The 284,101-nt window shown below is 42.9% G+C and overlaps 11 protein-coding genes across 22 annotated transcripts in view; 7 read left to right on the top strand and 4 right to left on the bottom strand.

The window, feature by feature from the left end:
* Positions 1 to 8,230: 8,230 nt before the first annotated feature.
* STX16 (syntaxin 16) lies at positions 8,231 to 20,887 on the top strand. 4 transcript variants are annotated; one of them, XM_063404240.1, is made up of 9 exons: positions 8,231 to 8,561; positions 10,302 to 10,346; positions 12,274 to 12,381; positions 13,255 to 13,395; positions 13,939 to 14,101; positions 15,021 to 15,112; positions 15,270 to 15,413; positions 15,922 to 16,002; positions 17,091 to 19,171. In XM_063404240.1, the coding sequence occupies exons 1-9, from the start codon at positions 8,481 to 8,483 to the stop codon at positions 17,193 to 17,195; spliced, it is 960 nt and encodes a 319-aa protein (XP_063260310.1). In that variant the 5' UTR covers positions 8,231 to 8,480; the 3' UTR covers positions 17,196 to 19,171. The 4 variants fall into 4 exon arrangements, with proteins under 4 accessions (XP_063260310.1, XP_063260312.1, XP_063260309.1 ...); XM_063404239.1 differs by lacking the exon at positions 10,302 to 10,346 and having other exon boundaries at positions 8,232 to 8,615; XM_063404241.1 differs by lacking the exon at positions 10,302 to 10,346 and having other exon boundaries at positions 8,233 to 8,561.
* A 507-nt stretch (positions 20,888 to 21,394) lies between these two features.
* Positions 21,395 to 34,408, top strand: NPEPL1 (aminopeptidase like 1). The gene is made up of 12 exons (XM_063404243.1): positions 21,395 to 21,592; positions 22,428 to 22,613; positions 23,755 to 23,925; positions 26,443 to 26,532; positions 27,192 to 27,273; positions 27,451 to 27,593; positions 28,150 to 28,227; positions 30,659 to 30,759; positions 31,348 to 31,471; positions 31,826 to 32,002; positions 32,637 to 32,747; positions 33,495 to 34,408. The coding sequence occupies exons 1-12, from the start codon at positions 21,443 to 21,445 to the stop codon at positions 33,651 to 33,653; spliced, it is 1,572 nt and encodes a 523-aa protein (XP_063260313.1). The 5' UTR covers positions 21,395 to 21,442; the 3' UTR covers positions 33,654 to 34,408.
* A 20,243-nt stretch (positions 34,409 to 54,651) lies between these two features.
* On the top strand, positions 54,652 to 186,365 carry GNAS (GNAS complex locus). Of its 2 annotated transcripts, none has more exons than XM_063404247.1 (12): positions 54,652 to 55,255; positions 106,539 to 106,611; positions 137,316 to 137,370; positions 137,454 to 137,573; positions 150,742 to 150,839; positions 177,545 to 177,599; positions 177,938 to 178,011; positions 178,444 to 178,502; positions 179,932 to 180,052; positions 181,030 to 181,160; positions 181,677 to 181,744; positions 182,624 to 186,365. In XM_063404247.1, the coding sequence occupies exons 1-12, from the start codon at positions 55,012 to 55,014 to the stop codon at positions 182,768 to 182,770; spliced, it is 1,245 nt and encodes a 414-aa protein (XP_063260317.1). In that variant the 5' UTR covers positions 54,652 to 55,011; the 3' UTR covers positions 182,771 to 186,365. The 2 variants fall into 2 exon arrangements, with proteins under 2 accessions (XP_063260317.1, XP_063260318.1); XM_063404248.1 differs by lacking the exon at positions 54,652 to 55,255 and adding an exon at positions 102,714 to 102,922.
* A 7,045-nt stretch (positions 186,366 to 193,410) lies between these two features.
* NELFCD (negative elongation factor complex member C/D) lies at positions 193,411 to 201,971 on the top strand. The gene is made up of 15 exons (XM_063404245.1): positions 193,411 to 193,568; positions 194,014 to 194,129; positions 194,294 to 194,403; positions 195,236 to 195,345; positions 195,651 to 195,758; positions 196,300 to 196,452; positions 197,194 to 197,324; positions 197,715 to 197,880; positions 198,507 to 198,641; positions 199,033 to 199,172; positions 199,352 to 199,466; positions 199,765 to 199,860; positions 200,051 to 200,191; positions 200,513 to 200,642; positions 201,041 to 201,971. The coding sequence occupies exons 1-15, from the start codon at positions 193,503 to 193,505 to the stop codon at positions 201,073 to 201,075; spliced, it is 1,752 nt and encodes a 583-aa protein (XP_063260315.1). The 5' UTR covers positions 193,411 to 193,502; the 3' UTR covers positions 201,076 to 201,971.
* A 728-nt stretch (positions 201,972 to 202,699) lies between these two features.
* CTSZ (cathepsin Z) lies at positions 202,700 to 207,575 on the bottom strand. The gene is made up of 6 exons (XM_063404249.1): positions 207,300 to 207,575; positions 206,568 to 206,731; positions 205,105 to 205,284; positions 204,371 to 204,521; positions 204,015 to 204,177; positions 202,700 to 203,542 (listed from the first exon to the last, which is right to left on the bottom strand). Exons 1-6 carry the CDS (start codon positions 207,437 to 207,439, stop codon positions 203,429 to 203,431), a joined length of 912 nt encoding a protein of 303 aa, XP_063260319.1. The 5' UTR covers positions 207,440 to 207,575; the 3' UTR covers positions 202,700 to 203,428.
* Positions 207,576 to 207,726: 151 nt separating this feature from the next.
* On the top strand, positions 207,727 to 214,160 carry TUBB1 (tubulin beta 1 class VI). The gene is made up of 4 exons (XM_063404246.1): positions 207,727 to 211,083; positions 212,507 to 212,615; positions 212,778 to 212,888; positions 213,009 to 214,160. The coding sequence occupies exons 1-4, from the start codon at positions 211,027 to 211,029 to the stop codon at positions 214,085 to 214,087; spliced, it is 1,356 nt and encodes a 451-aa protein (XP_063260316.1). The 5' UTR covers positions 207,727 to 211,026; the 3' UTR covers positions 214,088 to 214,160.
* Positions 214,161 to 215,696: 1,536 nt separating this feature from the next.
* On the bottom strand, positions 215,697 to 216,987 carry ATP5F1E (ATP synthase F1 subunit epsilon). Its single transcript, XM_063404250.1, has 3 exons — positions 216,830 to 216,987; positions 216,556 to 216,682; positions 215,697 to 215,925 (listed from the first exon to the last, which is right to left on the bottom strand). Exons 1-2 carry the CDS (start codon positions 216,859 to 216,861, stop codon positions 216,559 to 216,561), a joined length of 156 nt encoding a protein of 51 aa, XP_063260320.1. The 5' UTR covers positions 216,862 to 216,987; the 3' UTR covers positions 215,697 to 215,925; positions 216,556 to 216,558.
* Positions 216,988 to 218,855: 1,868 nt separating this feature from the next.
* Positions 218,856 to 222,687, bottom strand: LOC134554371 (uncharacterized protein DDB_G0271670-like). The gene is made up of 2 exons (XM_063404916.1): positions 222,683 to 222,687; positions 218,856 to 219,684 (listed from the first exon to the last, which is right to left on the bottom strand). The coding sequence occupies exons 1-2, from the start codon at positions 222,685 to 222,687 to the stop codon at positions 218,856 to 218,858; spliced, it is 834 nt and encodes a 277-aa protein (XP_063260986.1).
* Positions 222,688 to 222,724: 37 nt separating this feature from the next.
* Positions 222,725 to 279,242, bottom strand: PRELID3B (PRELI domain containing 3B). Of its 7 annotated transcripts, none has more exons than XM_063404252.1 (8): positions 279,151 to 279,242; positions 278,838 to 278,998; positions 250,544 to 250,604; positions 227,267 to 227,435; positions 226,818 to 226,907; positions 226,367 to 226,437; positions 225,440 to 225,542; positions 222,725 to 224,756 (listed from the first exon to the last, which is right to left on the bottom strand). In XM_063404252.1, exons 1-8 carry the CDS (start codon positions 279,225 to 279,227, stop codon positions 224,637 to 224,639), a joined length of 852 nt encoding a protein of 283 aa, XP_063260322.1. In that variant the 5' UTR covers positions 279,228 to 279,242; the 3' UTR covers positions 222,725 to 224,636. The 7 variants fall into 7 exon arrangements, with proteins under 7 accessions (XP_063260322.1, XP_063260323.1, XP_063260324.1 ...); XM_063404253.1 differs by lacking the exons at positions 278,838 to 278,998; positions 279,151 to 279,242 and adding exons at positions 269,041 to 269,164; positions 270,626 to 270,825; XM_063404254.1 differs by lacking the exon at positions 279,151 to 279,242 and having other exon boundaries at positions 278,838 to 279,069.
* Positions 254,087 to 263,376, top strand: ZNF831 (zinc finger protein 831). Its single transcript, XM_063404251.1, has 5 exons — positions 254,087 to 258,654; positions 259,152 to 259,294; positions 260,951 to 261,120; positions 261,279 to 261,430; positions 261,716 to 263,376. The coding sequence occupies exons 1-5, from the start codon at positions 254,464 to 254,466 to the stop codon at positions 262,541 to 262,543; spliced, it is 5,484 nt and encodes a 1,827-aa protein (XP_063260321.1). The 5' UTR covers positions 254,087 to 254,463; the 3' UTR covers positions 262,544 to 263,376.
* A 4,340-nt stretch (positions 279,243 to 283,582) lies between the features above and the next one.
* Positions 283,583 to 284,101, top strand: part of EDN3 (endothelin 3) — a 15,002-nt gene continuing 14,483 nt past the window's right edge. The window contains exons 1-2 of one of the 2 annotated variants that reach the window (XM_063404261.1): positions 283,583 to 283,715; positions 283,810 to 284,065. In XM_063404261.1, the coding sequence (XP_063260331.1) occupies positions 284,014 to 284,065 (52 nt within the window). In that variant the 5' untranslated portion in view covers positions 283,583 to 283,715; positions 283,810 to 284,013. The other variant, XM_063404260.1, reaches the window with a different exon arrangement.

Here is a 284,101-nt window from a genome sequence, read left to right on the forward strand (position 1 = left end):
ACTGGTGGGTGGGATTGCTTTACCTCTCCCTGAACTCCAGCCAGGCCACTCAGCACATCTCCAGCCACAAGAAGTTTCCAGCTGTTTTGGTTTGAAGCACCAGAGGAGGGGGAGAAGCGGGGGAGGCTCTATCAGCTCTTCCCAGGGAATGTGGTTCAGTTCCTCGCACCTCATCTTTGGTCAGGAAACTGAGATGGGGATAGGCAAAGCTGCTGAGCCTACTTAGACAGAATACCTCAAGAAAACACACAGAGCCAAATTATGTCTCGCTAACCTCTCCCGGCCCAACACCTTCCAGAGCTCTGCTGCAGGGAAGGCAGGGCAGCACTGGGACCTCTTCCTTGGCCCTGCCGTGGAACAGCTCCTGGGCTCTCACATGATCTCATTCCCAATGGTGGGGAAAGCCACTGCTGTGACTTGGGACATTGAAGCACCAGGAATAGCAGATTCAGGCAGATCCCAGATTCCACAGTCCTTGTGCCCAGTGCTTCCTGCTGCTGAGTGATTCTGACAGCCTCTTCTATGGATTTTAAGAGTGACACAGTGGAGAGAAGCCAGGGTGAACATTCCCATGCAAGGAAAATGAGGTGGCTGTGTGAGAGTAACTGGCACAGACTGGATCCAGCCCTCCCTTGGGTGCAACAATTCAGCCATGGGTCTCTGGCTTTTTCCTGCAACTCAGATCAGGGTTTCAAGAACCCTGAGCCCTCTGTGGTCAATGGTGGATGTACTCCAAGCATGGGAAGATGTTGCCACCCCCGAAAAGCACAGCCAACAGGCCCTGGACTACCTTTCCCAGCAGGGATACGACAAGGGCAGCACAGCACAGAGATGAGGCCACACACCCTGGAGAGCACAGAACCTCCCAGATCAGCCTACAAGGCAGCAAAGAGGTGTGAGGTCAAAATATCCCTCTGCCCACTCTGCCCACCACTGACATCACTCACATCCTGACATCACTCACATCCTGATCCTCTCCCAGCAATGGGGATGACTGGGGAGCTCAGGGCAGGGTCAGTGAAGGAGGAATTCACTGTCACTGCAGAGCAGCTGGAGCCCACAGACAACAGCTGAGGGGTCCTGGCCTAAAGCCAGGCACGGGGACATCAGTGGGAGGTGAACTAGAGGGCTGTGTGAGTCATCCAGGATCAGGCATCCATGGCTCCAGAGGGATGAAACAAGGGTAGCTTGGAGAAAAAACAATTGTTGTGTTCAGAACCAGCAGGCAACAAAACACCACCCAACCCTTACTCAATCCCCCATGGTGGGATGGGGAAAACGATTGGAAAAAAGGCAAAACCCTTTGAGGGTTGAGACAAAGATGGTTTACTAAGACAGAAAAGGAAGGGAAAATAATAATAATAATGATAAAAGAATACACAAAGCAAGTGATGCACAAAGCAATTGCTTATCACTCATTGTCAGATGCCCAGTCAGTCCCCAAGCAGCACTCACCACCCCCTGGCTAACTCTCCCCATTTTTTTTTTTTGTCCACCGTGGAATATGCCTTTGATCTGTGGGATCAGCTGTCCTGGCTGTGTCCCCTCCCAGTTTCTTGTGCCCCCCTCCAGTCTCCTGGCTGGCAGGGTGGCATGAGAGGATGAAAAGTCCTTGGCCACTGTTCAGCCACAACTAAAACATCAACATCATTGTCATCCCAAATCCAAAACACAGCACTGTCCCAGCTACTAGGCAGAAAAAATAACCTTCTTCCATCTGAAACCAGGAAATTGTCAAATCACCATCACAATCCCTTGCCTCAGTTTCTTCAAACTAGGGACAATAGGATGTGTTCCCATGAAGGTCTGGAAGTTCTCAGATGGTGGAGGCACTGTAATTCTTTTATCTGGGCAACAGGAAGAAAAGAGAAAGAAATAAAAACAGTTCGTTTCTTGGAGCTGCTGTTCTGATGTTCCTTGCAATCCCTCTGTTTTGATTTCAGATGTATGGTCTGCTCTGGGCTTTTTGGTCTTTTTCCCTACTGTGATGCTCTTTATGGCAGAAAGGGGATTTCATCATCTCCCCATGGCCATTCTCAGCAGCCATTCTTGCCCCCCTCCCTGCCCTACTCCCCTTGGTCTAATAAACTTCTTTTGCTTGTCCAGTTTCCTTCTTTGCACATCATCTCTTACATCATCTCTGTACTTATCTCAGGTTCTATCATTTCCTATTTCCAAGCACCTCTGAGAATAGCAATAAGCACCACATACAGCAGGATCTTGGCATAGCACATCAGCTGCAGGCAGCGGTTCTAAGTGACAGAAAACCAGCCTGGAAATCTAAGATTTCTTCACCACAGGACACCCACTTGGTAATAACTTGGCACCATGTCATTAAGAAAATCAGTATTTACAGTTCCTCACCCTACAGGAAGATCTAGGCCAAAAAAAAGTGAAGATTTGTTAAGTAGGACCCCACTCTTACGAGCCCTCTGCTGCTCCCAACTGGCATTGAAATTCCCTCGTTTCAGAATGATTTATGGCTAAATGCTATCATTATAAAGCAGAACCAGACTACTTCTGTGCAAGATAACACTCATTAGGCAGGCTTTCTGACTAGATTTTTTTCACTGTTTCATTGATTATTTTTACATTGTAATGTGCAAAAACCTATTCATGTCTTTATTAGCCTGACTTGTTTCCTAGGTTTATGGAAAGGATCTTCCTTTGATAATAGTTGTTATTGCTGGAATGAATGTCAGACCATGATCTACTGTAATGCATCTTTCTGAATTGCCTCCTCTAATTTTGTTAGTTGAAAAAAAACCCACCTAATTTAAAGAGATAAAACCTCCTGGATGTGGAACATTGCCACTAATTAGGATAACAAGAACAGAGGTATGAGTTGCTGGGGATACTGGAGTCTAAGATTCTTTCTCTAACACCAGAAGAGGCATATTTTTCTGGAACAGTCTTTCTTCTCTTACTGAAATTCTGCTGCTTTGAGGGAAATTATTGACATTAATCTCTTTATCCATGATTCCCTTAGGAAAAATGCTGACCAGGATTCAGCAGCTCCAGATTCAGGTTCTGGGTTTGCTATAAATACCCTGTACGACCTTGAGCAAGCCAATGTTGTTCTGTGACTTAGTTTTTCCATCTGTAAAATGGCAGTAACGATGAATCCTGTGTTTTATTGCCAGCTCTTACATTACACATATCTGCAGGAGAACTGCTCACTGAATCTCCTCATGCCTTGGCGCCTCGTCTCTGAAAGGGGAATAATAATACTTCTCTTGTCTACTTATTTTGACTACATTTTGTTCATGTTTGGATGTCCTTGAAGTACAGTGGGAGTCTGCCCCAGGATGCAAACAACACATTTCTCTTCTCTCTTCCTGCAGGCACGGCACTGTTTGACCCTTGAATGTCTGCTGTGTTGTCTGTGGTGGTTTGACCTCTCAGGAAAAGCTGCTCTGTCAGTGACTGAACTGACTGACTCACACTGAAGCACGAGGGAAGCACTCGCATAGTGCACCGTGGTAGATAAATTGCAGGGTAACATCGTCACTATGGTCAGTAGCAAACATTTAGGGGACAGAACATCTTCAATTCACACCATCTCCGCACATTAACATCTAATTACTGCCATATCTCCAGCCCCAAAACTTTTGCTCAGCTAAGAACCACATGCATGATGGTAGGAGTCCCACCTGGATCTAAAAATATATATACCTTACAAGGAAGAGACCACTAACACATTTTTATATTTGATAAAACCAGAATATCCTCACGTGACTACTGCAGAGAGAACTAGGGTAAGCAGAGATATAAATGTCTACAATGAGCAACCTTTTATCTTTGCTGCAGGGTGACCTACACCGTGGTGACACAGAAGATTTAATATAGTGCCCAGCTGAGGGAAGGAATTTTGCACAATATTAGATGACAGAGTTGTTCCATTGTTTAAGTACCACAGGCATTATTAGTCTGTCACGAGACTGGGGTACAAACTCACAGCCTGTGCCTCTCACATCTGCCTTTGAACAAGGTTGCCTGTGTAATTATGTATGTGAAGTATGTCTGCCTGTAAACACCAAACCCATGCAGCTGAATTTTGATTAAAAAATTCCTCCCAGCCCTCCAAGCAGACACATCAGTCTTCAAGTAAGACCTGATTCCACCTGGATTGATTGCATTTCAGTAGCAGGGGAGGAGAACAGACACATTTGCAGGATCCATTCTACCATTTTTCAGTGTGCAGGAGAGCAGCTGAACTCAAGGCAACACTTGACATTGAGCAAAAAAAGACAGAGCCCCTTTAGAGACGTGAATGTCTTTCTCTTTATTATCAAAACATCCATTATTTAGTGTCTCTGCATGACCAAATTATTATTATTTTTCAGATTTTTTTCTGGAATTCGCTAGATTCCACATTCTGCTGTTAAATGCTGCTGGTACAGTTAGATCAAGATGAAAAGCCAGTTTGTTCAACAGCAGTTTTCCAGGCAGAATTACAGAATGTCAGCTGTTTGAACCCAGAGAAAATAACAGTTCTCCGTTTATGTTTCCAATGGGTGCATTCAGGTTACAGCTCATCAAAATGAAGACATTATGGGCAACTATGTCTCATTTTCTTATAAGGAAGCTGGAATACCAAGAGCTGGTTGAGAAACCAAGGGACTGAATTTTAACAGCAGCACAGGCAGTTCCTGTTCCCATCTCCCTGCCTTGCAGCACCATCTACAGAGATGCTCTCAGAATCACACCCACTGCAAACCGGGAAGCTCCGGTTCCCTGGGCAAACCAACTCGGCTCAGTGATTGACCTGCTCGGGAAACTGCGAGTTTGACAGCCCTAAAACCTCAAATCCTTCTGCAGCAAGATAAAGGCAACAACATGATTAATTTTCCCTAGATCCCCTCAATTCCCTTGCAGAGAATGCACCTCTAGCAAGGACAGAGGTAACCCAGACACTTTGCTGGTTTTTTTTCCTCTAGAAACTTTGCTGCAGAAGAACTTCTTTGGCAGAGAAGTGTTCCTTCTGCAAAAGGATGGTGGGATTTCTCAGGGCAGAATGCACTTCATGGTCCATTAATCCTGAATTTGGCACAAGCTGATTGCTCAGGCTTCAAAAGAGTGCAATATTTCACCTCCTCCGTGTATCTACTCAATTACACAAGATGAAACATGGTGGGGATTGACCTTCATCTGATCACTGGAGCATGAGGTCTGCTTGCCCTTCACATGGCCTGGGTACCCAAACACTGATACAAAGGTGGGACCACAATGGAGGAGTTTTTAAACACAGGCAAAGGAGTTTGCAGTTTAAAAGCTGGAGTTTGAAATATGTCTCTGATTAACTTGACACTTAAAAAAAAAAAATAAGTATGCTTATCTATTCACCTCGAAATAGAATGTTCTTCTGAATATGGAGTGGTTTTTTCCACCAGAAGCCAGATCCAAATGCCACAGTAGTAACTGGAAAGTTCCCCACCAGGCCCTGGCTGTGGGAGGAGGTGGGTGCAGGAATGTGCCAGTGCAGGCAGCATTGCTATCTCACAGCTCACTGGGAGCAGCAGGAGAGAACAGGCATTGAAAAAGCAGATAAAAGGGCAAAGGGAGACACAGGCTCCAAACCTGCAGGAGTGGGCTTAGGCACAGACACGCAACAGCCCTGAATATTACCAGGACACACTTGGGGAGATGGATTTAGGGATGTGTGCTGTCTTAGGAGGGGAAAATATGATCTGGGGTTTTTTATGATCGGATCAAATGCAACATTCTTATGTGGTTGTTTGCCCTTGCCTGTAGGGAGGACATACCAGGACCCAGTTCCTCTGATTCTGATTTCCAGCCCTCATCCCTTCATTACCAGGCAGAATAGAACTAAGCTCTTATCTGTTATGAAAACCAGCTACCTTACAAAGTCATCAGGTTAGTCCAGCACTGTCCACCTTCACTAAATTAATACATGATGCCTTTCAGCCCATTTCTCTCTGCCATCATGTCTGCTATTATTCTCTCTTGCTAAATTTATCCCCAAGTCTTGCATTTTATTTGGATCAGACTTGAATCATTTTTCCTCTTTTTAAAAGCTGGAAGAATTTTTCCTGTTCTCAATTTCTGTTGTGTTGCTCATGCAGGGATGCTGTTACACAGCCAGATATAAAGTGATCTTGGAGGTCTGAGTCAGAAATTAGAATATTCCAGCTGAAAGGTGTCCTTAACGATCATTTAGCCCCAACCATTGTTGCGTTATGGTCTTGATGATTTTTTCCACTTGGATGAGGTAATTTCTGTCTCCATGCATTCATTTCCTCTGTGTACATTTCCACTACATATTATACATTCATTTGTGTCCTGCCTCTCCCCCTTTCACCACCTCTCCCCCTCCTCTCCTTCCTCTCCTGCTATGTATGCCTGAAGAACATTTTGTTATTTGTTTTAATTTCCTTTGCGAGATCTACCTTAGCTTTACTCCTGGCACATTTCCCTTTATGCCTACACTTCCTAACTTCTAAGACGTAGTTTTCTTTGATTAATCCTTTTTTCCATTCCTTCCACTCCCTTTGCTTATTCCTAATATCCACTTTGAAGTGGTTATTCACCAAGTCTGGACCCATTCCTTGCAGAGCTTTATCCCTCTGTGTACAAGTCCCAAATACTTTTTATAGCCCCTGCATAAATTCCAAGCCTGCCCAACATCCAAAACTTTTTAAGCTGGCAAAAATCAGAAGGCAAACTACGTTAATTGCTGCTGTATACCAGCTTCCAGCACTCTGGGCTTCCTACTGGGTTCATATTCTTCATCCAAATGAGATATTCCAAAAGGTTTTTTCTAAAAGATCATGGCGAGACCACTGATGGCAGGAGAAATTTCTCTTGACCTCCAGCCACAGCAGCAGTGCCAAGAGAAGGCAGGAAGGTCATTAGCTGTTCTCATAGTATAAAAATTGTTACAGTAGATTAAAAATTAGCATGAAGAAATGAAGCACAGACATGTATTTTTAAAGCTTTTGTCAGGCAGCCAAAGCAAAAGCAGATTTCACCAGACCACGAAGAATGAAATGTGTGTGTTAGTCCTTGTATGGCTCGAGCTTATTTCCTTGCTAAATTCCAAGTTTCAGGTCTCTCCCACTGAGGCAGAAGGGCTGCTCAAGAAAACTCCCCAAACATCTTATAATAGCACAGGGAATTTTTTTCTCCCTATTTTTCACGGTACAAGTTTGTCCAGGCAGTTAAATAAAACGAGATAACATTTCCAGAAAACGTGGTTGTGATTACAGTCCCTGTTCCTACCACATGTGCAAGAACTGCTTGGTTTGGGAGGCAGTTTGGAGGGTTTAAGCGAGGGAGTCTCCTGATGATCCCTGGGCAGCAGCTCCCCTGCCTGTGCTGGGCAGTGGCCACTGCTCCTCTCATGGGGGATTTTCAGATGTCATCGGAATAAAGAAAGGCATGGGATGCACCAGAGGGAGCCCAAGCCTTGTGTCACATCTGCTGCACACTGGGACTGAGAGAGCAGCTGGGAAAAGGCATTTTAGTCACCCTGTTGAAAAGTCTCTTCTGAAAAGTCAAACCCCATATTGTGATTTTAAATGGTTTGTTCATTTTCAGGGAATATCCTGGGTTTTGAATGGTTGGGATCAGAAAAAAAATAAGCCCCGTGTTGTTGTTTGGAAACCAGAAAATTGACTGGAAGTAAAGGAAATGGCAAGGAAGGAGTGGGAGGGAATCAGAAGAAAAAAATCAAATGGAATGTGTGCATGGATGAGGGGTGGATGAAGGGTTGGACTGAGGATAGACCTGGGGATGGACTGGGGATGGACGTGGGATGGATGGGGCATGGACATGGGGATGGACGTTAAGATGAACGTGGGGATGGATGTGGGACTGGACTGGAGAAGAACGTGAAGATGGACGTGTGGATGGACACGGACATGGACATGGACACGGGGGTGGCCGTGTGAATGGACATGGACATGGACATGGACATGGACATGGACACGGGGGTGGCCGTGTGAATGGACATGGACACGGACACGGGAGTGGCCGTGTGAAAGGACACGGACACGGACACGGACACGGGGGTGGCCGTGTGGATGGACACGGACACGGACACGGGGGTGGCCGTGTGGATGGACACGGACACGGACACGGACACGGACACGGGGGTGGCCGTGTGAATGGACACGGATGCGGGCGATGCTGCCCCGGCCCCCGCAGGCCCGGAACTCCGTTGTCGCGGCCGCGCTCCCGGGCGGAGCGGCGCGGGCGGGCGGCCGGAAGGCGGCCGGAAGGCGGCGGGCGCTGCACAACGCGGAAGTGCCGGTGCGGCCGGGGCGATGGCGGCGCCCGGCGGCCGCGGGGGCCCGGGCTGGGGGGTCCCGGTCCCGCCCAGGGGCGTCCCGGCCCCGGCCCTCTGAGCGCTCCCGCTCTCGGCCCGCTGACGGGTCTCCGCCCCCACCCTCCGAGGGGCGGCCGCCGCGTCTGCCGCGGGCCCCGGGCCGGGCTCGGGCCCGGCGGGGCGGGGGGCCATGGCCACCCGGCGTCTCACGGACGCGTTCTTGTTGTTGCGGAACAACGCGGTGCAGAGCCGGCAGCTGCTGGCCGAGCAAGTGAGTAGTTTCGGCTCCTCCAGCCCTCTGAATTCACGTAGCATGGCTGCTGCGGTGAGTCTCCTCCCTTCATCCTTCTGTACTCGCCCGCCCCGGGCTGCCGGCGGCCCTGCCCCGCCCTGCCCCGGCCCTGCCCCGCTTCCCCTTCCTCGGAACCCTCTCCTCAAACCCCCCGTGCCCCGACCTTCCTCCCCTGCCCTGTCGGTTCCTATTCCCCCACTCCTCCACGTTAAAGGAATAGAAGAGATCTGTGCGTGCTGCTCGCATCGCTGCTCGCTTCGTGCAGAATAAATCAGTCACTGTTCTAACAGCCTCGTGCTCGCATTTGATGCTCCTTACCTCCAAAGGAGGCTTTTGATGCCTCCTTACCTCCAAAAAGAAATAAATTCCTGAAGCAGAACTCTTCTATTCACCTCACAGTGGGCACTGTTAAATACACTGGTGTAGTTTATTCCCATTGCTTAAATTTCTTCATAACTCGCTCCGATGTTCATTGCCGTTTTTATTTATTCCTAAATACAAATAATGCTCAAACACATCTGTGAGAGAGGGGAGTCAGCAGATTCTAGTGTAACTCCTCTTTACAGAAACTATCAAAAGTCACTGGTTCAGAGGCAGTTCCTGTAACTTTTTCTAGTTTTTGGGCCAGCCAGGCTGTGATGGTGCTTGGCAGCTCAGCTCTGCTGGGGTTTTCACACTTTCTGGTTAAACTCATCATTTATTTGTCATAGCCACCAGTGAATATCTGCTGGCAGTCTCATCACTCTACATAGCTTTACATTAAAGCATTTTTGTTAGGAAAAGCAGTTTCCTGTTGCTCTCATTGGTCTTTGTTCATTGCTAACTTTATTACACTTATGTCTAATAAGCTGTGCATTAAATTGCACTTGCAGAGCAGGAAATGTCGATAATAATTTGTATTTTACATCTGTACTTTGGCTCTGCATTTAGTCCTTGCTCATTTTTTTTAATGTCACTTCTGTAAATCCTTGGGTTTTTTAAAATATCACCTAGAAAAAGTAGTGATATTTTGAACTCACTACTCCTGAGCCATGAAACTGCACTTTACTCAGCAGCCAGTGCAATAACATTTAGCACCTGCAACAAGTATTTATTTGCAGTGATTGTTAACATTAATGGTGCAGATCCCTGTCCTTTGTATTTTTTCAGATCCCTGCAGGGTTAATGTTCCCTGAGAGCAGAGCACAGCCCAAGTGTGTACAGAAGTGACTGAACATTTGCTTTTGCATTTTATCTTTTGCTCTGTTTGAGCCTGTCAGAACGGGGGTGCCTGTCAATAAATGCCCCACAAAAGCTTCTCTGTGCCCCCTCCAATCATAACCAAACCCGGTGGGTGCTGAGTGCTGCAGCCAGGCTGCCCTTGCTGTCATTCTTCACTGTATTCTATTGCAGCTTTTCTTCCTGACATTTCAATATTTAGACACTTCACTGTGCAATTACTTTGTAAAACAAACCAAGCTCTGCACTCGATCTCTTATGTTCTTGCTGTTTACCAAGGAACTGAGATATTTCTTTTAAAAGTTGGTGCATTAAGCAAAACGCTGACTTAAAATGCAATATCATGATGTATTTATTGATTAACCATGTTTTAAAAGCCGGTTTGTTTGTTCTTGGTAAACCATCATGCTTTAAAAATAAATCAGTATTTTCTCAACTGACCATGCCCTATATCTGTCCTATGTCTCTTTTTTGCCTTTTACCTTTTGCTGTCTCTAACTGGATGGGGCTGATGGGATCCACAAATCACTTCAGGAGCTGGATGAGGTATTGTTTTTCACATTTTCTTCTGCCATGGTGCATCAAACCTGCATCACTGAGCTAAAATATTCTTTCTTTATTCTGCTAGTTTATAGAATTTCATTGTGTAGGGTGAAGTGTCTGTGCACAGTAGCACAGGCAGCATTTTGTGATGTTATATTGTGAGCAGATAAATGTATGAGCCAGTCTGACTTACTGTGGGGTAGAGTGACTTTGCACAGTGAAGCCATGAACTGTCCTTCATGCTGTGCATTAATTATGCAAACTTTATTGATCAGGAAATAAGGTCGGGGATTAAGAAATTGCTTTCAAGAAAGAGTTGCTCAGGAAGGAAGGGGGATGGTTTTTTAAGAAGGGATGGGGTAGGGAAGTGCAAAACTTTCCAGGCCTGGTAAAGGAAAATTAGAAATTTGAGAGAAACTGGGAAGGGGAGTGTTTGTATGAAAGCTTTCCTAAGTAATTAATTAATGTTGTCAGTGGTATAATTGATGGACATCTCCAGTACTGCCTTGGCTATTTGTGTTGAGCACAATTTAATTATCACTAACTAAGTAATTTAACCATTTGAGTTGCATGTCAGTTTGCAAGAGTGTTTGTTCTTCAAAATAACATTGTATGAGAACAAACAGTTACAATGTTTTTTCTGGGATTTTCCCAAATGCAGTTTTCAAACTTGCCAGGCCCAATATGAACTGTGCTGCAACACTGGCTGTGAATTGTCTGATGGAACTGTACCAACTTGAATTCTCACTGCAATACCACCCTTCCTCCTGGAAAATTTGCTGAGAACTTATCCTGAGAGTACCCCTGAGCTTTCAGGCACTGTGGGGAGTGGGAGGGTGTAGGGGCCAGATGAGAGGCGATGTTTGATCACAGCAGACAAATCTCTGAGGTTCATTTCCACGGGGAGGCACACATGCACTTTTTGTGCTGCCCAAGGATGTGGATCTGTTTGGATGAAGCTGACTGGCTGTGTTTAGGATGAGGCTGACTGGCTGTGTTTAGGATGAAGCTGACTGGCTGTGTTTAGGATGAGGCTGACTGGCTGTGTTTAGGATGAGGCTGACTGGCTGTGTTTTAGGATGAGGCTGACTGTGTTTAGGATGAGGCTGACTGGCTGTGTTTTAGGAAGAAGCTGACTGGCTGTGTTTTAGGGTGAAGCTGACTGGCTGTGTTTTAGGAAGAAGCTGACTGGCTGTGTTTTAGGATGAGGCTGACTGGCTGTGTTTTAGGATGAAGCTGACTGGCTGTGTTTTAGGAAGAAGCTGACTGGCTGTGTTTTAGGGTGAAGCTGACTGGCTGTGTTTTAGGAAGAAGCTGATGGGCTGTGTTTTAGGAAGAAGCTGACTGGCTGTGTTTTGGGATGAAGCTGACTGGCTGTGTTTTAGGATGAAGCTGACTGGCTGTGTTTAGGATGAAGCTGATGGGCTCTGTTTAGGATGAGGCTGACTGGCTGTGTTTTAGGATGAAGCTGACTGGCTGTGTTTTAGGATGAAGCTGACTGGCTGTGTTTAGGATGAAGCTGACTGGCTGTGTTTAGGATGAAGCTGACTGGCTGTGTTTTAGGATGAAGCTGACTGGCTGTGTTTAGGATGAAGCTGACTGGCTGTGTTTAGGATGAGGCTGACTGGCTGTGTTTTAGGAAGAAGCTGATGGGTTCTGTTTTGGGATGAAGCTGACTGGCTGTGTTTAGGATGAAGCTGATGGGCTCTGTTTTAGGATGAAGCTGACTGGCTGTGTTTTAGGAAGAAGCTGACTGGCTGTGTTTTAGGATGAGGCTGACTGGCTGTGTTTTAGGAAGAAGCTGACTGGCTGTGTTTTAGGAAGAAGCTGATGGGCTGTGTTTTAGGAAGAAGCTGACTGGCTGTGTTTAGGATGAGGCTGACTGGCTGTGTTTTAGGAAGAAGCTGATGGGCTCTGTTTCCCCCTGCAGCTGGCCGACGATCGCATGGCGCTGGTGTCGGGGCTCAGCCTGGACCCCGAGGCCGCCGTCGGTGTCACCAAGCGCCTGCCGCCCAAGTGGGTGGACGGGGCAGACGAGGTGAGTGCTCAGCTGGGCTGCCATGGAGGGCTCTGTTAGTGTCACTCACATCCTCTCAGTTTGGTGGCAGAAATTGGAAGAAAGATCCAGATAAGGATTTTAGTTTGAATTTTTTGTTTGAAGCTGGTGAGGAGTGCTGTTGAATAGACCCTAAAATGGTGGAGATGAGCAGTTCAGGGTTTGAAAACAGGAAACATTAGTGTCTTCTACAGGAGAACTTTCCTACCTGTGCAGCCTGGATGCCTTGCAAGTTATGGAAATATTTGGACAAATGCAAGGGAATGATTCTGGAAGCATCCCATTAAGAGCCTTTTCCAGAATTTGGAATGTGAAGCTATTCTTGACTTTCAGAAAATCTCAGAACTCATGTTAGCTCATCAGTTTGTGTTGACAGAACCCATTGTGCAGAAAGATGCTTCATCTCCTTTTTACTGCTATCATAATCATCCTTACAGATTTATTTTTAATTACTTAGTTGAAAGCATGGCATTTAACTTCTACTGCTGAGTTGAGGCTATTCAATTTCTGACAGAGTTGAAGGTGTGACCTGAATTTTCATTTATTTTCTTGGAAGTTGGCTAAATCTTGCTGTGATGCTGTATAATTATAAAAATATTATTCCAACTTAATGAAGCATATTTGGAAGCAGCAATCTTGTGTAAGATTAATGAGTAGGTTTAAAAAAGTAGCAAACTCAAAGTCTATTAAGAGTATTCAGTTTCTTAGTCAACTTTTTATGTGGCTTTTAATAATATTTGGTCTGCCTTTTATGTTACAGATTTCTCTCAATGATTTTTGTCTAACATTTCTCAGAACCTTTTCCCCTGAAGCATGAATTAATTCCCTTTCCTCCTGTTGGGCTTTCTGTTTTAGATTCAGTATGATATTGCCAGGGTTAAACAGAAGATGAAAGAATTAGCCAGTCTTCATGATAAACATCTAAACAGACCCACACTGGATGACAGCAGCGAAGAGGAGCGGGCAATAGAAATAACAACCCAGGAGATCACACAGGTACAGAGTGCTTTGAGTCCCAAACCTCCAATCTGGCACACCTTTAAGGCTTTGGGATGAGGCAGTGGTTTGCTCTGAGCAAAGGATTTATTCTGTGATCAGTGTTGGAGCAGGTCAGAAGTCCTGAGCTCTGCTCTGAACTTCCCAACGAGTCACTTAAACCTCCCTGTTCTTTCCCTTACCTGTTTGATTTTCTACTTGCAACAGGATTGGGAGATTAATCAAATCAAATTTACAATTATCTCAGAGAAATCTCTATCTGCAGATGTCTATTCTGAGGCGTGCAGTCCAGCTAATTATAATTTATAACGAAGCAAATGTCTTTGGTCAGAGGGAGTTGTGTTACTCTGCTGCCTTGTTAGCTTGAAGTTATTTGATCATTTATGTCCTGTTTCTGTATCCTTTTAAACATTGCACAGGGCAAATTAAAATTACTTTAAAAATGTAGAAATCAAAATATTAGTCTGCAGTGTGGCCCTTTTGCAAGGTGCTGTTTAAGGGTGTGCTGCTGCTGTTTTTCCACTGATGGAATTGTTTCCTCAGTTGTTCCACAGATGCCAGAGAGCAGTGCAGGTGCTGCAGAGCCGGTCACGCACGTGTACAGAGCAAGAAGCTCGTGTTCTCAGGAATGTGGTGTCTTCCTTGGCACAGTCCCTTCAGGACCTCTCCACCAACTTTAGGCATGCACAGTCTGACTATCTCAAACGTAAGCACAAGAGGTGTCACAGAAATGCTCGGGCTCCTTCTGTGGAGAGCATTCCCTGAGGTGTGCTCATTCCCTTGCTTGGGCAAACTGGGGCACAGAAGGGTTAAGTGATGCACTCAGGAGTGTGAAGTTAGAATTGGAGAGTTTCTGGTTCACAGCCCATGTTCAAACTGCTTTGTTCTGCTTCTTTTCCTTGTTGCTTAAGAAGAAATGTCGTAGTTGAGGATATCAACAAAACAGAATTTCATCCATCCACATTTTTAATGCATTTTGCTTCTCGAATTGTGGCTTGGAAAGAGGCATCTGTTACACTGGTGAAGCAGCCACTGCTCTTCAGCCACGATACCTTCTGCAGATGGCAGGCTGTGATAGATAAAGCTGAAGAGTTAGTCTGGGATAAATTAAATTCTGCATCCATAAACAGATTGGAAGTAGAATCATTTCTGTTTAAATTAAAATTTTGTTCAGTTCTGTTTTAAGATGAGGCAGATTATTTTAATCTTGAAAGAAACCCACAAAAACTTTATTTTCAAATTTAACGTTGATATTCCTGTGATATAAATGGCACAGGTGGAACTGAAGATCAGCATTCAGACAAGGAGTGTTCCTAAGAGACCTTGTTACAAAATAGCCTGGAGTGATCACACTTTAAGGCTCTTAATCTTCCTCATTTTTTAACTTCATGGAACATAACAACTTAAAAATCACTGATTTAATCAGTCTTGCAAGTCCTGTTGTCCTGTTGAATTTGTTATGCTTTTGATAAATAGTAAGCCTGACAGTTAAAATTTAAATATTGTGATTTATGTCGTTTACTACCCAGATTTTCTTTTTTGTGCCTTTCTATCTGGTGCTTCAGACCTTACCCTGATTATAATGTGCTTAAATACCACACTCAAACATGGTTTGTCTTTTACAGGTATGAAGAATAGAGAAGAAAGGTCCAAACACTTTTTTGACACCTCAGTCCCACTGATGGATGATGGGGAGGATGATACACTTTATGATAGAGTAAGTTGTTATTACACAAATTCAGTATGAATTGCATTTTGTCCTCTCAGATTATAAATATCTGTCCGAGTTATGAAATCTTGTTATCCTTTTAATTATTTCTGATATTTTCATCCTGTTAATATTAGTTTGACATGTAAATCTTGTATTTCAACAGGGTTTTACAGATGACCAGCTGGCATTGGTGGAGCAGAACACACTGATGGTGGAAGAGAGGGAGCGAGAGATCCGTCAGATTGTGCAGTCAATCTCTGATCTCAACGAAATATTTAGGGACCTGGGAGCAATGATAGTAGAACAGGTACATTGACAGCACAGTGGCAGCAAAAAATGGGACATTCCAGGCAGTGTTCAGGCTTCCAGACTCACTTTTCCTAATTTACTTCTTCATGCTCAGGTTTCCTCTGCTTGAAATATGCCACAGGTTGAGTTAATGCAAATAAACGAATGAAAATTCAACTGGTAATGTGTGTTAGACTTAAAAAAAAAATACCATAGAAAGCCAAAGTTCTCTTGGTTATTTCTCCCAGAGATTCAGTTTATGGTAAATGTGTCAGCCAAGAGCAGCTGGTCTGGAATCAAGATGGTTTTTAGGGCTGTGATGTGAGATGGTGACAGAGCTGCTGTTAGGAACTGAGCAAGGAAGTTGTTTAATAAAGTCCCAAGTGCTTCTGTAAAAGTTCACTGTTTACATAGTTCATGAGCTGTTTGCTGTGAGTGTTGTTAATTACTCTGCTGCTTATGATAACATTTGTTTTATGAAGGTCATTTAGGTTCAATTTGGTGCTTGTTTTCTCCATTTTATTTAGGGAACAGTTCTAGATAGAATTGACTATAATATTGAACAGTCATGTATGAAAACTGAAGAGGGTCTAAAACAACTGCATAAGGTAAGCTGATGGAATACTCAAGCCATTTTGCATATTTATAAGCTTTTATAATTAAATAGCTATTAAGTTTTTCAGTCAATTTTCAACTGGACATTGTCCCTTTTAGAAATTCCTTCTGTACAGTGTGAAATCTCCAGCTGTACTGTAGGAGGAACTTTCCATATAACTTCTCTTAATGTCATGCTTGATGCCTTGAGTTAATTTCTTAAATGACTTTCTGGGCACCCAACCAATGTGCTTTGATATTTATATTGCTGACCTGGTGGGACCTGTCTGCAATTCCTTCTCTTTGAAAAGCCAGGCACTTGGGAATAGGGCTGGTAATTGAGTACCTCACTGCAGATTTTAGTTTGAAAACATCTCAATCATGTGAGCAGAAAGAACAATTATTAATGTTTTCTCTTACCATCTGACACTTGTTAGAGGTCAGGTCCAGCCTCTTGCTTTAATAACCTTTTGCTGTGAACACCTGAAAAGTTTTAAAAACATTGATCTCAGCAGATCAGAGTTTTGTGGTCATTTTGTTTTGGTTTTATTTTGAAGGCTTTTTTAATTAAAACAAAATACAAGCTTGGTTTTGTTTAGCTTCTATTAGTAGACTTTCATTTGGCTTTTGGAGAGTTTTCTCTATCTTGTGTCCTATTAATTCCCCTGGGAAAAGGAGGAAAGGGATGAGAAAATGTGGTTAGAAGAAAGAAGGAATGAAGCAGAAAACTTGAGAACCAACTCAAAAATAAAGCTTTCAGTTGTAAGTGAAATTAAGTCAAAATACACAGCTGATCTGGTACAACAAATGTACCTATCAAAAGGAAATTTGTTGTGAATGTTAATGTCCTTCAAATTTGATACAGAAATCTTATCTCAGCAAACTGAGTCTTTTATATGGTTAAAGTGCACATTTACCTTCCCTGGAGCTTCTGGTGCAGATCAGAGTCATTGTGTGGGAATTGCCTGCAATATACGTTGTAGGAATTGTCAGGTTACCAAAGAACAATTTGGAACACATGGACTTTACTTACACTAAACAAAAGTCTGTACTTCAGCCTTGCAGATATCTAATTATTAACTCTTTCCTCTCTGTTTTATAGGCAGAGCAATATCAAAAGAAGAACCGGAAGATGCTCGTTATTTTGATTTTGTTTGTTATAGTAATTGTCCTTATTGTTGTTCTTATTGGTGTAAAGTCACACTAGGTTTCGCTTCATTTTCTCATTTTTGGAGTTTCTGTGGACTTTTTTTCCCAATGTGAATGGATGGACCTGCACTCCAGGAAGCCTTTGAATGTACGAGCCCTCGTGGTGCCACGTCTGTGCAATGTTTCTGTAGAGTTCCTCAAAGTACAAGTTTGGTGATCTGTGAGGTGTTTGTAAGGGTTAGATGGAAAATGGCAGGAAATTTGATGCTCCCACACAAAAAAAAAAAAATTGGCACTCATTGCAGAGGTATTTTGAAACACGCTACTTAAAAATAATTAAAAATTGAAGTTTACCAGTGACTACAGTAATTAGTGTGTTACTGTGAACAAAAATGTGTTGTCTTCTATATTCTTATGTCATGATTGTTACAGGCTCCAAATTGAAGCCATGTTACTGAGCAAAATATCAAAAAGTGATCTTGATGTAAAATTTGTTGAGACACAAAATTGTTTGATTGAATGCCCTTTCTTCCAGAATCAAAAACTCCAAAGAACTGGATGGACAGCTAAAAAGGAAAGCTTTTAGCAACCAGAACGTAATCCAACCCCTGTGATCTTAATTTAGATACTGCACCATTACTAAGAATCAGTGGTACTTGATCTTGTAAATAACAAGATGTAATCACTGGCATAATTTAACATGTTTAGTTAATTAAAAAATTCTGGGCTTGAGTAATCATAGGAATGATTTTCCTTCATTGGGATGATCATATGTTTTTTTCCATGCATTATTTTTTTAGTTTAAAGTACAGACATTACATTAAAGCAGTGAAGTTAAGCTGAAAAAATGGAGTAGAAACTCAAAAAGAGAATCTCTGGCCTGCTGCTGTGGGTCTTGGATGTTTCAAACTGTAGCTGCTGTATAAGTTGTTTTATTTTACAGTGCATTTGTGCATATGGGTTATGTTTTTTGTATAAGAATTGCCTCACTGCAGTGCATATTACATCCATTTTCCCTGACAGAAAATTCTCTTTCAGTTGTCTGCCTGGAAGAGGACACGTTTGGGGTCTTTCACTGGCCATGAGAGATGTCACACAAGTGACATGTTACAAGGCCTTCAGTGCAGAATTCGGGATTTTCACTGCTTTTTTCAGTGGAAGACTTTGCTGCAGGCCGTACAACGGGAATTAAGGCAACATCTAAGTAACAGAATATTCTTAATTTAATTCAGGCCTGAAGTGGTGTGCAATTGTAGAGGCCTTGTCTTAATATTTTTAATATTGCTTTTTTATATGTTTGGGTTTTTTTTTTTCCAAAGGGACTGTAACTTGCTTCATTTTTTTTGTCTGATACCAGTGCTCCCCACAGACCTGCAGAGTGCTCTGCTCCAAGCCCCAGCAGAGCAGTTTCAAACACTTTGATGCTGGAGTTGCATCTGTCACAAGCCCCGAGTTTCTTTACCCTGTGCTAAAGAGAACTTGAAACGTGGCTTTAAACTGACCATTTCCAGGGATGGACCCGAGAGCAAAGACTGCAAAAACACAAAAGCCTTGGCTTTTTGTGGGGCTTAGGAAAAGCTGTGTACCACTCTTGTTACCTCTAGAGAAAGGGGATGTTGAACCACCAAAACTGCCAGTTCAAACTGCTCATTAAGTTCATGAGTTTGATTGGTGAAAGGAGGAATGAGGCTTGTGTTGGGTGTGCAGCTCCCCTGTTCTGGTGATAGATCTTTCAATGATCGTGAGTAAAACTACTGTCTCCCATGTGCTAGCTGCATCACTTGGTGTGAAGCAGCAAATTGCTATAATTTAATATACTGTATTTGCAACTTTCTAACATGAGATCGTGTTATTTATTTCTGTCTTGACCGGTGCTTTTGACATTTTATCATGGCAGATGGTTTCAAAGAAGTAATAAAACACTTCCAACCTAATTGAGCAATTATTCTTTTTTTAATTTAAATTATAAACTGAAACATACTTTTGTGATGTTAATATGTTTCTGTTCTTCATAATAAATGAAAGTGGCGGTGACTTGAAAATCTTCTTTTTTTAAAAAAGTAACTTTCTGTAGCAAAATGTCATTTACATTGTCAAGAGTTATTTCCCATGAGTTATGCCCACTGGCTATCTATTTTCTACCCAAATTCTGTAAGAAAAAATGCATTTTTAATGAGGTTAAACCCAGATGTCCTATGTAACTTGAGCTGGAATTTATTGAAGCTCGATTCTCTTGAGGAAAAAAACTCGGGACAGGCTGGATTCTAAATCCCTGCTGGTGTGTGGCTGTTCTGAATAACTCAGCAGTTCAACCAAACCTGCAGCTTTGTGGGAGTATCCCCACAAAAGGGATCTGTCTGTGCCTTTGGGCATGAAAACCCAGAAAAGCCACAGCAGCTGCTGCCTGCTCAGGTATTCCAGAGCTGCCTGAGCCTCTGCCTGAGCCTCTGCCCAGCCCCGGAGATCTCTGTGCTGCTGCAGGCAGAGCTGGGACCCTCCCTCAGCCCGGGGCTCCTTCGTGCCTGCTGGATCCTTCTCAGCCTGTATGGAAGCTCAGATTCCTTACAAAAGAACAGAACAGCGTTGCTAAACTTCTCCCAAGGATTTGTGTCTCCTCACCTGGTGGGAATGGCCTGTAAAGCCAAACTTGCACACAGTTTCTCCATCAAAATGCATGTGAGCGTGCAAAAAATGAGCTGCAACTTGTTGTAAAAAATTAATTATACAATGAAAGGACAGTATTAAAAGCACTGTAGTAGTAAATTTATTTTTACTGCAAGTTTTCTGTAGAAAGTGAAAAGTAATGTGGAAGAATTGGTTTTTCACTTGCTGATTTTTGGAATGTGCTAAAAATTGGAATATCTATACTTAATGTCGTGTTCACTGCCTAGATTGCATTGATTTAAGGTTTGCTTTTATGAACCACAAGACAAAGGAGTCTTAACTCTTTTGCTTAAGTGTTTGGAAACTGCTTTTGGTACAGCCTTGCAAAATTTAGATTCTCGGATAAGTGACAGTGAAACTGATTTTGTTGGAAAAAAATATGCTTACTTTAAAAAACCCAAACCAAACAGCCACCTTAAACAAAACTCATTAAAACAGGGAATTCATTATAATTTTGCATATTAATTATGATAGATTGTGTAAGGTTATATTTTCCTGGCTTAATTCCATGAATACTTGTAGAGGATCAATAAGTGGATGACAGGTCCTTGCTGCAGCTTCTGCTGAAGCTCAGACAAATAGAAACGTTTGCAGCTGCTGGTGGTGGGATGTTCACGGGGAGTTTCTGTAGATAAAATTCATTTCCTCAGTCCATTCCCTTCACAAGGACCCTCCTCTGCTGCCCTTGACTGCAACAAAAGGACTGTGGGTTAGGTGAGTGTTTCCTACTGTTTTATTTGCTTTTCAGATGCTGTGGATTCAGGGAATGTGCTGGTTTTGGACTCAGAGCAGCAGGAACAAGCAGATTTTGAACTCAGTGACTGGGAGCTTACTGCCTGGAGGAATCTTCGGAATGTCTCAATCCTGAAGTAATTGCTGTGTGTCCTCTCACTCCCGTCTTATATATTGGGATAACAGTGGACCCCCGAGCAGTGTATTTTCTGTGGCTCAGTAAAGAGACTCGTTAAAGTTGGAGCCTGTATATTGAGTTGCTGTCCCGTCTGTGAGGATGCACGACCGACCTCTGCAACAGATGTTCCTACAACTTTTATTTTCAATAAAGTTTCTGTGATGTCCCTTCAAAGACCTTACTCTAAGGAAGTTTGTTGGGGTTTTTTTTCTGGAATTCAGCCGGAGTTTGAGGGGTTTTTTGTTATTATTTTAGGTGTATTTGCACTAAATGCATCAGAATTCACGTTTCCCGCATAGGTGGAAGGTTGCACAGACCTTCCCGGCTCTCCTGGCTGCAGATGAATGAGCACCAGCTCCCCATGGCACGGTCACAGCGCCAGCCCTGCCCGAGCCCCGGATTGTCGGGGGGTCTGCGCAGGGCAGGAGCTGGACTCCATCATTTCTATGGGGTCCTTCCAAACCAGCACATTCTGATAATTGTCCGCTGACCGAACATTAATAGGAGGCGCTCGGCAACTACAAAAAGATCAGACTAAACCCCTTATTCTATTCCAAGCCACCATGTAAGTGCGCTATGAGAGCAGACACCGGGAAAGCCCCGCTCGCCCAGCGCCGTGCCCGCAGCCTGCCCTGGCCGTGCCCGGCGCTCCCGCGGCACCGGCGCGTCCCCGCCCCGCGGAGCCGGGGCCGGGCCCGGGGCGGGGCGGCGCGGCCGGGCCGGGCAGGAAGATGGCGAACGTGCAGCTGGAGTTCCAGGCCAGCGCGGGCGAGGCGGACCCGCAGAGCCGCCCGCTGCTCGTGCTGGGGCAGCTGCACAACCTGCACCGCCTGCCCTGGGCGCAGCTGCGGGGGAAGCTGCAGCCGCGGGTCACCGAGGAGGTGAGGCCGCGCCGCGGGTCCGCGCCCCCTCAGCGCCCCGGGGCCCCCGCGCCGCGTGTCCGCCCGGCCCGGCGGCCTCGTGGGGCCGCGGCCGCCCCGGCCCGCGGGGGCTGCGCTGCCCCGGCCCCGGGCCGGGCCCTGAGCGCCGCTGTGCCCCGGGAACCCCCCGGGCCCGGCCGGGCCGAGCCTGTTGCTGCGGCGGGGCCGCCGCTCCCGCAGCCCTTGTGCCCACCCGGGCGGGGGAAAGGCGCTCTGCCCTCTCTGAGGGGACGGGGGGCGGCTGCGGTGAGCGCCGAGAGCCCCCTCCCCTCCCGCAGGCACTGCGGACCTGTTTGTTTAGTGGTGGTGATGGCTTGTGGTAGAATGATAAACGTTTTGCATTGCGGCTTTTAGGTCGCTAGATGTTTGGCAGGGGTTTTTATACAGGGCTCCCCAGTCTCTTAAGACAATATTTACCCTTCTTGGTTTTATTTGTTTTTAATTAAATTGCTATGTGAAATAATAATTCGGAGCTAGTAAATCAGTCGTCCTATTTATCACTAGGAAAACTGTCTCAAGTTAAGAAAGCTCTGAACCAGCCTGTGCACTAAACAGTGTGGTTTTAGATTGTAATTCATATGGTTTAAAGGAGATGCTTGTAATGGAAAGTACGTTTATATTTTCTGGGTAATGAACAGGTTTATCAAATTTCCTGTTTCTTTTCACTCCAGCGGTTGTTGTGCACAATTTCTTTGTTCCCAACACCTCAACCCCTGTCATTAAAAAGTGCCAGGAGTGAGGTGGGAAGGAAAGTCTGGCACAATTCCTTGTCTTTAAATGCTTCGTTTCTCGCCAGGTGTGGCAGTCTGCTCTGAGCACTCTGAATCCCAACCCCACGGACAGCTGTCCCCTGTACCTGAACTATGCCACGGTGGCCGCGCTGCCGTCGCGGGTCAGCCGCCACAACAGCCCGTCCGCGGCGCAGTTCATCACCCGCCTGGTCAGGAACTGCCTGCCCGGAGGCGTCAGCAGATGCATTCTTGTAAGTGCCTCTTGAAATGCTGCTGGTGAAATGTCTAGCGAGTTTTCTTGACTTTTCATGGTTGTAGCTGTCTCCAAGGAGACTGGAGGTGGACAAGTTTGACTGATGTAATTATGCTGGCATGAGTGGTTTTGCACTGACATGTAGGCAAGACCTGACTGTAATGGCTTGTGCGTGCTCAAGCACATTAGGAAGAGGAAATCAAGGCTGGATTCGTATGGAACATCTTCAACCAGGAATGCCCATGCAAAATGAACCATTAGTGGCGTTTTCCAAACGAGGATTTGGGGTGTCAGCACATGCTTCAGGAGATTGGTGTAGCCTGAGTGGGGGATGTTATGTCTGTATCACAGAACCCATGAGAGGTGCCTTGCTTGTGTTGTTCAGTGAATTTTAAAAGTCTTCATGCAAATAATGCTGCAGTGTGAGTCCTTTGCAGCACTAGCTCTTGGACTTCTTTGGTCATCTTCTATATGAGCCTGATGAATTTGTTTCTGTGGGTTCTCCAGTTAATACCAGCTTTGTAGATTGGAGAAGACTGATACAGTCAGTGTCATTGACAAAATTTAATAGTACTCTTCACTTGGGAAACGTATTTGCAAGATTAATAACTCTACTTAATTTTTACCCTTTGAAAATGTTTGACTAAAACATCTTTCCATTGGTAATTTCTGTAATGAACTTCAGAAAAATAATCTACCTGTTCACAAACCTTTGGGTTAATATTAGCCACATTCTCATGCAATTTCTGCATTCACATTTTGATATTATTTTTGTCTTTGTTACATTTGTTTTGAGCACATATTGGTGGTTCTTGTGCCTTTTTTGGTCCCGATGTCTAGGCTAACCTGTGTTAATTGCACCGGTATAATTACAGCAGTCCAGCTGCCTTATAAGGATGAACTAATTCCAGCAGTGTAATTCATTTCCATGTGGGAAATGAACTGGACCAGTTCACTGGGGTACTTCCACACTGTCCATTCAAAACGTGAATGAGCTCAGGGCTCGGTTATTTACCACCACCTCCTTTTTCCCCCCTCTCCCCCAGTAATACCCCAGGTCCCAGACCCTTTTAAGGATCCTTTTAAGCATCCTTCCCCTCTTGGTGTTGTGACGTGTTTTGCTGCTGGTGCTGTTGCAGATGGTGTGTGAGCGCTCCGAAGTCTTCGCCTCCGCCTGCGCCCTGGCCAGGGCCTTCCCCCTGTTCACACATCGCTCCAGCGCCTCCAGACGCACTGAGAAGAAAACTGTGACCGTGGAATTCTTCCTCGTTGGCCAAAACAACGGACCAATGGAGGTGGCAACGCTCAAAGTAAGATTTTGGGGGGTTTCTGCCAGCTTTTCCTTCAGTTTGTTGCACGCGCGAATGGATCTGTCTCAAGCTGCCCCTGGAATAGGTGTTGAATAATTATCTCAGCTCAGGGTTCCTCAGAGTTGATCAGTTCACAGCATTTGTGAGTAGAAATACTGAACATGTTCCTGCAGCAGATTTTATTCAGAATTTAGATTTCAGGGGTGGAAAACACCAAACAAAAGGCACAAAGAAAATGTCTCCTCTCTCACGTGTATCACAGATGCAAACTCCGTTTTTAGCCTTGCACTGCTTTTAGTGTGTGGGCTTCTCACTTTTTTCTACCCAGGCAAAAGCTGTGTGTGACTGTGCAGGTGAATATCACAGTGAAGTCACTAAAAGTCACTTAACAGTGATCACATATGGCCTCTGCTATTTCTGTCTGATTTACCTTTTTGGCTGAGTTTTTCTGGCAGAACTGTGGCCAGAAACAAGACCCTAAGAAAGAAAACAGCTTGGAGGTGAGCTGTACATGACAGTGAAATATGTCCAAGTCATCTTTCAATGGCAGAAAATCAAAAGACTGTTTCCCTTTGACTGTTACAGAGGGGGAGCTCCACATCAGGTAACTGTTGGCATGCCAGCTCATTCCTCTTCAAGATCCATAAACTTAAAAGCCATTCCAAGCTTTGCAGTTAATCTGTTAGGGAGCTCCCTGTGCAGTGCTCCAGGTTCTGTGCTTCAGCACAGATGGATGCTTCCTTAGCTGATCAGTCAGTGAGGCTACAAAAATCCTTTAAAACCTTTGGCAATGGATTTGACAACAGATATGGTGTTGCTGCCTTTGAAATTCACAGAATTACAGCTTTGGGGTATTTTTTTTTCAGTATCTTTCCCTCTGTGCTTGGTCCTTATTCTGTGAACTGATTTGGCCCCCAAAAACGGTGCCAGCCCAGTTTTCAGCAAAGTGACAAAGACAGGCATGCTGAGAGTACAACTCTTGATCACTCCATTTTTCCGTGCCCCAAATCAGAAAAAGCATAGCTGGTGTCAAAAATAGTTCCTTCAGATAGGTAGATTCCAAACCACTTGGGTTATTTTTAACTTAAAAACAAAGCTGCAATTATTTCTACCTCCTGTTTTTCCCCTTGATGTCAATGCCAAAAATATTACTGGCTTCCTCTTCGCTGAGTTTGCACCCCTTAAATTCAACCAGCACCAGACAGCTAATGCAGAGCATGGAAGAGGCATGTGGTAGGACATTTTTATCTAAACCTCTCCCTTGGCATGTTGTATTTTACACCTACTGCATTGTACAGGGTATTTTATGGTGAGGACTAGCAGGGATTGTCAGAGCTTTACAAGGCACTTACTAAAGGCTGCTATTATCCAGGTTCTCTGGAGCACTCTGGAAATACAAACACAGGCACAGCTTATTTCTGGAAGTCATGCTGCTCCCCTGGGGCTTGGCCCTGGGGTTAGAGCACCTCCTTTTACCTGCACAGCCCTAACAGGGAATCACTCCAGACAGAGCTTGGCTCCTGAGGAGGTCCTTACCCCTTCAGGGACAGTAAAGCAATCAGAAGTAATTGCAGGGAATTGGGCACATTCCAAAGCAAGCCAAGGTTTAGGAGTGTGCTGGGATACAAATGTATGGAGTCCTTAGGCTGCTCTGGCCAAGCCAAACTTCAGATACCTCAGCACGAGTGAGTGTCCAACACCTCAGATTCCTGTGAAACCCATCTTGACTCACCCTTGTGCTGTGTGTGGTCCTCAGGGTAGTTGTGGCTACTGGAAAACTTGCACAAAGTTTCCTTCCCCCAAGTCTTACAGCTTCAGGTTGTTTGTTCATGGGAGTTAAAAGCTGAAGCTTGGTCTCTGGTGCTTTATTTTTGGCCAGGAGGATCCTTCTGTAAGGAAACAGCCTTGGCTGCTTGACCATTTTGATTCTGTCCCCTCTTGCTTAGATAAGGTTTTGCTCAGTCCAGGTGAGGGTCAGTCCATTTTGCCACAGAAATCAGGAAACACTGCATGTTTTACACAAAAGTGAAATATTCCAGATTCCCCATGGGGCTGCCATGTAGAACATCTCACAGCAGTAATCTTTATTGCCCTCAGCCACTCTGCCTGCCCTGTCCAAACTCTGCAGTTCCCCTTGCTGCAGATTACACAACCCCTGCACGTTTCCAACCCCAGCAGCCCGTAAGCTCATTGTGACTTCCTGAATTAGCTGCCTCTTATCTTTCTTTCCTCCACCTCACGTTGCCTTCTTGGTCTCCCTTTGATAATGGAGAAAGATACTAATTTTGCAACACCAGCATGCTGGGTAAAGGAATACACAAAATTAAAGCTCACAGAAAAATAAGTTGGACGCACACAAAACTAAAGGTTAGCTTGGCTGTCACTGTTTAACTGCGCAGAGCTGTGGTGGTGGCAGTTCAGCATTAACATTCTCCAGTGGAGCCACACACCAGGGGTTGGTGCAGAGGGACAAATGCAAGGCCCAGCCCTTCTCAGGTGTCCCCCTTGTGTTTGCAGTGCCTGGCCAGTGCCACCGAGGGCGTCCGGCTGGCCGCGCGCATCGTGGACACGCCGTGCAACGAGATGAACACCGACAGCTTCCTGGAGGTGGGTGATGCCCCTGATGAGTGAGAATTGCTGAGTGCAAGGCCAGAGTGCAGCCATCAAACCCGAGTGCTGCTGGCTCTCAGTGAGAGCTGCGTGTCAGCAGAGGGAAGAAAATCAAACCGGGGTGCTCAGGCTCTTCCTTTGGCCTTTCATATTTCATAGAATTGCAAAGTTGGAAGGAGGAAGAGTTTACAGCTTGGAGTAGGGCAATGGGAAGCTGAAAAAATGAGGTTTTCATTTGGTCATGGCACTGGATTCTTGTCTTAAACCTGATGGTGACCAGAGTTACTGAAATTATGGGACAGTTGACATATTTCCAAATGAGCTTTATCAAGATCTGGAAAGCTGTTGAGAATGAAATTATTCCTGTCCTATTACATCATGATCCAATTGAGTGAACAGTTGTCCTTTACCTCAGAAGATTTCTTTTACTGGCAGAGCCTAAAGGTCAAATTTATATTTCATGCCATAGTAAGTCAAGGATGTGTCAGTGGAATTAGGCCATTGGAAAAGCAGCACCACTCCCAAAATTGTGAATGTTTGTATGTGTATGCATGCAAAAATCACAAAAACCCATTAACTGGGTACCCATTTGTGTGGAAAGGCACAAATGTGTCCTGATGATTGACTGAAAATGTTCTTTTTTCTGAATTATTAAGGAGATCAAAAAAGTTGGCAAGGATCTTGGGATTACTCCTACCATTATCCGAGATGAGGAGCTGAAAGAGAGAGGCTTTGGAGGTACATCTTGTTGATATTCCACTTTTGTCCTAGCAGATGACTGGAATGTTTTGCCATTGTAATATTTCATTTGCACATTTCTGAAACTGTTTTATTGCCCATAGGATTCCAAGAAAATACCCACAGGGGGCTCCCCACAGCCTTGCTTCCCCACAGGTTGAATTCCCTGTTTTGCAGGTATCTATGGAGTAGGAAAGGCAGCTCTGCATCCTCCAGCCCTGGCAGTTCTCAGTCACACTCCAGATGGTGCCACACAGACAATTGCCTGGGTGGGCAAAGGCATCGTGTACGACACTGGGGGGCTCAGCATCAAGGGAAAGGTACAGAAATGCTGCTGCTGCCTCTGCTCACACTGCTGCCTCCTGGTGAAAGCAGTTTAGATAATGTCTGTAGGAAACAAAAGTACCTTTTTATTGAGTTAAATGCTTGATCTGTTGTCATCCATGTGAACACAAACTATCAGGGGAGAAGAGCAGGTGGGGATTCAAGGATCTCTGCAGAACAATTCAATAGCAACATGAGATTTTGCCCTTTAAATATTGCCTGCTGAAAGGCAGAAAGTAGGAACAAAGATGTTTAATTTCTGGTTTCAAAGATAGAACCAAAACCCATTGGAGTTGGCCTCAGTGTGAAACTTATAAACAACGTTTTTCTTTTTACTTTCCTAACAGTTTAGCAGCCCAGGTTTGATATTTTTCAGTTCCAAGACCAGATCCACCAGTAAGCAGAGGCACACGTTCCTTGTTTGTGGTGTTGACAGCTGAGCACTGTCAAAACCAGAGTCTCAGAAGCATCAGAAACACTGATTGTAGCTGGCATTACTGTGAGATTCTCTTTCAAAGACAAAAAAAAAATTCTATGGTTCTGTTTAAACAGACTACTATGCCTGGAATGAAACGAGACTGTGGTGGAGCAGCTGCTATTTTGGGTGCCTTCAAAGCCACTGTAAAGCAAGTAAGTAAAATGTGTTAATTGATATCGTGTATCCCAGCACTGCCAAGGAGCTTGGATGTATTCCCAGAGACAGAAGCCTGTCTAATCCTGAAGTTCTGACCTGCCACTGCTCTCACTGAACTTGAGCCACTCTGCTCTTTCTCCTATTCCAGGAAAATATTTCACATCCTTACTGGGATCTTGAGAATTGTGAGAAATTCCTTGAGTGCTGATTTTTTTTTTAAGGCTCTTCCTTGAATTTCAGAGTTTGTTCTGTGGACTGAGTGGTTTCTAGTTCCTTGAATCAGGTCTATACTTGAGTTATCCAGTGCTGATTTTGTTTAAGCTGTGGGATTTGGGGCAGCTGTTGTCACCTTAGCAGAGAAGGGGATGAGTGACTCTGGGCTATGAAGTCTTTCTGTATTCCAGATCCTGTGCCAGGTCTAATATTAACCTAGTGGGGAAATAGCAGCTCCAGTGTCACCAGGAGCTGCTTGTTGGTTTGCTTCTGTGGTCAGAGAGTAGTGGGGGAGCTGAGAAGCAGCCAGGTATTGAAATATGAAGAATTACAATTATTCCTATTGCACTTTAACTATGCAAACTGGGGAAAAGTGGCTGCTGCCAATAAAACTCTGCCCTCTCCACAAATCCAGTGACTGAGTCTTGCTGACAGAGCAGCTATTGCCTCCAAGGAGTATCCAAAGTTCAAGAAATATTTACTGCTGCAGATTAATGCATAGATCTGATGGATGCATTGTCCAGGGACTGATCAGTGCCAAATTCCCATTTCCCAATAGTCCAGCTCTGTGCCTTGGCCCTAACAGCACGTTTGATGTGGAAAGATTGTAAACTTCACAGTTATCTGCTGGGAATTAAAACTGAAAACAGATTTGGGAGCTGCATCTCGGGCAGAATAGCTACCTTGGATAACTAAATCCTTACAGAAAGCTGTGCCAGAGGTCTGCAAGGGACAAGAGCTGGAGTGCAGGGCCTTGGGACACTTGGGGACATCCTTTCAGTGGCTCAGCCCCTGTTTCCAGAGCAGTTCTGTGTGTGAGAAGTTCCTTTCACAGTCACAGCAGATGTGAGCACAGTGATCTGCAGCAGTGAAAGAACTGCCAGGGATGTATTTAAACAAACTGAGCTTGGAGAAATCTTTATATGTAAAAACAAAAGAATGGACTCGCTGCTTAATTTTACAGTCTTGTGTGAGAAGACCTGTAAATTACATCCCTGCAGAAAATGTGTTCTTCAGTGGGAAGAATTTGTTGTTACTGTTTCAAGGCTTTTTTTTTTTAATCCTTCTAAGAATAAAAGAAAGGTGGAAGAGGTTTCACTGAGCTGTGCTTTGTCACAGAGACTGAAGTGGGAAATGTGTGTTGGATAGAAAGCTCAGTGGGAAGAGGGGCAGAGGTTATTTTCCATCTTCATGAAATATCTGCCTGCATGCTGTTCAGCAGTTACACAACATGGTTTTAAAAGGCTTTGGATGGCAAAATTTAAAAAGTGATTTTTTCCTAGAAAGATGCATTTCCTCCCTTGTGAGCTTTCCAGCACAAGGGAGAAGAGAAAAACATTGTCTTAAATTTTTGATTTCTTTCTTGTTAACATGATCCTGCTTTTGAAGAGCTGCAGGCAGAATGAGGTTCAGAAAAAGGCAACTGATACTGGAAATAGATTTTTACTTTTTTACAGTGGATTACCAAAGTGTCTCTCTTGGAGGAGAAAAATCCGGTGTAGTGCAGTGAGAGTCTGTGAATAGTTGGGTGGTGGAGGAAAGGTCCATCTCCAGCTGTTTGCCCACCAGCTGGGCTAGAAACTGGAATTACTTCTGGCTTCTAAATGCTAAATGTTATTTTGAAAGGTTTTGATTGATGCCTTTGCCCTTTAGACTTCAGAACATGAGCTGATTCAGCAAGGCCAGATTTCTTCAGCCACAGACTTTTATCAAGAGATTAGGAGTAAAACTGGCCCAGGTTTTCCCCCAGAATTTGATGTTGTTGAAGTTATTTATCCCAGTTAAGGAGGAGCAATATTTTCATTTGTTAAATGCTGCTGACTCCCTGTCTGTTCCTAGAATCCTTCCACACAATACAACTGCTGTATAAATAACAGAATCACCATCCATTTTCAAATACCATCCATAACCACATAAGCACTTAACTTTAAAGCAAAATGAAAACATTGTGAGATAAACCAGAAGAGAGGCAGCTAAGGGAAAAAAAAAAAAAAAAAGAAAACCAAAACAGGTTAAAAATGCTGTGTTCCTCCCAGCAAAAATGACACATTTAAAAACCCAACTAACACCCACCCACCTGTCCCAAAACCCCACCAGATTTCCTTTGAAAATTGTAGCATTGCTGTCAAGAAGTCTTAATCCCTCACTGATTTCAGTGCCAATAAATCAGCTTGATGTGAATCCAAAGCCATTTCTCCCCTCTGGTTGTTGCAGGGGTTTAAGGACAATCTTCATGCTGTTTTCTGTCTGGCTGAGAACGCAGTGGGACCACGAGCAACGAGACCCGATGACATTCATGTTCTTTACTCTGGAAAGTAAGATTGTGTCTATCCCTTTCTCATAAACAGAACAAACATTTTTCTGTTAATCTGAGAGACATGCAGATTGTGAAGCCGTCTCTAAATCAGCTTCTCTGAATATTGATAATTGCATTTCAGGCATCCTCATAGTGATGAGTTTTACGTGTGCTTAGATATCCCTGTGGGTTATGCAAATATTCATCAAAATACATGTATATCCTGAGCTGCACTTCCCTTAAAGCACTCAGATCCAGGTGGGTTTTGCAATAGAAGCAGTTTTCTGTGCACTGTGTGGCAAAGCAGCAAAGACAGGCCAGCAGTGTGTCAGAATCTCTTTGAAGGACAGATGTTACTTCTTTGGCAGCAGTTTGTAGAATCCCAGCAAGGCTTCACACAGGCTCAACAAGCAGAGCCTGCCACCAGGGCAGCACTGTCGCTTCTCTTTTCCTTGTGTGCTCTGTCTGGATGCCCTACAGGCTTGCAGACTCAAATAAGAGAAGCACATGAGGCCTGAGCTGCTCTCTGAGGTGTTCTAGTCCAGGCAGGTGGGTCCTGAGTCCAGCCTGGAGCCCTCCAGGCTGCCATGGCCTCTGTTCCCCCCAGGACTGTGGAAATCAATAACACTGATGCAGAAGGTCGCCTCATCCTGGCTGATGGAGTCGCTTACGCCTGCAAGGACCTTGGAGCTGACATCATTCTGGATATGGCCACCCTTACTGGAGCTCAGGTACAGCATTTCACATTTAGAACTCAGCTTCTTTTCTGTTCTTTGTGCAACTTTTTTGCTTTTGCATACTTAAATTAAAAGTGGTGTTCTGATGACATCAGCAGCTGATGTAAGCGGGCCAGTACTCCATGTTTGCAGTTCAATTTATAATTACTAAATTAACAAATCAGTTAATAGTGATCAGGATTTTCTTGTCCCTGAAATGGCTTCCATTTCAAGTCATAAACAGAGTGGTACAAGGGTACAATTTTAACACCATTATTTTCTAGCACCTGTTCCTGTTTTATACAAGGTTGTATTGATGAGCAGTGGCGGAAGGTGACTTCTTCCTGATTTTGTCCTTTACCTCTCCAGGGAATTGCTACAGGAAAATACCATGCTGCTGTCCTTACCAATAATGAAGAGTGGGAAAAGGCTTGTGTTAAAGCTGGCAGGAACTGTGGAGACCTGGTCCATCCTCTGGTGTACTGCCCTGAGCTCCACTTCAGTGAATTTACCTCTGCTGTAGCTGATATGAAGAACTCTGTAGCAGTAAGATCTTTTTTTTCTTTTAAATGTCTCTATTACACAAAAATATGTGATTTCTAGACAACGAGCTGGCCTGCTGAAAGCTCTTCATGGGGGCTCCTTTTAGAAATGGCCCCTGTTGTCCTGACCCCTTCAGGGTCTTTCAGCTGGGGCTCTGCAGGCTGTCAGTTTTAAACAGGGTCTGCTGTAAAGGTCTTTGGGCTGCTTGCCTTTTAAACATGGCCCTAAATGAATGCTGGAGACCTTTTAGGAAATCAAGATGGGCATTCCTCAGATCATACAATCCCAGCAGAGAAAGCAGCTGGGAGTGCAGAATCCAGGAAAGTGAGGACGGAATTGCTGCAGCTGCTTTTGCTGCATTTGAGAGTCCCAGTGTGCAGTGAGGTTCCAAGAGCACTGCAGACAGGAGCGTGGGCAGAAGAGGAATTGAGCAGGGCCACACTGCTCAATTCCTCTGAATTCCACACTGCTGCTAGGGACTAAGTCAAGGATTTACAGTAAAGTTGGTTTGTAAGACTGTTTTAGGGCCCTTCATACTTTGAACGAGATTTGTGTAACTGTCTTTTCCTCTAGGCAGAACGAACCAGTGACATTTCCTTTTCCTGTGAGACCAGCTCTGTTTTTATTGCCCCCACAGGACCGAGACAACACCCCGAGCTCCTGTGCTGGGCTCTTCATTGCCTCCCACATCGGCTTCGACTGGCCGGGGGTGTGGGTGCACATCGACATCGCCGCGCCCGTGCACGCCGTGAGTGCCCTGCCCTCTGGGAGGGAGGGGAACAGCCCTGCTGCTGCTGCCTGCAGGGCTCTGGGCTGTGTTTATCACACAGGGACAGAAATTGGTGGGGAAGGGTCCTTTAGGAAAGCACTGACTCGTCTCTGTTGCGAGTTTCTTGGTTTGGTAGTTTAATCTGTGTTTTTCGTTTTGGTTTTAAGATACTCTAACAGCCACTTCAGTCAGTGACATCTTTATCATTGTGAGCATTGACAACTTGCCTGGTCTCTGTTCATGGCAATAGTCCCAGCCTTCCATTTTCAACCATGTTGTTTTAAGATGATTGACCAGAATTGATCATCCTTCCAAAAATATGTTCCCTCTTGGAGATTTTCTCTCCTCCTTTTGGTGGAACTTGTGTATATTCTTTTTTTTTTTCCTTAAAACCAAGCCAATTCACTCCACTTGCTTCTCTTTTTTTTTTTTTAAACCCAGTTTATTCAGCTCATATTCCAAATCCGTGCTCAGGCTGGGTGGGAGATCCCCTGCCCTGAGCAGCGCTGGCCTCCCTCCACCCACAAGTCAGTGGGAGCTCTGTTCTTGTGTGCTGGTTTAATCCAGCTGGGACAGATTCCAGTGGCAGTGAGGATGCAGCAGCCCAGGGCAGGGGCTGGCTGTGGCTGCTGCCCACACAGCTCTCGTGGGATGAGGGATGAGTACCCAAATCAAAACCTCTCAAATCCTCCACGTGCGAACTGTGCGCGTTTGGTTCTGTTCTAGGGCGAGCGAGCCACCGGCTACGGCGTGGCCTTGTTGCTGTCCCTGTTTGGAGGGGCCTCTGAAGACCCTCTGCTCAACCTGGTGTCTCCCCTGGGGAGCAACGGGGACGCCCCCCCTGAGGAGATGGAGAGGGACTCCAAGAGGCGGCGCCTGGTTTGACGCGGCCCCGCCCTGCCGGGCTGGGGTTACCTCACTTTGCACTGAGCTGTTCTCAAGCAATGAAATGTCAGAAATCGCCATTTCTCGGTTTTATTTTTACTATCATGATAAGATGTATTACTTGTTTCGGATAAAAACAGCCTGATGTATTGTTTAGTTTGTTGTTTTGTTGGGTTTTTTTTAAATTATTGGTGCACAGAGTTGCTGAACAATATCACTGGTGCAGAGTCCAGGCTCAACTAACTATATCAGGAAGAGGCCACGTCCTCCTTTGAGCTCCTCACAAAACCTAACTAAGTGCATTAATGCATGAGAAGCTCCCTCTAGTCTGAAGAAGCAACTGCAGCTATTGCTTACAAAGCCTTCTGAACTACTTATTATATGTGAGGTTTTATCAGACATTTCTCTAGGCCCCACTACATCTCAGAACATAGGACAAGGGAAAAAACTCCTTAGACTTGGCTTATTCAGAGACAATTTAGCTTAGCAGCAAAGGAGATGTGATGAGAAAAGGCCTATAGTTTTAATAAGGTGCTGTTTCCGCATGTTTTAATGTTCTTCTGACCAGTAAAATCAGCAAGAAGGGTTCAGAACATATCTCAATGTAATTGTTTCACATACAAATTACAGAATGTATTCATGTTAAATGAGGAAAACAATAGAGGGACTGTGATTGAGTAAAATCGGTTTACAAAGCAGAGTGGCTTCTTGCCACTTAATAAATTTATTATTATTAAAGAAGCTTACATATCCCATGTGGTGTTTTGTGGTGTTATTTACGTTTCTGAGAACACTGAGTGCTCCAAAGCTTTGTGTACAACGTCTTTGCCCTGTTCACATTCCTTTTCCCAGCACTCAGAGCTGAGAGAGGAGCAGCTTGCAGCGAGGGCTTTGGGGCAGTTCTGCAGAACTTTGTGACTCATTTGATCCAGCAGCAGTCAGGGATGCTCAGGGTGAGTTTCTGTACAAACCACAGGAGCTTCCAGGCACTGGCTTGGCTGGGACACCCACGGGAAGTGAGTGGTCCCAGCTGATGTCACAGCAGGGACAGGGCTGGGAACAGAGACCACGTCCCTGTCCTGGAGCTCCAGCATCAGCTCTGGAGGCATTTCCTGCCTCCAGCAGCGTCAGTGGGGAGAAACCCCCAGCACCCCTGGGCTGCTTTGCAGGTCTGAGCTGTGAGGGATTGTCCCTTTCCCTGCTGAGGGGATCTCTGGAGAGCTGGTGTTGGTTTTAGCTGGAGTTCCAACACTGAGGGACACCAAGAGTCTTTGTGATTAAAGCCTTCTTGGAAAGCGTCATGCAGAAGGGAGAAGGAACGTGTTTCATTCTCATTGTGTGGCCCTATTTGATAGACAAAATTTAAATTAAAACCAAACCACACAACCCCAGAACTTCATTACTTCCTGTGTTTGTTTCTCCCTTGCTGTTCTGGCCCCTGGTCCACTCTGAGTTTTAAGAAATCTGCTCTGAATGAGTTCTGCCTTTGGTCACTGTTAACACTTGGTGTAAAAGCACTACCTGGCACCAAGAACTGCCGTGGGAAATGTGTTGAAGTTATTTTTATTATACTCAGCATTGAAGCAAATAGCAACATGTTCTAACTTCAGTGCTCTGAGATCATCTTCAATCTCCATTTTGTAGAAATATTCTTCAAATTAATCCGTTCTAATTTTGAAATTTAGTGTTTTGCCAGATTTTTACATAAAAAGTAGCCTGTGGCTTTGTGGCACGAGGCTCAAATCTGATGTTATTCACTGAATGACAACAGCGAAGTTTGATTTTGATAGCTGATTATCATACTCAATTTTGCTGTGTCTCAAGGCATATAATTCTGCTGGATTTAATTTGGAAGGCACTTAATAGAAACCATTTTGTAAAACTAAGTACCACATACTAAAGAAATCTATTAAGAAAAACCTGAAAAGCAAATGAGATGTTTGGGAAATCAAAACCTAAAAACCAGCTGAAGTTTGAAAAGGACAATAAAATAAATGAATTCAACACCTAATAATAAAAAAGGGACAATTCCTCTGTATCATAGATACAAAATAAAAATCAAGGCTCCTTCTTTCAAATCTGTAATAAAATTCCTTGCTATTCCTTATGTTCATTATTATTTCTTTCTGTCTGATAAAAGGTCCATTCTCCAGAGCACAAGCTTTGGACCTACACAAGAGAGTGATTTGTGAGCTGTAGTGCCAAATAAATGATTTTTCTCTCCTCTGTGTTCCACAGAGCTTGCACTGGGATCATTCCCATAAAGCTCACAATGTTTCTTAACCCTTAATGAGTAGAATTTCAGTTCCTTTACTTTACTCACGTATTAATGGGTGCTGGGCAATTTTAACTCCTTTCTTTGCTCTGAAGAATCCTGGTGTGAGACCTGGAAGCAATCTTCAAAAGGGGAGATCCCAAAACTACCTTACAAATAGCAAATACATAGAAATTAATATGTGGGGTCAATACCAAAATAAAAAATAAGCCCCTGTTAAGCAGCAGGGCTGGAATTTGTCCCTGCAGCTGCCACCAGTGCCAGTCCCTGGGGTGAGCAGGTTCCAGGAGCCACCCTGCCCGTGTGTCCCAGCATCACTGACACAGAAAGCTGCAGTTATTGACAGGAAACACCTCCAGACTCCAGAGCTTCAACCTCTGGGTTCAGGTCTGCACTTGAAGTGTATTCTGGCACCACTTGAGCAACTTTAAACACAAACAGGAGCACCTGCAGAGCTTTGCAAAACCCGCTGGGCCCGGGGTCCTCCTCGCTGTGGGGAGCCCTGAGCAACCCCTCAAAGGTGCTGAAGGGTCACAGTAACCTGGGGACCCCAAACTCCAGGTCCCCAGATGTCCCCCCCTCCTCAGCTGCCTCCTGAGCAAGCACAGGAGCCAGAGCAGGGGCACAGAGCCAGGGAGGTGCCTCTTTGGGTTGTTTTGGAGGTCTTAGAGCTTAAATTTCTGCAGCTGTGAGCCCAGAGCTTTTAAGAGGAGGTTGGCAAGCACGAGCTGATGCATTCAGGAGATGTCTCCTCATTCCCTCCTTGGGGCTGTGCCGCTGTCACCAGGATGGCCCAGTGGAAGCTGCCAGGGTGAGTTAAGGAATGTGTCCTGCTCTTTACCTTGTGCCAGCAGCATCCCCTGGGCAGCAGCTTGCTGTGAGACACGTGGCAGCCTTGGGAGGACGAGGCTGATCTGCTGGTTTGCTCCATAAAGTGAAGCTGGTGCTCAGGGAAAGCCCTGTGATGTGTTCAACTTGTGAACCTCACTGCAGGAAAGGCCTTCTCTGCCTTTGTTGTGTTTTGCCTGGAGGAAATGCAGCCAGCAGAGTGTTTTATCCCATTTTGGCACTGCTGAGTGCTGTCTGAACTGGGAACTGGCAGCAGAGGCACCACCAGAGTTTTAGCTGGTGCCTCAGAAAGATGGATTTGGGCCAAACAATATTTAGGAATTAACTTCTGCTGGGCAGTTCTGACCCTGGGGAGGTGCAGTGGAGATTTGGGTTCCCTTTGGGTGCATTGGACTTGGCCTGCAGCCTCTGGTTTGGAGCTGAGTGTGGAGCTGGGTGTGGAGAGATCAAATCCACCTCTTTGTAATGTGGACAAACTTTGGGACAAAGTGTTTCATAAAATAGTCTTTGGGACATCAAGACAAGCACCTGTGTTCCAAGGTTGTTCCAGGTGAGTCAGGGCATGTTTTATTTTCCAGTTTCTAGTTGTCTATTTTCTAGTCATTTTCTGTGCACAAAGATACAGCTAACCACGTTTGCTATCTCTGGAAAAGCAAAGGGCCCTTTTGTATTACACTGCGCTGACCCTGAAGCTGCACAAAGGCACATTAGGCAATTAAATTGATTTTTCTCCATTTGCATGTGTAAGGGTTGGAATTAGCACATCTCTCTCCTCCATCCCCACTGTGGTTTGTGTCTTGGAAATTCTCTTGCCTTGGTATGTGATGTCTTCTGGGCTCTGGATGGGAAAGCAATAGTTTTCCAAAACTGCTGTGCAGGGATTTTTATTTTTCCCTTTCATGTTTTCTTTCAAACACTTCTCTTACACAAAACCCACAGAGAGAGTTCCAGGCAGCGTCCACCCATATGAAACCAGACATTTTTTTCCATAATCTTTTTATAGATTTGATAATATTTAACTCGGCGTGTATTAAAAATGTATGGAGTACATAAAATTCATTACAAATGTCACCAAACGGGCCAATGGCTTTTTAATATCACTGCCACAAGGCTGTATTTTAACCCATTTCCTGTCTGGATCCATTCCAGTGGCAATTCCAGGAGGGGAATATATTTAGTCTATATTTACTTAGTCTGTTTAACTTTCAGTTAGTGTCTTTGGCTGATCCCGTGGCCGTGCTATTTTGGGATGATTTATACAATATTTACATTAAATTCTGCTAATATTTCCTTGCCTCTTGAAGTCGGATTACACTATTTACATCTCAAAGGCCCAAGCTGGAGGAATAAGCAGCTGTTCCAGGCACCAGAGAGAATTTAGTGTAGGGGAGGCTGCCAGCAATGAGACCATGAGTCTGAAATACTTGTGGAGGAATTATTTAGGATTGGAGCAGTCCTCCGTGAAGGAAGGGGGAATCGTGGAATGGTTTGGGTTGGAAGGGACTTTAAAGACTTGAGCTCCAAACCTCCTGCCATGGGCAGGGACAGCTTCCACTATCCCAGGCTGTCCCCAGCCCTGTCCAACCTTGGCCTTGGACACTCCCAGGGATGGAGCAGCCACAGCCTCTCTGGGAAACCAGGTGTGAGGTGCTGCCCTTCATAGGGAAGGATTTTTCCCAATATCTAATCAAATCTGCCCTTTTCCAGCTTGAAGCCATCTCCCCTTGTCCTGTCACTGCACACTCTTGTCCCAGTTCCCTCTGCAGCTCTCTTGGAACCCCTTTAGGCACTGGAAGGGGCTCTTAGATCTCTCTGGAGCCTTTTATTCTCCTGGCTGAACAACCCCAGCTCTTCCAGCCTGTCTGAACATCTTCCAGCCCTCTGAGCATCCTCATGGCCTCCTCTGGGCTTGCTCCATGATCCTGTGGATCCGAGGGAATTCCCCTCATGTCTGCAGTGCTGCAGCAGAGCCCTTAGCTGCAGCACACCAAGCATCTCTCTCACTCTCTGTGTGGTGTGGCAGGAGAAGCAGGACAATGGTCCTGAGCCGAGAGAAATCAGAGTTTGGATACTGAGGTCATATCCCTTAATGCCAAAAAAAAAGAAGAAAAAATTAAATTTTGGATTTATAGCAAAAATTAAGACAAAATAGATTCAGCATCGCTTAATTTATCTGCAAACATGCATCATAGTTGGAGGGGAAAACATTCCTCTCTGCATAAATGGAAATTTACCTTCAGGATTGACCTGTGCAGTAATGAAGCAGCAACTGGATGAGATCAAAACACACAGAGCCAACCACCCTCAATCCCAACAATATTTGGCAGAACAAATGATTCTTCTGCATTGAAGGCACAATGTAATTTAGTGGTCCAGGGAAGAAATCCAAACTGTGAAAATATTTGACAGCTACTGTTATCTAGAGGGGAGGAAGAAACCAAATTAGCTGGCATTTTGGTCTATAATTATTCTCAGAGGAATCTACAGATTTTTAAGTATAGGGGAGGGTTCCAACAGACATTCTTAATGGCTTGAAACTCTGGAAGCAAATACTGCCTTGAAAGCCAGTGAAACTTTAGGATGAATAAATATTTTTTTTCTTTTTACTCAATTTAGTTCTCGTTTTCAAGTCCATGAATTGTCTGCAATTCACGAACAAAATGTTTCAGGTTTTATATCCTTGCTAATCCACTCTAACATTGGACTGAAGGACATTCATTGTACTTCAAAAATGTCTCATTTGGAAAGTTACTCATTTCAATACTAAGAAAAACTTCATCAGTAGTAAGAAAAACGTACCTGTGGATAAATAATGTCATCCACAAGAATTTCGTTGGCCTTGGAACCAATTAAATGACATACAAAAGAAAAAAATAATAAAGGGCAGAGCTGAAGGGAGAATTGAAGCAGAAATTCCTGTGATTCAGAATGAGCATAAAATAGAAAGTCTTTCTGGCTTGGACACCACAAAGCCAAGCACGAGGCAGACAGATAAAACCCCTCTGACTCCTCCACTTCACTGTCATGAAATATCCTGAACCACAGCGGTGGGAGTTAAAAAGAGTTCCAATGAATCATTTGTGTTTTCTAGGAACAAGGGATTGAGATTGCTAAAGAGCATTTTTAGCTCAGATGAATAAATAAACCAGAGCAGGGTATGGGATAATGGAACTTTTAACCCCTGCAGATGTGAGGTGCTAACACTGACCCAGCACCCAGGGCACAAATCTGCTCCTGTGTGCCCAGGTCTTCCTCTTCATGCTCAGCCTCAAAGTGGGGTAAATTCAAATTACTAAAACAATCTAAAAATCAGTGGAGTCCAGACTTTTGTGGACGATTTAGAAAGGCAAAATCTGAGGGAACTGCCTGTAAATGCTGTGTGTGCTGGTCTCAGGGCGTGTTTAGATTTTAGCACCAGCTAGCCATAGCATAATGGAACACAAGTTCATGGTTTTAGTCCCTTTATTAGTGTTTTTAATGTGATGTTCATATAGTTAAAGGCAGTTATTGAGCTCTAAGTAGGAACATCTGGAAGAAAATCATTTTCCATGTACATTGAAGTGTGCTGGGCAGCAGCAGTGCTCGGGAGGGACAGAGTGGAAAATCGTACATGTCTGCTAGAACACACTCAGTCCCTCTGGGGAAGGGCAGCTCCTGGAGGGCAGAGTTTCATTCCTGCAGGCCCAGGCTGCCTGTGCAGACACATCTCCCTGCTGCTGGGCTGTTCCCACCTCCCCACATCACTTTTCCTGCTGGGAATGGCTCCTGGGCTTTCCCTGCCCCGAGCTGGGGCTCAGCCAGGGCTGCCCTGGCTCCTTTTGCTGTCATTTTTCTGCACAGGGACACAAAGTGATGCTGCTGCTTCACCTGCACCTTGGGCACGCTGCTCTTCCTCCTTTTGGGTTGCTTCAAATTCTCACATTTCTTCTGTCTTATTTTGATTTTTTCATCCAACTGGTTGAAAACAAAGTTAAGGCAATGACTACTCTAAATCAGGTTGTGCACTTTATCTGAACTCAGAGTCTTGCAAACACTGTCCTTGTGACATAAACCTGTAACTTCAGTGATACAGAAATCACCAGAAAACTCAGATTTGATTTAGAAAGTACTTAAGAAATGAGAAATGTTAAATTTTTTTATGTCTAAACTTTTTTTCTCAACTAGTCACTTACTTTTATTCTATTGTATTTTTTTTTTTAATTTCCTGTCAGACCAGCCCTGATGAATAAATCCAGATTGCAAATGGGGAAATATTTTTCCTGAAGACGTAAGGTTAAACCAAAGCCAAGGAGACACTGGCTGCAGCCGTGGTGTTTAAAACACCAGCCATTTGTTTGTTATGGGCTTCCACACTCACATACAACTTTATTTTCCATCTGGCTATCACATTCTTTCTCCTAAGACTGGGTATCCCACCAACGTTCTTCTCCCTGAATCATCCTTCACAGGAAATTTCGCAGCACTTCACCACTTTTCCCATCTGTCTGAAATCCTTCCATGATAGCAAAGTGGCATTCCCTTTGTCTCTTAGCAGTGGGCAAGCCCACAAACCCTTTGCACGACTGTCAGAAGAGATGAGGATGGTTTTTAACGTGTGTTTTGCTGGATATCACTTTGACACGTGAGATGGAAAGGCTGTGAGAGCAGGAGGCTTTAATCTCTTTGGCCAGCAGGAATTGAGCATATGCCTTTTAAAATTGCCCCCTCCTAGAACACATGTAAGCTTGCAAGTCAGGAAATAATAGAGAGACGATTATTCATCCGAGTATTAATCCTTCTTCTGATATTGTTGTTTTTATTTTTGCGGAGCACAGCTTACTTTGGAGCTGGGCAGCCTTTGGAAGCTCTCCATCCCCACATCTGATATCCAAAACAGGAAGCGGATTTGACAGGCACATGCAACACTATAGGCAAACACAAAGCACCACCGTAAAGGGCTGGCTCCCGACCAGCTTTGTATGTGATGTTGAAACATTTGGTGTTCTGCTTAAGGTTTCTGCCAGGAAACATCTGTGAGATTCTGCTGCAGATAACACAAATTGTTTGATCAAGCCTTGTTCACCTAGAGGGGCGCTGGGAAAGGCTTCACTGCAGAATCAAAACGTGCTGGGATAGCCTGGCTGACCTGAGGCTGGCAGGGCTGTTTGCATCCCCTTGCTGGAGGTCCTCTCACCATTTCCTTCATCCATCTCCTCTCTGTTGTCTGTCACAGATATCTAAACAGTATTTTTGTTTTAAAGAACCCTGTGCATCCCATGCAGGTTAATGGATTCATAATGAGTGAAGCAGAAGTCATTGAAATGATTTCTGGCCAACTGGCAAAAACATTCCAGCTCTCTTTAACAGAGAAAGCCAAACAAAAATAGAAGGATGAAAGTTAGTGCAAAAGAAAAACCCCAAAAGCACTCAGTGCAAATGCTGCTCACACTGAAAGGCTTTTCTTCTCCTGGTGAACACCACAGCCTGATGCACAGCAGAGCTTGGCGGTGCTTGGCCCTCCTGTGACCTTGTTCCAGCAACATCTCAGTGATTAAAATAAGGCTCCTACCTCGAGGCAGGGTCAAACAGCCCTGCTGCTCCTGGAGGCCTCAGCACCAGCCTGGGGACCAGCAGGAGTTCAGGCTGCCACAGTGGGGTAAACGAAACTGCAGCTCACAAAACCTTTCTTTTTTCTTTTCCCCAACAAAATTCAATAGAGAAGTGACAGTTTTTCCTCCCTCTGAAAATCTGTGCTAATGGACCCTCTTGGTTTGGTTTTCCTGTTTCCCTGGTGCTGAGCCACACAGGACCAAAAGAGCAAAATGTATTTATTCCAAATGCCACCAGGCTGCCATTGAACTGACAACGTGGCAGCACAGAAATATCTCCAGTATTTAACTAATGTTCTCTTAAGCAGCAGGCCAAGGATTTCCAAAAGAAGATGACGTGGTTTGTCCCCTCCTGTAATAAGCAGAAAACAAATCTGTTGGGTGTGATGCTCTCACCACACTGATTTGACACCTTTTCTATAATTATCCCCTTGCATGGTGCAGACGCCCCTGTGTAGGTGAATTCTCCCTCCTTAAACGTTGTCACTTAGCAACTGAGGTCAAAAAGGCAGAGATTGGTGTCCTGAACAGCAGCTGCTGCTCCTGAACACATGTAATGTGTTCTCTTCTGCCTTCCATGGCATCGCTTGTCTTTCTCAAGTACTTGAAACAGCAACCAGTGAAAGCTGAACAACTGTTAAAAACATTCTTGGCAGCAGAAACTCCTGCTTCAGGAGCCAGGTATGGTCCTTGCAGCGCTCTGTGCTGCTCCCAGACAGGCAGGAAGGTCTGTGAACCCTTCCCATGTCTGTTCCATGGGCTGCTTTGTGATACCCCACTGCCTGTTCCCGTTCCAGCACGGCTGAGGGGTTTGCAAGAGCACACGTGGAGCCTCCCAGCCGAGCTGGGTACCTGTCCCACAGATCCAATGCTCAGTTTGCACAGCTGGCATTCAGTAAAAGTGTCCTAAGGACATTTTGGTAACAGGTCACAGCCTTAGTTTAACTGTGCTGCTAAAGAGAAAGTCAGAGCACCACTCCAGGAACTTGTGTTGTTCCCTTACTGTGCCCATTCCCTGTCACTTCTTGGAGAGATTCTTGTTTATCTTACGTCTCTCAATCACAAGTTGCCTTAGCAACAGTCAGACTGTGCATGCATAGAGGAGCTGCAATTAAACCACATTTGCACCTTATTTTTCCCACAGAAATTGCAGAGGTGCACAAACAACATCTCTCCTGGTGTGATATTGAGAGAGATTTAGAACATTACACGAGTTGAACAGGCAGCAGTTTGGAGATGTCTGTCCTGGTGGCCACAGCTTTTACAGGTGTAAATCAGGGAGTTCAGGCTGCAAAGGCTTTGAGGGCAGGAGTTGCTTTGTGTGGGCATTGCACAGCACACTGTGAGCTCTGAGCACTATCAGAAAATGGAGGTGAACTCTAATTGCTGCACTTTTCTTCAGTATCAGCAAATGGCTCTTTTCTCCAGCAGTTAATTAAGTCAGGATAGGAAGCAGAAAGTTTCACTTGGCTATAAAGAACCCTCCCCTCTGGATTCCACATCCCACACTGAAGTGCCGTGGACAAACCAAATGACAAATGTTCCCAACACCAGTGTTCTCCTGTGCAGCCTCCAGCACCGGCCACTCACTGCTCCAGGCTCTCCTAAAAAGCCAAATTCTTGGGCTGTGATAAAGTGGTAGGGCTGGAACGAGCTCCTGGGATTTCACAACGAGAGCTGGGCTTTGCATGTGGCCTCAAAGCTGCAGTGAACACACCAGGGATTTCACCAGTGCCCTTCCAAGTGATTCTGGTTTGTCCCTCACATGTTCCAGGTTGAGGGAGAGCACAACACAGCACCAGAATGAAAACACAGCTTTACTCTTCCCTGGGAGGCTGGCTCAGCTGAGCAGGGAATGAGAACACGTGGGATCCCTCTCTTTGTGCCAAGACACACGCCGGGCAGTGGCTGTGCTTTGAAGCCAAAGCTGATGAGAACTGATTGTGAGATTGGAGGGGAGAATTCCTCTGGGGAGGAATTCAGCCCTGCAAAGAAACTTGGGACAAGCAGGATGTTCCCGAAAGCAGGAAGGAATGGGGAACTACGCAAGGCATGGACGCCTCTGGTCACGAGCCAGCAAATGGGAAGATGAGAGGGGAAACAAAGTGAATTGTGTGGGGTGCTGGAGCTCTGAAACAGGAGCTGCCTTCAGCTGAGAAGGATGATGGCATTCAAAGAAATCCCACTTTTTTTGGCAATACTGTTAGTATTGAAACAAGGTATTTAATTCAAAGCCATCTCTCCATCATTCCACGAGCTCTGCTGTGCCTCTGAGACAGCCTTGAGCATGAACTTGACTTCTCTGCTGCTTGGTTTTGATTGTGGCTGTAGCATTTTATCTCTTCATGAAAATTGGTGTAATCAGAGTGTCCTAGACCCTTTCCCTGCAGTTTGAAGGCAAACTGGGAATGTGGATTGTTGGTGCATTTTGAAGGGGAAATGCTCTGATAATAAGAGGTGAAAGGTTTGGAGGTAGCAAGAGGTTGATATGAATGCAAATAAAATCTATTAACAAGAAGCTTTGGGTAAATTTTGACTTTTAGATAATGAGAGAGGGATTGGTTTGTTTTTTAAAGTACAGAGAAGCACATTTTCCTGATTTCTGCCCCAAATGTGAAACATCTTTTATTGAAATCAGAGTGGTTATTGCATAACCAATGAAAGCAGAATTGAATTAATAACCTTTGATGAACAAAATCTCTATTTTAAATTAATCAATAGTACATGGAAAAACCCTGAAATACTGATTTTGTTTCTTCAGACACAAAACTGACCAAATGCCAATTTAAAATAAAAGAAGAACTGGCCTGTTTTGTAAGTCAACAATTTTTTATTGCAAATTTATTCCTTCAAGGTGTGGGGTTGTAAAATTTGGATTGTTAATGGGATGGAGAAGCACAGATTTCAGCTACCTCTTCATTGCAATGGGTATTGCCAGGTTAATAATGCAGTTACAGGGTGCTGCTTTCAACGAGGGGTAAGTTGTGCCAAAAAAAGCAACACTCATAAATTAGGTCATATATTCATGTTGTCCAATTGTTTCATGTACCAAGTTTACTGAGTATTTTCTTTAAGGGTAAAGAATAACCAAGGGTATATTGCACAGACTATTCTTCAAAACAAGTTTCCAAAAATAATAAACACAGGAAAGCAAGTTCATATCGGTTATTAAAAACCCAGCTAATAGAATTTAAAGTATTTTTTTTTCGTAATAGAAGAGTGGAAAAAATTATCCTTCTTTTCCAAGAGTGCTTTCCATGTTAAATTGCACTTATGTACAAGACCTGTAAGAACGGTACAGTTTCAGCAGAATAAATGAAGTTATATATGGTAGACTACAATTTAAACCATGCATATTTTATGAGTAAGGAGAAACCATTTATGAAAACAGAAATCCAACTGCTGGTGAGGGTGAGGTGCAAGGAGTGTCCCTGTGCCAACAGCAATTGTTCTTTTTGCTTCAGAAAGGAGGAACGAGCTCCCAGGGAGCTGTTCCTGTTTCCCTGCCCTTCAGTTCTCAGATGGAAAGCACACACTGTGTCCATCGATTGCTTTGCAGGTACATTTACTGTATACATTTCCAATCATCAAACCAAGGGCTGGGATTTGCTTTCTGTCCAATAATCCTCATTTTCTCTGAAATGGGAACTATTGATCCCTTATGTTTCACTTTAATCCAGACTCTTTATTGCTGAACAAGTACTTTGAAATGTGGCTGTAGGATCACTCCTTCTAAATTAGAGTTTCTCTGCATGGTTTCTTTCCTGATACAAATAACTAGTCAGAGCAGAAGTGTTCTTCACACTGAAAACAAACAATTTTTTTTTATTAATGCTCAAAAGTCTAGTTCTTGAGTTTAAGATGAATGCACACAGTCTCTATGCAATGTATCCTTAAATGCTTAATAGGCCAACTGAAGAGACTCTAAAGAACATTCTAAGTAACAATCCACGCATCACAGAGGCCTGCATGATCCACCTAAATTAACTCAAATGGTTTTGATGAATGGCTACAGTGTTAAATATTCCAAATTTCCACCTATTCATCCTGTACAACCCAGCTCAGAGCAAACCAGGGCTGGAGACTGGGGACAGTAGAGGTACAACAGCACAAGACTTCAGGTTTATTTCCTTAGTAATACTCAGGGTAGGATTAACTAGCAAGGCAGAACACAATTAAGTTGATTTAGTAATATTGGTAACGTTGCCTTACTCAGCAAATCCTCTTTTTGTCGCTGTAATTATTTACTGAAGCCATTTGCTACTTAAACTGTGAAAGCTGAAATGCATCTGTGATTTTTCCTTTTAATCTTTGGCTAAGGATTTTGTAGTAGATAATCCAGCAAAGAGTGTTTGGTGGGTCTGTGATTTCTGTTGCCAAATGCATCTGTGAATGAACTTCACAGCTCCGAAAACACAGAGCCCTTCAGGATTATTTGCCAAAAAAGCAATTACAAGCTGTTTGGAGGCTGGTGCTTGTGTGCAGTCTCTTTTTATGTTATTGTTAGCTTTAAAGGGAATTAATCAGAGGGTGAAGCAGAGCTCCCATCCAGAGTTCAGTCAGTGTGCTGGGATATGTTTGCGCCCCTCGGCACAGGGAGGGAAATGTTCAATTGAAGCAATGCAGGTGGTCAGACCGTGCCCTGGATCACAGCAATTCCCAGGGCTTCCCCAGCCCTGCTGCTCCCACACAGGAATGGGAATTAGTGCAGGGACTGTGCTTTAATTACAGTCTGTCCAAAGGGAGATTGTCTCTGTGGAGTATCTGCTGCAGAGGAACGAGTCCTTCTGAAGCGTGAGCGAGGCAGCTGAGGAGTGACACTCTGCAGGCTCCACACACTCCTTTTCTATTCTCTATTTCTCTATTCCAGCACCAGGTTATTGCTGCTCTCAGTGGAATTTAATTCAGTCCATGTGAAGGCTGAGTGATGATCAATTTTGCATTCTGCACCTAAAATCTTGTTGGAAAGTCTGCAGACTGGCTGGTGCTGGCTGTAGGAAGAACTATTTCATAATGGGAGCACAAAAGTCCTCAGCAAAAATTAGTAAAGCTCATCAAAACTTCCTTTGCTCAGCCGAAAACACTCCTTGAGATACAGAAAAGCACATTTTTAAACGGTAGAGAAACCAGAGTATCTTGTATCATGTAAGCACAGGTGTCTTTTTTGCCACATGGGACTGTTTCTTATCATGGAAAGACTTCATTGCTTTCATTGCTCCAGTCTCTTGTAATTTTTTTCAGTAGTAATAACAGCAAAGGCAATCATTAATGCTTTGCACTTCCAGGAGGGCTTTATAAATGAGAGGCTTGCAGGTGTTTTTGCCTTGACACCGCTGTTCTCTCACCTGAGCCTTCCTGTTTGGTTCAGAGGAGGCTGCAGGTCTCCAGGTCAGCACAGGAGGAGGCTCCCGGGGGAAGGGCAGCTGTCTGTCTGTCCTAACAAACACAACTCATTTCCTTGGACACTCCAACCTGACTTGTTTTGGCTCTGTCCGGGCAGAGAGTTGATCCTTACTCTACAGAAACCCTTGGGAAGTTGAAAAATATGACAGTGAAGTAACAGCAAAATACAGCACGCGAGGAGGATGAGAAGGAACACTGTATGTGGTGAGGGTTTTTTTCTGTTGTTGCACCAGAAGACGAAAGGTGATAAATTCCTGATCACTCCCTTTTGTGCCTGCACCTGGGCATGCAGCATTAGCGAGGAGGAAGAAAAGACAGCCCTGGGTTGATGAGACACCAGATGTGTGAAAGCAGGGAACGAAACAGCCAAAACGGTGAGAAAGAAATGAAGCAGTGTCGCTCTTTTATTTTTAACTTTTAATGAGGCTGGTGTTAATGCACTGGGGCCTCATTAGCGGCTCTGAAGCCATCTCCGAGCAGCAGCTCTGCCTTTGTTCTTGGTGGACACTGGCGGGGATGTGGTACCGCGGGGCCAGGCACAGCCAGCCCGTGGCACTGGTGACATCTAGAGGACTCCGGGCCAGGCACAGCTCCGTGCAGGGGAAGGATGGGCTCAGCGGCCGGGGGGCATCTCCTGCTGCCCGCTGAGCTCGTCTCACTGGGATGGGGCACAGGAGGACATTGAAAACCTCTCCAGTGTCGCTGTCCCTGAGGAAACGCTCCGCTGGAGTTTCACATTTCATTAACTGAGGGTGAAAACTGCACTGCTGCAGGTAAGGAATAGACCAAACCTGCTTCTTCAGTGCTGGGACTGGCTTATCAGGAGCCTGTGTCTGGGGAAGCTCTGCCACTGTCCCCACAGTGTGTGACACAGAGCACTGCAGCTGCTGTGCTCCGGGAGCATCTCCCCTGTTCCCCTCCCAGGCACTGATGGGATCTTGCCCTGCAAGCAGTGCACAAATAATCAGAATTACAACTACAACTGCAGCTCCTGCGCATCAGTGCCTGTTTCCTGCAGTCCTAATGACAGGCAGGTGTCAGGCAACATGAAAAAACACACAGAGAAGGTGTGAGTGGGAGCTCCAAGTGCTCTGCAGGGCTGCTGCCTCCCAGCTCCTGTGGGAATGTCACTGCAGAACCTCCCTCAGAGCCTGGGTTTGCTCCGTTTGTCCTGGCAGCTCGGGCTCTCCCTTGCTCTGGAGTGTGCTGGCACAGAGGCTCGGTGGCAGAGCTGCCAGGCTGCTCCAGGGCTTGCTGGCAGTGGGGACACCAGCCTTCCCCACATCCCCTGTCCTGCGCAGCCAGAGGTGCTTTCATCTTCTGGGCTTTTTCTTTTTAACCAAGAAAGTAGATCCCTTGTTTCTCTGACATTTTCTCCTTTAAAGCTGCATGAGAACAGTGAAGACTCGCAGGCAAAGTCAGCCTGACCCAGTGCTTCAATGGCAAATATTAAACTGCAGCGCTCAGAGAAATGATGAAATCTCTACTGGTAGAATTTAACAACCTACTTACACTGGAGCCAACCAGGAGAGATTTATAAAGCTGTAAAATAAGCTAATTCTGTTTTAAATTATTTCAGAACCTGAACAGCACAAGCTGTCTTTAAAATCAAAGGGCAAATTTGACATTAAAAAATGAGATTATACATTGTGGCCAAAATTAAATGCTGTTGACCCAGTCATATAACAAATATTTGTGAGAAATAGCAGGGACAAGGATTGCTGGGATTGTTTCCACTCCAAAGAGAAAATTGATGAGTCTCCATTTCTCTCAAGCCTCCAGCCCATGCTATTCTAAAAGTCCTCTTCCACAGCCATCCTGCCATGCCCACGATACCTCCCTGCTGCTTGTTTGCCCTTTCTCTCAATCCCAAAGGGCTGTGGGGACCAGCAGTGCCTGAATCAGCTGGGCCCCACGTTTGCAGAGGGTTTCTCAGAAAACCCCTCGGGCTGCAGAGTCAGGCTTGGGGCTTGCCACAGTTCAGGTTTTAGTCACTCAGAGCAGGGGCCTGTCCCTGCTCCATCCCTGGCAGCGTGTGGCCCTGTCACCCCTTCAGTTCAGCCTCGTGATAATTCCGTGAATCTCCGCTGACACACAGACAGCGTCTGCAGCACGGAGCTGTGACCAGAGCAGGAGCTGGCGGAGCTCCAGGCCGTGCAGTTGTTCCCTGCTCATTACACCAAACGTGCAGTTCTGTCACCCGAACTGTACATCTGAGTAAGCGCTCGCTGCCTCGACTGGAACGCTGTGCTCTCAGTTTACTCGCTTTTTCCAAAGGGTTGTGTGATGTTTTCAGACCCTGATTCAGACATGAGTGTTGGTGTCCTACTGCTTTCATCAGGCACACGGAGCGAGGACCGCGCTCGTAGTGAAGCAACACGGGCTGGATTCAACCTTCTCCTGCACTGGCGCTCCTTGGGGATGCGAGGACAGCCGGGCACGGGAAGGACGATGGCCGGGGATCGCCTGTTCGCAGGGAACGCGGTCATTGCCAGCTGGCTCTGGAGGCTGCCCGCCCTTGCTGCTGCCCGGCGCTGTCTGCCCGTGGCTTATCGCGGGCTGAGCGCGGCTATTGCAGCATCGCCCGCCCCGTCCCTCGCTCCTGCCGCAGGCGCTATCGCAGTGCGTGAAACCACACGGGCTTGTTTTTTCCTACCCGGCTTGATAAGAGCCAACAGATGTCAGTGCAGCCTGAACAACACCGGGCCGGGCTCTGCTCGGGGCTCTGCTCCTGCAGAAACAGCCCCGGGTGGGAGTTCCGCCGTCGGGGATACCTGGGCGAGGGGGAGAGCGGCGCCGGCAGCGGTGTCGGTGTGCCCGGGGAGGCTGCACGGCTAAAAATACCGCCAAGTATTTTTAAAAACACATTCGAGGGTCCTTATAAACACACGGACTTTTGTTGACAGAACAAGACCGCTCATTTATGCTGTGTATTATCCTTGAAAACCTGCTCTGTTTGTGCAGGGAGTCCCATGACAACCTCGGCTTGCTGAGGGTGCCACAATGATCTCAACAACAAATGTGTCCCTTTATCTGCCCGAGAGGGACACAGGGGAAGCAGGAAGTATCTGCAGCCTGTAGGAAAAGCAGTTAAGAAATGGAAATAAGCTGCTTTATCAAAATATTGCTTTGCTGTTTTCACAAGTGCAATCCCAGTGGCTTTCCAGCCCAGCTCTGGGCACTCTTCTGTGGCAGGTTAATGCCAGATATGCGTGTGAAGCTCAGTAAAATCAGTGGAACTGGCTCGATCCTCTGGTTAAGTGATGTCCGAATGGAGGGAATTTGACAATGGGATTTCATCTTTTTGCCATAAATATGTTTCCAGGTAACAGCTCTAGGACAGAGAAGGCCCCTCTAGGGAAACTCACATATGGTTTGTTACTAGGGGGGAAAAAAGAGTGAAAGTATTTTGATATTCCTGAAGGCAAACTGGGGCATGAAGCCACAAACCGAGATAGGCAGGGGAAAACCAGCCATTAAGATAGCCAAGAGGAAAGGTAGCAAGTTTTATTGTATTTGAGAGTGAAAAGTTTGTACTTTGGAGCTTGGATGGTGGCAGTGGCTGGTTCTGTGCCTGGTCTTCTATCCCTCACTGCATTGTCAGGACCAGAGAGAAGACAAATGGATCAGGGGATGAAAGTTCTCATGGAAGTCTCACATCTGCACAAAATTAATCAGGGTATTAATAAGTTATGCTGCTACACACCACACACAGTGAAGTGCAGAGCTTTGCTCCTGGAGTCCAGGACCTCTCCCTGTGGCTGCTGGGAACCAAGATGGACTGGAAAGGTGTCAGTCAGAACTGGCATTTAGGGCAGGACATTGTCCCCTCCCCAGCTGTATCTACACGCTCCAGTCTCTCCAAATAAAGACTTTGCCTTTTTTGTACTTGGAATGGTTTTGAACATCCCAGATGGAGGTGGCTTTGCTCAGCCCATGCCCCGTGAGCCCAGGTGGAAGCTGAAAGCTGCTGTGCAGTAACAGCAACACAGCTGCTGGCCATGTCTTCAGTCCCTTTGCCATGGCTAGAAGCACCAATACCTCTTATCATTTTATATCTGAGATACATTTCAAATGGGGCTAATTCTGCCTATCGTGCCTTATCTGTGCATCATGATGTTTACTTTACAGATGAGCCACCTTTTAGATTAAGAGATGTGATGAGGCCAGTGACGGTGGCTTTGTGGTTATAGGTACCAGGAGCTCTTGATTTTCAGACTTCAGAAAGAAAATTTAACAGTTGAGATTGATATTTAAACAATTAGGAATCCATGATTGAAATTAGCCACTTAGCCACCATTTTCTATCTAAACTACAATGCAGGAAACAGAGAACTGATAGCAAAATAAGAGTTAAGTGAAGGAAACAACCAACAGCAAAGACCAGATAGAATCCACTTCAGCTAAAACTAATGGGAAACTCTCACAGTCTGTAGTAGGTTTTCAGTTATACAAATCCTACAAATGTAGATTCTTCTCCTTATGCCCTAAAAGCCTTGTTATGTAAATGAGTGGCAGGATTTATTTTCAGGGGTGCTCAGCCCTCTTTGCTGCTCCAGCCAGACTGTGCACAGCAGCCTCAGGGCTAAGCCTTTACCCAGATGTCTTTAACCACCGTGCCAGCTACAGCCACCTCCAGTGGAAAAGCTGAGTGCAAACTGGGGCCCCAGAGAGTGGCTGCCTGTGGGAGGGCAGTGCCAGCAGCGGGGCTGACACGTGCTGCTGTGCACCAAGAAATGGGGCTGGTACACACGGATCACTTACTCTAACAGAGGTGGGAGTCTGAGTTCAATCCATCAGTTTCCCTCCCAAGGTTACAAATAAACGCAAATTTTACGCATCTATATTTCTCTTGCTGTCATATTTCCTAGTGTTGATCCAAGGGTTTTTTTGCTTATGTGTCCATGTCTCTTCTTTTAACACTGCAGTCTCACAGTTGTTGCCTCTTTTCTTCCTTAATATTTTTTTTGCATTCTCAGATGGCCCATTCTGCTTTTTAACCTCTCCATCTTTCTCCCCACCATTGCAGATGGTAGAAACAACAGAATAAAAACACAGAGATCTGCAGTCCAGTGCTCAGGAAAAGACAACTATTCCCTTCCTCCCTCCTGAGAGCTGGGGAGAGGCTGATCTTGGAGGTAATTTCCTCTCCTGTCTTTGAAACAGTGTGTGATTTCAAAAAACTGCCAGTCTGTGTCATGCAGTCTTTACCCAGGTGAAACATGTGACTTTACTCTTGCTGTCACTTTTTGGCACTAACTAGAACTGGTGTGAGCAGGGAAGTGATGAACTGTGCCTGGCATTGTTAACAGCTGGAATTCAAGTAATTACATCTGTGCTGCAACCATGGGCAGGGCCACAGCCAGGGCTACAGCAGGATGTGAAACTTCTGATTTCCTGAAACATAATTTTAAGTTTTATGAGTTATTCTAGGGGTTTGGAATAATAGGATGAGGAGAAGCCTGTTTTCCACTTTGGAACCCTACTTCATTTTCAGATTTCTGCTTCAGAGGATGGACACGACAGCCATGGTAAGCTTGGGGTTCTTTGCCAAACCTGGCACCTGCACTGGCAAAGTTTTTAGAGTTTCAAAGTTTTCAACCAAACCAGGACAGGCTGACTTTAAACTTGTCTTGCTGTGAATTGTACCAGCAGGAAAACTCTGCTTGCCTACCCCCAGAGCCAGGAGAACAAATTTATAGGCTGAATGTTCCTACTAGTTTGTCATTCTAGTTTTTGGGTTTGTTTGTCATCTTCACAGTCCTCAAAAGAGCTCTTCTTCTTTTTGGCAGGTGGCACATGGACAGATCCCCACAAACCATCCTGTTTCAAAGAACTGTCCTGTCTGTAAATACAAGATTTGTCTCATCTCAGTGTCTCTCCAAAAAGTACAGGAAGAGAAAGAAAACTATTAATAATCTTCTAGGCTGACCTTTACATTTTCTTGTTATGTTACATTCTCAGGGGTGTGTTCACCAGAAGAGCAAACTCTGGGTCCCAAAGGAGCAGGCATTACAACAGTGGAGACAGAATGAGTCATGTGGGCATCTCGAGCCTGATGTGAGATGGATTTATTCCTGCAACAGGCAGCAACCACTGCCGAATCCTGGGCTAGAAGTGATGTGCAAAGTGAACTTCCCTGCCGTGTAGTGATTTCATTCTTACACTTACTAATTGCTGTACCAATTGCAGGAGATTTTGACAGATGAATTTGCATCAAGAAGACACCTAACTTGTGAGCAAGCACCGAGAGGAGAAATGGAGATTTCAGTGAGAACCACACGGGCTTTTTGCAGAGGACAGGCTACAGCACAGAGAGCTGGTTGGAAAGCTTCAGTTCCAGAGTGCAGGATGTGTGGCCAGGCCCCAGAGAGCATTAGTCATCTCATAAGTGAACGCTCAGAGCTGGCCGGAGATGAGTACAAAATACAGCATGACAAAGCTGGCAGTGCTGTGCTCAGCCCGTGCTGCCAGGGAAGGGGGTACGGCCACAGCCACCACCATCACCCCAGGCCAGGTAAACTGAGAGGACTGAGGAGCTGAATGTGAGGTTTGTTGGCAGAAGGCAGCTGTGGTGCACTCAGAGGAAGTTCATCAGTAACTTCTCCACTGGCTGACGGCACTGGCAGAAAATAACAAGAAGTCAATGACAAATATGTTTGTGGCAGGAAGTGAATTAAAAATGGAGCATGAAAATGGCACAGGGCTTGGTGTCCTTCTCTCCAGCGGGCTCAGGTGTTGTGTGCAGGAGCTGAGGCGCAGTGTCCGAAGCGGACACGAGCTCTCCGTGGGGCTCTCCCTGGCACCGCAGCATCCTCACCATGGGATGTCGGCTCAGGTCCCGACCTGGCAAAAGCCGGGGTGAAACGTCAAACCCGCGGCGGCTCCGGTGGTCTGGGGTGCGGGGAATGGCAAGCGCTGACCCCCGGCTCTCCCCGCAGGTCCCCGCCGGCCCCGGGACGCGACCCGCGCTCTGTGGGGGGGGCGCGGGGGCCGCTCCCCTCAGGGCCGGCGCTGCGGCGGGGGCCGCTTTCCAGAGAATACGGTAAACATGTCCGCATCACGTGCGGCCGCTCCCGCCGGCCGCGGCGCGGGACCGGCCGGGAGGGCGGGACGGGACGGGACCCGCGCTCCGCCGGCCGAGCGGGGCCGCTTTAAGAGGCCGCCGGGCGCCGCCGCCTCGCCCTGCCCGCCCCGGCGGAGAGCGATGCCCGCGGCGCCGTAGGGCGGGCGGCTCCGGCACCATGGGGCTGTGCTACAGCCTGCGCTCCCGCCTGGCCGCCGCGCACCCCTCCGCGCCCTACGGCAGCCGCGGCGAGCCGGACACCCCCGCGGCGGCGGAGCACGGGGACCCGCAGGTGCGGCACCGGCTGCGGCAGGACCTGGTGGCCAAGGAGCGGGCGGACAAGAAGCGGAGCAAGAGCATCGACAAGACGCTGAAGGCGGAGAAGCGCGAGTACAAGCAGACGCACCGGCTGCTGCTGCTGGGTGAGCGGGGCGGCGCAGCCCGGCGCGGTTCGGTTCGGCCCGGCAGGTGCGGGGCCCGAGGCCGCTGCCGGTGCCCGAGCGGGCGGAGGGGGCGGCGGCCGCGGGGGCACCGGGGCGGGGCGGGAGCGCACGTGGCGGCGGCGCCGGGCGGGGGCTCCGGAGGCTCGGCGGGGCTGCGGCAGCGCGGGGGGAACGGGGCCGGGATGTGCCGTGCCCGGCCGGGGCTGCCGGGGCCGGGGGGGTTCGTGCCCGGCCGCGCCTGGCGCTGTGTGCGGCAGGAGCCGGCCCGAGCGAAGGAGCGGCCGCGCCCCCGTGAAGGTGATGCTCCAGAACGGGGCCGCGGCCGCCTGTCCCCACGCCGGCTGCGGGACCGCGGCGGCAGCGGCGGGGGCTGAGCGGGGGCGGCCGTGCCGTGCGGAGGGAGCCCGAGTTTTGTGCGTGCCGGAGAGATTTGCCGCTGTCCGCCGCTCCGCATCCCCGAACGCACAGCGCGGGGATGCAGCCTCGGGCAGTGCGGCTCCGTCCGGCGCTGCCCCGTGCACCAGCCCTCGTCCCCTGCGCGGGGAGCAGCCCTCGTCCCCTGCGCGGGGAGCAGCCCTCGTCCCCTGCGTGGGGAGCAGCCCTCGTCCCCTGCGCGGGGAGCAGCCCTCGTCCCCTGCAGGCGCAGGGCTCACGGGCAGGGATGCTCCTGCACGGTGACAGCACCGGCACTGCCCTCCCGAGAGGTGCCCTATGGAAAGGCACTTTAGTTATTCAATTGTGTGATGTCTGAGCTCGTGTAGTACACGACCCCAACCCAAACAGGATTAGAAAGTCATGTATTGGCCTTCAGGTAAGTCGAATGAGGCTGGAAGTGTCTCTACTCCTCCTCCCCCCAGTGCAATGCAGGTGGAATACAGGTTACCCTGAGCATCTTGGAATATCAGAGAATATTTTCAAATGTTCACAGATAATATAAGCGCCTCTTGCCCTTGGAGTGTGCGTGGTTCTACAGGGCATAAACAGCAAAATTTGGCCTTCATCTTATTGGTTCTATATGTGTAATAGAGGAGCAGAATTTTAAGGAGCTTTAGAAAACAATATTGGACCTAGTTTTCTGCATCTTGGTGGTAAAAGCTTTTATTCCAGAAGCAGAGCTTCTTCTGATGTGGTTGCAGCTTTACTGATGCAAGTCAGTTCATAAAGGTGTCCCTCCTTCTCATGGGAAGGGGGTTGAGCAACACTTGTGGGAAGAGTAAAGCTCATGTGCTGTGGCTGTTGGTAAGGAATCACACCTCTACCCGACGTGCATTCCTTTCAAGCACACCGTGCCTGTAGGTGTGTTATCGCTTGGTGTTTGGTTTTAATTTATTTCCAGTTTGTTCTGTAGTGAACAAGTGTGAGAAGGAGGAGCCGTGAGAACTTTCCTTTCTTTGTAGATTAAATAAGTCAGAAAAAAAATCCAACAGCAGGGCTAGTTTTGATGTTAATCTGCAAGCCGTTAAGTCATAAAGGCTATCTGCTACTGTAGGCAGTATTTCAGTTGCCTGGCTTTTAATAAAGAGCTGGGTTTTGCTGCAATGACATTGAACACTGTGTGAGTTAAACAACACATCTGAGTGGTTTGGAGTTGTCTATGGTAAAGCCAACAGAGCTTTCTTTGTCGAAATACTGATTTATAAATCTGATGGATATGAGTCAGTGTTATGCTGGCAGTCGTTTATTATATTTCAGCCTGGACTTGAATAGCAGGAAGTCACTTCTTGGCCCTCTTGTAAATCTTGGGATGCCTAAGAGACCCATTTCCCTGCTCCTTGCACAGGGACTGTCAGTTTTCCAGTTAGCTTCCTTCCCTTGCTGCTTCTCCCCTGCATCCCACTCTCACTGTTCCTTTGCGAATTTTCTGTTTCTAAACTGGAATATGAAGTTTGGGGTACATGTGGTGATCCTTCATGCACCTGAGCAGGTATTGCTGCCACAGCTGAGTGTGTCTGTGCTGAGGTTGCTTAGGGATTGCACTCACAAATGGAGCAGGAGGGTGATGTTGGATGCAGGGGCAGGATCATCCAGCTGGGGTTTAAAGCTGCAGCTGAGTCTTTCTCAAAGGAATGAGTTAGGGTGGGGGAAAAGTGCAGAGCTAGGAATGTCTCCTCTCTTGGGCTGAAGCTCGATAGCAAAAGCTGCAGTAGATACTTGGAGTTTCTCACTTGTGTTCCCAATTTTTGGGCTGATGTGCTCCTATAGGAGTGCATCGCTGACATGGACAGCGAAGGACACCAGGCAGGGGTGCCAGCTCCTTCTTTGAGAGTGACACATTTTAAATCAAAACTGCTCTGATGTTTCAGGTCTGTCCTGTCCCCAAGGCTAAATTTCTTGTAACACAGGGCTGCAGTAGCTCATGCTCTTCCCAGGGCTGTGCTGGGAATGTGGAGTGTTCCTTCCTATGGCTGGGCTGCACAGGGCACAGGGAGTGCACGAAGTCACTGTGCTGTGTGGTTTGGTGTTGTAGTGTGTGTGTAACTTACGTGTCTTTTACTCCCAGTATCACTCAGGTTATGCTCTTCAACACAGCTGATACTTATGTTCCCACATTGTAGTTCCTTTTTTTTGGAAGGACAAGTTCATAATTTCATCTGGGTGCTCAGGGGTGTGCAGTGTAGTTACTTTGTGGACAGCTTTACACCATTAATTGATTTAGGTTTCTTTAATAATTTTTTCAGGCCTTTTTCATCACCACTATTGTAATAAGATAAAATCTCAAGACCTGGAACTTCTCTTAATTTCAGTAGAGCAAAGATCTTGCATCTGCACTGTTTTGGAGGCAATAATCTGACTTTGTACTTGCAGCAGAGTAGTGGGAGGTTTTTTGCTCTGTTTTTGTGAGATGCTCAACCAGGTGTAATCTTACTGGATTTTGTTTAGTGAACTGTACAAGTCACAACTTCAAGATTACAATCACTGTTATGCTGGCAACATAGTGTGAGTTCAGTGATACTACTGGGAATAGGAGGTGATTTTTCATTGTATGGTTTTGTTGTTGTTTTGTTTTTTTTTTTTTTTTTTTTTGGAGAACAATCCTGGCTCCAAAAGTGAAAGTCTGTGGTTATGAGGGAAAGGATTTTAAACTTTGTTATAAAACAATTCCGCTACCCATGTGCTTTCTTACTGGTGACAGTAATAAGGGTTTTCCTCTATCTTTTTTTTTTTCCTTTCAAAGACTTGAAAGTATGAGTCTGGTTTGTTATAAGAGAATGAACTTGGGCTGGTCCCCTCTCAGTGCTTTGTCAATCTCTGTGTACTTGGCTTTTTCACTCTCTCAGGCTGAACTCTTGCCTATGTAAAAAGCACTTGTAGCTTATTCCCATCTTGGAAAGGAACTGGATATTAATATATGAATAGAGATATATGCACTTATCATCCTAAATATTTATATTAAACTACAGCTTATAAAATAACAACTGTTCTGATTCTTCCCTACATCAGTGCTTAAGTAAAAATGGTTTTAACAGACATATTTATACTGGTGCTAATATGAATATAGGGTATGCAAATGGGAAAGTTTTTATGGGGAAATATATTATACAGAAGAAAAACACAGTTTAAAAAGCTGGGAAATACCAGCGTGAAGACTGACCACAGTCACCCTCTCTGTGTGTGCTGCATGGTGAGCCCCTGGCTGCCATATAATTAAAGACTGTCTTGTATGGTTTACATTGTATTTTTTTCCACAGGGCTGGTACTTCATTCAGGGCACAAGATGGATGTTGTGCAGTGAATGAGCAGCTATTCAATATTCTTATCCTCCTCATACAATGTGTCACCCTGTGCCCTATTTGCAACTCTCCATCCCTACCCTGTGCTGAATAAAGAACTGTTGAACTCTTCGTGCTGTAGCACTGATCACTGCAGGGGCTGAATGCTTCACAAATGTCAGTGCATGGCACTGCTGTGAAATGAGGTGGTATCCTCCTCCTTTTGTGGATGCTGGAGAGGGAAATGCCACCAAAGACTAAAGCTGAAATTGTCCAGAGGCGCCACGGATTTTATATGCCCCATCTTTGCCAAACACTAATTTTAATCCATAGTACCCAACTTTTTTTTTGTTGATTTGTTTGGGTTTTTTTTTTTGGCAAATACTTTCAGTATTTTGATCATGGACCTCATTGTTGTGAACACTCAGCACTTTTGCAAAGTGAGATTTAGGTGCTGTGAGTGCAGCCCAGGAGTGAGAACACAGCTGGTTGTCCCTGCTGGAAGCTGTGTGCTGCTCGGGGCAGCCCTGGGGCACACTGCAGCATGTAATGGCAAACCCCACAAAATACCCTTCTCTTGGGGTGATTCCCTATCTTGCTGACCCACAGGGAGGTGATTATCTTGGCACTGCTTCTCTTGGAATGGTATGGGAGAGGAAGACACCCAGTTATAAAGACAGGCATGTGCTCAAGCACTTGACAAAATTCCATCTTGTTGACAAGATTTTAATTCCCTTGCAACTAGTTTGTTTCTTGTGCCCCATGGTATTATGAGCTGCAAGGGAGGGCACACACCCTGCTGAAAAGCATGCTATCCTTATCAGAAGATCATGTAAAAGATGTACAGGACAAAATAGACTAAAAATGTAGAGAGAATCTTTGTCCTGGTGCTTCCTAATTCTCAAGAACAAAATTTTGCACACTAAACATCTTATACCAAGTTGGGATTAAATTTCCCCTCTAAGAAAAGCAGAAATAGGACAAAAAAAATCCTAGAGAATGCCTGTGATGTGTGTATCTTGTAGCAGCAGGCACACGGTGGTACCAGCTGGAAAGGCAGCAGTGTGCACTTCTCCAAATGGACTGTCCGTAGTGAAGGAATTACAATATTTTATAATTGGGCTCCCAGTAATTACCAGACACTACAAGAACACTTGGGACATGGGAATCTCTGTGGTTTCCATCTGTCCAGTGCAGACATGACAATCCTGCTGTGGACAGCAAGGAGGTGGAATGCTAATTATGGATCTTCCTCTGCAATGAAGAGCCTCTGCAAGAGGAGCCCTACTCAGTTCCCACTGCTGTACCCAAAAAGTGATGCCTTTTCAGTTCATAAATGGAGATCTTCTGGACTGGAATATATTCACCCCAAACAAAAATAACCGGGAAGCTTTGCAAACTTTAAGAAAGCTTTATCCAGTGTGCAAGCAATGCTGGCTGCACCTGTGATGTGATTTGTGATCAACTGCTAAATCTCAGAACAACTTCGTGTCCTCAGTAGTGGCACCTCTATGCTTTAGATCACTTAGTAAAGTAATTTCTCTCCTGCTCTCATTTTAAATTTCATAGGAGGGGGAGAGGCAAGCTATTTCTCATTTCCTGCTCTGTTTTGTTCTGTTTTGTTTTGGTTGGTTTTGTTTTTGTTTGGCTTTTTTCCTTGAGAGCTCCTGATAGTGACTTTCCTCCACATAAACAAAAAGATCATTAGTCTCAGGCAGACACATGATGTGGAGAGCTTCAGCCAGCATATTTGAAGTTTGCCAAAGTTTGAGCTGCTTCAAACAGGGTCTGGCAGGGGAAGGTGTCTGAAAATCTGGAGCTGCACTGCTCTGAGTGTGTGAGAATGGAGGGCTGCTAATGCTGTGTGAGGCAAGGTGGATGTTCCCTACAGGGATCTGAACTGCAAACTAATGACTTTCACAGTTGTAGCTAATGCTGCAGGGTGCATATGTAAGCATGAATTTTTGTGGGAAGGGCGTGAGGGGTCTGAAGGATCCCCTGATCCCCAGGACCAGCCATGCCTGTGCAGTCACACAGCAGCATAAATGTCCATAGTTTCTCCCTTTCCCCAGCAGAGATGGCATCTCTGTGTAGTGGTAATCTGTTTTTTTCACTCATTAAATGCCTGGTGGCATAAAGATCATCATCCATCACTTAGAGAGGCTGCATTCATCTGTAGCCATGGATCTAATTTCAGAGTTATCCGAGAATTTTTATTTTTAAAGCTCAAATCCACCCCAACAGTGCTCTCTTTCTGACTGACTTTTTTGAGCCTGTGATCCTGTTGCTTGGTCAGCACCATCTGCTTCAGAGCAGGCAAAATGTCTTGCTTACTTCTGTTCAACTGCTGGCACCATTCTCCACTGGGACATCTTCAATTGAACTGTCTCCTGTGCAAGGAGGAAAAGCCTGGAGGAGTGCTGTTAATGACATGCAGTCCTTCCCTGGCTCCCTTAAATTTGGGAGTGTCCTTATTCACAAATATGCATGATTTCATTGAATTTCGTTCTAATTGCCACAATTTAAAAATGTCATGCAAAGAGCTTGGCAATTCCCTGGTGTGAGGACAACTCAGATGCTTTTCATGAGAAAGCCCAGTTACCAGGCATATAAATCTGTGATGGTTTAGATATTTAGACCTGAAGAATGTGTTTTGAGAAGAGAAGTTGAACTCCATGACTTATTCTTATTGTTCCCCTGCTCAGTGAAGCAATTGAGAACCAAGCCATGCAAGCTTTATAAATAGCTCAGCCAAAGTTTTCTTTACTTCCTCTAATGTGTTCCCTCTGTAAAGAAAATCCACAGTGTCTGTGTCTGGGCAGCATTTTAAAAGATCTGTATGTCACTAAGAGGGCAGAAAAGCTGATGGTAGTCTCTGCATTGAGGAGTGTGGGGAGGCAGCAGGTGTCACACAGATGTCAGAAAGTTGATATTTTTATTTTGCCAAGTGAAGGAAGGGGGTGCTGAGGAGGACGGGTTGGTTCCTAGCTTGGAATAAGATGCAGTTTTACAATCTAGAGTCTTGCTCTGTTTAACCACTTCTGTCTCAGTGTTTTGGAAGAGGGAACATGTGCTGCCACAGCTGTACTTCCTCTGCATTCTGTTACAGGAGGCTGAAACCCAAATAATTTGCTTTTATAATGTAATGCTTGCATTTTGAGAGCATTCCTCTGATTTTGAAATCAGTCACACCTTGCCCTTGTGCTGTTTCTGACTGCTGAAGCTGCCTTGCAGAGCAGCTTGTGAGGTGTGTGCTGCTCCCCTGGGCAGCCAGAAACCTGAGCTCGTCTGTAAATTGTTCCTGTCACATGGCAGAAATTCTAGATTTCACTGATACCCTGGAACAATTCGGATCCTGGGCGTGCTGCTGGCCAATGCGTGTTGTGTGCCAGCCCCTGCAGGGACCAAAGGCTGGTGGAAGGGATTCTCCAGGCTTTAGTCCTTTGTGACTGTTCAGTTTTGCTTGCAGCAGTTTGAGTGGGACACCAACAAGTGTGTCAGGCAATCCTGTCAGGGACTGTGCTGGAGATGATGGGCTGTGCTGGCGTCATGGTGGAGGTGACAAACACATCTGGGTGTCCTGGGGAGCAGAGAGCCAGGCTGGAGACCAGCAGGGTGTCTCACTGAACGTGGGTGCTCTGGTCCTGGGGCACACAGGACCTGGGCTGAGCCTGCTTGGCAGCTCTGATGGGGAGATGCTGCAGAAATGAGGGAAAAAAGGCACTTTTTAGGGTCTGAGCTTCTGTTTCTCTGTGTCATCCTCATTTCACGTACACCACCGCTTCCTCTTTCCTACCCCATCCCCCACCGAACACAGTTTTCAGTTTGTGGGCTGTATTTGTTTGGGTTTGCATTTTTCCTGGTTGTTTTTCACGCTGAAATCTCAGGATCACTGGTTGGCTGGGAGGTTTTCTGGAGCACGGAGGGATTTGTGCAACTGGGACTTAGCACAGGGAGGAAATGTAGACACTGAGGAGAAGGGGATGGTATTGTGAGCTGAAAATCTGCATTCAGATGTTGTAGGTTTTTTATAAATACCAGTTAAACCTGTCTGCTTGGAAGAAAAATACTCTGTGAAATACTGTCTCGATGCTTTCCCTGCCTTACTTCCACACAGGAAATTCACAATTTGAAATAATTGATTTTTCCCTGATGAAAAGCATGGAACAAATTCCTTTTAGACTGTAAAAGCTGAAAGATATTTTCTCCCCTGATCCCTTAACACTACCTGTGCTCTCATTTCTCACAGCTTCTCTGAAGTTCAGCCTCATCTGTAGCATTTTGTGGTTTTGAGTGGTGAGTGATGCAGGGCTTCACTTGCTCATATTTCAGAAGAATATGTATTTGTTTTTAACAGCACTTCAAGTATTCTCAAGGAAAATAGTTCTTCTGCTCTGTTTTCCCCAAACAAAAATAAAGATGAAATTTGAGTGGATAGTTCTCAAACATGTATATATCCTTGTGATTCCAGTGGAATTGTTCATGAGCAAGGGCAGTGCCCAAGTCCCCAGTGTCACCTGTGTGCTGCCATCCCACCTGGACACGCCACCCCTGGCAAGGGACAGGGACACACCTTGAAACTGGATGTGACCCACTTCAATCAGGACCAGCCAATCTAGAATATCACTGTCAAGCCCAAATGGGAGTTTTATGGTACAAAGGAATTTGAAAAGATGTTATTTGAAACTTTGTTTGCTGTTGAATTATTCTGCATTGGAAGGTTTGAGAATCTGTTGCTTCTTGCAGAGGTCTAAGCAAAATCTAAATACTGCAAAGGTATTTAGTGTTCAGGATTATTTTGGGAAGGGGCTGAGGAAAGGCCTGATAAGTTATGTACTTGACCGCATGTAGTTAAAAATACTATTTGGAATATAAACTTCCTTGTCTGAAGACCAGCTTTATGCACGAAGTCAAAAAGCACAAAAAGCAGTTCTCCTCCTGGCCTCAATAAGTATACCTTAATGCTGCTGAATCCTGGAAATTATGCAGGGCATGCTTTTTAAATGTTGATTTTGACTTCTTGCCTGGGACCAAGTGTAAAGTCTTTCCAAGGAAATACTTAGAAGACTTGCAATGAAACCCAAAAGCTGCTGCCAAACCTTAGTTTTTAGAAAGGGAGTAGGGGGCAATCCAGCCTGTTAAAAACTTCCAGTTGTTTGTAATTAAATCCACTTCTTCTGTGCACAATAAACATATACTTAGAAAAAGATCATTTTACATAATACTTATGTGGTTTAGTGCTGCTTTTCAGCTGCTAAAAATCAAGCAGTAGGTTTGCTATTTTTGTCTGGGAAGGTTCCTGATGCAGCTGTGCCACCGCAGTGGCACGGATCCATGTATCCAGTGGTGACACACAAAGCCAGCCAGGGAATCCTTTTCTCATCATGAACCATCTTTCCCACTAGTTCAAGTTTGTTTTGGATTGACAGGGATGGGAATGAGGAGGAGATAAAAATATCCCGTCCGCACGTCCCTGCTCGCCAGCAGCAGCACCGCTCGTGGCTTTGGTGGAAAACTCTGGGCTTGCAGGAACTTCTCATCACTCTGGGGGCTGGCAGGAGGCAGGACCACCAAATCCTCACCACCCTGAGCTTGGTCTGCACGGTTCATTCAAGATTGTTTCAAATCCACTGCCATCGTTTGTCTGGAGGATGGGACATGTAGGGTGAGGGGGACGGCCCGAGTGTGGGTTTATCCAAGAGATAAATTCTGTATTCACTCTTGACAAGGGAGGGGATTCTTTTTCCAGGATGGCATGGAGAAATTGTCAGTTTTTACTGGGCAGGTTGCTGGAGCTGCTGGGGGCTGTGATGAAGTACACACAAGGCATGGAAAGAGCAGAGAGGAGCAGCTTAGAGGTATTATCTCATAAGTGACATAAGAAAAACTACGAAGCCTTGTAGAGCAGATTTGTTAGGATTTGAGATGAAAATCCCTGTTGCTTGCTGAGATTATCCCCCAGCATATGGCAGGGAATGTAACAGAGAGCTAGAATTAGCTGCTAATGATCTGGACACCTCTTGAAAACAGATGTTTGTCATCCCATATAACTGCTTGCTATTTTGTGTGTCCAAAATCTGGATTACACAACAACAGGCCTGGCATGGTATTAGAATGCTTACTATCTTCATTTCCCACTGATCTCACCCAGTACAGATCCCCTCTTTCTTAGGAGTACTGCTGGAGTAATCTAATGTGAAATTGGGATGGAGAATAAGGGAATAGCTCTCACCTCAGTGCCAGCAGACAGAGTTAGCCAAGGGCCAGGGAGGGGTGAGGAAGCTGCAGACATTTCTTGGGCAGCCCAGGACATCTCCTTGGCACTGTGGCACTACCCCACAGCCATTGCATGGGCAGAGTTCATTTGGGGTTTCTTGGGAGGATGAGTTTTTTATAGATCTCAAGGGCAAATGATGCTGCAGTTGAGGAAGGGATTGCTCAGACTCAGTGCTGCCACACAGGCAAGCACCTGATGTAAAACCCCTGTGTTACACATTTTGGTGGTTTTTGTACCTCCTTACTCACCCTGACTTTGAGCTGTTGTTAATAAATACCTGATTCACCCTCACTGTTGTTTAATGCACCAAAGTTTCCAACTCAGGGATGTAATTCCCATAGTTTCTCTTTGGGATCTCTTAATTGATTTAAATGTTACTTGAGCAATCTGCTCTATGATGCTTTTGCTATGTCTTAATTGCTTTACATTCAAAAAAACTACTTCCTAGGTTACTTTTCTTAATTTACATTATTGGAGCTGGAAACCTTTATTAAGGTGGGGGAAAAACCTGTTAGCTGTCAGTTCAGCTCATCTGTTTTCCACCCCCTCCTTCATGTTAAACTTTCTTTTGGACTTAATCTTTTACAACAAAAGCAAGACCTTAGCCTCAACTTCTCTTTCTAAGTTAGATTCTTTTGACCTGGCGTCATCTTTGTTACAAGGCTTCACACACTGCAGTACAATAATATTTTTCTTGTGGTGCAATGAACAGTGCTGCAGACGCTGTTCCAGATGGGGTAATTTTTTCTCTAAATTAGCAACTGCCTTAATAGATATTTTCCGTGGCTTCCAAACTATGTGGTGTTGCTTGAACGAAAATGTAATTCCACGGAGAGATTTCAAGCCCAGCTTTTGCTGGGCTTCCAGAAATAATTTTTTAAAGAAAGTATTTGTACAGTTAAAACAAGTTTGCTATCGTGTGTTGTGCTTGCATGTTGCAGTTGTGTCTTTAGAATTAGATGGAAAATCTGAATATTATCTGGTATGTTATTCTCAAAGAACAGCATTTTCATGCAGGCTACCTTATTGATGTAAGGGTTGAACTATGGTAAATGTATTTTGAAACAACTGGAATATTTCTTTGCATCAAGAGCCAAAAGTGCAGTTCTCTGCCTCCAGACATACTTGTAAAGCTTCACCTCAGATCAGTTAATTTTCTGTAATTTTAAAATAATCATTTGAGATTGCAATTTTAATGTGAACAACTTGTTTCTGATCACTTGAGACTTCCATGGAGGGGTGTAGAAGATTCTTCCACAAACAAAATGTGATGGGGACTTGTGAAATCCTTGGTGGTGGCTGCTCTAGCAGGTCATGAGTGGACTGTCAGGAGCATTGAGTTCTTCTTTGTCACAGACAAACATGGAAAATGCAGGAAATAATGAAAAATCCACCAGGACACAGTACAAGCCTTAAGATCACAGATACTTTTCAGACTATCAATTTCTAAATACTTGAATTTATTCCAGAGAAATTCCAATATTTTTGTTGGTTATTCAGCTAATATCATTAGCATGGCAAATAGCAAACTATTAAATTTAAGCTGCTTCTAATTCTTTTAAGATTACAGGATGTGTAATTGCTTTTGAGATGGAGAACTTGTAGTTCAGTCCCATATTCCTTCCTGGTTCTGTCCTTAGCCACCAGCACGCTCAATCATTCCTTGTGCTAGGCAGGATTTTTTTTTTAATGCCAAAAAAGGCATTAAAAGGGCTGGGAGGGCATGAATTTGTTAGGTCTGTGCGGGAGTTTGGTTCAGTTGAGCTCTCCTGTAAAGATGTCACAAAAGAGTGCATGCCTTGGCCCTTTTATTAGAAGAGATTCCTATTTTATTTTTTTAATTTTACCCTCCACCTGCATCCTACTATGCATAGAGAAAGTCTTGCTTCTGTGACTTGGGAAGCAGCAATTTTCCAGTGCTTCCCAAATTTTCCTCCAGAAAGGGATTATGTCACATCTGAGCCAGATGCTCTTGGAAAACAGCACAGTGAGTTCTGGGAGGGTCCCTCACACTCAGTGAGGACACTGCTGGGGAAAGAGAACTTTTCCTTGGATTAACTTTGGTTTGGCTGGCTTGGCCCTATTTCCAAGCTGAACCTTCCTATTTCTCAAGTGGGAGTAGTGTCCCTGGACCTCTAAAACCGCCAATATTTTTTCTCCTCCTGTGCTTTGATTAAGGACTTGTTTGTTGACACTTCAGTGGGTTGTGGCTCTGATGACAGCAGCCCTTGTGTCAACCAAGACAGAGCTGCTCCCTGTTGATAGTTCCTGGCTTTGTCTCTGCTTCCTAGATGTGGTCAGATAGAGGTTCTAATGGTCTTCCAAGTTGTAAGTAGGGATGATTCTCTGTAGAAAAGTCCATTCAGTGGATTTTTGCATTTCTCCAACTGTTCCCTGTGCATATATGTGGACCAGACAGAAAACAATGACAAAGCTCTGCAGATCTCCAAGCTAATTTTAATAGTCTGCCTGAAAAACCAGATGTGTAGGATGAAACAGAAGGGTCCTATTTGCTCAATAAATGTTTAAAAAGTTCGCTCTGTGCATATTTTAAGAGAACTTTTCAATGGAAAATAAATGACTGAACCTACCATGGTAGTGTTTCCAGTGAACAAAATGTGGTGTAAAGTTCAGATTTACGTTTCTTATTATAGCTTAGTGGGTTTCATCTTAAAGGAGTTTTAATAGGTGCCAAATGCTCTCAATATCTGTCAAGGTCAATTATAGATGAGATTTTTTAAAATTCTGTTTTTGCATAGAGCAGGAAACATGAAGCATCTTACTGGAATTGTTCCTAGAAGGTTTGAACTTAGCAGATGTGTGAGGTTTTCATCTATCGTGGTAAAATGCTAAATCTGAAGCTCAGCAAATTACTCTGCTGGCTGTTAACAGGAGATTCCAGCTATTGCTGGGTCGGCAGGAAAAGAGATGAGACTGAAAGATTTCCAGTCCTGCCAAATGGAGATGTCCTGGTGGGTAACTGGTCCCATAGGAAAGGTGTGGGAGCAGCAGTGGTGGGACCTTGCTGCGACTGTTTTGGCACCTGTTTAGCCCTGGATCCTGGCTTTAGTAGCCCTGGCTTTAGTAGCCCTGGCTTTAGTAGCCCTGGCTTTAGTAGCCCTGGCTTTAGTAGCCCTGGCTTTAACTCCAGGTTCTACTACTCTCTCTTAGCACAAAGGAGAAATCCCCACCAGACAGATGCGAGGTGAAAATCACACCAAAGTTTCCTTGGCAAAAAATATCAAAATCAAACAATCAAAAATCAACCATCTTTGGCAAAGGATGAAATACAACATTCAATCCAACATAAACCCACTTATCATAGCGTTACTTAGTGTTAATTTAGCATTTACTTAGTATTAACTGAGCCCAAGTGAAAAAAAAACCTTTCAACTCAGGACAGCTTGGCCGTGGGGCTGCTGCCATCCCAAGGCCCCTGGATCTGTCTCGAGGGCTTCAGCAAGTCAGAGCTCAAGGGTAGAATGTGCTGCTCTGCTTTGCAGCTGTAAACACAGAGATCAGGATCATGGCACAGCTAGAACTGTTAAAGTTGATTTTTTGTTATTGTTATTGCTTGGTTTTTTAAGCATAACTCTTCACTGTAGCAGAAAGGATGCCTTCATTTGCAGATAAAGTGCAGAGTTTGTGCTCTATTCTTTGTTTTCTTGTCTTTTCTTGACAAATGTCGGTTTTAGGGCATCTTTCTTCGATTGCTTTCCCTGTATTAACTTTGTCCCTGCCTTTTTACACTTGGAGTTGGTTTTTGACATATCAGCAGTACTCTGTACATTAATACATTTTTTAAGACTGATGCTGTAGTTGTCCCTAATCTTTGGCAGAGCAGTTCGTATACTTTTGGATGTGTTGTCCAGCACACCTCCTTTACCATACTTCTCTTTTCTCAAATTTAAAGTCAGGCTTTTTCTGAAACACTATCAGTGGAATTTTTAAATCTTAAACTGTTAAGGGCACAAAGCACTGTTATAAAATGATGGAGAAATATAGTGCTGCAGCAATATAAAAAAGACATTGTGAAAGGTCTTTTCTGTTGTCACTGTTTCCCTTTACTCTTTCTCTTTAAGAGTCAGCATTGATCAAAGTTAGGATCCTAGTTCACCCCCAATATATTTTTTTGAGAAAACCATGTAACTCCTGTAATGAAATCATTGAGCGTGCCAGTCAAAATTGAGAAAGAACAAAATATGGAAGTACTATAATAAAAAAAAGGATGTTATCATATGTGTTGTATTGGCAGAACTTTTGAACAGAGTTTTCTCAGAGTGGCAAGTTGTAACTTCACTCAAAAAAGACTTTTCCCTCCAGCTTGTTTGACACTGGAGCAGGAAAAAATTGGGGAGCTAATTATGCTAGTTCAGAAAGAGCAGAAAAATTACCATAACCCATGGAGAACAAAGTCCATGACCTGACACTGGAGGCAGATGTGTACTGGGGATAGAATAATCTCAAGAAAACAATCCCCAACAGGGGGGAATCGTGCAGCTGGCACTGAGCATCCCAAACTGCAGCAGCATCCTGCAGGACCTGGCTCCTGAAAGAAGGAACGTGGGAAGGATGCAGTGGAGAATGCAGCAGGGGGAAGGTGCAGGAGGATGTGGGTTTATTCATGAGGGCCAAGAAGCCCTTGCAGGGAGGATGCTAATAAAGACCAGGGAAAATAGTGCAAAATAGGGTAATCAACATGCCCATAAAGAATTACAGTGGCTCATGTATCCCCTTCCAAGAGAAATGGGTGCTTACATCCTCATCCCAAATTTTCTTTTTATTTAGTTCCATGAACACATGTGCTTTCTCACACTTTCTCATTTAACTTAAGGCAAGGAAATTATAATAAAAATTACAAATGAAACTGTTTTTGTGTCGTCCTTCTGCTTTATCATTTTGTGCAAATATTTGAAGGCATAACTAGGTGCTAACCTTGAGTGTTTAATGTTAGGACTAACTTCTGCTCACTGTTTACCAAAACAGGGCCACTGTGTAACAGCAATAATGTAAGTCAGTGTCAACACCGGGTGCTGACATTTTAACAGAAGACTCCAGTTCATAATAAAACCAAGTCAAGGTTTTTAGGGTGAGTTAAATTTACTGCAGCAGCGCCCTCAAGTGCTGTGACACTTCCTAGGCCGGGTGGTGTCTGTCCCATGGGACAATGTCATGTGCTGGGGCTTGAGTCTTGAGCACATTTAGCTCGGTAAGAGCATGCAAATTCTTTTGGTGGAATTTTGGATGCTCACACAAATCGGTGACACTCTTTAAATTAATACCAGAGGTGCTGGTTTGGGAGTTTCCCCTTTAATTGCTCTGTGGTAAGAAAGGTGCTTTCAGGACCAGTTTGGTTGGAAGTGACAGTGGAAGGAGACCTGGGCAGAGGAGCTTTCTTCAGACAGGTCAGCCATGGGCCAGGTCCTGCAGGATGCTGATCTGGAGTTTGGGATGCTGGGTGCCAGCAGAGCCCAGTGCACAGCTTGATCAACTGCTCTGCAGCTTCCATGGCCTTTTCTTAGTGCAGGCTGCAGAGCCAGAGGAGCAGAACCTTCTCTGGTGTGACTCATTACCTTAACAGAGGATTTAGGATCTAGGCACAGTGTCCACTCTGCTTTGGCACTGAGGGAACTGTGACTGGTAGGCTGTGGACTGAGCCAGCACACCACTGGTATATGGTATAAACTGCATAGACAAAACTGTGGCAGTGTAAACTGTGGTCTGCTAGAGGTGTTACACATCCTGAATATCAATTGTTATGGGTGTGCAAGGAGCCTGGAGGCCCTCGGCTCACTGGACTGTTCTTTGCCAGCAGAATTGCAGCTCTCCTTGAGGCAGCTGCTGGAGGGAGCCCTGGTTGCACTCACTCCTCAACTTGTGAGTAATGAAGCCCCAGTGGCTCCTAGAATTGCAGCATCTCTCTCAGCTGTCTGACAAAGCTGTCTGTGTGATTTCCTCCCTTCTCCAGAATTCCCTTCTCTTGGGCTCTCCACCTCTTGTCTCTCAGCACGTCTGATCAAAGTAGGTCAAGTCAGCTTTGTTCAAAAGCAGAATTGCCGAGTGATGCTGCCGTGTCTGGAGAAGCAAACTCAGCCTAAGGGAATGATTCCATGGGGATAATGCAATCACAGCACCTAATAATTACCTGTATCCACAAAATGAACATTTGAGGCACTGCTCAGAGCAGAAAGCCATCACTTGCAACTCTCCCTGTGTAAAAGTAATGCCCTTTCCTCCTAATTATTAAGGAATATTTTTGTAAAGATATTTCAAAGTCTTTGTTTCGTATTCCTAGTGTATACTAGTCAAATGTGTGTTCTGTAGTGTCCTTTTGTGTGGGCTTCTCTGGATCCAGTGGGAATAGCAATTGCAATAGTGATAGCAATCTGTGGAATGAGGAGTTGCAACATTTGGGCCATACCCACTCCTTATATTTTAGTCTTGAATGAATATTTCTAGAATAAAACAGGAAGAAGGGAAGAGGTCAGAGGGAAGAGAATTTAGAAATCATTCAATTGTTTGACTTATGAGAAAAATAAGTCACATCTTTAAAATAAACAAATATAAAGGTCAGTGGCCAGAAATTTAGTAGTCCAGGGCTTTTTTTTGGCCTTAAACAGGGAAATTCTGAAACCTTTGGCCCAAGTGCTTCTCTCTGCTGCACATGGGGAGTTTCACACAGCTCCTTCCTTAGGTGACCTCGGGCTAGTTTTGACTGGCACAAGGGAAAAAGGATGGCTTTTCTTTTGCTGTGAGTTTTATCACTCTGCAGCAGTGCTGTGCAGAGTTGGTCACTGGATTCAGTCCCACTTACAGCTCCCTCAGTGCTCTCTGTGCAGGCTGGAGGAAGATGTACTAAAGGTATATTCTCTCCAGGTGAGACATCCAGCAGGCTCCTTCGGTATTTTGGACCAGAACACAGGGGCAGTGTGTGAAATACTGGATTTTAGATCCATCACACCCTGTATTATGGTATTGCAGGGACAATTTGCATTGTCCCTTTGTTCTCTTTACACCTCTACCATCGCCCTCCAAAAAGGAGGAGAGGGAAGGAAAGAAAGGGGGAAAAAAACCCCAAAAAATAAAACGCAAAACCAGAACGTGAGGAGAAAAAGGAAGTGGCATTATTTGGCAAAGCTTCAAGGGGAACATGACAAGGGAGTTTGGTTTTGCTGACAGAAGAGGGGGCCAAAGCTGCAAGGACTGAGGGTGGGTTTCAGGTTAGAAAAGGCAGAGGGTGACAGTGGGAAGGAGCCAGGGAAGTGAAGGAGCAGAGTGAAGGGCTGAGCACTCAGGGTGCAGGGGAGAAGCCTCTCCCAAGCAGGGTGGTGGGTATGAGTCTGGGGCTGTGCCTGCCCAGCCTGGGCTACAGCTGCCACTGTCCTCTGGATACAGTTTTGACATCTGCAATGGGTTTTTATTTGGGGGGGAAAAAAGTTTGTTGAGCTATACTTTGCTTTAATAATAATAATATCAATTTCTATAACGTTATTGTGCAGGCATTTATTCATAGCTTAGGTGAAGTTGTACTTTCTTGTCTCTGTCTTGCTTCTGCTTTTGAAACCCAGGGCATAGAGCTTCCATGGCTAATTCAGGTCTTTTGGAGAGATTTGCACTCTCTGCCTGGTTGGAAAGTACCCCCAGCTCCTGGGCTGAACTCTCTTGCTCAGAAAAATATTTTGCAGAGCAGCCATGGCAAGACAGGTTTGTCCAGGGATGGTTCCATCTTCCTGTGCCTCTGCCTGCTTTGGCTGTCATTCTGCAACAGCTTGGTGATGGCTAAAATGGAGGATAATCGGGATTTCTTGCAAACACAGAGTTACAACACTGATGGCAATGTGGCAGCAAAGTTTCTGTTTCCCTGCTTGGAGCATCTGCTCCCAGAAAAGCATTTGCAGAACCACTGCTGCATTCTCCTATTAATGACTTTCAGGATCATGGTTTTCAGTGATTTTTGCTTCTAGCCTTTCTGAAAGCAGCCTGCAAATGGCACTTGATTGCTAATGTCACATCATGGGAGGTGGTTAGTCTGAACCCCTGCCTGTAGCAGGCATCTAAAAGCGAATGGAAATTGGTAAAAATCTGTATATTATAATAAAAAAAAATTATAATGCATACAAGGAGCACAGCTCCACAAATTCCGACCAGCCTGCTGCATGTCTGGTTTGGTGATATGTAAAATTTTGGACAGGCAGTGGTACACATGGACAGTTTTTGTTCCTGTATAAACAAAATATGTGAGTGCATACGTGGTCGAGCTATGGAGGGAAAATACAGCCTGGAAACTCCTGTGCAGACAGGACAGGAGGTGATGTGACTTCCCACTGAAAAGCCAATCAAGAAGAGTATCAGGAAAGCAACTGAAATGGGGCTATTAGGAGGAATAAATGTAGGTAATGATGTTGCCAACTGTTACAATCATTTTTTTTCCTCTGGGTCTCACCGTCGATATTGCTTTTTTTCCCTGAGCTACAATCCATGGAGCACTGGCACTGAACTTCTGCTGTCAGTCCAAACAAGCCACGTTTTCTACCTCTTAAGAGTTCTGAGAAACATTTCAAGTGTTCCCAAAAGGCTCATAACTGGAAGGTATATTTTTCCTTTAAAGTCTCAAAACTTTGGGAGGGTTTGACCCCTTACTTTAAGTGGCTGGGATTTGCACATTTGTGATAAATTTCACTAAAATACTGTTGTGTGTGGTGTGGTGTTCGTTGCCACTGTTCAGTGATGTGTGGAGCTACTACTATGCTCCTCCTGAGCTGGGATTCTTCATTTTAGCAATGAGAAGAAAATTTTAAAACACACGAGCATGTCCATGTGAGATGGGAGGTGACATTTAGTGTGGCACCTGGATCTTCTCGTGGTAAGGAGTGGCTTCCACTGAACTGGGCGCTGGGCTGTGCCCTTGGGACTCTGTTCAGTCACGCAGCTCCTGCTGCTGCACGTGCAGCTTCTGAGTCCTGCACATGCTAATGGGAATTTCTGACAACAAATTCAGAGGGTATTAGTGAAGGAATAAACCCCACATTGTTAAAATCTCCTAGATGAATAATTACTGCAGATAACACCGAGTGTTTATGTCTTTGCCTGTTGTGATGCCCCTTCTTGACTGACTTCTAGAGCTGACTCTAACATTACCCTCTACACAGCCAAACTCAAGAACAACATCTAGACTTGTCTGGAGTCAACCCAGGAGCTGTTTCCAGCATAATTTCTACAGCCACCTCTAAAGCCATGTCTAGAGTAATTTCCATCTCTAAGGTGATTTACAGAAGAACCTTTGAACTTGCCCCCGGGTCAGGGTCTCCAGTCTCTCCCAGCACTGCTGTGGTGTGAGTTAATGTGCTGATCGCACATGGAGCCAAGCTGGAGCTGCCTCTGGAGCCCCCTGTGCCTCTGCCGGGTGAGGTCCCGCTGGGGCGCCTGCCAGCCCCCTGCCCCTCCCTGGGCACTGGCAGCAGGGCACGGGGGCCAGGAGGGCACGGGGCAGCCAGCACGGCTCGCTGGGGTGTTTTTCCCTTGTTCTTGGTGGTTTTTCCCGTGGCTTGTGCCGCTCTCCCCGGGAAGCAGCAGTGGTTTCAATGTGCGCTTTGTGGGAGCAGAGCTGTCTGAGCCCTTTAAGCGGGAGATGAGCTCAGGTAGAAGGAACGCAGAGAGCTCCTTTCATCAGCCAGGGCCCCGCCGGCGGCTGCGGGGCATGTCCGGCCAGTTATAAATGGATCATGTGTTGCTATTTTTAGCCGAGAGAGGATTGTAAATATAAAAGGGTATAAAGTGCAAAACTTAGCAACAGTGGCGTTTGTTTGCTTTTTTTCTTTTCTTTTTTTTTTTTTTTTTCTTCCCCCTCCCCATTGGCAGGAATGTGTTTGGAGAGGAATGAAGTTAGAGCAGGAGCTTTGCCCGTGGACTTTGCACTGCTTCTATAGACAGAGATATATAGATGTGTATCGCCGGGCGGGGGAAGGGAACGGGCTCCTCTGGGGCTGTTCGGAGAGATCCAAAAGTGCAGCCTGAAATGAGATGGAAGCGCTGGAGGGGGAGCGGGGGGACCCGGGGCGGGCCGGGGGGAGCGGGGCCGGCTTGGGGACAGAGTTCAGCAAATGGAAAACACTGACACGGGTAAAAATAGTAACAGCGGGGTTAAAAATAGCATCGGGTGAAATAAACGTGCAGTAACTCCTGAAACCCTCCTGGGAACTGCTCGCTCCCGATCCGCCCCTGCCCTGCGCCCCGCTGCGCTGCACTCAGGAGCCCCAGAGCAAACCCCCTCAGCAGACTGAAACCATCAAAGCAGACCCCGCACTCTGCAGAGGACGAGCTCTGGGGACTTTTCCCACTATTTTTATGGAGTTTTGTTTTGTTTTGTTACTTTGTTTGCTGAAACTTCGCGCCAGAGAAAAAGGGGAACAAATCCCTCTTTCTGTGAGACTCGCGCGGTCTTGGGACAGAGCAGTTAGGAGGTCCTTGGGGTTGTTTCTCATTTTTTTTTCCGCCTTCCTTTTCACCTTTTTGGTGTGGGGGGCTCTTTCCTTTTCCTTTTTTTTTCCCTTTTTTCTTTTCCTGTTGGTGTCTCGCTGTGGTGTTTCAGACCGTGTTGTCGCTCCGGGAGTGCAGAGCTCGGCGCTGTCGCCCTGCCCTGGCCCTGCGCCCTTGGCAGCGCCAAAGCCGCGGGCAGGAGGAGCTGAAGCCCCCGCACCGAGCTCCCCACACACGAGGGAAGGTGCCGGCTGTTCTCCAGGCACGGCGGGGGGACAGAGGCAGGGGACAGCAAAAAAGACGACAGGAAAGGATGGAGAGACCTTGAGGAGCTTGCTCTGTGGAGCAGAGGCTTGGCTGGTTCCTTCTCTGGAGGCGTTGAGGGCTTGAGGGTGGGAGGGGGCCGGGGAGGAGCAGGGGTGGGCAGGGGACAGCGCTGGTAGAAATCTCCATCGGGATCTTTTATAGCTCTGGCTGTAAATGTGCCTGTTTTGACTGGACCGGGTCACTGAGGCAGAAACAATTGTTGTGACAGACCAGGCAGACCTGGTTCCTGAAACTGCCCCGCCACAGGACAGGGACAAACTGGGAGCCCTGCCGTTCAGAGGCTATTACATATCCAATCAGATTTTTTTTTTTTTTTTTTTCCTCCTAACCAAGCAGCTGAAAGTCTCCACGTGGCTTTTTGCAGCCCAGGTTGAAGGTGTGGGTGTTTCAGGGGTGCATTTTTAACACCTCCTCACGGGGTAGCTCTGTGTGGAGGGGGGAGCTGCCCTGGCAGGGTTGGAGCAGGCTGTGCCTGTGGCATTCCGGGTGCTCCTCTGCTGAAAAAAGGGGAAATTAAACGTGATCAATGGGATTGATTACAGGTTTTGTAATTATTGATTACAGGGGTTTCTGTATCGTGGCGGTACTGATGCATCTGGAAGTCCTGCTCGAATGCAGGTTGAGGTCTCCCTGTTTCCTGCAGCCCTCCAGGGTGGTGCCAGTGCTGGAGGTGAAAGGGAAGGCGTTCATCTGGCAAAACGAGAAAGGAGGAGAATTTCCTTAATTGTGTTTAGCAGGCTAAGCCCACAGCACTTAATTACTTTTTTTTCCTTTTTTTCTTTTTTTTTTTTTCGTTTTTTTTTAAGGATTGGACATTCCGCAGCTTGTTTCTCTAGATCATTTTAAATTACTTTTGATGTTTAAATATATTTCATATGAAGCCTGTCTAAATCTTTTAACTAGTATATTTTTGAAAGCACAAGTATGCTTTCATTTGATAGAGTACCTAGAAAAACCCTTTTTGTATTTGAGCAAAGCTGTTTTGTTTTTAAATTATGTTGTTCCAATCCTTCTAATTTGATCATTTCAAATTTGATTCAGCACACAAAAATGATGCAGAAACTCCTGTTATGAATCTAAACTGAACATTCATTTTCTTATCAAAATATTATTATCGAAAAATATTAGTCATTCTTCTTGGCATAGTAAACAAAGAAACATGTGGATGTGTTAATTTATTCCAGACCCACAAAAGAGGGATAGTTTATATAAGTAAAATAAATAATTCTCGACTATTTAATAATTGGATCACTTCAACAATAGTTGACTAATAGTCATATGTCTGAAATACATCTTGCCCATTTCTATTCTTCAGGGAATTTAATGCTTAAAGAGTAGTTTTCTTTTTCCAAGGATTGACATTTTTAAATTGTTACCTTTTTACATACTTAATAGTTGTTGTCTTTCATAACTTATGAGGTCAGAAATAGGGGGGAAAAAAAGCTCAAATGTAGTTGAAATTAATCCCCTGGAAGTATGCAAAGAAATTAAACTGAGATGGTAAATCACGTGAAGGAATTTAAGATAAGTGAGCACAAGACAGAGTTATTTTACAAGTGTATTATTTTACTGCCTTGCATAGGTAGAAAAGATTTGGATTCTCAGAAATGTTGATGTGTGGATGTGTCATTTTTTGGTTTTGTGTCAATGGATTTTTGAATTATACGTGTCTAATTCCAAATTGCATTGGTGGCACAGGAGTGAAAGTAAAAAAAAGTGATTTTTTTTCCTCATTATTGAAATATAAATGTGCCAACCTATAGCATATGAAATTCCTGTATTTCTGCATATGGCTCTGCTAACTTGTTAGTTATTCAATTGTTAACATTGCCTGTTGAGTTATTTTGCTCCTGTTTTTAAGTACTTTAACACTTGGTTATGTTTTCCCAACTTGGAGGGCACAGGTGGCAAGTGGGTAATTGATAACAGCCAGCTGAGATTTAACTCCTGGGATTAGGTTGTTTTAAATAACAGAATTCCACATTTGTATTTTTTCATTTGCCTGAGCTTTAAAGAAATCAGTCCTGTGATTGTTGCTTGTAAGTAATAATATTTAATCCTCCTCGTGCTAATGGTTTGATGGGAAGGATATTGTTTGTTCACAGACTGCAGGCATAAACAGTGAGTACTTAAATGCCCCATGGGTATTTTACTATCCTCTAAAATATATTTTTTATTATTTATGTATGTGTGTCAGTATCTAAAATGCATTGATAACTTAGCATTTTATTTGAAAGAAATAAAATATTAAAATATCAGATAATTTATTTGTTTTAAAGAGGATATATTGGAGATTTCTGAGAACAAGTGAAAAATTAGTAATTTTTTGACAACGTAAAGAGAACATCTCTGGAAAGTCAGAGCTGAGATCTTGCAGCCCTTGTTTGTTCAGAATGATTTTTACAGAACTAGAATTTTTGGATGCATGGTAGGGAATTCAATACTGTTCTCTAGAAACTTAACAGAAGAATTACATTTTGTTAGAAAAAACCAGACAGTAATTGCAAAGCCAAAAATCTCTAAAAAGAAGATTGTTACCATTTTTCCTGGTAAACTTTTCCTGTTGCATGGTATCACAGTAAGGGCATAAGGGAGGGGGTTGAGTCAACTTTTTTGACACTTGCATTTTTTCCTTGGAACCTACCTGCCCTTCCTTCCCCTAAATGCATTCAGTTTGAGGTGGCATAAATAAAATCTGTTAATTTTAAATATTGGATAATATTTTTCTTCCTCATTTGTACATAGATGAATAAGATGGATAGAGTTAATGGTTTTCAGAATTTTGATATATTCTTTTTTAATTTGAGGTTGGTCCACTTTTTCATGTAAACGGTGTTACATTATTATCAGATAAATATACTTAATTTTATTAGCATTTCTGCAAACTCCGTGCTAAAAGACATGGAGACCTATAAAACTGCTTAACATTGAAGATTATTCTGTACCTTTATACCGGCTCAGTGCTTAGTCACCTTTGTCCCAAATGTGAACTGTTAAACATGCAATTACAATATCTAAATTTTAAGGGAAAGCAGGGAAATTGATGGCAGCAACCATGATTAGAATTTTAGGTATCTTAGATGATGGGAGAAAGTAATACCAAATGATTTGTTTTGCCACTCTGTAAAATTCCTAAATCTGGTGAAAATAAATTCTGTAGTGTTTTTCTAAATACTAAAAAATGAACACAAGGAAAACTAATATTCTGGGAAGGCGTGGCATAGCATTTCTAAATAAATGAATGCAATTAGCAAGGTACTAATTATGACATTTGTTATTAATCCTTAGTGGGTTTTTTTACCCCTTAGGGAAAGTTAGTTAATTAAAACAATGAAAATGCTGAGGGTTTTTGTTGAGAGAAGAAGAAGAACCCAACTTATTCCTGGCAGGATTTAAATAGTAAACCCCACCAAAGCTCCTGCACCTCTCCCTGTGCCAGCAGGAGCAGACTCTGGAATTGCTTCTTGTTGCAGGGGAGCACAGGAACACTGGGAGGCCCCTCTGGCTGGGGAAAGCTGGCACTCGTTTAGTGATCATTGTGATTATCTGTAATTTTTTGGCAATACTGGACCTGCGCAACTCTAATCCCTTTCTATTTATTTGAGTGTATTTTTAATCGTATTTTCTTGAGTGAGAGATGTAGGGAAAAGGAAGCTTGGCAAAAAAACAGAGTATTGACTTGCTGTTTGCATATTTGGGAAGGATTCCCTTTGAAATACTTCGAAGGCTTTAGAAAACTGGAAAGGAAAAAGAAACTTTTTACAGTAAAACCACTGATGTAATTAACATTTCTTAAAGTGATGCAACGCTTTCAGTTACCTAAATAGACATTTCCATGCTAATAACAAAACCAAGAGAGACGATAAACCTGCAGTTTTAATTTCTTCTGTTGGATTGCTCTGGTTTTCATTCTTGAAGTCTTTACTCTTGCTCATGAGCTCTGCAGTTTAATTCCTGCTGCCCAGGGAGTGAGATTGAGGGAGAGCTGCTGGTGGGTCTCCTTCACATGGACAGCCCCCCTGGAAACCTGCAGAGTATGAAGCCCGTGCCAAGAAGCTCGAAAGTCATGTGTGATTGATTTACTTGATTTTTAACAACTGTGGGGAAAAAGAAAATGCAGTCGTGATTGTGTAGTGATTAATAGCGCTTGCTCTGGATTTCTTCTTTTTATTTCCCCTCTGCACATGCCTTGCAGTCAGAAGCACAGGCAGGTATTCAGTGCACACTGCTGGTTTCCTAAAACATCTCCTCTCCCAGATCTCTCCTTTAGGCAGCACAGAGCTGCCAAAGGAGGCTCCTGTGGAGTATCAAAGGGCGTCCCCTGCAAGGAAACGCGGCTTCTCCCAGCACTTTGACAGAGCAGCTGTCTGGCATAACCAGAGCTGCAGCTGGATAGTCCCAGCTCTGCTCATCCTGCTGTTTTTCGTAAGGAGTTTATAAATACACACTGCTGCTCGTGCAGTGAGCTGGGGTCAGGATTTTGTGGGCTGTTGGAGTCCAAAGGCTCCGTGCGTTCCCAAACCCGCGCAAGAACCGCTCCCAGCCAGGAGTCTCCAGCTGCCGGCGGTGGCTCCGCTGCGGTCCTGGCACAGCTTCCTATGCTTTCTATACATTCCAAACAATAGAATATTCCCAACAAACCCACCAGTGGCAGCTGCCACCAGTGCTTCAGGAGAGTGGTCCTTCACCCTCCATCCAGGGCTCTGCAGCGATGTGCTTGCTCAGATGCTCTCCCACAGCCAAGGGAGACGTGTGTTAGTGCTCATCCTAAAACCAGCTGCTCCTGGGGGCTCGTGGATCACACAGGAGTGTCAAAGCTTGGCCCAGCGGGATCCCTTGACCTGACCCAGGGGTTTCAAGTGGAGCTCCTTAGCCCAGGGAGCCTCCTAAGGGCTGTGTTCCCATACAACCCGAGCCCAGAGGTTGATGCCGCTGCTCAGACCTCAGCTTTGGACGTACAGACACAACTGGATGGGAGAGCTGGAAAAATGTAGTAGTTTTATTGAAACAGGTTTTGTCAAGCTGGCAAGTGAGCCCAGTATGGAAATAATGTGGCTTCAGGCTTCTTGCAAAGCGGCATCACCCCAGAGAGAGCACTCAGGGAGAGCCCAGGCGAAGCAGGAGGCAGGGTCTGCACGGCTCTGCTCACGCCTGGGGAGCTGGTGCAGCAGCAGCAGGTCAGCGTTCCCATATATGGGAAAACCCTGCTCTAATTTTTAAAGCTGTGTGTTGTGGCAGTGCTGAATATGGGAATTTTATAAGCAGAGCCGAATGCTTGTTATGTTCATCTGGATGCCAGCATCTGGCACGCTGTCCCTGTGGTTGCCAACGTGTGCTTGCAGTCTTTGTGAAAGCAGGTTCTCAGTGTTTTCCCACCTCTTTAGGATTTTCTGACAGCTTTGTGAACAAGGGATATGGCACAGTGGAAGGCACAATGCTGAGATGCTCTAGAAAAGCAAATGACCAGAGGGCCTCACACATGGGACATTTTGCATCAGTAGTTTGGTGGGAGAGCCAGGAGATAAGAATGAGCATGGCAGCAGTAAATGTGCTGGTTCAGGGGCCTTATTTGTTAATACATATTATCTTGGTATTATTTGGATTTGCACTGAGCTCATCCCTTTACTAATCTGAGTGCTTTACTCTTCTCCAAGCTGTTGCTGGCTGCCCATACAGAGAGTAGACAAGCAGCCTGTCGTTTCTGTAATTCTTGTAATCTAATTACTGCCTGCCAGAGCAGCGAGGAGCTTCTGCTAAAAATCCATGATGTACTTACTGCCTTGATGCACATGTCTGATCTGGAGTAAGGATCAGCCAAAAATGTCCTGAGAGCTCCTGGCCATATCAGGAGGCTGAGATGCCTCTGGGACTATGATCACGGTTGAATTTTTCTCTTGGTTGCAGTTCACCTGTGTGTGAGACTCTTAATAACAGCAATTAAAAGCCTGAGGAAAATGGGAAGGACACAACCACGTCACCTTTAGGACAAGGTAGCTGTTTGTGAACAAGATGGGCAGAGCTCCCCTCCAGGCACTACGTAGCATTTTGGGTGCTCTAAATCCACTCATTTGGGGTTTCATGTTTGTGTGTTTTTAAGGTAAAAATAGAACATTAATTGTTATTTGTAAAGGGCTGGAGTCTCTCTACTGAACAGCTCAAGTAAAGTTAATTCATACAGTAGTTACTTTACTCAGAAGAGAGTGCAGTTTGCTACCCCTGCCCTGCTGACCACTGGTTTTGAGCCAGCAACGTTCAGAAGTGCCTGGTGGTGCTGTTTGTGGCTCCTCTGGTGTTTATCCCTGGATTTGGGGTGGCAGTGAAAACTCTCCTTTGATGCCAGCCTGCCTACTCCAGTAGCAGAAGAGCCAGCCATGAGCAGGATGTGAATCTAGAAACTTTTTTCTGAGTTTGTTTAAAACCAGCCATTTTGCAGCTGTTCCAAAAACCCAGAAATGAACCCACCCTGGCCATTCTTGGCGGGCTCCAGTTATTGCCAGCACGTTTTAGGGGCAGCACATGTGGGAATGTGCCATTTTCTCAGGAGCTGGAGAGGAAAACATTGCAGGTTCTTCCTGGCTGGAAAAGAGGGATGCAGCAAGCAGCAGCTAGTTGCAAAATAGCCGCTTTAAAGCAGAAGCTGCCTTGCTCTGCCAAAGCTGAAGGGCCAGCCCCAGAATGGAATGCTTATAAAAATAAGATGGTAACCATGCAGCAGAGACAGAGAGAGACCAGGAAGTTTCAGTGTTACATACAGCATGATACTCTGCTTGGAAAAATATTGTCACAATTGTAGAGATACGGGCATGGATCCATAGTTGAAAGGCATAACCCAGTACCTATCATTAGGGTGATTTCAATCTCTCATTTCCAATTTTGTCTGTGGAAGAAAACTCTCTTTGGCTTGGGAATTCTCATGTGAAATGTGTAGCCAAAGGAGATGTGTCTGGGGAAAAGTTTGGAGTAATTGGCTAAGGCTGGTTTTAAATTATAGAGGGGGAAAAATTTGTCTTACACCATCTGAAAACATAACAGTGTGTTGATTTATTTAAAAATTTACAGGATGATGGATTTATTTTAGTTTAACCATGTTGATATTTATGTGATAGTTTGGATTTTCAGCAAAGTGAAAGAAAGTGCTTCTTTCATGCAACCTGATGAGGAAATAAAAACATGACAGCGACCTTTGAAAACATGAATGTTGCAGCTTCTCAGTCACCCTGCAAAACAGTGGGGTATCTTGGTTTTCAATACTTAGGAAATCTTGCAGTGTGTACAATGGTTTTTCTCTTTGTTTTCTATAGTGGAATCTGATTTCTGTCATCTTGAAGACAGGCTATTCCTTGAGCTCTAATTGCATCCAGAGAGAGAAGTTTCTGCTGGGAAGGAAGTTTCTATGGGATGTAGAGATGCAAGAACTAATAATGTAAACTCTGTGACTTCATTCTCCTTCAGCAGGAGCCTCGGGGATGCCAATGTGGGGCACCAGAAAAGGGGACAAACCCAATCAGATTGTGCTGGGTTTACATTTCCCCTGATTGTGCTCTCAACTGGGAAGATGTTAAGTTTGAACACTCCTCCAGATTCTCAAATTATTTAGGAATATGTAGTCACAGTGCTAGAGAGGGGGTGCATTACAATTCCTTACAAAACTGTGAAAAAGTGCTGAAGCATTACTTATGTGCTCTCTCTGGTGCTCCCCCTTCCCCATGGAGCACACAGACACTGAATTTTCATCTTTACCCATTAAAGGCTACTTCAGCAACAAAAAAATCACTTTCCCACTTTATAACAAAACTGTCACTGCTGAAAAGTGAGTTGGGTTGGTGAGCTGGCTCTTTCTTTTGAGTTTACAGGTGAGCTGTGTCTTCTTGTGGGATTCCTGGCAAGAAATAAATGACATTATTATTCCAACAATCCATTTACTTTCCTCACCGTTTTGCTCTTACCACAGTAGGGACAGAGTGGTTCACCTCTGGGGTAGTTACTTGCAGGGCAGACAGTTTGTTTGGAGGGTATTCCACATGCATTTTCCAGCATTTTATGCTTTGTCTTGAATCTTCAGCCCCTGAATTTCAGTGGAGCAGATGCACCCAAAGTGAAATTACCCCGTGGGTTCTGGTTATTTGTGTTGTGTCAGGCTTTATCAGTGTCTGCAAAAAATGCTTTTCCAGCTCTGCATGGGGTTCTGTGTGTGTTATGCTGAAGGTTTTGCAAACCCTACCAGGGCTGGGAAGCACGGAGAGGACACCCAGCCCTTGACTGCATTATTTGGGTCCAGCCGTCCTCCTTTGCAGCCCTGATATTTGATAAGTTGTATTGCTTTATATCACCAGACCCTGCTGTGGTTCTGTGCAAAGATTTTCCACTTCTGCTCTCCCCTATCTTTAATAGATAATGCTTTGAGAGCGTTTTATTTATTACAAAGACCTTGGTTGACATGATTCATCTTGGCAAGCACTGAAAAAACCCCCAAAACTTATATATATATATATATGTATATATATACACATATATGTGTGTGTGTGTGTATTTTTATGTCACCTTTATGAGCTGTACTAAGAGTAGGAACTGGAAGGTGGTACTTCTGTCAGAGATGTTTTTGTTTACTTTACAAGCAAGACAAAACTCTTTAGAACCAGCAAAAACTAGGTCTAACTCAAATAGTTTAAGTAAACAAAGATGTTTCTCTTCTGTGAGGAGGTAGATGTGTCTGTGTAAGGACATGGTCCCTATGGAGTCTGCCCTGCCACAGAGTATAAATAAAAGGAAAAAAAATACAGTGGAAAATAAATAAAAAATAAAAATGAGGAGGTTTGTTACTCTTGCCTGTGGAGTGTCTCATCATCAGGACATGGTTGGTTGGTGTGTGCTGGATGCTGCTTCCCAACAGCTTTTCCCTCACTACATCTTCCTGAGGGATAACAGCAGATTCCTCCTCTGCATGTGGGGCCAAAGAATTTCAGTTTTCCCCCCAAAATGAGGTGAGGGCAATGTGCTCATGCCAGGAGCAGGCTGTGTGTAGCAGCGTGCTGAGTGTCCCCCTGCCCCGGTAAATCTGTGCCTGGGTGAACCAAGGGGATATCTCAGCCTCTTTTATTGATGTACTCAAAGGCCAGGTGACCTTTGTCACTTAGCAGCTTTATTGTCCCCTGCTCCACCTCGGGTATCACCTGGATTTCCAGGAAGTCAATGAAAACCTTCTGAAGCCTGCAGGACAGAGGTCATCTTTCAGAGGCATCCTAGGAAGTTTCTTTCCTGAGGAAAGGATTTTTTTCTTGTTAAGAAGCTTGTAGCTCTATTTAAACTTTTCTTTTTGTAGTCCATAAAGGCAGGAGGAAGATGTTGTAGCCTGACTGCACAGCCTGCTTTGTACTGCTTGAAAACAAATTGTTTCCCTTGACCTTGGTGGGAGCTAGGATGAAGTTGCAGCAAAGGAATAGAGTTTAAAATATAGGGTAGAGGGTTATGCCTGCCCCCTTCTAAATCTGTGATACCACTAAGCTTAAGAAACTTCCTAAAAGGTATTTTGTAAGGAGCCTAAACAGTGGCAAAGACTGGTATTTTAATTTTAATAGATTACAATCGTTTGTCTAGGCAGAAAATTTAATTCATTCCTGCATCAAGCTTTATTTTTGGCTCATAAGACCTAATGCTTTTAAAAAAGTCCAGTCTTGATTTAAAAGCTGTAAGATGTAATATAAATACTTGGAAATGCAAGCAGCAACATTAATTTATTTTAAAAAAGTAACAGAAAAATGTAATCTTTGTGATATTATCAGCATGCCAGATACCATATCACCTGAAACTTCTTGGGAGGTTTTCTTACAGCCCTCTTAGCTCAGACCCTGTGTGCATCAACTTTTGCACATTTTTCAAGTCAGCAAGGCTGCAAACAAGGATTTAGGGACTGTAAAGTTGTAAACTTGCAAAGGAGAGACAGTGGCGTTAGAGAAAAGGGACTCTGATATTTAGTTTCTTTTTCTTGGCATTATTTAGACTCCCAAATGACAACGTTTCTAATTTTCTAGCACAAAGGAGGCTTCATGCTGTTCAGGATCTGCTGTAAAGTTCTAGTACAGATCATTCTGTATCCCAAACAATTTATCTAGTTCAATGATATTTTTATTTCACAGCTACAGTTTATAGGCCCTAGTCTAATAGCTGGTATTTTTGGAAACCTCCCGTTTATCTAACAATAAGAGCCAGGATGGAATATCAGTTTCCACTTAGATTTTCCTGAATTCTCTCCCATTAAATCAATAACATTATTTTTTAGATTAAGCTTTCTTTTGCTTTTAAGGAGAAAGGCTAAAAAGGGAAAAAAAATTAAAATTCTATTTAAAACAAATACAGAGACATAAAAGGAAAGAAAAATGCCATTATTTTCAGATAAGTTAAATAATCAGGGTGGGTTTTGTTACAACATTTACATCATAAAACGTGATTTTAATCAAAGGAATGTAACTGATTTACAACATGCACTGTGAGTGCTGGGAGTACATGTGAGCAGGCCATTGTAACTTTAGTTTGTGTACATCAGTCTCACGTCTTAAATCTGAGCTCTTGGGAGAGGGGCCGGGAGGCAGCAGAGGGAGAATCACATCAGAAAACTTCTTTTGACAAACTGACTTCCAGAAAATAACAAAGTGCTGCCTCCCGGTTTTTCATTAGTCCCAAGTACCTGAAAGGAGCTTTCTGCAGATGTATAATCATCGCAGTAGCACTTTCATTTCTGTCACAGAGGTCTAAATAAATGAATTGGCCATCTGCAATTAATTCACATTGTACAAATAGTTTGAAGACTGAGTCGTCTGTCTTCCGAACAGAGCGATCTATTTTTAGCTCCTCAAGCAAGCCTGTTTTGTGTTCTTTGTAGAGTCAGCGACATTCTTTCAATTTTTCAGCTTAATTAACACAAAAGAAATTGTAATCTGAGAAGGCAGCAGAAACAAGAGCCCCCTGAAAAGCATGAATTTGCAAGAAAGCAGAAGACGACAGCTTTGCAAAAGATAGATGGCAAAATAAAAAAAAGAAAGAAAGGAAAAAAAAAGCTCAGAGCGGTTTGTGGTTTTTGGGCTGGACACTGTATAGGCTAAGTTGTACATAGTTTGTTGATTTACAGTGAATGCTCATGGGTTTTGCAATTAATTTGGGGTTCTTTATTCTGAAAATGGTGAGAGCCACAGAAAGAATGTTTTCACGTGAGACACAACTAAAACAGAAGAATACTTGTGAATAAAGCAGATTTCTGTAGAATTTCTTACACAGAACCTGGGTGTGAACCTTGGTGTGCGTTTCCTGGGTGGTTGAGGGAACACTGAATCCCCTCTGGATGGACTCTGCGTGCTCACAGTTGTAGATAAATCTTTATTCCAAGATTAGACATATTCATATACATGCAATTTTTATTAGAATCTTCTCCTGACAGATGTAAAAATAACACGAGATGGATTCTGTACTGCTTGAGTTAGAAAATTTGTAGTGATTGTTAGAGAGAAAGAAAGCACAGCTGACTGCTCACAGGGATTTGAGTTAAAATGTTAGTGCTAAGTAAAAAAAAGGGAATGAAAAGCTGAAAAACTCAGAACAACTGCAATCAGTGAATGTTCAGCAGTGCTTTGAAGTAACAAGATTTTTTGTGCCTGCTGGCAAATGCTTTTTTGTTTTAATGTAATACCCATAATATAAATATACAGCATTAGCATTTTTTGCTAATTTTAATTTGCTGTGTGCTAATATTATTCATGCATAGCGTGTGAGCTTCCCGAGTACATATCTTTGTAAGGGTCCATTTGTGGGTGCTTTTCTGAAATACGCAAACAAAAGGAGGAACAATCCTAAACCCTCTCCCTCCCCTCTCTGAATCCAGGGAAAGAGCTTGAAAGGCTGAAATACAACTCCAGAAATCTGGTGTGTGCTGCAGCACAGGGAGCAGGGACACGAATTCCTGCGTGAACCGGTGCATCCGTAGCCTTGTGTTCCAGAGCCACGTGTGCCCTGTTTTAAAGTAAAATGTTGTGTATTTTCTTTAGAATTATCTAAAAATACAGCCAAGTTCCCAGTGAGAGCCTTTTGTTGTAGGTGTGGCAGATAGAGTCACCTCAGGGGTTCAGCTGGATGTCCTGGTTGAGATGTACCTGAATCTGGACCTTCTGAAATCTGGTCTCCCTGTGTGGAAACTATTCCCCTGAGTATCAACTTCTTATCTGGTTCCTTCCCAAAACGGTGTCTGAAGAAGTTGTATCATACATCACAGAAAAAAAAAATTGCAGAAAAATGGTTTGTTTAATAAGCTGAACTTAGTTCCCAGAACTGTAAGTACCTTTGAGTGGATCAAGTTAAAGCAGAAGCCATGACTGGCTTCTAATTAAAATACGATTAATTATTCAGTTGTTGCAGAACTGGGCTCCTGCAGGATGCCACCAACCTCTCCAGCTCTGACCAGTTCTGCAATACCCCAGCCTTTCCTCCCAAATTAAGCACTGGGGGAGATTCCTTTCACTGCTGAGGGTTTGGATCACTGTATACTTATTTTTCCTTTGCTGCAGAAACCTGCTTTGTTTCCCCTGTATAAATGAAAAGTGCTGTTAGTGGGGAGGAGGAAGGACATCCATGTTCTTGGTAAGAAACACTAAGAGAGTTCCAGAGCTGCTGCAAAGCCCCTGGGGAGGATTAAGGGGGTGTGTGCGATGCAGAAAATAAATGGGAATGGTGAGCAGTGGTGGGACATTGGTTTGCTCACCTGGAAATTCAGAAAACACGAATAAAGTAATTTGTGTCATTAAAAGCTGCCTCACTCACTGCCACTGATTTTCCCAGTGCCAGACTGATACACAACCCTAACTACAGGTCCTATAAAAGCCATTTATCAACTCTGAAAGATAGTGATGAATATTAAACACTATCAAAAAATCAGTTTGCATCCCTTTGCATGAATTTGCACTGGGAATTTTCCCCACACAAAGCTAAAGGAAGTAGAAGGAACTGTCAGTATCATCTTTTTCAGTGTTTGTAACAGGCACATCTAATCAATGATCTGGGGTTTAATTATTATTTGAGTTTCAGTTGTAGGAGTTTTCCATTCTGAGCAATATGCAGACGTGCCTTTTGTGTTTAAGTGCTAAATGCACACATACTAAGGTGTTTGAAAGGCTTCACTACTTCTGATGTTTTTTCTTTTAAGGATTTGTGAGTATTCATTAAACAATTTCAGTAAGTTAAAACCAGTGAGATAGGTTTCTGGGATTTTTGTACCCTTAAAGTTGAATTTTTGGATCTTTGTTGAAGGAAAAGTAAACTTATTTTTTAAAGTATATTAAATACTATAATGGAACAGGAAGTATGTCCTAAAGTATGTTTGTTTTAAGCACTGTAAGAAAGTCTATTTAAGGATCCTTCTGTAAGGATGTAAATTCTGAAATACCTATTTAGTGTAACAGTTGTAAAATATGTGAGGTAGTCAATCATACCTTTGGCTTTTATACCCAGCCGGGTTGCTTGCCAACATAAACAAAGACTTGAAGGCTTATTTTTTAGAAGTTTCAGACAGAATCCAGTGAACCTTTCACTTAATTCATAATACCCTAAATATTAATTACTTCTAAAAATATTCAACCAACCAAGACTGTAGTTTCTAAAAACAGCATGAAGGTATCTTCCACTCCATCCATTTTATTCACGTATGATCCTCAAATAAATAAAATATTTCCTTCTTTTTTTTTTTTTTAACCCAAGACACAATCTGTTGATCATTTCTTTAGAAGGTCTGCACCCAGTGTGTTTTGTGTTGAGTCATAAGTTATGTCTGTAGACCACTGCATTGTTAAATAACAGTAAATATTCTTTGCTGCTGAATCACCCATGGGAAGGACAGACACAGCGCCCGGGCTGCGGGCACTGAAGCAGAGGGACAGAGTGCTCCACGTTGTTAAGGTTTCGAGAGAATTCTTTAGATAATTGGCTGTCCACAGTCCTTCTCCATACCCTTAGCCCTGACAGCAGCCTCCCCGATGGAATGAGGAGGAGTTTGTGATCAAACCTTGCACGAGGAGTTGTGCACCGTCCCCTCGCAGCGACTGCCGCTGCGGTAGCGGTGTCAAGGACCGTGTGACACCAGCATTGCCACCAGCCTTGAGAAACTGCCTGGCCCTCTTCCCATGAGCAATGCCCAGGAACCAAAGGCAGACAGAGTTATCCCATCCTTTTGTGTGCTTTTCTCCCCACTCTTGGTCTTCCTGAGGGGCTCTGGCAGGAGGCTCTCAGCTCCTTGCAAGCCACACAAGAGATATGTAGAGAATATAGGAGGAGGTTTCCCTGCTTGGCATTTTTGGGTTTCATACATGTAACAACGTGAGTTTTCTCATTATAGTAATTCCTTCTGCCAGGAAGGAGAACTCCTGGTTCCTCAGCACCTCTTGCCGTGTTGCTGCAGAGCCCAGCAGGCAGCAGAGGGAGCACAACAGTCCCTTTTCCAGTGCCATGGGATAGCAGCGCTAATTGTGTGTAAAACAGCAACGAGAAATGGGAGAGAGAAGAGTGAAAGACATCTTGGTTGGCAGCACACTGGAAGCAGATGAAAGGGCTGGAGGGAACAGGGTAAATGTCTGATTATTAGGGAATGAGGAGCTAAACATGGCATCTTAATATGGCACATGGCAAGAGGCCAGATCTGTTAGTTCGGAGATCTTAACTTGATTCCAATATTTGGTGTTGAGCAGGATGAAAAACCAGGAGGGGAAGGTTTTTTTTGGGTTCTGGTTTCGGCAGCGATGGAATCTCCTGAGGAGCAATTTTAGTGCCGTGGCATCCAACCCCAGATTCTCATCTTGTAAGACCTTAGGATCCAAGCCACAACTCTCTACAGAATAATGTGAGTGCAGCTACAAAATGTAGTCAGCAGATCGTGGCTCTCTGGGAACAAAATGTAGCATTGACAACTGGTATTCATATCAAGAAGAGTGAGAATTTACCTTCTACTCCTGATTTAAAATGTGTAGCATCTCCAAGGTATCATTTTCTCATGCTCTGCATTAGATGTGTTTATGCAGTACCAGAGCTAGGAGAAGTTTCTAAAATATAAGTTTTCTTAGGAATCAACTGCATTAATGACTTTGTTATATCTTGAAGATATAAATGAAAGTGACATTTATGTAACAGATTTTCCAGTATAAAAGCCAAAGTCTGCAGGCTAAAAACACTCAGAAGCCTTTACCATGAAAAATTAGAACAATCATAGGTTAGATGAAATGTAGAGAAAATGTGGGGCGAGATGGGTGAATCTACTGCTTTTTCATTGCTTTTTTCAAGTGGAATGGCTTGCGTTGAAGTTAACTTTTTACTACTTAAGTAGATCAGGTAGTTCATAGAAAAATATTTCAAACTGCTTATTTTTGTAGCTTTTTTAATAAGAAAACTTCAAAGAAGTTTGTTTTAGAGTAGAATTCGAGTAATGCAGGCAAGGTAGTTAAAAAATCCCTCACTGAAATGTAGTTTGAAAAATAAAATTTCATGGCACCTATACAAGTATTTCTATAGATCCTTATCTGTAAGAGCAGCAACATATTTCTTTTTTTAATTAAAGATCATTATAATTGCTAATGTGTGATTGTTTGGGGGCATATGTGAGTCAAACTGTGGTTTTGAGAACACAATTTTTGAGAACACCTTCACCTTAACCAAATCCTTTGCACTGTGCTGTAACATCTGTGCTGAATTAAAATACAGGTTTAATGTTGGAGATGCCCTGTGTCCTTGCCAGGGAGGGGAGCACCTCCAAGAGGACAAATGAGAAAGCTGGGAATCATCCAGAGCAACTGAGGGAAAGAATTCTGTGAGATGTGACTGTTTTGCAGAGAAACAGATGAGCAGGTCTGGAAAGGAACAAAAAAAAAAGAATCTTTGAAGCCAAAGCAAAGGGGAAGAAGAGGGATTCCAATTATTTAGGGAATAGGCGCTGTCTCACAAAGAAGTAAAACTTTCTAGACAGAGAGAGGCAGAATCATTGTTGCTAGGAAAGGCATAATCAGGCTAAGAGATTAATTTGAGCCTGTTTGGTTTTTTCCATGTTTTTTTGCCTTGCTTATGCATTTTTGTTAGCTTTTTAATTGTTTTGGACAGGCAAAGTTGGGGTATTTTTGAAGACTTTGGACTCTGTGTTTAAGAGGTTCCTTTACTAAGCCTTTATTGCTTTCTTATCAGCCCTTTAAGGACACTGTTGGAAAACCAGAGTTTCTCACAGATCGTTAACCTTACTGAAACGTACTCAAAAACCTGTCTCCAGAAAATTGTTCTCCAAGTGCTGATGTGCCCAGATAGTGGCTTTCCATCATGAGGTGCTCTTCAGCTGGGTCTTCAAAGGTAGTGATTCATTCTGTGATGTGTATCTGTCTAGACACGAGAACTTGATGCAATAAAAAGGTTTCTTGGGTATTAAGAGACTGAAACAATGACATAATTGTTGTTAGGGCAGGAGGTCTCGAGCCATGGTAGGTTGTTTCTGTCATGTCTTATTCCATCTTTTCTTTATGCAGATCAGTTTGGAGTGTTTGCCAGTGAACCTCTGTCCTTCTGCCACCTCTCACCTGGTCATTGCAGACTTCATATTGATGCTTCCATAAACAGACCTGCTTGAGGACACTCTTTGGAGCAGGGAGATCCTACAGTCCATTTTTTAGCTGGTGGAAGCACTGCTTCAGCACTTCACATTCTTAATTCCATGATATAAACTCAGTTTCAACTCTCTGGTAACAGGAACTCTTTTCTTCATCCTTGGGAAGGAATTTCTTAGCCTTTTTAACTTTACTTTTGAGCAGTTGTAAGCATATACACATCACTGAAAAAGAGCATTCTTGCCAGTTGCTGCTGCCCAGTTTGATCTCGTGGCTGGTGTGTCTTGGATTGGGTCACTGTCCCTACACCCAGCAGCTCTTCCTGCCTTCCCTCCAGTGCAGCCCACACTGACCCACAGAGAGTCAGAAGTCAAATCTTTCTAGCCTGCTTTCTTTCTTCCAAACCAGCTTTTAGGTTGGAGAAGAATCAGTTCTTTTTATTTCTGTGCTGAAAGATGGTGTGTGCTGGTCATGGTGGTTCTTTCTGCTTCAGGCCATTGTCTCTCAGCTGGGTTCAGAGTGCTTTGATCCACCACTGAGGGTATGATACCAAATAAATGTAAACAAACCTTATAGCCAAAACTGTGTTTGTAAAATGAAACGTGGTTATCATTTTCACGGAGAACTATTTTTGGTGTGTGTCACGATTGCATTGGTCCCTTTTGCCTGCCAGAATTGTGAATTTATAAACTCCCTCACTGGTCTCCTCACTCGAGGGAAGGAAAACCAGGAAACTGAAACTCCATTTTTCTTTCAAATGAGTATTAATGGCAAATGTTAGGAGGTACTTGCTCAGCATTGTAATAATATACATGTCCATTTATGAGATGGTCCAGACAGAAAAGAGGATTAGGAATACAGAATTTAAGACTGAATTTGAAAAGGCAGCACAGGAACTTCAGCTCCCAAAATATCCTCTGAAAGTTTTGCTTTATTTCACACTGTCGGCCAGGATTCTCCTTACAGCACCACAATATTCATAATAAAGAAATAAATTAAATCCACCCCTTCCTGTATGGCTCACAACTCACAGCACTGTGCATGCTCAGCACATGTGTAGTTTTGATAAAGAGACATTATCAAGCCTGAAATCATTTTAAATAAAACAAATAATGTGGCTGCCCAGCACTTCCTCTGGAAGTATTTCCTTGGACAAATCTTCCTTAACTCTCCCATGCATGGAGTTAGTATATATATCCTTCAGTACAGAAAGAATGTTTCAGGCTCACTGTACAGCTGTGTATTTTATATATAGAGTGTGAAGTGCAGGAGGGCCCTGCCTTCAGGGACTGCCAGGGCTGGGGGATCCAGCAAAGCCCAGGTGCCCCATGGCACAGGGTGGAGGGGACAGGAGTCCCCTGGCTGTCACCCAGGGCTGGGGCTGAGGGCAGGGTGGGTTACAGCCACTCCTGTGTTTTGTGGGGCTGCAGAGGTGCTGGCAGCAGGCTCAAAGCCACCAAATCCCTGCAGCATCCTTGGTTCCCTGCACGTTCCACGGCCTTTCCCTCAAACGTGGGAATGCTGGCGTGGCTGTGACCCCTCTGAGCAGAGGGAGGAGGCTCTCTGTGAGCAGGGGGGGTTTTGGGGAGCTCCTTCTCTGGGGATGACTCCGGAGCGGGTCCAGGGCTGAGGGAGCTCCTGGCCCAGAGCTCCGGGGGCTCGGCCGTGCTCGTTCTGTGTTTGCACAGCGGAGACGGAGCTGTAAAAAGCCGATTGCTTCAGAAGGGAACAGGTCACAGTTAGACAAGGGAGCAGTGGAAAAACAAATTCGTTATTGTAACACCAGAGAGCATAAAGCAAACGGGGAGTGACCCGTGGAAGAACACGGCACTGGGTTCCTGTCCTGGTGGGTTCCTGTCCTGGTGGGCAAAGAAAGACTGAGAAGTGTGCAGCTTATTTTGTTTTTAATTATTTTTTTCAAAATAAAAAGTATCTTTGTCTGGTACTATGAATGTAGCAAGCATGGTGGTTCTAGCTTTCCCTGGTTTTGCTGGAGGGCCTGTGGGAGAAGGACTTGACAGAGTACTAGCAGCTTTCTCACCATTTTCATTTGAGAAAAACAGCATTAAGGTTTTGAATAGAGCCTATTTTTTTTTCATGAAATGTTGCTGAAAATGTCTGAGTTTAAGAGGTGTTAAGAAAAGGAAGACAGACCAGTAAAAGAACCCTCTTCCTTTTTGAATAATTATTTGATGATGAAACATGTAGCAGAAGGGCTTAAAGGTCAGCAGTGAGACCAGGGCCCCTTGGTTCTCAGTGCTGTGCAGACATGTCGGAAGCAAACAGCTCTCAACCTGTAAGAGAGAGGCAGATAAAAGATAGCTGGACAAAGAGGCACAAAAAAGGGAAGTGGCTCGTCCAAGGTCACCCACGGATCCGTGGCCGTGCTGGACTGAACCATCTGCAGCAGATGAGGTCTCCTGGATCCTGTCCCCCTGTTTGATCCTCATGCTCATCTTGTCTCCATTCGCAGTTTGTGAGTGTTCAGACAGGTCTGATCATCCCCCAGCTGGGTCCACAGAAGGGAATAATCCTTCACCTCTGCTGGTTTTAATGTGGCAGAGACAAAATCCAGTGTTGGACCACAGGTTGTGACCCAGCTTCTGCCTGCTTCCCACAGCCCTGGCCATGGATGTCTTTCCTGGCTTTGCCTGAGATAAAGCAGCAAGGGAAACCTTTCATCATGCACCTTAAAGCCTTGCAGACAATCAGTTGGTTCATATATATTTCTAAAATCTAACAGACATAAAAAAGCCCCAAACTACCAGAAAGACTTTTTCACTGCAAAAAGGGTCTAAATTCTGCAACTGCCCTAGGGCATGTGGGGCACTCAAATTTAACATCAAGGCACTTAAGATGTAATGGTGCTGTTAGCTTGCCAGACAGACAGATTCTTCCAGGAAAAACAGGGTACAAAAGACCCCTATTCTCTAACTGTGTCAGTATGTAATCTTAGGACCTAGACTTAACGTTTTTTTCATCTAAAGAAGAAGATGGGAGAAAATACCCTTTTTCAAAAGGGATACTTTTAGGCCTTTAGCAATGCCAGACAGAGTAGCAAAATCACAGTCCTGTTTTCTTTGCAGATCGTCTCTAATAGCTGCTGGTATTGAGAGCATTGTGGTTTGCTAGCACTAAAATGTAAAGTTATTTTGAGCATGAAAGCCTGGACGTCATCCTATTTAAAAAATGTTAAAGAAGGAGAGGAATGTTTACAGCACATTAAAACCTGTGTGACAACTTAGCAAGAACTATTTTAACAATCCTCTTATTCCCTTTCCTGTTATGCACCATAAAATGAGAATGCAGTGTCAGTAATAAATAATATTGGCGTGGAGGGATGGCTCACCGTGCTCCCGGAGTCAGGCTGGGTCAGGCTCAGCCCCTGCTGCCACCCTGCTCCAGTGGGAGCTGGGGAGGTGAGGGCAGGAGCCTCCTCTCCTCTGCTCACCCCAGGCAGGAGGAAAGCTTGGGAATTTCGTGCTTCTTTGCAGGAATTAACTATACCCAGTATTTAGAAAACAGCCTCTGCCACAACTGCCTCCCTGGGCTTTGTGACCCAAACGAAACAAGGATTAAAGCAGAATAGTTCTTTATACAGAAAAAGTTTGCAGTCAGGGGTAGGTCTGCAGTGAATGTTGACAAATACTGAAACTAAATATGAGAAAGGACTTGTTCCAATTTTTTTTTTAAATCGGCATTCCATATGTGTTATGTGGAGAGCTAGGATGTGCTGCTACTTCTGTTACATAAGAGGGTTTTTTTCTTTTTTAATAAAGGGCAGTGCAGAACGTATGAGAAGTGACAAGAAATATCGAGAAAAAGAACTACATGAAAATAAGAAAAGCTACTAAGTGAAAAGCTCTTACTCAGTGTGTTATTTCCATAATTCCTGAGTTCCTTAAAGTCTCTTTTTAATGTTTCTGAGGGAAAGCCTCGAAGTGAAAGGAGGGAGACAAGGGGTTTTTTTTGTTTAAAGGAAGATCTTGGTTAATTCTATTAGTAGACTTTGGGCTTGTTTTTATTTAAAAACAAAACAAAAATCCCTCTCAAGTTTAGAATTTCTGTATGGAAAAATTCTTCTTCTTTGCCAGGGAGGGAAATATCTCCTTTTCATTCTGTTTGTTTTGGAGTATCTGTAGTTAAGTGTTTTGTGTTTGTTCTTTATTGAATACATTAGTAGTGCATTAATTCCTCCCTGACAATGCTCGTTTCATTGCACTCACTCCTTGCCATCTGACAGACAAACTTGTCCTTTCACGTGAGGATCCTGCTTTGCCCTCCCAGGGTTTGATTGCTAATGGCTGCATTTCCTACCTTGTTTACCTCTGAATGCTTTTTAAAGTGATTTTTGTTCTGGCCCCCAGAAAGGAAACAGATTATAAAAAACCTCACATTGAATTCTTGCTCCAATTCCAATCTGTTTGCTTCGGTTTTCGTTTTTAGATTATTGTTTGGCTTTAATTTGTTTGTTTCTCCTTTAAACGGGTTTGAGATTACTCAAGGGTTCCTTGTTCAGCGGGTCAAAGGGTAATTTGGAGACTTTGAAACCGTCTCCCTTTTTATCACCACGTTTCGTTCTTCGCAGAGTCCAAAGGATTTTCAGGATGATAGCTCGATAGCTCGTGGAGGATGGCTCCATCTAAGGAAAACATGAGCAGCAGACCTGAGTCACTGCAAGAGGCCATGGCAGTTTTTCTTAGATGAAAAAAACCCCACTGATCTAAGTCTAAATCAGAACCTTAATTAATCTTTATCTGTAACTAAAAGATTAAGTTTACTGGGGATTAAATACGTTGAGGTTGATAAGTTTGATATCAACTTACCATTCCAGGATGGAGACCCTAATTTAACTAACTTCAAGTCAGAGAGGTACCCATACACAAAAATATACAGTGTGTGCTATTAAAAAATGTACTTTAACTGAAAGAGTCAATCTGTTCCAGAGTTAATCTCTGCTTTTAAAAGAGGAAGGTCAGTTCCAACTTTGTAGCACAGCAAAATGAAGCACGGGGAAATGTAGGCTCCTTAACAAAAATCCAGGTGTTGCTATAAAAACCATTTATTTCACGTGTCCCCCAGGTTAACCGAGCTCTGTGTCCTTCCATGGAAAAGCCTTGCTCGAAATATGCTATTTCCTACAAACAGAAACAAAGGAAATTGCACAATTAGATCAATGCAGTCACTTTTACAGATTTTGTCCTCTCTGCTGTGTCTCCTGAGCCGTGGTAGGAACTGGAGTGCAGGCTATTCCAGGGGAGGAAGGCTGACCCTCCTCAGAGGCTGCAGGGCCATCTCAGTCCCGTTGCTGAGGGATGCTGGAGCGAGATGTGTCTGTGTCTTCTCTTCCAAAATGAGCACATTGGCTTGGTCACAACTCCACCCCCACAGTTCACAGCCAAAAGTTTACGAGGTCACATTCGCTGTGGACAGCGAGAGCCCGTAAGGAACTGCACAATTATCCCATCTGAAAATTGGTTAACCCGTTCTTCTTCACTGGAGGCACCCAAGTGCTCAGTGCCTTCAGCTCACTGACAAATGTGAATTATTTGCCATAGGAAATAAGGGTGTTTGTCACCTGGAGGGCTTGGGAGGAAGCTGTGGGGTAAGATGGGCATCTGATCTGGGTCTCATAATCAGCTGTAAATACAAGGAGTAACTCAAATGAATTCAGAGCTTGACTCTGGTCATTTAAGAATAAAACTGATGCAACATCAGAGCAGAAGATTTTATCCATTTAGTTAAAAAGATAAAAGAACAGAACAACATGAAATACTTGTCTGAAAAGCCTTTTTTCAACAGACTCAGAATCTACTCTGTTAAGGCAATAGTTTCTCCAAAACCAAGTCTTGCATTTTCAATTCCAGCCAATGTTTGTGAATATTATAGCTAATTTTACGGTATCTATTTGTCTTTTACCTATACAAGTGTGAATATGCTCATGGATATTCACATGAAGGGAGACTACCACAAGAAAAATGCATTGAAATACATGTAACATGTCTGTCAGATATAAAGTAAATAGATTAAAATAGGAAAAATATAGTATTTTTCTTGAAGTCCTCTTGAGTGATTATATCAACAGGTCTTACATATGAATCTTAAAAGGTCAGAAGTTCATGTGTATAGGGTGGGGGAAGCATAAAAGATGTGAACTTTTCAACAAGTTCTCTCTCCTACTGCTATTGATAGTCTGCTTCTACTTTCAAGTTCAGATTTATTTACAGGATTAAGATATTGTTACAAATCCTTCTTTAGTTTTAGGCACCAGAGAGTACATTTTGGGACAAAAGCTGTGGAGGGAAAGTGGAGAAAATAATTGCAATAAAATTCCTCTTTCAAAAAAGAAATCAATAAAATTAGGAGACCTGATGATTTTCATAAAGATGTAATAGAAATTAGGTCAATAGGACTAAAAATCCATTAACTAAAGCCATTAAGTGGACTGAAATGGATTACAGATACAAGGAATTTTTATACATCCTCCTTTTCTCCCAAATATTCCACTGAAATATTGTTGCTTATAATTATTCTGCTACCTCTCCTTGTGAGATCTTTTCTGGTTTGAGAAGCGAAAACAGCAGAATATTGTTTCACATTGCCAAACCCCCTGTTTTTTTGTGAAATCCTTGCCCTGAAATGTGTGCTGGTGTGTCAGAATCTTTGCGTTTAGACTGAAAAATAAAAAAACAACAGCCTCTATTCTATTTAAAGTGTTATATTCAAGCACAGAAGGAATATCAGTGAATCTGAATTTAATCTGTAAGTATGCAATGCTCACAATCTTCTGTGTGCAACCTTGTATTTCCCATTAATTTAATTAGTGCAGGATTGAGTCAATAGCCATAAGTCTTCTGATGTCCTTTTACAGCCATTTCCACGTTCTTGTTACCTTACTTTTTGGAAAACAATTTTCATTTACATGCAGCAGTGTCCTTTAATACCCTGTTTTCAAGCTTCAAATAGTTAGGCTTTATCACAGAGGCACTATGCCCATACATATAGTTATTTTATCTTTGCAGTATTTGCTGCTAAGGCTGGAGGTTCTTCAGAGGTGAGATTTAATTTTATGGTGAGTCAGGGGTCAGCTTGTGCCTGCACTTACCCTTCTGATGGCAGCAGTCTCGTGAAACTCAAGTTCATGGATTTTTACAAGATGGAAGCTAATGGAACTAGTTCCAATAAGAAACACAATTTATTCTAAAGGCACATTAGCAGCATTTCGTTATTTAAACAAATGAGAAAAGAGTGAGAACAGCTAATGTGTTGGTATGCTCACTCTTCAAACGATGGGCTTCTAATCAGGACAGCACTGAATAAACTCCTGGCAGTTCCCTGGGATGGTGAAGTGCGGGTGGTCCCTGATGTCCTGAGCCCTGTCTATTTGAGAAAGAAAAAACAATCTGTAATCGTTGATAGGTTACACAATTGTGGGAGTTTCCTTTTTGTTTCATGTAGCTTTTGACACTTTCACACCTTAGTAACACTTGTAATACGAGAAGCTAAGTCTTAATTGTGTTGTCAGTAACTGGGAGCTTTGTGAATTAGCTGAGCATGTTTTTGTTTTTCAGCTACCTCATGCTTTGCTAAAGACAGAGGCACAAGGTATCTACAGTGATTCCTGAGGGAGTCTAACCCCGCAGAGCCTGTCCCAGTTTCTGTTTGGGAAGGGATGGGTGTGCACTGCTGGAAAACTGCATTTACACAGCCACGACTCCCTTGTCCACGGATGCTTTGGTTCCCATTTCCCTGTACAGACACCGTTCACCAAGATTTTAGCCTTTTGTATATCTCCAGCAATAACTTTTATCTTGTTTGTGTATTCCTTCATGTTTGGAGCTTGAGATGGGCTCCCTTCCTTCCAGCTGGGACGTAAAGCCTGGAGTCTCTTCATATATAAAACCATTAAAAAAATGATGAGCTTTTCTAATTTTCAGTCCAAAGTCTGCTTTTCTGAGTCCTTTATGCCTTGTAAACTCCACATTTAAAATATATTTTAATATTGTGTATTACATGGAAACTATACAAATAAATAACCTATAAAAGATATAAGGAATTATTGCCACCTCTGCTTCAGATGAATCTGGGCATTGCTGAGCCAAATTTCTCTAAGACCTTTTTAAACTGCTCTACAGACACCAGTAAGTGTCTCTCATGACTCCAGAACTCTAGGTTCTGTGGCACTTAAAAATAGTGACTGTGATGTTCCCTGTTTCTCCTGAGGTCCTCCCCTCTTCCAGCAAGGACAGCTCAACAGATGTATTTGGTGACATTAACTGTGACCTCCTAGTTGTTTGCTCTATTCACATAATTATTTTACTGTGGGTGTTTCTAAATATAGTAACTGGATGATGTAAGAAGGTGTGTTCGTGGGAACAGTGTGGTAGATAATCGAATTTTGCAAATGAGGGTAAATAATATTTGTATAGTAAAGGACATTTTACTAACTCGTGTGGGGGTGCGTGCACAGAGAAAACTACCTGTGTGTTTTAGGGAAATGGGTTATACAAAGAACAAAGCGCCAACCTTTATTTTCCTCGGGTAACTGATAAGTTGTGTAATTTTTGCAATGAGGTTTCCAAAACATATTTTAGAGAAGAAAATGGAGCTAGACAAGGGGTAAAACCATACGTAGAAGCAGGTGTGTGTGTGCATCCAGCGGTACTCTGCTAGTGCAGAGAGCACCCCTGGTACCTTGAACCCCCGGTCCTGGCTGGGATGGGCACGAATGGACAACAGGGACGGGCAGTGATGCACCCCGGCGAATCGCGGGGTGCGAGCGAGCACCCACCCCAAAAAACCAGCCACAAACCCTTCAGCACCATAACTCTTCCACACAAATTATTTCCGAGCGTCGACGGGGCACGACCCCCTTACAATTTATTCCCCATCCTGTTAGCCGCAAGCCCAGCCGCGGTGCCGCGGTGCCGCGGGGCGGGGGGCGGGCGGTGCCGCGGCTCGGGGGCTCCGCGGAGGCTCCGGGGCCGGTTCGAAGAGGGCGCCGGCGGCGGCGCGGGTGACGCGGGCATCATGTGAGCGGCCCCGCTCGCTCCCGGCGTGCAGTGTGGGCCCGCTCGCCCCACCCCGCGCTCCGCCGCCGCGGAGCCGCTCAATAGGGGAAGGGAAAAAAAAAAAAAAAAAAAGGAAAGGAGAAAAAAAAAAAAAAAAAAAAAGGAGGAAAAAAAAATGCGGGAGAGAGCAGGAAAAATAAGACAGGGAAAAATCCGCCCGTGAGGGGACAGGTTCTGCTCGGGGCACAGAGCAAACGGGCGCTATTTTTTTTTTTTTTTAATTTTTTTTTTTTAAATTTTATTTTGTATTTTCTTCTCGCCGAGAGGATTCAGCCGCCTGGAAACCGCACGTGAAAAGAGCAGCAGCAAGGAGAGGGGAGGACAAAAAAAAAAAAAAAAAAGGAGAAAAAAGGGGGGGTTTGGCTTGGACCCCCCCGCCCCAGTGCGGGAGGAAGGACCCGCGGCGGCCGGAGGGCGAGGAGCTGCGGCGGCCGGCGAGAGAAGGGACCGGGGCTGCGTGACCCCCGCGGCGAGGGGGGAGAGGCGAGGAAGAGACGTTTCCCGATCCTCCCCGCCGAGGATTTGGGGAGGTTTCCGCGCCTGGAGCCCGTGCCTTTGGATCTAAAGAGGATTATTATTTTTTTGGGGGTGGCACTGAAGCTGGATTTGTTCCTGTGCGTGCGGCGCGGGGGGGGCGATTTCTGCTGCCTCTAGAGGAGCCGGCGGCCCGGCCGGGGCGCGGAGATCCCCGCGGATCGCTCCGCACCCCCCGGGAAAGGTGCGCCGAGGGGATCGGCGGGGGGCGGGGGAGGAGAGGCAGCTGCAGCTGCCGGGGAGGAGGCCCGGCGGAGCGGCAGCAAAGTCATCGCTATCGGCCCCCCCTCGGCTGGCTTCGGGCTCGGCGCTCTCCATGTCTCTGGCTCTGGGCAGCGGCCGCCACAGCAGCGAGTAGGGGGGGAGGAGGAGGAGGAGGAGGAGGAGGAGGAGGAAGAAGAAGAAGAAGAAGGGAGCCCGGGAGTGCCTCCCTCCCTCCCTCCCCCCGGCAGCCCCGGCCGCCTCCCGTCCCCTCGCCCCGCGTCCCTGCCTTCCCCTCCCCAAGATGGGCTGTTTAGGGAACAGCAAGACGGAGGATCAGCGCAACGAGGAGAAGGCGCAGCGGGAGGCCAACAAGAAGATCGAGAAGCAGCTGCAGAAGGACAAGCAGGTCTATAGGGCCACGCACCGGCTCCTCCTGCTGGGTAAGGGGTCGCGGGCCGTCCCCTCCCCGCCGGGGCAGCGGCCCCAGCCCGGGCACGGCGAGGCCGGGGGAGAGAGGTGGGGCCGGGGGGGGGAGCGGAGCCGCAGGGCCCACCCGGGGCCGCGGGGATCCGCTATAGCAGCGCCCGGGGCGGCGGGGCCGGGGCCGCCGGGGGGACCGGCGCGGTGCGGGGGAGCTGCGGGGAGGGCTCGGGCAGCGCCCGGGGCGCCACGGGAGGGGCCGGGGCAGGTACGGAGCGGCGGAGCGGGGCCGCTCTCCGCCCGCGGGGCAGCGCCCGCCGCCGGGGCGGCAGCGGGCCTCGGGCGGGCGTGGGGAGGGGGCCGGGGATGCCGCGGCGAGGGGCCCGCGGGGAGCCGGGCAGATAAACAGGGCAGGGCAGTGACAGCGGCCGCGGGGGAGCGGCGCGGCGAGCGCGGGAGGGCCGGACACCGCTCCCCGCGCCGGGGCCGGGGTGCCGAGGGACGTGCGGCCAGGCCGGGGAGAGGAGGAAGAGGAAGGGAGGAAGTCGGGGAATCGTTTGGGGGAAACGGAGGGAGGATGTCGGTCCCGGAGGGAAGCGCGGCCGCGTTGGGCCGCGGAGCAGCGCAGGGCCGGGCGGGCACGGCCCCGGCCCCGGCGGGCTCGCACCGTCCGCTGTCGCACCAGGAATTGAGGTACCGCGCTCGCAGCGCTGGCACAGCCCGCTCCAGGTGCTGCTCCAGCCGCTCCTGTGCGCTACCTGCTCGTGTTTTTCAGGAGAGACGTTTACAAATGCGGGCTGTGGCTTTCAGGGAACGGAAAGGTCCAAATATCGATATCGGAGAGGAGAAGCGAGTGTTTGTCAGGCTCATTATTGCAGAGTAATTTGAAGTAGTGTGTTAGGATCAGTTACGAGCCGTGGGTTGTTTTGGTCACGCCGAGGGACTGCCTGTGCACGTTCTGCAGGGCTGGAGCGTGGAGCACAGGCTAGGCCTCGCCGAGCTGACTCAGTTTTGGGGAGAAAAAACCCTAATTGAAGGGGGAAGAAAAAAAAAATTTTTTTGAAGGCGGTGAATTTGGAAGCTTACTATCACCAGTAAAATCTTTGAAGTACTCATTTGAAGAAAGTGACTTAGTATAAATGGAGAATGACTGGAACTACAGCAGCACCTGCAGCACTGAGGAGCCTGCCAGGGCTTCAGCAGAAATCTTTTAGCAGGGTAATTTGGACTTCAGCTCTTGGGAAATGTCTTGGACTTCCAGATTTCAGGCTGAACATTACGTAGATACGTAGAAACTATTTGTCATCAGACGAGTTGCTTTCGTAAGAGGCAAAATTTCAGCAAACAGAAACATGATGGGCTTGCCTGGGTTTTCTTTCTGTTTTCTTTAGTTTTGGTGGCTGAAAAATAGTTTAGATACTTGCAAATAAAAATTGGCCTGTGATTATTGATGGCAGTAAAGTCATCTGTGTGTGTGTTTTAAAGTGATAGTTCAGCTGTTACAGTTTCTGCCATGAATTGAGGATAGTCTGTAACTCAGACTCACTGGTAAAAAACATAAAATATCATCTCCCTATTATTATCTTACATTTGCTCTATAGGACACGTGAAATAAGAAGCCAGGCACTTGGAAAATGTTCTTAATCTTTTCAAATCATATTCAAATAACAACAAAGAAGAGCTGCTGAATATTCTAGTGGGTTTATGCTGCTGCTCGTAGGCCCCATTGCTGTACACGTGCTTGCCCCGCTGCCACGAGCAGTCTCGCTGAAATTAATGGAACTCTCCTTGGTGGTGAAGTTAAACGTGTGTGTGTAATTATTGTTGGGAATATGGCCTTAACAAGCAGCCAAACATAGAGCTAGACTTATGGAGAAACATAGATGTAATACATAATCTTGGTTCTCTGGTGTTGTATCCCATCCAGAGAGCCCAGGTGTGTCAATAGCAAACCTTGTGTGTTTATAGCAAATGCAACAACTGTCCAGCCTCCTTCTTGGACCAAGGGAACTAAAGATTTTGGCTCCCAATGCATAAAAATATAAAATGTGTTTTAGTATTACATCTGACATTTAGTTGTTATTAATTTTGAAGTGGACATATGACTATAGCAGATACTGCCTTTGTGAATAATTCTTGGTTATGAAGATGATCCAGTCTGTCTCATCCCAAGATACGAATTCTTGGTTGGTTTAGCCACCTGTGTTTATTGCCTGGTGCAGTGTGCCTGATCAGACAGAGGGTGTACGGTATAACATAGCAGCTTAGGGGAGAAGTGGCGTGAGCATGGAGTTGTAGATAAAAACTGCTCTCTAAATGCTTACAAAACACCAGTGAGCAAGGAGAGGAAAAAGGAGTAAGGCTCTGGGATTAAAGTGGCAAAACGTGCAGCCAGGTTTTATAGAGAGCAGAGGAGGACATTTGGGAATTCATGAGGGAGAAAAAAAGGAAGGGAGAAAGCAGAGGGGGAAAGCATTTGTGAGAAAATGAACCTTGAAATGTAACTGCTAAAATACAGTTTTGCACATGAGGCTCAAAATGGAGGCTTGTGCTGTCAGTGTGTGCTAGCAGAGGCCTGACATCCTATAAATACAAACTGTACCTCCCTGCCCGTTCTGCCACAGATCTACGGTTCCTGTGGCTGAGACACAGGCTGAGGAGGGGAATAAACGAGTAGCCAGGAGATGCTAAGGGGAATCTTTCTAAATTTTGCCACGTTACGATACTACTCCTGCAAAAAATACGTTTGCTTTATATAGAAAGCTGCCGATCTGGCAGCGTGGAGCAGCTCAATTAAATGCTGCTGTTGGAGTTGCTCAGCGTGCATGGAAAAACGGGTACTATAGGCAGATGGGCTGCCCTGTGCACTGGCATCCGAGCAGCACAGCAGAAATAGCATCCATCCCCTTTTGGAAACTGGAGTAAAGTGGAGTGGGGTTTGTGCACTGCAGGTACGGGAGGGGAGAGCTGCAGGGGGGGCTCTTCGGAGCAGGCAGCCACAAAAGGGGGTCTCTGCTTCTCGTCGTGTGTAGGGTTGATTTTGGAACATGTAGGGAGGGTGGGAGGCTGCTTACAAGACACAAATAAGAGGAGGATTTTTGTAGCTTTGTGGGTGGAGGCTTAAAGGGATGCTTTCCTTTTTCAAATGTGAGTATCTACATATTTTACTCCTTGTGATTTAAGTTACGGAGTTTGACTGGGTGATGATGAACTGCAGCCAAACTTAGAATGCTTTAAGGATATAACAGAATTTCTTTGATTTGATAGGGACTTCAGTCAGTCTTTCCCTCTGTCAGACAGAGTGACAAAGCAACCAATTTGTGATGTTCCCTGTCGTCTTCTCTGTAAAATGTTGCAGTTGTCCATTTTTTTTTCCAAATACTGTAGTCTGCTTTTAACATTGACACTGGAAAAAATGGACAGTGAAATGATCCAAGATTCAGATCTGACACATGACTTGAGCTGGGCATTTATTTTTAGCTACAACTGAAGTTTCCAGTGGCAATTATTTCTTTCACTTTTCGCTCTTGCACTGAGAAACCCAACTTTCTCAATTTTACCCCAAAGAAAAATATTCTAGCGTGTGCCTTAATCATTTATGCTTCCTTCTGAAATTGATTTACTTTCATTTTCTAGGTGCTGGTGAATCTGGTAAAAGCACAATAGTCAAGCAGATGAGGATCCTGCACGTGAATGGATTTAATGCTGAGTAAGTGCATTTGCTTTTTCACTTTACAACGTACCTTCCTCCTTTGCGCCGCAGTCAGTGCTCCTGGTTTATATCTTGTGTATTTTCCTCTTGCTGCTGTTTCTCTGTCTCTAGAATTTGGATGTGTATTTTTAGATGAGATTAATAGACGTTAACCTGAAGAAGTCAGGCACCAATCATAAGTAAGATCTGGCAGTGTAAAATTATTTACATCAAGGCAGAGCTGATTTGATTGAGTTTTGTGGCTTGGTTAACTGCAGTTTCTTTCACAACATGGCTGACACTGATTTACCTCTGCTGTAGCACATTGATTCATATTGCTGTAAACATGCCTTGTGTCAGTGTACAAAATGAGCACAATTTTCTTTATTTGGAGCAAGTAAGGCTTTATTTTCTGTGTCCTCACAGAATGAAATGGTACTCTGAATTTCGGATATTTTGTTGTGTTTGCTTGTCCAGATGTTTGTGTTAAATGCTCTTTCTAAGAGCTTTTATTTTTTGCATCTAATATGTGTTATTTGGCAGTTGTGAAGAGGAGAATGGCATTAAGATAGGGCAAATGGATATTTTGTTGTCTGAGAAAGATTCATGTTTGCTAACTTTTTGACTAACTTTGCTGAAGAGTAGGAGGAGATTCTTCCGCATGTTAATTTATGCTTGCAATTCTGTGTGTGTATATAGCAAAGGCTTCTAAATTAATACTAATTGAATCAAAGTGTTAAATTTCAAAGCTTATTTTCTGTGCTTTTTTTTTTTTTAGATTGTATTACTGGTTTTGTCTTGCTTGTTTTCAAATGTAACAGTTTTGTACTGCCAGCTTTTAGTGGTATCATCTATTTTGTGAATCCTACCTTTTTGGGAAGGTTAAGCTTTCATTAGTATTCCAGTAGTCAATTCTTTAATAAGACTATCTGAACTAAAAGTTTAGCCAAGGAGTCTGGACAGTACTTCTTCCTAATCAGCAAATGATAGTTCAGGATAAGGTACACAGTCTTTTGGATGAAAGTTCAGACTGATTCATAGTAAATACGTTGTGTGCTACGTGTTTTGAGCTCCTCCTCATAAGGAATATTTTCTATTTCCAAAATGACTTTTTCATAAGTGCCTAGTCCTGCATCCAGTTTCTGCTGAGCTGTCTCTGTCATCTGGGCTGCTGCAGAGACCTCTTAAAAAAACTTATGTGACTTAAAAGACTTGCATGAGTTGACTTGGTTGAGTAGGTCTCAATATTGAGTGCTGAGTAAAAAGTTCATAAATGGAAGTGGATCCCTGGTACCTTTGAAAGTATCAATCCCTTTAAGCAACACATTTTTCCAAGTTTTTAAGCACATGGATGCTGTTAAAGGGGTAATGATGCTGTGCAATGGATGGTGCATGGTGTGGGTAGGTAACCTCAGCCCTGCAAGCTGCACACCCAAATCTGTGTGCAGCTGGGAGCCCAGAGCCCTGTGCAGAACTGGTGAGGGACTGGGACACACTGGGATTTACAGCAGCAGGGGCTTCCTCGAGCGTCTCACTTTGCACTGGAGGTTTGGGCAGAGCTGAATTTGCAGCTGGAATCCAGGGCAACATGGCAAATGTGGCCTCAGGAGGTTCTGCTGGCTTCTGCCTTCTCCTAGGAGGGATTTGGATTCTGGGGCAGCGCTGTGCCAGCACAGCCCTGCTGCCAATCACAGGGCACAGCCCGGAGCAGGAGCCACGCAGGAATTGCAGGGGAGCTGCCTGGGCTCGGGAGCTCTGGGCTCTCCACCCAGGGCTTTTCATCCCTTGTGCTTTTCCTTTGGTGGCTAATGCGTGTTGGAACTCTGAGGAGCATAAAAATCCAATACAGGAGCGTGGTATATTTAAAGTGTACAAGGAGTAAGTTGTAACGCATAATTTTTAGGGTTCTGCTGCCAAAAATAATCAGTAGATCATAACATACACTTTACAGCAGGGAAAAGGCTGTTTTTCAGTGTTTTGAAATTCTTGCAAGTTGCACATCTGTCCTTAAATAACTTGCATTTTCTTCCAAATAACTAACTGCTCTCTATGTTGTCTCGATTTCCATTACCCTTTTTTGCCTGATTCATTCCCTTTCTGCCCTACTTACCTTGTGGAAGAATGATGTGGGATTCAGCTAATGAGAGAAATAGCAGGGAGGTTTTTTGGAAGGGTAGGAAGATCAGGGCATTACTTCTCTTCACGTCCTGATCAGTTACTCTGGAACATAAACATGTTTGCATACAACACCACAGCTGAAGTGATGAATAGCAGGAGGGAAGTGGTGAAAACAGTAATATGCTGCAGATGAGGAGACTTTTCTTTAATTTTAGTGTACTTGTATGTAAGTGGATTTGAATTATTTCTGTTGGTGCAGCTTATTCTTGTGCTTTGAAAGAAGTCCACTTTAAACTCCTGTCTTAGAATTGTTTGCCTTTGGTTTGGTTGCTGTTTGACAATGGATGTTTGAAGCAGAGAGAGGATAGCAATTTGGAAAAATGTATGAACGAGGCAATCAAAAGTTTTTATTTAGTGTTACTCTTCTTTCTGGTGACTAAACAGGATATCCAGTGCTAAAAATGCTCACTTCAGTGAGTGTGAGGGGATTTTATTTGGTTTGATTTTAGGATTCTGGCCCCAATAGTTGACATTGTCATGTGCCTTTCGGTGAATTGTTGAAGCATTTAGCAAGATGAAATCTGTGTAGTTCTTCAAAACTAGAATTTCCTCCGGGACTCCAATTCTCAATCCCTTTAGCTAATTAATTATTTGAGGAACTGGATGGAATCAAGTGCTCCAGGTAATTAATGTGCTGAACAGTTAAAGCTAAGATTAATGTGATGGTGGTTAAAGTTGTAGGCAAGTTAACTACAGTAAAGACTATTTTTTTCAGTGTTCCTTTTATAATCTGTAGTTGAATTAGGGACAGAATTTGTAATGATTTTTTCTGTTGCTGTAGTGAAGGTGGTGTGTGGGATGTAAGAGTGTTGTGGCTTTGGTAAGGGGAGTAGAGTACTGCAGGAGCAAGGCGTGTTCTACAGCACAGGGTTTTCTGCAGGGGGTTTTTTTGAAAGGGCTTAGCCCGCTTTCTGCTCTTGCAGAAGGGCTTCAGGAGGCTGTGCCATCATCTGACATCTTCTGCAGCAATTCCATGAAAAATTTTTCCATTTAACATGGGAGAGCTGCCTTCTAAGCATAATGAAGCCATATCAACCAAATTTTCTACTCGTTGCATTACTGCCAACAACAGAGGCCCTTTTGATGTAGAAAGGGTTTAAATTTGGCTTTTAATAGCAGGAAGCCTGCAACTTCCCTTCCTTTCCTTCCCTCCCTCCCTCCTCAACATTTCAACTGCTTTTTCATGAGGCAGTTCCAGAGGAGTGGGTATCTGCTGCTGCAAACAGTATTTTGTGAACATCCACTGATAAGGTGGAGCCAAAACCTTCTCTTTTTGACTGTGCAGAAGTTGAGATGTCAATCTTTGTGAGCTGGAAAGGATGAAAAATGGAAAAGGAAGGATAGGAGGAGTAAGGAATATAATTGGAAGAATTAAATGTGTAGCTCAGGTTGAAGAGGAAAGGAAAAACTCCTTTTTGTGCTGTCTAGAGGCTGGGGTTTTTTGCTTCTTAAAACATGGCCTTTCACTTACTTCTGATTTCTTTAAGTCATCTTTTCCCTCTGTGATCACTGTGGCTTTGGCTGACAGACTTTAAGGAGAGGGTCATTGTCATGCACAATTTTAGAAAGCGAGGAATAATTGGCAGGAGCAAGAGACAGTTTTGAAGTGTCATGGGAAAAACTGGGACAAGCAGAAATATTTAAATAGAAATAAATGGTTGAAATGTGAATTACGAAATTCACTACAAAGATTGACAAATAAGGAGAATATGCCTTTAGGATTATTAAGTTTTGATAGTGTTTAGGATTTAGGAAGTCTTGAGGTTACAGGAAATTTCAGGTAATGCTTTTCAGCCTCAGTTTCCCAAATGATGATGTAAAATGTTGGCACTTTCTTGAACTATCATGTTGAAGTGCTGAATAGGAGTTTGTGTATTTATTAAATCTGGTAGTGTTGATGGCATAAGCAGAGCTGAATAGCTTTGTTTTCAAGACTTAGATGGCAAATATATTTGCATTTCTCTTGTACTTTTAAATTTTTTTTCTCTTAGTGGGAAAGCAAAGAAAGCCACATCACTCTCTTAGAGATTTCGAACATTTTCTCTTTTCTCACCAAGATTTAGGAGTTTGTGAGTAAGGAAAAGTAGTCATTGATGGTTTCTAATCTTCTCTTAATACATCCATTACCACCAGTATGTCACATAAAGCAGTAAATAATATTATCTAATCACTTTAGTCAATGTCAGGCTCTCTTGTAAATGAACCAACTTCTGGTTCAGCAACTTTTCAGTTGTCTGATACTGTGGGGTTTTTTCTAACTTTGGTCTTTTTTAGCCATGTGATTTTATGGAAGAGAAGTTAATGTTATGAGCAAGGGAAAATTATTTATAACTGAGTCTTCCAAAGTAATGAATTCCCGCCTAATGGCTAATATTGGCTTGTATACACGAATATGATTGCTCTGTTTTTATAGTTCCTTTACATTTGTGTACCAGTCCCATGTTTTCAGGATGGTCACTTCAGTTCCTTGCCAAGAAACAAACTGACTTTGTTGTGTTCTACTTGACTGGCAACAAAAGTAATTTTTTCCTGGTGTTTGAGTAAAATTGAAAATTGGAGTGGGGGAGGCTTGGAGTGTGTGATTCCCCTCTCCCCTTTCTTTCTTTCTTTGTATCACAGTATCTGTTGAGAGACTTCTGCAGCTTTGAGGCACAAACTTTGGGGTTTTTTTTCTCAGCTCCTGTTCCAGGACACCAGTGAGGTGCTGGAAAATTTGTGTGTACACGTCTGTTCAATTCCATCTGAACAACTGGTGATGGTGTTTGATGAAAATTTGTGCTGTAGAATGTAAAGTGGAGGTGTGGGCAAAGAGGGGAGCAGGGTTTGTGTTTCGCTCAGTTTTAGGTCTTGTCCTGAGAGCTGACACAGTTGTGCAGTTGAATTTTGTCAAAAGATAAAGATGTGCCAACAGCTAATAAATACTGTGAAAAGGAACTGACTACTGCATATAGCTCATAAAAGTTTATGCAAAATGTTTGTACAAGTTAAATATAACTTCCATCAACTTGAAAGAAATGGGAGGTAACACCTGGCGATGTTAAACCACCTATGCAACCAAGCAATTCCTTAATTGTTAGAATGTTTATGAGAGTTTTTATGTGCTTGAAATAATCTTTCCTTTGAAAATACTTTTATTTCTACAAGGGCAAAAATTCTGTTCTAGGGCAGAGTAAAAGGAAAAAACCTTCTCAGTTTGGGCTGGTTTTTTTCAAGTTTCTTATGGGATCTTGCCTGAAGATATGAGACATTGTCCATGAAGAACTTGTGCAAATGCTTTGCAATTTAGATCTGCTACTCAGGTGTGATTCTTAAATGCTGTAAAATGAGTTTCCAGAAAATTGTGATTGTTTGTAATACCTATGCTGGGCCTCATTTGGCAAGGATTATTAACATACTGTGGCACTGAAAATTCAAATAGTCACTGGAATAACTCCTTCACCTTGCTTAGAGGCTTTTTGAAGTCAAGCCGTTACAATATTTCCATATGCAAGTGAAGTGAATTTTTTTTTCAGGTTGAAAAATCATGTTGTTTAGGTTCCTGAAATGTTACAGAAAAGTAGCACGTAAAGGAATCCAGAAGTTTAAAAAGCTGTTTCAGTTTTATCTGCTTTAAATGCTCCTGGTAGGCTCAGGTTAACCATCAGTGGAGAGATGACAGCACAGTGTTCAAAGAAAGCATTGACTTGCATTTTTACATTGTGCTTTGTTTTCATGGAGGTAAAAGAAGGAAAATATAAATTGAACTTAATTTCTTTATTTTCATGGGAAACATGGTATTGCTCAGAGCAGAACATGCATCTTTATCTGCATTTACTGGTTGGGAAATGCTGAATTCTCCTAGCAAAGCAGTATTTAAACTACCAATTCAATGTTGTTACATGTTGAGAACTCTCTGTCCTTTGAATTACTTTTCCTGGCTTGCAATGTGACATTTGTGCTTTCAGTTAAATATTTCAGTTTTCTGAAAAAGAAACCCAGCAACAAAAAAACCCAGTAGCAAACTCATCCCTCGAGCTAAGTTTGCGTATGTTGCAGACATGATTTGGCATGTGAAGGGACCGGCCAAAAATATGGCAGTAGTTCTATTTGTTTTGAGGTTTAAATTTCACAAAAGCTTTTTAAGTATGCAGCTATCAACCTAGGAGAAAGCTTTATAGTTGTAGAGAGCTTGGAGAGCAATAACTATGAATAGCGGAATAAGCACGAGTGATGTAATCTGAGAAGCAAAAGAGAGAGACAGAAGAGAGCTTAAGGCTTAACTATGTGGAAAACATTGTGAATGGCTCTGTGAGGGGTTTGACTTTTGATGGTAGATGTGGGATTTTACTCATTAGTTTTGGTAAAATCAAACAAATGTGCAAGTTTCCTTTTATTTTCCCAAACAGAAAATAAACCATTCAGTGGGTAACTGAGTGAGTGAAGTCTGGGTTCTGTAACTTACTCTGTCTCCTCTGATTTTCATTTCTGGAAATTAAGTTTGCAGCAAAAGCAACGCTTCTTCAAGTTTGGCTGCACAGCAGAATCTGAGATAAAGGGAGACTTAAAAAAAATCAGCTTAAAAAAGTCTTACTCTTCCTCACTTCACTCCAGATTTTTGTTTTGAAATATTTTTAGTTTCCACATTCATGAGTTACAGTGGAAGTGGTGTGTTTTTCTTCATTTTCTTATCTTAAGCAAACATCTAGTAGTATAAACCAATGTATCGTGTTCTATTTAACTTGTTATTTAATAAATCACGAACTATTTTAAGTACTGCAAAAAACTTCAGATAACTTCAAAAATATAGTTCTCTATGGAGAATATTAAGTGTGTGTCTATATTCCACACTTCTGTGTCCTTTCTGAAAAATTTCACTGGGTTTTTCAGGTTTTCACCAGCTTTTCTTAATAATTAGATGGTGCAGAGTGATTACCTTTTCTCTAGGCAGTGCTACAGAATCAGCACTACATGAAGAATTTTCTTCTGTAGTATCTAACTGTGTTTCTTATTCCCTATGTATTTTGGATAGACAGACTGGGCAGTACTCTGATTTTTTTAAAAAAACCCCATTTTTACTAATTTTTCCAGATGGACGCTTGAACTAGTTTATATATGTGAGGAGTGCTCCTTATCATCTCAAACTTATCACAGTTACCTTTTTGATATTAAAACTATTAGTTCACATCACTGCAAACGCTGAAGATTCCCCTTACTTCATGATCTATTTGCATTTTATCTTTTCAGCCAGTCATTCCAGCTGGGAATTTTTTTTTTTCAATTTCATTATGTTTAAACCTGGTGGTTTTGTCCCATAAGATAAAATTAATTATTAATAAAAGCTGTGCCTTTCCCTGCTCCTTCTAGCAATCTAAATATGACTGGGATTTCTTGTTCCTGTTTCTTAGGGTGTGAGCTCCTGTTGTTCTCCTGGGCTGGGGGAGCAGATTTGGGGGCTTTTGAGGCATTTTTCTAAAAAGTGAAAACATTGCTCTTGTTCCAGTTTTGTGAACATCCTTCCCCAGCGTCTCAGATCAAGGCAGGCAGAGCTGAGGCTTTGAAGTATAATCCAGCAGGCAGAGTTATCTCTATCTTTATTTTTAGATATATCATGTATTTGTGTATTAGGGTTACCCAGGTCCCATCTCTGATGGAGAGCTGAGATACAGAAATTACTCATCTAAAGCTTGGTCATTCAGAGCTCTCAAGTTGAAATGAAGGAATTTCCACTGATGAGGGTTTTTTTTTTAGTATAACTTGAATCTTGATGTTAAAAATAACATGCCTTACATTTTACTTTAACAGTTGAACCTTGAGTTAATAGTAAATCCAAGCATTTAGGATACAGTGCAAGTGTAGCTGCAGCAGCTCTTGATGGTTATTTCTACAACTGTAATGAAAACATGCAGGTAATTAGAATTATGTATTTACAACTGAGCTTGCTTAGGAACAGCAATGCATTGAGGGGTGTTTTTGACAGCTGAGAGACAGAAGCATCCACTTTTTGAAAAATGTAGTAGTGGAAAATCTCACTGAGATGTTTTATTTCGAGATGTTGCTGTTCCAGAGGTACAGGAAAGCCTGTGACCTTCTCTCCCAGCTACCTGTTGCAGGCTGTATTCTCCACAGGGCTATTGAATAACTCATTGTGTTCACTTGTCTTTCTAGTTAAGGCACTAGAAAATAATTATCTCTCCCAGCTGCACCCTTGCAGCCTCCCAGGAGTGCTGGGTGAGCTAATGGAGCAGCAGAGGTGTGCAGGGTTTCCTTCTGGGCTTTGCTGGAGTCCCAGGAGATGCTGCATTGAGCCTTGAGTGGCACCTTCCCAGCTTGCTGGGGATTTACTGGGATTTTAACACTCCCTCCTTGTCTGGAGGTCTGCGTGCATAGAAACGCTTTGGTTCCCTTCAAGTTAAGACATTTTTATTCTGTTTGGACAGTACAATTATCTATGTAATATAACTGTTCATATTAATTAGAAAATGTTGCAAGGAAATGTGTTTGTGAAGTAAATTTCTTCTTTAAGTTTGTAGTAACAAAGAATGCATTGCTTCAATCTTGCTTGGTTTTTAATTTCTTTCTTTTTTTCTTTTTGAATATAGATAAAAATGTGTAGTCGGACACTTAGCACGTTAAGCTCAGAGAACTATGTGTAATGCCTGTTTTAACCCTGATAATTTAAATTAAAATAGGCTAGGTAAATTTGGTTTAATGTGGCATTATGGAAAAATTAAACTAGTTGGTTTCATGAATTTTAATTTAATTGCACAGTAGTGACTGGCATAGCTTTGCATATTTTTTTGCTGTTTTTAGCAGGTTAGGACTACTTCAGATAAATATGAAAACTTAAGAGTTGTAACAACTTTTTATTTTTAATAAGCAAAATATGGTAATCCTAAGGACAAAGCCATTTACTGAAATGATTTTATTGAATATTTTCTGAAATTAGAGTATAATCACAGCACTGCATTTATCGTGGAAAAAAGCTATAAGCACAATGCAAAACCTAGGAAAATTATTTTTCATTTAAAAGAGAAAGAAAACTGAAAGAGGAAGGGCTCAGTGAAGCACTGGGGGTTTTCAGGAAAGCTGGGATCACTCAGTCCCACTCTCCCACACAAAGCCCAAGCCCATGTGCAGCTCAGGCACAGCAGCACTTTCTACACTTCCAAATCTTTGACAAAACAGTCAAAGAGCTCAGTGGCAGTAAAAAATCAAGTTTCCTAGTATTTTGTCTCAATGTCTTCTGCAGCAGGTTTGTTATACAACTTTCTAGAAGATTTGCTTTAATGGGGTTGTGTGGGGTATTTTTTTGTTATTAAATTTCTGTTGTGGGAAGGTACTGATTTTCAGTTCTAGATTTTGATGCACTCTAAAATAGATGCCTGGAAATTGGATGCAGCCTTTTAATTTTGCTATGTCAAAATGATTGATGTTGTTTCGAAGTAGTTACTCATAGGAACACGTTCTGCTTCTGCTGAACATTGTAGATAAAAATATGCTCTGCAGTTTACACACAGGACATTTGAAAATCTGAAATGTAACTGTTTTGCCTGTTAGTTTTTTGAGCTGGAACTGTGTCACTCTTAATTTCCCCCAACCCTTGGGAACTTGGGATGCTTCGTGCTGCCTCTGTGTTTTGCTTTCACTTAATTGGACAATCTTCACTTTATGTAATTGTATCTTATGCAATCAAATGTTTACTTTCCTTATGTTTATTACCGAAGAACTTGGGAGTGTTCTGTTACCTAAGTATCTTTTTGACACTGTAAAATACAGGGCAAGAAATAAGTGAAAAAGATCGAGTTTAGTAAAACATTTCTGTATTCTGTGCAGTCGTAGGGAGTTGGAAGAAACACTTTGAAATCATGTAGGCAGCATAATGTCTGACTTCTTCCTCACAGTTTTATTCATACTGAATAAATTTTTAAAATTTATTTTTTTCTGAGATTAACTGGAGTCAACCAAGGCCTCTGTTTTCTTAACTGAAATTCAGAGGTTCCATTTTGATAATAATTTCAGACAATAAGAAAACAGGAATATTTTTCCACTTAATTTTTAATAATACTGTGTGGGCACAGATTTTTGTTTTCCTAACTGAATGCAGAAGGTAAAGTTATACACAGTTAGATAGAGAAAGTAGGAATGTTCTATATATTTTTTCCTTACCCGAAGAAAGAATGTTTCCATCCTGGATAATGCTGCAAACAGAAAAGGAAGTTCAGTGCCTGTTAAGGGGAAAAATATTGGGATCATCTCTGTGTGATTCTGTGATATTGTTATGGAAATAGAATATGGGTATTTTCAATCAACAATGAAGAAAAATCCCAGAGGATATCCTGTGAGAAAATATGGGAAACACCAATTTATATAACTTATTTATAATCATTACTGGGAGGAGTGATCTGATAAGTTGTACTTCAGAAATTTGTTTTAATGCAGCTGAACGTGAGAGAGTCCCGCAGGAGTCAGAGTTTAGATTGTATCTGTAAAATTGGAAAAGGACTTGAAAGTCAATTAGTTAAATTACCTTAGTATGGTTTGGGATGTTTTTGTGGCAAAAAGACAAATGCAGGCTTGGATGACTAAAAAAAGGGAAAGTGAAACATAAGTGATAAAGGAGACTTCCAAATCTGATAAGACTGTTGCTAAAGTAGTATATCCCATGCTGGTGTCTTCACTTAATGGGGGATGTGGAATTATTGGGAAGGACTTCAAAGGAAGGCACAGGAGTTGTCCCAGGGACAGAGGAGGGGTGTCCAGAGGGGATTCCATGGCTGTAGAGGGGTGGTGCTGTGTGAGAAGGATGCCTGAAAACGAGGGCAGGCATGAGACTGACTTCCTTAGCATTTGAGATATTTCATTTGAAATAATTTGTTGGGAAAGAGGAAGCATCTTTTAGGCAGTCTTAGGGAGGTAGAGGTTTCTTTTTAAAGAATATTTGAATCCACCTGAAGATCCAGCGTTGCTGACAGAGGTGTGTGTGCTCAGGGTGCCCTCTGTGGCTTTGGGAGCAGAAAGTCTGATGCACACACTGCAAATTCTTCCTTTTCCTACCCTGAACATTATGATGGATTTGCAGTTCTGTGTTGGGGTTTGAAGCCTTGAAACCTCTCAGCCCTGTGTCTGCCCACAGGTATCAGAGAGATGGGGAAGCGTGGGGGTTGACTTTTGGTTTTGGTTTTTTCCCTTAAAATAATTTTGCTGCTTCTTTTGTCACAGTTTTCACTTCCTCCTGAAGCATCAAAGCCCTTGCAGGGTCTGAGGTGATGTCAGAAGATCCTCTTTTGGGCCAGACTGGTTGATTCTTACTCGAGTGATGCAGATAAAGTTAGTTGAGGAGCTTGAGATAAGAAACTCTTCCAATAGTGACTGCTGGGCTTGTTTCCATCTTCTCCTGCACAAGGCTTTTTTGACCTCCTTGGATCATTGGAGCAGACTTTTTGTAAGCAGTTCTCTGTGCTTGCAGGTGTCCTGGGTGCTCAATATTACCTGATTTCAAATTGTGACCTTCAGAAATAATTGTTTTATTTGAAAGTTCATCTCAACACTAAAGCAGATGGAGATGCACAGTGGCTTGTGATACACTGAAAGGCAAACTGGAGTCTTCAACTATCCTCTGTGGCCTAAAATTTTTCAAAATACTCACCAAATATCTGTTTTGTGACTGTTCCATGCTGTTCCAAACTGCTTGCCCAGGTCAAAGCTCTGGTTTTGAGGTCTGTTCTGTAGATGGAGACATGTATGTGGCTGAGGAGGTGGCTGGCTTTATTAATCCTACTCTGTAATTATGGATCTCTGTTTCTTCTTTAGAAAGAAACAGCAAAATTTCACCTTAGTGTGGGTAATTCAAATCAGTATAGTTTGAGTGCATTAGTGTCTCCTAACAAAACCAAATATAGTTCTCTTTAATTCCATTCATTCTGGACCTTATCTCTCCTCCTGATATGTCTCACTGGTTGCCAAGCAACCTCAACAGTACATCCACATCCAGCAGCATTAAAAAAAAAGGTGAGTAGTTGTTGCTGAAAATAAGATGCCTTCTGATGACATGAATGAAGGGAGTTACGAGGGAAGGAAATGGGGAGTGGCATGTTTGGAGCTGATGTTCTGAAAAAGCTAATAATATTTAGCACTTAAGTAGTGCTTTTTGTTTTCCAAGCACTAATCAAGCAATCGTAAGATTATTAAATAAAGACTATTTTTTTTCGTTTTAGTGAGCGATGCACAATTATGTTTATGCTTCTTAGAGCAGAGGGCAGGATTTAATCCCAAGAGTGAAGAAGTTTAGTATATTATTTCTTTCTCTGACCTATATTGGCTTCTCATATTTCTAGTTGGACTGCAGATTATCTGGAGGGTTTGAGAATACTTTTCTTTGTGTGTTTGCTGATACATATTTATTTCTATTTCTTTCTCTATTTATTTCATGCAGATGCACCTGCAGTGTCTTGAGTTTCATTAAAATATTTATCACCTGCAGGACCTTCCAAACTAGAAGTATGAAAGATTGTGTATAGGTCCTTTATTACTTGATAATGCTGTAATGCTTATAAGGCAATAAATAGAACTTCTTTCTATATTCTGTCCCCTGTGCAAAATGTGATCTGAGACACAAATAAACTACCATAGCAAGGGAGATCATAAGGGAAGTGAAAGCTGATTGGAGAAAATTATTCTGGTTTTAGGTTATTCAAAAGGAAAATTCTGTGTTTCAAGTAGACTGACCAAAGCAACATTATTGAGAGTACACTCAAGTTAGAAAGTATCTGATTTTAAATTGCCGTAATTTAAGTGCTTTTTAATTTAGGACATCATTACCAATGACCGCCTGTATATAAAGGTAATTTTAAATCCTTTAACTAACTCCTAAAAAGCAGTTTTAATTTGAAAGTGAGGTTTTTTACAGCAGGTTCTGACACTGTGCACACTCACTTTGGTCACAGTCTGCCTGGAATTACCACGTTGTGTGCCATGAACAGACACCAGAGAACTGGGCTGTCCTACAAGTTGTGGTCTAGAGCACTGTTGGCCCCAGTCAATCTTTTCCTTCCCACTCATTTTTTCATGAGTGTGATGGTCTTAGGAAATACTTATTCCATTTGTGAGAGGATAGTAAAGAAGGGATGTGCTGCAAATGTGTCAGAAACGGGGATGTGTCAATTTATACACAAAGTAGGATGTGTTGTGAGCTGCACCCTCCGTGTCTGTGGCACACAGATCCACGTGTTGGACATGCTCCAGTGAGGCTTTTTACACACATTTTTACACGCTTTGTGTTCAGCCTGTGGTTACACACTGCATCTCCACATGGCTGTTTTGACACTACTCAGGATAAAATGAAAAAACGAGGCAGGATTATTTAGGAGGCGTTTGCTGTGTGATGCAGATAAACCCCAAAAATGCAGGCTCAGTGCAAATCCACAGCTTATCTTAGCAAGGTGGCTTCCTGTGCTCGTGCTTCCACAGAGGGGAAGGTGTTTTATGGGTAGAGTGGTGCTTGGAGCTGCTGCTAAAAGAACATTTTGGATCAGTCTGTGTTCATCTGAATCACAGACCCAAAGGAGTGGTGCCTGAGAGGAGCTGGGTTTTGCTCTGTGTGAGGGGTGGTGAATTATTCTCCAGTTACAGTGAATTTAAGTCAGCTGGTTGTTGCTTTGAATGTGAGGGCTAGAAACAACACTAGATCATTCTAGGTTTAAGGATAAATTGAATTAAGGAAGGCTTACAAAAGAACTATACTTGCAAATGGTTAAAACACAGACGAAATGGTTAAAACACAAATGAAAAAACATCCCAGTGTTACATAGTATTTTTACCACGTTCAACTTCTAAGGGTTATTTGTGTTGGACTAAAATTTTTGTCATTCTGCAGCTAATAGAGGTAATTTAGAGATAGAAAAATAGTCGATGTGTCTGTCTGTGTGTGATGCATATACAAAACTGTTTGTAGTGGTGATATTTTTATCCTCATCTTGTAAGAGAAGACCAGTCCTAGTTTATGCTTTTTTTGTAATGCATAAAATACATGGATTTTGGCAGCTGCCTCTTGCCTCTAGGCTTGTAAGTAGGTTTCTCCATGCAAGATGTGGGTAATTACTATATGTGTATATATATGTGTGTGATGTGTTAGTTGCTACACCAGTATTGCCATGTAAACTTAGTTGCCCTTTTATATATATCTATGTATTCTCTGTATATCTAGTTTTAAAAGGGTAAATATTATAAACTGGTTGCTCAAGAGCAGCACGCTATAAAAAAAGTAATAAGCACATCAGTAAAAGTGTTGGAGGTAGTAATAAAACTGCACTATAATCCTTCTACCAATTTATTGAACTCTAACTATAGTTATCTATGACAATTAACTGCTGCATATTGTACATTAGCCCTTTGTAAGTAGCTGTATATGCAGTGATACTCAGTGTGGCCTCAGTGCCTTAAACTTTAGGTTTTCAAGCAAATGTGTCATCTGATTTGATAATACAGTTTCCTTGTTGCTTTTCTCTTTTTATCCATCTTTCAACAAAATGGGACACCCAATTACTTTGGGGAGAACATCTTTGTCACAAAAATAAATGCTCATTTTGCAAAATGAAAGTAAACACATGACTTATTTCAGATTTTTCATCAGTGTCTTTAAAAGTAACAATTCTGCAAAAGGTGCTGAACATTTAACCATGGCCATCTCTGCTTCTCTGGAACACACAACTCCTGTGCCCTGTTGGGTGTCCAGGGTGGTTCTGATCCCCAGAACCATTTCCAGTTCTGAATGTTCACCCAGAGCTGGGCTGTGTAAGCTCAGGGGTGCAGCTGGCAATTGTGTTATAGATCTGTGATAGCGTGAGGTGAAATTACAAAGTGTTAAGCATTATTTCTTATTAAACAGAAGTCGTCAGTCTTAGTCTAAGGTTTGAATTTCCTAAATTCTGTCTCCCAGAAAATGGTTGTTTTTATTTAAAATGTCCTGAAGTTTCCTCAGACTGCTGAAGTGTGTTGGAAGTTGAGACTACAGCTTTTTAAATTCAGTTGTTTGTTGCACAGGAGTTTTTACAGATTTAGTGAGTGTTCCTGAATTCCAAGAAGATCCTTAAAATGGCAAGCAATTATGTTTGAAGTTTGGATCTCATGATGTCGATACAGATATGTAGTAAAATATTCCAGGGTGTGGTGATACTTAATCATTAATGATTGAGACTTGGGGCATTTCCTGAATATTAATGCTGGATATGAATGTTGATTGCCTACGGTGAAATTATCACCCAGATACTTCTTCTCTTCCCTCCCTTTTTTTTTTTATTGACAGCTAATGCAGAAAGGATAAATGCAGAGCTAGGTCAGACAAATATTTGAAATACTCTTGAGGCACAATGCTTAAGACAGAACACTTGCACTACCTTTGTACCTTGTGGATTTCATAATTATCACGTAATGTAAAAATGGTTTATTTCTTTTTCCCCTCTAGTGACTTGATCTGTAGTTACACAGCTCAGGCTGTAAGTTGTCCACCGGGATTTCTTCCCTCACAATCACTTGGTAGAATTCAGCAGTGTCACAGGCTTCTGGTTTCAAATGATGAAGCTGCTGTAGAATTTTCTCTAATTGTGTAAGTTTAACTGCCACTGAGGGTAAACTGATACCATGCCACACCTTGGATGTACTTTAATACTTAATCTACCCCTTAGGAAAGGATTGACTAGCTCAAGTCAGTGCGAAACTCACTCATAAAAATGTTTATGGCTAGGTTTACATTAATATTTTTAGAGCAATGTAGCCTGTTTCTGCCAACACCCACTGTTCATAACCTACTAAAATAACTTATAACATACTAACATAACCTACTAACATAACTTAAACATTTCATAAACATGTTTGGAACACGCAGCATGTGCCATTGGTTGTTTTGTGTTCTGTAAGTCCAAACTCCTGACAGGTCCCTCTTAATTCCTGCACAAAAGTGCAGGAGGAGGTGCCAGTGAATATCATTGTGCTGTAGGTGCGTTGGTGTGGTTATCTGATTTCTAGGAAGTAAATTCATAGGGCATGTCTGCATATTGTTTGCATGTGTTGAAAATACACTCTTGTAGCTGGTGGGAATAAACTTGGTTTATCTTCCTGTGAAACTTTACACAGAGAAAGAAGTTTTTCAATCCTATAAGTAAACATTTGGAAGGAGAGCCTTGGCCCTCTTGTATGGCAGTGAGGGTCCGTTCTCCCCTTTCTCCTTCCAGTAGCTGGAAAGTATTTTCTTAGCCCATGGCTAAGAGGCAGCTTCACTTATTTAAATGAAAAGAATGTTTCATGTAGTCTGTTTTATGTATCTCATAAATAATATATTTTAGAATGTTGTAGATACTGATGATTCACCAAATTCCTTTAATCAAATCTGTGGTACTAAGCACACATTTTCTGTAGCATAGTGGCATCTGGTCTGCTGAAACTTCTAGGAAGAGAATTTCTAAGAATCAGTGCAACACTAGTTTAGACCAGTGGTTTGTGCAGTCCATTATTATGTGTCAGAAATGGCACTTGGGGAGGAATAGGGAAGAAGTATAAGAGATTCACTGTGATTCCTCTTCATGTGCAGCCACTGCCACTTCAGGAACTCCATGAAGTGAAATTCGTAATAAGTTTTGAAGTCATGTTGAGTATGTTTGTCTGTTTCTTTAAAAAAGCCCATTATACTTGAATAAGCTAAAAAATCCTCATTTTCCTTTTGAAGTTTCAAGTTTTCCTTTGTTTCAAATAGAATGCAAATCCAGTGAAACAGTTGTTTTGCCTGCTTTAATAGCTCTGCATTGGCTGGGTGCCACTGAGGTCACTCAGATTCAGGTAGAACCAAGGTATATCCAACTTCTCAGAACTTTTACTGTGGCTTTGTTGAACCCAAGGTGTAGCTGCTGGTTGGATCAATAATTGTGCCCAAGCAATAATGTTTAAATAATTTGCAGTGTTATACACAGGCTCTTGAGATTGTTTTCTTCAGCTGTGTGTAGGTTTCTCATTCAAACAATATTATTTGTATTTAAAGGACCATATTTGTAAAAGTAATTGGACAATTGTGATGAGGTGCTGTATATTCTAACTGATGGCTAAGTATCAGCAAGTAATTTCTGACATAACTTCTGGCCTAACATTCTCATTCATTATATACTGTCAGCATGAACTGTGTCTTTTACTTTTTCGTTATCATTTAGAAATGTCAGGTCAGGGCCAGGACATGATAATTGTGCCATTGTCACAGTTTGACTTAAATTACAGCAATATAACTTCCCTTTTATCAGGGGAAATGAAAATAAATGTGCTTATTCAGGTATAATTAATATCCAATTTTAAGCTCAGTAAAAGGTCATTCTTCTTACAGGTTGAGTTCAAATATATGTAGATGTTAAATACAGTAAAGTGGAAGTTTCTTCACATTGTGGCTCCCAGACTGTTTAGTAAGAGCTATTTGGAATTTTTCCATTTATTTCATATTGCATTAGGGAAAGCTCTAGTTTGGATCCAGAATTTGTTTGTCCAAAACATCCATGAACCATTCTGGTTCTAATTTCGACCTTCCTGGTTAAATAAACTCCCCTGGTACTAAAGGTGAGTTCCCTGGAAGTCCAGGACTGTGGTAGAGTGTGGCCTGAAAGACATTTTAATGAGTGGGCATAATGGGAAGTACAGTATCCAGGTATGGGAACTGTATATTGTGTTTTCAGATTCATTTCTGTAGCACCTTTTATTGAAGGAAGATATTTTTTTCCCTAACTTAATCCAAAACAAAATTATTTCAGAAGCAGCAGTACAGAAACTTGTGTTTCTCTCAATAAATTGACTCCAGCTTTTCTGTAAATAGAGCCCTAGATGTCTAGAAAAAAAATAGGTATTTTTGGTGTCTTTTAGTTGACAGTGTCTTCTAAAGTCAGGCCAGCAAAAACATCAGGTAGATGCTGTTGCCTGAAACAATATTCCCTGACACTGGTTGAAGAATTTTGCTAATGGGTTTAATGTGGTGCTGACGGTGTCTGTGCTTGGAAGGAAGTGAGGGTATTTTTGTTGTTGTTGCCTGGTAATATTTGGTGTTTACTTACAAATGATTTTCTTATATCATCCTCACTTCTGGTAGTGCAAAACTTTTTGTAACAGGAAAAGAAATTAAAATACCTTGTATCATATTAAATATAATTATAGAAACCAGTGTTGGTACTTTAAAGGCAACTATTGCCTACATGATCTCTGGGCCACCAGGGATAATTAATACAAAAATATCAGAGTTTGGGCTTGTTACCAGTGTGGTGTAGCCTTTGTGACTGACGGTTTTGGTGTCAAGTTGCTCTTGGAGAACTTCTTTACTCACAGATTTGATTCTTTGCACATTTGCCTTACGCTTCCTTTTTCCAGTGCTGGCTTTGAAATTCAGCATGGTTCATCTCTTCTGCATGGCAAGTTGGTTATAAACAATTTCTGTGTAACTTCTGGGCTGTTAAGAGAGGAACTTTGCTTGTCTAAGTCTGTCAGGGTACCTGACATATATGCACTGAACTTTACAGAGCACATGAGGAAAGCATGCTAACAGCTACAATTTTCATTTAGCTTTGCTGAGTTTGAAGTTTAATTTGGCTGAGGGACTGCCTTTCTTAAGATCATAATTTATTGAAGTGATCTTTCATTCCTGTTACTTTGGAGGACTAAAATAGAAAAAAACTTTTTCAGAACATGAAACTAGCCAAAACCACTGGCAATTGCACAAGTAAGGTGCAATGGAAAACTCCTCCTCCTCTAATTTTACAGTTTCAAGAGATGTAAGTATTGTTTGTAACAATAGGGGATTCAAAGACATTAGAAAACAGGTTTTAAAACTTACAGGGGGATCTGTGCTTCCTTGGCTTCTTTGTCTAAAACAATAATCCCAGAAGTTTCCCATGAGCTGTGTAGGAAATACTTTGGTCGTTCACTTACCAGATCTAAACTTTACCTTTTTCTTTCACGTTGAGGGCAGCCTTAACTTGATCTGAATGACCTTTGCTGTAACTAAGCCAATGTTACTGTACCTCAGAGCTTTAGGGTTGGAACGTGCTAATCTACAGGGGAAAGTTTTGTGTTCCCTTCCAGCGATGTTCCAGGAGGTGTTAGGGCAGCTTTGGTGTCTGCAGAGGGCTCAGTGGCACCAGTGACAGGAGGAGACCTTTCGTAAGAAAAAGCAGGTGTTGCTTTAGACCAACAAGCTTTTTACTGCTGAAATCTTTTTTTAGAACGATGCTAAGACTTGTGCAAGATGTTCCCTGCTGGATTCCCTGTGGTCAGTCTCGTTTGGTGCCCAGGGCGGCGTTGCTTTGGTCTGAGCACTCCAGCTATGGGGGGCATTCAGCCCCTGTCTCGTGCCACTTTGAGCTTTGGCACGGTTTTGTCTCAGTAAAATTTTAGTAGTAAAATCAGTGGTATGGAAGATGCAAAATAAATAGCTGTGCAGTCAGGTTACTTGAGACTCTGTATGCAGGAGTTTTGATTTTCAGATCCAAGTGCTCTTTCAGTGGAACTAACTCACACCGAATTTTGCTTGCTTTAATTCTTGTTGTCTCACGTCATAATATACTTGCTTCTTACTACATAGATATTAATAAACAGTTGTGTGACAGTGGCATTAACAAACCTTTATGAACGTGAGGCTGAGGATTGATCTGTGAAGCTCCTTGTAAGCTGTAATCGGGGGTAACTGAGCTGAATGGTTAAATTCTGGTTAATTTAGGTTTGCTCTGTTGAGGATTACCTGCTCACTGACACTTGTGCCAGAGGTGAGGGAAGATCAATTAACAGCAAGTAGAACTCTGGAAAAAATATTTTAAAACCACCCTGAATGGAGAAGAAACTGCTTTGAATTCCAGTTTGGACCAATTGAAGTGTGTCTGTGTTTGAATGTAGAGTAACAGCCCCGATTAACCAGTGGATTGCTGGAAGCTGTGAGGACACACTGAAGCTCTCAAGATAAAGCACATTCCTTGTTTTAAAGAGTGCAAAATGTGGCAAAAGCATTGGAAATATTCATGTGAAATAAAGACAGCCTTAGCTGAGTGTTGTGTGTGATGCTGAGGATTTCACTCAGAGACAAGCTCAGCCATGTATTTTTCTTGCAAGCAGGTCTGTGGTGGTTTTGTTTTGCTTTTTGCCTGAAATGCAGCTTTGACCTCCTGTAGGTTTTTTTGGAGAAAAGCTCACTTCTGTCATAGTTATTCTGAACTGTCTTTTGCAGACACAGTCACTTTGCCACCTTTCCCTTCTCAACGAGGATTCCAAGCTTGTGGCTCACAGGCTACTGCTGTGATAGATGTGCACAAGTGAAGCAGAAATACTAGAAGTCAAGGATAAACTCATTTGTTATTAAAAAAAACCCTGTAAAACACTTTGTTGTGATAACTTACAAAGCTTTTCAAGTCAGAAATTGTCAAAATTATTATTAAACATGTGAACTGTAGTAGCCCTGCAAAATTTGTTTCTAGGTGCACTGTTTTAATAAACTGAGTTCTGGTTAAGAAGTGGAAACTCTGCAGTAACATGGTTTCAAAGCTTTTTTATTTTTCCTCTGAATTGTTTTTAATGGAGTTTTAAGTTCCCTGGTAGTGTACTTCATTTGCCATAAAATCCATCTCATAATAGTAGTATATAATTCCTTTGCTGCAGATATCTCAGACTGCATAGTCCACATGAAAGATATTTGGTTTTGTGTTCTTTCTGCTGCTTGTTTACCAACAAGTAAAAAAAGACTCAAACAAACAAACAAGAAGAAAATAATCTTGTAAGTGATTTCTCAAATTACTCCATTCTCTTTCTTAGGAAATTATTTTATGAGACTTGGTCACATGTTGTGGAGCCATATTAAGATAAAACAAGATCAGGAATTTTCTAGTGAGTGGTTTAGAGATCAAGTAAGCCACCTCTGATTTAGAGACACTGTCCTAGCTCAAAATTTGCAGAGCAGGTGTGGGGTTTTGTTTCTTTTTCACATCCTTAATAATGGCTGTATAAAATACTTCAAAGAAATCCTAATTTTACTTCAAGACACGTATTAGCAACACCTTACATCTGTACAGAAGAGGCATGTGCACAGCTTTGGATGTCAAAAATAAGTATTAGAAGTTAAGCCTGTTGCAATTGGACATGTATGAGACAGGTAAGAAAGGCTGTAGTACTGATGTTTGCAAACTGTAACCAGAAACATCTCATTTAAAAGTGTTACTAGTAGCTAAAATTTTGATGTACTTAACTAATCACCCTATTTCAAAGCAAAGTGTGATGGGCAGAGGTGACTCAAAGCTGTCAGAGAAAAAGAAGAAAATAAAAATTTGTAGACATCTTGTACATGAGAACTCCCATCATATTTTAGCTTCAAAGGCTGTGGAAGAAGTTACATCTCTAAGTTTACATAAACATAGCTGGGTTCAACTTATGGTAAATTTTGCTTTCAAAGCTTTTATAACTTAATTGTTCAGTGGGAGAATACTGTATTTTCTCCATGAAACATAGACCATGCAGCATTCTTAAAGGTTCTGGGTGTTCTGGCCCCCATCCATCACAGTACTTAAACCATGAGCACCCCTATTAAAGTTGATAGAATTACTCATGTGCTTAAAATTAAACATGTGCTTAAGTGCTTTGTTGGATTAGAGCCAAAGTTGTCAGCACCTTGCTTTGTTGTGTGCTGTGTTACCTGTCTGTCCATGCCCCTGCCTGGCTCTTCAAGAGACATTTTCAGATTTGCTCATTCCCTGTGTCCTAAAATTGCAGTTCATGTGCACAGCCATAGTAAATTCATGCACAGTCTAGAAGTATAAATACACAGTTATAACTCTTGAAATCTGTCAGGCCTTGACAAATTTCACAAGATTTTTTTTTTTTCTGGGTGTTTCAGAGGAAACTTTATGCTCAGTCTTTACACAGAAACATGACAACTATAATGTTTTTCAGAAAACTGTTTTTCTACTGAAATTTGTATTTTAATGAAGTGTACAATGGAAATCACCATTTAGGTGCAACAGCACATTCTTAAGAATGACTGTGAGCTTGAACTTCCCAAAATCAGAGATCAGCATTGGCTGTTCTAGTTTCTGTTGATAATGCTGAGTCTGTAATTCTTTAAGGCTTATAAGCAAAATTGCATATACCTGACAGCTCTTTATCTTTGAAGATAACTGTGGAAATCTTCCTTAATTCAGACTTTGTCCTTGATAAAAATTCTGGTTTTAACAGCTGTGAAGGAAAGACTTGATTCAATGACAGCACTTCAACACTGCTGTAAGAAAGTGTGATGAACAAAGCATTTAATGTTAATATCTCTCTGAAATATTAACTTTCAGTGGCTGCTGCATAGTTTGGTAAGCAGTTCCTTTGTTCCTGTCCAAGTAGTTCCCTGTTTTTTTGGGTCTAGATCCCGTGCCTTAACTGCTTTCCTGTTCAGATTGTCATTCTGAACTTACGAGCTACCAATACTAAATCTAAGGATTTAGTATTGGTAGCAGCATTTAGAAAATGTTAAGGGTTTGGGTCACTGAGAGTTTAATGGAATTTTTTAGAAGTACCGGGGGAAAATGGTGAAATATGTTAAATAATAGCATTTTATTTGAGTGAGGTAAAAAACCTTGCCATTTTTCACTGCTGGAGGCAACCACCTTCTAGATCATCTGTCTACAATATCACATGCCAGAAGTGTTTCAGATGATAACAGAGATCATAACCACTAAAAAAAAAAAAAAAAAGAGATTTTCAGGATCAGCCATTTCCCACCTGTCTCCTCAGTGTCTTCCCTGCTGCACTGCATCCTGCTCTGGCTGCTCGGTGTTTACACTTGCTTGGCATCCACTGTTCCTGCCATTTTTATTTTAGGGCTTCTTTCCATTTAATATTGGCACTTAGCCAGCTGTGTACTTTTTCAACTTTAAGTAGCTCTGAGGTCATCAGCCATTATAGGAGCTATTCCTCTCATTCTTGTGCAGAAACCCCTGAAGAGCTCTGGGATGTGATTGCCTTCTCCTCAAAAGCTTCATCATAGCCAGTCCTGGCTGAAAAAGTTACTGGAATGCAGCATTTGCAGAACAGTTTTAGAGCAAATGATGCATAGGACACTCACCAACCTGATGTTTCAGAGGTTGGATAAAAATGAGAACAGGAACCCCCCAGAGCTGCAGTTACCTGCCTGTGTTTGAAAGCCAAGGATGAGGTGATGAACAGCACAGCAAACGGCCCAGATTTCATAGCAGCTGCTGTTCCACGTGTGTGCAGTGCCTGGGCACTATGTACTCCCACAGTAGTGTTTTTTCTGGGCATGCAGGGATCAGGGTGAGCACAGGAGGTTGGTTCTGCTCGGAGGGGTGGCTGTAAAAACAGCCTGGAACATCCCCAGAGGTGTGGTGTGCTGTATTCCAGTGCTGCTGCACAGCTGGGCAGAAGTGTTTAAAAAAATGCGATGGGCAAGGGACATTTCCTTTAGTCTGTGTTAATAATGGCTACATTCACAATACTTAAATAAATAATTAAAAAGGTCTCTGCTTCCTGACAGCAGTTTGATTGTCTCAAAGTAGTGAATTGTACAAGGCAAGATGATTCAGCAGTTTGACTTGAGCCCTCCTGTTCCTGCCGGTTCTGCGCTGTCCTTCCGGACCAGAGAGGAATCACAGGGCCCTCTGAAGACTCCACAGCCTTGTTAATTATTGTATCGAGTGTCTGGAGAGAATGCTGAACTTCTGAGGACACCTTTCATTGCAATATGCTTTAATTACCTGTGCTAAGAGCAAGAAAATGACACCGGTGTGTTCCCCTCTGAATGCCTGGGGAGCTACAGGCAGGGCTTGCAATTTACAGAGGTGTTTAATTGCACAGCAGGAACTAAAGGGCCTTTGTCAAGCTCGTACATCACAGAGCTCTTTGTGAACAATTCTATTTTCATCCCTCACCTAAACTATTGCTAGTTAATTAGTCGAGGTAAATGGAGCAGGATAAGCAGAATTATGCTTCTTAATATTGTGTCTGTGATGGTCTCTTTGTGCCACTAACAGGTATAGAGGGACTGTAAACCAGTTAAACGGGTTTTATATAGGAATTTGCAAAGCTGAAGGGGCGCCTCAAGGTGGCTCAGAGCCAGAAGAGCATCTCTGTGCCACCTCCACCTGGGCAGGTGGCATGAGCAGGGTGCCACGTGCCTGCTGCCTGCAGCTTCACCAGGAGCAAAGTCTGCCCACAACCAGTCTGCAGTCAGAATATCCACAGAGGCACAATGAGGTTACCCTTTAACCTTTGCACTTTGGGTATCACAGGCAGCAGAGATAAAATAAACCTAAAAAGGGAGTTTATTACATTTATATTCAGGGATGCCTTTTTTAGAGTTTGATATAATTTTATTGTGGTACCATTCCCAAAGATGAGAAACAAGTCACATCTCAGCCCTAACACTGCAATGTAAATAACGATCAAAAATAACAAGATTTCTACTTCCACAGAGCTGTGATGTGTTTTTTTTAATCAACACTTCAGTAATTTGTGTTTCTTGACTTCTAACAAAGAGAATGGTTCTGTCATTCCATGAATAGAAGGTATCTCTGTGCTTGTATTTCCCATCAGATGTTCATGTGTTTATGGCTACATACTAAGATATGCATGTTACTCATGGAGAAAAATTATTATTATTGATGCAATGTATTAAAACAAGCAGTGGTAAAGCAACTTTCAGTGCTTTTCAAAAAGGGAACTTGTGGAAGCCCTTTTTTTATTGTCTACTCCATACATTGCATCACATATTCTGTGAGAAAGTGATTATGCTTCAGGGGATAATTGAACTAAGTTCTCTCAAATAATTTAGGTCACAGTTAGATCTGTCCAACATAATCAAATTTTAACTGTGTCTTTAATTCAAAGTATTTCATGACATAATTATTGAGCCTGTTGGGTTTTTCTTTTTTCCAAAAGGTGTTACTTATTTATGGAGAAAGCAAATATTTATCATCAGAGAAAGCAAATAGTTTATCCTCATAGCTGTTCTTTTTCTAATATTATTTCTGCTCAGATCTTTGGTAGCTGAATGGTGCAGTGTGTTGATACCTGGAATTCTGGAGAAGTAAAACAAAGAATTTTCAGAGTGAAGTAGGGGTTGGGGTGGAGGAAAGGTGGTGTAGGAGGGAGAGAACAGTGGTAGGGAGGGGAGGCTGCTTGGCAGGAAGGGTCTCAGGCTTCCAGGGGGATGCTCAACCCCTGTGTGGTCAGAGCTAGCAGCACACCCTGACTGTAAAGTGCTTTTTAGGGTGCATTGTGTCAGCTCTCTGTGCCTTGGGTGTCATTTCATTTTGCCAGGTGCCAACCAAGAACAGGGTATGAACATGGTTAGAAAATCTCTTTCAGCTCTGCTACAAGCGAGGACCCAAATAAATCCTAATTCCTGTTCTGAGCTGTACAGAGTTCTGTGAGGCAGCTCCTGCCCATGGCACTGCAAGGGTTTGTCCTTTCTGGGCTTGAACAAAACACAGAAATCTCTTTGAAGCTGGCACAACTGCTGAGGTATCTCAGCAGTGTGATATAAATGGTGTTGAGTTTGCAGAAGATATGTAGTGGGTTTTGCTATTGCATTTTCATAGTTTTGTCTGTAAAATTGGTACTTTGTCACAGGTCTACGATGAATTGTTTCAGCTTCACTCAGAATACTCCAGGCAACTATTTTTCCCCATTTTCAAGTGCCTCTAACTTGGCCTCTGCCCTCTTTGCTGTTCTAGCTGTTATATTTTGAGGTAATTGCCATGTTCTGTTAGAAATAGCCCAGGCTAAAACAAATTTATCTTTTAGTTGAATTGTAAAGTACTGCAGGATTTTTGTAACCTGGATTGGTAGCAAAACCTTAATTGAATTTCCTTGCTCGTGGTCTTGTGTCTGAAGATCTTGACTGCACAGCTCTGTTTCTCTGAGGTGGATTGGCAGGTAGTGCTCTTAGTTTCCATAAGGTTCAGTAAATAAATTTTAATGCAGATTTTATGGAATATTTATTAAATCCATCAGCATGTTTCACTGCATCAAAGACACCGTATTTAGATGAATAGGCATGTTTAAATCCCACGTGCCTGTGAAGTGCATGACTGCCTGTCAAAGAACTGAGTTGTGTTTTAAAACCAAATGGATCTATTAAGTTTTCATTGGCTGTCAGTGTGTAATTGATGGGCTTTTGAAGGTGAGCAGAGGGGGACAGCCCGTGACTGCTTCCCTGGGCATTCCCATTTTTTGGCAGCACCTGAAAAAGCAGGGAGATGCACCGGTGTGAAACACAACAATGTCATTCTCTACCATAAAAACTCAGAGGCAAATGAATTGCTCTGTAAGAATTTCATTCTGGCTCTTCCACTTGCAAATTGACTCGTGAGCTGCAGTGCCTTGCCTGGGGAGGGGAAGCCTTGCCCTGCTGCAGTTGTTGGTGTCAGCAGGTTCAAGAGTCAGCCAAGTTTGACTGCTTCAGAAGCGAAGGGAATTTATGCATTACACCAATCCCTGAAGGTGATCAGAGGCTGGGCTGTTTACAGCCTTGTAAAGGAGACAAAGGCTCTGTATTAACACTCTGGGACTACATTTTAATATATCCTATTAAAATAGTCTATATATTCTCCAGTGCTGCAGAACTCTCCAAGGTTTCCTAACCTGTCTGCAGTGACCAGAAAATTCAAACGTCTTTGCTTTTAGGAATCAGATTAATGGCATAAAGGTGTCCTGTCATCCCTGTCCATCCATCTGTGTCCCTCCCAAGTCTTTTAACATGTTTTGTTGTGAGAATTAATTTCAGCACCCTTTTTAAAAATTATTTTTCTGTCTGGGAGATGCAGAAGGTTGCAGGGTGAACGGAATCTTTATCCTCTGGAATCTTCTCTTTAAACTTCAAGAATTTTTTCCAAGTAATGGTCATTTGTATTATCTGTAAATGAACGTTAGAAATGAACGTTAAAATTAGATTAGTTTGCTTTCTGATAATCTGTTTGTTAATGTGTTCTATGCATGAGATTTGATAAAGTCTGAGGGAAAATGTTGCCTTTTTAATAGTAAAGCTCAACCACAGGTGGAGAAGTTCTTTACTAAATACTGATTAGGTTGCTTTTCAAGGAATATTTGCTTTTTCTGATATTTCATGTCATTCTGATTTAATGTTACTTGAATTAAAATGTCATCTTTTTTATAGTACCTAAAATAGACTTTATTAGTTTTCCTGAAAGCTATGTGCAGCTTTTCTTTGGCCCATTTAAATATTGAAAACAGCAGGATTTGAGATTTTTCTTCTAATCCTCAACTAATAGAGTTTAATGCTTTGTTTGGCCTACCTTGCACAGCCTAAGCAAAAGTTTTAAACAAGATTAAAAACATGACCTTATTAACCCATGACATCTAAAGATACAGAACAGGCCTGCAGAGACATCAGTCACTCCTTGGCCAGGAGAGCATTGGTGCCATTCCCAAACGGCTCAGGATGTTCCACAGGAAAACATTTTGGCAGCCCAGCTTTTCTTCTTTAGTACTTTGGTGCCAACACCTGAGAATAAGAAATTAAAAAGGAAGGAATCTTAAGGTGAATATTCAGTCTTTGTGGTTGTGGAAGATAAAAATTGGAGTACTTCTGGAAATTTGAGGTGTAACCTGGCTGAGTTTCTAAAAAAAAGAAAAAAGCACAATTTGTCAGAGCAGTGGGATGTTGCTTTTGTGTGCTTCACCTCATTAGTCCCTGAATAAAATGAATGTCACCTTTTGGGGTTTTTTTTTGGATTTTTTGTGAGAAGTTAGAGTTGTTTGCAAGCTGCTGTTGTATGGGTGATCGATGAACACGCTGAGTTCCAGAAGAATAAATTGTCTCATTGTCATGGAAAGTTTATGTCTAGTAAACATTACAAAACACAAAACACCGTGCTACATTCACTGCTGTGTAATAGGATTCCTTGTTTACTGGGCAGGCTATAGGGCCATGGCAACACCACCAGAAATAGGAACTAGGAGTATCCTTGTTGTAAAGATGATGATGGTTATCAAGAGCTTCGTTAATTGCTGCAGGTTAACGTGGCTCCACAGTCATTATCACTTAGTAGTGAGAGGATCAGCCAAGAGGTGTAAATGTGGAACTTTGACTAAAATCTTGAATTAAAATAATGAGGTTTATCATATGGCATGGAAGAGTCAGGTCAGGGTGCACCTCATTGATGCTTTGACACAATTAATAGCAAGTGTTCCAGGGAAGAGAGAATAATGAGAGTTTGTTTATAAACTATGCAAACTCCCTAAACTTCTCTTTTTCTAGTGATACTCCAAACCAAAGCAAAATGAGTGCTAATTCCTTAAAAACACTGCTATCTTGCTTGGCTTTCAGTGTATCAGTTGCCCTTTTAATCTAAACAGGACAGAATATGGATACACGTTCATTAAGTTCAAAATCCAGCTGAAATTTGGAGGCAGAATAAAAGCCAGACAAATTGCTTACACTGTCATGGATAAACACTTCCTTCTTTCATAGCATTATCTATATATTTTTAATAATTAAACAGGTTTTTTTAAAACTGAAAGTGGATGGTGGTTTTGCAACCATATGTGCAGTACTGAAAAACACAGAATTTGTTCACTCTGAGTCTTGGTTGTGGAATAGAGTTTGTCCAGACCTGGGGCAAGAGAAAGCATTGAAGGAAGGAAGGAAGAGGGTGAAAAGCCCTCAGGTTTTTCTCTCTTATCCTGTCTAATTTATTTTCCTTAATTTGGTGCTTTTGGCCTTTCTTGGCTCACTGCCTTGTTCTCATCAGCAGTGCCAAATGTCTGAAGCAAAAAAAGTGGTAATCTTCAGGAATAAGGTGGTGTGTAGGCAGGTAAAGAAGTCTAGGAAAACAGCATTTTCATCTGATTATTGATCATTCAACTCACTGACCTTCCTGTCCCTGCCCCAAGCTTCAGGGGACGTGTGGTCAGTGAGGAGGGGATGTTTGGGGATAATCACATTTGTGTTTGGTGGAGTTGTGCTGCTGATTCAGAGCCCAGCAGAGTCATGGTGAACACGATCATCTGCTGTGCTGTGTGAGCAGCACTTGCACTGGGAATGTACAGCCAGAGCCTCCACACCTCTGCCTTGTTTTCCTTGATGCTGTCTTTTACAAAACTTCCCTTAATTTTTCATGTCATAGCCAAAATTCCCACCACTCCTGGATGTCTGTGTCTGCCTTGTTGTTGAAGTAATACCTTTTTTTTTTTCTTCTTATTTTTTCCCTGCTGTTCTTCTGCATTCTTGATTGGTGACTGTGCTTTCAGTTTCATTTTGGTTTTTGGCTGTGAGTAATTATAGAAAGGAAAAAGTGATAAAAAGCATTTACAGTATGCGTACTGAATTAACTCCATAAAATGAGGTTTTCAAGCTCGAGTCTGTAAGCTGAAAGTGTGAGTTACTGTCTTTAAAAGGGTAAAAAAAGGAAATGCTGTTGGTACTTCATAGTCTCTGGGACACTGTGCTGGAAAATGTTAGTTTTTAAAATGAAAAATAAATTTAAATGTTGATATAAATAGTCCATAATCAAAGAGTCCTGTAAAAGCAATGAAGATTAAAAGGTCACTTAGACAGTTTAGCTGGCTATTTTTAGTAATTACATGGCTAACTTGGTTTACCTCAAAGTAGTGATTTTATGCTGTGTACAGCAAGAAATTAATAATGTGAAAAAATTTATCATAGTGCTTTGCAATTAAGTTACAGTTTACGGGCTCAAAAGTGCTAGCGGCGCTTTTAGGGTGCTAATTCCTGCTTATACCAAATGTTTGATCGTGCATTTCATTTGACTGCACTGTTTAGCACTGAAATGAGCTGTTGTCAGATTTGACACAAAATGCAGTACAAAGGAGCAGAGGAAATGGTTTGCACTGTCCTGCTGCAGCCTGTTGGGCTCATTAATGTGACTGCAGTTAATCCCTAATGATAGTGCTCATTCCAAGTGGTTTTCTAACCTACTCCTCTGCTTGTAGTCAAGGATAATTTTCTATACTTGCATTAACCCTTTACTGTTACATTTCACATCCTTAGACTGTTTGAATGTCTTGTGTCAGGTTGAGTGCTTTTCTCTGGCTTGTTTTGCTAAGGCATCATTTTTGTGCTTTTAATTTCTTTGTGCTTTGAGGTTCTTTGGTCTCCTTTCATTTGTTTCTACTTTTAGTAACTCAAGCCTTTTTTCCTTTCTGTTTGTTTCCAGTGTATACTTTCCCAAAGAACTTGCACGTATGTCTGGTATTTTGCATTCAAATGAATCAAAATCTGTTTGATTCTGCAGAATGTCTTAGTCCAGGTTTAAGGCTGTAGTAAGTTTTTATTAAAGCATAAATTATACTCTGATTTTTGGATGCAAATAGATGTTACTGCTTAAAATAGATGCAAATAGATGTTGCTGCTTAAGTAGAAAAGTTTAGAGATGTTTAAATGATTCTATCTCCAGCAGTATTCAGTGATTGAAAGCACTTCAGACAATACAGCTTTGATAGAATATTTTTGAACTTGATGTTCTGTTTTAAAAAGGTATTGTGCTTTTGCAGCTCATAAACTTAACAATGTATCTTTTTTATTACAGGGAGAAGAAAATGAAAATTCAGGATATTAAAAACAATATTAAAGAAGCTATAGAGGTAAACTTAGGAGCTATTGTTTTTTAACTGTTCCAGGTGGCTATTTAGACACTCTGCAATATTTTACTTGTGTTTCTTTGCAGACAATAGTGACAGCAATGGGCAATTTGGCACCTCCAGTGGAACTAGCCAATCCAGAGAACCAGTTTCGAATCGACTACATCTTAAATTTAGCAAACCAGATAGACTTCGATTTCCCTCCGGTGAGTGATTCACAGCGGCTGCAGCCAGGCCTTTTTGCAAATGATTATGTTTCACTGCCCTGTAGTAAATATTTCCCCAGAACAGTGAGCTGCTCTCTGGGAATTACTGCAGTAGGTGCCTTTGGTGAGTGCTAATCAAATTTACAGCAGCACAGCCAGAATATTCCAGCTGATCCTTCAGGAACATGGAGACCCTGGTCTGCTTTTTGTGCTCTGGTGAAATAATCAGCCACAGAGTCAAGAGGGACAGAGCTGGGCCGTAAAGTTTGGATATTGTTGGGAATTGCCCTGCCCAAAAGGAGTAGAGATACACACAGCACTCTCTTGGTGATTAGCTGGTGTTTAATGATGCTGATTTCTCTCTTCTGGAAGCACACTGGAGTTTTCTTGCTGGTTCAGACTCTGTGCCAGCCAGGCTCCACACACGTCCCTGCCCCAGCCCTCCCAGTGCTGGTTAATCATTCGAGGTGCCAGCAGTCCCAGAGTCAGTGCAGAAAGGATAATTATTTAGTTGATGATACAACTTTGTGCCCACTCACGGTGATTAATTTCTCCTGTATCTCAACCAGACTTGTAGCAGAAGCCCATGAAAATACAGTTTGCAAACACTGAACACTTAAACACTGAGAAGATAATATTTTGTTAATTGCCATGGGGTACCTTTTACTTACAGTAATGCAGGAGTGGTTCAAAACTTGTATTTCTCTCTCTGTGCACTGTTCCAGGGGGCTGAGGGGAGGAATTATGATGATTTATCAAAAATAGGTGATCCATTTATATCAGACTTTGTGTCCAGAAGCCCCAAATGCTTGAAATGAAAGTGCAAGTGTGAAGTAGGGTGTGGGATAGTTTGCACCACAGCAATTCTTAATTCAGTTTGTAATTCTTGATTTGTAACCATTATTGAGTAGGCCAGTCTGTGAGACCAACAACAGTTACCTTTTCCAAATGTTGCTGCTTCTAGGAATTTCTCTGCTTTGGTCAGTCTTTATCAAAAGAAAAACAACCAAACAAACAAACTCACATGCTTTGTGTACAAGGAAGAAGCCAGGTGACATTAGCAGTTAATTTGAAATACTGCACTGTAATCTTCCAATCATTTTCAATGTTGAACAGGCACAGACAGGTTGGTGAAGGAGGGATGTATGATTCTCTCTAGCACATAAAATGTAGTCATTGTCATTTTGTCTTTAAGCATCTTAAATTTGAGATTTTTGAGATTTTTAACTTTACACCTCTTTAATTTAGACATTTGTCAGCATTACTCACAGAAATCCTCAGTCCCTTCATGGATGATCTCTCCTGCTGGGGGCCCAGAGAAATTCATGGTTTAAAGACAGTTTTAGGAGGGTATTTGAGAGAGAAGACAGTGGTTCCTTGCTCCACCCTCTGTGCTTCTGCACTGGCTGTGTGCCCACAGCTCTGCTACTGCCATTGTTTGTGCTGGTTCAGGTTGTGATCTGTAACAATGCTGCAGCAAGTTCCTGTCACCTACCTCGTACTGAAACACTGGATTTTCCTTCTATCTTCTCTCTCAGAGGGCTTTTTTTCCTTCCATTCCATTGGAGTGCAGTCATTTAATTTTCCCCTTTATTCACTGAAAGCAAGGTGTAATTGTATGACTTACAAGGTCTACAAATAATTCCAAATTCAGTGAAGATTCTTTGAGGTGTTGAATGACAGACAACTTCAGGAATAACAGTGCTCCAATAAAACTAGTTTTTCTTCTCTGACCAAAGGCATTGTCTTAAATTTTTAAGCCCTGAGTCTACAGAGGTTTAGGTGTGTGCATAACTTTGACTGGTGGCTTACTTCATTGGCATGATGAACTATTTCATATGTAAATGTTTGTAGGGTTGAGGTTTTAAACTGGATTTGCATTAGCCACAGATGTTGAAGGACTATTGTTGACTCTCTCTGCCTTGGTGATTATATAAGTTAATATGTCTCTGATTTTTGAGTTTGTCTAAATGTAGGTTGTAGTCCTTTGGTACCTGGAAAACTGAACCTGCATTTTAATTGCATGATTTAAATCAAGTTAAGATCTGGAGTGTCCCTAGATGCCAGCTCTCAGTGTGTAGTGACAGAAATCACAATCCTTGAGTACTGCTGTAAAAATAATTTTGATTTTGTTACAGATTAATTAAAAGTACTTTGAAGAAAAAATAATTTTATGGAAGTGGAAATGACAGCCTCGTGCTAGTTATGCTTTAAAATCTAAGGAAATCTTCATCATCTGCTTCCTCCTCCAGGACACTGGGGGACTAATTTCATAAACTGGCAGCTAAACCTTTTCCTATCTAGACCAGAGTATTGATTGGCAAGGAGGGAGGGGAATTTTTAGCAATTTCAGCCCTGTGTAACGCTGTCTGGTTTGTGCTGCCTCGTGCATTTTCTTCATGAGAAATCACATTTCGGCTGTCTTGAGGACATCCTTTTCTCAGCGCAGGATTTGATGCTCTTCTCTGCCCTAGAAAAACATGAGGGTAGGGAGGAGGAACACTCATGTCCCAAGGGAATGTTCTTTGAGGGCTGTGAGTACTTAAGACTATGCTCTTAAACATAGGGCTGTTCTGCTTCCTTTTCAATGCCCATTCTTCTTTTCCTAAACATTAATTTAGGTAGCTCTCCTAGAGACAGTGCACTGACACAGAGGTCAGAACAAGGACTGGGATTTCTTCTCCAGCTACACAGGATCATCATCTTCATGCAGATGCAGTTGAAATGAATTTTAAAGTAGAGGGCAAAATCTGTGTTTATAATTCCCTGTGGAACAGGTGGAGCTAGAATGGAGGTCTCCTAACAGCAAGGCAGAAGAAAGTCAGGAAGAATGTAGGAGCTTTACAGTGTGCTGCTAATATTAAGGTCTGGCTCTACATGTAAATTAGGATTCAAAGAGCAACTTTTGTATTCTGATATTCTATTTCTTTTCTTAGTCTGGGTCTCCATCTGTTTGCTTTGCAGTTTTTGACTTACAGGAAATGTGTGTCATTTGTGTAGACCATATTGTTTTGAATTAAAAAAAACCTGAAAAACAACAGCTTGAGTTAAAAATAACGTTGGTACAGTGTAATGCTAGGTTAAACATCCCCTTTAAAGCTGAACATTTACTATGTTGGAGATTATTAATTCAGCACAGTTGGTATTAAGAAATTACATTTTTGAATACAAGCAGTAGCATATGGAGAAAGGAAAAACACAGTACTGACTGAAAGGAATTCTGTCCACATAATCGTGCTGGTGTTTTAAAATATTGTGATTTTTAGTAGATCATTTCTACAGTTGGGGCTTCCAAATGGTATTTCCATCATTATTGTCCTTTGATGCATTTAGCTTAACACAACTGTATGTGTGTGTTTTCAGTGTCAAAAATCAACCTCATAAGTCATTTCAGTAATTCAAACTCACTGTATATCTGTCTCAAATGTCAGGTGAGGTTGGGTTAGGTGGGTTATAAAAGTGATATTTTTATTCCTGTTTTGCATACCAGACAGTGGTTAGGATATTTTCTCCATCCCCAGTAATAGTGGCCTTCTTCTCATCCCTTTCTTTTTGCTCTCACTTTTAGAAGAGGGAAGGAAATGTTCCCATTTTATCAACGTTTCACACTTTATGATCAACCAAATTGAACCAAGTTACCAAATAAGACCTATTTACTTTGGGTCTCAGTCCATTTATAATTCTCTGGTTTAAATGAAATAATTCAAAATAGCTGAGCAGGATTTACAGCTGCCTATTTTTAATTATCTGGACTAAGCTGAGGAAGATGTCTCTTGAAAACACCATACTAAATTGAGAAAAACAGTATTCAGAAAGTAGTAGAATCAGAGTATTAGCTGTTGAAAGGCAAAATTTCAGAGGAATGACTGCAGTGTAAGCCTCTCTGGATTGTGGATGTTTAGAAGAGATGCTGGTGTTGTCTGCAGGTCTCTTGGTTTCAGTTTAAGTTTTATTACACTGCTCCATTGTAGTTATTTTGACTCTGCCACCACCACTGCTGCTGAATGGTTTTATTATGGTTTCTGAGTGGTGTCCTTGAGCTTTACCACGCTCTGGCTTCAGCCTCAAAGGCAGCTCAGCATCCCCTGTGCCCACAGCCAGCCCTTCCCTCCGCTCCACACCGGGATGTGCCACCCGCCCTGCGCCGAAAAAACCTCCTCTGGCTGCCCAGTGTAAATCAGACCATTGAACCAACCCTGGTTAAAAATAACCCTGGTAACCCTTACTCCTTCTCTCTTCTATTTTGGGGAGATTATTTTTAACAGGGATCAGTTTTGAGGTCTGATTTACAACCTGGCCCGTGGGCAGTGTGGTACTAAGGAGGTGGTGCTCAGTGTGGTCCCTTAACCTGCAGCAGGGTCAGAACGGGGCTTTGGAGTCCTTGGAATGGTTTTGACCCCAGAATTAAATTAAATTAAATTTCAAGAAGGTAACAAGATGATAGAGTCTCAGCAAGGAAAGGTGTGAGCTCAGATCTCTTTGCTGCTGGAAGTGTTCCTTAATTATGTAGGCAACAGAAAAAAATTACCTGTCCCTGTAGATAACCACCCTGATGGGTATAATGATAAATATATTATTATTCCTGTCTAAATACCTCATAGAAGAAGAGAGCTGTTCTGGTTTGACAGCATCACTAGCTCTATAAGGTAATGACAAACATACTCACTGCAGTGGGGGACATTTCCCATGGGGATATCTCAAATGTCGCAGATTTTGGGGTGTGAAAATAGGCAAAACATTTTCTTTGGTGAGGATACTCGTGGGAAGCTGGGAAAGGTGGAGACAGAGCCTGGTTCCTTGGGTGTCTGCACAATCTTGTGTGCAGTTTGGATCCTTACCACAAAGAGAAAATTAGGGGCTCCAGCTTTTTCTTGTCCAGATTTTTTATGATTTTGAGCAAGACACCTCAATGTCCTATTTACCTTTTTTTAGTATCCTCCTAGTAAAAAGGAGTATAAAAGGGTGATAAATACATATCTTTGAGATGCCTCTTGAGGTGCAAAACGAGTAGGAAATGTGGATTTGTGTAGTATTTTTGCCTCAGAGAAAGGAGTGGGAAATCTTACAGACAGTATCAGTGATGTGGTGCTAGATCCTCTGAAATAATCCTTACTTACTCTTTTTTAAATCTCTATTATCTTATCTACAAGAGCAGCTCCCTCTAAATGGGCTTCCAGATAATCCAATTGAGTTTACCTGATCAGAGTTTACCAGGAACTTATATAAAGCTGGTTTCCTTATCCTTTAATAGCAGAATAAATTCTTGAATAAAGATTAATTAAAGAGTTCTTTTCAAGCCTTCTTTTAGTATAGGGTCTGTGAGGCAGGCAGCCACTTGATTTCATTTCTGTTTCTCATAATTGAAACATGTATAACTATTATTGATTTGCAAATGAATCTCTTGAAATCTCTGATTTTTGTCTACATGGAAAATTACCTGATAGGGATATTTTACTCTCATGTGTGACTAGCACTATCTAGCAAATTTTGTTAGTGCTAATGTATTTATTGGAAGTGTGGGGTTTTTATATTTATTTCAGCCCTTTGAATTCTGCCGTGCTTTCACTGAGGTGTTCACATAATTCTGCTGAAATCCCACAAAGAATTTCCTTAAATTGGAGAATCTGCAGTCCAGGGGCATTATATACACTATATAGGTATCTTTTTTGTAGTACAAAAACCCCTCACCCTATATTTTACTTTATTAATAATTTATTTGATTAGTATTTGAAGTAAATGCTAATGCTTTGTTCTGAACTTGTATTTTTATCCAGTAAATTCCCACCATACCAGACCATATTTACAGGTTCAGAAGTTCACGTGACTTAATTTCTCTTGATACATCTTCTTTGTTTTCCTCAGAGCAGTCTTAAGAAACAAGGACAGATTAATTCAATTTATGTTGAAATAGAAGAGCTGTCAGCTGAATTAAACAGGAAATAGGCATAATTTAATATGGAAATTCTTAAGCATTTTCTGGTTTTAATCACAGTAAGAGACTATCACAAAATACTGGTGTATGCATAGATGAAATAAAATTATACCTGTGAGCCTCCCTGGTATTACAGTGGATCCAGCCACAGCCCTGTTGTGCTCAGCTACTGGTCAGGGCTTTCAAATGGTCTTTGGAGAGTATATGACATTTCTTCAGTCTTCCAGTAGAATTTAAGAATTTTTTTAAGCTACCAGGAAACAAGGTGTCTTTTTACTCTTGTAAAGAAATGCCAGCAACGAAGGAGAACTTTAAATTAATTTATTTTAAGTATATTTGAGCTTTATTTTTTCATGTAGACTTCGTGAGGCTGTGAACACTTCCATGAGTACAGATGCTGCTTCTTCAGAAAGATTGGAAGAGGGTTAGTGAGCTATCCTTGGGATTTATGTGAATTTTGAATGAGGAGAACTGTTTTATCTTACACTCTTTTCAGTTGGTGGAAGTTTCTGGTAAAAAGAGGCTTTTTGTTTCCAACTTGAAGCAGCAAAGTTTAGAGTGGTCCCAGGTGTTTGTTCCTGGCACCAGGTAAGTTAATAAGCTCATTTGATTTGACTGTTCAAGCTTGCTGTATATTCATTAAACAAAAAGCAGCTAAATGATGTAGCATGAAAGACATTTTCCAGACCCTGATTTAAGGCTCAAAGGAAATTTCTGAGTTTTATTAAACCTTCTTTCTTAGACTAATGTCTCCAAAAATAGCTGATGGTTGAACTGCCTCTGTCACCACCCTAAACTACCCTGAGAGAGCTAGAATGGGGTAGAAGATTCTTTGTGCCTTTTATGCTATCTGGAAGTTGATCCATTAATGAATTGCCTCTTTCTGTGTATGATACACTTTGAAGAAGCAGAAGAACACAGATTATTTGGTTTAAATTGCAGAGGAATCTTGATATAGGGAACAAGCTTGCTGCTCTCACCCAGAGTGAGTTTTCCTCCCTAATTAACGTGAGGAGCTGTGTTCTGCTATCAACAGATAAAGTTTCTGTGGTGATTGAACTTCTTGTGAAAGTAGAAATAAAAGAGAAATGGTTGGATACTATGTTAATGAGGATTTCTAACCAAAGGCACGTTGTAGCTTATGGGTATGGATTTGTGTGTTGGCACATTTTTAAAATGCTGTGTTGTTTTGAAACTCTGAACAAAGGGGAATAATGTGAGTTCAAACTTGACAGAAGTTTCTTAAATAGAATTCCCTTCCCATTGGCCAATCCTTGCAGCCACATCCAGTTTAATTTGTACTGCTAGAAGTTACCAAGCAGAAACACAGAATATTTGCGAATATTCTTCTTTTCCAAGCATGAGAAGCTATTGATATATGAAACTACATCCTTGCTGAAAATATTTCTGACTCAGTTATGGGAAGTGCTGAGTGCACTGGGCCTCTCCCAAAGAGTTTTTATTCAGCTCTGGACACGTGCCAGTAACTGGAGAATATCTTCAACTATTTGTAGGTATGCGTTTCCTTTGTGATATCATCAGCGTATTTGCCCTAAAATAGCAAGCAATAATTAACACTTGTTCACACCATTAGGAATGCAGATGTTTCCCTACTCAAGTAAGTGGCTTATTAAGCTGTCTGATTTGACAAATTTAACTCGTTCTGGTGTCCCTGCCCGAGCTTGGGCAGGATGAGAAGATGCCCTGAGTTCTTTCTCCGTACAGTCGGTAGCGATGCCTGGGTTTCCTACACGAGCAATGAGAAATAAATCCAGCTGGTGGGCACTTACCTCTCCTGGAAGGAGAAAAATCAGCTGGGAGTGCTGTGTGCTGCCCTGCCATGCCATGACCTTGCCTGGTGGCAGTGCCTGGCGTGTGGAATGCAGCAGAACTGCCTGGCTCCAGCAGAGGAGGTTTGAAACCAGTGCTCAGTGCTGCTTCTAAAAGCTGAGCACATTGGGAAGCAAAGTCCTCCAGGAGACAGTTTTGCAGTTAGAAGTTGGTTTGGTTTGACCTTTAATCATTAGATTTGTAAGTCAGTGACCTATTTAAAACTCTTATTATGAAATGTGCAGCTCTATGGGACAGTGAACTTTGCCCAGGAATTGAATCCCAGTTTTAACCACAACATTGTGTAATGGTTGTACACACCTTTTGGGAGGTAAGGTTTTTTTCAATGGCATTGACTTCTGCTGGAATTAGTAAATAAACTGTTCTGTTGAAGGATCCACCCTATATTATATTTTACAAAGAAAAGGTAATGTTGCATGTCCATGCTAAGTTTCCTGTGAATTTGGTGCCACAGTGGCATGGACTATGCCAATGTATTTCCCTGCCAACATCCTAATGCCTATAAAATATTGCTTCATAAACATTTTTTTAAGTCTCTTGAGTATTTATATATCTGGAGGGAACAAAGCCTTGTAGACAGTATGTCCAATTATACGCTTTCAGTTTCTACTAGTATTTTATCCTTGTAGAATTCTTCTCAAAAGCATTTGGTTCCTTCATTTTTTTCCCAGGCCTGGAGTTTGTCTCTTGAGGATTATTTTTTTTAACAACCAAAGTGCTCAACCCCCAAGTTAACACTTTCTGTAGTTTAACTTTGAGCAAAACCACTGTTTACCTGCCATTTATTCAGCTTGCTGAAACTGTCCAATGTAAGTAGGTTTTAAACTCAATTAGACACTGCATTGCCCCCTTTCTAATCCAGAATTGTGTCAGCAAGATCCTTCTGGAACAAAGAACCATTTTCCAAGCATCCCTTCCCCATTTCCACTGATGTTTTTTTTTCTCTAGAGGTCTGCAGAGATTCCTGTAAGTGAATACAAGTGATTTACAAATGTTGCCTATTGACTCACTGTGTTGGGAAGCTTTCAGCAGGTGGAGAAGCTGTCGCCTCATAAATAAAACATTAATAATGAAATACATTTCACATAAATGCAGCTTTTTAACCACTGTGGTGTTACGGTGTCATGAGACACGAGGTTTCCTCAGCAGCAGCAAGTCTGGGTTCTTGATCCTTCAGTTATCTAAGCAAGACCAGAGGAGGTTTTACCAGGCAGAGGATTTTTCTCAGGGTTTTTTATGGTTTCCCAGAAGTGGAGCCTGTTCTTGGGGATTGTGCCCGGAATTCAAACTATGCCCCTGCCCAGCCTGAGCAGGCCCTGTTTGTTCTCTTCAGATCTGTGTTACATCCACATTCCTTTCCTTGAGTGTTCTCCTCAAGGATTTCTCCCTCTTTAGCCTTATGTGAACGTTTTGGGACGTGTAAAGTCTGGTCTTGGTGGGGAATAAATGCTCCAATCCAGACATAAAGCTCAGGAGGAATTCACTGCTCACCTTCCCTGGTGGTGCCATCCTGTCACCACTTCTGTTGACTTTTGTTGCTTTACACAGCTTCAGCTGTACTTTAAACAGGATCTTGGGTGTGTGTTGTGACACTGCAACATTTTATTTTTTTAATGGAAAATTTCATAGTTCGAATTTTATTTCTTTTTCGATTTTAAGTATACTTAGGTCAAGAAGGGATAATATGATCATACACTGCAAATACTGTGTATCATTTGGAACCTAACATTCAAATCCTCTTTGTTGTGGAATGTCATCTCAAACCAAATTGTTATTTAGTATTACTTGTTTATTTTAGCTGCTTTGTTAGGAGGTCATTTTCTAGTGCTAGAAAAACCTGTGTTGATGCTGCTGTAGAGTCTGTTCTATTAGAATGTGCCAGCAAATGAATCAGTGTTGTGGAAACAAGAACCAGACATGTAAGGACTAGTTTTCTGGCTATTTCTTTTCAGGAAATTTTCCTGCTATTTTTGGTTAATTTGTTTCCTAACTCATTATTTTTAGAGCTCTCATACAAATTGCACCTATTTAACTAAAAAAAAAAAAAATGAAAAAAAAAACCCAACCCTTTTGCTGACTTGATTTTTCTAGTGGCCTCTGAAGCCCCTGTTTTACCTAAATACATAACAAATCTTGTGGTTTTACTTGCCTTCCCTGAGAGTAGCCCCAGGCTACATTCCATGACTCAAATGGGATGCTGAGGATTTCTTGTGTTATTCTTTTTCTTAAATATTATTTCAGAGCTGTGGTTAGTGTAGGTGTACTGGGGAGGAGGGAGAATCTGGGGTTTTTGCAGCCAGCTACTGTGTCTTCATTCCAAAATCAGTCACTACAGTAAGGAGGCTTTTAATAAAGCAGGAGCTGAGCTCTGCAAGCCTGGTTCTGACTTTGTTTGGGTGAGCACCGTCCTGGTTCCAGCAGTGTGAGTGGCTCAGCATCAGTCCCAGCCTGTGTGAAGATTTATTTGATGTGGCCTGAAGACAAAAGGTTGTGCATTAATAAAAGGAATATTCATATTTGACCATCTCAAGTCATGTAGTTCACTTTTTAAAACACAATTAATACAAAAAAACAAGAAAAAAGACCGAAAGTAACAGCAAAAACCCATCCCAAAGAAACCCTGCTGTGTTTTAGTATAAGGATCTATTGCTCTTTACTTGTTGTAGATCCTGATTTTGAAACCCCAGTAAGAAGTTCAAAGAATGTGGAATTAAATTCTTTTTCCATCCCACATGGACAATTAATAACCTTACTGAGGAGATTGCTTAAGTATTGCAGGTTATAGTTCAGATTGGCAGGACAGGCATAAAGGGTGTTTTAAATGTTTTATGGCTAATTTGGCCTAACAAGGCACAAACACTGATCTTTACCCCATTATTGTAATTCATCTATTTTCCTGGAAGTGAAAACTGCCCTTAGAACATGGGGAGGACTCTTCTAAACAAAATGTAACTGTTCTGGTAAATTAAACCCTGGGCTTTCTATTATCAGTGTGTTTATGCTAGAGCCAGGAACTGGTTTTGTTTTTCATCCCATTTTAAGATCTGATTGCAGAAACTACTCCAAATGTAAGGCATTAGGGAATTAAAAAGGTCTTTGAAATAATTGCTTTATAGCAGCTTTCCACCTAAGTGTCATAGTTGTAGTGAGAAACAGTAATGAGGAAGAATTTTTGTGGCAGAGTTTTACTGTGTTGTGACTTTTCTTATTAAAGCACTGATTTTTTTCACTGTATATCTACATTTTTTGGTGATGAAGAACATTTTACTGCTTCTTCTGTAAACTTAGCTTTACCTAGTTATTTGTCCATTGAATCAGCTGCTATTTCAGAAAAAAAAACTTGTACAATTGCTGATTTCATTTTTCAATTTCCCAGCTTTGTAGTCATAAATTGAGTGAGCCATATGATGTTCTGTACTGAACAACTGTTACTTTTAAAAACAAATATAGAAACATTCCCCAAAATGGATTTGGTTCAGATACAGGGAGATTGCAGATAATTCCCCCTCTCTCCTCTACTTTCCCTTCCTTCTCCTTTTACTTTAGAAAGATATTTTCCTCACTGTGCTCTGATACAGCTGAAGGTGACTGACAGATCTCCAGCTACCAAGAAATTGGCAATCTTCAAAATTAAAGTGTCCAATGAGCTTAATTCCAGCAGTGGGAGACAGAAAAATAAGGACTGGAATTAAGATTTTGATTCATCTTCTATTTCCTTTAATAGCAAAAGCAAATGGTTGTGCAATCTGCAGATACTAAAAATCAAGTAAAATCTTCTTACCTGCTTCTGAAAGAAATTTAACTGGTCTTTTTGGTCATGAAGAGTTCATAAAAGCAGGGAACAACCTGACATCTAATACCATATATAAATATCATAGTCTCTTTAAAAGAAATCAGAACAAAATTTAGATGTGTATTTTGTGTTTACTCTCATTTTTGTGTATGTGCAGCTAGGGAATACTTAATGGCAATAAAAGGACAATCAGATTTGCATCTGATGTGCTGCTTCCATCATTGGTATCACAATTGTGTGATCACACAAGCACATATGCATCTCATACCTGCCAAGAAGAGGGTGCTCTGAAAATCAGCATCACTGAATTTACTCTAAGATGCCTTTGTGCATCTTTAAGATGCAATTTAAAGGATTTACTGTTCTGCTGCAGTTCAGGTGTTAGTTAAGATTCTGGTAGGAATGTGAATTTTTTTAAAAACTCTTTTCAAAGTGAAGCTTTGGAATGTGTCCCCTTTCTTTGTACTGCATTGATAGTAAAGGAATGTGGGAGATTGATATCCCAAGAGATGGAGGATCCTTGAAGCAGCAAAAATAACACATTTTTCTTCTTTAAAATAATTCCACTGTAAAGAAAAAAGGTGGGGAAACACAGAATATACACAGCAACTATTTTAAAAGGTCTTGTGCTGGTCTAGATTAAAAAAATAAATTATTTGCCACTTAAAATCAGAATGAAAGTATTTTACGCAAAACACTTCAAAGCTCTGAGAGATAGCCAAGGAACACCCATGGCTGTTGATAAGAGGAATGCCCACAGTGGTGTCTGTGTGTATTTTAGTCACCAGGCTGCTGCTGTTCTTTCTAAATCTATTCAGAGTTCTCAGACTGATGGCCAGGACTTCAATCCCGTGCTGCACACGCACTGTTGGAGCCAAAGTGCATCTTTCATATGCAGAATGAAAGGGCTTTTGGTTGTGTTGGTAGCTTGTGTTACAGGTTCAGCAAAACTGAAGCATCGCATTTTTGGCTGTCTGCTTTCATATCTTGGCTTTCAGTTTTTGAGGCTGAGACAAAACATGATCTAGCCTTGTATCGCTGTCTTTCTTCTGTAGTTCAGTGTCTTTTTACACTGTAAAAGAATAAATTTACGAAAGCGGTGCAGAGTTAAGTAAGATACAGATGTCTGTATAGTCCCTGAAGATCCTCACTAACCTGCAAAGTCATGAACAACTTAATTATCGTTATCATTCATGTAGGAATTACAGAGAAGTAATGTTGCATTGAAGAAAAAAAATCCTGACAGCCACGTAAATTTAAAATACAGTGACACCACCAGTTAAAGAACAAGTGTTACCAAATAAGCATTTAATATTAAAAATGCCAACGGAATTGTCAATAATGAGGCATTAACCCTTGTTACAGTAGATGGCTGGATTCAATCAGTGACTGAGAAGCAGTTAACTGTTACAGAATGCTGAAGTCAAACTCAGAAAGCCAACTGAACCTTGCAGTGAGGTTCTAAAGCATGGTTAAAGATTTTTGTTAAATATACTCAATTTCCTGCTCATTGGGAAACAAAACGATACATTGCTATTTGCAGATTCTCTTCATCTCTAACCCGTTTCCATAACGCTGTTTTCCCATTTCAGGAGTTCTATGAACACACAAAAACGCTTTGGCAGGATGAAGGTGTGAAAGCCTGCTACGAGAGATCCAACGAGTACCAGCTGATCGACTGTGCACAGTAGTGAGTATCATGACTGGCCAGTGCTCTGGGCTCCTGGGGCTTGCAAAAGGAGTGGGATATGTGTCATGAATTCTTGGTAATCAGCTGTTCAGAGAGGTGGGACAAACTGGTGTTCAGTTAGGCAATATCTACATTGCAAACTTCAGAGGTGCTTTCAAAAGGCTTTAATGAGGCCTTTTAGTGAGGGGACAGTTCTATTGTCTCCAAATTTCCCACCTCTTCCACTTGGCCCATCTTTTCCAGGTGCTGCAGCAAGTTGGAGTGTTGGTAGGAGATAAACCTGTTTGTCACTTTGGTTTCTAGTTCAGTTTATTTAGCTGCAAACAAAGAGGTGGGAGTGACAATCATGGGGAGCAGCCTGTGATCAGTCACCAGAGTTCTGCTTGTGTGCCTTCATGCACATCTCTGAGAATCTGAATTCTCCTCTGGTATTTATACTGCTGGGATAATTAGTGTTGTCTTGAGAGTCTGCTGCATGTTTGCAGTTATTTATCACATGCAGCAATAAATATACTGTGCCTCAGGATTTTTTATGGCAAGGTGCTTGAGTTAATTGTCCATTCCTGGTCCTTTCGTTGTGCATACTCAAGAACTGCAGGACTTAAATTTGAAATATGAATGGTTAAAACTGTTCTTTGTTAGTTTATATTCTCTCTACTTCTTTTGGAGAAGCTGAAGTAAGGTTTAATGGGCAAGAAAATGAAGGTTTCTCATTTCACACAATGATGGCAACTGCAGTTTGTCTAATACTGCATCTCTTAAGGAACATCTGATGAAATAAAATCTGTAAAGTTCTTCTTTTGTTTGTTTGTTTAGGTAGACTTAAAGGTAAATCAACAATTAGCTCTGTTTGAAAAGAGACAAGAGAGATAATTTTACTGTGCCTTGCACAGCTCCAGGTCTGTAGGAGCCTCTTTGAAGTTTTGCCATTGTTTCCAGAGTGAATTTGTTTGATGTGTAACGATGTCTTTTGCATTAGGTGACTAATGTTTGATCATTTGGCATGGAGCTTTTTGCAAGTGCAGTTGCTACAAAATAAAAAAGTACAAAGATTTTCATTTTCAGACAAGCATCCAGTAAATTTTGCATTTCTGGTGTAAAGTTGTTTGAAGTGAGGAGAAGCTGGGTTTGTTTCTGGTTAGTGTTTGTTAATAGCTTCTATGCTGGGAAGAAGGAAATTGTTGAGCACTAAGAGGGTTTTGTGTTGCCCTTTTTCTGCCCTGAAGAAAGCTGAAATTCTTATCATCCCTGGACATTGACTTTTCCATAGATCAGCAGGGGAGGTGGCCCTCATAATGGCTTTACCATCCTGCTCCATCTAGTGGAACTCTTAATTCTACATCATGGGCTGCTGAGCCAAAAATAAACTTTGGACACTGCTGACAAATTAGAATTTTTTTTCCCTAAAGAAAATAAAATAGAAATTGCTGTCTTCTAAAAATATTTTAATAATTCTAATATTTATTCAAAATAATCATAATATATACGACACTATAGTCTTGCAGAAGGAGCTTTCTAATTATTAATTTTGATAGTTCTTGTTCTTTCTGGCATTTTTGACTGTGCAGTGGTGTTGTTTTTAATAACAGTCTGAATAGTAGGAGTTTTTTAATGGCAAAATGTTACCGTGGAGGTTAATGTCACTTCGAAATGCTAAACTTGTTTATATCACATTCAGTTTTCAAGGGATCTAACAAAAATTACTTCCTATAAAATCTGACTTGACTGATACCTTTAAATTAACCTGGTGAGCACACACTAACAAAAATGTGGCAAAAGCAAAATACAAAACATGTCTGAGATTTATTAAAGGAGGGCTGTTTTAATATGAATGTGCAAGTTAACTGTTAGTGCTAATAGGAGTTAAAGGAGAATATTGAGCAAACTTTATTGGGGTTGTTTATTCTTTCAGAGAGTTTTGGGTTGTGAACACTTTTCCCCTTTTAAAGTCCCCATTTAAAATAAGAAAGTTACACTGGAAATGGGAGATGGAAAAGTGTTTTTTCTCTTTCAAGATCAGTCTGGCTTCCAAAAATCCTTTCTTGCTCTTAAAAGTTGAATAAAATCCAAAACATTAATGGGTTCTTTGCTCAGTGATTTGCCTTAAAATTTTTAACAATGTTTCTTGTTCACAAAAATCAACTTCTTAGAGTTATTTGTAAAAAATTCAATGCTTTTCAACTGTCATTATTTTGAAGGCTGAATCGCTTAGTGTAAAGCTCGTCTTGGTATGAACTTACTTAACATTCTGAATTTTTTAAAAAAGGAGGCTTTGTCACTGTTGTGACACAGTTTTATATAGGAAGCTTTGTGAGGAGATTCCGCCAAACATTTAAAAATCAGTTTTGCCCGTCTTTTAGCAATTCTGCTTTCCATGGATGAAAGCTGGTTCTACATGTAGACAGCTTAGCTGTAGTCCAGGAGAAGGAAAAGCTTTCCAGGGTTCAGGGATGGAGAATCTGGAAAAAGAAAGATTCTGGAGAGTTGGCAGCCTAAACTTCTGCAGAGTTTGTGCTGAGGGAAGACGGGAATTTGCTAATGGGTCAGGAGCTCTCCTGGATGGACAGAGCGTGAGGGAAAAGACACTTTCTGCTGTGTGTTTATTCCCAAGAAAGTGGGAACAAACATAATTCTCAATGTTTTATCTCCCTAATTCCAGTCTAGGGGTTTAAAGTCCAGAAATGCTATTTTTCACCTGTTCTGGAGCAGTAACTTTAAATGTACAGTGCTTCCTTCTGCACCTCTACAACTTTCAGTGTCTGCCCATAAGAAGTGACATTATCACACACTTCTTGTTGCTCCACCAAGTCTCTGGCTGTGTTGGCTGAGAAAAAACGACTTTAGCAGAGGCCACAGGTCCCGTCCTGGTTTCCCATTTCCCTGCAGTTGTGATCTTTGGGAGTGTGGGGCTGGGAGGCCTGGCCAGTGACCTCCTCTGCTGGAGATCTCTTCTGGTGTCCTGCCCTGTATCCTCCAGCTCACTGGCTAAAGGAAAATGTCACTTCAGAGGAGCCCTGTGCATTTTGAAAGAGTAGCTGCCTCTGCTCGTCATGAGCTTTACTGTACTTCCTGCCCAGGCATATTTTACAGTCTTGAAAGGAAAGAAGGCTTGTTTCCCTTTTCTTGACTGGCCTGACTAAGAAATCAGTTTCAATTCTGCATTTAGAACGACACGGTCTGTGACATTGTCTCCAGTTTGTCTCTGTATTGCAGCAGTGAGGAGGGAGCTTTGTCTGTGAGACCAAATTTCATTGCTCTTGCATTTTGCAGGGATGCACACAGAGTGTTTGTATGAGGCTGCCATGTGATCCTGCTCCTGGCTAATAATAAACAGAAGAACACAGAAGTGTCTAGAATACAGAAAACCCCAAACAGTGTTAAATTATTTACCATCCTCATATGCCTTCCTGAAGGCACGGGGTTGCATTTTATTTAGAATATATTACTTATTATTAAAAACACAGGAGCCATTTCCACTGTGATGTGCCACAGCCTGTTTGTCAAATCCGCCTTCTGTCGAATACAAACTCGATCTCTCTGAAGCGCTGTTGTTGCTGATACTTCCACCTCAGGTTTCATTTGAGCAGCTCTGGTTTTAAAGCCTCACAAATCCCCTCAGAGCAGTCACAGTGAGCAGGATTTGTCCCCTAGGAATGTGCTGGCTGTGGCATGGGGACATGAGAGGTGCCCACTCTGTCCTGGCAGGTCTTGCCCACAGCCTGTGGATGGCCTGAGGAAACCTGCATTGATGTCAGGAGCCTCTGAGTTAAGAGCAAAGCCTGGGTACTCCATGAGCCTTCCAGGACTTTTCTGGAGTTGTTACTCTTAGGCTGTGCCCACAGATCCCTGAATTTGTGCTTTAGTTAGCCTCGGCCACTCATTTGATTTTGTGCTTCCTTTTACGCTGCGCTTTCCCTGCGAATCTCCTCGCTGGTACTTCCTGGTTTTGGCTGGGCTGGAAAAGGAAATAAAGTGGGAGCCGGTGTTTGAGGCCGTTCCACAGCCTGCGGTGTCAGGAAGGGCTGGAAGCAGCACCCCGAGCCGCTCTCACGCGATTTCCTGCCCCGCTCCTCTCCTGCGCTGCCATTTTGGGCAACGAGAGGCTCTGGAGGTGCTCAGTCACGTTTCTGGAACTCCAGCACCAGCACAGCCTCTCTGATACCTTGAAACTGCGCCAGGCTCCTCCAGAAGGGTTTTATGAGGAGTATTTTTTAAGATGTTTGTTTTTAAAATACTTATCAAAGAAAGGCAGGGAGTGCAGCTATTAGCCAACTGCTGTGCAGGGCTGCTGAAGGATCAGCACGTGTGGACACACAGGCTTTTTAATTTCTGATGTTGTGAATTCTTTATACTTTTATTAAGATTTATGGTGTGTTTTATTTCTGGATTTGCAGGCTTGCAGAGAGCAGTTAAGAGCCCCAATCTGTGCACTTAATGATTTTCTTCCATGTTGATTTCTCTTCATGACAAAGTTCCCTTCATGGAACATGCAGTAAAGTGTGTTTGCTCAAAGTCTCACTTTTTAAAATAGTGCCTGATTTATCAGGGGTACTACTGTTAGTCTAGTTTCTTATCCATATTATTTATTACTTTTTTTCCCCTTTTACTTTCTTTCCATTCGATGTGATTTTGACAGAGTGGTTTCTCTCGTCTCCAGCTCCTCTGAGTGCTCACATGGAACAGCAGGAATTTCCCTGGCCCGTATTCCTGGCATACATGAGCTTCTTATGGACAGTAACAATTACATTGTTAAACATTTCCATGAGGAAGAATAATATTCATGTCCCCTTTCACTGGGATAAAACTGATGAGCTTGCCTACTGCTGTGTGAATTCCTTGGCAAGCCAAAGAGTAGACCCAGATCATCTAACTCCTAATTTTTGGTCTTGATTACAAAATGCACATTACTCTATTCCAGAGTGCTTAGAGATAACTGAATTAGAGTCTTTTCCCTGCTCGTCTTCAGCCTGAGGGAATAGAAGATCATGTTTTAAACAAGGTTAAATTTCAATTTAAAAAATACAGCCCAGGCTGTACATTTTCTGCAGTCCAGTGGGGTATTAGGTGTATGATGGGGAGCACAGTAACTCCTGTTTTTGCATGACTTCAGTGAAGTCACTACCAAAAACACAAGTCCAAATGATGCCCAGCTCCTCCACGTGTGTGCCCTCTTGCTGACTGTCAGTAGCAGAGATGTGCCTGCTGGCAAGTGCTCAGAAAACCAGATTACCTAAATTTAGCCAATAAATGGATTATGAATCCAGCACATGTCCCCACTCTTGTCACAGCTAATCATAAATTCAAGCTAACCTTAACCCTAGATAAACTCTGCTGTCTTCAAAATAAATTACATCCCAGTATGAAGCAAGATAAACCAGAAGGTGTCATGGAATAGGTTGTTTGAAAGTTATGAATTAGGTGCTCCAATAAGGAAGATACAAAGTTGATGGGCCATAATGGCAGAAAGACCTTTATGAGTCCAAAATGTGAATAATGGAAGAAGTCATACCACAGCCTTTTGAGGCCTGTGTAATGCCCATTGCATCATCCTGAATTATTGTCAAGGGTTTTAACTGTTTGCTCCAGGAATCTGATTTCTGCCTCCACTTCCACTCAGCCACTTCCAGCCCCCTGGATTCTTTGCCTTCATTCATCTGCTGCTTTTATTTCTCCTCTGTTCCACAGATCTGTGAATGTGCCAGTTCCTTTCTGCCCTTTGGCTGCAGATGCAACTTCCTTTCCCTGCCTGGTTGTAAATATTGAGGATTTGCCTTCAGCTGGAGGCAGGGCTGACCTGGTTGTAGAGCATGAAGAAGCTGGGTTGGAACTTCTTCCCCAATTTCTTGACACAGTCCTATGTCCAAATACTTAACTTCACTTTTTACTTTAAATGCATCACTTGCTAATGCCTGCAAGGGTTAAGGATAAACTCTAGTATTCATGGATGCCTGATTCAGTGAAAATGGGTGTTTTATATTTGCTTTCACGTGTGAATGGATTTGCTCTCACAACAGCTATTCCTTTGTTTCAGACAAAATTCACATGCACAACGTTTGTTCAGGTTAGGCTTGCACTGGATCAAAGAGTATTTTTCAAAGTTTGGCACAAATGTTAGCATTTTATTTAAATAAAATTTGTCTTTAAAATAGTAGTTTTTTCTGAGATCATAAGCAGATGCCCACATGATTTGGTCAGTAGATTGCTGTGCTCCTCTTACTGAGAAGTTTCATTCTGAATGCCAGAAGAACATCAGGAGAGTGCAATGAAGGCAGGGTTAGATAACGAACTTACTGACATTTTAATTATCTGGAGGAGAACACTGGAGTGGAGTCCAGGGTGTAGTTTGCTCAGGATGTATCTCCATTAATATTTTACTTTATTAGTCAGCTTTGAAACCAAAGTTGTTATTACCAAAGAATGTAAATGTATAAGTAAGTACTGCTGTATAAACCTAAGAGTGATGCATCTTCAGGAGATAATTCTGTACTAAAAGTATTTGGCTACAGTCCAGAGTTCTGCAGACAAAAGTTCTTTAGCCAAATTTCTTGATGGGTGGCCTATACCCATTATGTTAATTAATAGAGTTAAAAATAATTCCATAAAGAGAAGAATGGATTCCTTGTTACCAGTGCTAAAAATGGCAAATTGTGTTGTTTGATAAAGAATATTATGCTTGCATCACCAAGTGATTTTAAACGTACATATAAATGACAAAATATGCTTAATCCCAGGGATTTCTATTTCCAAAGGAGAAAATAATCTTGAGGTTTTTTTAAAACAAATATCTGCTGCATATTTTTGTAATTGCTTTCAAGTCTGTTTGGCTCAATAGTGTCTGGACTTCTTAGTCAACATATTTCTGATACCTGTTCAGGCTTCTGCTTTGTTTTTTGTGGTTGTGTTCTCTGCAAACCTCCAAATGCAAATGCAGTGGAATTTTTTTTGTGGGTGAAGGGAAAGCGTTGCAATGCGATACAGCAGGAGATGCAATATAAGCCAAAACCTTTGGTTATTTAAACTCTCACTAATTTCTGCATTTTAATGGCAACAGGTTCCTCATTCCTTCCCACTGTAGTTTCTTTCCATCCTCAAAAGTTTAGTTAGTATGTTGTATTGTTCCATAAGATCATTTAATGCAGCTACTGCTACAGCATTACTACACAATTCAATTTTTCTTTCATGATTTTAAAGATTAAGAAAAATTCAAGAGGCTGCATCCACACTAATAGAAACTCTTCCTTGTTTTTTCTGTTTATTTAATCTTATTTGCACCAGGCAGAGAATATACCTTTTTTTCTGGTAAGGAAAGTGCAACAAATTCACCCTAAAAAAGTTTACTGCAAGTGAAACTTCTGTAATCGCCATTGCTCAAGTGTTTTAAGAAAATGGGAATGAGTAAAATCGTAGATTGTTGTGTACATGGCAATCCTTCAATCCTCTGGTTTTTGTGAAGACAAGTGGTGGTCAGTGTGAACTGGGAATGAATGAATGTCATTAATGAATTGGTCAGAATGAATTAGAGTGAGAAGTTAAATAAGGGGAGGAATTCTGCTGTAAACTCTTTAAGTTGGTCATGCATATTGGGTGTACTAGACTTCTGTGGGTTTTTTAAGTTTTACCCATTAATATAAAAAATATGCTCGGCTTTACCATAAAATTCACATAAGCTTATTATAAAGCAGAGCCAATGACATCTTGACTTGTGAGTATTTGACTTAATGACAGAGCAGTGTTGGATTGCTGTACTGGTGGAACACTGTAGCTGTCAAAAGTGAGGATCAGTCCCAGCAACTTAGAACCCATAACAGTTCCTGAGAGTGAATTTTCACTGCCCCTCCCAGGCCCTTGCAAGGTCCCTTTGTGCAAACAGAGAAAGCCCTGAACAAGGTTCATTTTGAGCTGTGATTCAAACAAACAATTCAGTGTGAGACAGAAAAAAGCAGAATAAAAGCCTTCCACAGGGGCTGGAGCAGCCCTCCCTGGGAATCCCTCCTGCCAGGAGGAAGATGTGCAGGCACAGAACACAGGGCAAGCTGTAAATACACACTTGAGGGAACAGGGAAGAGCGTGGCATTGGTTACGTGATTTTTGCATGGCCCAGAGCATCATTCCTGGGTGGGTTCTCTGGTTTGGAGGGTTGGGAAGCTGGTGTGGGATGCAGGGCTGGCCTGGCAGGAACCCCCAGGTGTGGCTGCTGCTGTGGAAGGCACAGAAAACGCTGCAGGACGGGGCTGCAGGAATGATGGGCATCCCTGGTGCTCCAACAGCCACCATCCCCAAGCAGCTGTGAGCAGGATTTGGGATTTTGCAGTTCACTTGCCTGGGTGGCTGAGGAGTGTTGGAGCATTTTTCCCCGCCCTCGTCTTAGAGTTATTGTTTTTTTGAGATTTTTTTTGGGGTTGCTGACTCTCAAGGTAATAAGGGTTCTCTCAAGGTTGTTGTTTTCTGGGAGTTTCCTCTGGGTTGTTCTCAGAGGTAATCAGGTTTTTAGTCTTCTCTTTGCCTTAAGTGTTACACACTAGAGGTAGAGACGACAAGCTGAGTTTGTTGGTGTACATTTCTAAGGTTGTTTATTCTTTATTATTTTAGTCTTTTTTCAGCTCTGCTAGGGTTGTTTGGCAGGGTCCCTTATCTTAGTTCTTTCTCAGCTCTGCAAGGCATCCCCAGCAGAGCAGGACTGGGCGGATCAGAGAGCCCTGCACCTTAAGTACGGTACTTCTGACTTAACTACTGTTTAACACGTATTTTTTATTTACAAAATTTTACCAATACCTACTACTTTTACTAACATGTCAGTTCTACTCTAAGCCAATCTCTAAAACTCAACTCAGCACAAGATGGGGGACGAGAGCAAGAGCAAGGAGGACAGGGGCTACTCCCCAATTCTTCTATCCTGCCTCTTTAGCCCTATATACTAAGAATCTTAATTTTTATATTTATATTCTATAATAAACCGTCTACTACTTATTTTAAATTCTTAGGATTTGTGATTCTTCCTGCATGTGAGTGTTCACTCTCATGGACAGCAATCAGAGTCAGTGTCCTCCTGGGATCTGTGTGGGTCTAACTGACCCCCCTGGACAGATCCCAGACTCCCCTGTCTGGCCTCCAAACCTTCTAGGGTGGCCAGAGGGATGTTCTAGACTCCAACACCCTTGGGAGCTGCTGTTCCTGGTGTTCCCCGTGAGCAGGCACGAGAGCCTTTGGAGCACGAGAGGGTTTGATGAGAGTTCTCATGGCTCAGCTGCATTGCTGCAGAAAAGGAACGTCACAAGAGGATCTTGTCTTGCAGGATGACAATTAGGAGAATATTTTTTTTAACCCTAAGACCTAAAAAGCTACTGTAAACCTCATTAAAGACTTGCATTAAAAAGGCAGTAAAAGCAACGGTGTCCAAAAGATGGAAAGCAACAGAAAATTCCTGATCCAAGGATGGAATGAGTCCATTACATTTGCTGTGAAAGCTGTACCTGGTGTGAAAGCACCAGGTTCAATTCCCAGTTATTCCCTGGGCTGAAACACTGCAGATACATCACTGCCAGTCCTGGGGAGAGGGAGCACTGGATGCTGCTGACTTGCACGTTCTCCCCTTTGTTTTCCTCTTCTGTGAACTCCACTCTTCAGTGATAGCCAAAGCCTTTCCTTCACTGGAGACTTCAATTTAAATTTCTTTTGTCTGGGTGCTTGTCTGCAATCACAGGTATTGCTGAAGTTACTGTTTTTAGAGACCCCTGACAAAGATGTCTGGAGGACATTTGGTATAAATTTACCAGCAGGCTCAAAAGTTTATTGAGACCATGTGCTTGCATGCAGAGAACATGGTCATAAAATCCTGACTTCAGGAGGGGCAGGCTGAAAATGAAAAAGTAGATTAAGCTCATATTAGGTGAAGTTTTCAAACCAAAGCTGAGCTTAAGTATGTTTAAATACAGTATTTTTTGATATGTGACTAAGTTCTAAATAAACTGAAAGAAATTGCTGGCTAATTTTACATGTGGTTAAGAGTAATTTTGTAGCAGGATGTCATTGATAGGTGTTGTGATTTTGAACTGATTACTCTGCAGTATATTATACATTGATTTTGTAGCTGAAACATGTTAAAATAGGTTGTTGTCGTTAAATATAAATCTCAGTTCACTATATTGGTATTGTGGTACACTGATTAAATCTCTGAGAAGGATGTGCACCAATAAAGCTAAATTGTAATGTGTTCATTATGGAAGTGAGGGGTTTCAGTGTCTGGATGATAATTTACACTTGAAACGTGTTGGCTGCCCAGTGAATTTTCTGTGTCTTGGGTACTCTGCAAGGTTCCCCTTCCCCCAGAGGGCTCCTGTAAACTGCAGCCCCAGTAAAAGCTGGCAAAGGACTATTTTTAGGAAGCCTTCTGCAGCTGGGGGAGGGAAGGAGCCTTGAAGGAGCCACATCCAGCCCGGTCAGGTGGCCAGGTCTGCTGTGGGATCCTGGCTGAGATTCGTGTTTTTCAAAAAAAAGATCCTTCTGAACCCTAAGAAATTTTTATAAATGGATGAAAATAGCAATATACCTACAAAAGCCCCTTAACTCTAAAACTGCCCTTTTGTTTGTTTGTTTATCCCCAGTGTTGGTAAATACTTGCAGATTTTCTGAGGACCACACTGTCCAGCACTTCTGCTGTTACGGTATCTAAGAGGGACTTTAATTACACATTTATAGTGTTAACAAGATCAGAAGGTGTGTGAGGGGACTGTGAAGCTTTGTGTCTGGCAAGACAATTTTCTTACACTGCTTCATAAAGTGGGGCTGTTCTCTGGATATTTTCATCAAACTGAGTCTCAGGAGTGAGCCTCCTGATTATTACTTTATTTTGGTGTTTTCATTAGCTCTCCCTAACATCACTTTGTGTGCCATGAAGAAGAACAGTTTGCAGTTAAGGTGTGCAGACTCCTTTTCTTCCCTTTGTTGGAATTGCTTCTCCTTGTTTTTTTCTAGAGGACTCCTTGTTCACCTCTGTCCCAGGGAGCTGAACTGCTTTAGGATACACACATTTTGTTAGCGAGGCCAGGCTTGGGTGAAACAAAGTTTCCCCATTTGTAAACTGGTGTTTTGATACAGCTCTTCTTCAAGAGGGTTATAAAAGCTCACATCTGCAAAAACCCTTGGGTGGTTTCGGATAGTGTGAGGTTTTAAAAGTGAAGTCATATGAATGAAGGGTGATCAATCTTTCATGGTTTTAATGCCAGGAAGGATTGTGATATCATCAAGAATCTTGATCAAGATCTTGTCATCGAGATTCTTGATCTTGACTCTCACTAAGTGGTTTGGTGGAAGGGGTGAGAGGATGAGTTTAGAGATCCCCTGTTTTACCATGATATATTCCCCAAATGGATGTTCCAGATGTAGGATCTTACCATGTCTCATTCAAATGCAGATATTAGTACATTATCTGTATCTATTTTCAGTGCTAACTCTAATTCTAACTCTCTCTATTGTGTAAAATTTGTTTCAAAAATAAGGTGTGTATGAAGTGTGGAATAATCTTGTGTGAGGTTAAAAGTACAACAGACTCATTAGTACCACAGTGTGTTACCGAGGGAAACACTAATTAAAATGGCCAGTTTTAAAAAGCTTTTTGGAGAAGAACATGTCAGATTATAACTTGCTTTATTGTGATTAATGTGGCTGCTCCAGTAAATTTGAAAATACCAGAATTCCTCTGTGCTCTCTCAGAGCTCTTTGCTAGGTGGGATCCTTGGCCCTTCTCCATTGCTCCTGGAGCCTTTCCCTGTCCTCTCTCCCACGGAGCTGAGCTGCTCTGTGATCCAGAGCACACAGATCCAGGCTGTTTGTTATCATTGAGGGTTCTCACAGCCCTCTCCAGCCCAGCTCCATTTCCAGGCTGTTTGTTATCATTTAGGGTTCTCACAGCTCCATTTCCAGGCTGTTTGTTATCTTTTAGGGTTCTCACAGTTCCCTCCAGCCCAGCTCCATTTCCAGGCTGTTTGTTATCATTGAGGGTTCTCACAGTTCCCTCCAGCCCAGCTCCATGTCCAGGCTGTTTGTTATCATTTAGGGTTCTCCCAGCTCCCTCCAGCCCAGCTCCATTTCCAGGCTGTTTGTTATCATTTAGGGTTCTCCCAGCTCCCTCCAGCCCAGCTCCATTTCCAGGCTGTTTGTTATCATTTAGGGTTCTCCCAGCTCCCTCCAGCCCAGCTCCATTTCCAGGCTGTTTGTTATCATTTAGGGTTCTGCTCTCTCCAGCCCAGCTCCATTTCCAGGCTGTTTGTTATCATTTAGGGTTCTCCCAGCTCCCTCCAGCCCAGCTCCATTTCCCTTCCCTCCCCGTCTCCTCTCGCGGGCGCGGTGTGAACCCAAGCAGGGAAAACAGCACCAGGCAGGATTGGACAGGTCAAAGCAGAGCTGCTTTCATTAGACTAAAAAAAACCCCAACCAAACCCCAAGCCTGGCCCTCAACCAACTTTTAGGATCAGAAAGGTGTTGAGCCATTTCCCAGTTTCAATCTGATTGGAGCTGAGCCTTGCAGACGCTTGGGAAGCTGGAGCTCCACTGCTGCTTAATTGCTTCTTGTTTTGAAGGATAATTAGGAACTTTACTTAAAAATAGTAACTTTAGTGTTCAGTCCATTAAATTTGTCACCAAGATAATTTCATTAGACTCCCAGCTGTTTTCTTATTGGAATTGTGAACTAAAAATAGATGGGATTTCTGCTGTGTGCAGAGGCTGGTACCTCCATTTCAGCTCCAACTTTCCCTAATGATGTGAAACGTGTTTGTTTCCCTCAGAGCTTTCTTCTGGGCTGTATTTCAGAAGGTCCTGCTAATTATGCCAAATTTTGCACTGTGTTTTTTTGATAAAGTCACGTGGCTGTGAAGAATATGAAACTGATTTCTCTCAAGACAAGTCTTACAAATGAAAGATTGATGCCGCACCCAGTGCATTTTTCTTTTTCACCAGTCTGCAAGAGATGTTTTTAGTAGTTGAACAAATACCTTTTAAAAACAAACAAACACTAATGAACACAGGTTTGTTACTATTATTATGAGGGGTGTGATTTACTCTCTCAGTTCAGTTCTCATGAGCAGTCCCTTTGTTGTGCATAATTGAAATCACAATGTAGATTGTGAGATAATGTGACAATTACCGTGTTTATATTGTGTGAAACACGGTGCTTTTTCTGAAAGAAACCTCTGTAATTACCAGAATCTGTACAAGCACATGCTGCTTTTATACATACATGGTTTACAGGGTGAATCAGGTTGGAATATCCAATGTTTAAGTGTGGGGTTTTTTTAGGTTCTGAACTGTTCCGCATTTTTTCCTGATGTCCACACCACAAGGCATCATAATGGATTCATGGTGGACATGCAGAAAGCTGGAACAGATTTTTCTCTGCAGAGTTAGGTCTGTGTAAATGTGTGGCAGTTTCCCTGCATGCTTTCTTAGAAACCAGTAATCACTGGATCAGACAGAAGGGCTCTGGTTGGAAGGGACCACTGGGGCCATCTAGTCCAACCTCCCTGCTCAACCAGGGTTCCCTCAAGCACCTTACTCAGGGTTGTGTCCAGACAGCTTTTAAAAATTTGTATTTTTTGACTGTGATATTAGTCAAAAGATTTTTTTTTTCCCTTGGGATACCTTTTGACTGTAACTCCACTGAATATCTGCAGTTTGTGCTGATCAGAATGAGTGTAGGTAACAGGAGGAAGTTCTGCTGCAGAGCAGTGTGGGGCTTGTGAGGTTTTTTTAAAGGCTTGATGTTTGGAGCCACAACGAAGAAAGTAAGTGACCCAAATGTAAATCGTATAAGCCTTAAGGTTTTTTTTTCTTCCCCACTCTGTTATCTTTAGGCAAAGAAACCGAAAATCGTAAGATATGTTAGTAAAACAAGTCTCTCCAATGGAAGTGAGCTCATTCAAAGGAGAGAAATTTTCTTCCTTAATTAAAATGAAGGATATACTTATCTGCACGAGTACTCCAGTGATGTTCCCTCAAAACCTGTATTTAGATGCAGTGTGTAATTCTGGCACGGTTTATTAGCATCTCAGATCTTTTTTAATTTTCTCATCTGCTTGTTGGCAGTCTGTTCCTTGGACTTCCTGTGCGTGTGCGTTCCTCCAAAGCAGATAAGTGCAGTTTTACAAGCTGGAGCTGAACGTGGGTGGGATGGCATGAGGGAAAAGCGCTGTTTGGAAAGCTCTGCACCTGTCACTAGTCTTGAGCATCACCATCCATGCAGGGCAAGCCAGTGTGTGCAAGATGCTGCAAAAATCTCTTAGGCAGCAAAATGTAGAAGAGAAGCAGGAGCGGCTATATTTAGTATTTGCATATTATTAATTTGTGTGTAACGTACCAGTTGCTGTGCTCAGACACCCCTTTTTTGTGGTGAATTAATAATTTGCTGCTGAGGACAGGAAGTGGAGTTAAAGTGCTGTTGTGTGATAAAAGCTGTGTTTCACATATGGTAATGGTGTTTATGGACTGTGTATGTATAAATAAGCACCTGATAGGGGGTAGGTAATGTAGGAACACACCTCCCTTTCACCAGAACCTACAAATGTTCTCTGCAGACTTTCTCCTGACCCAGCTGATCTGAGTCTCTTCCACCTTGAAGCCTTTGCTGCTGTTCTTAGAGTAAACCATGATCCGGAAGCTCTAATTATAGTAATGCAGAACAAATGGAAATCCTGGAATTGTCTGCAGCACTCTGGAATCACACAGTTGCCAGCTGCAGGTATCAGAGCAATAGGTGAGCCAGCCCAGGATTGTTCTCCTGGAGCTGCCTCTTGCCTCTGCTTCCCAGCACAGCTTTGGATTGCACATTTATTTCCAGATCTGTGGGCTATGACTGATGGCCACTAAGTTTTAGGCATATATTTGAGCCCAGACTGCAATCTGAGGGGTGCTGTACTTAATTTAGTGCTTCTTTAGACATTATAAGAGGCTTGCTGGGTTTATGTCTTTTTGCAAAATAACAGGCTTGGATATTGGGTAGCCAAAAGCCCCAGCTGGGGCTTAACAAATGTTGATGTGGGAATAAGCACAATATTTGGGGAAGAGAAATACCATCTTAGACCCCTTCTCCTCTTTCCCACTGCAGCAATTATACCCATGGTTTTTAGTGTCTTTTTTGGTTCAGTTCTTCTCCTGAGACTGTTTAAATGTTTCTTTCATGTAGAAGAGGAAATTTGTAATCTGTTAATGAGTAGTTTAGGTTTAGGTTTCAATCCATTTGAGATGCAAACATGAGACACTGCCCTCTGCAGACAAAGAGATGGTGAAGATGTGCGTGTCTTCTACTGGCTTTTAGGCATCCCGTGGATTTTGGAGATTTCTTATTGATAGCTCTGTGATAGATCTCTTTCTTTTCAGTGTAGTAAACCAAAAAAGCATAAACCAGTATCAGTGGTGTTTCAGAACTAATGCCCACTGAGATGAAATTCTTCCCCACCCTGCACAGGTAGAGCTCGCTGCACCATTTTGTACTTGGTGCACGACAAGGGTAGAATCTTTCTTTCTTTCTTTGTTCTCCTCACCCCCATCCCTGGAGGAAAGGTAGGACTGGAGTTAAGGTTCCCAGAGAACATGGCAGGAATTTAAATTGAGCAGTTCTGTCCAGGGTAGCTCAGCACAGAAGTTGTCTCCAGCCTTGCCCAAGGGTGGTTTGTGGTCAGGGCTCTGGCACAGCCTGGGAGCACAGAGAGCTGTGTGAGAGAGGGATGGGGCTGTGGGAGAAGATTCCCTGCCCAGGCTGAACCAGTCCCTGGCCTCTCTAAAGTCTGCCAGCAAGGAGAACAGTGAGTGTGCTGAAGGGTTGTGTGTCTCTGTCACCTCTGGTACCTCCTGAATCTTAATTCAGTCTTAATTCCTCTGAATATAAGGTTCCACCTCAAGATAGGACTATGCCTTCTGCTGCTGAGGGCTTTTGGGGTTGTAATGCTGAAATAATTATGTTCTGTGAATAATACATTTAGTAATTGTTTAAGTAATTACAGCACTTTCATATAGGTAATAAATAGAGTCAATAAAGCTAACTCAGAAGAAGTAATTCCACCTGAAGCAGCTGAATGACTTCCTCATTTTAACATTACAAAACAAGCTAATTAGAAAAGAAGGGATTTTAAGAGTTGTCCCCAAATTTCCGCATCTCTCACCCACACCCCTCACTCCAGTCCTGTCTGGATTCTGTGTTTTGCAGCACCTCTGCAAAAACCTTCACTGCTCCTCTGTGAGTCAGGGACTGCCATGGAAAACCTCCCTGAGCCCAAACCAGCAGTGACTCTTGGCTGGGAGAGGAAACAGGCGGAGGTTGTGCCTTGTCGGGGATTTTACTTTTCCTGTGCACACTTCATTCTGAATGCTCTGTGACTGCAGCATGAAAAGAGCACAGCTTAGAAAAGTCTGCATGAAAAAACACATTTTGCAAATGTTAGAATATGTTTTGTAAATACAAAGTCTGTCCTACTGTGTTTTACAGACATTTGAATGACTACAGCTTTTAGTACTATTTTAAGGTTTTTTATAGCCAGCTGTGTCTTTTGAGAGGTGAGGTTTAAAGTTCATATTTTTGTAAAGATTTAAATTCTGCTTCAGAGTGAGTTGAGTCAAGTTAGGTCAGTGGGAAGAGAGGGGGAAGGGCCAAAATATTTTATTTAAAAGATTCTAAAATGGCTTGTCCTGCTATTGTTAAATTAAAGCTGTTAATGAGTCTTTGTAAAGCCATGTTATTCTGTGAGGTGTTCATTTTACTTGCAGGCTTAAAAGCAGTAAATACTCAAATGCATTTTGTGGAAAGGCATTGGATTGTTGTTGACTATGTATTGATGTTGTCACAGACACGTGAGTAAGCAAAGATGGAGGGTCTGTATTAGATTTTCTTTTTAAGAGTAGCAAAACACTCCACAAAAAGCAGAACCATGAAACTGGATGACTGAAAGGTTTTTCACTGGGAATAAAAGAGGGCTGTGCTATTCCAGAACCATGGTGACTCCTATGAATGGCTTTTCCACAGAAGTAACGTGGTCACCTTTATTATTTACCTTTGATTTTGGCTTCAAGCTTGATTTCTTGCTCCTTTTATCTGCCTGAGTGTAATGTGTGCCAGGGACAGACAGGCACTTAAACTTGACTTCTTCACTTTGTTGTATGGCAGAACACAGAACCAGATATTTGCTTTTCACTGTATCCAAAGATGACTGTCCCTGCAGTGCTCAAAATTCACAGTATAAAATGCTGTTGCAGCTCTGTGTCATTTACTTGGTTTAAAATTATATTTTTAAAATATGCCTGGTATTAAATTTCATGATCAAGCAAATGTTTTCAAGAAAAAGAAAAAAAATAATAACTGTATTATTACAACTCACTGCCAAATGAGAGGTGTGCTTTTTACAGATGCTTTCAACTCCAGGTGCCAGCTTGTGCCTCTGCTTTTACAGAGGCCTGGAGCTGGTTTTGCTGAGTTGAAAGCAGAAGGTTTAAAGAAGAAGGAGGGGGGGAAGCCACATTCCTGTGAGGAAAGCAGCAGCGGCAGCGTGAGCTGCTGTGAGCTGTGGACTGGCAGCCCCAGCAGGGATTGACAGGTACTCGGTCCTGTGGGGACACCGAGGGACAGAAATGAACATTTCAGTGTCCTGGGAGCAGCATCAGAGGCAAAATTACTGCCAGAGAACCCAACGTCCTAAAGCACTGAGCAGAAATCTCAGCTGGGATGGTGCCTGAGTAGACAAGATTCCAGCACTGGGTTTAGATCTTGCATCTAAACACAAGCAAACTAATTTTCTGAAGATCTTTGTACAAGTGTATTGAAATAGGAAAGTGAAGTCCTCCCTCACCACCCTGCTCAGAGCCCAGCTGAGGTTTGTCTCCCCATTGTTTTGGGCCCATCTGGGGCCTGATTCCTTCCCTGAGCTATCACTGCTTCCTTAATTCCTGCGGAAACTCGGTCTCGGTTCAAAATTCCTTTTCTGTCACGTGAGGTCCTATCAGCTCCACCTAGCCTTGTCCCTAAAATTCCAGTTCAAAGTGATGGTGGCTATTTTTCCAGTAGTAACTGGGGAAGTGCCTGGTTCTGTATTTTCCCTCTTTAGGTTTAGGTTTACAAGGCACACACAAGCTGAAAAAACGTGGAACTGTCTGAACCTTTATTTTATCTGGTTTTGCAGATACCTGTATTTCTTCAGTTTAGGGAAGCTAGTACAGAGCATTAAGCTTGTTAATTCTTTTATCATCTTATTGCAGTTTTATTAATATTTTAAATTGTTAACATAATTTTTTATGTATTTAGTGATGTCATTAATTCTGTTATAATAATGCAGCTTAAAAATTACAGATACATGCTGGTGTTTATCCGCTGAAATCAGTTCTACTGATTTGATGGCACTGGAGGGAGTTACAGACCATGAGGACAAGATTAATAAAAATAACTTGGTTGAAAGACAATGGGAGGATATCCCATTAGAATCACCTGTTTTAATTGCTCAGAGCAGCCTACAATAGGAGACTTACACCTGTGACATGCATAGGTTGTTGCTGTATTAAATATGGCTGTGCAGGGAGTTCATGAGAGGGCTGGGAATGGGTGCAGGATGCAGGATTTGGGTGAGCAGCGCCCCTGGTCAGCGTAAAGGAGCACACATCCTCCATCAGGACTGTCCACTCAAGGCAAGGAGTTCATGGCAGAGAGGAGCTGGGGATGCCATGGAAGCCCTTCCAGTGAAAAACTGGAATTTTGGCCGGGTTGGGCTCATCCTGTGTAGTGTTTGCTGCTCTAGAGCCCTCTCCCCCTCATCTTTCTGCCAGAGAAAATGAGAAAGTTTGTCCCTTATGTGGGCCAGAAAGGGCTATATTGTAGTGATGTATGAGTTTCTTTCTTAAAGAAGAAAAAAAAATATTTTTTATATGATTTAAATCAAAACTTGCAGCTGGTGATAGGCTCTTAGACTAACTTGGAGTATCTTTATAAAAACCAATAAATCCTGCATTGCATGCTTTAAAATACATAATCCAAAATCCTTCTGTGCAAGCCGCTGTTCTGAGGTGTGCATTGTTCAGATGGCAGGGGAGCAAACTGGATGTGGTGGAAGGCAGGGAGGAGGGGAGGGAAGTTTACATACAGCTTGAAGCCTGGGTGGAAGTAACTCTACAATTTTTAGATACAAAAAAAAAAATTTTTAGCAATGAAAATATCCATGTAGGGACCTAAAGGAATCCTGTGGGCTGATGGTGCAGTTTGCGTGGAGCGTGTGCACGGTGCCTTTTTGGCAGAAGATATTTTACTGTGGCTCAATGCTTATTATAGTTGCAGTTTCTTGATCACCATCTGTAGTCTCTATTGGTTTTTGATAGAGCAGCTAGGATTTTATATTTTGGGAGTGGTGTTCTCTGCGTTATATCATGCTGACTTACTACTCCCAGTGCCTATGGAATAACAAAGTCTCACAACTTCAGTCTGAATCCTGAGCTGCTGCTTTCCTGTGCTGCAGAAAATATTGAATCTCCTCATTATACAAATGGCTTCTGTTGGGTAATATTGACAAATACACTGAATAACATTTTTGACATAACATTCTGTTCCCACACAGATAATTTGGATGTAATTGAATGGGTTGATCAAGAGTCTGTGCTAAAAATACGGCATTTTCTCACCCACTAAGTGGAAGAAATGCTGGCTCCGGAGGCAGTTTGGTGGCATGGAGCTGGTGGGGATGGGATGGGATGGGATGGGATGGGATGGGATGGGATGGGATGGGATGGGATGGGATGGGATGGGATGGGATGGGATGTGGATCTGGTTCTGTGCCATGCTGAGGTCCAAAGGGATGATGCTGAGAGCAGCCCTGACACAAGGATTTGGGAACCACATCCCTCTCCGGGCTCCTGGAGGCTCGGAGCAGCCTGAGACTGATTTTAGGTGGAGCAAAGTGCTCCAGCCCGGGCAGGATCCCAGCCAGGATGCCTGTCAGACCCGCAGGAGCACTCAACGCACTTGAGCCAAAAATGTACAGAAATAATTGTGGGGGGGGGGAAGATTTGAAGATCTCTTTTTTCCCTTCTGTTTTTCCTTATTTTAATGGTCTCCTGGGCAAAAGGCTGCATTGTTATAGTTTCAAAGCAGGGTGGTTGTGCTGCAGACGGGTGGGGAAAAGAAAGAAAAATAGACCTTAGAGAAAGGCTGGCTGTTTAGTATGCAATAAAGTGACTTTTATACCTCTCCCAATCTCCTATCAAATAAATCTCGTGCTAACAAGCAATCAAACCCGTTTCCCTGCCCTGCTCTGCACAGCCCGAGCCACATTGTACCTTTGCAGCCTTTGAAAGTGCCTGTGCCTATTTTTATTTGTCAGGCCGGGGCTGGGCTGGCCCCATTCCAGATGTGTCTCACAAGATTTGGTGCTGATGAGCTATTTATAGCCCTGTGGTTCCATTGTCATGGCAACCGTGCTAGAGGCCAAGGCGGCTGCGAGCTATTTCTGGACTTGTGCTGTAATGTAAAACTGATTGGGAAAGTTAGTGCATCCTCTAAGCCAGACTAACTTTAGACAGGCAGAGAGAGGAGGGAAAAAAAAAAAAAAAAAAAAAAAAAAAAGAGACAACTACAACCTCTTTAAATAGATTTTTCTCTTTCTCCTACCTTTTGCCCATTTCCCTTTTGGAGCGCCGGCAGTTTTTGAAGGGCTGCTTTGGTTCTGCTGGGTTTGTGTGCAATTCATTCATGCCTGCCGGCAGATTACGCTGCTTTAATTAGGCGCTTTGGGAAGCCGGGTGCGTAACCAGCCTCGTTTTTAGGGCAAGGTTTGAACTTCACGGAGACACAAAATTAAAGGGGGCTTCGCTGGGGCGTCCTGGGTTTTTGCAATAGTTGCCTTTCTTTGTACCCCATAGTTTTAATACTCTATTTTTTGTGTGTGCTTCAAGTTCTCCACGCCATATAAGGAACTGTAACCTTGATTACCACAAGATGATTCCAAATATATGGAGTCATACTTTTCAGCTTTCTCATTATTTGCTTCAAAATTAGACCCATGGTGCCCCTCCGCCTCCAAGTGGCTGGAATGCTCGAGGTTCTTTTGGAATTACAGCTGGGGCCGCTTGAAAATCACTTTTCTGGGATATGTACGCATTGATACCATCTATAATTAAATTCTGAGCTTTAGACTATCTGTTAAACTTTCTGTGTGACTTACAGTTTCGATAAGGAAATCATAATAACCCTTCAGCTTGAAACTGGAAATCAAAAAGTGTTTGCAGCTTCTTGGAGAAGTTTTCTTGAGAGTCGGGTTTTGGTTTCCTTCTGTTCACGTCTTATTCTACATTTCGAGGTTCATTTCCAACATAAATCTGGTTTTCAGTGGGATCCTTATGTCCGAGGAGTGACATGGAGAATGTTGTTACAGGAACATTGTATATGAGGTGTTTTTAGATGCAATATAGTGCTTTCCTAATTATATCAATAATACATGGGACAGTATTGTCCCTACATGCCTGTCTCTGTAAAGGTTTTTTCTCTTTCCTGATTGTAAAGTTGTTAAAGTAATTACAAAGGTTTTGGAATTTATTTTCTCTCTCCTTATCTAGTTTTGTTTAGGCAGAAAAAAGAGCTGTGCCTTTCTGAGCATTTTTAATTTTCCAGTAATGTTTGTGGCACATTTTCAGCAGTAAAAGCTCCCCCTTTGCAAATAATAGACAATACCAGTATATCTGTAAAAAACAGTCAAAATCTCCTGATGTCTCAGGTTTGATTTTTAACTGACATTTGAGGAAAAACCTGACAAGTTTGGTGTCACATGCTGTCCATGTTTGCAGGACACTGTAAATGCCAGCAGATTGAACAATTGCTTGTTTTATTTGCATCATTCCTGTAACTTTGCTTGCTGTTCTGCTCCTCTTGCAAAATAAAGGAGCTGGAATCTTTAATACCAGTTTAAGGAACAGGATTCCCTCCTCTCCCCACCCCTGCTTGCTTTGAGCAGCAGAAGGGGACAGAGTCAAGGGACATTCAATTTGTTCATACACAAATACCCTTTTAAAAGGGAGTTTTATATCTTTGTACTCGTCCTGTGTCTCTGGCTCAGCATAGCTGAAGAAAGAATTTACCAAACAGTTAACTGCAGGGCTTTTAGAAAGCTTTGCTGAATAACATAAAGGATTATGGCAAGGACTAAAATGGCAGGAAAGCAGAAGTGAAGCGTGGTCTGTTCTGAAAAATAAAAAATGCACTCTTGTTTACAATAAATACTGTTAATGTTGAGTTAGATTTCAGCTTAAAACTAATTTAAGTAGTACTTTGTAGTTCTGATAGTATGTAGATAAATAAAAATCTGCTGAGCATTTGCACCATTTGGTCTTTAGGGTGATCAGTAAAAACTATTTATTTCTTTCTGCTCATAGAAACCTGAATTGGAAAGACTGTTTTAGAGGTGATCAGGAGAAATGTCAGTGTAATTCTTAGTAACATCTTGATAATTCTTAGTAATATTCTGGTGGGTTCTTAGTAATATCTTGGTAGAAACACCTGAGTCAGTGGAAATGAAAAATAATTTCCACCACCTCAAGGGACTTGGGACAATTAACACTCAGTGTGCCTACCTTTAAAATAGGGTGAATGCAGCGTGTGCATTTTGGGGTGTGATGGTGGAGGCAGGAAATGCAGCCTCAGTGAAGGCAGGCAGGAGCTGGAAGTCTGATTTACTGTCTGTAAAATAGCTCGAGACTGTCAGAAACTTCACAAATACAGAGTTTCAGTGCTACTGTTGAGGCTTATAAGTTATAAACAAATGTTGTTTTTAGTTGGGATTGAATTCTTGATTTCATTAAGTGTCTTGCTGACACTGAAGATGAGATCTCATTGTGTCTTTCAAGGGAGACATTTTATATGCAAATTCAAGTTATGACTTGACCAGAAAAAAACCCCTGATGGAAATAAAGCTCTTCAAATATAGGTGTGTTGTCAGGTTGAAGACACCATTGCAGTGTTGTTCCAGGCTGAAAACAAAAGCTCTTCTTCACAAAGCAGAAAAAAAAAAATCCTGTCTGCCAACCATTTCGTCAGATGACAGAGAATAACATTTCACTTCAAGTTTATTGAGAAGGCTGTCAGGAAATGCTCGAGGAAAGGCAGCCTGAGTTCCCTTCCCGTGCTGCCCCGGAGGGTGAGGCTGTGCTGGTTCTGAGGTGGAAGGTTTCGTGTGTTACACACCTTTCCAGCAGGGAAAACAAGCTGCAGTCCTTTGTCTGGCAGCAGCACTCTTCATTCAGGAAATTCCCTCCTCACAGGGATAAAGCAGCTCGCTCTGGATGAAAGAACTCCAGAATAACTTGGGTACTGGCATATATCTCCATCTGAAAATTGGGACATGGGTTTGGCATAATAGGTTTTAGTTAAAACTTGGAAAGAGTTGAGGATACATGTATGGCTTAATTACTTAGACCTGCTGGGGCTAAGGAAAGCCTGTGTGTGGCTCTCTCTGTGACTCTGCCTCCTGAGTGCACCCTTAAAATTAAAGACACTTTAGTTGTCACAAAGATCTGCTTGGAGCATTTCACATGTGGTTTTCCTTCCCTAAGCCAAAAAAAGGGACACAAAATGCAGCATATTTTTTTTATTTCAGATTATTTTAATTTTTTGTTAATACCTTTCATTTTAATATCTCTGGGACACAACTGGTGCTGTCCTAGAGATGCTTCTCTCAGTGTTGCTGGCTACAAATAATCTGAAGTCTTTTGAGGTTTTTTTTGTTAGTGTTAGAGCAGTACCAATGTTTTATAGCACAGGCAAAAGAGCCTCTTACAACGTGACAGAATTTTGCAGAGCAGTAGCTGATCCTGTTATTTAGTCCCTGTCCAGAATGTGGCCCAAAGTGAGAATTGGCAGCAATGCTGAATGAATTATTTGCTTTCTGGAAAATTGCTTTTCCATATAATCTCTGGGAAGATTTTACAGAACAAAAAAACCCCACTAACTTTGTAACTTGGTTCAAGGCTTGCTCGCAGTATAAAATTTGGTTTTGTGGCTTGACAGTTTTATGTGAATTATTTCATCAAGGTCACTTCTGTTTCTGCCTGTAAGTTCACTGCTGACACAGTAGATGGTGGGCACGTCTCCAGCAGGCTTAGAACAATCTCTCACAGCAGTGAATTCAGCACACAGAGTAGTACTCAAGTGGCCTCACTTGTGTTTTGGGTAGAGCATAGCAAGAATTAAAAATAGAAATTAATGATGGTGAATTTGTGTTTATTTTGAATTGGGCTTTGTTCTCATCTGACTGGATTATTAGTTTAATTTACTGGATAAATTGTTTGGTTTTGACTACCATTGACTGAGAAGTCTCTGAACACAGTGTATTGATCTTTTCTGAACTCTCATGCTCCTGCTGTTGCTCCTTATTTTAGGTGTATCAGAGCAGATCAAATTTCTGCTCCCCTTTTCTCCTCACATTTATTTTTACATTGACCAACCGAGAGAACAATTCTCTTTCTTTACATGTGAGCAGAAAATCAAACTGCTTTTTAATGCCTTTAGCCCTTTCTAAAGCTGCTGGAGCAGACTTTGGTGAAAGGCACAGGAGGAAATCTTCATCAAACCTTTTGCTGTGCTCCATTTTCCCTAAAATGCCCTGGAAGCAGGAGGGGTTTTCTGGTGACTGTCACACAGTGAAAGTCTTCCTTCACATTGTTAGGAGTATCAGATGTTGCTGAATGATGGAGCTTGTTTTGGGGGGAAGAAGAAATGTTTATTCCATTCGAACTTGTTTTACCTGGCATGAGCACTGCTGTTGGAATTCATCTCAAGTACAGTACTACTGCTCCTATGTGGCTGATGTTTTTCAAGGAAATCATAGGCCTAAAAATAGTCTGCATAAACAACAGTAAGAGGTTTGTACTTTCAGTTCCAGGTTTTAGTAATATCTTGTTGTTATTTTCTAATTTTCAGCTTCCAAAATCCATTAAGCTGATTAGCAGAGTGTTTAAAAATAAAACAAGATCCCCAAAGCCAAAAACAAAACCAAAACCCCACCTCTTGTGGAACCCAGAATAAAATGTTCTGCTTGGATAAATTCATACAGAAAGGCCGGGTGATTGCAGTAATCACCTTTATATCTTGATGAACATGTTCTGTTCGGAACATTTTTCAAGCATCCCCCAACTTGTGAAATTGCCACGTGATTCTGAAACTGCTCTGAGGGGAGAGGATGGGGTGGAAACACTCGTGCTGCTTGGAACACACGGCTGTTGTACGTATTTAACATCCTCTGTGTACTGAACAGAGAGTTTTATTTTCCCTTTGGATTAAAAAAAAAAAAAGAGAGAAAATGACTTAACAGCTTGGAAGATATGAGGAAAAAATGCAGCTTGCAAATTGCAGAGCACAGTTTGCCACCACTTTATCCTTGTGTGTCTGTGGCCGTGTCACGCTCCATGATGGAGATTGATCTTTGCACTTTGTCTCACGTGCTTTTGTAGCGTGTTCACTTAAGAGATATATTTTAATATGTTTAAAATTCTGTAATTCAGTCTAAACAAAAATTAATTTTCATGTGTGTCTGAAGCAAGATCATCTAGTTCCTGGTGAAAAGGGCATTGCACTGAAGCAGTTGTAAAATAAGAGGATTATTTTTCCCCCCTTTCCCTGCTCCTGTTAGGTGTTTTGGGAAGTCAGGTGGGGCTGAAATTGGGGCTGAGCTGTGTGATGGCTTCACTGGGAGTTTTGTGAGTTTTTGATTTGTGGATCTGGCACAGGGCTCCCTTTTCCCCGCTGAACTGTGCCTGTTGTTCGTGCACATTAAAGGAGGCAGGGAAAACTCCCCTTTCCTTTGTGATTTCTGCTTCAGAGAGAAAACAATTCATGCAGAGGAATTTCAAAGGGAGCTCAAAGCCGATTGGTTTAAAGGCTGATTAATCATTAATGTTCGGGGTAAAGGCACTGCTGAAGTGGAAGAGGCTGAGCAAAGGGGACCTGGTGTTGGGCAGTGGGACTGGGGGCAAACACCATCAAATCTGCATCCTGAGCTGCTGGTTTGCCACCACAATAAAGCAGAATTAACTCATTCCTTGAGATTCTTGCTCTTTGAGTTGATGAAAGATAGTTATGAGGTTATAGCTAATTAGTAAAATAAACTAATTTTTTTTTAAATACTGCAGAATTTCATATATAGGTAATACCTAATGAATTTGAACAAAATACATCTCTTACTACCCATTTAGCCAACTGCTGCTCCTGAAACACTGATACAGCAGCTGACAGAAAAAGCAGTATCCCCTCTCACTTAACTATTACTGAAATTGGTTTAGGGCTTTCATTTATGTGAAGAACTACAGAGTTGATAAGTTGTTTAAAAATACTCATTTTACTTTCAGGGGAAGTACATGTAGGCTTGAGTCATTGTTTCATCGTTGATGGCAGCAGGTTCTGTGTAGGATCCGTGTGAATAAATGACCCAGATTAAACTCCGGGGTGGCTGTGGCCGAGGGAGGGGCTGGGATGAGATTCCCGCTGCATTCACTGAGCTGAGCTCAGCCCTCTGCCGGCTGCTGCTGGGAACGCTGAGAATAGGAACACAAACTAAACCATTTCTCTGTGATTTTTCAGCGTTTTGTGAGCCTGGGAGTGTAAAATCGCCAGATTTTACCTGGGAATTGTTGGTTACTGAAGCGTCAGAAAGTTGGTCTCATCAGAGAGTGACGAGTTTCTCTTTTTTCTTTCCTCTCCTCAGTTTTCTAGACAAGATTGACATAGTCAAACAGAACGAGTACACCCCGTCTGACCAGGTATGTGGAGCCTTGGGAGGAAATTACACCATTTATCTGCCCCCTTCATCCCTCATTCATTTTCTAATTGCCATTTCAGGTATTGCCATGCGCTGTACATATTTAGTATTCCAGTCAAAATAGCTTTGTCCTTTGGATTATGTTTATACACATAAATGATGTACAAGGTTACATCACTTACAAGATTTCCATCATGCCTCTGTGACACTGAACACTCCAGTGCTGTTCCCTGGTGTTGTAGTACAGCATGGATAAAAAGGGATTTATTTCCATTGCTGGATATATGGAAACTCACCAAGTATCTGTGCTGAATCAGTGCATTTCCCTTTATGCTTTAGGATCTTCTCAGATGCAGAGTTTTGACATCAGGAATTTTTGAAACCAAGTTTCAGGTGGATAAAGTAAATTTTCAGTAAGTATAATTCTTTCTTTTTTATGTTTTTACATTTTTTTAATACAACACAGACAAATACCAAGGTAAATTGGGAGGAGAGCCTACCATATATTCATTGAGCCTACTGTATTTCTCAAGTATTGCTGTTTAATAGAAAGGAAGCATTTTATGATTTTTTAATTTAGTAGTCTGGTTTGAAAATGAAATGCAGATTGGTGTGCAATTTCTGCTTCATTTTAAATCACAAAGAACAAAATGTTTTAAATCCATTTTCTCTGCATGCATGTGTTCATGGATTTACCTATTCAGGTTCTTGTAATCCAAGATCCTCTTTAACTTCTGTGACACAGAAGTCCTAGAGTTTCTTACCTTTTCCATTGGCATGCAGACACAAACAAAAAACTCAGCACAAAATGATTCTGACTGATTGGATTTATGTTTTTTCCTCAGTATGTTTGATGTTGGAGGGCAACGAGATGAACGCCGAAAATGGATCCAGTGTTTTAATGGTAGGATTAGAATTTCTGCTGGCTTTTTAAAATTGTTCTCTGCAGAGCTGTAGTGCCTAATCTTCATTTTCTCAATTGTGGGAAATCCATCATCTTTCCACATATCTCAATAAGAAATTATCTAACAGTCATACAGGATTGAGGTTTTCTTGATATGTAAACTCCTCTAACTACATAGAATATCTTGAAGGAGAATGAAGGTGGAGAGGAATTTGTGTTTAACTTCAGCTTGTCCCTTTTTTTGGCTTCCCTCTCTTCAGTTGATCAGGTATTTTTGGAGGTGGCTTTGTGCATTATTTGCCAGCTGTGAGAGTGTAAATTCCACATGTTCTGTCCTCCACATGCAGGTTTACGTATAGACGTGCCTGTGCAGAATACAAAATATAGGATAATTATTATATGCACAGAATCAGATTATCACATTTTTGTGTATAATAGCAGCCACTTGGCTCTGTTGTGATGCTTCTTCTGAATCAGCACTGACCCAGTAATGCAGAATGAGGTTGTAGGAAGCATCTGTCTAGTTTGACACATCTGCTGAGAGCTGGAGTCTCTTAACACCACGTCCCCATGAGTTGAGGTCAGGTTTAATTCCCACATGACTGAAATTAGGCAGTTCTGTGTCTGTCCTGAAGCATGACAGAGAAGTTACGATGACATCCTAGAGAATAAACAAAGCAGAATGCAACATGAAATTCATGGTCCATTGCTACAGTTCCTGTCACAGAATCCCCTGGACACTGTGTATGTGTGTGGAAGGACTGTGCAATATTTTCTTCTGTGCTATTAGTGACAGATTTGTTTGGGTTTTACCTCTGCTCCTTCCTCTTCCTGTTAGCTCATGGTGTGACTCATGTGTTCTGGTGCTGAGGTGGCTGAGCCTGGCAGTGAGTGTGAGGAGCAGCACACACACACGGGGATCTGGATCCTGGGAGTGCCTCCCAGGGAGGAGATGGGGCTCTGAGCAGTGAAACACCACAGGGGGACCACAGCAATTAACCATGAATTCACTGCAGTCTGCTGTTGTTATTACTGCTCTTTGCACAAATCAAAAGTGCTGTTTGTCCTGAGATTTTCCCCCAAGGACCTCCCTGTCCAAAAGCTCACATTGTTTCCAGTTTTCTTGGGCACGTTTTAAATCTTTAAATTTTCCTCTTGGCTTCTTCAGTTTCTCTCTCTTCCTTCAGTTCCTTTCTCTCTTACATTTTCTGTCATTCTGTCAGCTTCTGTTCTGGGGCCTGCCTTGCCTGTCTTCCATGGTTTCTTCACTTTCTTTTTGGATTCCTGGTGCTTAAAAAGCTGTCAGCAACAGCATCCCAGCCTGTTCTCTGCAGGGAGCTGAAAGCCTGGCAGCTTCTTATTGACCTTGATGATTCCTGGATATTTCCTCTGAAGTTTGGCATTAACTAAAGGTTATTTCTTGGTTTAGATGTGACTGCTATCATATTTGTGGTGGCGAGCAGTAGCTACAACATGGTGATACGAGAGGACAATCAGACCAATCGGCTGCAGGAAGCACTAAACCTCTTCAAGAGTATCTGGAACAACAGGTCTGTGAAAGGCTCTTATCTCTGGGATTGCTGATCCTGCCTCACTGCAGCCATCACTTGTGCCTGGGCCTGGCTGGGACAAAGTTCATTTTCTCCATAACAACTCACAGAGTTCCGTGGTTTAGGTTTTGGCCAGAACAATGCTGATAACACAGTGATGGTGCTGTGCAGTGTGTGCAGAACACCAGGGCCCTCTCTGTCCTCACTGTCCCTGCAGTGAATCCTCAGGGGTGTTGGGAGTGACACAACACAGAGAGCTGTGTTCTGTGCCACATGACACCGTGCTCTGCAGTGAGGGGGGACAGAGGGGATTTGGGGAGGTCTGCCCCCAGGAGGTGGGGAGTGATTGCCTTTGCATCACTTGTTTTGTCTTCTCCTCGCTTTTACTTATCCTTCACTAATTAAACAGTCACCATTTATATTTTATCTCAACCCCCAGAGTTTTTTGCTTTCATTCTTCATTTCCTCCTCCTCCATCCCGTGAGGAGGAAGGTGAGTGAGGAGCTGTGTGGTGCTTGGCTGCCCACCAGGGTTAACAGCATGGGGGGCTCTGTTATTCACATCTCCCTGCACAGTCTAGGCTGGTTCTTTGGTCACAGCCTCCCACCTTTAATGTTTATTACACTCAGATCATTGAAAAGAGCTCTGCACAGCTACTAATTGATTGCCATATTGAGGCTGAAGTAATTAAAGTAGTGATGGAGCAGTGCTCTGGGAGGTGGAGATGCTCCCCTCGGGTGGGTTTGGATTAACAGCACAAAGTGGGGAGCACCCAAACAGCCTCAGGGTGTGCACCCTGGAATTACACCCTTGGGATTCAGGTATAAATATATATATATAAAAAATATATATTTCCAGTTCATTCCAGTGTGTCATAGGATCTTGTCTCTAGACATTCTGTGTGACTGTATTTATTTTAAGTTCCTGTGTGATCTGGGCTGTGTCTCCTCACAGTGTTTGGTTTCTATTTTCCACAGGTGGCTACGGACCATTTCAGTAATCCTTTTCCTGAATAAACAAGATTTGCTAGCAGAGAAAGTTTTGGCAGGGAAATCTAAAATTGAAGACTACTTTCCAGAATTTGCTCGCTACACTACACCAGATGATGGTAAGATTTTTAAGTTTTGTTTGCAATTTATCATTTTCTTGTTAATCGCGTTTGTGGTGGGTTTGGTAGCTTCAGCTACAACTTGAAAACTCTTAAGTAGATGTAACCATCAATGTCTTTTAGCCAAATTGTAATGCTGAATTTAATGTATTCATAATGAGAAATTCACTCCTCCTAAATGTTTAATATGTTAATAATTTCATCATGACAAAATCCTTTTACTTTGGCGTAGATCACAGTCTGACATTTTGTCACAAATGTGTGGACTCCCCCTAATCCTGCCTGTGGTCATTTCTCTTACCTGCCAAATGCAGGTACTGTGGATATTGTAATATTCCCTTGTTCTCCTGAAACCCTGCTGATTTAAGTGATGTTATGGTTTGTCTTGTCTCACAGTAAGTTTTACCAAGTGTATTTCTGTCATATGTGAGCAGAAAACAGAACAAGTTGAGATTTTTAGGTGCTATTACCAGAAAACACCTGTTTTAATAAGATACTTATTTTATTATTAATCAGCAACACCAGAGCCTGGTGAGGATCCCAGAGTTACAAGGGCCAAGTATTTTATTAGAGACGAGTTTCTTGTAAGTATTTCCTTTCTTTGGCTATTTCTTACGTGATTCTTCTCAAACCCAAGCTCTTGCTCATCTACTGCAAAGTGGTGTCACTTCTTGTGTTGTTTATATTTAACATCCACATTACATCAGCCATGTTATATTTATGAGCTTTACTGCTGTTTCTTACCTGCTTTTTGGATATTTGTTTGTACATAATTAAATAATAAAAGAATTGGCGAGAATTGAGAAACCCCCAGTGGAATGATGAGTGAAGTCCTGCTGTTATTAATGGGGCCAGATTTTTATTCCATGCATTATTTCTAAAGATAGAGGCTAATTAAAAGATGCCTCATTTGTCAGATAACAATGTTCTTTTCATATTATCTTTCCCAATTCTGGTCAGCTGAAGCTATAATCGGCATAATTTTTTTTTTTTTTTTTTTAAATATTGTTACAATTACTTGTAATGGTGAGCCTGCCAATCAAATTGTGGACTTATTTTAAAATGGAGCAAAACAAAAAGTTGACGGAGGCTTTTCATAAGTGCAAAGCAGGGATAAAATCTTTGTACAGGGAGGCAAAATCCTCCTTTTTTCATGGCCAAATGGACTGGGAGTTGTGTTGCTAAACCCACCAAAGCTGCACATAAACAATGGCAGTTTCCTGAGTTCTCATTCCTCCCTCAAATCCCCCAGCTTGCAGTGACCACTGTGTAATTCTGATCATTTTAAATTCCATGTTTCAGGTGAGAGAGTGAGAACCCTGTGGGCATTTTGCCACTCAGGTGCACTTTTTGAAGACACAGCTCCCACACGCTCATCTCCCCTTCCCTGAGCCGGGCTTTGGGGCGGGCTGGGCTCCCCAGTGGGGTTTGTTGTAACCCCGTGTTTCTCTCTCCTTGCACAGAGAATCAGCACAGCCAGTGGAGATGGAAGGCACTACTGCTACCCTCACTTCACGTGTGCTGTGGACACAGAGAACATCCGGAGGGTTTTCAATGACTGTCGGGACATTATTCAGCGCATGCACCTTCGCCAATACGAGTTGTTGTGATGGAGAGCACTTTTTTCTGTGTTTTGGACTCCTTATTCCTTATTAAAAAAAAAAAAAAAGAAAGAAAGAAAACCACCCGCGTAGGGTGGAAGAGAACTGTTTAAATCTCCCATTGATTTGCACCCCTCAACTTTTTCTCCTTGCTGGACAATAGCAGCACTTCTAAGCTTGCTTCTTTACCCCTCGGACAGTTTGAGATGGCCCCTAACATTTAAAAGGCCATTTCCATGAGGATTCCCTAACACTGTTATTAACAAAAAAGAGAGGAAAAAAAAAACCAAACCAACCAAACAAAAAAAAAGAATAAAACCTAATTAATTAAAAGCCCTGAATGTGGAGCACCTGAAAGAATTGGGGATGAAAAAAATTAAAACGTTGAAACATAAATTGGGGGAGAGAAAACTTTAGGTAATTTAGCACTGCTGTGGGCATAATCCTAGAACCCGTGATCTCCACTTTGTATCACTCACTGCATCCGAGTAACGAAGGTGCCAAGTCACAGACCAAGTTTGAAGACAGACCCTTGAGTTTGGTTCTCTGACTGGAATGTGGCTTTGGGCGGAAATACTGACAATTCTCCAACAGACCTAGACAGTGCAAAAACCAACTGCTACTTTTCAGAAGGGTATTTTTAAAACCAGTCTTGGTGGTCTAAAGACAACCATGGACATTTATGAATTGAACTGCGTATGGCCTGTGATTGCAGAGAGAGTTAACCACACACTGTTTTCAGTTTGTCCACTGATGATCCCGTCTGCTCTAAAAATCATTATCTGGACTGTAGTCCTCACAGTCTTTCCCTTCTTTTTCTTCTTCCCTTCCCTCATTTTTTATTTTACTGCTGGATTATTATTCTTGTACAGACTGTAAAATGTATTATTTTGTACAACTTTATTGAAAATAACTTGTAGAAGATCTTTGTGCCTTGATTATGGCTGTACCTGTACAATGAGCTAAGATGTAAGTATGTTTGATTGCGCTGTACAGCTTTGTCAACCCTATCTGCAGCACTAGCTCAAGGTAGGGAAAATTTATCTGTAGTTTAGTTTTTCTGGTTTATAAAAGAAGGAAAAATACTGTTTAGTAAAAAAAAAAAAGGAAAAAAAAAAGAAAAAAAAAAAGAAAAAAGTACAAATTGTGCAAACTTAACCACTTTAAAAGTGAGGTCTTCAACAAGTGACCAGATGTTGCAGCATCATGCTTTTTAATTTTTAGCTTTAATTCATTTAAATCTCTATCCAAATGCAAAACATGGCTTGTTTCTACATAAAACCAAATTTTGCTACAAATTATAAATGTTAGTCTTTGGTCATTCATAGTCCTTTTTTTTTGCTAAAGACAAAAAAAAAAAATAAAAAACAAACAAACCAGAACAATAACAGACACATAGGGCATCATGCAGGTCTGGTGACCATCTCTAGACTGGGCCAAATACCCACCAACCTCGGCTTGCGCTGCGTGGGCAACGACTACCAGAATGACAAGGTGTGCACTGCCCTTGGATTTGGCCACTGAATTCCAGTTTCAAACGACATTTTTATTTCTCTTTTAATAAAGAGATACTTTAGAACCTTTTTTTTTTTGTTTTATATTAACTATATAAGTAGCTTAAAAGTGAAGATGTGTGGATTTTTTTCTTAAACTTGAATAATTTATGCAAATTATATGCTTAGAACAACATGTGGTACAGTAAAAAGAAAAAAGAGCAAAAATCACTGTAGCAATAAGAGAGCATGTAATTTTAGTAACTACTACACTGCTTTATATTTTATACCTAGGTGTTTTATGTCTCTGTGAGTGTGTTACTTTTTCATGTGTCTAAACCTACGTGTACAATTTGTACAGAGTCAGAAATTACAGCTGTAATAACACATCTAGAACAGTGTTAGCCTATATTACTCAAACACCCCTGTTCCCCCTTCATTTACACCCCTAAACTGATCTGGATCTTAACTGCAGTGACTTTAAAAGGAAAAGAAACAAAAACACCAAAATTCTTGCCTCTTTGCCTTTCACACTAGCTTCCCTCCACCCAAGAGACCGTGTTGGCTTTTCTTTTTTTGGGAAGAGATCCAGGATAAATTCAAGTGAGGGTGTGGTCAGTGATGTCTGTGCAGCTAGATTTGCTTCAGGTATCGGATGCCTTTTCAATACTGAGAACTGCAACTGCTCAGAATTGTGACTTTTCGTTTGCTTTTGTGGCTAAAGTCTTAAAACGAATCACAGAGTCCATTTTCACTGGAGAGCAGGGATGTGAGGGAGTTCCTGTCCCATCTCAATTCAGAATTACTTCCAGAAGACACTGAATAAGTCGAAAAAATTTAGCTGTTTGTTACTTGCCTTTCAAGAATGATCTTTCCTGTTCACAGGTTTAGACAGTTGCCACCTGAACTTTGTAGAACTGTAGGAAACACGACTGAAAAGAGGCCCCTCCAATTCAGAATGTATCCAGTGCCTGTAGGTGAAGGGCTGGCGTTTCCACTAGGTAAAAACGGGACACACGTAGTGGAAAGGAAATTCATTGTGAGCCTTAATTTTAGTTACAGGAGCCAAAATCTTTATTTTAGTGCCAACCCTTATCTCTTTAAGCCTAGGAGGAGTTGGTGTGAACACCAAATTTATAAATGGAGAAAACCTGTAGTAGTGTGAGGAATGTAATCTCTTGTCTGAGAGAAACAAAGCACCTCCATTTAAAAAATTAACAAAATAAGCTTCTTCCTCTGATGAGGAGGACACATAATAACAATGAGCTATATAAGACAGCAACATTTTAAGAAACCTAAAGCTTTATATGAACAGATATGTTTAGGGGATGCTTTTTTTTTTCTTATGTGAGGAAAAAGGCAATTGTTTTGAATATGGTTGAGTTGCACAAGTACGGAGCGTGTGTGTGTCTTAATGTCTCAGTATTGCCTTTGTTAGTCTCTTTATTAGTCCATGCAGTTTGGTGGCCTGGTAAATGCAAGTCTTATTTTTAACAGCTTTCTTTTTCCTTTTTTTTTTTTTTTAATACAAAACCATAAAGCTTTAATGCTTGCTATTTAATAAGTAACTGTGTTTTCTTCTGTCTCTAATTTAGTGGCCATAATTTGCAGTTAATTGAACCATTCCAACCTAATGCTTACCCATATTTCTTAGTTTTGTTTTATTTATTTATTTGAACTTCTTGTTTTCATGATTGAGGACTGTCACTTCTGTCTCATTCATCTGTTTGGAAACTTCTGACCTTACAGCCAAAACTTAACTCATTCTACTCAGTATTCATCGTGATGCTGAAGTGTAAGATACCTGCAAATGTAAACACTACCACTTTTATTAATAAAAGCAAATACAGTGTTTTTAGGGCACATTTGCATCACTGTAGTTGAGGTTGTGTCAGTATTTCCATTGTAAACCTATGGAGGGTCTTACTTTGGCACTAAACTGCCCTGAGCTGATTTTTTGCCATGCGAGGCTTCTGCTCAAGTGTCATTTGGTGGGTTGGTTTTTCAATAGTTTCCAACACAAACTCTTGTTTCTGTTTTAAGTTATACAACTGTTTTGTTGGATGGGGGTTGGTTTAAAAAGAAAACAACAAAAAAAACCAACAAACAAACCTGGTTCAAGATTGTTTTTGGCACTTCTGTAACTCAGAGATGGTTTTGATTTTAAAACAACCTTCGGCAAGCCAGTAACCTACAATATGGTCTGATCACTTTGGGTATTTTGTAAAAATAATAATAAATTGTAGAGATGTTGTGGTTTCAAAATCAGCTACTGTGCATTTGCAGTAACTTATTTCAACCCAAGAACTTTTAGTAATTTGTGCAGCAGAACACACATTGTGTGGTGCAGCAGAGTAGGGATAACTCCTAAAGAGTTTTTTCTTTTTTAATAATGTGGAGAGATAAATCCACTACAGACTAAAAAAGGATTCAGCTGCCTCTGAAAGCATCAAAAACTGCTCTCAGAGGCTGAAACTGGAGCTCTGCAAGTGGATAGGAGCAGACTTTGATGCAAAAGCCTAGAAAGGCATCCTGGATCAGCTGTCATAGGCAGGAGTCCTGAGGGCTTTTCTTCATTTATCTAAAAACTGTTTTGATTGGTGGCATCAGGGCAGGATTTAACTGAGGGCATGTCCTAGCTCCAGAGGAAGGGAAGCTAACACTGCTCCACTGTGCTGCACGGAATTGAGACCTGCAGGGTAATTTCCTTCTGCCAGTAAATCTATGCACAGAAATATTAATGTTCATGGCTTCAGAACTTGGGCACCTTGTAACTCGTCGTGGTGTGTTGTTCCTGTAAATGATGGAGGATGTTCTGTATTATTTCTCTTATTTTCTGATGTCAGAAATTATGTGCCAGTAAAAACAAAAGGCATAAACACAGGAGATTGACCCCAGACCTGATGGCAGAGCCCGTGACAGCTGAGTACCAGCCCAGTGCCTTAGTGACAATGCTCTTGGTGATCGGTGCTATACAATTGTCTTAAGAGTGATAAAGTTGTTCTAAGTTATAAAATTATGTAACTCATGGTGGAAGAGAGTAAGTTCTCCTCTTTCCCCAGCTGTACCTAGTGTGCTGTGTGTATTCCTAACAATGCTGGCACTCCTAAGACCTCCTCCATGGAAATAGATGATAAAATTCCTACTGATTTCAATGAGCAGGATCAGGGCCATAGATCACTATCAGTGGAAATCTCACACAGGAGCAGGTCCTCATCTCTAAAATACATGTTGAGTTTGTTTAACAGTAAAAATATTTATAAGCAAACATCTGTTTGCAGTCCAAAACCAAACTGTGCCCTTCTTCCTCAGCTTGGTATCTCTAAAAATTCATCTGTTGGGAAAAAATCTCCTGTTCTATGACAAACTTTGAAGTGTCTTTGTAAATAAAATAAGCTACAAAGGGGATTTCTCAAGCTCCTGACACTGAAAGCCTGACACTGAAAAATCCCTTTGGTGACTGACAAGACAAATTCCAAGAGTGAGCCTATTTTAATCCTGGTCATACCCAGTTGGCTTCAGTCCCATGAGTGGATGAGTGTCAGGGTAGGCAAAACTGCTTCACAGTTTTACTGTAGTGCACAGGCTGCTAAAAATTGAGCCATAAGTACTGGCTCCGTAATTAATTGTTGATTAATTCTCATTAAAATTCTCATTAAAAGCTCAAACTGCTTTTTACCCAGGTTACTTTCAGTGTACTGAGCTGAGCAAAATGGGTGCAGTATAAAGCACAAATCTGACCTGGAAAAGCAACATGGGAGGAGGTGGGGAGGCAAATAAGATTTCTCACTGCATTAAACGTAAAAATTATATGGTGGAGGTTTTTTTCTGACTTCTGTGTCCTATAAACTTAGCCTGGTTCTGTGGAAAACAGAATTCCCCAGTATTGATACCTCTGTAACATGGATAACTGACCAAATATGTAATAGATAATTAAAAGTCCACCAAAAACCAAAACTTACAGATTTTCCTAATTTTTTTTTCACTTAGGAAGTCCTCAAAATTCTTGAATGACAGAACAAAATAAAACCTTTAAATATTGTCTCAGATAAGGAGAAGGATAAATTTTTGAGGGAGAAGATGCTGACATTAGGGATTTTTGTGTAAAATGCTTTCTCATGCTGGGGTACCAGCAGACAAATGTAAGCAAAATCAAAATTAAAATGTGAATTTATCTCTTCACTTTAATTTACCCAGTCATTTTATTGAATGAGTTGGCTAAATTTTTTTTTTATATACTACTACTACTCAAGTTTGGAGAAAGACAAGCCTAGGACAGAGGCAGTAATGTTGGGAATTCTCTCAGTTCTGTTGTTCTGTCATGCAAACTGTTGTTTTAGGCTGTGAATTTTATGTGAATTATTAATAGTGAAGTACAGTGTTTCTATCTGTAATTTTCTGGTATTTGATGTGACTTTGTATCATTCTCACAACTGAAATGCAGAGGAAGGAGCAGCTGTGTCAGGGTTAGGAATTGCCACATCACGGGGGCACATTCCAGCTCTTTTTTTGCTACATTTTCAGTTTGCTGTTGGCAGGATCAGAAAAGCTTCCACAAAAAAGACAAATTAGGGATTGGTTGATAAAACTAAATATTGTGGAAGAGCTCAAAGTATTAATGGAAAATGTTTCAGACTGGTGCTGAGGTAGAAGCATGGAGATGTGTCCTGAGAGGGGTCCCAGGGGTGATGAATTTTTCAGTGGTTTTAATCTCTGTTCTCATTCTGTTTGAAGGCACAACATCCAAAATGAAGCAATGGATTGTGAGAGTTTTGGTGCTAACCCTGAGTTCTGTTTCTCACAGGGCAAAGCTGTGCTGGGCTGTAGAGGTTCATCTGTGTAAGGCAGTCTGGAAGCCCAGAGCAGCCACGAGCAGCAGCTCTTGTGAACCTGTTTGTGATTTAAAACTGGGAAACAGCCAAATGCTCTGTCCTGCAGCACGCCCCAAACCCTGCTGCTTTCTCCTGTCCTCACCTCCTCTACTCCTGTAAAGGTGGTGTTGATAAGAGAATAAAGAATTATGAAAGAAAGGTATGAGACAGAATCCATCACCTTGGACATGAAAAAGAGATTTAGGGGGGAAATTCTTCATTCCCCAGGTGAGTGACCCAGTCTGGGATCCTCATACAAATTTTCAAGGTCAGAGAATGAATCTATCCCAAAAGGCCAGGGATATCCAGTTAAGGAAGTGCAAAAAAAAAGGGACTTTGTGCAACCATTAAAGCTGGGAGATAGTTTAGTGAAAGGTGAGTTTTAATGATCAGCGTGAAAATCAGCTGGAACTTGCTCTGAAGCCAGAAAATGTTTCCATCACGGGCTCATCTTGAGAAGCACTTGGGGCATTGGGAGGCTCAGTGTGTTAAGAGTATTTTCAGCAATCCTCAGTATAAAAAATTCAGTTCCATCTTTTCAGTTGACGTTCGAAGGACACAAGAATGGCATCACATCAGCAACCTCCAAACCACCTTGTTTTGTCTCAGAATTTCCTTGGGTACCTGGTGAAGTGTCGTGTGTTCAATGTCTGGAATAACTGTTAGCAGTACTCGAGGTACAAACAGAAATGCTTCGTCTTGAGGCTCTGCTTGAGAAGGAAGAACTCTTTAGCCAAAACTCATTAGCCTAACGATGCTGCTGTAATTTCCTACTCCATTGGAAAGTTATTACCTTATCTCTAGTTGAATGTATTGGCTGCTTTGTAAAGGGCTAACGATTACAAAAATACAAATTTATGCTAAAAGAATTTGTAGAGGGCAAAGGAGCAGAGGGAATGACAGAGAATTCCAGGGTGGATATTTTTAAAAAAACATGAATAAAAGGCAAACAGTTTTGTTGGAAGTCGGCTCTTCTGTTTGGGACTTTTCTTCTGTATTTTAGGAAGGAACCAAATGAAGTTGGAAGATTTTGTCAGCTGTATTACATTCAGCCCTTTTGGTAGCAAATCCTGAAGTACAGTTCTAAACAATTTGGTCAAAAATCGAGTAAATTTGGATAGTTCGAATTGAAACTTTGGCATTTGATACTTTATTTTTCTGTTAACACCCCCCCCCCCAAAAAAAAAAAAAAGCTACAAAAAGAAAAAATAATGTAATTTTCCATGTTCCTGTACATCTGGCTCTTCTTCACACACTTTCACTTTCCAGAATGCCTTTACTGCTTCCTCCAATCATGCAGCAGAGACACCAAGGCTGACGTTCATTGGATATTTATTGGGCTCCAAATTTTCTCTCTGTCTCAAAATCTATCTCAAAATTTACTCTCTGCCTCATCAAAATCTCATTAGATAGAAATTGTCATTCAAGAAAATTTTACATATAAAATGTAGTCAAATATGCATTAAGGGGAAAATTTGTTGCATTAATTTGCTGCATAATAAAACCTTTCAGGGACATTCAGGTAAATCTAAGTGCTTTTAGTCATGAACATTTCACTGAAACTTTGTAAAACACAAATCCATATGGGGGAATGCAGTTAAACCCAAGAGAGAACCAACATTGTTTCCATTCAGAATTGTAAAGGTTTAGTTAGCAAAATCAATTTCTGGTACATTTAATATTTCATCATATTTTAAGCGATATCTTGAAACTGTTCAGTTTAATCTGACTTTACCTCTTGTTTATTGACCTGAAGTGAGGCAAGCTTGGATGATGCAATTCTGCAAAGGGCTATTCAGCAAATGTCTGGCTGTTACAGATCCATAGTTTTCTTCTCAAGGGAAGCTGAAAGTAAATGCTTTGAGTATTGTTCATTCTTTATATATTTAAAAAAAAAAAAAAAAAAAAAAAACCACCAAATTTTTTCTGTTACTGCAATCAAAATAAAGAGATATACAAAAATGGAAAACTTCTAGTTTTAAGATTCAGGCACTGAAATTGTATTGTAAATGTCCAATACCACTATGTCTCTTAATGGCAGCTGCTGCTGGAGACTGTTCCCATTTTGTACTCAGTTAAGCAGGAAGTTTTGTATTATAATTACCACTGAACTCCCACAAGTCAACGATTGTCACCAGACAAAACTTTTACCTGCTCTAAAAATGCTTTACTGAGGCTCAGAGTGTTTCAGGCCATGAGCTCTGGCACAATGAACTTCTCCAGGTTGCAGATCCCAATGTCCTGCCCAGCAAATTTTGGTTATGGGAAGGAAGATTCTCCTACCAATATAAAAATTCTCATGCAAAGTGTATTTAGTTGAACTTTCTGTAAAGAACCAGGATCTCCTAAGCCTCATGAAGTCTCAGACTTGTGGTTTTCTCATTCAGTTTCACTGGAATGTCAAGTTCTGGTACTCACTTTTTCTTCAATTTGAAGTTTTCTGAACCTTCTGTTAAGGTACTATAATGGTTACTGTGCAATCACTTCCAGAGAACTTGTCTTACACCTAATTACACATCTTTTAACTTCACTGCAAGCAAAAAAAAAAAAAAAAAAAAAAAAAAAAGAGATATGATGAAACATGGGAGGTGTAGAGATGTTTTTTATGAGACTCTCAGAAAGTACTTTTTCTTTCTTGATTTGGAATGGATTTAAATTCAGATCTGGAACTTTCTTAGGAAGCTCTGACTGGTTAATCACACTGTCTGTTCCGAGTTCACTATTATTTCTCACATCTATGGGACTGTGGGATGGAAACTGCCTGCTAACCAAATGGAGATGAGCCAAAACCTTTTTCTCAAGGATATTTCCATTGGCTCCCAGCCTCAGCCTGTCACTCCACTCCCAGTTCGTCCCTCATAAAAGTGACTCCACAAGCCCTGGGGTGTCCCTCACTGTTGTCCCCCTGCCTGCAGTGCACAACGTGGAAAACCTCTCCCTTGTGGCTCTGCTTTGATCCGTGTCGTTTATTCTGAAAAAGTCATTTTTCCTTTCTGCTGGCAGAGCAGAAAGAGCATTAAGAGCAAAAAGAGCATTATCGCGGCTCTCCCGAGTGTGGAGCAGTGTTCAGGGAGGGCTGCTCACCACTGTAGGGCAGCACACGACAGCACAACTCGCTGTGCTGGGCCACATTCTCTGTATTGAACCTTGACGTGCAGCACAGCCTTTAATTAGCACAGCAACCACATTTGAACAAGGATTTTTTTTCTGTCGGAGATTCTGTAACTTATTTCTGAACAGATATTTTTTGGCCTTTCTTACTAAGCAATGCATGGAAGACAATGTCATTTCTTTTTTACTATTTTTCAGTTGGAAATTGAATGAGAATAAAGGACCTTTTAAATAATTAATCAGCAAAACTCCTGGCTGGCCTCCAAACCCCAGAGCACACCCTCCCCTTTCTCACAGTTAAACTCTTATACAACTGAGGAACGGGAGTGGATCCGAAGAGAGACAAAGGGACTCTGTTTCTCACATGGTCTCAGGACTGCCTCTCTCCTTGCCTGAGGCCTGATGATGTGATCAGTTTTCATTGCAGATTTGTCCCCTGTTCTCTAATTCCTCGTCCCTCCCTTCCTCGGGGTCCCTCTGACCCGCTGTCTTTGCTCAGCATCCCCAGGAAGGGTCCCAGGGTGAGCACAGCCAGTGCTCTGGGGATCCAGATTTGTGCATGGGGAATAAATCCTGTGTCACAGGCTGCCCTGCCTGGTTACAGAGCATTATTTCATTACAGACATTACTTCTGTCCTCAGAACAGCGGCCGTGGCTCTCACAGCACCTCTCCTCTGCCAGAGATAACCGCTTTATTCTCCAAAGTTATCCCCCCAGCTTTTTTGTGTGTGTGGGGGGGGATTTTTGTTTATTTGTTGGGACTTATTTGGGGTTTTTTGCTTTATTTTTTGTTTTCCTACTTGTCAGTTTTTCTATTCTCCTGTAACATTTCATCACTCCTATCACCTTGCGGTTGTTTATCATCCTCCTCATGCTTCCGTGTGAGGGAGGAAAGGAGGGAACTGCTGTTGTCCAGCCGCAGCCAGAGGAGGAACACACACATCCCTTGGAGAACACATCCCTTGGAGCAACACATTCCACGGAGCAACGCATCCCGTTATCCCCTTTTCCCTTGCAATTCCCGTCCGATTTCTGCTGCGCTGGGAGGCTTCGCAGGGCGCTTTTATGTTACATTTCCACTGTTTCCTTTCCCCCCCCCTGAGGCAGGCTGTGCCCGCGCCGCCCCTCCTCAGGGCCCGCCCGGGCTGTCCCGCCCGCCCGGGGCCGCCCCTCAGCCGCCGCCATCCCGGGCTCCGGGCCCGCCCCGCCGCCGCCATTCCGCGGCGCCCCGCCCGTTCCGGCTCTGGCGGGCCGGGCCGCGGAGCCATGGAGGACGCCGAGTACTTCGAGGGCAGCGCGGCCGAGTGGGGCAGCGAGGCGGACGGGGCCGCGGTGAGCGCCGGGGGGAGCGGGGCGAGGGATGACCGCAGCCCCAGGCGTGTCCCGGAGCAACCCCTGGGTATAGACGCCGAGCATTTACCTGAATCCAGAGCATCCTCCGGGAGAATCTTGGGGTGTTCCTCGGGAGGGACCCGGAGCCATCCCCGGTGGGTCCTGGAGCGTCCCCAGGGTCCCCGCGGGGCCTCCGGGCCGGGGCGAGAAGCGCCGGGTGTGAGGGCAGGGCCGGGGCTGCGCCGGGCCGGGGCTCCGCGGTAAACAGCGGGAAGCGGGGCCGGTTTTTGTGCCTTCTCCGTTAATAATCGCTGTTTGTCGGGGTGCAGGTCCCTTGCGGTGCTGAGCCGAGGTGTGCGTGCTGCTGTGGGCAAAAAGAGCCTGAATATGGGAGTGTGGGGGGAAACGGGACAGGGGAGGCTGACCTGACTGTGCTTGTGAACAGCAAGATGATGAGGATGGGGAGGGAGAAGATGATGCCGAAGTCCAGCAGGAGTGCCTGAAGAAATTTTCGACTCCTGACTATATAATGGAACCGTCTATATTTAACACGTTAAAGAGGTGAGCGTGACCTGATGTATGTTATGGTGGCTTAGAGGTGTCACTTTGTATGGAAATATGTGCAAATGTATAAACAGTGCTGTTGTCTTCCCTTTAAATTTAGAGTTCGATTGTTTTTCGATTTTAATATGACTCAAATAGTTCTTTTGTAATCATTTCCTCAGATATTTCCAAGCGGGAGGATCTCCTGAGAATGTTATTCAGCTCCTCTCTGAAAACTACACGGCAGTGGCACAGACTGTCAATTTGCTGGCAGAGTGGCTCATTCAGACAGGTATGACACAAGATAACAGAATAGTTTGGGTCTGTCATCATTACTCTGTCAGAAATATCTGAATTTGTGGCAAATTTGGTCATACACAGGAAGTGGATTGTTATATTGTCATCCTGTATGTGGCTAAATCCTTTATAATAATAGGTTTATCCCAGTTGGAGAATAATGAAGCAATATGTTGATGAAATGCCAACAAACTGTTGTAAAGAGTTTTATGGTTGAAACAACTGCGTAAATTATAGTTTCTTTTTAATTTCACTCAAAGAGCAAGGGTGCTGTTACATAGACAGTATAAGCAGTGTTTGATATCTCGTAGTAGAGTTAATTATATTCATTATTACGTTACCAGAATCATTGTACTCTGATTTCAGAAATGTAGAACTACTCATTGCTATTTATGTGTTATTTTGTAGAATGTTATCAAAGCTACTGATAACCAATATTTAAAAGGATGAACTTTAGTGTGTAGTAACATGAGTTTGTGCCCCAGCCCTGGTAATCCCTTTTTTGCTTAAGAGACTCCTGCATTTTGCTGTTACACCAGGAACTGTCCTGGGGATGAGTGGCATTGCTTTTTGTGTGTCTGCTGAGGAGAGCAAGAGGAAGGTTGTGACCTGTCTGAGATCCTAAACAGTTTAGCATTTAGGAAAAAAAAAAAGCCAGCAGATCTGTAAATCAATATAGAATAGTAGAACTGATGGCTCTCCTCTCCTCTTCTCTATATTGATAAATTTCGGAGCGGTTTCTGTTCTCATTGGAAAATGTGGGATGCTGCTGCTGTGTTCCTTTGGACTGCATTGCATCTGCCGAGTGTTTTGTTCCTTCTGTGCAGGTGTTGAGCCAATGCAAGTTCAGGAGACTGTGGAGAACCACTTGAAGAGTTTACTGATCAAGCACTTCGACCCTCGGAAAGCAGATTCCATCTTTACAGAGGAAGGAGAGGTGTGATATCCACAACAATCCCTGCTGTTTTCTCTGCAGTGGATCCTTCCTAGACACCTTCATTTGGTGGAATGGTGAAGGGAAGAGAAATTGAACCTTCACAGCCCTTTGGCTGAGGAACAGCTGGTTTCAGAAAACCAGCCCTGCCTCTCTGGAGTCCTCAGAGGTTTAGAGAACTTGGAAATTTGGAATGCATCCTCCTTTTTAATAAAGCTCTAACAGGACTGCTGACAGGTAAAAGCCTTGCTTTTTATGATCCTGACAAGATATTCTTAAATTTCTCTCTGTTGCTCTGTTCTTTTCAGACTCCAGCCTGGCTTGAACAAATGATAGCACATACCACGTGGAGAGATCTTTTTTACAAATTGGCAGAAGCCCATCCTGATTGTTTAATGCTTAATTTTACTGTGAAGGTACTAAAGTCTAATGAATAAGAATATCCACAGAGGGCTAATTGTGCTGGCATCAAATATTAGTTGTGATCTTGCTTGTATCTTTTATTTATTCCTGCTAATACAAATTAGTAAAAGTACATCTTGGTGGGAGGACTTGTGCAGTAAGTGTAATTTCCCAGTTTGAAGTACTGCTTTTTCAATTTTTGTTGAGGTGTGGGGGTTTTCTTTTTTTTTTTCTTATTTGTTTGTTTTCCATTGACCTCTGTTTGAAAATTCTGGATTTCTGGTGCAGTGGAATGTCTCAGTCAGTTTTGTATGTTTCTATGACAAGAAAAGAATGTTATATTTTGGTGTGCTCTGCTGCATTTTTTATGATTGTGCTTTATTTTTGCTACATCCTTATTGGTTTCCTTTTCTGTAGACCACAATATAAATGTGAATTCCAGTCAGTATATGCAGAAGTGAAACTTAGATTGTATGTGTTCTTCTAGATTTGTTAGGATATCAGAAATATAAATGTAAATGACACAAGATTTCAGTGATGTTTTTATTTTTATAGCTTATATCTGATGCTGGCTATCAAGGGGAAATAACCAGTGTTTCAACAGCATGTCAGCAACTGGAAGTATTTTCCAGAGTCCTGCGCACATCTCTGGCAACAATTTTAGATGGAGGAGAAGAAAACCTTGAGAAAAACCTTCCTGAGTTTGCTGTAAGTTTGGTTTTTTGTGGGTTTTTTCCCCCTTTTTTATGTGGAAAAAGAAGTGTTCTGCTTTCCAGTTAGGAGATACAAATCACTGTGGGATTGTAGCCAATCTTGATGTCCTACAGAAGCTTATGAAGAGAAGATATATCTGAGTTAAAACCCAGAAATTTGTGCTTTTTTGTCATTCTGTGACCAAGAATTCCTTGGGTTGCTTATGTGACATAAATGGGTTGTAAAAAGGTGGGGGTAGAACAGTTGTCCTTCACGTGTACTGCAAGATCTAAAGATCAATCTTGTCAGTCCCCTGGCAAATGAAAATAATTCTCTTATAATCCACATTGGTGTGAAAGTCACCACCTGAATAAACCCAGCATGTGTTCAGTGCTGTGAAACAGCACAGTGATTTTCAGCTGGCTTTCAACTTCTCTTGGTGTTTCAATACTGCAGAGAAAGTACTGAGTATTAGTAGAATAGATTTGCCTCTCAGTTTTGGCACTTGAGAAATGAAGTTCTCAATTCAGCCATTTCTTCTTGCGTGGTGTCAGTGCTTTTCTGTATTTTCCTCTTGGCTCTTGTGGTTTTAGCTTTGTTGTTTGTGTTTGGGTTTTTTTTCCTTTGCAATTTCGCTCTTTGGTTTTTTTTGCTGTTTGGTTTTTTCCCGCCCTTTGCTGTCACGTCAGTGTAATCACAGAAGGACACTGGGATGTTTTCTTGCTGACTGGTGAGGTTTGTGCTGTGCTTTCACAGAAGATGGTGTGCCACGGGGAGCACACGTACCTCTTTGCCCAGTCCATGATGTCCATCCTGGCCCAGGAGGAGCAGGGCGGCTCCGCTGTCAGGAGGATCGCGCAGGAGGTGCAGCGCTACGCCCACGAGAAGTGAGTGGCACCTCTGGGGATGTAAACTCTGCTGGCTTTTGTTCATTCTTCATCACCTTTCACCAGCAAAAGGAGAAATTTTAGCTGCAACAGAGCAGTTCTTGTAGCAGGGCTTGAAGTTGTGGAATAGCAGAAAAGTTCGGCTGTAAAATTCCTAAAATTCCTGTACCTGAGAGACCTGAAACTGGAAAAGTAAAGACTTGGAAGTTTCTGTCTATTAAGAAATTTTTATTTTTCTGTTAACATTTTGGAAATAAGACAAACACAGGCCTGTTTCTGTAATTACTCTAAGTCATTACATCCCATAGAATATGCCCTGTTGACTCAGACTTCATCTGCAATGTCTGAATTAAGAGAATAAGTCACTGTGTGTGTTTGCTCTCCCTGCAGAGGCCACGATGCCAGTCAGATCACCTTAGCACTGGGTACTGCAGCCTCCTACCCCAGAGCTTGCCAGGCTCTGGGGGCAATGCTGTCCAAAGGAGCTCTGAATCCAGCAGATATCACTGTCCTCTTCAAAATGTTTACAAGCATGGACCCACCTCCAGTAGAACTGGTCAGTATTTAACTGTTTGTAGCCCCTGAAACTTCTTTCTGTTACAGCAGCACTTGGAAATGGGGTACCCTGTGCTGAGTGTTGTATGGACATAAAAATTAAATTAGCACTCACTTTTCCCTCTGTAATTTTAAGTAATGTCTAAAAATGAAGCTGCTACTTGCATTCTGGTTTGCATTCACTTCATGGTACTTTGGTTGGGGTTTTTTAATCATTGCAAGTTGTGTTTTTACATATAACTAAATTCAAGAACTTTTCTGTAGGAAATAAAGATGGCAAGAAATTAATTCTTTAAACAAACAAAAGAAAATTTAGGAAAAATATCCCTGCCCACTTGAGCAGTTTGTTATAAGGAGGCCTAAATGATACATCTCACATTTCTCACTGCATTGTTCTAACATGGGTTTTGGTAAGAAAAGGCAAGAATTTGATACTTTAGCAATATGGTCTGTAACTGATTCCTTTTTTCTTTCAAAAGTCTGTATCTTTTCAGAAAACTGTTTGATGTGCTCTTAAAGGAAAATGTGTTGTCTTGTTCTGTGCAAGGTGTATCAGATGCAAAAACTCCATCGTTAGTCACCTCTCATAATTCTCAGGCTCTGATAAAATGTTCTTTCTCTTCACAGATTCGAGTGCCTGCATTCCTGGACCTCTTCATGCAGTCTTTGTTTAAACCAGGTGCTAAGATCAACCAGGATCACAAACATAAATATATCCACATCCTGGCATATGCAGCTAGTGTTGTAGAGATGTGGAAAAAGGTAATCTCACTTCTGTGAATATTTATTTTTACCTCCAGCAGCCTGCCTGTGCTGAAGAAAATGTATGGTTGTGAAATCGGTCAGTTTAACATAATATATTCAGCTTAGTTTACTTATTTTGATATGAACTGCTTCTGCCTTCAGCTGAGGTGATTAAAAAGCATAGATCCTGATGATCAAACAAAAGTTTGAATGCACTGAGAATTAAATAATGCAAACATACATCCTTGCACTTCAGGTCACTCATAATTAATTCTTCTAAAACTTGCATGTGAGTCTGAATTTGAGACACAGGATGCAATCCTGGGCTTATTGCAGGTTACAGCTCCTTTCCCTAAATAACCAAAGCCATCTGCAACTTTTGCATTCCAACTTTGCAATAATTTTGCAGAACAAGAGAGTCAGCATCAACAAGGATGAACTCAAGTCGACCTCGAAAGCCATTGAGACTGTTCACAATCTGTGCTGCAATGAGAACAAAGGGGCGTCGGAGCTGGTTGCAGAACTGAGCACCCTCTATCAGTGCATCAGGTGAGCAGAGAGGCTGGAATCTCAGAAATGCTGTCCCTCACACACAGCTTGTCCTCTTTGGGTGGCAGGACAGGCTTTTCTGTACCACTGGAACATGATGGCAGATTACTTCAGGTTCCTGAAGTAATCCTTTTTAAAAGAAGCTCTTTTTCCTGTGCTGAAGTGCTGTGTGTCTGTAGGTTCCCAGTGGTGGCCATGGGTGTGCTGAAGTGGGTGGATTGGACAGTGTCAGAGCCTCGGTACTTCCAGCTGCAGACTGATCACACCCCAGTTCACCTGGCGCTGCTGGATGAGGTAAGAGTGTCTGCAGAACTTTGCTGGAGAGCAAGAACAGCTCTGATTCTTGTGTAACACTCAGTGCCTGTCATTTGCAGCAAGGCAGTAAATAGGCAGAGATGAAGCTATTTAGAGTAAATTGTCTGGTTTTGTCAGCTCGGCACTACTTACACCAGGAAAACTTGGGCATCATAAATTATGGGAGTGCTTTTCTAAATGGATTTCTGTCTGGAACTGAACATCAGTGTAAACTTGTCTGGTGCACTGTGTTATAAATTGCAGTTCTGAGGATCTCACTTTGCTGTGTTGTTTGCAGATCAGTACGTGCCATCAGCTGCTTCATCCCCAAGTTCTGCAACTTCTTGTCAAGCTCTTTGAAACAGAACATTCTCAGCTGGATGTGATGGAGCAGGTGAGACTCAGAGGATTCTGGTTTTTGTTACTTCACATCAGTTACTTCACACCCAATTCAACAGCTTTTGCTCTCATGGCAGGATTAATTTAGAAGTTGTTAAAACGCAGCGGATTAGATATGAATGAATAAAAATGGCACACTCTGAGAGCAAGTTCTAACTGTTGGCTCTTCCTCCCTTCACCACCAGCTGGAGCTGAAGAAGACTCTCCTGGACAGGATGGTTCACCTGCTGAGCCGTGGGTATGTCCTGCCTGTCGTCAGCTACATCCGCAAATGCCTGGAGAAGCTGGACACCGACATCTCGCTCATCAGATACTTTGTGACAGAGGTGAGCAGCAAAAACTGTGCACTGAAGCCTAGAGACCAAGTTTAAAATCAGCTCCAGGTGTTTTGGATATTCAGAAATACTTCAAATGGAGGTCAGGTCCTGAGCGATCTCAGTGTTCAGCAGGATGTGACTTGGTCCTGCTGATCCTGACCTTTGGAAGTAATAAGGAACTCAATGAGAATACATAATTAATTACTTGCACTTGAGACCTCTAGTTCTCCATAAATTACTTATATGCTTCCAAAATTGGTGTGTGAATTAAATGTTGTCCCTCCTCCCCCTGTAAGTACAAGAATCACCAGGTTTTGTCTGCTGTTTCAGGTGCTCGACGTGATTGCTCCTCCATATACCTCAGACTTTGTACAGCTTTTTCTTCCAATCTTGGAGAATGAAAGTATTGCAGGCACTATAAAAACAGAAGGTGAACACGATCCTGTCACAGAGTTCATAGGTAAGTCACGTTTATTCCTTGCATACCTGCTTCCATTTGTGTCTTGTTACAGCTTGCAAATAATGTTTAGCAGGAAGATTGCTAAATACAGGAACGCCTGCCAGCTGTTTTCTCAGACAACTCCCCTTTTGGGGGCCTAAAGTGTTTAGCAAATTTTCCTGTGATCAAGAATCTGTGGGTAGTAGTGACGAAAGGGAAGAGAAATACTGCTTTTTGGGAACTAGCACTGCAGCAAGGAGAGGAAGGAAAGTTGCCTGTCACGCCATCCTAAAACCAAAACATCTGTCCAGACCCTAAAATCCTAATTATGTACATAATGCAAAAATCCATATGCAAATATATAAATCAGAGAATCAGAGTAATGTACTGAACAGTGTCTTTTTTTTCCTCTTTTTAAGCTCATTGCAAATCTAACTTTATTATGATGAACTAAGCAGTGGAAAACATCAGGAATGCAGCCAGAGCTCATGAGCACTGCTTTGCCATGCTCTCCCCCAGTGAGGTTCTATAAATGGGCAACGCAGCAACAACAAAACCAACCTAAAACAAGGAGGAAGAGGCTGAAGGGCATTTGCTTGACTTGCAGGGTGACTTTGTAATTCTTATCAGAGGAGTGTTTGTGTTTTGTATCAGACAGCTGTTAATGTCATTTGGAAAATGGAATGATACCAAAGGATTTTGTGTTGTTACACAAATCAGGATAAATCAATGTTCTGAAGAGGATGGATAGCAAGAAACAGATTTATTTGAAAGAACATTATTTTTGTTACTTGAAGAATTTGTCACCAATTCTTTGTGTAATAAACCAAATATGAAGAACAGGTAAGGTAATTCCTACTAAAAACACTTTGCAGATAGTTCTTTGAATAGGTCTTGAATGCTCTGGGCTTTGATATTGCAACTTGTAAAAAAACCAGGAATTTGTGGGATTTGCTCTGTGCTGCAGAGAAGCTCTAATATCTGTTCCTCCCCTTTGCATTATAATAGAATGCTAAATATCCTACATGAAAACAAAAAACCTGTTTTGTGTAACACAAGAGGAGTTATAACAATCAAGGTTAGTTTTGTATTAAGAGATGAATTCTATGTGAGTGTGTGACCTTTCAGAATCTATTTTTTGCTAAATAGATGCAATCAGATGTTAATGGTAAGTTTCATTACCGTGTCTTTACTGTCCCAAAATATGAATGTGTGCCAAAATTGCATTACTGCTTGTTGTGGCTTTGTTTTTATACTTTGCTCTGCTCTGTCCTGGCTACAGCCAGACAGTGGGAGATACACCCAACAATGTAACTTACCTTTAAATAAAGGTGTTTGTTCTTTTCCAGAGATGCCTTTCAGTTTCATTAAGATGACTCATTCTCTCTGTTCATGGGGCTGGATTCCTCTTTACACCCCCCACTTTTAAACAAACAATAATTTTCTCGAACAAACAAGCACATTTTGCTTTTCCAAGCACATCTGTTTTCTGAAGAACCTGCTTTCTAAAAGACACTGAAACTCAAAGTCCAGATGGACATAAATTTAAAAAGGAAATCACCTGAGAAGGGCAAAAATTACTTCTGTACAGGCTGTTTTGAACTTCCTTGCTGCTATTTGAATAGATTTACTATTATTCCAGCTGACTCCCACCATTTACAACTTGCATGAGACCTCATTTTCATAATTTAAGTAAATTGTAGAATTAACAACAAAAATGATTCACCCTATGGCAAATCAATTTAGGATACAGCCCTGTACAAGCTCTTGGTAATAACAAGAACAGTTTCCTCTGTGTCCACTGCAGTTTTGCCAGCAATTTAAACAAGTATTTAATTTTTTCTGTGTTCAGCTTGGTATCACTTCCTCTAAGCAGTTCCTCTGCACTGATCCCTGTAGATGATTTTTGACTTGTTAAACCCTTTGTGATCCTGTTCATACCCAGTTGTTCAAACCAGCATTGCTGCTGTATAAACTTGTCCATCAAGTCCAAAAAGACCCAGTGAAAGCAGCACCATCCTGCTGGAGACAACCACACACCTCTATTAAAAAGCTCTCACAATAAATACCCAGTCATGTAGGAGAAAAAGGCTGTTTATTAAATGCAGTTAGCAATGCCAGGTAGTAACATTTGATGTGGCACTGATTTGTCATACTTGTGAGGAGTTCTGGGTAATGGCAATTTGTATTTTGTCTCTTTAGGACAAAAAGGGCACAATCACATATTAAAGCAAGAAATTTATGCAAAGACAAGACTAATTAGGAAGTGTTTAGACTGTCTTTTGCTCAAAGTAATTCTCATTATACAATTTTGGTGGAGAAAAGCAACCTCATTATTTGAGACTTCCAACACCACTGTTTCACCAGGAGATCAAGGCAACGGGGTTTAATATTTTGGATTTATCACATCCAGACTTATGGCTTTTGCATCATTGCAACATTTGGTCAGTACTGTCAGAGAATTTAAAAGAAGCTCTAGACCCAAATATTGAGTACACTTTTCCAATACATCTACATGATTTGTATTAAAAAAATAGATATTTACACATACAGGTTCTGTGATTCAGTCAGTGTGATTTTAATACTGTGCATCAAGGTAGACAACTCCTTCATGAGTGAATTACTCCAAGATGTAAATAAATTTAGGGCAGTTCTGTATTTTTTGAAGGCATTGTGTGTTGCATCTGGAACTGCCAGATACTGTTGAACTGTGAAAGAGTCTTAGGCTATTATTCTTTAAACAAAAAGAGGTTGTGCTGGGAAGCTTCCACACAAAGTACCTAAACAAAAAGCTGCACCATGTTGAATCAAGGCAGTATTGGATCCCCATATGCACAGTCCTCCTCAATAGCCAGATTGTAGTCTGCTCCTCTTCCACCCTTGTAGGCACTGGTCACAATCCTCAGCCACCCTCTTTCACCCTGCAAAGGATTTAATTTGCATTGTAAATCAGGAAACACAACTGTAGAAATTTTATGTTGGTGAGTCTGTTCTGTCTGCCACATATAAGTGATTTAAGGGAATGGAGGAATTCACTTAAGCTGAAGTGTAGCCCTGGAGTCATGGGGCAACCTGCTTTGGTGAGTTTACATCCCACTCATCCACTCCAGGTATAGGACTTGATTTTTGCTTACAACTAACAGCAGTTTCCAGCTGCCCATAACAGGAGCTGCACATCCTTGAAAGGCAGAATTTAGGATAAGAGCTGATGTTACTCAAGTAGCTTCGGCCGAATATCCTTGTTTGATTGTCTGAATGTCAACCCAGATGGGCTGGGGTGTCATTTTTAAACTGTTAATCTAATTCAAAGGAAGTTTTATATCCACAGGCTGTTGTTCTGCAGGAGACAAACCCCACCCTCCCTGCAGAGCCAGCAGTGTTCCCTGTCCTTACCCAGGGCTCCCCCCAGGAGTTCCGGACTATCCAATATTCCGTGCCGTTCTCCACGCCCCAGCCCGCCACAGACACGATGTGATTCACTGAGGGAGAGGGGTTGTACTCCGTGTACAGTCCCCCTGTGTAGGCATCCAGCTTCTCAGTAGCCATGATGCCACAGCTGTAAGAAAACAGAGACAGGAGGTTTCACACAAGGGGATCAGGGCAGGGGCCTGCCTGAAAACCAACTGATTTTCTTGCATTTTGAATTATGATCTCAGTTTATATACAAAATAAAGTCTGCATGTCAGTGCAGAGCTGCTGACATGTGCTAGAGTGATAATATACACTCATTTTCATGTATTTTTTTTTACCTAATTGGTCCATTGGCGTAGATTTCTGCCATCATCTTTTCTCTTCCACTGACAGACCCATAGTCAGCAACTTTCCAGAGAGTGTAGTTTTTGATCACGTGGCATTCTCCAAAAGTGACACAAGTTCCACACTGGTTAAACTTTTTACACTCTGTAAAACAGAGGTGAGATTACCACTGGAGGTAATCTGCAGGAAGGTGCTTTTCTTCAAGTGAAGTGATTGTAGGACACTGCACTTTTATAATTTATTTGAAGCAGATATTAATAACTTCAGAGTAATTATTAATACATATTCTTTCTGGTGAACTCAATTATTTTCTGGAAACCACATTTAAAGTCCCTATTATCACCACTTACTGTTCTTTACTTCACAGGTATAAATACTTTGCTGAGGACATAGAGAAACCACTCCAGTCATACATGACCGGCCAAAGGTTAAATTTCTCCTTTGTTCAGCTTGAGGTGACACTTGTAAATATTTCAGTACACATTAGAGATTGTGTGTCACAGATTTAAGAGATAAAGTTCAAACAATTCAGCTGTGCAAACTTGCCTGAGCTTGATTTAGTGCTACACTGTCTGTCTGGAGTAGCAGACACACAAAAATGCCCATAGTGAAAACCTGTTCTGTCGGTCAAACAGCAGGAACTCAAATTATTATTTTTTTTTTCTTTAATACACTAAGACCTGCCAAACCTGGGAAGAAATCCTAGAGCAAAGCAGAGACATCCTACTTTGGTCCTTGGCCTGGTAGTTGTTGCAGGTCTCGTCGGGGATGCCGTGGTCGTGGGCGTACCTCCAGACCCCCGAGTGGTCCCCGCCCTCGCAGGAGCCGGCGTCGGCGCAGTCGATGACATTCTGCACAGACAGGTAGGCAGAGGGCCAAGCACCTTTCCTCTTGATGTTGATTCGGTCTGTAGGGATGAGAAACTGGGCTTTGCTACTGGAATATGTGGGTGGCTACACATGGTAACTGGTTTAGAAACTGTCTGCTCTTCATCCAGCCTGTAACTGTTTGCAGAGAGCAGCACTTGTGGTTGGAAAAGCCTCTGCTGTCTGCAGTGGGGAACACAGCATGACCTAATTCAAACCAGAGGCTGAGTTATTATTGTGGGTTTCCATTAGGAGGGTTTTTTCCATTAAAAACTCAGTAAAAACATGGAGATGAGCAAGATCTGTGTAAAGCCTTGAAGAGCCCTAGACTTCCTTTAATTCAAGCCACAGGTTCTGAAAACTTCCAAATCCGTTTCCTGACTTTGACAGCAAAGAGTTTTCAAATACACGTAATAAAAACTGCTCTAATCAGCATCTTTTACAGCAGTAGAGATCTGTGTATAAGCCCATGGAGCCCAAGCTGCTGGCTCTGTGAGACAGTCTTAATGCAGGAGAAAGCTTTCAGAGTTATCTCCTTGCTGTTACATCAGCATCTCATTGTTATCCTGCCATCTCAGACAGGCACCACCACCCTGCTGCCTTATTTTGTCAGAAACAAGAAGCTTACTTGGCGGAAAAGCTTCCTGACAAGGATTTATAAACTGCTTCTCTGAATTAACAGTCCTACTGTAGCAAACCACTGCTTCCCCTTGACTAAGAAAAATGCTGATAGGAAGATTCCTGCTGAAATCAGACTTGTGTGTCTGATGTGATGGTCAGTTCACTGGAATGACATTTCTGTAGCAAATACCCCAGAAGAGGCAATTTCTTCCATTTCCTCATTCCCAGCACGGCTGGAGAGGATCTGTGTAGTGCTGCAGGCTGAGGGACCAGAAAGGGGAAGGAGACCTGACAACCCTTTTGCATCTGCAGCTGCCACCACCACACCCCGAGGGGAGGGCAGAAATCTCAGCTCTTACCCCAGGACAAAAAGAGCAGTTTGGGAGGAGCTATGGCCACATTCTTCTGCAAACAGGTTTCTAACCACACACCAGCATTGCCCCCTTGCTCCCTTTGGATAAGGCGGAGACAGGCTCACTCTGGTTGCTCTTCCTGTTGAAACCAACCCTCCTTACCTTCAGCTCGGGCATTCCCACTGTTCTGGTGCACTCACAGAGGTCTCAGCCTCGGTTTTTCTGCGTTAGTCACTGCAGTGATTTAGCACCTTATACCAGCTGCCAGTAACCTGAAGCTAAACTTCCTTTACTTCCCGAAAACCACCGATTCCAGCGGGGAGCCAGCCCGGGGAGTGAGCCCAGCGTACCTGCCAAGGCGCTGGTGCTGCCGTGGGCCCAGCAGGAGCCGCAGTACTGCGGGATGTGCTGGTTCCGAGTGGTGCTGGCGTAATTCACCCCGTCCACGTTCCGCCAGTCCCAGCTCCGCGGCAGCGCCGACACGTCCAGGTACTCGTGCGGGCGGGGGTAGGTCCTGCGGGGGGACGGGACCAGGAGGTAGCGCCGGCATCAATCGGAGCAGGACGGGCGGGTGTTTAAAAAAAAAATTTTTTAAAAACCCCCACAAAACAAAACCATAAAAATCCCACAGGGATTTCACCGCGTTTCTTCATGAGGCCGCGACTGTCCGGCGGGGTCACGTGACTGCGGCGTGATCGCTCCGGCCCCGCGGTCTCGTGACCGGCCCCGGACACCCCCGAACCTCCCCCGGACACCCCTCAGACCCCCTCAGACCCCGGCAGGGCCAGAACGACACCGAGCACCTCCGGACACCCCCCTGGGCACCCCAGGTCATCCCCCTGGGCACCCCCGAACCTCCTCCCGGGCACCCCTCAGACCCCGGCAGGGCCAGAACAACACCGAGCACCTCCGGACACCCCCCTGGGCACCCCCGAACCTCCTCCCGGGCACCCCCGGCCACCCCTCAGACCCCGGCAGGGCCGGAGCGGCCCCTGAACCCTCCCCGGAGCCCGGCTGTGCCTGCCCAGCCCTTCCCCAGCGCTTCTGAGGTGCGGCCGGGAACGTGACCCGGGCGGGCTCACCGGAGGCCGGGCGCCTTGCGCGGGGCCGGTTTGTAGCAGTGCTGCCCTTCCCTGAAGTAGAGCCCGGCGCGGGCGGGCGGGCAGAGGCAGCCGCAGAGCAGCAGCAGGAGCGGGATGAGGCGCTGCGGCGGCGGGGCCATGCTGGCACGGCGGCGCCTCGGCCCGCCCGCGGTTTAAGGGCGGCGGGCGGGGCCGCCTCACCTGCGGCGGGCGGGGACAGCTCGGACGGGCTGCTCGGGGCTGTGCCGGGGCCGCCTTGGGCTGTCTGAGGGAACTCTTAAGGAACAAACCCAGATCCCGCCTTCCCGGCCCCCAGCGACGCTTCCAGCTCAAAGATTTGTCACATGGGTTGTGACAAGAGGACTCGTATCTAGGACAGGCCCAGGTTTCTTCACCTTTGCCCTAACACCTCAGCATTGTGCTAGACTGTGGCCAGCGACTGACTGGGTTTTTTTTATCTGATTCTTGTTTTTTTCCTAGTCCCGAGTTCTGGATTTCTCAAGCCCTTTAACTCTACAATTAGCAAAGGAACACAGGCCTGTGTCCATTTTCTAGGCTGCTCCTGAGGGTTTGAACACCTGAAGATTCTTTATTATTTGCTAGAAGATTTAGTTAATAGTAAAAATAGTTTTCTAATTTTCTGCAGAAGTTTCTAGTGACTGTGTAAATGAATTACCAGACTTTTTTCCATACATTAGCTAGAAGCTTTCGTGTTTGATAAACAGGTTTGGTAAACCAGACAGCTCTCCCCTCCTAGCTTCTCTTCCTTAGCTTTCAGCACTTTTTGTAGAGGGCCTGAGGTTTATTAGCTCCACACTATGAACAGAGAAATGCATCAAAAGGAGCAGCAGTGCAAGAATGGAGTTGAATGCAGATTTTTGGTATCATTCTCAAGAGTGATTTGGCTAGCTAGCCCAGGTTAGTTAAGACTTGCATCAGCTTGTCTGGTAGCCATTCACAGATCTCTAAAATTATCTGATGCCCTGTAGCCAGGCTTATCTCAAACTGAATAGGCTTTCCTCTCAACAATCTTCTCTGCTACTCTGAAATGCCAGTTCCTCCCAAGCAAACTATCAAAAAAAAGAATCCCAGAATGCCTCCTTGCACATGCATATTTACTGGGGGTTAAAAAAAAAACCCCAAAAATCAACCAAGTAAACAAACAACACAAAGCCCAGCAGCCACCAAAGCCCGGTGTCTGTGTGGTCTCAGCTGAAGCCCTCCAGCAGGGCTGTGGGATGTGGGCCCGCCCTGCAGGCGCTGGAAGCGGGGCAGGCTGATAACGCCGCGGTGGGACGCTGTGCCCGCTGCCAGGCTGCTCCTAATCTCCCCGGGGCCAACAGTGCCCCGAGCCGGCCCGTCCAGCACAGCCCCTCTGCCCGGTGCCTCCTGTGCTAATCTGCAGCTGCACATGTGCCAGGCTGTGCCCGGGCTGTGAACAGACCCGGGGCTCCTCGGGGCTCAGCACGGACAGGCTGCGACCGACTCTAGGCAGAAACGGGGCCCTCCTAGGCCGGGTTTGGGGTAAAGTCAGACTCAGAGGTTCACAGAAATGCAGAGGAGGAGGACAGGGAAAAGTGGCCCAAACCCACATCTGCTTCACAAAGCATCTCAGCTACCTGGTGTCATGTGTCAGAATTTTTAAGACTGTAAGGAAGTGCTTCAGAGGAGGCGCATGATTCTAGGGAGTTATTTTCAGCAAGAGGAAAAAACCCTATTGAGTGATTGCATATTTCTTTCACTTCCCTTTTTCCCCTTCCCTTGTGAGATGTGCTCAGCAAATCAATTTATTGCTGAAATTATTTTGTTTTATTTTTCGGACAGTGAGTTAGCACCTTCTGCCTCTTCCCAAACTGTGTCTATTGTGAATACATTGCATATTTTTAATTGTATTTGTTTAGTATTTATTATTGACATTGTGTCAAGACAGCTCCCATTCAGAATGCAGCAGTTGAATATACAACTCAGATGTGCATTACTGCTCTTAGCTAAGGATGGTTGGAGAAAACAAGTATGAAATGTGCATAAATTAAATGAGATATGCTTTTAAAGTGAATGTCCAAATAACCTTTTCAGAATTTTCTTAGGGAATTGTAGAAGATATCCAGAGCCATTGTGGGAAATACTGACCACGTGGCAATGGAACAGAACATTTTGTGTCATTCTGGATAAACTGAAGGGCTTAGAGAATACTTATTTTTTGGAAAACGATAAAATGATTGTGTTTTAAGGAAGCAAAATGAATCTACCTGAATTTAAGGTCTTCCTTTTACTGCTCCCTGCTCAGTATGCTCATAGCACAGCAGAGGATGACGGATGTTTGCTCTCTGCTTTTTTACAACACACTTCTGGTGCTGAACTCTGTGTTAGGAGCAGCTGTCTGTTCCTTCATTGGCTGGTGGGAGAAGAGGAAGTCATCGAGTGGAGGGGAAGCCTGGAACAAGCTGATTTTTCTTCTAGAACCATATGGAAGCTCAGAAATCTCTTATCTCTAGCAACCCATAAAGTGGTAAAGTAGTTACGTTCAGTGAGTCCAGCCCTTCCACTGTCACCATTTGATGCTAAATAATTTCAGGTGCTTTCCTAATTATATTTCCCCATCCTTAAAAGGAACATTTGCAAGACAGTGACAGTCATTTGACATGTAATGAAACTGCTCTAGGCTTCTAGAAGTCATTTTATCCTGGGTTTCTGCTGCTCAGTGATACTGGTCCTGGTTATCAGCAGCCAAACATGACTGTGCCGTGTTTTGTCCTGCCTCACAACATTTCCTTTAGCACAGTGAGTTGTTTCACTCAGTGAATGTTACAGTTCACTTCAGAGAACTTCAGTGAAATGGGGTTTTCACCTCTAGCGTTTTCCTGACAAGTCCTGAAGTACATCTGAGAGATAAGAAATTCAGAAATATTAGAAATGCTGTATTTCTTAATATCAGGAAATGAAGAGAGAGAGAGAGAGATGGGGGGAGAAAGAAAGAGCATCTGTGCAAGTTAGTCACAAGTTAATTCAAGTTTTGGCTAAAAATATGGATTCTTTAACTATTTAAGGACCATGCATCACTGAGGGTACAGTGTCATTTTTATGTGTTACAAAGTCTCTTTTGTTACTGCTCCTATTCCCCTCCTTCATGCAGTCAAACATCAGGAATGATGTTTGCTATTGAGCTGCAGTTTGCCTTGCAATGCACTGAATGTTGTGATTACAGGAGACTCCTGCTCATTTAGTTTAGCTTAGCTCAGTTGTTACCATTTTTATTATGGGTGTTGTCCTCTATGACTCACATGATGCTAAAATTTAAATTATGTGGCAGAAGCACATGTGCTTAATAAATTAAGCTCACTCACTTTGGGCTATAATCTCTACATATGCACATATATTTGTATATATATTATGACTAATATAAAATAATGAAGCATAAACAGAATATGCACATATATTCATGCACCACACAGAGAACTGGGAAGGGTGCATGTGACTGTTGTTTCCCAAGCCAGCAGTGGTGCATCCGTGCTGTTATAGGGGCACTAAAGAGGCCCTGGGCTCCCGGTGCAGAGCCTGGGGCTGGTTACTCCCCTGGCTGGCTGAGTGACAGTGCCTTGGGTATAAAAGGGCCCCCGGGCCGGGCTGTGCTGGCTGTAGCTGATAGAGCAGCAGGCTCAGGGCTCGTTCTGGGGAGCTGCAGAGCCTGGGAGAGGTTGTAGCCACCAGCCCGACCGAGCCACACAAAATGCGTGAGATCGTGCACCTGCAGATCGGCCAGTGCGGGAACCAGATCGGATCCAAGGTAAGGGTTCCTATCAACGCTGATCGTTAGCAGGAGATCAGAGGTGCAGGTCACACATGGGGGCTTGGGGGGTACAATTACTTTGTAACTCAGTGGTGGGAAGCCTGGTATGTTAGCAGGGAACTTGAGTATTTTTATATGAAATGAAAAGCTGGATTTGCTCCTCATGCAGAGTTTAATGTTCATTTGCAATAACTGTGGCCCAGTGATTACAGGTGCACCAGAGCATTCCTGCTGGGACTCCTGTTCCCTGGGGGAACTCATATACTCTGCAAGATACTGGGGCAAGTGACGGAGCCAGTAATTCCAGGGCTGTGAAGTTGTGCTGCTTTAGTTCAGCCATGCAGCAGCAGCTCTGCCACATTTTATTCTTAAATATCACAGAATCATACAATGGCTTGGGTTGGAAGGGGTCTTAAAGATCATATGAGACCATATTAATCAACAGCATAACCTGTGTTAGAGTGCAGAATGACACAAAGTGCCACTGGCCTCCTGTGAGAGAGAGAGATCATTCGGAGTATTCTTGTGTAGCTCAAACACTGTGACTCAGGGAGGAGTCACTATTGCTGACTCTCTGACCTAGGAGTAAAAAAGACCCCTCAATTACTATGCTGTGTGATGACCATCCGTTTTTTTTTTTTTAATTGACAAGTAGGAAGTTCTCCAAAGATTATCTATTTTGGGCTGGGAGGTCTTTTAAGACATGGGATAGTTGAGGGATTGTTGTGTTCTTCCCCCTTTCTCCCACACCTAACCTTGATTCCTTTTAATGTAACACGAAGCATGGAACATGCACCTTTTGGCAGTGGTGTATTTGTACACTCAAAATGGGACTGGATCCTGACCCACGATCCCTTTAATATTAGAATAGCCTGGTCATTACAGTGAGTGGGTGTGTCTGCATGAACACTGCTGTGGCTGCTGCCCAGATAAGAGCCCAGCAGAAGAGCACATCCATATGAGTGTCAAGATAGGACATTTAGAACCAGCAGCTGTTTGTGGAAAGCCTTGCTCACGTACAAATTTGCCTGTGCCAGCTTTGTTGTGCCATGGTCACCCTTGTGCATGACAGGACTCAAAGCAACTCTCCCTAATCCACATCCTCACCACCTTTTTGTTAAGCTCATACCAAGTAGTAACTATTTAAACTTTTAAAGTAACATCAATTTTCTTTTACTATAAAGAGAACAAATTGAGGCCCTCCAGCTATTAATGCACAGGTAATAGGTAAGCAGCATAAATGCTGCTAAAGTTTGTCCTCAAATTTATTTGGGAGGGGTAGAGAAGGATCCCTGTTCTGATCTGGTAAGTAAATGGCAAAGCATCCCCTGCTTCAGGCACAGTTCCCAGAGCTGGTGCTGAACATGTGCTGAAAATAAATAAATCATTCTCAGTGTGTTGTACCCCTTTCCCTTTGCAGTTCTGGGAGGTGCTTGGTGATGAACATGGGATTGACATCACTGGGAACTACCGTGGGGATTCACCACTGCAGCTGGAGCGAATCAACGTGTACTTCAATGAGGCTTATTGTAAGTGCCCAGCAGAACCAGCAGGGAGGGTAAAATAGGTAATTAAAAAACCCACAGAAAGCCTAAGCCACTCTAGGTGGATTGGACTTTCCAGAGTGGATTGTAAGCCTGTTTCTTTGACCACCAGCAGTAATTATTTGCATTCATTTTGTTTTCTTCCAGCCCATAAATACGTGCCCCGTTCCATCCTGGTGGACCTGGAGCCTGGGACCATGGACAGTGTCCGGTCCAGCAAAATTGGCCCCCTCTTTCGACCTGACAACTTTATCCATGGTATGTACAGCACACTGCCAGCAAAGTGACTGCAGGCATCTGTCCCAAAAGGGCCTTGGGAGTCCTTTAAAAGTTCTTCTGTTAACTTTGTGTCTGTTCTTTCTGTACCTCTGTTCACAGGTAATTCAGGAGCTGGCAACAACTGGGCCAAGGGCCATTACACAGAAGGCGCTGAACTGATTGAAAACGTCATGGACGTGGTCAGGAACGAGTGTGAGAGCTGTGACTGCCTTCAGGGATTCCAGCTCATCCATTCCCTTGGCGGCGGCACAGGCTCAGGCATGGGGACGCTCCTCATCAACAAGATCAGAGAGGAATATCCCGACAGGATCATGAACACCTTCAGCGTTGTGCCCTCACCCAAGGTATCCGACACCGTGGTGGAGCCCTACAACGCCATCCTCTCCATCCACCAGCTGATAGAGAACACGGATGAAACCTTCTGCATTGACAACGAAGCTCTGTATGATATATGCTTCAGGACATTAAAGCTCACCAATCCCACCTACGGGGACCTCAACCACTTGGTGTCCCTGACGATGAGCGGCGTCACCACCTCTCTGCGTTTCCCCGGCCAGCTGAACGCGGACCTGCGGAAGCTGGCGGTGAACATGGTGCCCTTTCCTCGGTTGCACTTCTTCATGCCCGGCTTTGCCCCGCTGACGGCTCGGGGCAGCCAGCAGTACCGTGCCCTGACCGTGCCCGAGCTCACCCAGCAGATGTTCGACGCCCGGAACATGATGGCAGCCTGCGACCCCCGCCGCGGGCGCTACCTCACCGTGGCCTGCATCTTCAGGGGCAGGATGTCCACCAAGGAAGTGGACGAGCAGCTGCTGTCTGTCCAGACCAAGAACAGCTCCTACTTCGTGGAGTGGATCCCTAACAATGTGAAGGTGGCCGTGTGTGACATCCCGCCGCGAGGGCTGAAGATGGCGGCCACGTTTATCGGCAATAACACGGCCATCCAGGAGCTCTTCATCAGGGTGTCCGAACAGTTCTCGGCCATGTTCAGGAGGAAGGCGTTTCTCCACTGGTACACAGGGGAAGGCATGGATGAGATGGAGTTTTCCGAAGCAGAAGGTAACACCAATGACCTCGTGTCTGAGTACCAGCAGTACCAGGACGCCACTGCAGACGTGGAAGAATTTGAAGAGGTAGAAGTGGAAGCAGAAGCCAAGCCAGAAAAGGAAGCAGAGTAAAAAGTATCAAAACATTCTCCTAACGAGCCTGTTCACCTTCACTAAAGACGAAGCAACAGCCATCATTTGCATACCCAAAATAACGCATTTCTTCAGAACTTGTTCTCTGCATCTGGTCAAATGTATCTGATACTACAGCACAGTGCTTTTGAAATTAATGGCAGCTCTGCTTTACTGTCTCAAACAACTGTTGACACTGAATCTCTCCCAAACCAATCCACTGTGAAGACACGTTATCTCATACCAGCCTGTCCTGTAAATGGATTCACTTTTAGAATATAATCACCAGATACTGAATGTACCATACAGCCGCTGTGCCTGTGTATATAGATTAGGATCATAAGCAATAGCAAAATATGCTCTCAGCTCATCGCATTTATTTATTGTCAGGTAAACACAGCCCCTGCTGATTGTGAACTTGTTACTGTTTTAGGAACACATGCACATCTCTGAGGCCTGCAAAGGCAGTGACTCTTTTATCACTCCACAGACTGAAGTAGATCTGCAGAAAAAACAGGGGGCAAATGACTGAATATGCACATTATTTTATAGGTACTCTAATTGTTCTATCACATTGCTGGCTTATATTATTGCAGAGCTTGTATTCATGATCATGGTGTGGTTTGTTTTTAACTACAGGTTGAGTTACATTAGCACACTAAGTTGTGACATTGTGTAAAAGTTTTGGTGTGGTATTTTTTATTTTCCTAGGTACTAACTACTGTAAATTTTTTTCCTAACATTCAGTACAACAAAAACGACATAGAATGGTTTGTAGTTTGTTAATATAAATTCTATGCTAGTCACTAAAACAAAACCATATTTTACCTTCAGTGAAAAAAACTTCTTGCCATCACAGCTTCCTACTTAACAATGTATTTATAATATTATTTTAAATAAAGATTATATACCATTCTATGAAAGTTTTGTACTTGAAACATTTGATAGATAAACCCCCATAGTTTATTCTTCGAAGAACTAACTTTGAATTACATTAGTTATACTCTTAGATGAAAAGGTTTGTTTTACTCTGAAGGAAGTAAATTTGAGTTCAGTCTTGGTGAAGGAACCTGACGCAAATTCTCCTGTGCAGTGGGACAATGCTGTCCCTGGTGGAGGACACACAGCAGCAGGAAAATGCAAAAACTTCCCCCAAAACCAAACAGCTTGAAGTGCATCTTTGCCTCTCAGCCAAGGGAAGTGTCCCTCTGCATTCCCATTTCCCAGAATGTTTTCCCCTCTCCCTCTCTTCCATGTCAGGACAGTGTTAATGAGGATAAACAATTCAGATTCCTGTGTCTCTTTGCCCCACCTCTTAAAAGACACCAAGTCCCCGATTCACTGTTCAGTGTCTCAGACTTGGAGATTAGACCCCCAGCAGAACATCCATGGTACAATTATCCTGCTTCCAGTTCTCATAACTATATGCTATATTACCTGTTAATACAGATTTTAGCCAGAATTTTTTAAAGTAATCATTAAAATGTAGCAGGCAGAAAAGTTTTAAACAACAATCAAATCTCTCACTCATTTATGTACCTGAAATATCAGCAGGAAACCCAAAAAGAAATTTGGCTTAAAAATAAACAATGCTGCTGAATGTCCACACTGTGCTAAAAGCAGTGTTTTATTTTAACAGAACGGAAAGTAAATGTCTCTGCAGAACAGAAACTTTGTTTCAAGAGGAACAACACCTTCTACACATTCAGAAATTACATTTATTAGCATTCCAATTTACATACAGAGGCAAATTCTGCAGTTCCTGTGATGACATTACACTGCAGTCTTGAGCTTGCCTACAGCTTTGCACTTTGCTGTTATTCATCACAGATCAGCTCCTACAAGAGATTAAAAATACAAGTTATTCGATTCAAGAATGTGTACAAGGTACACTTCAAACCAAATATAATAATATTTAATCTCAGATCAGGAAAAGAAGCTGTTCTATCCAGAACAGAAAATATTTCAGCTGTTTGTGATGTATGGAATGGCACAAATAAAGGTACAAGCAGCATCTGTCTCACAGAGAGCAGATAACCTCTGTTATCTGTACCACGAATGTGCTGATGAGGGGAAGGAGCAGCTCAGAGAGGCTGTCTGCTGGCTTAGCACGCCTGAAACATGCGAATATCCCAGAGAAACCTGTGAGCATCGCTACAGCCCCCAGCTGTTCTCGTAAGGCCACGAAAAGCGTGACCAAACCCCGGGTGGCTCAGTGCAGGGTTGGACACACCGTGCATGTCACCTCACCAATGACACTGGGCTGTTTCCCCTCACACAATCAGGTCAGACACCTGCGCACATTCGCACCGCACCAGCCGCAACCCCCTGCACTGCCATGCCCAGAAATGGAGCCGATTATCTCTGGATACTGGGGATTAATGGACTCAGCAGTCACGGACTATCGCTAACGCCACGCTTGCACTACAGAGCTCCAGCCACGCACCCAGCCCACCCCACCCACTTACATTTCACTCCTTTTTGGGTTTCACCGTTTTCACCGTGGCCACCGCTGCCCTCTCCGCCTCCGCTTTGTACTGCGGCTTCATGGCGGCCCGCACGGCCTGGGCGCAGATCTGCGAGTACCGGATGTAGCTGCGGCCGGGGGGACAGAGCGCGGTGAGCCCCGGGCCCGGCCCCAAACCCGCGTTCCCCCCGCACCGCTGCCACCCGGCCAGGCTCTCCCTGGCAGCCCCGTCCCGCCGGCCCCTCGCCCCCGCGGGGCTGTCGCGACCGCAGTACCTGAGCCCGGCCTGTCGCCAGTACGCCACCATGGCTGCGGCTCCGCGCGGCAAGGTCAGCGCGCGCCGCAGGGGACGCGCCCGCCGGCCAATCAGCGGCCGGGAGCCGCTCACGCGCGCCGCCGTTCACGGGCGCGCGCCTCCGGCAGCGACCAATCAGAGGGCCCCGTTCCGGCGCGCGGCTCCCGCCCTTTCCGCCTGACACGCCCCGGGCTCGCCCCGCCCCTTCCCCTCGGCCCGGGCGGCCCCGCGGCAGTGAGGGGCGGTGGGCGGGGCCAATGAGGGGCGCTGGGCGGGGCCAATGAGGGGCGGCCCCGCGGCCGTGAGGGGCGGTGGGCGGGGCCAGTGAGGGGCGGTGGGCGGGGCCAGTGAGGGGCGGCCCCGCGGCCGTGAGGGGCGGTGGGCGGGGTTGAGGGTTCAGTGTTGAGCTGATTATTTGCCGGACATAAACTAGACGTCAATTACCTAAGGAACATAAATTAAAGGCCAAGTTTTCTATGAGGCTTATGGCTACTTACAGAGCGCTTGTGTTAGTTACACATTAACTCCTTCCTCAGTAATCCTGTTGTAATCTAAGCATCGGAGCAAGTGGTTAAAAGGGAGTGTTTTGCACCTAAGTCTCTTCTTAACCCTCTATGCCATCACTTCTTTTTTCCTGGATAAGACACTAAAAAAACCCCACTCCACAACCGTTCTACAAGCATGTGGAGCTAGCGATTGTTTTTTGAACAGAATCTCTTCATTTTGGAGTTGATGTGTGCGTGGCCAAGCTGTGACAGTTCTGTGCCGGTGCCTTGCCATGGGTTTCCTTTGGATGTTGATACAAACACCTGAAATTCAATCATTTGCTCTAAACAGTTCCATAAAAGCCAACATAGTAAACTGGAAGCTATTGACACAAAGAAAAATAGTCACTTTCCCACATACAATAAGCAAAAAGTTATTAGAAGATTCAAATCATGTTTGATACGCAAGCAATTTGGTCCTAACGTTCATTTAAATAATTAAGACAAAATACTTAAGGAGATTAAATACTGGCTTTCTAACAAATCCTTGCACCTTTGTCTTGTTCACTTACTTCCTTTCATCCAAAGTCAAACCATTTTAAAAGCGTAGAGCAATTTTCAGCTTTATTAGAGATCTCGTTTAGTCCAGAACCATTGCCATTAACAATCCACACGGTGATGTCAGGGAAGAGCCACCAGAACAAAAAGAACAACTATTCCCAGATATGTCAGTCTGTCTCCAGCATACAGCAGTAAGATCTGGACCAGTGATCTGTTTTATTTTTTTAATTGTTAAACAACTCTGCTCCTATAGAATTTTGGGTTAATTTCTTAAACCCACATATTGCAATCATTCCTACTTAACTTTAAAGAAATAAATAGAGCAAATGAGGCAGGAAAAAATTCTTACTTCATGAATTTGTTTTCTCCTTTATTTTTGTGTGAAACATTCTAATCTTGTGATTAGAAAGATGTGGCATACTGGAGCAAAGCTTTCCAATTTGCAGAAATTTTGCTCCACAATTTTCTTTTCCTGCCACATCTGTCTCTGTACCTCCCTGCGAAATGCCTCTACAGCCTCTACCTGCAATTCTGTGACATTAACTCAGATATAAATCCATAATGGAGAGACACGACCAAATTGCAATTATTTACACATTTAGCTCTATTTACTATTTGTTGGTCTTGACAGATAAAAATTCAGCATGAACTGAAAAAGCTAAACCTTTGGGGGAGGTACCAACCATGCTGAGGCAGACTGGATGTCAATCAGTGACAGAAACTGTGCTCTACAAAAATTCCAGAATAAATCTTGATGTTTATGCAGCTGTTACAAGGCACCTTTATAGATTTGTATGATCTCTTTTTCATGCCCAGTTCAGATGCCAGGAGATATTTTGTAAAGCCCTAAACTTTCCTCAGGTAAGAATTTGCAGCCAGAGAGCAAAGGAGAGAGCAGATAAAGGAGAGAAGTTTAGAAGGGCAGGGAGGTTGCAGAGGGAAGGGGGTGGGTTAGGAGGGTCAGATACAGAGATCGAGAGAAGCTGCCGCGGGGCGATTAGCAACATCCAGAAATGTCAGCGTGGACAGGTCTGGGGGCACTAAGGACGTGAGGTTAGACATGTCCAGAGAAACTGGAGGAGGGAGGGAAGCAGCATCCTGAAAGGTGAGATTGGAGACATCCAGAAAAGGTGCAGAGATGAGATTGGGAACATCCTCAGGAGTGGAAGAAGACAATCCAGAGGAGCGCTGAAACATGAAATAGTTAAGATCGGTGAGGTCTAGAGATTCCGACGAGGTGGAGGAGCTGTACTCGGAGACACCTGGTGAGGATGGAGGGATTGTACAGGAAAAGTCCAGGGAAACATCTGTGGAGGACGAAGAAGTGAGGCTGGACAGGTCTAGAGAGAGTGAAGAAGTGGGGCTGGAGAAATCTGTGGATAGGGAGGTGACACTTGAGAGGTCTAAAGAGATTGAAGAACTGTCGCCAGACTGATCCACAGAGCCTGATGAAGTGAGACTTGATAGGTCCAGTGAAACTGAAGAGGAGAAACTGGAGCGCTCCCAGGAATCTGAAGAGGTGAGGCTGGAGAGCTCTAAGGAAATCGAAGAGGAGCTACTGGAGAAGTCTGAGGAGAATGAAGATGTGAGGCTTGAAAGGTCCAGAGAGGATGAAGACGTGAGACTGGAGAATTCCACAGAGGATGAAGAGCTCAGACTGGATAAATCCAGTGAATCTGAAAAGGGGATTTTAAAGAGTTCCAAGGAGGCTAAAGTCTTGGCACTGGAGGGGTCCAGGGAGGCCAAAAAAGTGAGACCAAGTAGGTCCAGGTAGGCTGAAGAGATGACACTGAAAAGCCAAATAAATCCTCAACATGATGGGTGTTAAATTAGGAATATTTTAAACAAAAGATCTCTATTATCACACCAAAACAAAAAGCATGACCCTGAAAAATACTTTTTTTTGAAAATACTGATTCAAACTGTGTACTTGGTCTCTTAGTAGTTTCTCTTTTGGTGCAGAAAAGCTCCAGTAATAGGAGCCCACAGAATTATTGAGACCATTGTGCCTTTCCAGGGGACAGAATCAGATACACACTTGCAGACAAGTCTTCTCTCCTGGCACGTCTGTCCTTGTTCCACCAACTTTATTTTTCTGTGTAGCACATGCAGGAATTGTTTTTGGAAGCTAACAATGTGCTGAACTGATTCTGTGTCCAAGAAATACACATTTCAGCAACAGCAGTTCTAACTGTTATTCAGATAAAAAGAGGTCTTATTTTGTTACTTTTCTTTTATACTTCTGGATATAAAATCTGTATAGTAACAATAATGTTTTATTTGTGCTAGTTTGAATTGTTTAATAAAAATATCCTAAAGGGAAGTTATGATAGAAGGCAGACGTGATTAAAAGGGGAACAGAACAGCTTAAATTTCAGTTCAAAAAGGTGGATCTAATTTTAGTGTGAGTAGATCAAGAGGCTGATCCACAGCTGCCTTCCCTCGTCTCCAGACTGCTCGGAGCACTCAGAGCCGCGGCTGCCGCTCCAGACAGGCACAGGGAGGCACAAAAAGCTCTTCCCTCATCACAACCACATCTTACAGACCAAGAAAGTGCCAGGTACAGGCACAGGAGGCTGCAGGTGAACGCAGCCCAGCCTCTCCCCTGTTCTTACACAACCCACGTCCAGATGAGTGTGTAATGGATTTAACATAATCACCGCGGGGGCAGCTCCCACCCAGGTCACCTCTTTACTGAGGCAGGTGTCATCTGAACAGCCACTGAATTTGAATGGTGTCCTCCTATGCAAAAATTTAAATCGTGGGGATTTGGCACAACGCAAAAATTGCCATGCTAAAAAAACAGCTGCTCATAAACCATTGATGACACCCCCAAAAGTTCTTGAATATATTTAACGTTTATAGATAATGCTTCTGTAATTTAAGAGCTGTTGCAACATGGTTGCACTTCTTTCAAGAGCACAATGTTTATAGATCAAGAGGCAAAACAAATTACTTTTTCCAAACATACATAATTTATGATGAAATGACAGGTTTTCTTGCTATGAAAAGAATTAACCCTTAAGAATCTCTTGCTATCTAAAACCACTATAATTTTGTCACTGTCTTTAATCTCAAAGGTCTCTCAAATGCATTTTACAAGGGAGAACAAATAAAAAAAAGGCAAATTACAATAAAAAGCTGGCGTCCAACAGGCTACAAATTCCATCCTCTCTTCACTGAGTTCTTTCTATCCTAATTTAAAATAACAAAGTTATAGCACTTTTTCCTACGAAATAACACTATCAAGAAACGTGGAATTCTGGTCCCCTTTGTACAAAATCTAGAGGTCAGTAAGAACGTTTCCTACCTTGGGTAGCTGTGGATTTACCTCCTTTCTCTGCCTGGGTAAGCCATACTGGGCTGTGCTGGTAAAGCTCTGCTGTCCTCTCTGCTGCTGACCCTAATCTGCTGCACAGCCACTGGAAATGGTGCCCTGCTGATGGCAATGCGGGTCAGCTCCTGCTAAATCTCCTGTCTGAGCACAGCCCTGCCGTGTGCCAGCAAACACCTCGCTGAAACCAGCTCTGGCTTCAGATACAGGTTCAGTTCTGTGCTCTTTCCTATTACAGAAAAGTATCTTAGTTGGTGAAGCAGGTGAAGACATCAATTTTCAACTTCTGGACACCTGGATTCAAAGTAAAAATGCTTTTGCAGTGTCATCCAAGACTCAGCTGTCAATTCTACAAAATCTAGCATAAATAGCCTAAGGAGGGACCCAGGATCTGCAGAGCAGAATTCAGGTACACTGAAGTTTTAAAAATCTTATGCATTACTTCCTCTTTTTTTGTGTGTTCAATAACTTGTGTTACTTTCTAAATGTGGTTATAACAAAATAGCATGATGATGTAAAATATTTTATCCACAGCTGGTGCTCATGGTCCTCCTAAGGTAAGCAATTGGTTCAGCTTGGTTGTAATGAGCAGCTTTACCTGTAGAATAATTCAGTTCTACAGCAACATGTAAAGCAAAGCTATGGAGTTACTTAGGATAGAAATGAACAGGCCCTGTGCAAGTGAAAGAACAACCTCCACCTGAAGAGATGGAAGGATTCTAAAATGACTCACTGCTTGCTTCCACACAAGCTCTTTATCAGCACTCTTAGCTCTTCCATAAAAGTGAACCCCAGCAGGTTGCTGACCTTCCTCTCAAACCAATGCTCTGTCAGGGCCAGGAGATTGAAAATGCTGCAGTTATCAACACTGGGTGCTCATGTTTAGTATTTATGACATTTATTGGAAATATAAATGCAAGTAAGAGACCACAAGAGACAGATCAGCAGTGTTGCAGGAAATTGTTACAATTTTTCTGCGTTTTTTGAAGCAAACCCCTGGCTGGCACTTGAAGCACTGATTGGTTCATATCACATTCCTCCACCTCTGCCACTCCACTTCCTGTGTCCCTTCCCCTTTTTTTGTTAATTTTATTCCCTCCTGCTCCTTCAGTTCTGTTCCTCCAGCTGCAGCTGCTTTCTCCTCCCACCTCCTCCATTCCTTCCAACCATGCAAACCCAGAGCTCCTCTGACTGCCCCTCTCAGCAGTGCTGTGTTCATCCACACTCCTGCAGTGAACCTGAACAAATCCCAGCCCAAGCAGGCTGCAAATCTTTCCACAGGAAACTGAAATCTGGTTGCTAGTGAAAGCCAGATTTGCAGAAAAGCAGAGTTATTAAGAAGCAAAAAAGACCACAGCAGCTGTGAATGTGTATTTTAGAATATGCATTTCAAGAAAAGCCACTCACACCAGGGGTCTCTTCACCTCCACCCCTCTCATTTTAGGTTACTCACCTCATAGTCCTAAAACACAAATAGACCAGGAAGTTTCAGGAATTAGCCAGAATCGAAACAAAATTTTATTTAAAAAGTGCCACATACAGAAAGCCATACTCTGACAGAATGAAAATGCAGGCATATAAATAAAATAGAAAAAAAGTTGTTGAATGCCTGTAAAAATTAAACAGTAAGGTTTTTTTTCAGTGCAAGGCCAAACTGTGAGTTCTATTATGCAGTCCTTAGTGCAGAAAAATTTGGAAATGAAAAAACTGACTTCAGAATATCAAATGATGCTCATGGCTGAGCAAACATATAAAATGAGTTTCAAGCTAAGCATTTTTATCAGAAATGATGGTACAGTTTTGCAGAAGTTTCACATACACTTTTAAAATTGAAATGTTGTTTCAGTTGTAATAATGTCCTGTAAAAGTATGGCAAATCTCAATGACTTCAATTAGTAAGGTAGTCTCAAACCATTTCTGTTTAGAAAAATATTCTGTTTAGAATAGTTAATTTTTAAAAGTTATATATCTATATTCCTGTTTTCTTCCCCCAGCACAAACCTTACGGAAGTGTTCTTGTTTGTTAAAATAAGCTCTGGTTCTCTATATAGCAGACACTACTTAATAGGCAATTTGATATCACAGAAATGGCATGCAAAATCAAATCTGCTGGGCTGGGTGACATTACAGTTCATAAAGGCTAAGAGGGTCTTGAAATCTCTTGTAAACTTAGAATCCAAATTCCAGGAAAAACCCTTGGGCACCAGAAGACCACCATGAGCTACATCTGGGCTGTGCCTCTGCATTTTCTGTTCACTGAAGGAGCCTCGTGGGGCAGTCCCTGCGAGCAGCTGCCAGTGCCAGGGGTGACCTTTCAGCTCCTGCAGCAAAGGGCAGGACCAAGAACCTGCAACCAGTACCAGGAAACAGAGACTGGAGAACACCAAGTGAAACCCTTGGGAACGCACAGGGCCTTGGACTGAGCAAATTAGTTCAAAGGGCAAAGGGATCTGGAACACTGGTTAAAGTAAAGGACAACACAATATCCCGTGGGTGGAGCAGGATATTTCTGGAACGTGATCAAATTCATTAGTATATTGTTAAATACTACTTCCTCTTTTGTTTAGGTATCTCCTCAGCCACCTTCACAAAGGTTTTCTAGTCTTTAATCGGTTTTTTGAAGTGAACACCTACTGCTGCAGCAGCTTATGAGATTTTATGGCTCTGTGCTTACTGCACCTTAATGTAATGGGCTTTCAGAAATGGAGATACTCATTGCAGAAGATAAAATTATTTAATTAATTTTAAGGTACTGCATGCCCAGCTCATTAATGTTGCATTTAGGAGCAGGATTTAGGTCTTGGTAGATAAGTAAGAGACACTTTGATGTTTTTTCCTACAGTGACTTAAAAACTATTTGAGTACCGTGGTAGTTCAACCAGTCAAGTTAAAAAGCTTATCAAAAAATATTTTGTACATTCTTTTATATGTCAAGCATCAAGTAATAAGCTTTCTGTAAAACCAAGTTGTATCACACAACTGTCAAAAATCAACAAAAAGAACAATGCTGGAACAACCATTCTGCTTAATTTTGGGCTTGGTCCCAAAAGAGGTAGTCCGTAAGTCACACACAAAATAAAAGTTAGCCTAACATGCCAGTGTCCTCCACCATATGCAGCCTCACCACTAAATGAGGCTAATTCATATCTGCAAACGTTATAAATTAGAGTTCATGTAAATACAGGAACTACACTTGAAATTTATTTCCTCATCTGTAACCGCAACTCGGTCCAGGTGACCCAATGTATTAACCAGCCTTTGAGCCTCAGCCTCGGCAAGAATTCAGCTTTTCTCCAGATTCAATTTGTAACATGCCTAATACACACATCCTTTAAATAAAAAAGGATACATGTATTTAGGCCTGGAGAGAAGCGGCCTCATTAGTGAGCCAGGTCTAAGAACTTTCATCATTTCTCTACAAATGCTGCTGCTGCCATTGAATTCCTCATGGTTCCTCTTGCTGAAGCTGCAAACTCTTCAATTTCAGCATTCAGTCTCTTAATTACCCATTCCAATGCTTCACGGCCCTACAGTTAAAAGAAAAGTTTATTAGTGTGTAAATCTTAGTAAATAAGTAAATCAGTTAAACTCGTACTGAAAATGACTAAAGACACAGTAGTTGCAAGAGGAAGGAGCAGAAATACATGCCTCTGATATTTGTTATTTCAGTAACTGGAGTACTGCTGGAACATGTTCTGCCTGACATTTCATGAAAACAATTCCCTTTATCAGCAGTTCTCACATTATGATCCACAAAAGACTTTTTATCCAGACTGCTTTATCGTTCTCGAGGCTGAACTCAAGGTATCTTTGGATTGCCAGAGGACAGACTCAACTAAAATACTGTTTTATTGCTCCCACATAACTATTTCAGATCTGTATGAGGAGATCCTTTTTTGACAGCAAAAACCAATAGATGGCATCAAGAGGGCAGCAAAAGAATGACAGTGTCACACTCCTGAGTGAGTGGAGATTTTTTCTCCAGTGAAGATTCAGAGATCTTTGCCAATAACAATTTATTATCTCCATTCACACGAGGAAAAAGAAGAGGAAGTTCAGCATGTTGAGCGTTCAGTCTCTACAGTAAAGGCAGCAGAACTATGTGGCCCCTTCCTGAGATTGCTGGCAAAGCCAAAAAGTAAACCAGAGATCTTTATTCCCTTTGACATTTAGCCAGTGATCACACATTTCACACAAAGGCCATACTTACTTTTTTAGCATTGGAAGAAATTGTGTTTGCCATTAGCCCTTCTAGGTAACTGCTGAGACTGACTCCTTTTACAGATATTATTGCTTCTTGTGTCAGAACGGTTCTGAAACAGAAAGCAGGGAACTGAATTACTCTGAGTAGTTCAAAAAAGAAACTCCCTCCTCCCCTACAAGTACACTCCCTCACCAGCTTTGCTGTATAACACAGAACTTCTTAAACACTTCTTTAGCCCCCTGAACACAACCCACTTCCACACTGTGTAACTGAATTATGCTCTTAATTAGAAAATAAAGTCCAAGAGTGCCTGCCAAGCCCAAGTCTCCCTTTGTGGCTCTCAGCCATTTCCATCTTTAGCATCAGGATGTTAATAGTGGAAACAGCAGATCTGGAGTTCCAGTATACTGGAAAAACAGTATTAAAACATCTCCTTCAACAATAGGGATTGAACATTTCTGACTGCCATGACAGAAAAAAATTCCAGTGTTTAGAATTCCTAGAATGACCCTTCACAATTATCACCAATTCCAGCAGTATAGATTCACTAAGATCTAAGTTGCCTTAAAAAGCCCGAGCCAAAACACAAACCTCCAAAATCAGAGGCTAAAGGGACATAATTGTGCTTTCTAGTGCAGATCTGTGCTCAGGCTGACAAACAGATCAGGAACAAGGAGCTGGAAATTGCAGATACTCAGTTACAGAGAGATCACCCTGAACTGGACTGGACTCCAGCACAGCATGACCCAAAGTCTCGCAGTGACTCTGCAGAACCAGTGTCACTGCAGAAGTGACAGTCCATTTAATCCCATTTTAGACAATTTACTGTAACAGAGGCCATGTAAACCTCATCTTCTGATCAAGGGAAACCATGGACATTTTCAAAGCAAAACCCAGCAGTTGTGGGCAGTCTGCGAGCAGGGAGGTACTCACTTGTGTGGTTCATGAGGGTGTGGTTTATAGACGAGCCTCTCATCTACAGACACCAGGTTTGTAAATGAAATCTGTAGAACACAGGACAAGATTACCCCTTGATACAGATAACAGAGTACTACAGAGAGCAAAATGTTACATGATTAGGAAACAGTCACAGCCTACATACGACAAGAGGCTTTAAAATATTTGTTCCTAACACCACCCCCATCCCCAAAACTCCTCCTGCTCATTAATATGTTCACAGCTTCAACAGTGACATGTTCCAAGAGCCAAGTGGCTCCTTCCTGAAAAACAGAACTGATCAACTATAGCCACATTACTCAAACCTTTAACTTGTATTGCTCTAATGCAATTTTCAAGTTATTTTCAAGCTGATTTTGCTTTTCATATGTACAAGGTGCTGTTATACTCTGTGATCCATGTCAGTGGCACAAACACAACTACTTACATTACAGGATTTAAGCTCCATTGTTTTTTTCACAGGGTCAACAACAGAGTGCTCCTGCACATAGGTCCTTGTCCTGCAGGTGCCAATGAGCTGGGGACAGGCAAACAGAGATGGGATCAGTTCCACGAACCCACTGCAGTGCTTCAAGCCTTTAAATGCACAGTGGTTACTGCATTAAACGGACACCAACAGAACACAATCAGCATTTAGCTTAAAGCTATTCATTGAGGTAGATCTCATTTTCCAAATGGAAGCAGTCTGAGATCCAGGCAGCTTTTGGCTATCGAGTCACTGTGTGCTGCTGTTAGGCTTTCCCAATACATAAATGCTTAAACCATTTAGCTTTTAAACCATTAAAGTTACGAAATGACACCCAAGTATGCCAACAGCTGTCTCGGGAGCTTCCCGTCCCCGCGGCGTCGCTTTCCCGGCCGTGGCCCAGCACGCACCGATTTGACAATGGCCGGGATGCCCCACTCGGTGCTGAGGAGCCGGTGGCTGTGCAGCTTCCCGCTGGGGTCCACGTGTCTGGCCAGCACATCCACGCCCACCACGCTCGGGTTCATGGGGTTGGGGTATTTCCTCATGGCAGCGGTCATCACCGTTTCCCAGGGGTGACTGCCCAAACACAATCAAGACATTAAGTTGCACACCTCTGTCTTCAACAGGATTATATCTTTCCCTGAAAAAACCCTCTGTTTCGTTGACTGAGCAGTGCACATGAAAATACAACACACCTGATTAACTGGCTGTACTGAGCTCTATCTACTGGATAAGAATGTTCTCCCTGTGACACCATGCTGAAAGACTGCACTTTATCCAGATTTTCGTAATACTTACGTTATTTATTAATTACTTCTACTTCCCTCTAACGAGTCCTCCCTTCAGATTATTTTGAACACAGCTGTTCTAAGCCCCGGCACCACGCAGGGCCTCACCGCGTTCCGGGCAGCGCTGCCCCGGGAGGGCGAGGGCAGCACAAGGTCGCTGCCCGGCCCCGCACAGGAACAGCCCCTGCCGGGCCCCGCAGCCCGTGACCCCGCCCGGCAAGGACGCCCGAGGCCGAGGCCGCGGCCGCCGGAGCGGGGCTGCGGCGCGGAGCTCCTGGGGCGGCCCTGGCGCTGCGCCCGCAGCCCCCGGCCCGCCGGAGGAGGCTCCCGGGCCCGGGCCGGCCCCACCGCCGCGCACGGCACCTACTCGAACACGTGCTCCGAGGTCCAGATCCTCATGGCTGCGGGCCCGGCCCGGCCGCGCTCCGGGGCCGCCGCCGCTGCCGCCGCTCGGCTCCGCGGGCCCGGCTCCGCCGCCGGCAGCGCGCGCCTGCGCGGGCAGCACCCACCAATCGCCGCGCGGCGCCGCGCTGACGTCACGGGGCGCGTTCCGCGTGCGCGGGCCGTGCCCGGCCGGGGACATTCGGGGTGAGGCCGGGGCGTGACCCCCGGGCCGGGCCGGGCCGGGCGCGAAGGGCGCGCCCGGGGCTGGCACCGCCGGCTCCGCCGCCCGTCCCGCAAACAGGGCGGGTGCGGTGTGTGAGCCGCGCTCCGGCCCGGCCGGGGCTCGCACGGCCAGCCCGGCCCTGCCGCCCCTCGCCGCCTCCTCCGAGCGCGGCCGGGCCGGGGCTGCTTGTGCACTATGACGTCAGCGCGGCCCTCGGTGGCCGGTGACGTCACAGCGCCGTTACCGCGGTGTGCCGGCAGGGGGCGCGCGCGGGTGTGACGTCACGCGGTGCGGGGTTTTGTAAGAGGTTTCGTAAGGGTTTCATAACCCGCAGCGCTGCCAGGGCCCGGGCCGCATCCTCGGCACGGAGCAGCCCCAGTGACGGCTTTCATAAAGGAGCGGGCGCGGCACCAAACACCCAAACGCGCTCCTTGGCGCGCCGTCAGGCACTGCCGCACTGCTCGGCAGCGCTGGAAAGCGCCGTGGGGTCAGCGCAGACGGGGCTCTCCTCACACAGCAGGGCAGCGCTTCATGCGCACCCGGAGGGAGTGACCTCTGTGCCCCCCTAAGCGCACAGGAATAGCCTCAGTGGAAAAGCACGGCAGGGAAACTTCCCAGAACAGATTGTATCGCTCAGTGACATCGCTGGCACCCGCCTGCCTGCCAGACATCCCAGCCCGCCTGGCACTGAACACCCCCTGGGCATCCCGAACACCAAATCCAGCAGCTCTGTTACAGAAAGGCTACTGTTTAATGATAAATACCAGGTTCAGCCAGTAGCAAATACTTAAATGAGAGGTGTTAAGAGAATAATTTTTTTGCTGGGCATACCTGTGTTGATCCTATTTTCCCTGACTCTTTCACCTCATGGACCATTCCTAACACACTGCTGGTCTGTCAGAGTTATTGTGGGGAGATTGTGAGCCAGCTCTAAATCCACTGTAGCCTGGATCCACTGTAGCCACTAGCCAATACCCACTGAGTGATTTTTGCACCTGGAGAATTTTGCAAAGGATGTTAAAAGTGCACAGCATTTCGAGAGGTCAGTGTGACACACCGTTGTGGAGGGTGGTGACCCTTAAACAGGCAGGGACAGTGCAGCAGACACCCATCCCTTATCCATCAGGCTGCCTGTAGCCTCTCATCAGGTTTGTTTTTCTGTAAAAGAAATGTTATCTATTGAAAGCAAAGCAAAATGTCATCTCCAAGAAGGGAGCATGCCAACATATGGCACAGATTAGGAGCTAGATTTCAGCAGTTCTTGCTCACATAATCTTCAGGCTATTTTAACAAGATTTGTTAAAGTAGGTTTCTATATCTGAGTGATATCAAGTGTGGAACTACTTATAAACCTGCCTTGTAAGAGAAGTAACACAATTATAAATAATATAGCCAGACTTTAGGAAAATAAAGTGTGCATTTGTAACTGCAGAATAAAAAGTGGCACATCCTAAACATAAGAATTATTTACATATATTATAATACTGTAAAATCCAATATCTTTGCCCCTATATATTGTCAATATCTGTCTAATAACTGAAACAAAAGAAAACATTCTGTCAGTTGAGTTTGCCCAGTTCTAGACAGAAAATGATCACGGACGATGATGATGGGCACTTACAAGAGAATATAAAAACCTGTGAAAACCCATGATGAAATTCCTTATTCCATATGTGTCTGTCAGGGGCTCTTTGCTCACCACTGCTAAATGCAACTGATGCCTGGAATGAGCCTTGTGATTCTGTTTCACATTTTGGCAGAGCAATCCCCTTGGCATGGCTAAGAAATACTGGAAATTGCCCTAGGAATTCTGTGGGAAAGTGCTCTGGGGTCCCAAATAATTTATCTGCTCAATGAGGCATGAAGATTTTGTAGTACCAGACCTGTATTTGCCAGAAGGGAGGTGTGACTTGTCCCCTTTAAGCAGCCTGATCGAAACCCCATAATTTTGACCAAAAAGCATAAATATCAAGAAATAACTCACAACCCCAAAGTCTCTTTATCTCCAGCATTATATCCAGATCATACCTGCTCTCCATAGTGGGTGCCAAAACCCAAGACTGTCAAACCCAATCAGGTCTGAACTACTATGTAAAAATACAGGTATTGTGTTTCTGTTAGGAAAGCAAACTCCACCCTGGTTCAGAGCCCTGCTCCAGACATCAACCAGCCCACTCTGCAGCACGAAATGTCACAGAATTCCACCCTGAAAAGGGTTTGGTGACAATGGCAGTGACTCAAGCTGCACTTCTGAGGGAGATGAATGCAAGCCTGAAGTGCTTTGTGGGTCAGAACTGAACTGTGCAGAGGTGACACTGCAGGGGACTGATACAGAGAGGGGAAAGTTCTGTACTCACCTGCTGTACTCCCTGTCACGGCTCTGGTTCCTTCCCCGCTGCAGGTGTCACAACTCTGCACTTTTCACAAGACAGCTGAGGTGTTTACTGTTTCTTACACTTCAGAAAATTGGGTTTTGTGGTGTATTTCTCCCCTGTCATATTCTGAAATATGGCTAGGCTGCAGTAACACTGCACAAATTCCTTGATCTGGAATCCAAATTTTATTTGTGTGAAATATTGGTATTCAGAGGCAATATTAATGAAAACCATTCAAAGGTCTTGCTCTTTTCTTGAGCTGGAACAACAAATTCCCCCTCCCTCTGTCAGTTTGGCAGTTGTAATGATAGAAAATTGTCAGTGTTTTCCAGACATACCTCTTCAGTGACTTCCATTATACAATTCTTCATGGCTGCTCATCTATAAACACTCTTTCATCAGCTCTTAATTCAGTATCTGAGCCTCCTCATGCTTGGCTGTATTTTCCTGAATGTACTTCTTAAAGAAAACTTTGTTGGACAGCAAAGCTCCTTTTCAGTGCTTCCAGGATTGGCTCATTACTAATGCCTGGCAAGTCATAATGCATCCCTGTATGACAAGGTCACATCAAATGGTGCTTTTAATAAAAAATGCCTTTATTGACAGAAAACACACTGATACCTCAGTGGAGGATGGTACCAACTCCTCCAGCTTTGCCCAGACTTTAACAGGAATTTGGATCCTTCTAGATTTCTGATTAATATCTAAAGAAGACACCGATGGAGAAATGCCACCACTACAGAACGTTCTGGAAAAGTAGTGATAGGCACAAATGAGTTTTCATGATGAGACATTTATTAGGTCAGAACAGAGCTGTAGCAGGGATTACATTCACATGCGTTGGTGCATCTCTTTTCCTATTCAGAGAAACATAAATGGAATAAAAATATTTCCTCAAAGCCCTTCACCTTCCTTCTTCAGAAGAGACATTGTCCCCAGTTCCTCATCCCTGAGGCCTGTAGCCCTCATTTGACCCAGGGCAGAGGAAAGGACCAGAATGCAGCAAAGACACCTGAGAGCTCCCCGAGGTCCACCTGAGAGCTCCCTGAGCTCCGTGACCCTCCCAGGCTCAGGCAGGGGAGCTGCACTGCCAGACTGCCCCTGTGCAGCTGCAGCTCTGCCAGGCTGTGTGAGCTGTGTGAGCTGTGTGAGCTGTGTGAGCTGTGTGAGCTGTGTGAGCTGGGTGAGCTGTGTGAGCTGTGTGAGCTGTGCCAGGCTGGGTGAGCTGGGTGAGCTGGGTGAGCTGTGTGAGCTGTGTGAGCTGTGTGAGCTGGGTGAGCTGTGTGAGCTGGGTGAGCTGTGTGAGCTGTGTGAGCTGTGCCAGGCTGTGTGAGCTGGGTGAGCTGTGTGAGCTGTGTGAGCTGTGCCAGGCTGGGTGAGCTGTGTGAGCTGTGTGAGCTGTGCCAGGCTGTGTGAGCTGGGTGAGCTGTGTGAGCTGTGTGAGCTGTGCCAGGCTGGGTGAGCTGGGTGAGCTGTGCCAGGCTGGGTGAGCTGTGTGAGCTGGGTGAGCTGTGTGAGCTGTGTGAGCTGTGCCAGGCTGTGTGAGCTGGGTGAGCTGTGTGAGCTGTGCCAGGCCGGGTGAGCTGGGTGAGCTGTGCCAGGCTGGGTGAGCTGGGTGAGCTGTGTGAGCTGGGTGAGCTGTGTGATCTGTGTGATCTGTGTGAGCTGTGTGAGCTGTGTGAGCTGTGTGAGCTGGGTGAGCTGGGTGAGCTGTGTGAGCTGGGTGAGCTGTGTGATCTGTGTGATCTGTGTGAGCTGTGTGAGCTGTGTGAGCTGTGTGAGCTGGGTGAGCTGTGTGAGCTGGGTGAGCTGTGTGATCTGTGTGATCTGTGTGAGCTGTGTGAGCTGTGTGAGCTGGGTGAGCTGTGTGATCTGTGTGATCTGTGTGAGCTGTGTGAGCTGTGTGATCTGTGTGAGCTGTGTGAGCTGTGTGAGCTGTGTGAGCTGTGTGAGCTGTGTGAGCTGTGTGAGCTGGGTGAGCTGGGTGAGCTGGGTGAGCTGGGTGAGCTGGGTGAGCTGGGTGAGCTGTGCCAGGCTGGGTGAGCTGTGTGAGCTGTGTGAGCTGTGTGAGCTGGGTGAGCTGGGTGAGCTGTGTGAGCTGGGTGAGCTGTGTGAGCTGTGTGAGCTGGGTGAGCTGTGTGAGCTGTGTGAGCTGGGTGAGCTGGGTGAGCTGTGTGAGCTGGGTGAGCTGGGTGAGCTGGGTGAGCTGTGTGAGCTGTGCCAGGCTGTGTGAGCTGTGCCAGGCTGGGTGAGCTGTGTGAGCTGTGTGAGCTGGGTGAGCTGTGTGAGCTGTGCCAGGCTGGGTGAGCTGTGTGAGCTGGGTGAGCTGTGTGAGCTGTGTGAGCTGGGTGAGCTGGGTGAGCTGTGTGAGCTGGGTGAGCTGGGTGAGCTGGGTGAGCTGTGTGAGCTGTGCCAGGCTGTGTGAGCTGTGCCAGGCTGGGTGAGCTGTGTGAGCTGTGTGAGCTGGGTGAGCTGTGTGAGCTGTGCCAGGCTGGGTGAGCTGTGTGAGCTGGGTGAGCTGGGTGAGCTGTGTGAGCTGGGTGAGCTGTGTGAGCTGTGCCAGGCTGGGTGAGCTGTGTGAGCTGGGTGAGCTGTGTGAGCTGTGTGAGCTGTGTGAGCTGTGTGAGCTGGGTGAGCTGGCCCTGGTGCCACCTCACACAGTTATTTCTGTGCTGGGGCTGCTGCTCGGGTTGTTTTGGGACAGCTCTTCACGTGGCCAGGGTGAGCAGTGTGAGGGAACAAGGCAGCCAAATTTCTGTTTGCACAGAGAGCTGTAAATGAAAGGGGAAGATGACAGGAAGGCCATGCCAGTGCTGCAGAGCAAGAACAACTGATCAGGGCTGATTTGGCCAAAGCCGTGCACCCCAAAACACCGTCTGGAACCAGCTTGGCTTGAGCCAGACCTGCAGCAGTTCTCTCAGTTCAGTGCATTTGTTCTTCGCCTGCTGACAAACACTGACCTGCTGTTTGTATCATGCAATTCAGTTCCACTCAATTATAACACAGAGCACTGTAAGACAACCAAATGCCTGCAATTGTTTCTGCACTTTATCAATTGACCAGGAAAGTTTTGTTTTCTATCCTGTAATATTTACTTCCTCCCTCAGTTTGAAGAAAAAGCAGCTTATAGAAATAGCCCAACAAATCCCCTTCGCTTAGTCCTTCATACTCCACCAGAAATAGCTGTCAAGTTGCCTAGGAAATACAAATAAAAAATTTTACAGATTATAATTTTCTATCCAGAGACTAATACCTATCACTCCTTAAGAAGAGATGAAATGCCAGTAACCGTATCAGCTTTCAGAGAAGAGCTGCAGGTGTTTATATAATCACTAAGAAATCAGTTTGAATGGATTCCTGCCTTCTGTGTGGAAAAACCACGAGAGTAGGGGCTGAATCACAGTGTTGTCTGTGTGTTCCACTCCCTATGTGTCCCTGTGAGAGCAGTGTTTTAGATTTCAATTTGCAGAAGTCCTCATGTGTGATGAAGCAGCTTTTCTCCCCTTGGCAGGTATTGGTCACCACAGTTACAATTACAGTGCACAACCCTGTGGGATGTGATTTCAGTAAAGCCAGCCCGGCGTCTCAGGTAACGGAGATGCCCAGATGGGAAAACCTGAGAACAATTCAGAGTGCAAATGTCCTGTTGTAAACCCCTGCACTCAGTGTCAGATAAGAGCCTTTGGTACTTCATGGGAGACATCATTCACAGAATGCAGCTGAGGAAGCTCCCAAAAGGGGGTGAGGGATAGCTTAAAAAAATTAAAGCAGTCCTTGGTTGGAGAGAGAATGACTTCTTCATCTAGACCATGGATTTGCTTTTTCTTGGAGAAGCTCTGAAAGGCAGGGTTGCAGTCAGAAGTGATATGGAAGAGTGGTATAGAAGGTGGTAAAGCTCCCATCAGATCCTTCATGGATCTCCCACGGTACCCACAGAGGGAAGGGCACACCCCAGAGAGCCCCTCCGCAAACTTGCAGGATATTCGGACTGAGCGTCACAGGATCAATTAGTAAAATCATTTAATATTCCACTCACATTTGGAGTCATTCTTAACGAGTGAAAAACAAAACATTAGTCATAAGATCTTCAGGAACCTGTGGCCACCTGATGTAGAAGGACAGCTTGGGATCTGAACTGCTAATTGGTGATACAGCTACACTGCTGCTACAACAGCTCAGTTTTAGCTGACTGGAGCTAAGAGCATCAAGGGGAGGCTGTGATTTTGTTACCATTTAATATCTGTCCCTTCCCCAAATAACCCTGCACACCTTGAACAACCCTGCCCAAATCCCATCAAATATCCTGCCCCCTCTCCCCGATAAATTCAAACCCAGACATTTTCTTTGCTTCACAACACAGAGTTTAAGTTAGGGCATATTAAAAATGTGCATTTTTAATAGAATGATCTGGGACAAACATTTGATCTTCAGATCCTTTTTATTCTTTTGCCATAAAATTTGCCAAGAGCCTCAGAGCTGCACACCTTCAGAGTGCTGTTGCCTCACATACCTTCCTTACCCAGCATGTGATCCATCTCCTGCAGTTGGGAAACACTCTGTCTAACACTGCCTACACTAACCAGGCTCTGGCACTGTTTATATAATTTGAATGCAAATAATTATTTTTCTTATCATCTTCCTCCCCCACCTGACAACATCCAAAGTGTAAACGCCCTGCACACAGGATCCCACCCAGCTGGCCCGAGCTGTTTCTGACACTCACTCTTCCACCTGCCCTCTGGGCTCCTTTGTTTTAACACACTCACATTGCCACAGAGAAATGATTTACCACCTTACACAGCTGTGCTTGGCTTTATGTTTGGCAGCAGAGGTCTTAAACAGGTAGTACACGGCCCTTAAATGGCTTTTGGCAAGGAATGATCTGGTTTCAATTTAAAAACCGACTCAGAATTTGTAACAAGGTAGGTGCTGTTTGATTCCTTTTGACTGTTTAATTTCGGTGGTGCCTTTTCCTTGACGTGCAGAGTTCAGGCAGTTGGATTATGGCTCTACAAACATCTTGTCTGTGTCAGGAGTGTGAGCAGTAGCTGCCAGCAGGTGTTAGACTGAGCCCAGGTCCACGGCTCGTGGATGAAGGGGACTGTCCTGTTGTCTGGGAAACAGTCTCTGAAACTCTGAGAATGTGACAGATCCCAGCCAGATAATGTTTGCTCTCCCAAGCATCACAAATGTGCATGTGATCAAGTAGGCAGATGATAATCACGTTATCACCCACAACTCATGAGCAAGCACAGTAACAGCACAATTAAAGACAAAACCACAAATTTTAAAGCACTTTGAAAATGCTGATGATTTTGTGTTGTTTGGAGATAATCATGTTTCTCCCCCAGTGATCCTTGCGTAATTCAAAGGATGGCAACAGTTCTTACAAAAACACTGTGTTCTCAAACATTTGTTGGGTGCAACTTAGAGTACACAGCCTGAAGAAGCAGTAATGGGAGGTCATGGTCAGAATTATGTATTAAATCACAAACATAACTCATGGTCTTCAGAACTTGATCCTGTGTCCAAAATTTTATCAAACTCTGTTTTAGAAATCTTGTGCTCCATCAGCTATCTTTGGACGTGGTTTAAAGAAACCACAACCTGGAAATAAAAGCTGTCATTTTGTTGTACACAAAGTACAGCATGGAAGTGGCCACTTAGTCATCAGTGCTGACATCTCAACTGTCACCAAGACAAAGATCAATTACAAACCAAACAGTCTGGAGGCACGTAGGCTTTGGTGTGCCCAAGGAAAGCCATTCAATCATTTTTCCTTCAAAGTTTTGTGGGCCAGGAAACAGGTGGATCCTGGATTTAAGAGTATTTCTGCTGTCCTTAGTGATGGGATTGTGTTTGTTACTTCTTTGCAGGGAGAGGATCCAGTCTCAGCAGTTGAGAACACAAGATCTCCTCTCTGGGCCTGCAGTGCTCAGATCTTTAATAGGAAAAGCAAATTAAGGCTCAGTCCCAGCCTCTCACCAGGGCCTGACAGTGGGAATTCCCAGCCCCAAGATGAGAAGAAATGTTGGTGTTTGGATGGGACTGAGAACTCACAGGGAAACAGCGAGAATGGAAGTCAAAAACTGCGCCTGAAAATGATCATTGTCCTTCTGGGGATGATGTGCTGTGACAGTTTTAAATTTTTAATATCTTATCTGGCCAGTGGTGGGTTTCTAATTGTAGCTTCACTGAAAATACTTTTCTTTTCCAAACAGCCTTCTGAGGGGTTCTCATGAGTTAATTTCATCCAACCTAAGGAATAAACTATAAAATAAAAAGAAATTAAAATACTAATCAAATAGGAGAGTTTAAGATGGAAGCATAATGCAAGGACCTTCCATGCAAATAAAGTAACAGAATACTCTTCATGCACAGTTGGGACAAAAGTATTTTCTTTCAGGGTATGCTCTAATAAACATATTATACTTCAAAGTAAGCAGACTCCATAAAATCTGCACTAATGTAAAAGTCATTAGATTCCTTTTAGGAAAAGTCAAAATCAAAGGCCATGGGATGGTGTGATCAAAACTGTCAAGGTCCAGTTTGCTGAAATGCCTGAATCTGCATTTCCTGTAACCACTGCCTGACACTCCAGGCCATGGGGGCCTTTTCATGCACTTAGCTGTGAAATATTACAGCACTTAAGGAAAGTGAGAGGAATATGTGGGAATACTTATAATCTTGGAAATCCTGCAAAAGAACTCCACTACATTCTGTCCTGATCCAAAGCCAAACACATTTAACAGGCCTGTACAAACCTGCTACACACAGACCAAGAAAATTTGAGTCAAACATATGCAACAACTTGAAGAGGATCTAAGAATTCAGTAAATATTACAAGGACATGTGAGCTGTTAAAAATCCATTTGGAGACCAGCCCTGGGTGTGTTGCACTTGTGAAGGACAGCAAGTGAAATCCTCACAGCCTGGACTCACACCTCGCACTCTTCTAGGCCTTCCACCACCCCCATTATTGTTAATTAGCACAGCTTCATTAGTGATGATTAATTAGAGAGCCCTTTGGGAAAAAACAGTTTTTCACCATTGCACTGCCTTGACTTAGTGTGCTGCTGAAACGAAGCTGTCTGCAACTTAGTGTTACAGCAATAATAAAAGGAATAAGCCATGTGTATAAATAAAAAAAAAAAGGAAAAGTTAAATTCCATGCACTGAGAAATCATCAAATTTATCCCAGTATGATTAAGTCAGCTTGGATTAATCCATCTCCTGAGGATGTGTAGATGTTCTCTGTTACATGAGTACAGAGTCCAAAATGTTAACAGACAGCTACAAACTGAAGTTAAAAATATTTTAAAAAGGAATAAGTAGTTTTAGCATTGACTACTCTTCTCACAAAACCATTTAAAATGCAATTTTTCATATCTAGGTCTTGCACAGTGTACATTAAAGCACTTTCTACCTAGCTGCCTCAATTTATTTTTTCTCTAAATTGAGTCACTTAGGAACCACTTTCAAGTTGCTGCACAGGTAAATAATATTTATATCCATTCTAGTGCACTGATTCGATAGGATATCCAGCAGGTTCATGATTAATAGGATGGCAAAAATGGAGTTTAAACTTCTTAGTGTCAATGGTTGGTTTTCATGCCCAGAAATAAGAGGAATTTTCATATACATTTCTACTGATGAAAAATTCTGAGTATCCAGGAGTTCTCTGAAATACACAAAATACTCTAAAGCAGTAATTATTAAAAATCAAGGTCTATAAAAGGCAAGATGAAGAGCACAGCTCTTCTTTTTAATCAAGATGTGCATTCTATGTGTCCTCAAAGCCAGAAGTTCCCAAATGTGCCGTGGGATGAGTAGCATAGGAACAGGAAAAGCAAATACTGTGTGACCAGCTGGACACTCGTGAGCAGACGGCCTCACACAGGGGTTGGTGCTGCCAGATCCATCAGCGAGGGGAGCAGCAAGGAGACCTCTAAGGAAAATGATGATATTAATAAAAAGCCTCTACAAAGCTTCATTAATCACAAAACTCAGAGACAACCTAGTATCAGCAACAGCTAAAACTTATTTAATTTGCTTACTCCAAAATCCATGTTTGGTCCATTTATAAATGTGTGTTTTAGGGTGTCACATATCTTAATCCTTGCTGATAAAAGAAGCTGTAAATATTTTAAAGGAAAAAGATAAATGATGATGATGTTGCTGAGGTATCACTGCATCCCTTTCAAGAGGGGAAGAGACTTGGGTTTCAAAACTGACACATTTCTGAGTAGCTTTTGTTCTCCTGCTTCCCTGAAGCTCAGTGGAGGTATTTGAATTATATTCAATATTTGAATTATATTCACAAATTCAGTATGTTTGGGTGATTTCTTTATACATTATAAAATGCTATTGTAATCAGAGATATTCAGATATTCAGTGTTAGGACATGTTCCCTTTACAAGCCATAATAACCAGTATTGTGTAGGAATAAAGAGACAGGATATAACCTTCCTAGGATGGTTTGGGTTGGAAAGGATTTTCTTGGTGTGGATGATTTTGGTTAAAGAAAAAAAAGATGAAGATAAGAAGTGTGAATTTACAGTCTTAAGTTGCAGTAACTACATAGAAAAATCTATGTGATTAGGCAGGAAGCTCTTCACAGCTGACTATTAAGCTGAACAACACCTTTTAGTTGTGTTCCTGATTTTCTGATGGTTTTATTCAAGAAAATACAAAATACTCATGCCCACAGAACTCTAGTGAAATATGTAAGTAGTAGAATCTCAGATGTTACAAATATGAAAATGTTGAGGAGATTTTCCAGGATCAGCTAAGGACTCAATTCCCAGGAAAAAATTAGTGGGAGTTGAGCTTCCAACTCACAAGTTAACTTTTCCAAAATCTGTCTGGAATGGCTTTCCTGAGACAAAGAAGGGTTCACCTGCAATTAAAATGTGAGAGGTCCCAGTTCAGTCATGAGAGCCACATTTTCTCCCTGTACCTTCTCATGTTTTGAATTTCATTTCTGTGCTGGCACATAGGATGGGTGTGTAAGGGAGTCCTTGCACAGAACACGACATCAGAATTTGCTTTCCTGAAGCAGTTTTGTTAATGGTTGTTGCGGAGGACAGACCCATCTTTTCCCCAAACCTTTGCTGATGGCAGGGATTAGGAGACATTGGTAATTATTGAAAGGGCAAGGTAATTCTAATGAATATTTTTTTTTCCATTGCTGTATTTTTAATTTTGAGAAGCCTTGAGGAGTTTATTAAATTGCCATGTACTTTGGGGACTTAGTTTTTATTAAAATGAATCCTGAAAGGATAATTTAGCAATGGATCACACAATCAGTGGAACACAGACATGAGTTGAGCTGTTCAGATGACTGTTTCCATAAGAGCATACAGCTACAGCAGGTCCTCAGAGACACAGGATACTGTTTCTATGGTAATAGAATGTCTGAGCCTCGGGGCTGCACAGAAATCATCATGAAAAATAGGAACTAATATTTTAGATTAAAGAGGCTTCCTTGTTCACACTTATTTGTGTTTAGCCACTTGTCACCTTTTTGCTATGCCTAGATTTTAGGTTGGTGACTCTCTTGAGCTTGTTTTTATAAAACAATAGGTGGTATCTGGACATTCTTTCTGTCCTCTTACAGCTTTTAATTTTATTCCAGTTCCAGTGTGGCACTGCTGTGTGGCCCTGGCTGGGGCTCAGCACAAGGAGTGGTGACACTGCTGTTGTCACATCCATGCCGTGAATTCAGCTTCTTTCTGTCCTTGGCTGAGGGCAGGAGGGGCAGGAAGGAAAGGGTGGGGGTACAGAATTTGCACTTACGGTGCTTTGTGAACACCTCAAGCAATGGGAACAAGTAACTGAGAAGTGCCAGAAGGCAGCACAGGAACAATTTCAGGGTGGTAGGAGGGTGCATAGAGACACAGACAGTGTAGGAGTGTCGCTTTTTGTCTTAAAACATGAATTATGTCCCTGCTAAGTAATACCAGTTGTTAACAATGCTGGTACTCTCAATTCTTTGTGCTTTTCCCATGTTCCTGCATTCTGAGTTGCCCAGATCCATGGCTGTAAATATTCCAGATTATTCTACTGGGGTCAAATCACAAAGGATCTGTAATGTGCTAATACCGAGCAGATTCACAACAGAACCTGTGCACTCCTTAGCTGGATACCATCAGAAATTGAAACTAATCCAAGTAAAGAGCATTACTATGACTATTTTCAGTAATTTCAGAGCCCCACGTATGGAGCCTTAGTCTGGCTGCAGTGTCTGGGTGCTGAAGACTTTTCTGAGCGTGTACCCAGCATTTCAGGACAAGGAGATAACACGGTAATAGCTGAAAAACTGCTGATACAATTTTGGTGTCTGCTTTTGAAAATCGGAGCCATTAATGGTGTCAATAAATTTGAAAAAGTCATGGTAATCCAATTACTGCTATTTTAAAACACTAAGGTTCCTTTGTAGCTATGGAAACAAAAATGCAGACATTAATGAGCAAGGGGAAAAAAACCCTGGTGTTTCCTTGACGACAGATAAAAGCAAAGCCCCATGAGACCCAAAGGAGAGAGGGACAGAAATACCTCTCACCATGACAGACAACTGAAATCCAAGTCCAGTGCAATAATAAACTTCACTCTGCCAGGAGTTCTCTTTCACATGACCACTCCCTGCTTTATCCTGCAGTTATTCATGTGTGAAGCACTCAGGGTAAGAACTGCAGCCTCAAAGCAAAGATGAGAACTGGAACCCTCGTGGGGCGCTCCTGGAACAGGTGAGTGTTGTGTGGAGCTCCTGGGGTGCTCCTGGGACAGGTGAGTGTTGTGTGGAGCTCCTGGAACAGGTGAGTGTTGTGTGGAGCTCCTGGAACAGGTGAGTGTTGTGTGGAGCTCCTGGGGCGCTCCTGGGACAGGTGAGTGTTGTGTGGAGCTCCTGGGGTGCTCCTGGGACAGGTGAGTGTTGTGTGGAGCTCCTGGGGTGCTCCTGGGACAGGTGAGTGTTGTGTGGAGCTCCTGGGGTGCTCCTGGGACAGGTGAGTGTTGTGTGGAGCTCCTGGGGTGCTCCTGGGACAGGTGAGTGTTGTGTGGAGCTCCTGGGGCGCTCCTGGGACAGGTGAGTGTTGTGTGGAGCTCCTGGGGTGCTCCTGGGACAGGTGAGTGTTGTGTGGAGCTCCTGGGGTGCTCCTGGAACAGGTGAGTGTTGTGTGGAGCGTGGCAGAGCCGCTCAGACCCCAGGGTGAGAGGCAAAGTGCCAGATCTGAGCCTGCCCTGGCACCCTGCGCTCTGGATGTGACTCATGTGCTCCACATGGGCACAGGGGACACCACCCTGGCATCCCCAGGGGTTGAAGAGCTCCTGTTCCCTGCAGTGCATCCTAAATTCAGTGTTCATATAAATATATATTTATATATAGCACCTCTTCTCCCCATGAAAATCTGTGTAACTGTAAGATAAAAGTATGACACGGATACAAGCAGTGTGCAACTGCAACTTGTTATCACTTGAAATTTAGCTGGCAGCTCTCACAAAATTCACAAAATGTTGTTTGTCAGAGGAACTCAACATTGTTCAAAGATAACGTAAGAGTGGAATTGGGACAGAGCAAAATAAGAAGACACCAGTCAGGTCACAGGGCTCTTTTTCAGTGGATACCATATAGCATATAGCATAATAGAATATTGATATGTAAAATGGTTAATAAAATAATAAACAGAAGAGTTAATTGGCAAGTTTCACCCAGGCATTTTGGAAGAGCTGAACTTCCAAAAAAGGTCTCATTTTACCTCTACCAGCTTATGGTATAAGTGAAGATCCCTTCAGAATGGGAAGGACAGTGTACCAATCGATTCAAAATCCTAAATTTTGGTATGTCAATGGCAATAAAGAGCTGGATACTGAGCTACAGGAGTGTAGAGTTTCCTTGACAACATGTTGGGAAAAAACACAACTACATAGAAACTTATGGGGGAAATAAAAATAAATACATGATTGAGTTGTCTGGATGGTGTGGACAGTGGGTTTACTGGTGACTGGTGCAGCCCTGGGGTCACGGGGATGGAAATTTCCCTATTTACAGTTACTGATGCTTCTTTTACTGCTTTTGACACTGATCTGAGTTGGTTCAAGTGATCAATGACCCTGTCAAATTCTATTCTCTTTCTCTGTAAAACACATTCAAGTCAGTGTACTTGGTGGGCTTTAGAACATTTCTAACGAGTGTCAGTAGTTAGGAGTTATCTGTTTTTCTGTGACAAACAAGAAACAGATGGAAAAATGAATACATTTGTAGTCTGTGCACGTACAAACCACTGAACCTTTTTGCCTTTTCGAGCTGGAGCAACTGTTCCTCTGAAAGATACATTTCTTCTAAGTGTGTCATAATTACTCATGTTTGTGATGTGATATGCCTGAAAAAACTACAGCTCATTAATCCTGCAGTCTATAGGATTTGGAAAGACCCTTCCTGTTCCTCCTGCAAAACAACTTTTTTGTGGCAGAGGCACCATAACATCCCCCAGTTTTTAACCTTTCAACTGTCACAAAAGGAAGATTTGGGCAAGGAGGAGGAACTGGAGCTCTTCGTTCCCACCCCATCACCTGATACTTCAGCAGCAAAGCTGGACTCATCTGTTGTTTCTCTCTGATGTCCAAGATTTTTCTTGGATTTTAGGCTATCCTTGTAAATTAGTCCATAAAAAAACCCCTTCATCATACCTGCTTATGGTGAATTAATACTAAAAACCCAAACCAAATAAAGCCCCAAATCAAACTGTGTGATGATTCAGCATTTAGAGCCTTACCTAACACACATTAAAACTACATTTGGAAAAAATTTAGAGGAAGATGGTTTGAGGCTGGATTTTTTTCCTTTTCTTGTTTTTTCCCTTTCTCCTTTGGGTGAGTGTTTGCCTGTCCAGCCCTGCTGTTGGGCTGTGGAAAGAACCCAAGTACTTTAAAGGAAAAAATTCAATTCTTAGTGAAACTCTGAGGTTGTGCCTGCAACCAGCTGAACCTTTTCAGTTTTGTGGCTGCCTTAGCATTTTCTCAGCAGCCCTTGAGTCTTTTCCCCATGGGATCCATTACTTTTGCCTTCTGTTTTAATTTTCCTTGAACTGACTTTTTTGGCTAGCAGACCTGTGTTTGTTTCTAATGGAGCTTTGTCTCTCCCTTTTGCTGTTCAAGCACATTTTTGTCTTTAAGTTTTTTTCCTCTTGGTATGGCCTGACCAGTTTGTGAAGGTTACACTCCTCTTTGGGTGGTAGTTCTTGCTGGCTCAACAAACAGAATAAACAGCCAGATGAATCTTAGTGGTTGTTATGCAATGTTGATAGGAGGGTGGTAGTTGGCTGACCAGTTTAAAAGAATGTAGTTTTTTGAATATTTTTATCTATTTATTTTTTTTAACGGTCGCTTTAAAAGATTCTGGCAATTCACAAAGCTGTGATATTTGGGGAAAAACCAGTCATCTTAAGTACCATTCTGGAAATGATCAAATGAAAGATGTGTAGGCAACCATGATTTCTGTACATTCAAACTTAAGAGTTCATGTCTATAAAAGAACTATTGCTATTTGTGATAATCAATATCCATATTACACAATAGTTCTTCACAGGGATTAGTCCTCAGAGGAGCATTAGGTGCATTTAGACATTCCAGGTAGTGTTTCACCTGCAGTACAGTCACCAACACCATGGAGAAATGGTGACTTGGAAATGCAGCAGCTACAGGGTCATGGAATAATTATCTGTGTCATATTGAGACAAAAATGAGCAACACATACACCTCTGAGAATTGCTGCTTCAGGGTGTGTATTTTGTTACTTCACTTTTCAAATTGAGTCAAGAAAATAGTAATTAATTAAATTTTAAAAAATATGATTGATAATAAATGATTGAGCTGATACCACTCATTAATAATGCATGGTGTTTAACTGGGCAAAGAGGGTCTTCATTGAGGAGACAGAAAACAAAGATTAGGAGTTTAGAGAAAGAGTAATAAAAAAAGTTGTGGTTCTTTTCTTTTACTTCTATCCACACACAATAAAATTTAGAATGCCAGGAAAAGAACCAGTTTTACTGAATTGATTTAAGCAATGTCAGCTTGCAAACTACATCAGGCTGTGCAATGGCCCTCGGTCTGCATGAATGGAACCCTGCTGGCAGGGGCTGTCTCTCCAGACATTCACTTCTCTGTATCAGCTGAGGACACAGATATTTCTCCAGCAAACTTTTCCTGAAGCTGACCTCAGCTGTTAGTGTACACATGGAAAAAGAATCAGTTTCTCCTGTGGCCAACAGCCAGATCCCTCTTAGTGGCAAGTCAGGTGGCACTGCTGTGTAATAATGGCAATATGTGAGAGTTTTACCACCCAGACACCCAGAACCAAGCATCGTTTTTCATTCACTGGTGGGTGACTCACTGTTTAACTCCTTTATCAGTCTTTGTCAAAGTTTGGGATCAGCAGTCTGAAGCCCTCCAGTCCATCCTGCTGGTTTTACTCCCACTGAGTTGTGCTGGTTTGACGTTCAGCTCTGGGAGAGGAGGCAAATGACAGCCAGGGCTTCCCTGCAGTGAGCACCAAGGGGGAGCACGCAGAGTCTCCCCTCTTTCCCTCCCCTTTCCCTGTGCATGCAGCTGCTCTGCTTTTCACTGGCAGCACAACACCAAAGGCAACAGAAATCCTGCTTGGTTTGGGGCTCGTCTGAATGTGTGAACAGATGGACACTGAACCCCTGCACCCCAGAGTGCCCCTGCCTTCTGTCCAAACACGAGATTTTTTCTTCTCAACATGCTTGAAGATACACATTTATCAAGTGTCAGTCCCTTACTATCATGGAGCAGCCAAATCATAAAGATTCCTTTAAGTTTGCAAATTCCTTTTCTAAAACTGTTTTGTCCGTCTTTCACTTTTTGTGGTAAAAATATGTTTGAGAAGTGTTCTTGCTTTTCTGACAAAACCTTCCACCTGTCCCTCACAATGTGTTCATAGCTGTTTTAGTCACTGTCACTTGTGTCAGCACTTTTATATCAGCTGAAATCCCATTTTCCTCTCTTTCCCCATGATATGACAGGGAACAGCCCCTTTGTCTCACTCCTGTTGGTCTCCAGTAGTTACAACAAACACTCACGTCTGTTTTCTGCCCAATTTAGATCAGCAAACCTGAGGTGTTGCTGGACTTCTGAACAAAAGTGGGCTGCCAGCATGTCCTGGTTTTTTGGCTATGTTTTGTGGAATTTTCAAGGGATATTCCTTGGCTCAGATGCCCTGCCTGGCCAGTGGTGGAGTGGCTGCTGTCTATTGTACTTTGCTACTTGGTGCTACCAAGATTTAGGCACCTATTTAGCATGTTCTAAAGAGAAATACAGGTATCCTCTGAAGACTTGCACTGGGGAAATCTGGATACCCTTCAGGAATACAAGCTCTTGTAGATTAATTTAAAAATAGCAGAAAAAAAGGTAACAAAATATTCACACTATGTAAAATATAAAACCTCCCTAAATACTCAATTTACCTTTTTTTTCCTTTTAGAGGCTGAGAAAGAAACTTGACAGTATTACATCTGCTAACTTAAAACAAACCAACAAAAAACCCTTAGAAAAAGATAAAAAGCAGTAAAGTCATAATTTTTCATTTGTGCCTGACGGGCTTGTGTGTTGTTCTTTTTTCTTTTTTTTTTTTTTTTTTAACTGTTTGCAAATCTTCAGTGTAATGGTTTGAAACCCAGTCGTGTCATTTCTTTACGCCCACACACAGAGCTGCAGTAGTGCAGACACTGTAGCAGGCAAACCATATTCCCAGCATCGGCCATTAAAACTCTTCCTCCAGCAGCGTGGGCTGCCTGCACCCCCTGCTCTCTCTGCACACACCCCGCCACCCACCCTCCACTGTTCAAATGCTTAAAAAAAAACGAGAAGAGAAAGACACTGAAAAAAGAAAACAGGATGCTTCTTTTGTTTCAACGCTATTCCAGGGACCTGAACCTCTCCACCTGCCTGTGAATTGGCCACCTAAAGGTTAGCAAGTGTTTTGTTATCGTTTTCTATGGACAGAGAGGAAATTCAATTCTAGATGGCAAGACAGAAATTTTAAAGTTACAATTTTTTTTTTTTTTTTATTGTGATGGTTCTTTCACTTAGCAACGAGAAAGATTTTTTTCATAAAATACAAAGCATTTCAGTTCTGGCCCCACTTCAGCTTTTCAGAGGGCTTTAATCGGTATTTCCTCATCATTTAGTCCAACCTCCTAAACTTTAAAAGATGGATTAGGGTTATTATTTTTCTGTTAGAGCAACCTGTTGATTGCAGTCTGCTGGCTGGAGGTTGTTAACTCTTTCCTAACAGGGGAAATGCACAGGAGCAAATTTGATGAAAGGATAAAATAATCAAAATCCTTTGAGGTTTTTAAGCATTAAAAATCCTATTTTTTCCTCATTGTCAAGCCACCAAACATGTTACAAAACCAACAGCTATGTTAGATATGTTTCTTTTTAGAAATAGTGATGTAAATCTAAACTAGAGACATATAATAAACTAGAAAGCATTTCTTGTGGCTGGAGCTGAGAAAAGTAACAGTGTAAGAAGTAGAAAAGGAAATATTCTTGATACAAATTGCACGAAGAGGTCAAAAAGGCCAGTACAGTGTTTACTTACACATTAAAATGTATTTTAGGTAACAATATTTTTACTGATTTAAGCCTTTGGAATGTTTTCATTTATGGATATTCAGGAAAAGGAACACAGGAAAAGATAGAAAACTGTATAATAATGATAAAACCAGTTGCTGCTATTCTGGAACAAAGGGAAGGTAAAGCAGATCCTGTTCTTCCTAGAATATTTTAATACTGTATTCTGGTACAGTATTTACAGAAATAAATGTTTAAAAAAGCCCAATCTAATCAGCTTTGCTGATATATAATTGTGGAAGTAAGTGTCAAGAATATTTGTCCTTAGGACATGGTACAAGAATTTCAAAGTTCCCCCAGCAGGTTTTCCAGTGGCTTTGTACTTTAATAACACACAAAGAAGGGCAAAACTTCAGAACAACGATTGTGCAATTGTACAAAGGAGCAAGATGTCCCAAAGTCAGAATTTGAGATGTTACCATGGAAAGACTCTGAGGGTTTCAGAGGATTATGGAATGAGACCCTCTCAGCCCGATTCTGCAGGGACTCAGGAGGTACCGGCAGTGCGCGGGCTGTGGCTGGGACTGGCAGAGCTGTGGCATCAGCCCCAGCCCTTAAGAACAAGGGGAAAGGTGAACTCAGTACTTCTGCTATGAGACATTTCAAGATATAAAGTCAAACTGAGAAAAGAGCAAAGGCAGAAATCGGTTTTAAGTAGAACAAGATTAACAGTCATTTCTGGGCTAAGCAGGAAATGTGTTGGTTCCATTTTGCTTGTTTGAATTGAGAACTAAAAAACTCCAGACCTGGGTACACTGACAAACATTCTGCTTCCATCAGAGAAGGGGTGTTTAAAGTACCTGCACAAAGTTTATTTCAGACCCTAGGGTTCACTATGACTTTATGATGCTAAGATTGAAGTAGAAGTTTTGTGTGGTCTGTCAAGGGAGTTGTGGTGGCTGTCAGTGCTGGATGAGCAAATGGAAATGACAATCCCACTGTCTGGATCTTCCTCTGACAGTGAGATACTGTGTGCTGCTCTCAGCATCACTGCCCTCACAGGAAAATTAATAATTAGCAATCCTGGAAGATACTTTCATTTCATTTAACTTTGCAAAGTTCTCTAAAACGTGTAGTAGCAGGATGTTTGGAATTTATTCCATCACTAGCACAGGAAGAATGTTTATTGCTGCTTTCACTTGCTCACGCCCCTGACAAAACTCTGTAGGTGTCTTTGAAGGATGCAGGGGTTTAAACACCTGGGGTGGGACTTTTTTCACTTGGGACCCAGAGTTGTGTACTGATGGTGTGTGGGTTTAACTTCTACAATCCTGATGGGGACAGGGATTGAGGGAGGAGTGTAGCCCCAGAACTCCCTCCTGTGCAGCCCCTGGCAGTGGGCTCAGCTTGGGGCAGAGTTTAAATTGATGCTTTGCTGTGCATTGAGACAACTGAAGTTAGCTGAGTTTCTCTGAGCAGGACTCAGAGAATATTTTGAATTTAAATGAATATAAATAATCTTGCATGGAGATTGCGGCTGAGGAAGCAACACATAAATAGATTGATTAGAAAGAGAAAAAAAAAATCACTGAATTTCAAACAGAGCTAATGCAGTGTAATACTGGTGCTCTGTATTTTGGTACTTCTAGCCATTAACAGCAGCCTGTTCATCCACATAAATGGGAAGAAGCACAGGATTTCTGTGAAGGACCCTGATTCCAGAGTCACTTATTCAAGATTTAGAGATTTTAGATCAAGTTTCAAAAGGTTCTGCTAAGCCCTGAAACCTCTGTGATAGTGGCAAATATCCAGACAGCCACTTGCTTTTGTTGTAACTTGCTTTAATTAATTATTGCCTCCTTAAGCCTCTCAGGGTAAGCAGTTTGCAGTTTTAGTATTTGGAATTTGACACTGAGTGATCTAAATAATGAATTTTAAATGCTTATACATGTTTTCAATTTGTTACTGGGTCCAACATACTGCTGCAATTATAAGTACTGTTTAAGTTGTGTCCCCTTTAAGTAAATTCACCTTAATAATAGTTAGTCTCAAAGTGGAATAAAATATAATGCGCTCCAGAAATGCGATCAAACTGAAGACAAACTAATTTTGACTGGTTATGTAAAGTGCCCATAATCATCTGTTTGTATGATTTGATTCATGCCAGTGTTCTATTCTAAGATGTGCATCTTTTCCCCCGTTGGTTTGTTGACTGTAGCATGCAGTAATCCTCCAGAACATCTCACTCGGAGGTGAGAACACATTCCTTTAGGGAAGTATCTCCCAGCAGAGCTGAAACTACTTGCTGCATGTAATTCTCTCCATCTGGACAGACTGAGTCTATAGAGCAGAAGCATGAGTCACTGTAAAGTAGTTCAGAATGTCAAGTATTTTCTAGATTCACAGATTTTAGGCGTCTGCAGTGCCATTACCAATTACTGGGAGCATTTCAGGGTATAAGAGAAACCAGGAGGATTTTAAGCAGTTATCCTGGGCCCTGTTAAGAGCTTTTCTGCCCCCTGAATAACTACATGACAGGCAAGAAAGATGGGAGGAACAAGACAGAAATATTTCTCCACCACCAAAATTAGAGGCCCACTAAATCAGGGCTCCAGAAATAAATGGAAAGCAATCCAAACAAGAGGCAAAACTCTGCAGGATCAATAAAGCTGTTTGGAATGAAAACCCACTGAGGCCTCTGGCATTAGTCTATCACCAGAACTACTAAAAGAAAGAGCTCCCACTGAAGTGGATATTGGACAATTAAAATGTTCCAATTTCACCACTACCCAACAAGGGACAGGCTGCAGTGTCTGAACTGGGCAGCTGCTCATCACAGGGAAAATAAAAGCTGTATCTCCCCAAATATGGTATTCCTAAGGAAATTATACAGGCCAGAGGTGCCAGTTTTTTAACGTTATTGGGAATGCATATTCCAGTTTGGGATTCTCTCACTCTAGCAGCACAGGAGGTTGCAGCCATCCCAATCCCCATTTTAAACAAGTGTTTGCATAAAGAAGAGTGGTCCCTCCCAGGACCCCTCAGTGCTCCTGTGTCACCTGAGCACTCTTTAGGAACTTGACCCACAAATAAAAACGAATTTTTTAAAATTACCTTTTCACTGCACCTGGCTGTGCCCTTCCCTGTTTTCCCTGCAGCCTTCCACAAGTTTATGGAGCTTTGTTGAGCATGACCAAAGTGTTTTTAACATCCCTGAGGCATTTTCCCACCTGGTTACTGCTTTCTCCCATCCCACAGGGCACCATTAGAAGGAGCTGGTGGACAGAACCCACAATGGATACATTTAACATTTCATACCTGGCAAGTGTCTTCTCTCCACCATTGTTTTCTTTCCCACATATCATAAGATAGCCCTTTACTGTAAAGTTAAAAGAAAATTAGCTTTAGGAGTATAAATTAAAACCCCTACCATTGTATTTCAGGACAATACAACTGAAAGCAGAGTACAAACCACCCAAATTTCAAAGATTCTGTTTAGAGCTCCCTAATTAAATAGTGATAAAGGATATGGAGAGATTGAAATGCCACTTCATTTTCTTCTGTTTCAACTCTTCCTGTTTTCTGAAGGTTGTTAATGTGACACCAATGTAAAAAAAAAAAAAAGAAAAGAAAAAAAGAAACCCCCAACTTCCTATTTCTAATCTGTTTCAAGTCTTTGTCCTCGTTTCTCTCTGCTTGCATCAAGTATTGACAGAAGTGAGATTTTTTGCTGAAATGCCTGGATCAGTCAAAGGTACGTGAGCTAAAACTATTTCCAGACTAAAGACTTAATTATTTCCAGGCTTCTGCTCCTTGGTATTTAAGGTAGGGATCAGTAAAAGCTTTTAAAAAAGGTAAAGACTCCAGGTATAATTGAGTATATTGTGCATGTTCAGAATGTTTAAAACTTGCTTTTGTGGGGTTACAAAAAGAAAGGAATTCTGTCATGTCTGCTTAGTGCTGTGTCAAAAAAAATGATATGAAAGTGCAGAAAATAAGCATTTACATATTTAGTTATAGATTTGGTTAATAATAATGGGCAGTTGACAGAGCACTGCATGTGCCATGCAGAGGACAAAAATCTTTTGATTGTGTAGTCCAAAATTATTATACCAGTGCTGACAAAATGAAACCAGTTTTATAAAATGTGTATGGAATTCAGGAAAAAGCTTTCAGAAAATGTAACTTACTGGGTTTAAAATTAGTCTTTTTAATCAACCTCCTGTATGAAAATACTTTATACTTATTAAGTGACTAAGACATTTTCTGCTACAATGATTTTTTATCCGAAACTGCTCCACTTTTCAGTCTTCCACAGACCTGCCTGTGGTGTGTACCTAAAGTTAGAATTTCAAACCAGGAACAAAATAATTGTATTGAGTGGAATTTTAGTGACCAGTTTTGAGAGCTTAAGAAATCAATTTAGAAAATTTTGAGATGGCCAAATCCTGCATGTAGTTTTGTTTATTGGAAATTTTTCCTTATCCAATTAGGATCAAATTCTTCTGCTGGTAGCTCAATGGCACAAGTTCCAAAGAGCTGAGAACACGGGGTGGATGCTCAGTGAGAGAGCCCAGGGCACAACCAACAGAGGAAGTTCTGCGTTAGGCAAGGACTACCCTGAATCAGCCTTGGGGCAGGATTAGTTTGAGATAAGCTATTTCTGTCAATGCACAAAGAAATACAGTGGCCTTTTTTGGTATATAAATAACAGATGTGAAAAGTCTGATGGTATTTGCCTCAGCAGAATACAAGTCACAGCAGTTTCACTCAGGAAGAAAATATTTTTTCTTGCTGTGAAAAGCAGCAAACGACCACACCTGGTAGAGATGTGTTATTACATTCCTAAAAGTACATTAAGTGTCACCTTTACCTTACTTGTTGAGCTTTATTTAAAACTTTCCTTTAAATTTTCTGTCACCACTTAGGTATTTTCTTTGTAGAGCATTACAGAACACCGAAATGTCTCAGGCTGTGCGGTGGGCCCCAGGAATTTAACAGGATTAAGTGAAATTACAGAGCCTCTGGTACTTGGGAACCACAGGATTCCTATGAAAAACATCTGTCTGTGGTGGCCTTGAAGGGCCCATCAGCTCTGCATGGCCAGGAGGAAACCTGAGAGAGAAACAGTTTGTGGCACTGGAGCAGGCTGGTGGGAAATGTAAAATATGTGGATGGTTATTTCCACACTTCCCCTGGGGGAGGGAGGGGAGCAAGGACAGAGTGACCTGTTCTGTCTGATGTGCTGCTTGTTAGATGTTCTACCTGCTGGGTATTCAGGTTTCACTTTTCTTCTTGGAGTCTGTCCTCTGTAGCATATTTTTTCCCCCTAAACATTTTTTTTTAATATTTTGGAAAAACTATGCATACTTAGTTTGTATCATTGTCTCGCGTCTTATCCCTTATTGTGTGCTGTGTTTAAATTTAAAAGTGACAGTATAACTTAGGAACCAGCCTAAATGGACTTGAAATGTTGATGACAATTGAAAATTAGAGAATTCCATTTTTGTTCTGTAGGGGTAACCACACTGCACAATGAGGATAATAACTTAATTCCTTTGACAAGCCGTATTCTTTTAATAGTCTTTCATCGTTATAGTCACTACCTATAATAAAAAGCCACTTAAGTGATTATTCCACATAGAAATGTCAGAAGTGCATAAGGAAAGTCCATGCTTGATAACTGAGCTTAATTTATAACATTCATGAGGAAGAAAAAAAAGCCAAATCTAACATTTTGCTGTGCACAGATCAGTTCATTTTACATGATGTTTTCTTGGATGGAAGCAGTAAAAACTTCAAACCACATTTTGAAGCAATTATTTTACTGTTTCTCAGTAATGATAACCTATTAAAATGATCCAAGGAAGTTACAGAAACACCACTAGAGAACATGCAGTAAAGCAACAAATTGCAGATTTGAAATTGAGCCACTGATTATGTTATTCCAAATGGATTTTTAATGGCTGTTTGCACAAGAACATCCCATTATTCATAGCAGCCAGTGCATCCAGTGAGCGTAGCTGAGCAAGAATCAAATAAATCAAATAAACACAGATCACCTAAATGTCACCCAAACTGTAATTACAAGGGGTTATGCTCATGCCCCTAACTCTTCCAAAGAAAATTTTCAACTTGCTTATATTGATAGTTTCTGCCTTTGTATCTAAGAAAGAAAAAAAGACAATACAAAATTTTGCTGAAATAAGAAGCAGTCTGGACCAGCACCAACCCTGCATATATTAGGATAAATTTCAAAGGAACAGGTTCACCTTTTCCAAAAACTGTGTCCAGAAGATGTTTTCATCTGGCACTGAAAGCATCTAAAAACAAGCAGTACACCATAGTGTCTCCATTAATTATACCAAATAATTTGATCTACACAAAAGCCAGCTTTAATTTATCACACTATTTTCCTATGATACCATATTTTCTATTTTGCACATATTTATGCAAATCTGACTTGTAAAACAGGACAGGAGTTTTATTTTGTTCACATATTTTCATTTTACACCACTTGTTGCGATGTGTTTGGCCTTAGCTCCCTTAAATTAGGGAAGCATAGATAATATGCAGGCGTGTTTAAAGTCCTGTGTTTGGAATCAGTTGCCCAAAGAGCCTGTGCAGTTTTTATCCCCAGGGGTTTTCAAACCCAGACTGGGAACCCCATCTGACCTCAGTGCTGCCTCTGCTCTGAGCAGGTGTTTGGACTGGAGATGTCCTGAGGTCCCCTTTAACCTCAACTGTTCTGTGTTCCTGTATTAAAAATTATTAATATTAATGAAATTTAAAAACCTGATATAAATATGCAATGGAAATATGGTTCCAGAAAATTTCAATTGTATTATTTCTGGTGTGCTTAGAGCCTTCATTTGCAAAACTGAAACTCAGATTTGTTTCCAGTGCTTTGGGTACTCAGTGTAGGTTGTGAGAGTGGTTTAAGTGCAGTGTTCAGTGTTCTTTACCCTGTACTGAACTCTTAGTGGGGAAATGAAAGATGAATCAATTTAATTGGGAAGGGAAGTAGTGACTGTCTGTATAATGTCTGCAAGTAAGATTTGTGATATTCTTAGTTGCTTACCAGTTTACCATTTTAGTTGCTCAGTTTGCTCTACCGTACACTAGCTATACTCTTAGCTCTTTGCCATTTTAGCAGCCCAGCAGTGGGATGTGAGTGTTATTTGCTGCCTGCAGACCGTGCTTGTTGTGTGTCCCCTCCAGCAGGTCCGTGAGCCCCCATGGAGGCCCAGAGCCCGCCCGCGGCCGCGGCGGATCCCGGCCCGGGCCCTGCCCCGCGGGGCTCCTCGGAGCCGCAGGCGCTGCCACAGCCGCTGTACCTCAAAGCCCTGACCATCCCGCTGTTCCAGCCCGTCCAGCCTGCCTGCTTCCCACCACACGGGCCCCTGGTGACCGCCAGGAGCTGTGTCCACCTCGATGGTGGCAGCGTTCCCCTCATCCTCAACCCGCTCGTTCCTCCGGAAGGCGCCGAGCGGCCTCAGCCGCTTTTCCAGAAACAGCTCGGGCAGAGTCTAACGCTGAGCATCGTCAGCACTTTACCCGTTTTATCATCGCCAAGTTCTTGTGTAAATGCATCTATTGGAAGCCCGGGAAAATCAAAAAAATCTGGGAAGTACATCTGCAAGCACTGCGGGCGGGATTGTTTGAAGCCAAGTGTCCTTGAGAAACACATTCGCTCTCACACGGGAGAGAGGCCCTTTCCGTGCACCACGTGTGGCATTGCATTTAAAACCCAGAGCAATTTGTATAAACACAGGAGAACTCAAACACACGTCAACAACACCAGGCTGCCCTCAGACTCTGACGTCAGTGGGGGACCAGAGCAAAATGAGAGATCAGCAGAGAGCACCACCTCTCCCCGAGGCAGCAAAGTCTTGAGCAGCACCAGTGAAGAGCAGAGGACACACATCAAACAACCCAGTTCAGAGATCAGTGCAGCAACAGAGGCCAAAAAACCTCTTGAGCTCTCACTGCCAGCGACAAGCTCTTCATCAGCTGCTTCAGAAAATCAAGAAACAACAAATCAATCATTGAGTTCAAAGGCTATTCAGGGGGTTCCTGAAAGAGAACCTCAAAGTTTATCATCTCCAGGAGCTTTGCTGAATGGTCCGTGTCTGAGAAAGAAGATGCAGGAACAAAGAACTCTGACTGCCAATAAGCACATTCAGCTGCAAAGGCAGCAGGCAACCTCTTCAGAGAAGCAGTGGGATTACAAACCCTTGGAGTGCAAGCTGAAGAAGTGTGAGAGCACGGACTCGGGGTATCTGTCACGCTCCGACAGCACAGAGCAGCAGATCCCTTCCTCCAGCCCCTTGCACAGCCTCTACGAGCACAGCACGGAACTGGAAAATGAAACTGCCTTCAGCAGCCCAAGGTGTGCCTCCGGAAGCACTGCAAAGCCAGAGGCAGCTGACAAAGCTACAGCCTCGATGCTAGAGAAAAAGAGGCTGGAAGAACACATTTCAAAGCTAATTTCTCACAACAAAAGTGTGGTGGATGACACTCATTTAGACAATGTCAGGCCCAGAAAAACTGTCCTTTCTAAGCAGGGAAGCATTGACCTACCAATGCCTTACACATACAAAGACTCTTTCCATTTTGATATCAGAACTTGCGATGCAAATAGGAAAAAGAATCTTTCTCTTTGTTCAGCAAAATCTACCTTTGCACCCCTGGAGAAATGCAAGCCAATGTTTTTCCATTCAGTTCCCACCCAGTTCTCCACGACAATCGACACTGTGCCTGTTACTCGGAGCAACTCCTTGCCTGTTGTGGAGGGAGCGAGGATGGTACACGACAAACCAGGATGCTCCAAACCACTTTCTCTGACTAAGCAGTCTGTAAACACAGGCACTGCTGCTTTGCTGCCTAGCAACGACCTCGCTGCCAATTCAGTGGATTTCCCCAACAGCCATCCCCGAGCTCTTGTCAGACAAACAGCAGTGGATGATTTGCCCCTAAGTAATGTGGCTGAACATCCTCCTCTGGCAGAGGAGCTGAAAGGGACTAAAAAGCTTGGGGCCGGAGAAGTAACCGGTGCTAAAAATAAGAAACACAGTCAAAGGAAGCTGAAGATGTTCTCTCAAGAGAAATGGCAAATGTATGGAGACGAAACATTTAAGAAAATCTACCAAAAAATGAAAAGCAGTCAAAATGCCAAGAAAAATAAACAAAGAGAGAATAAGATTACAGATATTACAAGCTTGCCTCCTAATTCAAGGGAATCAGCCAGCAGCACTGAAATTACAGAGGAAAGAGATGGCAGGAGCTCTGCAAGTGACAGTCCTTCCTCCCTTGTGACAGCAGCTTCAACCACGGGTAAATCAGGAACCTCTGCTGATGGTAATCGTGTTCTGCAGAACATGTCCTCTGAGGAAACTGCAGACACAGTGTCCAACCCAATGGAGACATCACATTCCATAAGTGCCGGAGCTGTAAGCAGCCAAAGTCCCCCTGAGCTCGGTGGCAGTGACACAGAGAAATGCACAGCTGGCAGCAGCACTCTGCTGGCTCCGAGCAGGGGTGAGCTCAGGCCTCAGAATCCTGAGTGTCAGCTGAGCAGCCACGGGAGGGATGAGGACTGCCTGCCAGGACAGAGCAGCAACTGGGAGAAACCGTGCCCTGGGAAAGAATCCAGTGCATTTGAACTAGATTGTAAAAGCACTTCACACAGTTATGGGAACCATCATGGGACTAGGGAAAGCGGCCAGCGTGGCCTGACACCCCCGTGGGTCCATTGCAACAACAGAGAAACTGCAGGGAAATCCCAGACTTTGCCATCAGAAAGGAAGAAGCTGAAATTCGAAGTGGAAAAGACACAAAATATGATTTCAGTGTCCTGCCATAGTCCCAGTAGTGAAACCACTGCAGTAAGTGAAGCAGAGAGGTGTCACTGCTCTGGCACTCAGTGTCTTCCCACAGCTCCAGTGAAATTCTCCAGTAAAGCAGAGCAGCAAAAATCAAGCACAGGAATTCATGAAGCCACTGGAGGTACTGAGGATGTGGAATATAGGAAAACAATTAAACTTCCCACGCAAGCTCTTAATTACAGTGACTATAACCTCCTTTCACATCCTGCAGGTATCTCAAAAACTTCACTGGCGGGATTTTTAGGGTCTGAATTAAGGGGAAGTGATTCTAACTCTATTGCCCTGCACAATGCAACAGATGGAGTTGACAAAACACATCTTGTAAAAACAGGAGCCAAAGTGCCACTTCCCAATGACAACGTTGTGGATGTATCTTCTAAAAGCCATCACCTGCAATCTGATCATTTAAGTCCAGTCCCACAACAAAATGCCTTCTCTCCAAAATATATCCTTAAATTGCCACAGGACAAGAGAGCTTCAGATCTGTCACCCTTGCTTCGATCTGAGGAGGAGATGACACCTGGCTCACCTGTGACAGACACTTTATCCACCCCACCCTGCTCTCCCAGCAGCACATCCCTCCATTCTCATTGCAGTGATGTGGTTTGGTCCCCTTTAAAATCTGAATTGAGACAAAAGGCTGGCAAAGGAGAAATTCAATGGAATCTTCACACAAACTGGAAAACTCCAGGATTCTGTTCACCAGTCAACCCAGAAACCACAAATATCTTAACCACAGCAGAGAACACCTTTTGTAACCAAAACTTCAAGCAGCAGGATATTGGAAGAGAGGATTGGAAAAACAAACAGAACAAAAATAAATTAAATTATCAAAGGCAAACAGAAGAGAAGTGGATGAGTAAAAGTACTTGCTCTACACAGACTCCGAAGAAGAAAATCTGCTTTACTTCTGTGTATACAAGTGGCTTTTTCATATCTGCTGACATCAAAGACGAGAGGAAGGCTTTACATCACCTTTGCTCAGGAAGTGACTCTTTGATAAAGACATCAGTTTCCAGCAGGGGTGCAGAGCCAACAATCCTGGGATGGGACAGAGCGGGAAGTGCACGCATCCTTAAGGACACCCCACCACCACTGCAGGACCTGCAGCATTCCCTCAGCTCAAGAGACAACCCCACTTATTTTTGCCATTCTTTTGGCACTTTCTACTGCCACACTCTCAGCACTCCCTGTAAAGGATTCCCAGTGCTGCCCCACAGTACCAGGAGCAGTTTCTGTGGCCCTTCTGCAGTGGCAGGCTCCAGGAGCCCCTTCCCGTCGCTCAGTGCCGAGCCCAGGCTGACCTGGTGCTGTCTGAGCAGGAGCCTCCCTCTGCCCCCGGAGCAGAGCGGGGGCGCAGCCTCTGCCCAGCCCTCCGTGCACGCCTGGGACAGGGAGCCCAGCAGGGACTGCACCCTCTCCAAATACGACATCTCCATTTTCAAAATGAGAAATATTAGCAGGACTGTGGCGTATGGCTTGGCAAACACGAGTTTAAAAACGTTGGTTTCATCCTTTTCTAAAGGACACCAGATGCAGGAGGTAATATTAATAATCCTGTTTGCTTTCTCCTGAGGGTGTTATTGGCTGACAGCCCACCTCCACCCTTTCAGTAGAAAAATGAAATAATTACCAGAAGTGTGTTTATGGACATTTACTGACACAGAATTTACAATTTATGTTTTTATAAGAGAAGTCTTATATTCATTTGATGCTTCAGAAAGATATATTTCTGTGTGAATATTTAAGCTTCTTTCACTTGACCATTTCAGAATGCTGATAGCGAGAAGAGTGAATTTCTATTTCTTGATTTTTTTTCCCTTTATGGGGATTTTTAATATTTTTCTCTAATAGCATCTGTATTTCATTGTTTTCATTCTAAATGAATATTTGACTTAGAGTAAGACTTAAACACAGAGTTAGCTACTTAACTTCTGTGCTGTTCACTGCTATTTAAAGAGTGCACAGATTTCCAACTTCTCAGTCAATGTAATTCACAGTTTTCATGTACTTAATTTTTTTCCTAATATTCTCAACAGTTAAGCTCAGCAGTTCCTGGTGGTTCTTTCAAAAATATTTCAGAGCAAAAGAAGAAAACAGTAGTTTGCAACAAGGAAAAACTCTCAACAAATAAACGCAAGAAGAGCCACAAACAGAAAAGGATTAAAGTCACCCCTAAATGGTAAGGAGTATGGCTTTCAGGTTCACTAGATATTTTGTTGTAATGAGTGTAAAAACCCCACAGAAAATGAAAAAATCAGCCCCAAAACTCAGCCTTGTCAAAATTGGGAGAAAAAAGATAAATCTCTCAGAAAGAGCTATTCAAACACCACAGCAGGGGCCCAAAGATAAAGTATAAAAGTATCAATATGTTGTTTACTATTAGGAACAGACTTTTCTAAGCAAAACAGACATATCCCACAGAAAGATGATGCCTGGTCAGTTGACTCTCTCTGTGATTTAGAAATTACTCTTATCTGTCAAAATTGTCAGCCTTTACTTTTGTTTGAAGGGAACCAAAATGTTTCTGTTTTCAGTCCTGTCACAGCTCAGAGCACTGTGCAAGGCCCTTTGTCCTTGGAAGATCCATATCCTGAACTGGTATTCACCAGACAAGGCAGAAGAATAAATATCAAATTTAACCCAAACGAACAGAACCATCTGTAGTTCAAAGGATCATTTGGTTTAAACAAAAAAGCAGGAAGAATTTGAGCATAAAACTATCAAGGGCACATTGTCTCAATCAGCACAGCTCCCCCTTCCAATGGGAATTCATATCAGCGGAACATTTACCCTCTGCTCTCTCAGGACTGTGGGGCAGCAGGATGCCTGGGGAATGCCTCAGTAAGGAGCACATATTGTGTGCATAAATCCCTCTTTATTTCATGACCAAAATCAGACAGAGTGACTCCCTTGAGGGCAAATCAGTGTCAGTAACTTAATCACCGTGTCTAGTTCAGCAAACAGCGTTGCAATTTTGAGGGGTCATAGGAACAGAAATAGAAGACTCCGATCTATTTCACCCAGCTGAGTGAAATTCTTCTAGGACTTGTTTCTGGTTTGATTTTTGGGTGGTGTTTTGTTGTTGTGCTTTTTTTCCCTGCTGGTCTCAGAATTTGTTTATATGAAATTTCTTTGTATCAAATGAGTGCAGGGATTAATTAAGTACAGTGTCCTGAAAGCTCAGGTCATGCCTATCAGTAGGTAACTGGTAGGGCCAGCTGGTAACCAGCAAACGTAATTTAATTTTCTAATACACCAAACATCTGAATAAGTGCATCCTTTTAGATTTCCATTTTACTCTGTGGATAGTGACAGTCTATTGACTTAGGGATGAGACTTCAGTGTCACTGATTCAGAGTTACTAAAAGATGAAACCAGAGCAGAAAATAAAGCAGAGTTGGATTATTCAGTGTGGGTTTGCTAAATCACCAGAATCCTGATGTTGTCCCTTAGTGATGATGAACAGGTAGCACTGAGGAAGTGAAAAGGAAAAAACCAACAAGCACACAGCCTCAGGTGATTCCTGTGTGGTTCAAGTCTTTGTGAAGTATATTGTTTTAGAATTCCACATATAAGAAAAAGGATCTGCTATTTGTTAATAATTTTCTCTTAGAAAATCAAGGATTTACTGAATCCTATGAAAAAAAAAAAAGATAATAAAATAATCATGAGTCTCTTGCCCAAAATCCAGGATTTTTTGAGTTGACATAAACAAGCATCTCCTCCCCAGTAATAAATTGCTTTCCATTTGAATGCACCTGCTGAGGTGGTTTATTCTCTGGCTGCTCTTACATCTCCCATATTTGTTTATGCCCTCAATGCCCCTGGCACGCAGGTACAGAGGGAGGCACATCCATGGATTTGCTCAGCTGAAAATGAACCGGCTGAGCAGGAGGCCCTGTTTTCCCAACAGAGCTCTGGACGCTTCGAGAAAGGGCTGCTCATCCCAACCCCCCAGATTTAATAAGCATAGGAAGTGCCATCCTCCTCAATCCAAGATGCAAGGTAAGTATTTGAAATATTTGTGTTATTAATGGTATTAAGTGATTATAAAAATTCAGAAAATTAATGTTACTTCAGTGATACGATGAGAAATGTAGCAAGTTTGAGCATGTGGGGTGATAAAAATCAAAGTAAAAGTTTATCCAACCTCTTTTCAATAGAAAATTGTCTACACCAGCAAAAAGACTCATCATATTCCACCTCAGACAAACAACTTTGCAGAAGGAAAAAAGAAACAAGAAATAACTCAGGAATATCTTCCCATACTGAAAACCTAAACCACGTTAAACAAAAAGGCAAAATGGATAAAAAAGTAAGTATTGTAGCTTAATTCCTGTATTATTTTTACTAACAGAAAAAAGAACTGTTAATTAAAATCTGAATTATATTCAGTTGTTTTGAAGTTGAAACTATTTTGTATCACAGATTTTGGTTAAATTATTAAAAATGTGTTAAAGGTATTTTGGGGGGTTAAAATATAATGAAAACTTACTAATGTTAGAATTACCTAAAATAACAAACTTATATCAATTGGATGAAATTTCTCAGGACTGCAAACTTTACATGTAAATTTTTTCCCCCCTGCTTATTCCTACAGGACATTTGTGGGCAAATCAGGGAAGAGCCAAGAACAAACGCCTCTGTCCAGAACATTTCAGCTCCTCTGGGAATAGCTGTGACAGCTCATTCCTGTTCCTCCCTGCAGGAGTTCAGCAGGGACGTGGCCTTTTGCTGCTGGGTGTCACAGCCGCTCCTGCTCCGGCCATCCCTGCCCAGGGAATCCCAGCCAAGCCTTCGGAGCCACCCCGGGCCAGCTTCCTTTGGGTCTTGTCCTGAATTTACAAACCCAGGCACAGGTGACCAACCTGACAGCACAAACCCAGAGGCTGCTGCTCCTCTTTCCTTACATCCAGGAGCAAGCCAGGAAAACGTGTTGAGGGTAGAGTCAGAGAGGCAAATATTTGGAATATCAGATGCGGTGAGCCAGGCCTCCGGAAGGGAGAAAGCTCCAAGTGAAGAAAACACAGGTTCACCTCCCCCAGCTCCCGGTTCCCAGGCAGGATGCTCACGTTTGTTGGGATCACAGGCAGAGCGTGTTCCTGACACAGCCACGAGGGCTCAGATACCCAGCACAGAACACTCACAGAGGGCAAAGGTACCTCAGCATCTCCTGGAGCTGCACGGGGGCACAGACAAGAACAGATCCCACCCGCAGCCCAATCCCTATGGAAGGCCACACGGAGCAGCTGCTGCTGGCTTTAAAAAGCCCCCAATTACTCTCAGATCCCCTGAGTCCAAGGGTTACTCTGCAGCACCCCCCAAGACATACAAAAAGAGAGGTTTAGAGATGATGAGGAAACAAACACGTGTGGAATATGACGACACGAGCAGCGATGATGAGGACAGGCTGGTGATAGAAATATAGAAATATAACAGCAGGCTGCTGCCAGGGCTCGTGTGCCAGCAGGAAATGCCAGGGATTTTTGATCCATAGTTCTAAAACACCTTAACATCAGCAAAGCCATTCCTCTGTGCCAGAGGCAACACCCTCTTTGGAAGAGCCCTTCCTTTCAAGGACTCAACCTTTTTTTAAAAATGCTCCTTTGAGGCTGGCATTGCACATTTAAATGCAAGAGGCAACCCTGTGCTCCTGACAGGTTTCCAGCATTGTTAGCGCTCCTGCCAGTCTCAGAATTCCCACAAGTGCTGGCTGCCCGTGGGTGTGGATTGGGTTATTTCAACAACACAACTGCAGCAGCTTCCTCAGTTCTCAGCTCAGATTTCCTGCAAGGGCAGGGATGTGTTCCCTTCTCCGTGTTCCTATTTCTTGTAGTCACTGCCTCTGTACTGGGACTGCCACACTGGCATTAAGGGGAAGATCTGTTCCCTTGGTGTCTGTGATATTGGAAGAGTCTGGAAAAATTCTGGTCTTTTTCCATGTTGCACAAATGTCAACGCTTCTGTGTGAGAAATGACACAAGCATGCTTTGCTTTGTGTTTTGTGCCTTTTATGCCAAGATCTACTCAAATATTCTTGATTTCTAGGTGGAGAATATGGGTGTTATCTGTTGGTATTTCCTTGTGGTAAAATTTCTGACAAGGATTTTCTCATTATATTTGTCACATTGTGCTCCAACTGATGTCATCTGGAATGTTTCATTTTTATCGTAATTTTAACTGCAATGATGCCATTTTATGGAGGGTAAAGAAGCTATATGGCATAGCTTGTTTTCTTTTTTTAACAAGTTTTGTGCTACAAACCCTAAAATTTACTGGTTTCTATGTGAATAAATAATTAGATATTTCAATTTGACCAAGTGTGTTCACTTGCTTGATTAAACTGATGAACACTAAAAACATTCCACTTCTACATTATAGTCAAATTCTGTACTTAAACTTCTACTGCTGTATTCTGATTCACACATAGGGATTAATGGATTAACCTACATGGGATATTTGGAGTTGCTGTTTAGTCATGCTCAGGTGAAAGATTAAACAGATCCTACAAAGCAATCTGGTACAAATTATCCTTTATCTTGCTCTGTTCAGTATTTGTGCTCCCAGACAAACTGGTGGGTATTGTGGTGAATCCCAGGTGCAATGGATTTAAATAATGTGAATTCAGAGAAGAACACAGAGTTTGGGGAGAAGAAGGGGAAAAGAAAGGGAGGAACCATCAACTGACACAATATTGAACCATTCAAAGTTCTGGAGCTTTTTTTCTTCTCTGATGGATTCTGAATTTGTAGGAAAAGCAGGAGAAGAAGAAACACAAAGCTTATAGAGATCCCCAGACCAGTGTTCCCAGCAATTCTGTTGGCCAAGCACCTTTAGGAAGCACAGTACAAAAATTATTGCAGCAAACAACACCTGCACCTCCACAGCAACAATTTTCACCTCTTGCTTGTGCAAGAGCTAATTATATAATTATATAATATTAATAATTTATAATATAATAATTATATAATGTCCATATAATATATGGACATGTAAGGAATATGCTGTATAAAGTTTTTCTGCATAATGTTTGTGCCTAAATGATGTATTTTAAAGTGGAATTTCTACATCAGTAATTTAGAAATATTCTAATGACAGACTCAGAAGTGCTGTGCAAAGAAACTTTTATCCCCCATGGATTTAACAGCATGGAAATGTCTTTGTCATTCTGCAGCTGAAGCAGGAAGAAAAATGGGACAAGGTTAAGGCAGCTGGGAAAGTAAATTTCTCGACAGAAGTAATTCTTGACATTTTAGTTCCCTATCCTGTGTAACAATTTGTCCTAACATTAATTCTTTATAAGTGCCAATAGATGTGTGGTGGCATTTTAAGAGGCTCACTGCAGAGGGCAGTGGCTCCAGCACAAATCCTTTTAGCCAACAGCTCTTGGAGGAGCCAGGTCTGAGTCAGGTGCACCAGTGTGTGAGGACTGGGAGAAATGGGCTTGGGCTAACTCAGGGAACTCAGGGACTTTGCACATCCAAATCCAGCAGCTGTATGGAAAACTGTATTCCAGCTGTCCAGAACACACTGTGCTCACAGAAAAGACTAAACAAACTCTTCTGTACCTTTTATACAGCACAAGAATCAGCCACTGATGTGTTTAATTCACTCCCAAGTAGCTGAACATAAAAACCACAGGAGGGCACCAGGCACAGAGGGAAAAATCTGTTTCCTCCTCCTCCAAAGCCAGCAGCAGTTCTGATGGATCATCTCTCTGCTATAAGCAAAGCTGAAATTCCTTTGCACATGAATGCACCTCATCAACTTCATTCTCCTTTCAGTGAAGGACGGAAATTAATAAGGAATGCTGATTGCTAATATTCAACACCTACATCTACCCTGGCAGATGCAAATTAGATGTTTCAGATTTTGTCTCTTTAACTGGGAACATATTTTTTCTTACTGTTTCAGACTTTTCTAGTAGATCTTATTAAATATTGATATTTCGGTGATCTGCCTGGCAAACCCCAACTCCTACACAAAGGTAAGAGGGTGAGAGGGGTGTGAAACAACCTGAGCAAGCCTGAGATCCCCAGCCAATACAAAAATAAACCTTGAATAAAAGTTCTGGCTTGGAGCTGCTGGAATTGTCTCTGTAGGGGAAACTTTTCACAGAAGCCACCCCTGCAGCCCCCACTACCAACACCTTGCCACACAAACCCAAACAGCATCGTGTTATTCGGGGCTCGAACGGAACTTCTTTCCAGTCCTATTTTTACCCATAAAATCTTGTTTGTCAACATCTTCCCCAAAACACAATTCCTAATAATATATTTAGTGCTTCAATACAGGCCCTGCTGACACACACAGGGAGTGATGCCTAAAACACATCTGAACCTGGTTTTGTAACCTGCCTAGGTTTTACTTGCACAACCAAATTTGTTCCCATTCATCAGTTTTCCTGTAGTTAAGTAGCTTTGTTAACCCATTAATTTTACCTTAAGGATTTGTGTGGAATTATGGCCACAGATTAAGACCTCTGGCCTGTATTTTTCATTTACTATCAGCATTCCAGGAGTCACATGGATAAAAGGGTCAATAGTAGGGGTTTTTTTTAGACTTTAAAATACTTTGAGATTTTAACAACTGATTTAAAGTGTCCTGGTGGAACTGGATAAATGTCACGTAGAAGTACTTAGAGGCTGTGTCTTCCAGGGATGTAATGTTACTATGGTTTGGTTATAAGCCATCCTCTTAAGTACTTAAACATAAAAAAATGGTTTTCTTTCTCACAGTCCAAGTACCTATTTACTACTCATGACAACTGCCTGAGTATGTTCTGCATTTATGTAATCTTGAGGTTTATAGGGGCAAGAGCCAGTTAAACAAGGGATGAACTCACTTGAACAAATTCATGGGTGCTTTGCAAAGCAAAGAGAATTTTTGTCCATGGGTGTATAGAATATTTTAGCCTTAAAGCCCTCACTGTAAAAGTCTCATTACCAGTCCCCAACGATTGTCAGGGATCAAACCCCAATGCTAAACAAGGTGATTCTGATAGAGCTGATTCATTAAACCATAATCCATTTTTTAAAGCATCACAAGGATTGTGCACGTGCATCTGCCGCATGTTTTTGATTCACTGATTGACAAAACAAGCAGTGCTGAGTACATCACCAGGAGCATGTTCTTAATCCAGCCAGCACTGGAAGTGTTTCAGAGTGAGGTAGTTGGGATATATTAGACTGACTCTTTTCAAAGATTCTTATGCCATTAACAAAAGTAGGGATTGGATGAGGGCCATGGGAGCTGTTTCATAACCTCCTGGGGTGTTTTCCAGCTGACTGTGACGGCCACTCAGGTTCTGCTGAGGTCAGACATTCTGGACCAGCACAGACAGTTAAGCCTCGATGGAGTCAGGCTCCTGCTTTACACTTGAGCTCTGCAAAGCAAAGCCTCTCACACATTATAGAGGTATTCACGAGGCAAAGTTTAGGTCAGATCAACAGCCCTCTCCACTCCTTTTACACTAATAGAGCTATAATCAGTGTTTGTATCTAACAACTTGTGATTTATCATTCTGTATTACATATATCACAGTCAGATTTTTCCTGAGAACACCCTTCTTTCATTGCACATGCCCAAATTAAACATTCTGTCTCAAACACACAGATGGGAGCATGACAGGACCACTCAGCTCAGCTGCTGTCCTCTCTCCTCTGTAAAAAGAAGCCATTACAGAGATTTCCTCCTCTCAATCAAAATGGTTCATTAAAAAAAAAAAAATTTCCGTTACATGCTTTGGCAGCAACTGAGGTGAGCAACTAAATGGGGAAAAGGGAGCCAGGGCTGTTCCCACCTGTGTTAGGAAACCACAGTCTGAGAAGAGCAATACTTCACTGGGAAGCTGAGCCAGGACTGTAACAGTTACCACAAATCTCCAAACTTGTAAGTACAAATGCAATTATGAGATTGGCACCAGCAGCAGTTCAGAGGGTTCTGTGCACATACATGTTTGTGTCTTGGCTGGGAGGAGGAACAGGTAAAATTATGCTCCTTAAAAATAATTTGACCCTTAGCTCCACAATGCCTCTTAATGCTCCTGTTGCTCACAGGGAGTCATTTGCTTTGAGCCCCTCAAAAAGACACAAAAAGCCACCACAGCCCATGAGTGCTTGGTATTCCAACTCATCCCACTTAGGAAGAGGTTTTGTATAACTTTGTTGATTCTAGTGATGGGTTATGTTAGCTCCAAATGAAGCAAATATTGAAAAGGGAAATGATACAAAGGTCTCAGACCTCAAGTCACTGGCTATCCAGAAGCAAGAAAGTAAATATAGCAAAGAAAAGCATAAAAAACTGCCTCAGCCTGCCCAATATTATAAGGCTTAAGAGATTATATGAAAAGGGATTTACAAACTTTGATTTAAAAATAAGAACAAAAGCAAAATGGTCATTATTACATGTTTGATATGAAAAACATCAAACCTTTTTTATTTGTACCAGATGTGGATAGGCAGATGTGAACTGTTGGACAATATTCACAGAAGTGGAATTAGGGAAATATCCATAATTAATAGCATGCCTGTGGAAACTTGTTCTGTGCTCAAAAAGAATTCAGGTGGTATTAGAACTGGAAGAACCTCCTTACCCTGAAGATGTTGACAAATTTGAAGAAATTCCAAGCAGTGAAAAAAATCCTGATTGGAGAAACAGATTACTTGTGCAGAAACATTAAAGGAACAAATCTTCTGCTCTCAATTACACCAATGTGGTCCAGTTAAATTCAGTGGCAATGTACCAATAGAACCAGGAAAAAAGCTTGATTGAAACATATGCTATAAAGGATTTGAAGGAAATGTTCAGAGGAAGAATTCCCTTTAGGAAGGAAAGGAATTAGTAAAACATTTTGGAGAAACAATAGGTCCTGTAAGATTTAAAGTGCAAAGAAGGAAAATACAGCCAGAGAATATTCCACTGCAGTAACATCTTCTAAATATCTCCTCTGGGATATTCAACAGAAATCAGAACACAGGCACTCACTGTACAGAACAATTACACACAAGAGGTCTGCAGAGAAAGCCATCAGGCAGTTCTTCCCCTGGATATCCCTGTCATTCATGGAATCCACACAATGCCTGTGCTCATCTTTTCTGTGCCTACATCCATTGTTTCTCCTCACCTTAATCCACACAGTAGTGACTAATGCATTATGAAAATTCATCCATGCTGGATCAGTTATAAAATGTAATTGCAGTGGCTGTGTGCTCTGTCTACCAGATGTTCCCTTTTGTGTTCATCAAGAATATATTGTGTAAGAGGAGCTCCTCTAACCAAAACAGCCTCACCATTCTTGGTTTAATTACAATGATGCAGCAAAAAAAATGGGACCAGAAGGAGAGAAATCTTATCCTTGCCTCCTGGACAATAGGATCAAAAAAGAGTTTCTAGGATAGATCTGACAGTACATAGATAGAATCAGAGAATCACAGAACCCTTAAGGTTGGAAAAGACCTCTAAGATCCTCAAGTCCAACCATCAACCCAGCACCACTACTGTGTTCACCACTAAACCATATCCTCAAGTGCCATACACACATATTTTTTACACATTTCCAGGGATGGTTGCTCCACTACTGTCCTGGGTAGTCTGTTCAACTGCTTGTCAGGCTTGACAACCCTTTCAGTGCAGAAATTTTTCCTAAGCTCCCATCTAAACTTCCCCTGGTGCGACTTGAGGCCATTTGCTCTTGTCCTGTCATTTGTTACCTGGGAGAAGAGACCAAGCCCAGCTCACTGCACCCTCCTTGCCAGAGCTGTGGAGAGCCAGAAGGTTCCCCCGGAGCCTCCTTTTCTCCAGGCTGAGCCCCCCCAGCTCCCTCAGCTGCTCCCGTTGGATGAATTTACCAGTTGCTGGTCACAGTGTGCATTTATTTGCTCTCAGAGCTGGTGTGCTGCTTCTTCAAGCTGCATCACGCCACACCTTCATGCAGTGGTGTTCCCTGGTGTGCTGTCTGTCCCGTGTGCTGCTGTCGCTGTACTTTGTCACTGGCACACGCGGTGACACAAGCGCTGCTCCTGGAGCTGCACAGGACAGCGGGAGCCACCTGCGGGCACCGGCAACAATTACAGCTCTGACCCGGCCCCGGGGCCCGCCGGGGAGGGGACACCTTCCCTAGGGAGGGGACACTTCCCTCCCTTGTCACGTTATTACAGCGGCCTTTGGGAATTCGGAAAGTTCTGGATATCCCTGGGATGCTGAAACCAGCGCGGTCCTATTGCTGCGGAACCAATACGTGGCTAAATGTGCTCCAGGTCTGGCTTAGGGTTAAACCAGAGTTTAAGAACTGCCAATTCAGCAATTCTGGACACGCTGGACCCTTAATGTGAACTGGAGTGGTGCCACAGGTGACATTCCTGGTGCACCTCCCTCAGTCCCTTTGGCAGCAGAGGGCAGGACAGTGTTGCTCTCCCTTGAGGGGTGTCCGGTGCTCCTGAACCGGCTGTCCCAGGGTGGAAACACAGCCTGCCCTGGAGTGCCCGGGGGGAGCTCCAGAGCCCCCGGGGACATCGTCTGTGGGGTACCTGACATTGTCCCAGTCCGCAGCAGGGCACACATCCCGTGCCAGGTCACTTGGGCCATTCAGAGGACTGTGCCACCCACCCCTGCAACTCCCTGATGTTTCTGGCTCCAGAAATCGATAGGAATCTTAAGCCAAAACAAAACCAAATCTGGCGTTCAGCATAGCCAAGAATCGATCTAAAATTAAATGGGATTTACTTCGCCTCCCAAGCTCTGCATGTGACAAATTTCAGAACAATGAGATATGAACCATTTAGAAGTCAGTGATCGAAATAGCATTTCTGATGGAAAGATTCCAGATTGGACTGTGGCAACAGTAACTATGTTGCAGTAAGGCCAAGTCTAAAAAAGCCCCTAAGATATACAAAGGGAAAGAGCCATTTTTTCACGTGTCCCCGCATGAATATTCCCCCCCTTGATCACTGCGTGACAATAGGAGAGCTGGAGTCAACACAAAACTATTTGGTTGACTATCCCTAAGTTCTTTACATAGCTTGTATTGCTTTAAATATCTTTGTCCCCTGAAAAGTTAAATTCATCCCACATTCCTCTGGGGAGGCTCAGGGCTGGCGTTCCAGCAGCGTTCCTAAGGGGAGCCTTACAGAACTGGAATGTGTTCACAGGTACTCTCCCTTCCCCCCAAGTGAGAAATCACAATTATGGGGTGCAGGGAGAATTAACATCATTTGGGAGACAAAGGTTTCATAGTACAGCTTAAAACAGACCACAAGTCTGCATTAAACACAATCAAGTCCAAAATAAAAAAAAAAAAAGCAGAATGCAGTGAATGGCTTCAAGGGATCCTCAGCCTCTGAGTCTTTTTTTCTGTTGTGGGAAATCACGTGGTACTCTGAAAAAAAAAACCCCAAGAATGTAAAGAAGTCCTAAAAGCAATGAAATCCTAATAGCTTTTTAACAGACTAAAGGGATCTGAATTCTCCAACGAAATTAATAGATCATAAGATTGATTCATAAAAATTCATACTTCACCAGTGCTGGTCTGCGGGGCTGCATGGCCCTGGCAAGCACAAAGGTTGTGGTCAATGAAAACAAGACTTGTTCTTCCACTCAGAGCTGCAGACCCCATCATACCTCAGCTGTTCCTGGTGTTGGCATGTTTCAGATGAATGCAGAGAGCAGGTTTACAAAACTTCCAAATCCCCATTTAGTGAAAACTCCTGTTTCCAGGTTTTCTAATGACGTTTTACCAGCGTGGTGAGTTTAACGTTGTATTTTCCTCTAAGCACTGGCCAAAGGGGGTGTGAGCTGCGAATGTATGTGGGAAGATTTTCAGCCTGAAAGGAGGGAACAGATCTCATCTCCTTGGAGCTGCACAGAAATCCTCCCTCTATGAAAAGCTCTCAGTGTGTTGGAAAGGTGTATTTCCAATATCTTCACTTTACCAATGCAGCTCAGGCTTCAGCAGTTTAGGTGGCAAATTTACAATAAATTTGATATATCTGACCTAATTTCTACTACATTCACATTATACAAAACCAAGATGCTTTTCTACTCTTCTTTCCCCTAAAAGAAATGGAACTCTGGCAACGGCACCTTTTGAGAGCACTCTTCTGCTGGTGAACATTTCTAGTTCATTTTGTTCAAGAGTGGAGCAGAAATACTTGTTAATCACTGCAGCTAAACCACTTTATAACTGGCATAGCCATAATTGATAAGAAATCAATTCCTTGTGCCAGCTGCATAATTTCATTCAGTTTTACTTCATCTATCAAGTAATCTCAAAAGCCCTCAGGCCCTCCCCAGATGCAGAAGGGAGAAAACCAGAGGAGTAACCTCTGTTATCTGTTTTGAGAACCCCCTCAGCTGCCAGTTCAATTTAACACCACGGATTTCTGTGCATCCTTATTTTTTAGGCTGCCACTACAAAGCAGGTGCTTTTACACACAATTATCTCTTACAATGCAGCACAGCTGACTTGCACATCAGATTGCTGAGTAATTTTAGAATTTTCTATTAATATTCCTTTACAAACCTTTCTTTCTTTCAGATAATGCTGCATACAAGGTGGTTACAGCCAGTGATTTAAAGGATTTTTATCTACTCAACAAGGTGTTTTAGCTCTACCTAAAGCTGGATTTTTCTTTCATGAATAGTTCATGTCACACCTATCAGGTCATAGGTTTGATCTTTATCTCTGTCGTACAGGTCTTGGCATCTCCTATATCATTTTATCATGGGAAGAATCTGTTTCCTTGTGAAAAATATAAATTGCTTACTTGATCATTGATTTCAGAGCTATTAATGTGCTAGGAAAGAACATTTTCAATTGAAGATAAAGGTTTTAGGCTTCTTCAAGGATAAAATCTAAACCCCCAGCATGGCATGACTGTAATCCTGTCCAACAACACACAGAAACCACAAGTTTCCAGTTCTCTGTTGACAGAGAACAGCCATCCACAGAGCTAAGAAAGCAGTTTCCCCATTAGGTGCCCTAACAAAGTTTTCAAACTATTCAAACTCAGAGGCATAAATCAAGAAAACAAAGCTTTTGCAAGATGTTACATGTAAGTTATACTAAGAAGTTAAAGAAAACCATCTGGGCATAAAATGTAAATACAGCCAGCATACAAAAATAAGGAGGAAAATAAAACCAACCATGCATTTCAAATGCCCCAAACACAGAGCTTTCATTCTGTGAGACCACTGGAGTTTAACTCCGATCACTCAGCTTGGACAAAAAAGTCATTTTTCAAAACACCAATGAACCAGGGCACTGAAGCTTACGCAAGATGCAGCTTTTTTCAACTTCTTGGCTTATTTAAGATATGGGCCTTCAAGGTGGGGAATTATCAGCATCTCTTCAGTGGCAGCTCTGAATCAAGGCTGGAAAGAGATGGTGACTTCCTAAATCATCCTGGAAAATATCTGTCAGGATTAAACCTGAAAGGTTTGCTTCAGTTTCCTGTATTGCTGAATCTTCAGTTTCTGAAGGGTAAAACAACCTGGACTTGCTTTATAGACCCAAGAGATTCAGAGTAACCCTGGGAGGAAGAAAGAGAAGAAATTCTGAATACACTCTCAAAGAGAGGGGCCTGCAGTGTGGGAAAGAGAGTAGAAAATACCTCCAAATACTCTATCCCTGTACAGCAACTGTTTTTCAAAGCTGTCTTCTACAACAAACAAAAAAGAAAATATTTTTAAAACCAAAACCTAGAACTTAATGGTATAAAATGCCCGAGCTCTGGATTTTTCATGCTGACTTAGTTCAGATCACTTACATAAGCAACATACTTGAGATTTGATTACATAGCTAGATTTTTTGTTTATTTATTTACTTTTAAACAGGATGCTTGCTTGGGTTTAAGTTAGTTTGGGGAAAGGGAAGTAGGAAGATTTTGAAAACAAACAAATTACTTACAAACAGACAAGCTAAAAAAATAAACCTGTAATGCCAAAGCTCTCCCTGTCTCTCAAGGCTGGTACCTTTGGATTCCCAACACATTCCTCTTCTTCCTGAGCTCATGGAGTGACTGGGAGGGACCAGAACCCTGGAACCCTTGGCAGAGCCCAGCTCACAGATGATGAGACTCAATTTATCACTGATTTCAGAGATAATTATCAAGAAAGGGATTTCTGGCTTAATTTCCTGATTTGAGAAGGGAGTACGTGATCCCAATCATAAACCATCCTGTGAGCAGCAAATGATGTCTTAACAGCATTTATAGCTGAAGTTTAAAATACTCATGGAGTTTGTATAAAACAGATGTGAATTTTCAAACTAAGCGAACAAACTATTTTCCTAAGAGGAAAGAAGTTGGAGCAGCAGAGGAAAGCTCTGTCTTCCTCTGCTTCTGAGGAATCAAAAAGGGAGTGATGGTTCTCTGACAGCGAATGTACTGAGCTTCAGATTTCCTGCTGATCTGTTCTTATTCTCTTCTTCCAAATAATTTTTTTATAGTCTGCCTTTCACACTTTTAGGAAATTCTATCTACGTGTGCTTTGTTGATAAGGCTCATCTGTCTATTTAAAAATAGATGTTTTTTCCTCATAGACATGATATTTTATTAGTCTTATATGTTGAAGTTATTGTCCCAGATATGGTATTTACCTGAATACCTGCTTTTATCCTGGAATCTGCATCTGTTCTCAATCCATCCCTAGGAGCCCTAATCTCCATCAGGCTCTGAAATCACCAAAGTGTTGGGATTTTTTCTTCTATCCTTCCCTAAGCCAGCTAATATGGGATAGCCTGGGCCATAATTTTCCTGGTTTAGTCAATCCTTTGTAAACCATCTGACCTTCAGTTTTCCAGCTGTAAACATGAATTGACCAAGAACCATCAGAACAGAGGAAAGTAGCAACCACTTCTTATGCATATGCAGTGGATCAAACAATCACATCCTTCTCTTGTGGCCCTTTAAGTTGATGCTACAAACCCAACATTAACATAAAATAAAAATAAAATAGCTCCATGTCATTTTCAGGGAGGCCAAATGCTCCTGGAATATGTCCTTTAGCTCCAAAAAGCACATACTGAAAAATTTATCATAGAATCAGTGTGTGGAGTCATGATGGCTGTTAGGGAGACAAGAGCAACTGAATAAAATAGTAAATAAAGATTCTCACTGAAAACTGGCAAATAAGTCTGAAACTTATTAGAAAACATCAGGCTCAGAGCAGAATGTTCTTCATAGAAATAAAATTTAATTAAAGCTTAACATGTTCCTGCCAAGGCACTATGGTGAAGCACAATGGAGGCTTCCAGTGCCTGGTGGGGCATCGCCTTGAGTGGTGATGGACTGGAAAGTTCTTCACCAGCAGCTTGAACTGAATGAACGCATGAATGACAGCCTCAGACATTCTGAAATCACACAAACTGTTTGAAAAAAAATAAAATCTCTCCAGAACATCAGGAAAACAGCTTTTAGTTTTTGACAAAACACTAGAAGTCCCAGTGGCCCAGTGCCACGGTGCCAGAGCTCTGCAGAGTGAGAGTAGAAGAAATGCATTAATTAACTCAGCATTCAACCCCTCCCCTCAAACCCATGAAAAATGGCTTCTGTAGTAAATAATTATGGAGGATTTACCACATATGAGAGGAGTACTGAGTTTAAACAATGTCATGCCCTTTATCCCACTGCGAACTGCAGTATCTGGACATTTGGCACAGCTGCTGTCCTTGTGTTCTCTCACAGTTTGGTAACAGGAACCACAATCTCAATACCCCCGAGAATTGTAAATTTGTTACATTATTTGTGTTGCTGCCTCATAACTTCTCCTCCTTGATCTTGCTTTCTCTACTTATTTTACTGGCAGTAAAACTCAGTAGATTAATAATGCTATTAATACTTTACTTTCTCTGCCAGATCTTCTTGGGTGGCCAGTTTCCAGCTGTAAAACAATCTTTGCTTGCTCACATCTCCTTGTTCTCAATGCCACCCTTTTTTTTTTTCCCCTTTGTATTCTGCAAATTTTAAGGCCTCAGTGGATTTTCAGAACTGAAGATAGAAACTGCTTGAAAGCAGTGGTTACAATTCATTAATGACTCATGCATTTTTTTTCTCAGAGTAATTAAAAGCAAATAAAGGTACCTGAATGACTCTGTAGTTGGTCAGCCATCTATGAGATTTAGTGGAAAAGCTAATAATCATTATTTAATTAATATTTTATGCTATTTAACTGGAGCATAGAATAATCCTAATTGCTTTTGGATTAGGAAAAGTCTAATCCAAATCAGCTTTTGGCTGATTAAAAAGCCAAAATTACCATTTTTTTGGCAGAAAATTAGTCAGTAAATTTCTGCCCATCACTATTATGGCCATTATGGACATATAAGATCCTTGACTGCAAATTCTGACTCATCACAAAATGAATAAAAGTCCTATGTCCTCTTCAGTTTTTTGTCATTATAGAGTCACTACCAGTCTGACTTTAACTCAGACACACATTAGGTTAAACTTTGCTGGCAAAATTGCAAATATCAAAATCAGAAACTCTGACTTCTACTCCTCTATTCCTCGAGTGAGAAAAGATAAAACAGTAAAAGGAAAAATGTCAAAACAATAATAAATTACTCCCCAGCCAGGGATAATAAATTACATTATGGCCTTTCTAATGTGTGAAATGTTGTTACTCAGAACTGGAAAGGCATGGAAGGAACTGCACTTCAGAGTGGGAGGAGTGATCCCAGCTCTTTGTTCCAGTTCAAACACCACACACGACCCTTGCTAGCAGCTGTGGTGCATTGAGCCTCCTTAGGCCAGCAAGGTGTACCCAGGCTCCAGAGAACAGCTTGAAGCATCCTTGTTTCTTTGGAAGTGAGAGTCAGTAAAATACTGGCAAAGGAATGCAGCCAGGCTCTACGAGCTGTACAAATTCCAGTCCTTCTTCATTCCCTCCCTCATCAAGTCCTTCAAAGAATGAAACAGCTTTTTGAACTTGCCCTTTTTTCTAATTTGCCTCAAATTTCTTTTTGCTGTTTGCCACAATGTATTTTCTAAAATGCATGAAATGTAACACTGTAATAAGTGATCCCAGACTCTCGCTTTTCTCCGAGCCCATAACAGCACTGCCGTGGCTTCACAATGTTTGCAGCTGAAGAATTTTCAGCAGGGAAATAGCAGAGTACCTGGGAAGCTCAAATGACAGGCAGCCACTCTAAACAGCCTGGTGCCTGCTAGCTCTGTGCTTTAGGGAAGCACTCAGAGGCAAAACACAGAAGCAAAATCCCAGCCATGCTGCTGGAGGGATAAACTTTACCCTTGGCCAGAGATTAACATCTCATTTTCTTCCTTTACCCTGTTTCTTTATTCCTCTTCTCTACATCCCCTATTAGTGTCCTACTGTATCTTTTAAATTTTTTGTTTATTCTTCCCCCGTTTGCTTCTGTTGTCTTGATAATAGAAAGGATGCTTCTGTGAAAAGTGAGTTAATTGACTTTCTCTTTTCCCCATCCTTTGTCTATTGTTTTTCCTCATCATCTTTCCCATTTCCCCACAAAACACTGCTGCCTTCCCTGTCCTGTTTTGGCTGATGCCCTGGTATCCCTCCCTAGGAGCTCAGGGAGAGCATTCTTTTGGCAGCCACTCTTTCCTTATAATCTGATTTACTGAAACTTCTTTTACCAACCTTGATAGGAGAGGGTGAAGTGCAGTTGTGGGAATGTGAGAAAGCTCCATCAGCTGCATTCAGAACTTCCATGCAAGGTTGTATGGTTCACTCTCCCTCTGCCTCTCTGCTTACCCTGATGTTTCAGCCACACAGAAGGTAACTCATGTTAAATGTTAAATGTTCAAAGTGTACAGAAATCCTGCCATGCCTAAAGTTCTGCACTGCTCTTATTCCCAGGCTTGTGCTCTTAAGCTGAATGGGAGGTCAAGACCCTCCACAATAAGCACAACCACGTCAATGAGAACAGATAAATAGATTCAGAATTCCCATGTTACATTAGGTTTTTGTTCATCTCGTAACTCCCTGTGTTTACTTTGCAGCCCTCTGCCTCTTCTGGAAAGGGCTGTTCCTTTTGAACCATCAAGGAAGATGCTGGCAACTCTTGTTCTTCCAACAAACCACACTAACACCACATTGCCACAGAGTGAATTTCATAACTGGGGCTGCTTTGGGTATCTGTGGTATTTACCAGCAGCCCCTCAAGCTGGAAACAGCTCGGTGACCTGGATCTGCCTGGCAATTGCCTCTTTGCCATAAGACATGCAGGGTCTGTAATGCACACCTCAGTGGAATTCAGAATGCACAAACCCAGCCGTGCATCCTGAGCGCTGCAGGAAGGGCTGCAACGCTGCACATGCAATGGCAATGCAGGAGCTTCCTCAGGCTCCCCTGGTGAAATCTCAGCAGCCTTGGGCCAGCAGCCTTGGGCCAGCAGCCTGCACACGAGGCCTGCAGGTGTTAGCCCAGACCTCGCACTGCAGCCCCCTGAGCCTCCCCGGGACTGGGGGGATTTAACCTGCTCAGCCTCTGCACAAACTGGAATGCTCCCTGAGGGCTGACAGATCACTCACAGCACTGATGCCCAGCTTGGCCTTGTCTTTGTGTTCTGACATTTGTGCGATTTCATCCCAACATTTCATCCCAATGATTATAATATCATGCCATTGCAAAATGTAATTTATTCACAAAAATAGGTTCAGGAACTTAAGGTTCAGGTTCAATCAAAGCTTATCAACAAAGCAAGCTGCTCTCAGAGGGCTAGGTGTGAGCAGCACTTGCAGTTTGTCATGTCACACTGTTTAAATAATACAAGTTCATTTTTCATTTTATTTTCCCTTTACTAGTTCATACAGGCAGACACTTGTTTATTTCTCTCTGAAAGTCTTTTCTTAGTGAGAGATAAGTTACTTGGGGAGAGGAAAGGTTATATATTCAAACATGGTGTCAAGGTTGTTGCTAAACTGATGAGTCTCAGCTGTGGATCCTCCCAAAAAAGAAATGGTCAGACCTGTATTTGTCTTTAAAACTGGATTTACCAAGAAGTTGCAATAAGGAGTCATTAACTTCATTAGTAACTGGTAACTGCTGCAGAATTTTTCTTTATACTACAAGACACCACCAGAAACATTAATCTCTTACAAATGTTGTTAAGTACAAATTTGAAGAGGAGATTTTTTTACAGAATGAAGGTGGTTATGACCAACCTGTTGGGGTTTTATATAGGTGAATAAATTATTATCATACAGTATTCTGACTGCTGCACATTAACAGTCTGGACACATCATATACAATAAATCAGGTTTTTGTCATCAAAGTGCAGGTTTTTTTGCACCACACATTACATTAAGTTTTACTCCAGACCGCCCTTATTATGTAACAAGACTGGCTGTTAGGAAACACCTGTCTCACCTATGGATTTGTAAACACATATTCCTGTCCACCAGGGCTCCAACACAGGGCATTTTTAATACTTGCAGTCACCTGTAGGTCACATCCCAGAGCCACAGCAAGGGAAAAGCCCTGAGAGTGCTTAACCAGGCAAAAAGGAATCATCAGCACCCAGAGAGGCCAAGCTTTTCTGCAAAATTTGTGCTCTTAATTAAAAGCCAGCAGATGTAAAGCTGTTCACAGCCAGAAGGGCTATGAACCACATGATTTGCAGCACAAGCTTTAGGCTTTTGTTCCACTCAAGCTGCTGCATCTCAGCTCAAAGAGAGCTGTAAAAAGTGCCCCAGTACCCCCCAGTGCTGCTCCATCAGCTCCCAGTGGCACTGGCCAACACTCACCTCTCCAGCAGCCCAGGGCACCTCTCCCTGCAGGCTCTGCTCCAGGCAGGACAGTGGATCCAGGGCTTGTGGTCCTTTGGTTTTCCAGCAAATGCAATAAAACCTCTTTGAAGGCATCCAGGCAGGCTTCAGCTCCAAGAACACGAGCTCCCAAGGAGGAGCTGTCAGAGGAACACGTGGATTTCACTTTTTGCATAATAACCTGAGGGTCAGCCATGCCTTTGGGGACATTGCCAGGCTCAAGCCCCCTTCCTCCAGCTTATCTCTACACCTCCCTCCCCTCCCAGGACTCCAGACTCCCCCAGCCACTCACACTACAAATGATTGACCACAAGTTTCCTTCAGTCTGCTGAGGAAGGAAAACCAGGCCAGACCCAAACCCTTACACATGCACACCACCCCCTCCCTCTCCACACCACCCTCCAGACTGCCTTCTGCCCAAAATGATTTGTTTTGGTGCTCGAGTTTCCTTCCCTGCTGTTGCACCTCCAGAAACAAACTGTCCCTCCCAAGTCCTTGCTTGTTTTTAAATGTGTGAAGTTCTTTTGGCAAGACAGCCACCTAAGCTTTCACTCCAACTTCTTATTTGCTGGCAGCTCCTTTTCCGTTCTTTATCAACATGAGAATTGTTCAGATTGATCACATTTTTATATGGAATTCTCTTTGTTCAGTAACATGCCCGAACATGAATAAATGTGAAGGAAAAGAACTGTTTCACGTAATAATTATAGAAAATTCTCTTCTTGTTAAATCTTGTTATTTTTACAAAGACAGAGATTGTTTGCATCAAGGAAGGGAGGTCAGGTTCAGATCCTGGGGAGAGTGGTGTGTAGTGATAATAACACTTAGGATTTTTGCAGCATTCCTTATCCAGAGATCTGAGCCCTGTCTCCAGTACATTACAACAGCAGGATATGTTATCTTATGCAAACTCCTTCCTAAATTTCACAATAGCTGTAACAAGCAGGAATCATTAAATTTGTGTAGCTGAAAAACAGGCACAGAGCTCCTTCTTTACTTTGCTTTTATATAAATAAAGAGAAACACAGTAAGAGCTGAGGCATTAGCTCTCTTCACTGTTTACCAAGTATCTACATTTAATGGTATATAAATACTAAAAGTAATAAGAAAATGGGAAAACAGAAATGAGTATCCAAACTGTCCTCCTTTAAGCAAGTTACCCAGTTGCAACCCCTACAAATGCTCAGTTGCCCTTTTACTACATCTGGTTCAAAGGCCACTAAAAATGGGATTCTTTGCACTGACATCAAAGGGCTCTGGATGGGGCTGTCTGAAACACGAGGGGAGACAAGATTAACCTCAGCTTTCTGCCCATAGAACTCCAGCAAAAAGTAACAAATAATAATCAGAAGATAAGGTTTTCTTGAGAACCTACTGATTTCAGCACATTTTTCCAAAGTCAGCTACCACTATGAAGTTGCTTGCTTTGTGAGAGTGATGCAGAGTGTGCTACTAAACACAGGGTTTGCAGCTTAATATGACCTTTTCTTTCAATAACACTAAAGAACATGGAGAGTAAGAAGGAGGCAGGAGGGTGGGAAAAGAGATAGGAATGGTTTATAAAGCACCAGATTCGTGGTCTATTTAGTGCCATATCTGTATTGATCAGGCTTTCCTCCTGGCCTGCTGTGAAGCTGTAAGAACAGGCATCAGTGCCAAAAAGTCCTGCACTGCTGCTGAAACGTTACCCTACCTTTTAACTACAGGCTTTATTGCTCGTGTAAATACATCCTAGGAACTCAGCTTTTAAAGTGGTTTCTCTCAGTAACCAACTTTATTTAAACACATCTGGAACTTCTTTGTAACTCACAACCGCTCTGTGTAGTCACCTGTATGATGAAGGTTAAATGCTGTGGAATTCCTGCTGGGGGCTCTGATTGCCCCACAACCACAGGAGTGGATGGATAAAGCAGGGATACAAGGGGCAGAGCAGCCCTAAACAAACCCAAGATTATGTTCCTAATTGAAATGGCAACCCAAGGTTTTCGCATATAAAATCTGGAATCTGAGCTTACTTTCCTTAACATCATCTGTTTCAGCTGCTCCACATTCCAGGACTCCTTCAGCCTTGACCTCATCCCTGAGATTATTCTCCCTCCAGTCAATTAGAAGTTCTCAAATATACAATATTTATACCCAGCAATGAGGCAGATCTGCTGATTGTCTTTCTTCAGCTGCCTGGGTGGCCCTAAGAATGAGGAAGTGTCCCAGGAGTGGGGAGTTCCCATTGTCTGTGGAGAGAGGAGCTGGCGCTCACAGCACTGCCAGGCTGGGCTGCACAGGGCCAGCAGGGGATGCGCTGGAATTGGGAAGATCGAAGGTAGAAAGAGAAGGATTAACTCTACACGTTTTGTCCATGGCTCTCAGGATTTATGCAAAGTAACCATCCACCCTAAAGATCTTGAAAGTGGAAAAGAAAAAGGAATCTATGAAGTTAAAACAACTTTAAAGGAAAAGCTTAAAAATACTATGAACTAGTTCTGTTGGCTTCCAATCTCTGCCTGCTACCTTCTAGGCTACTACTCCTTTTTTTTTTTTTTTTTTTTTACTAAATGAAAACATAGTCATTAAACGGATTTCCAAAACTATTTTACATCATATATGAATATCACTGACAATGATATCCAGATACCTTTTATCTCTTAACCCAAAATCAAACAGACCCTGGATTTAAAAAAAAAAAATATTTGTTGCCATTTCCTTAACCAGCTTTCTTGTTTTGAGAGTGCTGTATTTATGAAACAAAAAGTTCTCAAGTCATTAGGTAATATATGACCCAAACAACTTGATAATCAATGTAATTGAGAATTAGGCCTACAGTACCAGGGGTATTAATTCCTTTGATGAGAGTATCTTTCTTCCTGTAGTCTGTCTTATCTTCTCCTAAAGCTTACATGAGGTCATTTGACCAAACCCTTGCCCTTAATTTCTGAACCCTGGTAGCTGATTTAAGAATATATTTTATTACTCCTTTTGTTTGCACAGCACTGGGTGCTGATATGGTCTCCCCTGGCTCTTCAGAGATTGAACAGCACACAGAAGAAAAAGTAAAGCAATGTAGAAGATGCTTTCAAAATTTAGGGTAGGAAACAGAACAATACTTTTGAGGAAAATGTTGTTAAATCAGTTCACACAACACAACTTCTATTTGTTATTTCTATGATAAATTTGCATCATTATTATAAAAATGAATAACAGTTGCAATAAGGAAAATGAAATAAATGAATCAGAATTTAGACTCATTGTTGTTACTTATAATACATGCAACATGTGACCAGTACTTCCTACTCAGCTTCTGTTAAACAGTAACTGATCAATAAATCTTTTTATTTCCCTGATAAGTTAGAACACAATCACAAGCATTTGTCAAAATCAATCCTGTATCCAACAGCATGAGACTATGATATCCAGAACTTCCTGATCTGAAGCAATTAGTTTTTTCTAGATATATAAGAAAAGGAAATAACTTCAAACCAATTCTTTTTTTCAGAGATGTTTTATCACAATATTTTTCAAAACAGAGCACCCATAGAACTGTGAGGCCAAACTGTAACTCTGCTGATGCTTGGGGAGTGTGACTTGAACACACACAGATCCCCAACCCCTCAAAACAAAGGGTGCAAACATTCAGGTCATTGCAGATCTCCAGAAAGGTGAGCAAGCACTTCTTTCCCAGCTCGAGCATTAACTTCAATATACTTTTGAATTTAGTAATTTACAGGGCTTCTATTCCCCCCCTATATTAATGATGACATTTTGTCATTTGCACAAAGGTGAAATTAAAGCAATTTAAATTTCCACAGAGAGCTGTGGCTCTCTTGAGGCTATTGCCCCGCCTGGTGACCATCGTGCTTTTGTGAGCAGCTGGGGATACGGCCCAATGCAAAACTCTCAATCTTCAGCACTGACAAAAGGCAAGGCTTGACAAGCTGACAAAACATGACATCTTAATGAGGTTTCTTTGCAAGTGTTACTGGATAGTCCACACCAGAGGCTGCAGTCAGGGGCAGGGCTGGAGAAGAATGTGAGGTGGTAGAGAACAGATCCTCACTTGGATAACTCCTGGCTGATCCTCCAACCAGTTTTGTACTCATAAACCAGATTTTAGTGAATGTGTTAAATTGGCATGATACATAAAAGAAATTGTGGTTACAGCTTTTACTGTTAGTACTGAAACGTTCTTAAATGAAACATTAGATTTTGATTTAAACTATCCACAATTAAGTTTGCAACCTCTCTCTGTGTGTTCTCTATAATATGTTTCTCATAACAGGATATACTACACATACTAGGTAAGAAACGATATGGCAAATTAAACCCTGACCTATTATCACTTAATAGCTGATATTATGACAGAAAATGGGGCCACAGGCTGGAGTGTTCTTCTAGACCCAGCCATTAGGTAAATATGAAATTTGTCTTAAGTGTTGCACTCTAGGTGGGTTTACCTGCAAAGTGGTGCTTATAGGTAAATAGGGAAAAGAAAGTATTAATAAACTGGTGACTTAGTTTCACCCAGGGAGAGTCTTCGGGGGAAAAAAAAAAGTCTCAAACAGCTCTCAAATCTGTAGCCCAGCTTAGACTCAAAAAGCTGCATTTTTATCACACAAGCGATCCCTCCTGGAATCGGACACGGAGCAGCAGGAGCAGGTCATTTGGAAGCGGTGAATTCAGAGGCGCACAGCGGGCTGTGCCTCCCCTGGCGTTCCCGGGAGGATGTGTTGCCCGAGCCCGGCTTTTACCTGCCGGGGGAGCGGGGGCGGTGCGGGGCCGTGCCCGCCCCCGGCCCGCGCCCCGGGGGAGGCCGGCAGCTGCCGGCGGGTGGGAGGCGTCTGCAGCTGGAAAACAGCAGCTCCGGTTGCTGATCGGATTTGGGGGTGGGGTGGGAGGTGTGTGTGGGAAAAGCCAAGCGATGGATCTTCCCTTCTTTTGACAACACTCTCCCCTTCAGGACTAAGTCTGCACTGGAGGAAAATAACTGCGAGGGAGAAGTGCTGATCACACCTCCGTGTGGGAGCGAACTCCTGGGAGCAGCGTGTGCCGCCAGCCCCAGGATATTCCCTGCCTCCAACCTGAAGTGATTCCTCCTGGAACGGTTCAGTCGCGCCTGCAGTTCACCTTTGCCTGCAGTTAACCAGCGTGCAATTTGGGTTTAATGGAGCTGGGTTTATTGTTCCTCTTTGGACTTACGATAACGTCGACTGCAGGTAACGTGAATTTCTTTCTTTCTTTGCCCACTTCCA

The sequence above is a fragment of the Prinia subflava genome, chromosome 8, assembly GCF_021018805.1.
Source record: "Prinia subflava isolate CZ2003 ecotype Zambia chromosome 8, Cam_Psub_1.2, whole genome shotgun sequence".
Taxonomy (NCBI): domain Eukaryota; kingdom Metazoa; phylum Chordata; class Aves; order Passeriformes; family Cisticolidae; genus Prinia; species Prinia subflava.

What these genes read in the sequence shown, in the direction of transcription:
- CTSZ (XM_063404249.1), bottom strand. Translation starts at nt 207,439, where the DNA reads ATGGCCCCGCCGCCGCAGCGCCTCATCCCGCTCCTGCTGCTGCTCTGC. An exon ending in CGCAAGGCGCCCGGCCTCCG is followed by an intron (nt 206,732 to 207,299) that starts GTGAGCCCGCCC and finishes GTCCCCCCGCAG; the next exon opens with GACCTACCCCCGCCCGCACG. An exon ending in CAGCACCAGCGCCTTGGCAG is followed by an intron (nt 205,285 to 206,567) that starts GTACGCTGGGCT and finishes TCATCCCTACAG; the next exon opens with ACCGAATCAACATCAAGAGG.
- ZNF831 (XM_063404251.1), top strand. Translation starts at nt 254,464, where the DNA reads ATGGAGGCCCAGAGCCCGCCCGCGGCCGCGGCGGATCCCGGCCCGGGC. An exon ending in TCCTCAATCCAAGATGCAAG is followed by an intron (nt 261,121 to 261,278) that starts GTAAGTATTTGA and finishes TCTTTTCAATAG; the next exon opens with AAAATTGTCTACACCAGCAA. An exon ending in AAGGCAAAATGGATAAAAAA is followed by an intron (nt 261,431 to 261,715) that starts GTAAGTATTGTA and finishes TTATTCCTACAG; the next exon opens with GACATTTGTGGGCAAATCAG.
- GNAS (XM_063404247.1), top strand. Translation starts at nt 55,012, where the DNA reads ATGGGGCTGTGCTACAGCCTGCGCTCCCGCCTGGCCGCCGCGCACCCC. An exon ending in ATATTAAAGAAGCTATAGAG is followed by an intron (nt 137,371 to 137,453) that starts GTAAACTTAGGA and finishes GTTTCTTTGCAG; the next exon opens with ACAATAGTGACAGCAATGGG. An exon ending in GTGGATAAAGTAAATTTTCA is followed by an intron (nt 178,012 to 178,443) that starts GTAAGTATAATT and finishes TTTTTTCCTCAG; the next exon opens with TATGTTTGATGTTGGAGGGC.
- NELFCD (XM_063404245.1), top strand. Translation starts at nt 193,503, where the DNA reads ATGGAGGACGCCGAGTACTTCGAGGGCAGCGCGGCCGAGTGGGGCAGC. An exon ending in ACCTGGCGCTGCTGGATGAG is followed by an intron (nt 199,467 to 199,764) that starts GTAAGAGTGTCT and finishes TGTTGTTTGCAG; the next exon opens with ATCAGTACGTGCCATCAGCT. An exon ending in TCAGATACTTTGTGACAGAG is followed by an intron (nt 200,192 to 200,512) that starts GTGAGCAGCAAA and finishes CTGCTGTTTCAG; the next exon opens with GTGCTCGACGTGATTGCTCC.
- ATP5F1E (XM_063404250.1), bottom strand. Translation starts at nt 216,861, where the DNA reads ATGGTGGCGTACTGGCGACAGGCCGGGCTCAG. An exon ending in TGGCGACAGGCCGGGCTCAG is followed by an intron (nt 216,683 to 216,829) that starts GTACTGCGGTCG and finishes CCCCGGCCGCAG; the next exon opens with CTACATCCGGTACTCGCAGA.
- NPEPL1 (XM_063404243.1), top strand. Translation starts at nt 21,443, where the DNA reads ATGGCGAACGTGCAGCTGGAGTTCCAGGCCAGCGCGGGCGAGGCGGAC. An exon ending in GCGTCAGCAGATGCATTCTT is followed by an intron (nt 22,614 to 23,754) that starts GTAAGTGCCTCT and finishes GTGCTGTTGCAG; the next exon opens with ATGGTGTGTGAGCGCTCCGA. An exon ending in ACACCGACAGCTTCCTGGAG is followed by an intron (nt 26,533 to 27,191) that starts GTGGGTGATGCC and finishes TGAATTATTAAG; the next exon opens with GAGATCAAAAAAGTTGGCAA.
- PRELID3B (XM_063404252.1), bottom strand. Translation starts at nt 279,227, where the DNA reads ATGTGTAAGGGTTTGGGTCTGGCCTGGTTTTCCTTCCTCAGCAGACTG. An exon ending in GGAGAGAAGACACTTGCCAG is followed by an intron (nt 227,436 to 250,543) that starts GTATGAAATGTT and finishes GTGTTTGGGCAG; the next exon opens with TCACCCCTGGGAAACGGTGA. An exon ending in CACCCTCATGAACCACACAA is followed by an intron (nt 225,543 to 226,366) that starts GTGAGTACCTCC and finishes TTTCTGTTTCAG; the next exon opens with AACCGTTCTGACACAAGAAG.
- STX16 (XM_063404239.1), top strand. Translation starts at nt 8,481, where the DNA reads ATGGCCACCCGGCGTCTCACGGACGCGTTCTTGTTGTTGCGGAACAAC. An exon ending in CACGTAGCATGGCTGCTGCG is followed by an intron (nt 8,616 to 12,273) that starts GTGAGTCTCCTC and finishes TTCCCCCTGCAG; the next exon opens with CTGGCCGACGATCGCATGGC. An exon ending in GAGCAATGATAGTAGAACAG is followed by an intron (nt 15,414 to 15,921) that starts GTACATTGACAG and finishes CATTTTATTTAG; the next exon opens with GGAACAGTTCTAGATAGAAT.
- TUBB1 (XM_063404246.1), top strand. Translation starts at nt 211,027, where the DNA reads ATGCGTGAGATCGTGCACCTGCAGATCGGCCAGTGCGGGAACCAGATC. An exon ending in GGAACCAGATCGGATCCAAG is followed by an intron (nt 211,084 to 212,506) that starts GTAAGGGTTCCT and finishes TTCCCTTTGCAG; the next exon opens with TTCTGGGAGGTGCTTGGTGA. An exon ending in ACCTGACAACTTTATCCATG is followed by an intron (nt 212,889 to 213,008) that starts GTATGTACAGCA and finishes CTCTGTTCACAG; the next exon opens with GTAATTCAGGAGCTGGCAAC.